Consider the following 288,358-nt stretch of genomic DNA (forward strand, 5'->3'; position numbering starts at 1 on the left):
CTCTCTCTCTCTCTCTCCCACTCTCTCCCCCTCTCTCTCTCTCTCTTTCTCACACACACACACACACACACACACATATTGCACTCACTTTAAGTCCAGAAAGAGGGACTAGAGGTTCCAGACTTGAGCTCAGATGGCCTAAAAGGAACACTTAGGGGAAAAAGTAAAGTGCTTGCACAGCTGCTTCTATTGAATAAATGGTCAAACAGCTGACAGAATATACAAAAGCTAGTGCCAGTATTCTGCTGCCGTTCCCTGGGTCTGTTATGACAGCGGCTGTGAGTTGGAGTTCAGAAGAGCAGATAGGTAGACAACTAATAACACTAATGACAGTACAGGGTTAGCTAAGTCAAATCGGCTGAAATAACATAAATGACCTTTAAATGAATATGAATGGCATGCGGTACTGTGCAAAGTCATTAAAAAATAGCTCAAGGAGAGGCTTCTTTCAGCATCCATAGCAATAAAAAAAAAATTACATAAATGTGTGGAAAGCCCACAACGTGACAGAAGTGATTTGGCTTAATATTTACCGCTTGCACGCAGTGAGGTATCAAAATAAGAGTTAATTTTTGAGTGAAGTCTGTGAAATCATTGATAGTTTTGTTTTTCAGTTGCAAGTTAATATGCATTATGACTGATGGAAATGTAGATTAAACACCACAGTGTGTGTGTGTGTGTGTGTGTGTGTGTGTGTCAAACCAGTACAATAGGCATTAAATGTCATCAGTGAAGAGTTGGAGTGTGTAAATGTCTAGAGATTTTTAACTAAATTAAATTAAATTAAATTACAGGGACTCCCAAAAAGAGAAAAAAGAACACAGTACATATGTCATTAATTTTAAGCAATTAGGTTTTACTTTATTTATTAAGTAAAATCAGACAGTCATGCAAAAGTAAAGAGTATAAATGCTTAAAAAATGCGTCAACAAACAAGCTTTTGCACATTTGTATTTGGTATGAATTTTTCCATTTCTTTGTAGCCACTCTGTGAATTATTGTGTTGATGTTGTTGTCATTGTTGTCCTTCTGGATTCTGTTTTCATGTGAGCCCTGGTGGGGCAATAAAATCTTGAACCTTGGAGTGAAAATGAATGAAGGAAGAAACTGAGAAAAGGCAGCATTATTTATGCCACATCAAGTGATTTTTTTTTTTTTTTTTTTTTTTGTGTGTAAAAACAAACAACAAAAAGTAAGTCAGGTAAAAGTTTTTAGTTTTATCTTGCAGTGTGTCTGGCCATGGCCCTGTTATTGCAGCCTTGAAGACTTCACTCAATATGACGGCCATATTAAGGAAGTAATGGCACTTCCCTTTTCTGTTTCTGAGCAGTGCCATGGGTAACAACGCCAGGTGCTTTTACAGTTTATCTTAGTTAAACATCAGCTTTCCTCAGAACAGTCTATCCCAAGTCAGGCGGGACAGAGAGACAGGTAGAGTGCACACAGCGCCAGCTTGTCCCTGTGGTATATTATGGAAAGATAAAGATTTATTAAGGGAGTGAGGGGGGGATTAAAATAAAAAGTCTGTTACGATAATAAGTTTCCCCAGTTAAGGCAGAATCGACAGGGCAGCTCATAAAAACATGCAAGTCTTAGTACAAAAGTAGATGATTCACAGGTCGATCAGGAAGCAGGAAAGTTTTGAGCGGAGAAAAGCAGGAGCGACCAATCAAAAATGGGCCAGATCTGTCTGGTTGGAACTAGTTATACACTTAAACATGAATGAGTCCTTCTGGCAATCTTCAAATAAAACAGTGACTCACATTTCAATGGTATGTTGATTTATCACCGCTTTAGAGGGTGGGGAAATTTGGACCTGCACTCATGTCGATTGGATTAATCCACATTCCAAAAAGATTTGAACCATGAAACTGCAAAAAAAAAAAAAGCAAACTGTTTTTGCTTTTTCTCCCAGTACATGACTGTGTACATTCTGTGCCCTACAGCGTTGACATGTATACATCTGCTTCACCGTGCTGCATCCAAGACCCATTTTCTTTTCAAATGAACATCTATTATTACATGCAAGGAATTATAAGATGTATTACTTTTATCTGAATCAAAATTTAGTTATCTACATATTCTCTGAATGTTCCTTGATGCTCCTGCAGTTATTTTGAAATGATAAAATGTAATTAGCAGTTCTGCCAGCTGGTACGGCAAATTCCACTCTCACAACTGAGTGTCAAAAATGAGAGAAGACGGTAGAAACGTCATCAGCTTGCTCTCAAAGCAAGCAGTAGCCTGTGGTTTTTCCAAGGAACAAGGATTTTCATCGCAACTGACTTTGACTCAAAAGCAAAGCTGTAGGCTGCAGTGAAAGCCCTCACACGCCACGCTGAAACCCATTTAATGAATACTCCTTTCACCTCCAGCACAAGTGGGGGCTTGTACAGTTTCTGTAGTGTGAATCAAAGTAAACCCTCGACTAAACACTCGACCGCTCCAGCCTTTAGAAGTCAAGCCATGAGGGTAGCACTTAAAGTAGGAGTGAGTCACTGCAATGTAATACTGCCACGTGGTGGTGAATATCCATAACTACAGCTCATACCACCAAACACCTTGCAGGGTGATACCCAAACACTAGATGGTGCCAGAAGTTTGGCTACAGTCTTGTGGTGAGGCACATCATCTATAATGGAGATTAATGGGCAGATGATGCAAGCGGGGTTGAAACTGTTTGGTTGTAACAGCCAGCGGGGACCCCAGTTCATGATGGGTGACAGGCCGCAGATGATCTGTCAGCCAGATCAGTGTAAGTCGGCTCAGTTTTCATCTTCCAATTGTGACCAGCCACATAGACTAAAGGCTTTTTAGCTGATTTTAAGAGTGCCTCGGGCGGCCTCTCTTTTTTGAGATCACAAGAGGAGCCTATTTTTTTTTTTTTTTTTTTTTTTTTATTCAAAAAGCACCAAACCCCACGCATTTAAAGGAATATACTAGTGATTTTGAATGTTTGGCCCATTCACTACAATCTCTCCACATCACAACAAACCATTTTGCAAATCATTCAGGGATACTAAAGACTTCAGAACATGTAATTAAAACCCCTCAGTTTTCAAATATGAATTTTTTGGTTGAACCCCCGCGATGTGATGTTCTGCTTCTGCTGCTAACAAAGTCATCAACATTCATAAAGCACAGAACTGATAACTGTGTAAAGCAAACGTTTCCCAGGGGGTATTTTCCAGCAGAGGGGCTGTTTCTGCCACTGCTTTTAGGAAAAAGGAAAAAGACGACTTTATTATGGTGGTTGAATAGTGATGTGAAGGAAGTGCAAAATCTCTGAAAGTTCATTTTCATATCGTAGTGAAATAAATGGATACCAATGGCTGGATAAAAGGCAGGAAAAATGACACCGGAGTTCTAAAATATGACTGCTTGCTTTGGGAAAAGATTAGCAGAAATATGAATTATATGCATTTTGTAGATATTAAGCTAAACATGCAAAATCTCTGCTGTTCTGCAGTCTGGAGATGTAGGTTTGATCACCCAGTGGACATCAGTCACCTCCACCAGGTGCTGAACGAGAGCTGAGTCCTAAGTTTTCCTGCATGAGAGGTTTAGATAGATAGATAGATAGATAGATAGATAGATAGATAGATAGATAGATACTTTATTCATCACGCAGGAAATTCACAGTTTTTCAGCAGTATCCACAGATTACAGATTAAATAAAATAAAAAAAAATAAATAAATAAAAAATAAAGAATAAAGAATAAGATCTAAGTACAACAGAATAAGATCTGAGTACAACAGAATAAGATCTAAGTACAACCCAGTGTGCAAAAAGCAATGTGCAACAAAAAAGACAGAAAAAACCGTGTGCATGGGTGTATAAAATGTGCATAGAGGTAGGTCAATGTGCAAATTTAGAAGAAAGCAAACTCTGGTTATTTACAGCCTGGACTCCAAACTCCCAGCTTCTGTCATTATGACGATTGTGTTAAAAATTTCATCACTTCAGTTCACAAGTTGGCTTAGCCTCCTCTAACTGTGAGCACTGCTTTCCTTTACATATCCAAAGGGCAAAGCCAAAAGCCAACTAAAACTTGGTGTCAGATATATTGTATATTATTTATCATCTTATTACACTGCATTCAGTGCATATCGCATGGTGTGTAAATACAACGGCAGAGTGGGAAACACATCACCCACATTATGATAGCCTACATAACATTTTTATGAGCAACAAGATCCATAACTTTGGTATTAGAAATTTCAATTACACATTGATGCCGTCAGCTCTGCCTCAGGAGAAACACAATGCATGTTGTAATTAAATGCATACCAGTGACATGGGGTGTTGGCATTCCAACACATAAAAAAAAAAAAAAATCATTTCAAACTGAAGCAGCCTGTTCTCACGCCTCATCCTATAGGATCAGCATGCAGCAGAAAGCCAGCAGCCAGCAGTAATTATCTGAGTTATGTGAGCAAATTATATGAGAAACCTGAAAAAGAAGTATTAAATGGAGTGTTATAACTGAAATGTGGTGATGTGTGTTCAGCTGTTATAACACATGAAACTGCAGTGTGAGTGTATTATGGTCCATTTTGGGCTGAACTGACTGAGACAATGTTTGCCACTGGTGTGTGTGTATTAGATAGCAACACTCCTGGACTCCTGAAGCTCAATAAAAAAATAATAACATATAAACAGTTAAGTGAGTGATGAAAGTTTGAGCACAATCACGATGACGGCAATAAGACCCAAGATGAAAATAACCGGATCACCCTTTGTAACCTGTGGCACTAAATAGTAATGTGGTAAGACTTTACAATAAGAGTACAACAATTAACATTAGTTAATGCCGTAATAAACATTAAGTAACAGGTAATAAACATTAAGTAACAGTTAACTAACCATTAACTAATGTGCCTAATAATCATGTACTAATGCTGTTCATGCTAAGGTATTCATTTATATGTTATTTAAGGGTTATTGTAGATATTATTAACATTAGTAAATGCCATAAGAATCATTAACTAACAGTTAATTAACCACTACAGCATTAACTAACGTTAACTAACGTTAATTGTTGTACTCTTATTGTGAAGTGTTACCAGAAAGGGAACTGTAACACTTGAATTGAATCAACAACTGTATTAAAAAAGAATAAATAGATAAAAAGTAAACGTATACAAAATCAGAAGCATAAAAATCGGTAAATAAATAAATGAATAGATTCAAAAATGTGAAAAATCAGTCAAAATTACCTAACCATGAAGGCGCAAAAGGGAAGACTTAGCATTAAATAGTAAGTATAAAAGTTAAAAAGAAAAATACAAAATATATATACATGCTAAATAAAAATGAAAATAATGTGCAATAATGGGGAAACACTGAAAACTCCCCCATTTACAGGATTTTGAATGATAATTTTAAATAATATGTTATTTACAGGCTGATGCAGGACACAGTCAGGCAGATAGATGCATTGCACTGTATTGGTGCAGAGTATAAGTGTTATCGCATTGTGTTCCTGCACCATGATGCATGGTATGTGGGTCAGGTCGTCATGGTGACGTCTGCCTGTCTGTCTGTATGCAGTTACAAACACATTCTTATGAGAACAATACCTCAGGAACAAAGCATGACAGAAACTTACATGCACTCTTACACCACAGAGTACATTATTTAACCCGATTTGAGACCACTGTTGCATTATTTTGCATTTTGATCAGGAAAACTGATTTTCCTGAATGTATAAGTGGTATATTTTTTGTAACACATATGTAGCTGTAACTGCAATATCACCCCGTAAACACTTCTTATGTCTCTCTCCTTTCAGGCATGAAGGCTCAGCATCATGAAATGTAGCCAGAAATTAATATACAGCAAAATACACAATTGCATTATCTTTGCTTAAAGGAAATACTCTACGCCACTAAACATACAGCATGTGTAGGATGTCGCAGTCTTGGTTTTCACTGTTGTGACAGCTGGCACCATGTCATCATCATCAATATCACCGTCATGCATGTGGCAAAGCAGTAACCCAATGCTGAGAATGAACCCCAGAAAACAGCCATTCATATTTACCTATAGATTTTTTTTTTTTTTAGCTGTAAATCCGTAACAGTACTTTGCTCTTGGTACTTTACTTTGAATGACTCAAAGTCATTCAAAACCTGGAGCCTCTCTGTGGTCCTTCCCACGGTTTCTTTCATTTTAACTCTAACTGCCTGCCATAGGTCAGGGCAGGGCTGGACTGGGAGATTATTTCAGGCCAGGAGGTAGTCATCCACCCAGGCCACCCGGGGGGGGGGGTGTTCGTTGGAGTGGAGCGGGGGGTTAGCAAACATAGAATTATTGTGTTTTGCATTCACTATAAAAATAATGGAATGATTATATCCCATTTGTTGCACAAAAAAAATAATCTCAAAGGCAGTAAAAAAAATATGGCTTGTAAATCAGTGATTTTAAAACCTCAATCCTTATTTAATTTCAAAACTTTTGAATTTCAAGTCCAGGTCCTACATTTCTACACTGTACGTGTAAAATCTAATCCTCAGTGTTAATTCAACTCTAACTGAGAGTGTACATGGCCTAAAGAACCTCCTACTGAGAAGAACCAGTGTGTTTTAGAAAACTCACTTGCTGAAGCATCACTTTTTTTTGACGGTGCGACAGCGAGGGGGGGGGGGCTGAATAACAAGGGCAACTTGAGGCACTTGGCAGCGTCTTCCTCGAGTGCCTTTCTTTTTTTCTCTCTCTCCCTTTCTGCCCCACCTTTCCTCTTTTTTTTCCCCGGATTTGGATTGGGGTCCATGGAAAAATTTATTTATCAACTGCAATGTAATCACTAAACCTTTCCTTCCACCTCCTCCGCTCTCCTCCACAGTCCAACACACTCGCGCGAGTCGCCACACCCCCTCCTATGTTTACAGCGTGCTCGGACTGTTGGGGCGGGTGTTAATCAAAACAAACCAATCACGTCTTGATCTTGTCACAGGCTGCTGGCCTCTGATTGGCCTGGCCGGCGACCTGTCCAAAAAAAAAAAAAAAAAAGACAGGCAGGCCAGCAGGCCAGTGACAGGCCGGCGCTTCGGGAATTCTCCCGGTTCTCCCGATGTACAGTCCGGGCCTGGGTCAGGGGGTGCTGTTTGTTTTCCTGTCAAAAGCAGGCCTGTAAAGCCCTTTGAGACTCTGATTAAGGATGCTTAATACACATGAATTTGAACTTTAAATCTATTAAACATTAATACTAGCTAGGCTGAAATTGCAAAGGCAAGAGGGAGGGAAGGAGGGTCCTTGGTTGGGTAGTGAAAGCATTTGAATTTCTGTGCTGAAGTCTGTGTAGAGTTCACTGAGCTGCTTGACAACAGTGTCAAGTCCACTGTCCACCACAAACCAGTGGCGTCCAAACTATTGTTTTCAGATTAATCTCAATAATGTCTGTCAATATAATTAATTTGGGGATGAGGCGTCTACTCATGAACCTCCTGAGCTCATCTCTCTTAAGCCAGCTCCATGTTGTCTCTACATTAGCAGAAATCAATGGTAGACAAAGTACAAAGCAGCCAGTTTGCACTTCTACATTTTTGGAAAGGTGGAAAGGTGCACATAACCTTTGACGACTGCCCCTGTAAGCTATGCAAAAGCCACTGATGTCAACAGCTTGGCTGTACAAAGGCATTTTGACACAGGAGCATTAATTGGCCTTGTGTTCGCAGCCTTCTTGGTGGATTAGTGACATTCGATGGATGCCACAACATCCCATGAATAAAGGGAGTTCCCTGGTATTTAGGGAGCCACCGCTGCTGGAGACAGAGCATCCCAGGATAAAGACCAGTCCTGGGGCTTGACTGAGGGCATTAATATGATTGAGTGAGGTCTGGATATATGACAGGCAGCAAAGACTGGCTTGTCATCAGGGTCAAAGCTATCAGATCAGACCAGCGGAGGCATTGATTCTTTCTCTTTGACAAAGCTTGCTTGAAGCATTACAAGCTGAGGAGGCAAGTGGAACAACAGCACTTTCATGATTCAGGATGTTATTGACCAGGAGCTGAATGTTCTTTGAGTCTGACATCCATAGAGGCAAAGTGTTATGACTTTTTAATGTATATAAGAGTTGAATACCAACACCAATTGCTGATGAAATTTGTACTTCACCCAAAACAAAAAACAAGACGGCAGGTTTGGATAAAGGTGGTGCTGTTGCTGTCACTAAGGAGTGACAGCAACGCTCCCTCAAGAGTTCACCAAATGCAGGGTCACCTCAACAGAGACGCAGAGCTCATGCCATGAGCCAGGCCACAAACAAATGAGAGGCAGTTAAACCCAGGAGTGACACTTATGTCTGCTATGGCAAGCCGTTTTAACATTATTCAAACTTTATTTGTAGAGCACTTTTCATGCATGAAATGTAGCACAAAGTGCTTTACATGTTAAAAACACCCCCCGCCCCACCTCCCCACCCCAACCTCTAGACCCCCACCCCACGATTCATTACTGGATATTTACTGCAGATATCTGTAATTCAGTTCTTCCATGTCAAAAGGACTTTGCAGATATTCACAAAGACATTCTTCCAGGGACAAATGCTGTCACTTTTGCCATTCATGTGTATGGAGCTTCTCATTACAGATATCAACAATTCAGTTGTGAACTGCAGAAATCCACAACTGAATTATTACTAGCTGTAATTCCAGTTCCAGATATCCACTATTTAACTCAGACCAGTCATAATTCCAGTTCAAGATATCATTAATTCCCCTCAATTCAATATATCTACATTGCCCTTTTTTTAGATATCTTCAATTAAGTTTTAACTAGTCATGATGATGTTACAGATAACTTGAACTGGAATAACAAATCATACTTTACTTGTAGATATTTCAAATTGGAATTACAACTAGTCATAATTCAGTTATATCTGCAATTTAGATATATGCAATTCAGTTGTGGATATCTGATACTGAAAGCCCAATGAACATAAATAGTGAAATTGATATTTGATAGGAAGAATGTAACTGAGGATAACTGCAATTCACAAAAGTGAATTGCAGATATTTCTAATTGCCGTTGTGACTACTATGATTTTACAGAGATCTTGCATGGATTCTGACTGGTCATGATGTAATTAAGCCTAATCAAAATAGCATTGTTGATGTCTGAAATGTTAATTCCAGATAGTCACACTTAACTATTCAGGGCACTAGTTTCGCAGACCAGGCGAGGCGGGGGGGCAGTGCACCTGCGTTTCGCCAACTGGGTGTGGCCAAGTGGATTTTGCAAGTACTCCTTTAAACCAATCAAATGAGCCCCTGTCCTCGCCTTTAAAATGCGCTGTGCGAAGGCGTAATGAACGTTTACACAACTGACATGGAGGAAGAGAGCAGCAGCAACACACACTCAGGACAATGAGGCCAGTCTTGGCTGCTGGAATGTTGCTGGAGCTACCTACCCAAAATTCGGTTCATGAAAGCTTTTCCATTCGCTGTTCTAAACACCGAGTGTCTGGCAAGGAACTGATGCATTTTATGCAATCTGTGAATACCTCCCCCTGCTGCAATGCCACTCCCATCTCAGCGCACCTTGGGCTGCCAAACTATCAAACTGAGCGCACCTTGGGTTGCGCTGCTCGAAACTAGCTCTGCGGGGGGTTCGCCTCACTGCGCCACCCTGCGCTGCACTGGGAAACTAGAGCCCTCAATGTTAAAATGACTTGCCATAGTCCAGAGTGGTTCTCTCTGCTGATATCTCCAATGAGTTAGTGTCAGGAGCTACAGAGCTACAGAGCAGTCCATGGAGTATGCAGCGCCCTGCAGCTGGACCATCCTGGCTCCTTCTTAGGCAATACCTCAAGAGAGAGGCAAGTCAACATAGGTCTGTCTTCAGCAGAGACACAGACGGTTCAGTGTCCATTTGCACCATCTACACCTAAGGCCTATAAGGACCATGATGGAGGTTCTTTGTGTAGCGGCGCAATGTGAGCGCACACAGACTCTAACTACACCTGGCATGCAGTTACTTTGAGATGGGTGGAATAGTTGTTTGTGGGCTGTGATGTGACAGCATGTGGCTCGCCTCTGTCAGCTAACAGATGCACTGGCTGAGAGATGCCACCACTGGAGAAACTGCAAGCATACTCTACGTATGGTATAGCATCGTCAGCTGCTTTCTACAGAGGTATGAGGATGGAGGACAAATGTATGGCTGTGTCATGGTCCTTGCCTGATACTTTTGTTAAGTCCCATCTACGAGGCATGACATCTTGTTCCTTTGCTCATTTAGACCGCAGTGCAGCAACAATGACCATACAGGACAGTTATACCAGTCGCCTTACACTATATGGACTAAAGTATTGGGCCACCTATTCATCACACCTACAGGAGCTTTTATGACCTCCCATTCTAAATCCATAGGCATTAATATGGAGTTGGTCTCCCTTTACAGCTACAACAGCTTCCTCTCTTCTGGGAAGGCTTTCTAAAAGATTTTGCAGTGTGCCTGTGGGAATTTTGTCCGTTCATCCAGAAGAGCTTTTGTGAGGTCAGACACTGATGTTGGACCAGAGGGCCTGGCTCACAATCTTCATTCTAGTTCATCCCAAAGGTGTTGGATGGGGTTGAGGTCGGGGTTCTGTGCAGGACAGTCAAGTTCTTCCACACCAAACTCAGCCAGCCATGCCTTTATGGAGCTGCTTTGTGCACTGGGGCTCAGTCATGCTGGAACAGATAAGGACCTTCCCCAAATTGTTTGCACAAAATTGGAAGCAGAGAATTGTCCAAAATGTTTTGGTGAGCTGAAGCATTAAGATTTCCCTTCACTGGAACTGAGGGACTGAGGCCGACCCCAGAAAAAACAGCCCATAGCGTTATTCCTCCTCCACCAAACTTTACAGTCGGCACAGTGCAGTCCGGCAGGGAACGTTCTCCTGGCATTCACCAAACCCAGACTCATCCTTCAGACCACCAGATAGAGAAGTGTGATTGGTTCACAGAACACGTTTCCAGAGTCCAGTGGCGGTGTGCTTTACACTGCTCCATCTGACGCTTGGTGTTGTGCTTAGTGATGTAAGGCTTGCATGCAGCGGCACGGCCATGGAAAGCCATGCCATGAAGCTGCCGGTGCACAGTATCTATGCTCGTGGTAATGCCAGAAGAGGTTTGGAGCTCTGCAGTTATTGAGTCAGCACATTAGTCACACATTAGTCACCCACAGTTGCATCGCTGTGCCTTGTGTGTAAATATGTGCAGCCTCAGTACAAACAGCATCTCCCTTAATGGGTAGAGTTTTCGTTTCTGCTGTGGGGGAATTACTGCAAGTGTTTGATAAACTCAATTGAGAATTTTTTGTCCCACCCGCAACCCATCCGCTGTTAATCAGAATGTAATTTTTTATGACCCAAACTGTCCACAGTGCCTGCAGATGTAACTGCAATCTGCAAATTACTACTTTCAAGACATATAACCACACATAAACAGAGGGAGGGAGAGAAAGAGGCAGTGTATTGCTCCCACTGGCAAGATAATTTTATTAATATCCAGTGGTGTCTGATGCGTCATTATTTTCAAATCTTGTAGTGTGTAGAAGAACATTTATGAAGATTCTCCTTATATATGTGATGCAACCCGATTCAAAAATCGATTAGGATTTTAAAACTCCTGTAGTCTGATCTAGGCCTTAGCCAAGAGCACAATAGCCTATGAGAGTTTAAAGCTGAATTGATGCTTCGGTGTAAGTCCGTCACAGTGTCTTTGTGTAGTGACACAGTGAGGGGGTCTCTGTGTAAATGTGGTTCACAAACACACACAGGGCAGATGACATGCACAGCGTGTTGTGCATTGCTCCTGTGCTGTGTATCGATCCAACATCACAGAGCAGTTTGAGGAGTACCTTACGGAAACGGTTCACCAAAATAGCCATTAATGCAATCCCTCAAGCAAGAATTACAACAATAGTGAAATTACAATGACACTGCCTGGGAGCAGGTGTCAGTTCCCTGTGTTTCTTCTCTCTTATTTGCGCATGCTCTTTAGGTGAGTGTGGTGTTGCCACCTAGTGTATTTAACATTTAAGCAAACACCTATGCATTACTGTGCATGACATTCACACCGACAGCAAACACACACAGGTGGAGCCATAAACTAGCCTTGACCTACAAAACCCAGGTGGCCTCTTGTGTGCAGTTTGCTCAACATGGGGGAACCAAGGTGTAGAGTGCACCTGGGAAAGGGCCTCCTGATTGGTCAGTAAAGTACCTTGTGTTTGTTCTCAGGGTTGAGGCAGTGCCTCTAGGGGATTAGCCAGTTACAGCCTGTTGGAGGACTGTGCTCCTATGTATCTTACAACAGATACTTTCCAGGAGGCTCCTGGTGGGATTTATGGCTCTTTGAAGGCAGCCAGATCTTGAGGATCTGTTCCTTTCAAAGAGCCACTCAAAAGACTGGCTCATTTTTATATTTATTTATTTTTAACCCATTAAGACCTAAACATTACACATGAGACTAACAGGGTGGTATCAGACTGTACTGGATGCTAAGAAGGTGTATAATATTTCGATCAGAATCATTCAAACTTAGACATCCCATATTCTATTGGTGGGATATCTGAGTTTGAATTATCCTGAAATCATGATCATTTCATTTGGCAATGGTCTGTGTGGACATTTGTAAACATTCCACAGGGTGGCGTGGCGCCACATCCCTCTGCTTTGACAATAAGATCACTATTTTGGATTTACCCTTTGTATTAATGGGTGTGTGTGTAAATAAACCTTGAGTTAATGTTATCCATGCAATACGTAGTGCAAATTTTAGTCTTTCTTTAGAAATTCATGATAATGTGTATCAAATGAGAAAACAAGGAGATTATAAAAATATGTAACACTATCCAATACTTTTATAAAACAAATATTAGAATAGAACAATATCAGTGCAAATTTTGAGAACATTTTGGATTGAAAACTCACATTAATAATACTAATGTTGTACAGATGAGCTGCTTTGACCAAAACAGGAGATCAGCTCCTTGACTTAGCTTAGCTACTTTCTGTAAACAATAAAATAAAGTGTAAAAAAAAAAAAAAAAAAAAAAAAAATGGCAGCCCTGAAATAATACTGCTGTCCCATGCTTTATGACTTCTTCTACAGAGTGAATAAAAGCAAAAAACAAAGAAATTGGGAACTGGCTCGTTCATTTCAAAGAGCCGGTCCACTCATTCACTTCAAAGAGCCGTTCAAAAGAATCGATTCGTTCGCGAATGACCCATAGCTCCTGGCAGGAGCTATTATTTGCATAGGCAAAGGGCGAATTAAAAAGCTGCTGCTTTTAGATACAAAATGATTTTGCATTTTATGTTTTCCTTTTGGTTTCCGAATTCCAGTTTTGACCTATCTTAAGTTTACTTATCTTGGGGATTTTTTTTCTTCCTAAATATACAATAAATGTAGCCTGCTGGACTAAAACACTGTCCTTAACAATGGTTGTTTGCGCTGGTTGTTATCGTGAATTCACTTAAATGCTTAAGAACAAAAGCAAAGTAAATCATGAATATTCCAATAATTTAATTTAATTTATCTTTGTACGTTACAGTAGTCAAGCAGACTTGACTACTGTAACATACTTTTGACTGGCCTCCCAAAGAAAACTACTGACAGACTTCAGCTCATCCAAAACTATGCTGCTCGCTTATTAACCAGAACCAGGAAGCGAGAAAATATTAGTCCGGTCTTAGCTGCCCTACACTGGCTCCCTGTAACATTTAGAGTTGATTTTAAGGTTTTCCTACTTGTATACAAAGCACTTCATGGGCTAGGACCAAGCTACATTGCCAACTCCCTTATCAGCTATGTACCCCAAAGAGCACTGCGATCGTCAGCTGCTGGCTTATTGGTTCCCTACAACAGTCGCAAGAAAATTGGGGATGCCGCCTTTATTACTTACGCCCCTAAGCTTTGGAACACACTACCTTTAGACATCAGGGAAGCCAGCTCACTAGACATCTTTAAAAGACGATTAAAGACCCACCTTTTCACTCTAGCCTTTAACTAGCTCCTATTTTATTCCACACTGTTGTCTTTTATTGTTTTATTTGCATCTTTTGTTTTATTTCAAATTTTATTTCAATTTTTAGCCTTTTTAATTCCACCCTGTGCTGTGTTTTATTCTTTTTAATGTTTTATTTAGCCTAATGTGTTTTCAAATGTTCTTCTTTTAATTGTGAAGCACTTTGATCTGCAATTCTTGTATGAAAGGTGCTATACAAATAAAGTTTTATTATTATTATTGTTGTTGTTGTTGTTGTTGTTGTTGTTGTTGTTGTTGTTGTTTTCAGCCATTCACAACACTACCTTCACCACCTGTCCACCTCTCCTTTTCCTTCTAACCAACAAATTGCCCAAACCCTCCTATAATGTTAAGAAAGCGTTTTCCCGTGGTGGTAATACCAGCATCCATTCAACAGGACGACATTACAGAGCATCAGCAGCCCTGCAGCCCACAGTCAGATTTATGAGCCGTGACCGCTGTTGCATCGCGCATGCGCGGACACACCGGTCCCAGCGGTCGTGTTGTCAGTCAGCTCACCTGGAAAAACTGGTGCTGTGACTGAGAGTGCGGTTCCTTGGAATTAGTTCAGTGCTAGTATTAAGTTCACACCCAGCTCAGACTTGTCTATTTAACGCAGAGGCGCAGTGGCTTGCGGCGTCGCTCGCTCCCAGGTTACACAATTAGGCTGCACAACTTAAAAAATTAATATTGTTTAACAGTTTCATCCGCACTAGTCGGGGAGCACGACATGCGGGGACGATTTAAGCCGAAGAAAACTGAGGGAAACCGCGATGAAACGTCAAGAAACACCGCAGGGCTCTCGCCTCTGCTTGGGCAATCTGCGGCGGCTGCGGCCGGGCCGGACTCACCTGTGCCCGGGCCGGACTCACCTGTGCCCGGGGTGACCATGGTGGGACTGGACGGCAGGAAGAAGAAAGGTAAGACAACCTTGGTAACATTTCACTCTTTGGTTTATGGAGAGAAACGTATCTTTATTCCAAACTCCTTTAAAATTATGTGCATTAATGACACCTTATGGACGCACATGCAAAACATAAGCCATAGCCTTTTTTGTGGGAAAGTAGTCCTAAAGTACAGTAATAGGCTAACTCTCATTTTGTAAATGGTTCTTGCCATTGGTTACTGAAACTACACTCAATTTTTATTTTGTTGTTATTTTTTGTACTGTGCTGAATTTCTTCCTCAGGCGGTAAAGTGAAATTTATGAAGCGCACTGAGTTTTTTTCATGGAAAGCTGGTAATACTTTTGTGTCACTGACACAAAAGTATTACCAATACTACCATTACGTAGTATTGAGAATGTGTGTGTTTTTGGTCCAAGATAGGCTAATTTTGAATATGAGAATTCATATGGGCCAGGCTGAACCCTGCATGAGGAATCACTTCTATGCTTTAAAGACCAGAGGTCAGGTTGGACCTACTTTTGCCAAAGGGGAAAATCGCTAGATCATTCCGTGACGTTCAAAGTAAAAGTAGCCTACTGGCATCTGTACCGTCGCCCATATATTGAAAGTTATGTGGAAACGTGTCAGTCCATGTTTGTACCAAGTTCAAACTGCTTGACGTGTGTCTGCAAACGTGTGTGTGTGTGTGTGTGTGTGTGTGTGAGAGAGAGAGAGAGAGAGAGAGAGAGTGTTATAAAGAATAGAATTGAACTAAATCATTCCTCATCCTTTTTGAAAAAACCTCAAAGAAACATACACACATCCAGATTAATATGCTTGTTGGGAATGGTGAATCTAAAAAAACACTCACACACTGGTTTTGTTTTCCCAGTCATGACTTTTTTTGTTTGTTTGTTTGTTTTTAAAGTTAATTCATAAGCACCAAAATGTTTTGATTGAGACTGGTCTTCAGGTAAAGGTGATCTTGTGATTACACCTGTATATGCAGACATGCAGGTGGTAACTGAGGATGGCTCATAATTAGATATGGCACAATCACATATTGTCATTTGGTGCATAATGTTAAATTTCATAATGTACCATATTCAGGCTGACCCAGAGAAAGGCATAATGTACAGCCTTAAGTGCACCTATTAGCATTTAATAATAAAATGGTATAATTATTTAATAAAGGGTGTAATAATTTCATAGATGAATGAGTGCATGAGGGCACTAGAGCTGCAATGATTGGTTGAATAATCGATTAGGTGCGGACTCTTAAATTAACTGCCAACAATTTCGATAACTGATTGATGCTTTTAAAGAAGAAAATTTCCAAGTTCTCTGATTCCAGCTTCTCAAATATGAATATTTCCTGGTTTCGTTAGTCCTCTGTGACAGCAAACTAAATATCTTCAGGTTGTGGACTGTTGGTGGGGACAAAACAAGACATTTGAGGACGTCACCCTTGGGCTGTGGGGAATCAAGTTCAACATTTTTCTGACATTTTATGGACTAAACAACTAATCAATTAATCAAGAAAATACGCAACAGATTAATCAATGTTGAAAATAATCATTAGTTGCAGCCGTAGAGTACATTTTGTGATTGTGTCCCATACCACATTAGAGATCATATAACATTAGTGGATTTCTGGGTTTTGGAATACAATCATAGGTTCATATCCCATTTAAGACAGTTTGGATGACAGAAGCTGGATGTCACCCAATGATTCCAGACGTAATCAATAATGAATCTCTTTTAGCTCTCACCCGGATTCACCTGGTCAGGTTATGTCATATAAAGGGCAGATGGTCTTAGTGTTTTGTGTATTAAATATATTCACAGAGCTACAACAATCAATGAATCACATCCTCCATTATTTCTCCTGAAGGTCCTAAATACTCCAATTGTGATGGTGAGAGGAGATACCTGGGAGTCCGTGTCAAGATGCCAGTAAAGGACATGCTGAGAAGCATTCGCCTCGCTCAGGGCTGGGACCCTCAAGACATTCAGGTAAGAACTCATCCTAGTATTTACTAACCTTGCTCATGTGTGCTTTCGCAAGAGATAATAGTCAGGATATTAGTCAGTATTGTAAAACACACATCACCATACAGTTGGTTTCCTTGGCCTGAACCATAGTGGAAAAGTTCATTTTGTTGCATTTTTGAGTTGTGATACTCACTGATGTAATACTGCTGTTATATAATGCCTACCAAGGGGCTGGGCTCACTACTGTCATCACCGCATGGTTTTATGGGTCTAAAGTTAATTTGAGATGATGTAAAAGTGTCAAAATTTTATATCTCTTGAACAGAAGGTCGCAGGGAAGAAGACCAGCAAGTTTAGACAGGCCTATAACTCCCTGTCGGACATTGTTTCCAAGTTGCTAGGAGGTTCAGTTCTGGAGATATGGGCCAAAAGTCAATTTGAGATAGGTGAAAAATTTTCCAAGTGTCAAAATGTTAGATCTCCAGAACAAAGGGTCATAGAGCCGTGGGACAAATACCATTGTGTTCAGATACCCTAAAAACCCCCAACAGAGCTAGGTTCGGAGTCACTAGGAGGTTGGGCTCTAGAGATATTAGCCAGTCCAGATGGGCCTTTGTGGTTAACTGCCAAAGCGCGGTGATATGTCGCTTTTTCAAGAAAGAAAAGGTAAGAAAAAATCCTTACCACCACAGCCCTAGAACCAGGTCTTGCAAATGAACGTTTCAGAGATAATGCATTGGACAGAGTAACCTGCTTTTGAAGTTAGAGATATTGGTGGCAGTGGAAGTCAAAACCAGGCTTGACTTTGAGGGTGCTCTAACTAAGTGGAGGATCTGCAGCATTCAATTGCAATTGTATGTGAAACAACTACAAAAATACCTGTAGCTAGCTAGTTTCAGCATGTCTGCAGATTATTTTGCCAGCCTGTGTCCGCTACAGAGGAAGAGGGATTTAGAAAAGCTCAGTAATGTTGGTCCCATCCCATCTTTTTTTGTACAACACATTTTACACAGTAAAGCAGATTTAGTTTAGCAGTATACTTAATGCTGTTTTGAAATACTGATACTCGACTTACGAGTGACAAAATCCTGCAGCATACATTAACATACTGAGTGAGCGCCCCACGGCTGATAAAATACATATTTATTTAGAAAATGTGGGTAAAAATGTGACTGTGCCATCTGGCAGACACTCTGTTTCCATAGTTAACCACTCCCACACCCATCTGGGTAAAACAGGGCAAACTGGGCACCAAGTCAGGCACAGTCACTCATTAACATAAGACTCCATTGCATTGCCTATTGGACAAGGTCACTAGTACAGTATAGCATCTCTTCAGTAACAATGACAAGTATGATCCAGATTTATGTTAATATGACATAGGTTATTATTGACATTATGATTACTGAACAGTACACTTAAATACTAATTAATCGGTAAAAAGTACCATCCTTTTCACTCATTTTGTTATGCAAGACTACATGAGGAAACGCCAACGATCAGATATTCGTATCCGTTTGAACCCACCTAACAAACCAAACCACACTAAAAGTGTACATACACTGGAGTTAAGATCAAAGTATACTTGGTGTGAACACAGCTTTAAATAGTTACTTTTTGTTCGTCGGGCAGTAATACATACTGTTTGTAGCCTCAAGCAGGGCACCTAACCCTAGACATAGCTTCAGGATGCTTGATGACAGGAGCCCACCCTGTCCATACAGTCACTAATGTAATGTATATTTGTGTGTGTGTGTGTGTGTGTGTGTGTGTGTGTGTGTGTGTGTGTGTGTGTGTGTGTGTGACTGGAAGCAGATAAAGAAAAAAACCTTCTTTTACTGATGCAACTGTTGTTTTGTTGATCTTTTCACATGATGCTGATCTGGGAAAACAGGAGAGCAATGGCAAAAGATCCAAAGGTTAGTAAAAACACATCACAGTGAAAGTATCACTTTGGAATCAACCAAGAGTGAATTCCTTTGACACTAATATTGTTTGCACTCCAGACTTACTGTCTAAATTCTGCTCCAGGACATATAGCTCTGTTTACCAACTACAAATAGTGAAGAAGCACAGTATTTGTCAATTGGGAGGAAGCACAGCTAACTTATTCACACACTGACAAAACCCCTTTTAGGGCAAATATACTCTCACACTCGTAGACTGGCTTGAAACTTTACTCAATGAAAATCACTTGTTTTTCTTCCACAGCAGGCAAGAAACGAGTGTATACTTGTGCAGAACGCCGCATCAGCAGGGTAAGTTTTGGAAAACAAGTTTAGTGACTCACGCCATTTCCCTAACAGAAGTTTCATCCAGCACAGTGTAGTAAATAATATGTCAGATCTGAGCACCTCTTAAATCACTGTGCATTCCTAAGATGGCTTTTGCTTCCAGAGAAAACCTCCCACAAAAAGCCTGGAGGAGCTGGCAATAATTGTGGAGGTGCTGGAGGAGGATCTCAAGACTGGCAACACCTGCAGTTCCCTGCCCCGGCTTTTCTCTCCCTCTACCCTCCCGCTGTCTCCCGAGTGCTCCCCTGAGCCTGATAACCGATGGGGTCCTGAGCCACATGTGTACAGCTGCTCCCTTGAGAGTGAGCCAGAGAGGCAGATGTCCAGAACAACAGAGCTAGGTAGTCTCAGCAGCCCTTCTGATGAATACAACAACAGCAGCTACTACCACCACCTGCAGTCCATATCACCCCATCAAGGTGCAGGGTACAACAGCGATGAGTCTGATGAAATGATCCCCAGCCCCCAGTACTACATGAGCTACTCACCAGGCACAGCGGAGTACCCCCACACCTTCTCCCCACCTCATTCAGTGTGCGCCAGCCTCCAGCCCTCCAGCTTTGACCTGTACCAGGACAGAAACACAGGAAGAGACGGTGGAAGAGCGGCGACACAGGAGGAGTGGGTGTGTCCGCAGAACCAGAGCTGGAACCTGAACAGCGCGACTTTCTTCTGGACCCAGCTGCAAAGAGAGGAAAGCCAGCTGAGGGACGTCTCGGACTCGGTGCTGCTGGCCACCGATGCGCACGGCAGGACGTAAGTTCGGTCAAAGCATGTCTGTGTATGTGTGTGGATGGGTGATAATATATTACTGTCCTGGCAGGATGGGAATGTGCAGGAACCTCCTGATACCGTACAATCCAGGATACTTGGGTGTTGATTCAATAACATATTAAGCTCAACAGCCCCTCTTCCCTTCACTCGGGGGTTGGAGAGGGGGGATTGCAGCTTAACAAGGGGGATGCGTATGTTCATTTTGCTAACAAGAGGGACAGCATCCTCCCTCAGATAGCCTACTGGTTACACCCACTATTTCTAACCTCAGGACAGTGCAACATACAAATAGCACCGTCACTCCCATGCCGCAGGGTGTCATATATGATATCATGACCCGTTGCACAGAAATTCAATACTCAGAGGGCAGTGACTGGATAAAGCAAGGGATGAAGTAATGGCTTTTCCAGTAGAAATGTTGGAAGAATGTTTTGTTTTCACTTTTGCTGGAATTTGGAAAGCTCATGCAAGTTTTCATTCGGTTTTTACTTCTTACATTTAGGGTGTTGCTGTGAGCATTTGTGTGGAGCGGAAGCCACATAAATCACCTGGGGCTGGCAGTGCAACAAAACTAGCTGCCGTTAATCCTGTACATTAGTCATTGTCTTAGAGGGTAAACCAGCACTTTCATGACAAAGTTCTGTCATGTTTACCTCCCAGTATTCTGCTGTTGGCTTTTCAAATTACAGGAATGACACTGCAGCGAGGGTTCACCTGCTGATATGACGCTGGAGTCGGTGTAGCTGCTGAGCTCAGTATACTTCAGTCCACAGATGTTTTATTGTTTGCATTATGATAAAAATACTAAAGGGTCAAAGATTTTCCTTTGAGATGGCACACTACTGCTTTGTATTGTTATATATACGCATAGTTAGGAGTAAGTTCCATCATTTTACTAAATACTAATATGGTTTGTTCATGCTTGTCCAGAGTTCTCCATAAAGTGGTGTGTCTGGGGAGGAGGGCGCTGGGTTACGCCATCGCCAAAAGGATGGCAGCACTCAACAGCCTGGACATCAAAGACTCACAGGGAATGGTAAAATACATAAGACATAAGACATTTCTCTATATACTCTGTATAGTTTGAATGTAATTGCAAACAAAAACATTTATATACTTCACCCATAATTCATAAATTTCTGTATCAAGTACTCATTGTGTTCTGTCTTCAGTCCACAACAAATGAAGTTTTAATCATAAGTTTTCATAGTATGCCAATCAAAATGCTAAAAATGCTAAAAAAAAAAAAAAAAAAAAATGTGTCTTTGAAAATTTACTGAGCATACAACTAGAGGCCAGAAACCGCATGATCAGTGTGAGCTTTTTCAAGTAAGTGTTGTATTCCACTGCATTTGCTAAAACTCTTGCCTGATCAAGTCAAGCAAGAGAACGACACATGTATCAGCAATTCCCGTGATCGTATATCACATATTACGGAAACTGCTTACATTACATTCACATTACATTTACACTGAATGTTTTGTGTAGATTTAATTAGGGAAATGGATAATTGACTTTTACCTCGATTCACTTCATGAAAACAGTATGTCCCTGTTGCACATTCGGTGTATGTCTGTGATCTGGTGATATCAGCAGGTAAAACAAAGCAATTTCCAATTAGTTGGTGATATTTGCACAGGTTTTCAATGTTGGTGCATTCATCCTGTGAACATCTATTCAACTTCTAAATATTTGCCAGTTGCTGTTGCCATATCAACAGGTAATACAGAAGTTAGCCTGGTGTTGCTTCAGGACAAGTTGTGGTTTACTTTTAATGGCCTTCTGTCACCAGACTGCCCTGCATTTGGCTGCCAAGCAGAACCAGCACCTAATCGTGGCAGATCTGATTCATCTGGGTGCCAACATCAATGAGAGGGACAGATCAGGAAAGACTTGCCTGCACCTCAGCGCTGAGAATGGCTACATTCGGGTTCTGGAGGTGAGCACTTTGGACGTTCAGCAGTCCCTTGTTTTCCATTTGTTCCTGTTTTGCATGCAACATGTCAGTGATCATATTTTGATTAAATATTAGTGAATTATATGTTCATTTCATTTCATGAATTTAATGCAAACAGTTGATTAGGCTCCTGATATGAGCATCAGACTGGTTTTATCTGCAGTGGAATCAGCAGACAGAGACTGTGAGCAGACAAACAGCTCTGAAACAAACCAACTAATCCAGTTGTGTGACGCATACCAAGTCCTCACAGCCTGTGTTTTAATGGGATCCTGTAATTATACAGACTACCCTAAATGTTTTAAATAGTTCTTATTTTCTTGTATTCATGAAGGAATTTGTTATGAAGTATCCTGTGTGACACATGGCTTGTTTTGGGATTCACTAGCTACATAGCCTACTTGTCAGTATAATTTATTATACTGGTAACCTGCCATTAAACTTAAAAGTCAGACTGTTTCTTCTCACGATTAAACTCAGTTACAAAGAATAGCTGGAATTTGACAAGACTCAAATGGAAAAAAGTATACTCCCTTTACTTGATATGCAACTGACTGCTTTGTTGCTTGAGCACTGTACAGCTGGGAACCTGCTTAACAAAATGTAAGGTACTGATCTACCGTACCTTAGTAGTTCTACATGCTGTAGGAATCTTTGCTTACATATGTCTGGTAACTAACTCATGGTATCTGTTTATGTATGTACTGTATGTTTTGTTTTAGGTTCTGAAACATATGATGAAAGACGGTATCTATCTTGATGTTGAAGCCACTGATAAGTATGGTATGTTTTTTAACCTTTTTTTTTCTGTTCTTTAACTTTTCCGGTATTTTAACCGAAGAATAACAGATCTTCCGAAAGAACCTTTACGTTCACTAATGCCTCATTCTTGAGCCTGGGTTTAGTAAAGGTTTTTTTATTCAGCTTGTCTAGGAACAAGAAAGGACATGAGGTGCATATCTGCAGGCTAGCTTCATTCTTGTTTGTGAGGTTGATTTTTGTCTTTTGAGGACATGAGTCTGCCCTCTTTTTTGTGTTTCTGACTCTGTTTACACTTGGCGCTAAATACAAGTGTGAACAACTGCAAAGCCACAAAGTGATGCAGGCTCTAACGAAATCCAAACACAAGGCATCTAAGACACTTTAGAGACTCATGATAAAGACAGGTGTGAACCGCAATGTGTCTTGACTGTCCAGTTGTGTTCGGATCACCTGAAATGCATGTTTAAACCAAGTGCAAACAGCATCTGTGTGGTTTATTTGTACCTCTGTTGTAATGAGGACAGAAAAAGGAGAGAACAATGTGGAAAGTCTTTCAATGTGGTGATACTTCACTGGTCCTTACCTCTGCAGGGGACTTCTTTAGAGGAATACTTCACCTGTCATGGGTAATTTTTGTATCTAGTACTCCCCGAGTGCTGCCAGCGATGAAAGCTTTACTACCTTTACTACTAGTCTTCACGATAAACTCCTGTTCCAAAAACTCCAGCCATCTCTGATATAGTGGGAAAAACTGATTTTACAAAACACTATTAAAAGTTCTGTTTCTCACACTCTTGGTGCAGTATGATCCAAGTCTCTGGTATCCGGTCATTTGCTCAGGACTTCCCAAACACAGATTTTCTCTCAAATCCTTCTACAAAAACACCACTTTCGCAAAATCCCCTCATGAGTGGTGAAGAAGTGTACACAGACAAGCCTGTCCGTCCAAGTGACTCGTCCAGTCAAACAAGATTTGAATGAAAATCTGTGTTTTTGGGAAATACCCAGCATAGGACTAGATACCGGAGTCTGAGCTTTTTAAACTGAAACTTTGGTAGCGTTTTAATGTTGTATAATTGCAAAATTACAGACCCATTTTTTTCACACTGGATCAAAGATTCAGAGATGGCTGTTGTTTTTGGAACATTATTTTACCACAAGGACTTGCGAGTAAAACTGTCTTCACCAGCACATGGTGAGCACTTGATAGAAATATTTTGCACTGTGGGTGAAGTATTCATTTAAAGTCGGGGAGTGATCACAGTCAGCATCAACTCCTCATAAACTGACTGATACGATATTTGTCTCCAGGAATGAGTGTCTTCCAGTGCACGTCGCTGGCTTTGACCGCCACAGTGCGCGAGCTGGAAAGGAGCACCTGCCCCAGTGAGAGCAGACTGCACACACTCCGCAAAGAGCAACTGATGGAGACCCTGGAGTGTCTGCTGCAGATGAGCAGCTACCTTCAGACCGCGGTCAGTAGCTCCACGGTTGCGTAAGCAAAGATCTAGGCCCCGTTTTTTATGAACATAAGCACTTGATATCTATGATCAAAAAGGCTTAAATTTTTCGATCGGTGGTAGGTCTTTGTCAACAATGCCTTTGGGTGATGTGAATATCACACTTCACCAGTGTTGGGCAGTAATGCATTATATTCTTGCTTTGCGCAAGTAGAGCAAATTACTTCATTTTCACCAACTACGTTAGGGTTACCAATAAAAAAAAAAAACACATTGTTATCACCTCCTCTCAATGTCAGATTGAGATTCAGTTGGAATTATCCAAAGGTATGTCCCCAATTGAGACCGGAATTATTAGTTAATTATCAATACTCTCAGATCATATCATCTGAAAAGACCTAAAACTAAATTAAAAAAAAAAAAAAAAAAAACTTAAATGTTAAACTAAGTGTAAAAATGCTGTGTATTTTTCTGCGATAGGCTCTTTCATTTTCATAATTAGTCCTCAAAGTGACTGAACATAACATACAGGTTTGTGTGTCAGAAGCTAATCTTGTAGGCTGACAGGCTGACTTATGACCTGACATTTTAATTGCTCTCTTTCAGAGTTGTTGTTATGGGGAGAATGCTTTTGATGTGTCATACAAAAAGGAGTCTGACCAGTTGCAAGAATTGGTTTCCAAATCCAACTTAAAAAAAGGTATGTGGATTCAAGGGTTGGTAGTAAAGCAGAGTCATTTTATTCAACCCTGCAGAACAGTGTAATTTTGTCCTAGTTTTACTTTCCATGACATGCAATTTAATACATTTCAGTGTAGTATCGTGTAGCATAGGCTGTATAATAAAGTATAGTAAAACTCATCTATCAATTCATTGTCATTCAGTGTCTGCATTTTTATTCTCTTTTGAGTATTTTAGGCTTGCCTCCCTACTTGTCAGTGTAGTCACTTAAGACACTGAACACTTTTACAAATGACTAGAATACAGTTGCTATTATGTAACATAGTGTACAGCATTATGTAAGCATTTGCTCTTTAGGTACACAGATGTTTAGTTTTTATTTTGAGAGCCTTTTTGCACTTTTGATTCAGACCTAGCAGGGCACATTATCATTATTCCGTTTTTACCTCTCTTTCACAGGGGAGCTTTGCAACGTAGGACTGTGTTTACCTGCCCAGCAAGGCATAGCCTATTGGAGACCTGACAGTAATGTTTCTGAGTTGATTCAGGCTTGAACTTGTCTTGGAGAAAAACTGCATGGCTAGAAAACCCTCACTATAATTAGTGAGGCATCTTCGCTCCAAGCACAAATTGAAGCTTGTTATGTAAAGCATCTGACGTTTTGTGTGCAGTGAAAATGCCTCATTTGCCATCAGGGCTGCACGATTTTAGGAAAAACTGGCATTGTTTGTGTTCAATAATGTTTTTTTACATTAGAGCACAGACCAGAAGCACGACAGTAACTTTTTCACTTTTAACCAGCACCAGGATGAGCTGGCGCTGATAACGGCAATACACACACTCAAAAATCGCATGCTTAACTGAACACCTGCTTCTGGCATCCAGATGACTGCAGCCAAGCATGTTTTCACGCATGCTTTCAGGCGGGTGACACACAGGCTCTGCATGCACAGTGATCAGTTCACTATGTGCTGAGGTGAAGGGGTGCACTCGATCAGTTTATCAAACAACCAAAACAGGCAGCGCTCATTTTCAGGTTGTGGTCGGTGATTAGTGGGGCTTTGATTGTTTTATAAAGTGATAAAGCGCACCACTTCACCAGAGCACATAGTGAACCAGCAACAACCTGTGCATCCAATTATCTATTATCAGACTTTTCTTGTAGATTCTCATTGGAGAATGAGAACCTTGCCAGTTTTCCTTTTGTATCAATCAGCAAAAAAGTGTTTGAGTGAATTTGCTTTACTTGACATTGTGTGTCGATGCTGAAATGGTACATATTGTGCAGCCCTGCGTGCTATCAGGTGTTTTCATGTCCTGTACAATATGTTCAGGTGCCCATCAGCTGGTTTCTATGAAACTTCCATTGTTTGTTACAGTGTGGTAACAAGTTGTCCTCAGTTAGAAAGTCTTTGGATGTCCAGTGGTCCAATTCTATAGGAACAAACCGGATGGAGCCCAGCTGGAAAGTCAACAATGGTGTTATTGGACTTTTTAAATTGAAAAGATAGAAACCAAAAATGTATATAGAGGCTAGTTTTCTATTGATCAAACACCATGGGACATCATTTTAAATGCCGAGACACTAACAGTCCTCTCATTTTCCAGTTGGGGTCTATCCATTTTTTATCCACTGGATATCCATACAAGACCTTTGGGCTAGAGGTAATTACAAGTTGCAAGTCCTTTGTGGTGAGAGGGATGGATACGGTGTATTTCTGTTACCTTCTACTGCTGCCTGACATTACCTTCTTTGGTGACATGGCCACTTTAACACTAAGAGTCATTGTTTTCAGCATGCCATGTGTAGGTATTTTTTATACTGTTTATCATATTATAATTATTCTTTAGCATTTGTTTTCACACTCACAAGGAGTTGCTCTGCATTATTTTAAATATATAGTACTTAATACGCTTGAAATTACAGATTCTGAATGCTGTTTGCTATTTCACAGCATGTGCAAGGTTTAAAAGTGTACATCAACATGCTGCTTGTGACATGCTGTGTGCCTGAGAATTACACGATAAGACTTTCCGTTTTTGTTCAGTGAACCACTTTACTCACTTATTGGGCTCTAGTTTCGCAGACCAGGCGAGGCGGGGGCGTAGCGCAGATGCGCTTCGCCAACTGGGTGTGGCCAGGCGGATTTTCCAAGTTTGGCACGCTGTTCTCGGTGGCGCAAGTACTCCGCCGTCCCTCCTACCGGCGCAAGGGAGGAGAGAAGGCGTGGAGTGGGTTTGACACAGCCGATTCACATGTAACCAATCAAATGAGCCCCTGTCCTTGCCTTTAAAATGCGCTGCGTGAAGGCGTAATGAAAGTTTACACAGCTGACATGGAGGTCTATTGCCGCAGGCGGAGCGGAGCTCAGGAGACCGGCGCGGAGCGGAGACCGGCGAGCAGTGCGGACACGTCACCAAAACCTCACAGGCAGGCTTCCGGAATGTCAGGCACATGAACGATGCAATAAATACCGAAAAAAACACTATTCAATGCTACGATCACAATCAGCACATACATATATCTCCATATCAACTGTCCCATCACAGCTGATGTCAGATCAAAGGAGATTGGCACCGTTTGTGCTGATTGTGAGGTTTTGGTGATGTGCGCCAGCCAGCCAAACTTCCACTGCGCCAGCTCCGCTCCGCCTTGCGCGGAAAGTAGACGTGGTTTCAGATGGCGAGCTTTTGGCGCACCTCGGCGAAGCCTTTTGGCACGAAACTGTCACTGCGCCAAGCCGAATCTGTCGGCACCTCCCCCCGCTGCGCCGCCACTCCCATCTCGGCGAACCTCCGCCTGCGAAACTTGGAGACTGTCCGCCTCTGCCGTTTCGCCGGTCGAAACTAGCTCTGCGCGGGGTTCGCCTCACTGCGCCACCCCGCGCTGCGCCGGGAAACTAGAGCCCATTCTGATTAATGATCGAAAACTCTGAAAACACTTTGATCTTCAACAGCAGAATAGGTTTTTAGATCATTAGGCTGTTGTTTGCCTTGTGATGATCACTTACTTGAAGTTACAGGTTACTTTCCGTTAAATTTAAAACAAGTCTAGGAAAGAATTTTATGTAAAAAAAGAAAAGAAATACACCCATCTTAGTGGTGGGGCTACAGCAGAGAAGAGTCCTATCCCAGCTAACTAAGAGTTCAAAATTCCGCCCATTTTCCCCAGTTAAAATCTGATGTTAGACACGTCCACCGGCAGGAAATCCTCTCCACATGCCGAAGTGACAAAACCAAACTTAAAAGTGAAATCCAAAACGTACTTTGTACAGTTTACTGGAATCATATTACAAGACTTGTGGGAAGGTCACTGACATTTAGAGCTGTCAGTGTGCAAAGTTAGCCAGTGCAGAGGTTTTCAAAGTGAGGTCCGAGGACCCCCAGTGGTCCCATGGGGTCCTTGTTGAACAAAGACGTGCAGTGTGAACAAACATGTTGATGTAAAACCAAGAATAATAATTGAATGGAGTAGAACGGTCTTGTTTGCTGTGGTCACTGAGGAATAAAATGTTCTTTGTGGTTGGTTGCCATAGTAACAACACACATATGGGACAGTAAAGTGTCAAACATTTTTGAGAACCGAAAAGATACTAACCCTAACCCTGCTTGCTGAAAACAGTCAGTAAAAGCTAATCATTACCACCAGCTGCATACAGAAGTAACGTGGTGCTGCAGCCACATTCCTTTTGCCATGGCAACAGTTCACATGAAAATGTCCGTCCTGCTGCAGTGTCTTGATTTGAACAGGAAAGCCTTTTCTACTCCAGTTCAAGTTCTGAGCGATGGGACTCATTGTAGTCAAGAAGGCTGATCTTCCCAAAATATATATATTTATGTATGTAAAGCACTTGTATAATAAAATTTGAAAAGCATGTCATGTATGGTACAGCGCATAAATTGCAATATATATTTTTTCTCTTCTGCCTTGGTAAGTGTAAACATCTTCCTGGGAACCTAAGCAGCACTCGTCAGCCTCACTAATTCTGCTTGTGAAGTTCCTACGATGTGTTTTATGATTGTTATAGGGCTACGATTTTTCTAATCAGTGGGACAAGATGGAAAAATAGGAAATACAGTAAATATAAACTACATGTCAAATTCTGTCAGTAAGTGCCATTGTTTGGTTAAGCACTATGGTCAACCTATATTTTAGTCTGTTTTATGTTGTTAATTTTAACTAAACTTTAGTTTATAGTGGCAAGTAGACAACTACGATTACTGGAAGAGGGGATAATTGTTCACATTATATTCCAAAGGTGTGTTGGTGCTTTATTACTCACAATTTGTAATATTATATTACAATGTTACTTTGTTGGGTTAAAATATATCATGAAACATTTATCATATCATATGTGGGTATGAAACATTTATCATATCTTATGTGGGTTCACTGTAATGATCCCAGCTGGTATAAGAGATCTTTGCATTAATCAGTTTGTTTGAAACTACTGACATTGTGTATCATGTCAATTGTAATTTTAGTTATACAAAACCACAGAGGCAGAGCTGCTGCTGGAGGCAGAATTAATGTTATTGGATTAGTTAAACCTCAGTGGGCTCAGTTTTTTTTTAGAGTGCTAACTGGCAAACTTTGCTGGCCTTGAAACACTCAGCAGATGATTTACTATGCATACAAACTCTTAGTTCTCTTAGCTCTTAGTTTCATTTCCTCCTCCGCATCTCTCTCAGGCAGGGACACACACACACACACTCAACTGGACACTCAGGCTTTTCTCCTGTAGTTAGGAGAAAGCAGGCCTATTTGCCAGAGAAAAACACTGTAAAAAAAAAAAAGTGTCAGTAATCTGTCTACAGGGGGGATAAAATACGATGTTTCACAACAAAAAACAGCGATCACTGTTTTATTCATCAGTGGATTCATTTGCCCAATCTTCACAGGTCTTGAGACCTCAGTGGAACAACAGACAGCAACAGGCTGAAGGAACCTTTTAGTTCCTTGAAAAGTTACCCTGGAAATACATTACCTGTGTAATTCAGGTGGAAAAAAACATCTTACAGTTCACAATTATTCAATTACCACTGCAATCAAAACTGTGGTTCTTTGGCTCCACCCACTGAGACTTAACTGAGCCATTTCACAGCAGTTCATAAAAGGTGATAAATTGTTTATTAATATTTGATAAAGCCATTGTAAAACATGCATTGTTTGCAATGCATAACCATGAGTTGTGTGTGTGCCACTGACTCAAAGTGATATGTATTGATCATTGAGTCATCAAATATTTTGTATCAAGATGAACATCATCTATGTATGTTAGTTAACATCTCACTTAATCAGCAGATCTGTCACAATGTCTGGAATATTTTTTATAACACGTACAAATAATAAACTGTAAGAAACATTCTTAATGTTCTGATTTTATTGACTCATGGCCGCTTTCATGGCCACTTATTTTTGAGTGTCTGTAAACCACTGACTCGTCATTAAAACCCAGGATAATAATAGATGAGAAGTAAACTTACATTATGTAGTCTTAAGTATATTATATATTATGTAAGTTTAAGTAAAAATGAGGCAAAAGTTAAAATATGTAACTTCTGCCTGATTTTCCATAAAAGTTATTGGAAAATGTGTCTTATCAGTGCTGCATCCCAGTCCCTGTGGTCGAGCATGACATGTGCATTACTGCAGAAGAGCTCACAATATCACCCATATATTTTTCATAATTACTTCAAATGTAAATAGTACACAATAATGCAATTTGAAACACCAGCTTCTATGCACCCAAAACCTACACTTTGGCTTGTGAATACTTGAATCCACATCCTTTGGACCAGAAGTGGACTGACGGATGGGATTTAAAGGAATCCCTCCTGCTCCCAAGCATACCATGAGCACGTTTTTAGTCTTAAGGCTCCTTTTTCTGCACAATTTTAAAATACACAAAAATGACAAAGATAACAAATAATATACAGTGCAGGGAGAAGCAGAAAACCCAGTGGGCTTAATTTGAACCCTCCATCAAATAATGCTAAAAATTTCATAATAACATACAGAACACAAAATTTGCCTCGGTTACTATGTTCCTGTCTCGGGTGGGGTTCGGACAAAAATATGTGACCTGACCTCTATTGCGAGCTAACCCAGGCTCGTAGGTTTTCACACTGCAAGATACGTCTCGCTACCCACTACACTCCTAGTATTCACAAGAGGTGGGTTCATCCAAGATTGATGCAGACCAATCAGCTTCACCATTCAGTCTGTTGCCAGGCACCATATAAGTGACATAATTCAGCCTGCAGCACACCGAGGAATTGTGAACGGTTTGGTATGCAAGTTGTGGGTATGGTCTTTGTTTTTCTGAATATTGGATGCTTCTAATGTTTTGTAATACTAAATGAAGTATTTTGTAAAAGTAGCTTGGAAGGAGCAAGTGACCTCAGTTCCCAAGTATTTATAACCATATTGGACCCTGTTAAAGGGCAAAAAAGACCAGGGGGAAGTGCATCTGCTTCAGAATTTAAAGGGAAACATTTGTGCTTTTGTAAATGTAACTTGTACCCTGAGATTTCCCCAGATTGATTCAAAATATCTAGAATGCAGGGGAGTGATAAAGCTGGATAAAGCAAGTAAGGCAGAGGGCTCCTGGGTCCACCGGGTCTTGGCTCCAGCCCTGTGGCTCAGTGTGCGGGCTCAGAAAGTGGGAAACAGAAAGCAACCACACTCAGAGCACAACCCTCTCAAAAAGGGCAGCACACACACACAGAGGTCGATTAAATTGGTACACTTTCCTTTATTTATAGTTATGTGAGCGTTGAATCAATTCTTCCCCAGCTTGTCCTCCGCCGCTTGTCGGTCTCGTCCTGGCCGCCCTCTCACTCAGACGGCCCGCACGCCGTCACCAGAAAGCTTCCCGTCTCCGGTGCGATCCAACCGTGTGTTCGGGTTCGGGTGTGTTGCCTCTTCGGTGCCCTTGCCGTCTGCCTTCGCCCGGCATCCTCCCGTTCTTCCCCACCTGTCCGTGATCACCCCAGTTAACCTGCTCCCACCGTCCTCTGCCCCAGTCGTGTGTCAAGGGGTGTGTCCCTCAATCAGTCTCAGCTGTATCAGTTCACTTGATCCTCCGGAAACAAATCATTAAAACCAGCAAAACCAATACAAAACAATGACCCATGCAAAGCCACAAAACATGCAATCATAAAATCAAGATAAATCTATGAATAAAGCATAAAATGACAAAACCACACAAAATGTAAACACACACATCAGGATCAAGTGATTAAAAACAACTGATAAGGGTCTCAGTGACAAGTCCTCGCAGAGTTGTAGTGCTATTGTTAGGCGATCGATAGCTAGTGCAAACAAGAGTGGTCAAAGTGGGCACCCTTGTCTTAGTTAGCTAAGCTATTACTGAATAACAATTAGCTACAACAATATTATGTAAACACGCTCCACCTCATGATGGACTGTTCATAAAGTTGATTCTTTACGTATATCCTCATTTCCTGAATATATCGTGACAGTGAGATTAGTGACAGCATATGGGAAATGTTATTCAGTCTGCAAGTGCTGGTCATCTTAGTTACCCAGCAATTTTATTCGCTCACTGGAAAATACATCAGACCTAAACTAGAACAATGTGATGTCCCCGGATTATTTTGACATGGTTATGGTTGCTGAGGGGTCTTATACTGTAGGTTATCTGCTCTCCAAAAAGGTAGTAGCTTCAGTCGGAGCGTTGAATTACTTCCTGCTCTCGACGAGGCGGACGCTTTTTCTCTAGCTCCCTCCTGCCCTTATCTACCCTGCTTTGCTCTCTGTCTTGTGCTGTCTCAGTCAGCTCTTTTCGGAGCCTCTCTCTGCATTCCTCTCCGAAAACCCACAACAATGGATCTGATCAGCTGGTCTCTCAACGCAATTGATCAAATTTCTCTACCAGAAAACTGGGCAAAGGAGAGCCCGCATGCCCCGCCGGAACGTTTGCCGCCGGGTACACCAGGTGGGCGGGGCAGGTGGGCGGGGCAGTCGCGCTAAGTGGCTGCGGAGCCCCACGTCTGTACTGGGACATCTCCCCCCTCCCCAATCCCTTCCTTCTCCACATGTGCATTGTCTCGAGTCATGTTGTAATGTTCTTGCATGTGCTTATTTGTGCTGGGGTGTTTTTTTTTTCCAAATGCCATGTTGTACTCCCTTTTGGAGCCCAGTTTGACATTTGACCTTTTTTTTCTCCCTTCCCTTCCCTAATGTACCCCTTTCTCATCTGCCAAAACGGAGACGCCACGTGGCTGCTGCCGAAGTTCTCCTGGTCCTGTAAACCCCTGTATTGTCATGTCTTTTGTGTTTTTCTTGGACGGGATGTAACTTAAAGTAATTTCGTTATACAGTTTTCTGTTATAATGACAAATAAAGGCATTCTGATTCTGATTCTGATTCTGATTCTGAATTCATGCCTGGGCCTTGACAGGGGAGAAGACAGCTCTCTTTCTAGCAACCTCCTCCCTGTTGTCCACATAAATGTGGATCTCTGAGCTCCTGAGAAAGGTCCCCTGGATCCTTCTCCAGGGGACCTTTCTCCTGTGGAAGCTGCATTATTTGTTGCTTCATGTGGATATAGTGATGGATGAGGTGCACTGTCCTGCCTCCTCTGGTTGCCTATTATATGTGCTCCGTCTACGGTTAAAGGACAGTGGAAGGCATCAGCACCAAATATTTCTCCTAAGCCAGCTTCAGTTAAAGAAGTTGGTTGCGTACCTTCAGTTTTCTCTGGTATGCCTACAGATGTTGCCCTTCCTGGATCTGTTCTTGAGGTCATCAGTCTTTAGCTTCAACTGTTCATTGCCCTCATTAGTTTGCCAATTGTAGATTCTAGTGTAGTTATTCTCCCCTGGAAGTCATTCATTGACATTTCAATGGCCTGACTCATCTGGTCATGGCTGTGGTTGGATAAGATTTGTGTCCTTAGGTTTGCCATAATGCGCTCTTCCATGCCTGTGAGTAATTTCTATATGTCAGCCAAAAGATACTGCCGGGTTGTTGCCATGGCAAGATTGGATGTTAAGCCACCATCTTGTCTGCCCTTACTCTTATTTTAATCTTTTTTGCCTGTGGTTGTTGTCGTTTTGCCCACATTGAGCTGGTTACAACAGATACCAAATCAGAAGTCTGTTTTAGGAGCGAGTTTTCTAAGTTATAGACGGTTGAATAACACAGCAAAGGTCAAACAACTTCCAACTTGCTGCCCATTCTGCCATTCACCAATCTCGAACTAGTGCCTAGGTCCTGGAGTCCCCCTATCCTGCATGCATTAGATGCCTTTCTGCTCCAGCACATCTCATTCATATGATTGACTCATTATCAATAAGCTGCAGGGGTTGATAACCTTGCCAAACATGTACAAGCAAGAGCTGAGATCCTCGCTGACTTGGGAATCAGTCTGTGGAACAGACCCATTTGTCTTTGAGGAGGACAGATTCAGTCTTGCAGAACAGAACTACTCAGATATCTCTCCTGTTTAATCATACCGTCAACAATGACTACACAAGATGCATTGTTGTGCAGGACTGTCAATGGTGTGTGCTAGTTGTTAGATGAGAAAAACAGAGGGTTAAGAATTGAAAAAATGTATAAAGGAACACACAGTTCTGGCAAAGACTAATGATTGTGGTAAAATGAAAGAATGTGCGTCTGTGTGCCCTTGAATACCTCTGAACCCCTGCAGATGTATACTGCAACACACACACACACACACACACACACACACATATATATATATATATATATATATATATATATATATATATATATATTTGTATGTGTATGTATATATATATTTGTATGTGTGTGTGTATACACTACTCACAAAAAGTTAGGGATATTTGGCTTTTGGGTGAAATTTACGGAAAATGTAAAAAGTTCACTCTACAGTGATATTATATCATGAAAGTAGGGCATTTAAGTAGAAGCATGCACTGGTGATTTCCTCATCTCAAACAATTTCTTGAAACAAAAGCCTACAACAATGGTGGGTATACCACAACAAAAAATGTCAATGTCTCAATAACTTGTCATGTGCCCTTGAGCATCAATTACAGCTTGACAACGACGTCTCATGCTGTTCACAAGTCGATTTATTGTCTGCTGAGGCATGGCATCCCACTCTTCTTGAAGGGTGGCCCTCAGGACATTGAGGTTCTGGGGTACAGAGCTTCGAGCCTCTACATGGCGACTCAGCTGATCCCATAGGTTTTCTATGGGATTCAGGTCTGGAGAAAGTGCAGGCCACTCCATCTGAGGTAACCCAGTCTCCAGCAACCGTTCCCTAATGATACAACCTCGATGAGCTGGAGCATTGTCGTCCATGAGGATGAAATTAGGCCTGTGTTGTTCATGCAGGGGCACAATGACTGGATTAATGATGTTATTCAGGTAGTATGGGCTTGTCACTGTACCATTAGGGCAGTTCTGTATTGACTAGACACACCTGCCCACACAGTAACACCACCACCACCAAAGTCTGGTGACAACAGTGGCTGATGCATAGTGCTCTCCTTGACGTCTCCAACATCGTTGGCGGCCATCATTTCTGCTCAACATGAATCGGCTTTCATCAGAGAACAGCACTGAGGCCCACTGGTCCCTCGTCCAGCGTAAATGCTCCCTGGCCCATGCAAGACGATGACACCTGTGCCTGGTGGTGTGGTCAGGTACCCTTGCAGGTCGTCTAGCACGCAGACCATGCTGATGTAAACGGTTTCGCATGGTCTGACGTGACACTTAGGTGCCTCTCACCTTCCTTAAACGTACCTGGAGTTGAGTGGCATTCATCATCCGGTTCCGCAGGGCACTGTTCACAATGAAGCGGTCATCAGTGTGGGATGTGGCCAAAGGACATCCACTTCTATGCCTTTCTGTGACTCTTCCAGTCTCTCTGTATCTCTGTTGCAACCTGCTGATGACACTCTGTGACACTCTAAGCTCAGTGGCCACTTCCGTCTGAGGACATCCTGTTTGAAGCCTCGCAATGGCGAGGTGCTGCCGATCAATTGTTAGGTGTCATCTTGGTCTCATGATGTCAAAATGTGAACAGCATTATGAGGAGGACTGTTTAAATACCAATTCTAATTGAACCAGGAAATTTATTGGTCGATTCATGGATCAAACACCTGTTGTGAATTTTGCCGTTAAACTCCTTGTTAGAGAACAGCAACTTGTGCAAAAAGTACTGAAACATTGAACAGTTGGACATGTGCATTCAAAAGTTTACAGAAGGTCACATTAAGTTCACCTGTAAAGGTTATAATGCATTATAGGTTCATCCTGAAATTTCACCTGAAAGCCGAATATCCCTAACTTTTTGTGAGTAGTGTATATATATATATATATATATATATATATATATATATACACATATATATATACGTGTGTGTGTGTGTGTGTGTGTGTGTGTGTGTGTATATACATATATATATGTGTGTGTGTGTGTGTGTGTGTGTGTGTGTGTATACACGCACACGTTTCACATTTAAATATATATTATGTGTGTGTGTGTGTGTGTGTGTGTGTATGATGTATACACACACACACACACACACACACACATAAAGTAATGGGAGTGGGTGTGTCTTGTACTAGCACTGCAGGCTACAGCTGGATCCTTCTCATTTGCAATCAACTGTCATTGCTCATCTATCACCTCCAATTATGAAGTGCTAAATTGCCAACTGCTGCTTCCACTGCAATTTGGATTGATCTATTCAATGTTGTGTATGAGACTTTGTATTTTCTACTTTCTAATCTCTAGTCTTTATGTGAATGTAAGCATCGGCACTAGTAGGGCCTGTGTTGGCAAAACATCTTATTGATAAAAAGTAATACAGTTCATGCTGCACCCCAAATGCATCACCACAATCTGCCTCATGTTTCTAGTCAGTCTGGTCATCTTGTGTGTCTGTGTGTTATTATTCTGATGTGATAGTGTAGAAAACAGGCATGAAATAACATGCTGTGCAGTTAGATTGTGCAAAAATACAAAATGCTTTCCTTAAGTTACTGGCTGTCTGTAATTTTTCTCTAAACTGATTAAATAATTTTGTTGAGTTGATCATTTTTGGCGACACTGAAATGTGCACAATAACACCACATTCACGAATACTTAATGAACAATATTGTGTGTTAATGTTATTCACACGTTTGACTGAGGTAATGTACCTACCAATTTCAAGAGAGAATTGGTGAGATCAGTTTTCTTAAAAACGTGTGCACATTTATTTATCGTTCCACCACTATCAAATCAAGATTCAAGAAATTTATCCCTAACAATGACACTCATGCTCCTGCTCTCCTACAGTTATGTTGGTCTCCACACTTCAGGCGCTACTTGTGGGAGACCTGCTCACTGGCAGCCTGGTGTTTTTGGTGAGGATATGTAATGCGGTTTGGTGATGTTTTACACTGTATTCTACCGACAAACAAAAAGGAAAAGTCCTGGGGGCGCCCCGGTGGCTCACCATGTTCCACACAATACCAAGGCTAAGCTGCAGCTGCCTTATTTACATTATTACCTTAATCAAATAAAAACCTGTGCAAATGAATGTATCCACTAGCCTAGCAACGTATATTAAGGGGAAACAGGCAAACATAACTTACAAAGTCTGTGCCAGTGTACTTTCAGCTAAATCCACGAAAATAGCTCACAATCTCTGCTAAAACATGGTTTGAAAACGCAGAGGTTCAAATGGATTTTTGGGCTACAAATTTTCACTGTACCACTCGCCTGTATCCCCTTCACTGCATCATTACTCCCCTGTGATCTCTTGGTGAGGCACGAAATAACCTGTTACATGTTGTCATTTGCAATTACATGTTGTAACTTTATGGCAGCACATCTGTGGTATCGGTAAAATATTACTTTTGCAAAGTAGGTGGAATACACTCAGTGACCACTTTATTAGGTCCACCTGCACAATCTAACACAATCTAATCCAACTGCTGTGCCATAAAGTTTCCTTTTCTGCTGCCTATAATGCTTAGGTGTTCTTTAGAGGTAAAAGAGGTGTTAAGTCACTTCTATGTTTGGCATTGAGCTCATAGTTAGTGCTGCTGTTGTACTGGACTGAAATTTATTGAGAGCTGTTTCTACTATTCTGTCCCCGATTGTATATGAATTTTATATCTATTCTATTTGTCACTAATCTCATAGAGTGTATATTTCATGTGGTCTGTGTGTGTGTGTCTGTATCTATCTATCGATCCATATCTCTCTATATATATATCTATATATTATTTATTTATTTTTTAGCTCATAGTTAGTGCTGCTGTAGTATTGGACTGCATTTTATTGAAGTGTTTCCAATATTCTGCCCCCCTCATTGTATTCAAATAGGGAGGCCAAAAAATTAGAAACACCTCAATATAATGCAGTCCAGTACAAGAGCTCTGCAATAATAAACAAAGAATTAAATTTATACATTCTCCACAATGTCAAGACAAACTGAACATTATAAACTTTGTTAAAAGGTAGAATTTATGTTAAAGCTGTTGCACTGAGCTGCATTAGACTGTACAGGTGGAGCTGATAAAGTGACTCTGAGTATGTATTTGAAGTTACTTACCTGTTTTACAGATTGGTTGGTCAATTGACTGTCAACAATTTAACGGTTATACATCCTTGTATCTTTGTATAAATGTGTGTCACAGGTCAATTGGTAGTTCAATAATAATATGTTCAGATGTTCTGATATTTTCAAAATGGTAAGTCACACATCAAGGGAGCTTGTTACTCTGCATTAATGCTGTCTGGTCCTAATTTTAGGCCCGCCGTGTCAGGCAGCCATCATCCTTTTGCCATTTGTCCTTTAATAACTCAACCAAAGCAGATCTGGTCGATCATTTATGCGTGCCACACACAAATGCCAAAATGCAGTCAACAAACCAGAAAAAGAAAATCATAACTAAAAAAAGAGAGAGAAGTTCAATGTAATCGGGGAATGGAGACAAATTTTCCCTCAAAGGGCAGCAAGAATACTGTTAACAAAGTAGACATCTACAACTGTAATGCCAAATGTTTCTGATAACAGTGGAAAGTCAAAAAATGACACCTGATTGGATAACACAAGGTATGTTTAATCTCTACTGGAGATAATGTTGTTAACCTTCGCAGCATATCCTATCCTCCACTGGACACAGATCTGTTCCTGGTTCCTGGCAGGTTCTAAAACCTGCCTTACAAAAACATCAAACATGAATTATAAGAGAATCACGTTTGAACATGAAATTCACTGATCACATGAAGAGAAACACCTCCACAAAACATGGCATTCACTTGTGAACAGTTGTTGCTTATTGTCTGGAAAGCTCACTCTGGGTGTGATCTTCACATGAATTTTCACATTTGAGTTTTCCAAATGTTTATTATTATAACGACTCTATTATGACTTTGTGACAATGCTAATTATGTTCTTGTAACAGCATTGCAGCATTTCTCATTACTTTGCTCTTTGTTTGGTTAAATCTACAGTCAGGTGTTAGGGTTAGGATTAATGTTAAGATTAGGATTAGAGTCAAGGTTATTGGTTAGGGTTAGAGATGACTGGATTTTTAAAACATAGCTAAAGTGTACATTTGTTGTATTTTAGGCAAAGGCAACAAGGTCAGCACCTTCAAAATGAACAGAAGAACAAACCATAAAGAGAAATCAAACTACTCAAAGCATGTGTTGGCTAAAGAAACAAGTATAAAGAGAAATACAAGAAGAGGTGGCAAAGAAGTCAGACAAAGGGACAAACCCAGTCACATCACACACAATTTAACCAGTTGTTAAAGCAGAAATCTGCTGCCACATGCGTCTGTGGTTGAAGAACAAAGAAAGAAGTACCACAACACAAGAAAACAAAAAGACAAGCAACTGCTTGCCAGAGCCACCATGGTGAATGTATAATTAAGAAAAACAGGCTTCAGAGGTTAACTCAGTTTAAAACATGTACATGAAATTTTTTCTATGAAAGTTCACACCAGGTATTGTACTTCTTTTTCTGCAGTCAAACACCATTTTGGGTTGTAGCACAAACTTAAGCTGACATGGAAACCTGCCAATGCAACACACATGAGAACCAACAGGTCATACTTACTTCTTCAGCAGTGGGTGAATGTCCACTAAAGATGTAGAGAAGATGTCAGATATCATCGAAGGACTGTGCATGCGGTGTTTGTGGAGAATGCCACATGAATGCTGTTGCTGTGCTTAGGCGCACGACAACAGCAGACCCAGGCAAAGAATGCCTCATTCACATTGACTTGGGTGAGAATTACAGCATGTGAGGTCCAGTCTGTCCTCTTTGAAGGATCCCATCAGCAAGCCACCCCCAACACTGGTGTGCTGCACACATCATCACAGACCCCTCTGACCATCTGTCTAATCTCCCCTTTTCGGAGGCATGACCCATTGGACATCTGGTCCCACCTGGTCCTGGTGCTGGAGAAGAAGCGGGCAAAGGAGAAGTTCTCCCAAGTTCAATGGGGAGAGAGTGAACTGACACATTGGATGTACACACCCAGCATGCCGGCCAGGAAGACCCAACAGGACCTAACCAACAAAGGCAACGATTGCTATCCAATCAGAGTAGGGTGGGGCGGGTATGTACGTCCAGTCAATTTAGTCTTTCCCAAATGCAGTGGCGGCACTACTTCGTCAATGGGCCAGCGACACAGTATAGACAAAAGGGGAATTTCTTCCTGCTATGTGCCAAGGACTTCAAAAAGCAGAAATGGCAAAGGGGCCCCAGACTGGATTGATGAGACCCTGAAGTGATTGGCTGACAGACTCGTTCACTTGGGAGAAGGCATCCGCTCCAAAAGCTGAGCATGCAAGAGCCCTCAGTGCAATTATTATACAATTACAATTATTAATACAACGGAGTGAAATATACTCTACACAGGTATTTACCAGAAACAATTAAAAGTAAGATGAGAAACATCAAAACCGAGGTTATAGACTGTCCAGGCTTCAAGCTCAAAGAAGACGCAAGATGCGGAAGATGTTTTGGCTTCAGATATGTCCCTACCACTGAATCCCCGTGATGGGAGGTGGTGAGGAACCATGATGACCCCTACCTTGTGTGGCGAGAGGGTGGGTGAGAGAATAGATTAATTGGGGGTTATAATTTAAGTGCTGCTCGACAACGGCACCTGGGGGAATTTCACCCCCAGGAACTTAATTTGAAAAGGACACAAGTTCGAATGCACCCAGACAACTGACATGAAGTTCAATATAAAAAAAATATTTTTATTAATATTCAATTATTTTAAAACACAATTTAAACAGTACAGCCAGTGGCATTTAGCTCTTTTAAATGCTGTAACACTTTGACCACAGTGGTGGTGGACTCAAAACAACAAAAAAGGAAACAAAGCAATTACTTAAACACACTTAAAAATTCAAAATGATTGAACAAAACTCTTGAACACAAAAGATCTAAGCAAACATGTTAATAAAAAAACAAAAGACAAAGCAAAACAATTAGTAATAATAAACCCAAAGAAAGAAAACAATATTCATGCCAAACCTAAACACTATAATAAAATAAAATTAATCAGCGTTCACTGGTGATTGACACAGAAGGTGGGCCAATTATAGTCCGTCCAAGCAAACAGTAAAGGTTCTTACACACCGACATACGTAGCGAAATAGTGGAATGAAAGTGCAAAAAAAAACTCAATGGCAAAAAAATTGCCTTTAACTATTCACACCAGTCAGCGTTGTGAATGTGTGTTTTGCAAAATATGCGCGCATGCATACAGTGGTGTGAAAAAGTGTTTGCCCCCTCCCTGATTTCTTATTTTTTTGCATGTTTGTCACACTTAAATGTTTCAGATCGTCAAACAAATTTAAATATAAGACAAAGATAACAAGTAAACACAAAATGCAGTTTTTAAATGAAGGTTTTTATTATTAAGGGGGGAAAAAAAATCAAACCTACATGGCCCTGTGTGAAAAAGTGTTTGCCCCCTAAACCTAATAAGTGGTTGGGCCACCCTTAGCAGCAACAACTGCAATCAAGCGTTTGCGATAACTTGTAATGAGTCTCTTACAGCGCTGTGGAGAAATTTTGGCCCACTCAACTTTGCAGAATTGTTGTAATTCAGCTATATTGGATGGTTTTCGAGCATGAACCGCCTTTTTAAGGTCATGCCACAGCATCTCGATAGGATTCAGGTCAGGACTTTGACTAGGCCACTCCAAAGTCTTCATTTTGTTTTTCTTCAGCCATTCAGAGGTGGACTTGCTGGTGTGTTTTGGATCATTGTCCTGCTGCAGAACCCAAGTTCGCTTCAGCTTGAGGTCACGAACAGATGGCCGGACATTGTCCTTCAGGATTTTTTGGTAGACAGCAGAATTCATGGTTCCATTTACCACAGCAAGTCGTCCAGGTCGTGAAGCAGCAAAGCAGCCCCAGACCATCACACAACCACCACCATGTTTGACTGTTGGTATGATGTTCTTTTCATGAAATGCTGTGTTACTTTTACGCCAGATGTAACTGGACACCCACCTTCCAAAAAGTTCAACTTTTGTCTCGTCAGTCCACAGAATATTTTCCCAAAAGTCTTGGGGATCATCAAGATGTTTTCTGGCAAAACTGAGACGAGCCTTTATGTTCTTTTTGCTCAGCAGTGGTTTTCGTCTTGGAACTCTGCCATGCAGGCCATTTTTACCCAGTCTCTTTCTTATGGTGGAGTCATGAACACTGACCTTAACTGAGGCAAGTGAGGCCTGCAGTTCTTTGGATGTTGTTCTGGGCTCTTTTGTGACCTGTTGGATGAGTCGTCGCTGCACTCTTGGGGTAATTTTGGCCGGCCGGCTACTCCTAGGAAGGTTCACCACTGTTCCATATTTTCGCCATTTGTGAATAATGGCTCTCACTGTGGTTCGCTTGAGTCCCAAAGCTTTAGAAATGGCTTTGTAACCTTTTCCAGACTGATAGATCTCAATAACTTTCTTTCTCATTTGTTCCTGAATTTCTTTGGATGTCGGCATGATGTCTAGCTTTTGAGGATCTTTTGGTCTACTTCACTTTGTCAGAGAGGTCCTATTTAAGTGATTTCTTGATTGAGAACAGGTATGGCAGTAATCAGGCCCGGGTGTGGCTAGAGAAATTGAACTCAGCTGTGATAAACCACAGTGAAGTTATGTTTTAACAGGGGGGGCAAACACTTTTTCACACAGGGCCATGTAGGTTTGGATTTTTTTTTCACCTTAATAATAAAAATCTTCATTTAAAAACTGCTTTTTGTGTTTACTTGTGTTATCTTTGTCTTATATTTAAATTAGTTTGATGATCTGAAGCATTTAAGTGTGACAAACATACAAAAAAATAAGAAATCAGGGAGGGGGCAAACACTTTTTCACACCACTGTATTGCGCGCAAGAGAGCGTTCTGACAGGAAAAAAACATGGAGTCAACTTCATCCTCCAATGAGGACCTTGTCATTATTGAATTGCTGACCCGTCCAAAGAGGAGATTTTGGGTACACCCGCTTTTACAGAGCAGGGACAGGGAAGGGGAATTCCACCTGCTGATACAGGAATTAAAATTGTATCATGACCGTTTCCGAACTTATTTTCAGATGTCCGTGGGACAATTCGAGACTCTCCTGGGTATGCTGGCACCACATCTACAGAGACAGAGAACCAACTATCGGGATCCCACTGACTCAGAGCAGCAACTGGCTGTCTGTTTGAGGTAGGCTGTCAAACTCATAGACTTTCTACTGAGCCATTGCACTCATTATTATTTAGCTCTTGTTTTTTTTTTTTTTTTTACGGACTAGTTATATAGATTATATTTTAATTATTAAAACTTCCCCACAATTCCATCTCTTATCCGGAAGCCAAGCAACTACATTTCATTGCAAAAAACTCACTGCTGTTTTTTTTTTTTGTTTTTTTTTTTTTTTTTTTTTTTTTTGTGCAATGACAATAAAGAAAGTCTAAGTCTATCTGAATACTAATGTGTGTGTGATCCTTGGTGGTCTGGCAGAGTGTTCACAGGTACAATAACGACATGAGAACCTCAGATGAAGAACCATATTTTTTCACATTTTAGATCATATTTCACATTAATGTGTATATATTTACCTTGAATTTGATTATATCAGAAAGAAAATGATCAAATGAGGCCCTCTGACAAAGAACCATATATGCATGCTTTCACATTTTAGAAAATCATCAACATTACACTATTTAGAATAATATGCCTATCACATTAATGTGCATAGATTTAACTTAGGCCTAATCTTTTAATATATGGCCATGAGAAACCGAAATTGATAACAAATGGACTGACAGGCATCTTAAAATTCGCTATGTCTAATGATAAAGTATGCTTTCTGATGGGCATCTGAGGGGAAAAAAACATGCTTCTAGCGAGAATTTAACCCGGGTCTATAAATAATAAGTCTTGTGTGATAACAACTATACCACTACAACTTCAAAATATTCAAGGGGGATAGATATTTATTTCCGAAAGCTTGTACTGGTAATGCACAGTGAATCGCGGGGTCAGTCTACTGGGATTCCAGCGTAAGGCGTCCAGTCTACCTATATATGTCTGTGGTCAAACTCTTGGGCAACTACTGAGGAGAAACGTTGCCTCTCCTGCAGGCACTGACGTAATGTTGTTGTTGTGAATGGAGACTGGTGATTGGCTGCTGCAGTTTGTTCGCCTAGAAAAAATCGAGCTTGTTGCGAAAAATAAATCTCTTGAATTTTGACTTTTCGTATTTCACGTTCTATGTGCAAGTACAGATTGCATGTTAAGAGTTTGAAAAAATACGAACTATTTGCATGAAAATAACGCTGTTGGTGTGTAAGAACCTTAACTGTGAAGATCAGCCATAGAGCGTCACTGTAAATGGTCATTGGTGGTAACAAGGGGAGTAAAACAAAAGACCGTGGTGCATTTACTGCCACGACGGGAGCAAACAATATACCCCAAACAAGGCAGGACAAAACAGTGCAGTACAAGACAGTAGGTACAAAACAGTAGCCTACAAGACAGTACAGTACAAGACAGCAGTAGAGTCCCGGTGCACCGGACCGTTGAACACCAGAGAATGGAGCACCGCAGCGCACAGCCAGGCCAAAGCGTGCCTGCAAAGTGCAAACATAAAATAGCAATTACATTCATGTTTATTAGAATATGTGAATGAAAAGGCGTAACCTGCCTATAGGCCACCTACCACAGAGCACAGGCACAGCTTCCCTGCCAGAGAGGAGAGGTAGAGCAACAGGCCGCAGTTAAACGCTGCTGAGGGACCAAGAAAAAGAAAGTTTAGCAGGTAGTTAGGCAGCGGCTACTAGCGAGCTGAGTTACAGCGGCCGATGAATTAGATGAGCCGGCATACCTGGAGAGAGCGAACCAACAGCATGGACAACTCCGGTCCCATAGATACCCCAATAACACAATAACCTCTATTTGAGGTGGAGAAGAGCTGGTGAGATCAGCAACGCCAACCACCACATGGTTCAGACCACACAGAGCGCCATGCCACATACGGACGCCAACCCAGAGGGAGACGAGGGGGCACACTGAGCAAAAACACACCTGAGCAGCTATAACACTGCCATCTCCGCCCCACAAACAGTGCCGTGCAATGATCCACACCTGGTGTGGATTGAGCAAGATGGAGGGGAAAGGGGAGGAAAAAGACACCATCCTGCCACATTCTGCTGTCCAATTATTTGAACATGCGACGCGTCCCTGTCCTTTCCCAGCGTTTCTTCAAGTGTCGCTCATCTGTGGCTGATGAGACATGAAGAGACATGACTGTGAATCACAAAAACATTATAGTAGATATGGTAAACTGCTTCTGTAATCTTTAACAGTCCAAAGGCAAAACGTTTGGGAGCCCAAACAGTGCACGTCACTGGTGCAGTTTGTGATAGAGCGGCACTGAGACCCTTCAAGATGTGGCCCCCTCCTTGAGAAACATTATCTATTTGAGGATTTTACTGCATTATTCAGTAAATATTGGGCGGTTTGTCATGCAGGGGTCACTACAGAAAACAAGAAGACCGACTTAAACCAGTCGAACGTCTCCTCTGAGTGTCGTCACATGACCGTTCACCATATTGGCCGCCGTGTATGGTTAGCCAGCGTCATTAGAAGGTTTAAACGGGAAGTGCAGTAGACTCCAACGTTAAAACTACTGCTACTACTGAAATGACATAGAGATTACACTGTCATAAATAATACTTTATCTATACAGCACCTTTTGGGTGTGGCTCAATGTGCTTTACAATAAAGTGAAAAAACGAGAATAAAATTTAAAGAAAAAAAACAACGGGCAATTTAAAACAAGTGCAAATACTGCACAATAAAATAAAATAATACAATAAAACGAGGCAATCAATTAAATAAAACAAGGCAGGAAAACAGATGGAGATAAAACACAGGAAGACATAGAAACAGTAAAATATGTAGAAACAAAAGGACAACAAAGGAGGACATGAAAATAATGAAATCTGTAAAAAAAAAAAAAGTTTTTTTAAATAAATAAATAAATAAAAGGATAAAACAAAGGAAGCATGACAGTTCGTTGAAAGCAATGTTGAAGAAGGACATTTTCAAAAGAATTAAAATGTTGTGGGTTTTCATGATGTAAAGCAAGCGAAGGCGAATCTGCTGATTGACCTTCATTCACTGTAAAATGAAACATAGCAGCTGAGCATTCGCCTCCGTGTGCTTTACATCATGAAAAGCGGGACAGTTGAACACATTTTAAGTCTTTTAATAAGGACTTTGAAATGATGATCGCATGATCTCTATGTCATTTCATCCAGTCCTCCTCTTAAAACCAAAAACGCCGCAGGAGGCTAAATGTGGGAGCAAACTGATGACATGCTCACGTAAAGATTCAGCTCCACTCGTTCCACCTGTTTTATTTTCCATATCACAACGTTGCACAACCGATGTGCCGAAATGTTGCTTCTATGTGTCACTGCAAAGACAAAAATACAAAACACGCAATCGAATACCAAAAATGCGGTCTATCCCGAGCTCACCCCGTCCTCATCAACATTAAAGCTGTGTCAGGTGAACAGGTGAGTGCAAGTACCTGTAACTTCAAAGTGCACACCGAGAGCGACACACCCAGCGCCCGAGTGCCAATGCAGCGTACACAGCCACGAGCCCGCCAGCAACCCACATCTGTGGCTCCTGCAGCAGCAGTGAACAAAAATCTGACTTAATTACTATTTATGTTTTTGAAAATTATAGACCATATTTTTGTTTCAGGTTTTGATTAATTGCTTAATCAGGATTACTGTGATTTTGAAGTGAATTAGTATCCGTTCGAAAAAGTATGGCAATACTAAAACACTAATGTACGATAATTCTGACTGATGTAAAATGAGACTAATAATACATTTTAAAGTGCTGCTTACATTATAATTACAGATCATGCTGACAGATTTTGAAGCTTTCTCAGACCAGCCCCTAAGTTTTTATCTTATACTTGTGTAGCTTGCATTTTTTTCCCTTCTGTTCCCTGTGTCACATTGAAACAGATGGCACCAAAATGACAAAGGTGAATTAACCCCAAACAAAGTACTGTGAATTATTTCTTCTCTTCTGGATCTGATCCTGAATATCTGACTCTTAAATCATCACTCTGACGGTTTTTTAATCTGCAGTTAGGCAACTTTCACACTTTATAAAATATTCCTACTGAGCATTACAGGCAGGAGCAGGTAGAGGCTGAATGCTACAAAAGCCTGGGCTTGTGCTGATTATGCATGCCAGAGTAGGATACTGTAGGGTATCTAGAGAAGGATATACACACAGTGGCCACTTTATTAGCTCCACCCGCACAATCCTAATCCAATCCAATCCAATCCGACTGTTGTGCCATGAAGTTTCCTTTTCTGCTGCCTTTAATGCTCAGGTTTTCTTTTTGTCACAGTAATAGAGGTGTTCATTCAGTTCTATGTTTGGCATTGGGCTCATAGTTAGTGCTGCTGTTGGGCTGGACTGAGTTTTATTGAGAGCTGTTTCCACTATTCTAGTACAGTCCAGTACAAGACCTCTGCAAGCTACCTCAGTAATAAAGACAGAATTAAATTTGCACATTCTCTACAATGTCAACAAAAACTGAACATTAGAAACTTTGTTAAAAGGTAGAATTTATGGCAGAGCTGTTGCACTGAACGGCATTAGACTGTACAGGTGGAGCTGATAAAGTGGCCACTGAGTGTATTTGGATAGATGTAGATTTGGACAATGATACGTCTAACCTCCTCAAGGGTTTTTTTGTTTTGTTTTGTTTTGTTTTGTTTTGTTTTTTTTTTTTGTTTTTTTTTGACTCCCCTAGATGTTGTGAATGTTTTTTTCTTCACCAGGGAAAGAATTCTTCATCCACTTTAGATGTCTTCTGTGGTCTTCCAAGCCTTTTGGTGTTGTTGAGCTCACCAGTGAATTCCTGCTTTTTCAGCATATACTAAACCATTGATTTGGCTACTTCACTTTTAGTTGTTGTTTTCTGTCTGATAGATTTTTTTTTTTTTTTTTTTTTTTTTTTTTTTGCTTTTTGAGCCTAACAATGGCCTCTTTCACCTGCATAGCCACCTCTTTGGATCGTATGTTGAGGTTTCTGCTAAACAGCTACCAAATGCAAGTGCAAATAGGAAATAATTCCCAACCTTTTATTCTCTTAATTTGTCATGGAATAACAAGGGAAAAGGCCTCAACTGGCTATGAAACTGCTTTTAAGTCAAGTGTCCAATTACTTTTGAGTCTCTGAAAATGGGGTGACAATGTTTAAAACTGACTGTAATTCCTAAACAGTTAATGCCATATTTTTGTTCAACCTCTTAAATTAAAGCTGAACGTCTGCACTTCAATCACGTCTTGATTACTCCATTTCAGATCCACTGTGGTGGTGTACAAGGGCAAAATTATAAATATTGTGCCACTGTCCAAATACTTATGGACCTAACTGTACACATATGTGCATCAGTTATTTTCCATTGATTTTTTTTCTTTCTTTTTTCTTTCTTTCTTTTTCTTTTCTTTTCTGTCTTTTTTTTTTTTTTTTTTTTTTTTTTTTTACTTTTTTAAGCTTTTTCCTATTCGTATTCTCTATTGTTGACTTTCTTGGCTACAGCCTCAGCAGCAGTCTAGGCATGGATTTGTCATGGCTTGCCTGAGTCAGCTTTCATTACCTGCATGAACCTAGAAAACAGGGTCAGTGGACTGCGGAGGTACATGACCACATGCAGCAGCTGGGATTTTAAGTTTCTCAGATCCAGGGTTTGGAAATGTCAGGGTTTGGTCAGGTTTACTCATTGCTTTCCACGGAAAAGAAGACATCCAATAACTTGCTGTGTCATGCTAATATCAACATCGTGAATCAGACAGGGTAAGGACTGATGACTAGTATTATGGAGAACTTACAGAAGTTCCACGAAGGAAGTGTTTTTCCTCATAACTACGTCTACCACCTCCATCACTGCTACCCACACCTTCCAGGTGAGGTAAGAGATAATCCACTCTTCGGTGGAAATTACATCTTATCAAGCCTCTCTGTCTGTCCAAGAAATCCAAGAAAGAGAAAAACAGCAGATGAAGCAAGACCATAAAAAACAATGGGTTTGCAAAGAAAGTAATCTAAGAAGAGGAAAGTATGTAAGAAATCAAGATGATGAAATGAATTGCGTAAACCGAAACTAAAGGACAACAAACCACAACCAGAGAAAGAAGGGAAAACTTATCGTAGGCTCTTCAGCCAAGGGCAGGCTCACGATCGGGTTTCAGTTGGCTAGATTTTGTGCTGATATGTAATATTTTTTAATTTGACTATTTTCATGAGAAAAAAATAATCCATCCAGTGCTGTGTCTCCCACAGAGCTGTGTTCTTGTCTGGGTGTTAAAGCTTCTGAAACAGCAGAACCATGCTGAAACTCATCCAGAAGAAGATGAAATTATTTTAGATGGCTTGGCAGCTCTTCTAAGCGGGGATTGTTGACACCTTTGTTTCCCCTATTGTCTCTTTCTGTGATGCCAAGCCCCTATAATAAAGGGGCCCCTGTCCCATGTGGACCTGCCCAGACAAATGTCTATTTGGTTCTGGTCCCGGGACAAAGGAAGAAAATTGTACACTCAACTTACGGCCACAAATTAACTAAATTGAGTTAATTAAATGAGTTAATTAATGAGTTAATTTAATTAAATTGAAGGAATGAGTTTTATCGCATGGCCACAAATAAACACAAACCTGGTAATGAGATAATTGAATTGAGGGAATTATTTATATCTCATGACCATTAACTGGTAAATCCATGGCCTCAAAAATGTATTTATTTATTTATGTATTTATTGTTTGTCTCATTGCATTTCTCGGGCTCTGTACTAATGAGTATCTTAAGGAAAATGTTTCAGTTTTTAGTTTTATGTGGAACTCCTTTTTGTGTTATATGTAAAGAAAAGCCCCAGAGCCTGTCGCCCTGTGGGCCAAACCAGGCGACCAAGCATCAGACTGAGGGCCACAAGAATCAATCAGTTTTGACAGGACTAAACTAATGATCAATTGATTTTTACAAGGCCAAACTAATGACAGCTGTGAGAAAAACAGAATGTGTTGTTGGACTCAAGCACGGCCATAACTTCACTGTCAGGTGCTTCACATGAGGATAAACATCAGTGCAAGGAGCTGCAGACTTACATTAATGTAGCTCCTAATTAAATCTGTGTAGTTAGTGGGTGGATTTGTGCCAAAAGTTTAGACTCAAGCTGCTCCTCACATTCCCCTCCACCCACACGCTGCTCTGCGACCATCTTCACCTGATAACTTCACAATTAGTACAGTCATTGTTTACTGCTGACTCATAAAGGACATTTAAGGACGACAATAACAGTATGAAGAGGAGAAGGATCAGGAGGCATCATAAGCAATGTTTTTCTTAAAACTCCTGATTGTGTTCTAATCATAAAAATATGGGACTACTTTTCACACTACTTTTCATATGGAAACGCAAATGTCTGAATGTCATAAATTATTTCAAAGGAATAAACCATATTCCCACTGCGCCCGTTTTCCTCTGACGCCACGCTCAGGGCGGGAAGCTTAAATCCTCTAATCATGTCGTCCTGCTGTGTTGTGTCTTTTAAAATCACAGGGAATCTGACAAAATGTTTTACGACTTGCTGATTAATCAGCGACTGAGAATACAATGGCTAGTAAAAAATCTGGAGGGACATGAGGCCATATTTCAGGGTAAAATGACATGTTTGAACACCCGTTGGCTGCCGTTAGACAATAGCTAGCGTTAGCGTTCAACCTCTTCCTGGCTAACGTCACTGTTTGATAGCTTTACATGGTATTATAGGCAAGATGTAAATTATTACTAATGGAATAATGGAACATGGAATGGAACTTTTTGGTCTACTTGATAAAGCTTGAACGTGACTTCAGAGGAAAATGTGAATACGGTCTATAAGGACAACTTACAATACAAGACAATAGATTTGTTTTATCAGGACGTCTTGAAGACACAAATCAGAGGCAAATGACGTCTGGCCTCTGAGGCCCGGTGCTGAGCCGCTACAAGACAAACTCCTGATCCTTGACTCTAGTCGCTGCAATGGACAAGCCGTGCAGACGAGGTGTTAAAATGATTGTCAGCCATGGGTTAATGGTTAGAGGAGTGGGACCAGTGGAGCTGCTCTTTGGCCATCAGTGCACACTGTGGTTGTACTGGGTTGCTCCCAGTAAAGTGTGGGATAAAACAATCCTTCACAAAGATAGGACCCGTCTCGCACAGTGGCAACATCCACAACATTTATCTGAATTTCAGGTGAGATTTCAGTGTTTTCTCTCTGCATACATTAAAGATTACCTGTCTGTGGATCCAGATATGACTAAAGCCTGCACTGCATAAACACCCTGAAATCTCAGGAGCAGGATTTGCAAGCAGCATAAAAGCTACACTGTTCTTGACTGTTTTTAAATCTGATTTGATTGTATAATAACTTGATGAATTTGGCTCCCACCCTTGCCAGCTGCAGAGGTTTCAACAGAGATGCACTCCCATGCCCACGGGCCATTTGGAGCCCTGAACTCAGTCTTGTTCTCATTTGTTCATCGTTACTCACCCCTCCTTTTAGGACAGCGGAGTCATTTGCTGTCTTGCATCAACATGAAAACTCATTGCATCCCTTCTCTCACGTCCTCCTCCGTTTCTTGGTCTAACATGCTGCAGAAAAACACATTGTTTTACCACCTCCCTCAGCTCGTGTATTTCATGATCATTCAGAGGAAAATGTTGGCGCGGTCATTTTATTGGATTTGCATAATAGCAAAAGGCCTCGATCATGTGATAGGATGCCTTGTATAATCAAATAGCTATCACTTATCTTTTACCACATATCAGAAATTCAAACAGCATCAATAGAGCCTAATTTAAGGGCAAAGTTTGTTTGCTCAATAAACTGAAAAGCAGTAGCAGTGTGTTTCTGTCCATTAGAGAGGACTATCAGGTAGATCTGGTCACATAACCAAACTGGATTGCAAGAATTCTTCATACCCGCAGGTTTATTTTCAAAATATTTACTTTGTCAGATATGAGAGGACACCGGACAGGATGTTCTGCATGATTTCTGTCAGTGTTAACTTTGAGTGCTATCAGGTAAGTGACACACCCGACACTGATGCACACCTGTCTTGGGTGTGCATCACCTGGACACGAAGACGTGCGACATTTCGCACTACGCCCACATTCTGTCACCAAAACGCTTTGATTGCCTGGCATTTGGTGATCTCATGGTAAGAGAACAATGGAGGGAGTTTAGAAGTGTGTGCAGACGTTTTTACACTTGTGAAACCTTTGCATTCGAGGGTGTGTAAGATCAAATTCAAGGATTCCTAATTTGATCCACATGAATAAAAAAAAAAAAAAAAAAAGCAAACAACTAGCACTATGTTCTATACATGAAACACGCTGTCTTCACCGGAGTATAGTGTGTTGCTTTGCAGGGTTACTGTGTGTGTGTGTGTGTGTGTGTGTGTGTGTGTGTGAGACAAAAGCAAGACGGGCCAAGTCTGAGCTTAGAGAGACACCTTGTGGTGAGGGGACGCCACTGAGACTTGCTGGAATATTCCACAACAGCTGGGAAGACAGCTTCATTTTTACATGGTGCAGACCTGGCAATGTGAACTTCACATATATTTGCACATCTGGTACAAAATATATGCTGTAAATTCAAATTATGCTCTCATAATTTTATATCTATTCTATTTGTCACTAATCTCATAGAGAATATATTTCATGTTGTCTGTGTGTGTGTGTGTGTGTGTGTGTGTGTGTGTCTATATCTATCTATCTATCGATCCATATCTCTCTCTATATATGTTTTTTTTTGCTGTTGTTTTGTTTTGTTTTGTTTTTTTAGCTCATAGTTAGTGCTGCTGTAGTACTGCACTGCATTTTATTGAGGTATTTCCAATATTCTGTCCCCCTCGTTGTATTCAAATAGGGAGGACAAAAAATTAGAAACACCTCAATATAATGTAGTCCAGTACAAGAGCTCTGCAAACTAGAACCTCAGAAATAAACATAGAATTAAACTGACACATTCTCCACAATGTCAACAAAAACTTAACATTATAAACTTTGTTAAAAGGTAGAATTTATGGCACAGCTGTTGCACTGAACTGCATTAGACTGTACAGGTGGTTTATGTATGAATATATGTGTGTATATTTAGATGTAGATGTAGATAATTAGGTAGATAGAAATATATATGTGTGTGTGTCTGTATTTATATCTATATGGATAGATAAATATATATTTAGATAGATAGGAAGATGTTTAGGTAGACATATATACATATATAGATTTTAAAACAAACAAACAAAACAAAACAAAAAACAGGTAGATACTATACGTAATTGGTTTCTTTACTTTATCCATCTCCACTCAGTGTGTTTGGCATTATTGCTTTATAGGTTATGTATAAATACCCCCCATTTGCGTCATTCTCTTTGTTATGTTTTTTTTTCTTTGCTGTTCTTTTGTAATGCTTTTTCCTCTCCAATTTCCCCACTGAGATCATTCAAGTTTCATCTCATCTTAAAAATGTTCAATCATTTATCCATCGTGTTTCTCAAGAATTTTATTGAGCACATAGGGGAAAAAAGCAGTGTATTTTCTTGTTCCTGACATTTTGTATTATAAATTCCATATCCGTAGAACAAAAAAAAAGCCCTTCAAATTGTACCTGGATCAAACAAAAAACAAACCAGCAAAAAAAAAAAAAAAAAAAAGAACGAAATGAATGAATAAGTAAATGTAATGGCATCGTCTGTCAAGCAAGTACTTTTTTATTCTCTGATAGCTCGCTGCATGTCTCTCCTCTCTCCCTGCAAGTATTGTGTGATATTGCCTCATGCACTTGAAAGACCTACGACTGCTAGGAGAGATACCAAGAGGTTTCACACACACACACACACACACACACACACACACAGAGCGAGCGAGGGAGAGAGAGAGTGCTAGCTGGGAGATGAGATAGGCAACTTGTGTTGTCTGTTGACTGCTGGAGCTTGATATCACTCCATTCAGCCCCGGGGATCGATCACAGAACACAAGTGAAGTGCAGGCGAGAAAGCCACTCTATTGTGAATGAAATAAAGAATTACCCCAAATATTATAATATGTAACATGCTTAAGATTCATCACTATAAATTTCTGTATCCACATTTTCCCCATTGTGTGGCTACTTGCACAAAGTGTCTTACCATGGCTCCCAAATATCATGGAAAAATACTGTTGTTTTTTTTTTTGTTTTGTTTTGTTTTTTTGCTGGATGTCAGACACCATGCTGGTCAGCTGTTAGTCAAACCTCTGCCTGCCTTGATGTGCTGCCTTCCAGTGGTGAATGCTGGGAAATGGCCGGGACTTTGACTGCAATGCAGCCAAAAAGAGGGGTGGAATCGGCAATGGTGGGGCAGGGCACAAAACAGAGGGGAGGAGCAGGGTGTGTTTTACTCCACATCTCTCCCTACAGACCTGGCTCTTTCTCTCCGTCTCTTAAGCCCTCCCTCTCCTTATTCTCCGTCTGTTGCCTTTGACACACTTCACATAATTTGACAGTGGTTGGAAAGGATCATAATGACGTTATGATGAATAATAGCATGCATTGAAAAACAGTCTGAAGGCGGAAATGAATGATACTACATAATTGGTTTATTTGGCTGCAATTTACCTGATGTATAATTTCCTGACATTGACATCTATTATTTAAAGGACCTGAATTTCAGACACATCAATTCATCAATTGAAAACAAAATTCCCATGAAGTCGTACCGTTACCCAACAACGATTTATTGTTGTGTCAACAGGTGATTGTTTGTTCGCAAATACAGCCGAGAGAGAAGAAAAGGAAAAAGCCAGTGAATGTGCTGTGTTTCTCAGAGCAGAAAACCAAAAACCAAAACCTGAGGATGGATCACACTGGCGAGGAAAACTCAGTGAAAGTCGCCAGCTGATGAGAATAAAAAGTCAACTCAGCAAACTGACGCGGTGGAGATCTTGAAGCCATGCAGTTAACAGAATATTGCCTTCATCAAATAACAATCGCACATGCTTTTCCAAAATCAAACATGCATTGGGTATTTCAGTGGGGTAAAGAAGTGTAAATACTCAACATTTTAGCAATACAAATTTCTAAATGTTTTGCGACATTTGATAATGAATATTTCTAGAGCATGTTACATACTTTTCCAGCAATCCCTTTATTCAGTTGATTGTTTTAAGCAAATGATACGTAAATGAACATAATAAAGTTAAAATAAAAAATAAAATATAATATTATAGCATGGATCCGCCTTGATGCTGCCGATGTGTGTCACAAAAACCACAAGCAAATTCAACCACTACTACTAATTCAAAGAGCATTTTGTAAACGGTCAATCATTGCAAGCGCAAACTCAGTCATCACAAGGCTGTGAGTGCAGTTCGGATCACAGTGGTCACGGACAAGTTCAGCATCTCCTCTAGTAGCCACCTCACTAAGGCTTGTAATATAGTTTAGTCACCCATTTGGAAACTTTTTTTTTTTTGGAAAGGTATGTTTTTGTTCGATTATCCTCTTGGAACAACTACATTTTTAGAAAAAGAACTACCAAAATCATGCAACTACCATTTCATTTTTGTGAAACAAAACCAGTTGGTGCTTTTGACTTCTGTTAGTGCTGGTTGGGAGGTTGGTGAGGTCAGCGTGGGCATTTTAGGCACTGCCATCCTGTTTCAGCCGCTGACTGCGAGCCTTGTAGACCTCGATCAACAAATCTTTGACGTATTGGATTTCTCGTTCCACCGACTCCGCCTTGTCACGAAGCTCCCGGTTTTGCCCCTCCAGGCCATGAAGCTCCTCCTCCAGAGAGTCCAGCTCCGCCCTCTTACGCAGTCTGTACCTGCAATAGGAACAAATGCAGACAGTTTGATTTGGGTTTTTGCTGCCTTGCATCTTCATAAGAGTAGGATCGAACATGACCTCTGTGTTATATCAGGTGGATTACTCATGCACTACAGCCCGACACATTGCTGCCCTGGGGAAACACCAAATACTAGCAGTTTCTCCCTAAATGCAGCTTTTTCATGCTCATAAGTCGCCTATTACAAAATTTTAGCAACTTTTTGTACATGCATGTGTCATCTGAAATAGAAATGAATGAATGAAACCCAGACTACAGAGACAGGATTACACAAATGATTAGGTGGGGCTGGATTTGGCAGGCAGTTTGGGACTTTCCATAGCCCTCCTACACTCTGCTGGACATTACATTCAAAGCACTGGGCTGGCTTTTCTGTCACTATCACCTCACTATGAACACAACCTCACTGCAAATATAGTCATTGTTTGTGCTCTAACCCTGCCATGACAAATCAGGGTTTCCAACACATCCAGAGACAAACTAAACATGCAGTGTGTGATTATTACTATTAAAAATATCAAGAAAAAAAAAAACGGAAGGTAAATAGGGAAATGCTGAAGCAGAGTTTATATTGAGGAATAAGGAAATGGTCATGCAATTTTATGATACAATGCACATTTTTTTTCCAAAATGGTAATACTTTGCTTAAATAAATCAATTGGTTGGATTAACAATGATCCTCAATTTGGTGATCTTAGAAACATTTCTTTGTGGTTGTTGCCGCAGACATAAACAGACTCATATGAAGATGAATGCAAATCTTGGTGGTAATACATGAGAGAAGTCCTAAGACACATTTTGTAGATTTGTGAGGTGAAGATGTTTCTATGAAAGGAAAGTGAAAGGAAGGCAGGCAGATCTAGAAATAGAAGGAAAGCGAGCCACTTGGTTACCTGTGAGCAGCTGTCTTGTTCTGGTCTCTCTTCTTCTGCTTCCGCTCCCCACTGTTGGCCTCCAGAGAAGCAGCACCCACCACCAGAGCTGGTTTGAGGGAGCAGGGTTCATCCTTTAGCCTCTGGTTGGGGCGATGGATGGAGGCACCCACCAGCGGACCCTCGCCCTCCCCTCTGGACAGACATTCATAGCTTTGGTCTGCAAGGCATTCTGGATAGAGGTAGTGGCCATGTTGGGGCTCTACAGCTTGTGCTTGTGAGGGCTGATCTAGGTCACCTATAAAGCTATGGTAAGGCTCTGTGCTGGCCATGGACTGGTGGAAGTAGCCATCACTGGCCACCACTGTCTCTTGGGGAACACTTCCAGAGAGTCCTCCGTCTTTGCTGCAGTGCAGGACCTCGAGCCCCGTACAGTCGTAACTTCCATTGACCTTCACGTTGTGCATCAACTGTCCTTCTCGCTTGTGGTGGCTGTCGTACGAGCCACTGAGACAAAAACCTCGAGCAATCTCTTCGCTGCAAAACATTCCTTCTGTGAAACAATAGCTCTCCTCTTCCTTCAACGATAAAGCACATTCTCGGACCTTCTTTACACTACCAAGGCTATTCTTGCCAACTGTCTTCAACGTGGAATAGTGATTCACAGACAACTCTGTGCTTCCTGAGTAACTTCCCCTGGAGCCCCACGTATCAAGTCCAACTTCCTCCCCGACTTTCACAGCATCGCTAATTATTCTTCGCCCGTTGTTGTGGTGGTAACGGTGATGGTAGTTGTATGGGGCAGGTCGCGCTATTTTGGTTCTGCCGATGGGACCACCACAGAAGCTAGCCAGGTCCAGCTCCCCTGTTGCCAAGGTAACAACCACAGGGCTGGTTTCTGATTGGCTGGTCCCATACGAAGCATAGGGTAACTGGTAATAAGACTGGGTGCCCATGGCTTGGGCACCCTTGTCACATTTTGAGGATTTTTCCAACTTGGTTGTTGTGGATGTGGACTCGGAGCGGAAGTAGTCCTCCAGCTGAGCCAGCTCCTCCTGCAGTAAAGAGGTCATGACCTCCAGATCCGAGGGCACCTTGACATCCTGTTCTAACGGCGAGGGTGGAAGGGATGAGCTGGGAGAGGATTCAGTCGTCGACACAAATGAAGACAAATCAACTTTTTCCGTCATCCAATCCGTGTGACCATCACCTATGAAAATTTGTTTTAAAAATGAATTAATCAATAAAGCAATCCATTTCTTTCATTCAGATGTTTACACAGTATGACTGAAATATAAACGAACGATTCAGGAAAAAAATTCTTTAATCACGCAAGCTTGAGACGATAATTGTAAAAAAAAAAAAGAAAAAAAGGCTAGAAAGTTATAAAAATAATCAAATATGAAGCAATCAAATATTAAGTCCAAAATATCCAAATGCACAACTAACCGATCATCTGAAAATGATTGAACAGCATCATCTGCATTCGATAAATATCCACTTAGCTGTACTCACTGTACGACATTAGCCCCGTGCTGCACTGCGGCTCCGACCTCGGGATGTGGAAAAATAAAAAACCGTCTTGCTTTAACTCACCAATTAAGTGCTGCCTCTCCGCTGGCTCCGCCCCCGTCTCGGGCCGTGATTGGCTACGGCTAGCCTGTTGGAGAGGGGGAACGCCGTGGCTGCCCGTGGAAATGGGAGGAATTTTCCTGCGAAGGATCGATGCCGCCATTGTATCGTCTACTTCGGTCGAATTGTTCAAAAGCACAAACTGTGCACTGGTTTGAGGAAAGAGTTGTCGAAAGACCTGGAGACCTGTTGAGAAATGGGGGAAAAATTATAAAAAATAAATACATGAGACAATTTTAAAATTTGCCTTTAACCTTCCATTTAGGCTTCCAAAACATTTAATAATACCTTAAATTAAATTAAAAAATAATACATATAAATAAGAATAATAAAGCCATTTATTTTTCCCAAAGGTTTCCTGAGGTCAATACTTAACTGTACACCTGTGTGTTCACCTGTTACTTTCACACTTTAAAACCACTATGATTTTCTGTTACAACTAAATATAATTACCTCTAAAGCCCCCAAAATGGTAACTAAAGCCACCTTGTGACACAGTGAACTTTGGAAAAAAAAAAAAGTTAAAAAAAAAAAAAAAACTGTAATTGCAAACATTTAAAAAAAGCCTACTTCATACACAAAATGAGTAAAGTTTTTTTTTTTTTTTTTGTCAAAATGTAAGTTGCAACAAAAAACATGTATTACACACACAGTTAAAAATATATATATGTGTGTGTTGCTTAACTTAAACTGTTTTTTCCACGTAGAAAAAAAACCTCTTATGTCGTCAATTAAAAAAAAATAAAATGGCATAAATACATAATGGGTGCACTATTCTTCCAATGTTGTTAGGTGTCTAAACTGGTTTGTGAACTAACGTTAAAGGAAGAAAACAATTCCCTGAACTTTGCGCCGTTCCCCCCAAAGGTAAAGCAATTTCACTTACCCCATAGTTTCTGAATAGTCTTGTAAAGTGTGTTGCTGAAGCAAAGCACACGAAACCTGGCGATGACGACGACGACAGTCACAATTTAAAAAGCCATGTTTTTTCCCTTTTGGAAGCCAAGGACTCTACATGAAGTGCTATTTAGACGAATAGACTTGCAGACAGAAAGTTTTTAAATCCGCTACTTCTTCTGCAACTCCTAATGCCCGGACCGGATCACAGCAGACAAATTAATCCGCAGTTTACAGAGTTCACCCGGCCGTTACGTCATGAACCAAGGGACTTTCCCATTATCCTGAGAGCAGCGAGTGTGTTTTCAGCAGCACTTCACACCACTTCATCCTGCCCTGCTTCCTTCACTTCACTCATACATGGTATCCCACTAATGCATTTTCATCTTTTCAGGAGAAATTTATATATTTAATTTATCTAACAAACACGTTTCCCCTGTTTACTCATAATACACCTTGTTACTCCTGTGCTTTGTTGTTGAAACTATAATAATACATTGTAACACATACTGATACCGATATAGCGTTTGTAAAAATTAAAAACTACTAGTTCAAAAAAAAAAAAAAAAAAAAACTGCTAAAGAGAGCTGCCATTTCCTCAGTTATGAACTCAAGAGTTGGTGTGATTTATAAAGACAGGTTTAGGATATAATTTCACCCCCCAAAACGTCAAAGCCAGCTGAGACGGTGTGTATGTGTGTGATTGACGGATGGGGACACAACAGGCGCTGTAGGAGGCACCGGGCCTACTTTTCGCCGCGCCGCAGCGGAAGGATACAGTGTTGCAGTTGGAAGGTGTAACTTTAGTTGCAGCCCTGTTGCATCAGATCCGCAGGGGATTCGCTGAGCGCTGTAACAATGTGGCCACACCATTGGCTTATCGGGGGAAGTTTTCTCTTTCTATTGGCCTGCTATCAATCTCCCGGTAATTGATAATCATCATACTGTAAGTCCAAACTTGGACTTTGGTACTGTAAGTGGTTGTGTCTTGCTGGCAAAATGATGGGTAAACTCTAACCAAACTATGGCCATTAGTTGGGCAAGAAACCACCAAAATAGAAAAAAAAAAAAAGAAAAAGAAAAAAAAAAAACATCAATTAGCCTATACTATGGGACATAAAAATATATTTACTGGCTGCAAAAGACATTAACTTCAGAAAATCATATTAGTATTAGTTGGACACTTTTTATATTGTCTACTTTACTATGAATTTATTTCTTAATTATATGTCAGCCCGCAAAGAGGGGGTCAGCTGTATTTTGCATATTAAAAAGTGAGGAAAATTAATTTATGAGGGTTTATCTTCTGTTATATCCCAGGCTGTAATGAAAGAGAGGTCAGCCTGATCCTCTTCAGACATGTGAAGCAAAAATCCTTTATTAAGAGCGATGTAGTGGAGGCTGGAGCCACCAAAACTCACTTTACCCACATTTTACAGCTTCAGAATAGAGTTTGTGGCTGATATTGATCCTTATAATAAAAAGCTGAGCAGCTGTAATTATGATGATATAATTGATCTGTTCGTATAAAATAACAAGGACTTTAAATGGGGGTAAAATAGATTCATGTCTTTGTGATAATTGATTTTACTTGACATTGGTGGCCAATTAGATTTTTTTTTTTTAATATTAATTTGTTTTTGCTCATGATCACTGGCGACACATAAATGACTGTCTGCTGCAGTCCTGTGCAGATGTGTAGCTGTAGATGTATTAGGACCTGATAGTGTAGAAAGAAAACAGCAACCAGTGGAATAATTATGGAAAGGTTAAAAAAATAATAATAATGATAATAAAAAATACAATTTAAAATTAGAAAGAGAAAGAGGGAATTGAGGTCTTAAGCCCTGGGGCAGATTTTTTTTTATTCATATTTTAATTGCTCTGATTTGATTGTGTGTGTATCTGTGTGTGTGTGTGTGTGTGTGTGTGTGTGTGGTGTAGATAATTCTGTGTAGTCAAATTTTGTGACAACTTTGTTTTAGAATATAAGTGGCACACACACACACACACACACAAAACACAATACTTACCCATACACCTCCACCTGTAAAATCCTTCATGATTTTTTATTATAAGAATTTTTTTTCATCAGTCAACCGACTCCGAACTATAACTTCAAACACTACAAGGCGGAAGAGATGCTGTAAAACCTGGTAAACAACAACACCAGTGATAATTACACAAGCCAAACAAAATGCACAAAATAACTAGTGTCTCTCTCTCTCCCTCTCTCTCCCTCTCTCTCTCTCTCTCTCTCTCTCTCTCTCTCTCTCACACACACACACACACACACACACACACACACTGTGGTAGGTCATTTTCCAAACATAATCTGTTACTTCAAGTGACTTTGAGATGGAGCTCCCTCTTCACATCTACAGAATATTAAGTAAAACAGACAACCCTAATTTAGTCAAGGTTAGAGTAACGTTAACAGCCTTCTCTACGGCCACAACTAACAACACTATTTCAGATTAGATGAAAATGTGTGGTGCATAAATTTGCAACTGAATCACACCCCACCCCTTGCCCCCCGCCAGTGAAATGAGATGTGTCTGAACAATCAAAAAAAGAGCAGGTGACTGAGTTTTACTACAACTGATTACAGTCACCAGATATCTGTCCAGCCCAGCCCTCCTCTGTGTGTGTGTGTGTGTGTGTGTGTGTGTGTGTGTGTGTGTGTGTGTGTGTGTGTGTGTCACTTGTGCTGTTCTTGCAGCGGGCCGGTGTGGCAGGAGGACGTGTGGAGGTCGGACAGGACGGCTGACAGCCAGCCTGTCCCGCTGCCCTCATTAGTAAAACCACTACGGCGCTTCTCCCTGGCTGGAGCTGCTCTGCCTATCCTCTGCCTGCTTGAGAAACCAAAAGCTGATTGAAGCAGCCAGGTCTTCCTGTTGCTATAGTAATAGGCAACACTGGCTTCACCCCTCTCAAAAACATGTTTTTGGCACCTCTGTAGCCGTGGGTTTTATTGCCTCCCCCGCGTCTCTCTACCTCCTCCCATTGTTTACGGTGTTCATATTACTATTTTGCAGACTGTGCAGTTTTTTCTCTTTTTTTTCCTTCTTTTTTTTTTATTATGCATGATGCGCCTCTTTTGTCGCTTTTGAATTTGTAATCATCCCGGGTCGTGAAGATCAGGAAAAGTTGGTGGTGATAGGCGCAAAAGCATTTGTACAGCATCTTAGCTTTGTTTTGATAACTTCTAACAAATTAGATGATTGAGTGAGTTCAGTGATTAAATCCATCAATATCAGCTGTCTTTTTTTTTCTTTCTTTCTTTTGTCAGTGCAGTGTTTTTGGACAGGCCCAGAATCATTATTCCACAAACAAATAGAAAATATTTACTCAGCACTAAAACACCAGCCGCAATTTACAGTAATAATGCAATTAAGGTCCAAATTCAGCTGGTGTGTTTTTGCAGCTCAGTGCACTGATTGCCGCTGTGAAGAAATCAAATATTATAGATTTTCTACATCTGAACCCATGAAAGAAAACATATTTTCACAGCAGGCTGATTAAAAAAATCTCATGGTGCAACAATAACACATTCTGTTTGACATTTTTCTCCCTTACTGTATGTACATGGGATTTTACATATTTACCATGCGCCTGTTCAATGGAGGCCATAGGATTTCAGTTGCGTGTGCAATATTGGATCCTCAATAAATTCCATGAACTTGCATGGGTTTTCTCTACTGCGGCAAAACGATTGCCTGCTTTTTGTGCAGTATTGCCCTCCATCTGTCCGTTGTTACTGTACAACCATACAGGAGCTCTCTCCAGCAGTGCATCGTGGGATGGGAAGAGCCTCCTTCAAAGACATGGGCGGCCATGCACTTCTCTACTATGGCACATTGGTATCAGTTACACCATAATTTCATCACCAGCAGCTCCCTGTGAATCCTGCTTACATTAACTTTTTACAGGGATTGGCAACACAGAAACAGAGATGCATGGCACTGCCAGCACTTGAACCTGCTCAGATTTTGTCTCATGTTTTTTCAGGCTTGGCTTCAATACGTTGTTATCTTGTTGATAATGTGTTGTATTTGTATAAACAAATTGTATGAATTGTGAATGTCCCCCACTTAGAGTGGGATTAAATTGAAAGAAAAGGCAGACGGGTGGATAAAGCAAGAGGACGGGCAGACTTCAAAGTGGCAAAGTGTGCAGCGTTGTGTTTGAATGATGGCTGGCGTATTGTTTTGATAAGTGTTCCCTGAGGAAGACGTGTGAAGAGCATGTCACTTTCCCCTCTCATCTCTCCGATGGGGAGCCGGGGACCGGGAGGGAATGTCACACCAGCCGTAATTACAGCGCTGAACCAACAACGCCACGGATGCAGAGCGGCTGCTTCACATGCAGCGCAGAGCGTCCCAAAGATACACATGCTAGAAATGCAAATGAGCCAATTTGGTTTAAACATGAACATAAATTAACACGTTAGACCCTGAGATGGTGATAATAACGCTGGTGTTCCGGGACCCGGGAAGCACAGACAACATCAAATGTAGACAATTGAATCTTATCCCCATGATACACAGCTTTGTTTTTATTGCTGTTAATTGTTATGTTTTTAATTGTGCTGTATTTGGTTACTATGACACAAAGCACCAGCTCAGATATGTAAATTTACAGTTTTTTTCTTGCAGTCTGACACTTAAATTAATGATGTTAGTGCTTCTGCTTAAAAATACAGATTTCAAAGGCAACATCAATAAACATAATTGACCTCTAACCATGAACAACTATTGTACAATATTACGATACAATCAAAAGGTCCCATTATTTAAAAAAAATGCTTCATTTTGACTAAAGAGAGATCTGTGTGGATTCAAAAATTGAGAGGATTTTTGCATAAATCGCCTCCAAAACAAAAGCCACTTGAAAATAACATGAGACAATACACACGGTACAGCAAATGATTTTATTGCCTTTAAATTATTTATCAAAATTAGATTTTCCTCCAGAGATTAAACATCATCCCATGATTATTCTCGTGTGTTCTCAATTGTTTTAGAGCTTGACACTCGATTTGCCATCAGGAGCCATTCGGAGGTTTAACACCTTTTGAGACAGCACAAGCTTTTTCCACATCTGATCTGTACACATGTACTAAATGTGGTGAAACTCGCTGTGACCAAATCCTCAGGACTGTTGAAATGTGATTCCTCTCTTTCTTCTCTTTTTATTTTCCTAATAAAACCTTCATCTACCCTGTACAGACCGCCAGGGTGAGACCAATTTAATCATTTAAAATGCAAAAAAGTTGATTGGAATCCATGCAAGTGTGTATGAATATTTTTTTTTATCATCATCATCATCATTGTCATTGTCCTGGCTGTAGTGGAGAATTCTTTTGGTCTAAATATTATTTCAAATATTATTTTAAGACTTTTCCACCTCAGTAAAACTAAAATACTGGGGTCAACATTGAATTTGGATTTTTTTTGTTTGTTTGTTTTTGCCATTAAAATGTTTAAATTTAAAGCAAAGAATATTATCTGTTAGACACTTCAATCAAAAATGATTACTTCTGGTCAAAAATAAAAAATAAAACACACACACTCGTCAGGGTGCAGTTAATTTTGGCAGACACACCAGTTAGAAGCGAGTCACGTAATTTATTGATCGAGAATGACCATCTGTCAAAGTCAAGAAACTGAGGGCGCAAAGAGGAGTGACATGACGCACAACACACCTCCTCCATGGTAATAGTGCTGATCTGCTTCGATGTACAGAGCCAGATTATTATTTTACAACTGAGATTTTGCCTGTCACTCTCCGTTTCCGTTTCCTAGCAGGATCCCAAATTGAACAGAACAGAACAGAGTGAGTTTACGTCGACGAAAAACCCACATTACTAGATTACTGTTGTCTTTCTCAGGGTGTTCCACCACGGTCTCTCATAACAATATTGTGGTTGGGGGAGAGTGTACCAGCCATCCAGCGATTTCAAGTCATCGTGGTCTCATTACAGCAGGCTGTTGGTAATCCTTTGCCTTTGATCTGGGAGCTAAAGGGAGCTGTGTTTTACAGTAGAGCAAACAACGTTCTGCCTGCTCCCTCAGCACCTCCACCAGGAGCCCTGCGCGAGCTGAGGAGCCTCAGCCTGAGAGTGGGACTGTATGAGAATGTGTGTGTGTGTGTGTGTGTGTGTGTGTGTGTGTGTGTGTGTGTGTGTGTGTGTGTGTGTGTGCGTGTGTGTGTGTGTGTGTGGAGACAGTCACAGACAAAAACAGAAATAGAGAGGCTTGTTGGGGAGGGGGTGTTATTCAATTAAAGGTTCAACAGAGGGAGATTCACTTGATAGGATGGAGGATTCTTGATAGTGATGCTGTGTTATTAAAAGGGAAATCCACACTGTATAATAATAATAAACTTTATTTATATAGCACCTTTCATGCAAAAATTGCAGCCGAAAGTGCTTCACAGCAATAAAATTAACATATAATGAGCATAAACAGAGTACAGAATAAACGCAAATAGAAGCAATTGTAAGGTGTTTGGTTTTGTTTTTCTGGTATTCCCATATCTCATCATGTTGAGCTGTTTACAGTGTAATTACAATTCACCTTTTTCACCGCAGTCACTGACATGAAATAGCAAGGTTAACACGGGTGTTACTAATGACATTAATTAAGGTTCAGATCTATTTAAAGGACCCCATTTGGCCCATTTACTGCAGTTTACACACATTTGACTCTGCGACAAAACCATTTTGCAAATCATGAGGGGATGCTGAAGATTTCCCAGCATGTAATCAAAACCGCTTGATTTTTTTAAATTTGGATTTTTGGTTGAAACAGCCATCTTATAATGTTTTGATTCTGTGGCTGACAAAGTCGTCTCCATTCATAAACCTCAGAACGGATAACGGGCTATGGAAAAAACAAGCAAGCACACGTTTCCTCAGGGACTGTTTTTCCCTGGTGGAGAGACCGCACCACTCCGCACAGTTTCACATCATCAAAACACAACAGTGCTGCCGCTTTTAGGACAACTAATGTGGACGACTTTATCACAAAAGTTTGAAGGCTCTGGATATCTGGATAAAAGGGAGGAAAAATGATATCGCAGATCTAAAATACGCTGAACACGCAAAATCACCGGTAGCGTCCTTCAAGCGTTTCAGAGCCTCTCCAGTGAGGCCGCATGAAGAGCAGCAGGGCCCTGGCTCTGCTCGATCTGAATGCAACATAGCCTCGGTTCATCTTATTGGTAACACCTGTTTTTACCTGCTATTTCATGTCAATAGAGCTCGACCCCAGAAAGGGGGAAGGCTGCTGTTTTACACCGACATTCAACAGACATACTACCATGAAGGACCTGGTCTGTGCAGGCGTGGCCTTACAGGACTGAAGGTCGAAGGTTCCCCTCGGCACAGCCTCACGAGATCAAACCGCTGTAACTTGTTGTAACTGTTACTCCTCAAGAAAGTACCTTCAAGAAATCGTTGTAACCAAAATGGCGCAGCTTTTAATCTTCAGTGAAAATCACTACTAGTTATGCTTGTTAACTTTTGCTAATGAAAACATGAAACGAGGCGACAATTTCATCATTTAATTTGCATTTATTCTAAAGGAAAATGAGTTACGTTCTATAAGCAACAACTTAAATTTAGTCAATTAATTTTTTTTTTCAGGTGCTGCCTCTTAAGTTTTCCAAAAGAAAAACTGTGCAAAGTGGATTTTGAGATAAAGAGCACAGGATCCACATCTGGACCCTCTGGATTCGGACAGTCTCGTTGAGCAACCATGACATACATGGTCTAAAAATGTGATGTTCAAAAGAAGCGTCCCCTGAGACCTCGCTGTTGTGCGTTGAGGAAGCAGTGGAATTATGACCCAGCGTTTGCTAACCAGTCGGCTTGTTTGTGAACTTCTTTTCCACAGTTTCTGCGCAGCATGTACGCTACCGTCTTGTTTGTCTTCCAACATAAGCCACTTGTTTTTTTCTCTTTACTGTTAATTTTATTTCAAGAACAATAACCCAGGTACTCAGTTTTGTCCGTGCACTGTTTCTGCGTTGTTTCTTGGTTTCGGGATCAGCAACTGGAAATGCAAAGACAACAGTGAAAATGGGCGCACCTTGTGAAGTTTATATGATTCTCTTTCATTGACAACAAAAAGTTCATGCTCATTTTCTGGAAAGGCTTTCTGGGAAATGTAGGAAATCAATAACTGGAGTAGAAGCAGAAGACAGAGGCTGAGGGAAAGTGGATGGCCTACGATGAAAAGGAAAATTAGAACTCATCGTCACATCACGATGATTCATAACAGGGTATCAGTATCTCAGGGTGATTTTTTTCTTTATGAGTTCACACAGGCGGCAGGCAGGCAGGCGGGGTGTACTGGAGCTAACTGGCACCGTTTGGGTCTTGGGGTGCCCACGGGACTCCTGAGAGCAGCCAAGACAGTGCTCACTAACCCCCTGAGAAACTACAGAGCCAAGAGAGCCGAGGAAAACCAAAGGCAGGCGGCTCTCGACTGTTATCCCCCACCTGGAGCTCCGCGTATCCCCGAGTAGCCCTGATAGACCTCTACACACACACACACACACACACGCACACTGCACAGACACACACACACACACATCGACCCATGGATTTTTGTTATACCAATATGGGAATCATCCGCTCATATGGACTCACTGACAACACTTCTCGGGGATTGTGCTCATCGCTGGCTCATGTACCGACGCTGTGGGCTTCTGTTTGTCCCTGATCTTCAACATTTTGGTAGAACTGTGGATTCCAATAAAGGCTTGTTAAACAACAGATTTCATTCTCCTACTCAAGAGGGCCCTGCATGGCCCAGAGGCGTAAGCTGCTCCTTTGAACATCTAAATCCCCATGCAGCGTCTGACTTCCCTTTGTTATTCGCTGGTGGTTGTTCCTTCACTCGCACTGTTTTTTTTTTTTTTTTTTTGTTTCTCTTCAGTGTGTGCCACCACTTGGGAAAGGCTCCACTGGACTGCGTAGTGGGAGCTTTTTACAGTAAAACATCATTTCATTGAGATCATCAAGCTCCAGTTAATTGATTTTTTATATGTCTTTGTAGGACCAAAGGCTGCTCATATTGTTTTAATGAAGAATTAAGCAGCCAGAGATGGAAAGGCAAATTTAATGAGCCCCTCCCTGGAATGGAGATGAGAGACATGAAACACATGAAACAGTCCTCGCCTCGCAATCCTAATGTCTGCTGCCCTCTCCTGCCTATTGCTGTAAATACACAGCTGTCCAATTCACATGGCTTACATCTAGGCAGTGCACTAACTGTGATGTGAAGGTGGAACAGAGAAAAACAACCAGCATTTATCTAACCCCCTGTCAAACTATTGTTGCTACAAATGTATTTATGAACAATAATTACTTGTCTGTCATTATTATTTTTGGTGAAATGAAATCTAAATAAAGCCTATCACCTTTAAAGCTTCAACCAATAAAAAAAAAAAAAATGGTTTCTGTTGTTTGCCCTAGTTTGGCAGTATGATTAGATTATCAGTGTGACCAGGCTTCCTCTCAAATGGCTTTTTGAAGGAAAAATTCAAGGATTCAGAGTTTGACCCCGTCAGGCTGGAAATGCCTCTGAAACAGTATGAAATAATTAACCTCTTCTTCTAATATTAATGATAATGCCATCAATAATAATACAATTGTTGGTCATATGTTGGTTTACAAATTGATATATCAGTACAAGACTGATCGCTGCTGATTGACTCTATAGGGGTTGCACTGATGTGTGATCATCATGAAAAATTCCCTAATTGAATTCTCATAAAATAATTGCAGCAATATCTGATTGCCATTTTCAAAACAGGTACTAGTAACAGTGGCTTTCAGAGTGCACTGAAATCATTACGAAAGCCACACACAATTTCCACTCCACAGAAAATATAAACTGGAAATTACTGAGCGACTTGAATTCTGAGGAAGGGAACATTGCTCATACTCTCAAAATGTCAGCAACTAATTTGCCTCAGCCCGCAACCATCTTTCCTCCGAGTGGCATTGTTGCCAAACCGAGAGCACCCCTGAGCCAAAACCATAGGGTGTGCAGGATTGTGGATAAATCCGGTGCCAGAATAGAAAAGTACAGTATGCAAGCCTAATGTATTCACAGAGGAAAAGACTTTGTTGTAATTTTTGTGCCATTCAGTCTGCTTCCTGATGGATTTGTTTGAGCAGCACAGATCAAAGGCCAGTGCAGACATAAAAGACCTGGAGCAGACGCCCTGGAAACTGTCACCCTATCGTCTCCCGCATCGGCTCTATGGCACTTCTTTAGATTAACTGGAGGATTTCAGGCTTGTGTGTGTATGTGTGTGTGTGTGAGTGTGTGTGTGAGAGTGATGAACCGAGAGACTGTCTGTGTGTCGGAGAGAAAAAAGGAGAATGTGTCTTTGTAATGGGTGGAATGCCTAATGCACACAAAAGCTATCTCTGCTAAGTCCAATTCAAGTGAAGAAATGGGATAAATGTGGAAAAATGCAATTAGCGCAAAGGAAATTCAGAACAGGAGGTAGTTAGCAGCCCCTGTCAGACTTGAGGTGAAAGCCACGGGCCTGCTGTCATGTGCTGGTCCGGTCACACTGGCTCTCACAGCTGAACTGGTTTAGTGGGACCACCACCTCCCTCCGGTCTGGAAACCAGTTCCTCCACACAGTTTCAGCCTTTGCCCTGCACAGAGCGCTGATCTGTATTCTGTTTCCAGTCCATTCAGTTCTCCCTGAGGAATGAAAGAGGGAGCGCCGGATCTCAGACAGAAGCTTTTTGATATCCTGTGGGAAATTCTCCTCATGTTTACCCATCTAGTGTTGGAGAGGAAGTGCCTCCTCTCTGCTCCTTGATGCTCGGCTGCCTGCTGAGCCCTTCCCTGCATGAGGACGCGACAAACCAGCCTCTGCCTGCTGCCTCAGCTCACATTTTGTACACATCAGATTGTGTTTATTTATTTATTAACATTTTTGGGGGTGGGGAGTTCAATTATAGAAATTTGATCAATCCACCATCGCTGGTCTGACCTTCATATAAATTATTTTAATAATGCTACTCTTATGAGGGTAAATTTCCAATTTTCTGAGAAAATTCACGTTCTTTCAAAAACATGGGAGAAAAAGGTGGCAAGCAAATTAGCAAAAAACAGCCCAAAAATCTCAGTATTAAATTAAGAAGAAGTTACAAGAAAATTCCTTGAAAATTAGGGGAGAAAATATTTTTATTAAGAATATTGAAACTATTTTTGTTTTTTAAATTTTATTTCAAGAAAAAATACCACAAAAATACCCCCCCCCAAAAAAAATGAAAAAATAAAATAAAAACATAGCAACAACAATAATAATTACCACAAGATTACAAAACATCAACAAACAAACAAATAAATAAATAAACACATACATTCATACATAAAAACGAATAATTGAATAAATGGACAAATAAATGAATAATAATGACTGAATAAACAAACAAACATAAAAATAAATAATTAAACAAACAAACAAATAAATAAATTGCCCAAAATGGATAAACGAGTGCATGCATAAAAATTACTAATAAATAAATAAAAACAAAGCTAAGGAGAGCTGCTTTGGGCTCAGACTGGGAGCAGGAGGCTCCTGACGCCTCAGGCCTCCTGAACGCCGCAGGAAGCAGGAGGAGGCTGATCTGGACGCCTGGGTGATGTTGCTGGTGACTGGTTATGGAGCAGTGATGTCAAACTGTGAAAATGTTCCCAGAAACACTCCTCACACTCCTGTTTGATCAGCCCCTCAGAGTCCTACATGATAAACAACTGAGACCTGGGACTGACGCATGGGACTGACTTGGTCTCTGTTATCCTTCATTCTCGGTGTGGCCGGTTGTTGCCCATAAAAAAAAATGAACAGATTTGGGTCACGGTGCCCATCCCAAAACAACAACTCCCGTCTTCTCACCCACCTACTACATGTTTGGCCCCTCGGAGTGTTTGTGGTGTATGTTTTTTGAAAATTCTCCAGAAAACGGGAGGGCTGGGTTGCTGGCAGCAGGGAGTGCTGTGTGATTCAACTTTTGGGAAGTGAAACCTCTTGAGGGAATAGGGAGGAGGCTGCTAAGGTCCAACGGCTGTGGGGGGGAGTGACTCCGGGGGTGGGGGTGGCGGTGCTTTGCGTATAAACAGCGGCGTTTGAGCAACTTTCTGCCCTGCACAAGCCTCTCTTTGAGCGACACGGGGGGGTGAGAGTGTGAGCGGTGCGTCCTCCAACTGCATTCTGGTCCGGTCGCGTTGTCCCGCTGCTTGCACAGCACCGACAGGGTTTTGCAGACATGGCACCTGTCCTGCAAATGTTTGCTTTCTTAGTCGCATCAGCGCTCCTGCAAACTGCGACATCGGTCAATTTCAATGAGACGTAAGTACAGCAACTTTTCTGTGTGGCAGTGCGTGTGTTTCTAAGCTCAGCTGCAGCCGATTGGCGAGCAAAAGGACTTTTTTTTCTCTTAAAGTCTGCTGCGTGTGTGTGTGTGTGTGTGTGTGTGTGTGTGTGTGTGTATGTGTGTGTCAGTATGCGCCACATGCATGATCCACACTAACTGCAAGCCAAGCTGGCTGGCTGCCAGGGCGCAGGGGCAGCAGCACGTGACAAAGTTACAAACAAATTGCAGTGGAGTGTGATTTCATCAAGTCGTGCATTTTAGTGCTAAGTTTGTTATCACTGAGTAAACAAAAATCTGATTGATGGGGAGGAGAAGTCCACTGGTTGGTCCCAGGATACTGTTATGCAATCAGCCCTCCCCACCAGAGTGTATGTGTGTGTGTGTGTGTGTGTGTGTGTGTGTGTGTGTGTGTGTGTGTGTGTGTGTGTGAGAGAGAGAGAGAGAGAGAGAGAGAGAGAGAGAGAGAGAGAGAGAGAGAGAGAGAGAGAGAGAGAGAGAGAGAGAGAGAGAGAGAGAGAGAGAGACTATAGCATACTCTTCTCATTTGCCACCAACATCTCTATAACCAACTTATTATTTTGTCCACCTAATAAATTATTAACCACAGGTCACCATCAGTTTATGTCATTTTTACTGCTTGCATATAGACGTATTGATTTTTAGCTATTGTTGGGAAATAATGGGAAAAAAAATGCGTTATTATATTTGGACTCATGATGATGTCTGCATATTTTTGTGTATGTGTGTGCGTGTGTTTCTTTTTTTTTTCCACCACTCCTGTCAGATGTTACTTTTATTCGGATCATTATTTACACCAAACCCACGTAGTTTCATATATCAGAGTTGACCGGACAAATGACATCATCCCGGGCCAAAACAGCACCGGTGTTCTCGTCAACACACCCAAAAACTCGGTTGAATGTGTCCTTTATTTGTCAGTGGCAGCAGCAGGCCCGTGTGTGCAAGGTGCACGAGGACAGCAAGCAGCCCGGCTCAGTCCAGCTGATACTGTCTAGTTTAGACGCTCTGCCATGCAATATACACAGAAACAATACTGAAAGCACTTTCCTGCATTAGAATTGTAGCTTTTTCATGAGTGAAAATGTTAACTGGGTTATTTCATGGAGGAGAAGGAGGTCTTGAGGGAGGCTCTTGATTCTTGTTGAGCACTATGGACACAACTGGAAAGGATAGTGTCAATATTTTTCAAGTCAGACTCACTCAAAATGTTGATTCTTATTAGACAAAGCACAACTGCACCTCTCAAAATAAGACATTTAGCTTGCAATGTTGAGTTTTGACTGAAGAAGACAAAGTTGCTTATTTTTTTCTTTACAGTTAATGTTTTTACAATAGTCTTTGAACTATATACTCAGTTTTGTCCATGTATTCGGGCTGGGATGATATGCTTATCTCTCGATACTAACACAATACGTGGGTGCCGATTTGATATGGATTGCAAATCGATATTATGATTTACTGAGATTTTTGTTTTTTGAGCTATCCTCTAGTTTGTGGATGTAAAGTTTCATGAGGCTCTGATTATCCTAAAGGTCATAACCGCTCATTTCATACAGTGATGTCAAGTTCTCAGCTCCAAGAGACCCCAGGCCTCAGTCTGTACAAATGCAACATTTTACAGCAGGCCAAAAGAATAACACATTTGGACTGCATGGTTTGTGGCCCAAACTGAATGGGATCAGCATAATGTGGGCATGTCTGGAAAGGGGAGACCAGTGGCTGCCAGAGGACCCATTTTCATTCAGACATCTGGAGGTCAGAGGTCAAGGGACCCCTTTGAGAATGGACATGCCAGTTTTTCCCTTCGCCAAAATTTAGCCAAACTTTGGAGCGATACTGAGTCTGCTTGCTGACAACCTTGCATGAAATGCTTAGTACCAACAAAATAGTAGTTCCAAAGATAGTAGTGCATAATAATTGTTCAAAGCTTGTTCTGAATAAACATAAAAATCAAACAGACACACCATGACTGTCAGTGAGTTTCTTGTTTTCAGAAAAAAAATGTAATAGTTTCTGAGGCTGAAATCATTTACCCTAGCAGTCAGGTGCTCCTTCAATTATAAAGGACGGGAATCAACACGTTAATGCAGACTTTTACCCAGTATTGTGAAGAACTTTGTCCAGCAAACAGGCTGTAGTGCAAGTTCCCTTTTATTATCCCAGGAAAGTGAATTTATTAGTATGACAACTGTAATCATGTCACTCTCAGTGCTATTACCTTTCAATACTAAACAACAGTAAGTATGATTCAGTGAAAACAAATAGTGCCACACTTAATTTTTCATGCATCTCCTCCCTACCTGCAGCATTTTTGCGGTGATGGTGAGCTCCCAGGTGACAGGAGGCAGCCAGGAGAGCCTGTGTGCTCAGATCCACAGCCCGACAGAGCCGGTCTCCCTGATCATCACTCTGATGATGGAGGATAAGAGCAACACCACGCTGCTGGAAGAGGCCGTCAAGCAGGACTTCTACCGCTGTATAAACTTCCAGGTGTGGCTCAGTCATGTGTATAATACACATCTGGCAACTTGTCAATCTGGGCGATTTTCAGGGTTTTGGGGATGTATTTCAGACAAGTAACCTGTTACATTTGTAACTGAAAACTTCCATTTTCTTGCAGTTTTCCTGCATTTTGTTTCTGATCACAACAAATATAATGACAGCCAGGCAGAATGAAACTAATTTGCGGCGGCTCAGTGCATCCACAGTGTTTCCAGGCATGCGGTAAAGTGATCATCTGCAATGAATGTTCTTGCTTTATGTAAATTTGGCAACTTTAGTGACAAGCGGCTGGTTCTGTTTCTACTACCTTATTATTAAAACACATCACTTCCTTTGCACAAGAGTTTTCAAAAAAAAGAGGCAACCTCTTATAGATGTTTACTAATGTAAAATCTTTCATGGACGGGCTAGAGGTTCAATCAATTTTGTGTGGTATCAGTTTGTGATAGAGAGGAGCAAAATGGACATTTGTTTGATGATAAAGTTGCAGATTATTACTTTAAGACCATTTCTTTTTGATTTTTGCTCATGTGTGGACATTCTGCCCACCCCTCAGTCCTCCATTAAAGCCCCTGGCAAAAATCCTGATGTCATTTTGCACTTAACCATCCAGGCGCCATGACCATGGCTGTCAGCATCAACGGTTAATGACTCTTTAAATTAGGTACTCTGGTTTGTGTCACACTGCTGCTTGTTGTTATGCAACTGACCAGCCTTGTTCCATATTGATTCCAAATGAACCGTTGACCCCAATCAGCTCTGTGACAATAGCACTTAGTTTCAATTCATTCCACAGTGATTTGCCCCTGTGTAGCCCTGATCTGGCAATTCTCTATCTGCAACTAAACAAAGGCTTCTTTCTGCCAGAGGCTAGCTATGTACCTGCATTCCACTGTATAACACCCCCAACCCCCGACTTTCAGTCTCCCTCTGTTCCTCTCTCTCTCGCATACACACATACAAGCATACACACACACACACACACACAAGCACTAAACGCCCCTCACAAATTTGGAAGTGGTTCCAGTCTCTGTTATGTAATAGCACTTGCATTAGCAAGTGAAAACATATGCTACAAGTATGTTTGCTTTTGACAATTGCTGTCATTAACCTTCTGTCGTGAAAGTGGTCTGCTGTTGCTCAATATCAGCAGAGTGCATTTTCCTCCCCAAGTCACAGGCCTCTAGGAGAGGAGCTACATGCATTTGCATCCACTGTTCATGCACAGATGTCTCTACTGGGGATTTTCCACCATAATGTTTGTCAGATGCTGCACAGCAAACGCACTTCCTGGAGGATTCTGTATGTAGCATTTGCATAAGTGCTAGTCAGGACAAAGTGAACCATTGTGCTTGGCTCTGTTCAGTTTGGCTCGGTGCAGTGCGATAGAGATGGGAAATGCTTCGGGGCAAATTGTAGCTCTGAAGGCAAGGTGAAACAAAATGAAACAAAGAGCACATCCGGCTGATTGTCAGTACTTAAGGAAAAATCACTTTGCATACTCCCGGGACACTTCTTTTCCTTCGTTTTGGCTCAGCACAATGAACCCCCCGCCATGTCCTCCCTAACAGATGCGTGTCGGGTGATATTGCAGGTTCCCATGGTGAGCTCCAGCACTGTGGCCACCATTGTTGTCGTCGTCCAGGGGGAGAATGACTCGATGACCAAGAAGACCAAAATCCTCATCATTCCCCCTGCTTTCATCAACATCATCCAGACTGATAAACCAATCTACAAACCCGGGCAGACCGGTAAGCATCTAGTGGAAAAGCACCCGCTTGAGCGATGTGTGGCTTATTCTGACTCTCTGTAAAAAGTCAAATCCCTAAAATTATCTCAAAATTCAGTCCACTTGCTGATTTACTTGAAGCATTGTAGCTCTGTGCCTCTCAGTGGAATTCCTAATGCTGCTGTCACACTTTTCCCATCATTTACAACATCCAGGCGGCGATGATTACCAGTTCAGCAGTATTTGCATAGCCAGGCTCTACTTATTTGCGTATCTGCAAAATCTTCATCACCTTGAGTCACTTTGCTGGTTGTCAGCTTCAGGACATTTTATGCTCTCCACACACAGAAAGGGGAGGATTCCTCAAGCGTTCTTCACCTAAGGTAGAGGCTTAACATAAATCCATAATGACTCAAAGAATCCTGTTTTTGGTTTTAAAAAAAGGAAAGAAAAAAACAATGTCAAATGATAGTAGAAAATCCAGTGGAGCATTTTTAATTCTATTTATTCTTAAAGGTGCGATGTGTAGGATTTTAAGAATATGCAATATTACTGGCATAAACAACTGAGACCATGGTCAGATGATTAGCAGCCTCTGTCTCACATGAGTGGTATTGTTAGTGCTATTGTTCCTCAAAATTAAAGGCATATTTCCCATTAACACCCATTCTTCATGTTGCCTCTCTCTGGGTCCCAGATACAGATGTTGAAAGTGATAACAGTTTCCATTGACCTTTTACTCCTTCCAGACAGAAATTCTCAGAGTTTTAGCTGTGTTTGCTTTGGAAGAACAGCGCCCCCTTTCTGTTTTGTGCAGTAAAATAATGGACTAGGTTTCACTGCAATGGAAAATGCGGTGTAAAAGCCAGTAGGCCTCAAAAGTCACACATTTGACAACAAATCCTTGCTAAAATGTGGAATATTGGATCCGTTGTGTTTTTACAGTAAGGAAAATCCACAGGGGTTTCATGAAATTATCCCTGTCATAGTCTGTGTGTTAAGCCGGAGTTCACCAGCAGGGGCCACACCATCAATGAGAGGCGCCGAAATTATTTATTGATAAGATGATGATTGTTTGAGGCTTGAACTTGATTGTAGTTCTTCAGATAATGGACTGTGTGTAGGGAATCCGCCGTAGCACCCGGGCACGATGAACCCCCCCCTTATCACCCCCCTCAGGACTTTATGGAGGAAGGTGGAAAGTGGAGTGGAGCAAGAAGAAAGAGAAATGGGCCAGGAGAGAATACGAGAGCGAAACAGTAGCTGAGGGTTGGGTTATTTGCAGGAGTACCAGAAGAGGTTCGGTCCTGCTCCTGAAACTCCGCTAGTAGCTTCAATTAAAACTTGAGCATTTTTATTTGCATATTTCGCCCTTCAATGGGACTGTATCCACTGAATTCTGTTGCCACTTTCCAATTGAAATATGCATTTTGCTAACAAATATCTACTGGCGCACATTAGCTCGCTGTTTTGTGACAGGATTTGTTGGATAAATTGACAACAAGCACAATTTTAGCTCGCTACTGAAACGCAAAAAATAGCTGGTTAGGTTGCTACCATGTCCCGTTCTCTGGCCTGTTGAGTTTCTGTGTTCAGGGATGACGAGAAAAACATTAAGAGGACGAGAATCGCCACAGGAGCAACTTGGAAGCTGTCTTATTTACACAGTGGATCAGGTGTATTCGAATATTCGTCTTGGAATTTAAAAACAACAACAACAACAACAAAAAACAAAAACAAAAATGAGATCCATTTCAGGAGAAATTAGATGGTGACACTGCAACCACTGAACACAAATAAAATTCTACTACAACACTCATTTGTTTTTGTTTTTTTGTTTTTTTTGTTTTGTTGGTTTTTATTAATTCTGGGACATTTATTTCAAAAACACATAATACACCTTGTAAATAAAACAGCTTCCAAGTTGCTCCAAGGTTTATTTTTTTCACTTTGACAGAGCTAGGCTAACGACTCCCATAGATTTCAAATCTTTATGCTAAGCTAACACAAAATGCTACCCATAGGAACCGAACCACTGGACGTACAGAGGAGAAAATGGTATCAAACGTCTCATCTTAGTCTTGATAAATCAGAAAAAGGGTATTTTGCCCAAAATGTTGTATCTTTCCTTCAAACTTGTGTCCCAAAATGAATACATTAATGTTTTACTGGTGTTAAATGCGACATGTAGTGCTCTTCAAAATATATCATAAGAACACCATAAAGGTCCATGCTGAGCCGTTTGAAACATGGTGGTACAGAATCTCTATAAAACGTTCTGCCATGGTGCACGACTAAAGAAGTGATTTGTGGCACCTCTTTGTGCTCTGTAATATGCATAATAATTTTGAATAAAGGCCTACATATGTTGAGTTATATGCATATTGCCCTGTCCTGGTTGTACTGTGTGCACGAGAGCCATCAAGACAAAACACTGTGCATTCATTTATACACGGAGGATAAATTAATTCCAACTTGGACTTGTTTTTCTTTATTTCAGTCCAGTTCCGGATCGTCTCTCTGGATACCCGTTTTGTCCCTGTGGATCGCGTGGTAAGTTCAGTCGTTCCAAAGTTTGTGATCTGGTGTGATTTCTACCATTTAGTCACTAAATCCAGGGAAGAGGTCTATTTTGGTTCAGGAGAGTGGGAGGCAGGGAGGTCTGTTTGTTGGTTTTTAAGACAGCGTGGGTGTGAAACGCTGTGTGGAGGTGGCTTGATAAACATGCTGTCAGAGTTCATTTGGCACACAGAGCGTTTGACCCAAGCATCTGAATCAATACTGGCTCAAGGCCTTTCCGTTTGTGTGGGGAAATATTTTGGCTGGGACTGGATCTGGGTGCAGTAAGCATTTCAAATTCATTCAAATACATCAGGCTAGCTTGCCAGTAAATGTCAGACACTGGAAAGCCCGAGCACTCAACCAAAAAAAGATCTCAAATTCCCCCACAGGGATTGTTAAAGGTGCAATCTGCAAAATATGTGGGATTATTTTTGGTCTATGTGTTTTTTTTTCTAAGTGCTCATTGCTGTGCTGCTCCTTTGTTGGATTTTCTGTTTGAGCGTCTGTAGGTGGCGCTCTTTTCTTCTGCTCATGCTCACTACCCAGTTCTGCCACTATTTATTCCAGATGAACCTATCACTTCCTGTGTGCCAAAGGACCTTTTCCCAGGAGATTTTACACCAGCTGTAAAAGTTAACAGGCTATAGCTTTAATTGCTTCTGTGTTGTATTAGTCATAACCGAGATGAACAAAATTTACATTTATTAACATCAGAATGTCACCGATCAATACTTTCAAAAATTTCATCTAACGGTAAGTTTTTTGTTAACATTTACTGATCAGCCAACATTTACCTATTTTTGTTTTGCTTCTTTCATTTCAGTACAAAGTGGTGGAGCTGCAGGTAAGAGACACTAAAAGTCTTAGCACAACATATCACTCATCATGCCAATTTTACATTTATTTCATTATTATTTATTTTCTTGTTATTATTTTCAGAAAAGAGCAGAGTCAGTATAGTTTTAGTTTTTGCTGACATGCTGTAATTCAGTACGTTTTAAATCACCTCTATTACCGGTAAAAACATTTTTCGGCTCTCCATAAACCATCACAAACAGGACAGTCTAACACTGGCCGGCTTTATTTTGTGAGGTTTTTTTTCCCAGTTAAAGAATGTAGTTTGCCCTCTGTCCTCTTGGCTCATTGAAATCCAATGGGAAAGATCACATCTAACAATGTCATACATCTAACTTGCAGCTTAGGGACTTATACTCTGAGTATAATTTAAATATGCTGCTTTTTACTTTTACCGAAGTGGATTTTAGCCCCTGTAATTTTACCTCCTAATTAAGCAAAAAGTAAAATTGTACTTGGGAGGGCTGGAGTGCTGTCTCCACCACAATTTCTGAATTAGAAAATCGATTTGTTGAAGAGGAAGTCCACCCTGAAACACCTGGACAGTGCTCAAACAGTTGTGGATGGTGTGCCCTGTTTTTCTGGGTCCATTTTGTTGTTTGGTGGCTTTTGTTTTCTTATCGTGAACCGGATAAACATAGACCACGTGACGTCACACCAAGATATTTCCGGCGCCACTATAGTGGAGCGTAAGAGGAGAAATTTTCGTGCCAGTCCCTTGGAATCAAAGAGAGAAGGCGTGTTTCTAGACTCACCATTTTGCACCAACATTCAACTATCATACAGAGAGAGTTCATCATAGAGGAGACAGAGATACCGCTCAAAGACCCGTCTTTTTACAGCTGTCTCTGCTGTTTGAACTGTGTTTCTATTATTTTCCTGTCTGTGTTCAATACTGTGGTTTTATACTACTTTTATACTTCATCTGCCTTTGATATAAAGTGTCTACGAGTCTTTTATGCCAGCTAAATGTACAAGGGCTACATGCAACAAGGTCATTTCTCCAACAAAAACCAAATTGTTTTTGGTGATGTAGGAAATCACAAGGAGATGAAGCAGGTCGAAGGAAAATTGGTGCACCAAAAAAACATAAATTAGAGCACTGATCATAAAATAACTCCTGGAATTAATGTAAAGTGACAGACTGGTGATATGGAGAGTGAAAGAAGGTCTTATGGTGGACTTTTCCTTTTTTAACATGACCTACATCATGAAAAGCTAACAGGCCTGAGCCCAGCTACAAATGAATGTCTCTGTGGCTCTCACTTTGTTTGCAGGACCCTAACACAAACCGCATTGCCCAGTGGCTGGACCAGCCAGTTGTTAGCGGCATCCTTGATCTCTCCCACCCCATGAGTCCCGAGGCAGCGCAAGGAAGCTACATGATCACAGCCTGGCTCCAGAGCGGAGAGCAAATATCTCACAGCTTTGACATCAAAGAATACGGTCTGCTGCTGTTTTAGGCTGAACACCGTTTGGATCTGCTTTGAATTTGATCTGTTTTCAGATGAAGCAGTGCTGTCCAGCAATATTAATTTTGTGTTTTTGTTTGTTCTGTTTTGGTTTTTCAGTCTTGCCTAAGTTTGAGGTGAAGGTTCACCTGCCCAGTATCATCACCATTTTGGACCAAGAAGCACCACTTAAGATCTGTGGAAAGTGAGTGTTTTCAAGCATCAAATGATGGCCAGAGGTCAAACTAGATAATGACACTGAAAATTATGTTTGACCAGTGTCTCCACTATTCCTTATGGACTATTTGGACTACAAGTTTTCAAAATCGTCTGCCTGCAGGCTAGTGTGAATCAAATCCCTGACTGGGGAAGAAGTGGCTAGACAGGACAATACTAATTACGAATGTGGGACTGAGCCTTTAGATCTGGCTGACTGATCAATGATCAGTAGAAGCTGTGGAATACAGATCAATTAAGCATAATACAAAAAAAACAGCAGAAGCAAATAGAACAGACTACTTACATACTGCTGGATGGTCTTGCATGTCTTTGTGTGTGCTGCTCTCGTCCCCTGGTGATGCACTGCGATTAGCACTGCAGTAAGCATTTAGCACGTCCAACTCTGTGTGGAAAGCACAAACTGATGATAGACGGAAACGCAAGGCAAGGTAGGAATGCCTGCCTGTCTACACTTATTTTTATTAGTGTCAGCTGAGCTCAGTTCCACTACAAAACAATCTGGATTGCTGTTGCTGTGCACTCCACATCACCACCGGTGTTTTCTATTTCCCACCCCAGTCCGTCCGTCTCACTGGACTCTGGATACAAACACGACTATCGAGGCCGGGCTTCCAGACACGGATGCGATTCGTGGTCTGTTCAGACTTTTCATTGCTGTTTGAAAGGATTTTCTGTCCTAGGAATAGTAAAAGTCTGAGGGGGAAATTACTTTTTTTCAAACACTGTTTTCGTTTTTTGTCATGAACATGGTCACATTCAAAGAAACTGAATTTTGTCACCAGATATTCTCTGTTGGTGCCTTCAACAACCAGTATTGGTCAAACCCAAATTGATCAAAACTATTGTTAAAACACTCATTTATGTATTCTCCTGTGTTTTTCTGTAGATACACATATGGGAAACCAGTTCTTGGATCAGTCAAGGCAGTGGTTTGTAGAAAGAACGTACGCTTCTACTGGTACTCAAGTGCCACAGATCATGACATCTGCAAGAAGTATGAGCTGATAGTGAGTATGTTACAGTGAGATAATCTGTGTTTCTGTGAGCTCAGGGCTCTTTTACTGATGATTAGTAAATCATTGTTTTAGTCTGCTGGAAATTTAGCCTTGCTGTTCTCTTCCAGACGGACAAAACTGGTTGTGCAACACAAACCCTGAATGTGACGGAGTTTTCACCGACCAAGAGGTCGTACGAGGACAGCTTTGAGGTGGAGGCTGAAATGGAGGAGTATGGAACTGGTACGGCATCAGTCTGAGCTGCTAGAATCAAGTCTTGGAAGTTAAATACAAGTGAACAAGTACAAGTATTTCTCGCTGATCTCTGGCTTTTACCTCTACCCTCAATCTAGGTGTCATCCTCAAAGGCAGTGGCCAAGTCAGCTTCACCAGTCAAATTAGAACCGTCACCTTTAAGGACGTATCTGCAGCGTACAAGCCAGGGATTGCATTTGAAGGGAAGGTAACTACTGTCTTCAATAATCAGTTGAGATTGCAGCCTGTTGTCAGCACCTCAGATAGACTTTTACCATGAGTACAGCTGACCCGTCTGTGTCCGTCCATCAAATTTCTCAGCTGCTGTAGACATCACTGGTAGGGGTTTGACCAAACTTGAAGAGGTGAGGTATTTTAGCATTGCATTTAGGCATTTAAAAATTAGATTGATCTGATGAGGGTGCTATAACTGAAGGTCAATGTCCAACTTCAAAAGGTTACACAATCAGTGCTGTACCACCAGGATGAGTTTGACAAAACCTGGAGGGAAGGCTGCATCATTCATGTAATCTCTATAAACAGATTTTATTTATTAACAGATATTACATACATATATATGTTGAAAGCGTTCTGGTTTCCATTTCCATTTCATTGTAGTCTGAGTGGTTTCCTGCAGGTAAACAGTCTGTGTGGAAAGTGAAAGAGGCAGATGGGCTGAAATGTTGTCTGGACCTAAAACACCTACAACTAATATCCATGTTTTTGTAGTGACTTGTATAAACCCCCACTGTCAGTCGATAGCCGGTTGGTTCCCAGTTGTCACTCACATGGCATTGCACATTGACTGCTGGCTTCTCATTTGCTTGGTCCAGCTTTAGCTTCTCTTTTCTTTCTTGTTTTCAGGTCAAAATGACGGGTCCAGACTCAAAACCTGCTGCCAACGAGCCTGTGTATGTGACTGTCTCCAGCTCTGAGGTGTTGGAGAACCTGACCCTCACCACAGACAACAAAGGCATGGCTTTCTTTTCCCTGGACACCTCGCTATGGAAGGACGGTGTGTCTCTGAAGGTAGTGTAACTGTCTCACCTCCTGGTACTTGAACATGAATTTTCTGTTTCCTTCAGGCATGCCACGAGTGGATTAATTGGCAAATATGATGTGGGAGGACAGGAAAACTTTGTCACGTCCATTCGGGGTACAATCAAACATTTTCAAGGCTGAAACTGATATTTTTGGATGTTTGGAGGTTTTCAGTGTTACCCTCTGCATTTTATTATAGGAAAAGCTTTGAAACAACATTCGGACCATGGGAAACTAAAAAAATGCAACTATAAATGCTGCAATTAAAATGCCCCCCACCAATCGTGCATTTGATTTTCAGTGTGCAGACGTTTCCTTTTTTCACCACTTTGCAGGCTAGAAATACTAATAGACCTGATGATGATACGATGATTTTCATTTTGATTTTGAAGATTCACTCACTCAATAAAAATAGGGGAAAAAAATGAAAAACAAAGCACACAACAAGGAAGGAATAAGAGTATTTGCATCATAATTAAATGTACTGAAAATGTTGCACACTAATCCCTCAAAACCATATTTTTACATTCCCGTGGCATTTTGTGACCACATTAACCTGGCAGTTTTGGTGTCCCCTTGACCTTGCCTTTAGCGCCACCAGCAGGCCATTTTTTTTTTTTGTTTATTTATTTTTTTGTACACTATTGTCTCAAACTCCATTTTTTTGCATTGCTATGAAACTTTGTTGTAACATTCATGCTGTGCAGATGATACTAGTCAACTGTAGTGACTTCATGACCCTCCCTCTTGTCCCTCTGTGCACTTGGACTAGAAAATGCATGAATCGCTTCTTCATTCTCCTGCTGTTGTCTCAATAGGCACATTCTAGAAAGAAAGAGGAGGAGGAATACGTGCCGAAGCTGCGGAGAGCAGAATACAGGCTGGCCCACCACTTCGTCACACCGTTTTACTCCAAGAGCAAGAGTTTTCTGAAGCTTCTGCAGAGCCTCCGCAAGTTCTCCTGCGACAAGGACGCTACTGTGCGTGCTCAGTACATCATCCAGGGGGATGAGCTGAAGAAGGGACAGGAAGTGCTTGACTTCTTCTACCTGGTGAGACTGATGCTGTGGGTGACTCTAAAAGCCCAGTTCCTGCTTCATCAGCAGTGCATCACAGGGTCCTTATGAACTTACATCATAAGTCTAAGTCATGATCTGTGTTGTGTAAACTCTTTTGTGCTGCCATTATTAAGAAACCCCAAATGGTAAAACTCACCGAAGACTCCACATTTCTTCGTCCTATTATGTAAATTATGTATAATTCCATTCATGTATGTTTATAAACCTTTTTGCCTGCATTATTTTACTTGACAGGTGATGTCCCGAGGTGGAATTGTGCAACATGGCCGTGTCCCAGTGGCTGTTCAAGCAGGAATTGGTAAAGTCTTTACTCATGTGATTTAAACCAAGGATGCTATCATAATAAGCATGCATAGCAGATTGTAACCTCTTTCAGTTGTTTTTTCAACAATATACAGTACAGGCCAAAAGTTTGGACACACCTTCTCATTCAATGTGTTTTCTTTATTTTCATGACTATTTACATTGTAGATTCTCACTGAAGGAATCAAAACTATGAATGAACGCATGTGGAGTTATGTACTTAACAAAAAAAGGTGAAATAACTGAGAACATGTTTTATATTCTAGTTTCTTCAAAATAGCCACCCTTTGCTCTGATTACTGCTTTGCACACTCTTGGCATTCTCTCGATGAGCTTCAAGAGGTAGTCACCTGAAATGGTTTTCACTTCACAGGTGTGCCTTATCAGGGTTAATTAGTGGAATTTCTTGCTTTATCAATGGGGTTGGGACCATCAGTTGTGTTGTGCAGAAGTCAGGTTACTACACAGCCGACAGCCCTATTGGACAACTGTTAAAATTCATATTATGGCAAGAACCAATCAGCTAACTAAAGAAAAACGAGTGGCCATCATTACTTTATGAAATGAAGGTCAGTCAGTCTGGAAAATTGCAAAAACTTTAAATGTGTCCCCAAGTGGAGTCGCAAAAACCATCAAGCGCTACAACAAAACTGGCACACATGAGGACCGACCCAGGAAAGGAAGACCAAGAGTCACCTCTGCTTCTGAGGACAAGTTCATCCAAGTCACCAGCCTCACAAATCGCAAGTTAACAGCAGCTCAGATCAGAGACCAGATAAATGCCTCACAGAGTTCTAGCAGCAGACCCATCTCTAGAACAACTGTTAAGAGGAGACTGCGTGAATCAGGCCTTCATGGTCAAATAGCTGCTAGGAAACCACTGCTAAGGAGAGGCAACAAGCAGAAGAGATTTGTTTGGGCCAAGAAACACAAGGAATGGACATTAGACCAGTGTAAATCTGTGCTTTGGTCTGATGAGTCCAAATTTGAGATCTTTGGTTCCAACCCCCGTGTCTTTGTGAGACGCAGAAAAGGTGAACGGATGGATTCCACATGCCTGGTTCCCACTGTGAAGCATGGAGGAGGAGGTGTGATGGTGTGGGGGTGTTTTGCTGGTGACACTGTTGGGGATTTATTCAAAATTGAAGGCACATTGAACCAGCATGGCTACCACAGCATCCTGCAGCGACATGCCATCCCATCCAGTTTGCGTTTAGCTGGACCATCATTTATTTTTCAACAGGACAATGACCCCAAACACACCTCCATGCTGTGTACGGGCTATTTGACCAAGCAGGAGAGTGATGGAGTGCTGCGGCAGATGACCTGGCCTCCACAGTCACCGGACCTGAACCCAATCGAGATGGTTTGGGGTGAGCTGGACCGCAGAGTGAAGGCAAAGGGGCCAACAAGTGCTAAACACCTGTGGGAACTCCTTCAAGACTGTTGGAAAACCATTTCAGGTGACTACCTCTTGAAGCTCATCGAGAGAATGCTAAGAGTGTGCGAAGCAGTAATCAGAGCAAAGGGTGGCTATTTTGAAGAAACTACAATATAAAACATGTTTTCAGTTATTTCACCTTTCACTCATTTTGTTAAGTACATAACTCCACATGTGTCCATTCATAGTTTTGATTCCTTCAGTTAGAATCTACAATGTAAATAGTCATGAAAATAAAGAAAACACATTGAATGAGAAGGTGTGTCCAAACTTTTGGCCTGTACTGTATATACAGCCTCTGTAACTTCCTTTTGTATATTTTGACAGATCCCTACATATCTTCTCTGTATGTCACTCTTCTGTGTCTCTGGTCATTTTCTTGCTGTCTCAGTCAACAGAGGGGAGCTGTCTGTGTCCCTGCAGCGGATGACAGACCTGGCGCCTGTTGCTCAGGTGGTGGTGTACACTGTGATGCCTAGTGGCGAGGGAGTAGCCGATAGTCAGGACTTCCCCGTTCAGCTCTGCTTCAATAACAAGGTCTTGATGTCGTTTTGTCTCATTCTTTTGCAAGCTTTTAAAGGCTGATGAAATCTTGAATGGCACATAAACGTTGTTGCACTTACCTGTTGGGTTGAAAGTCTAAGCTTACATTTATGACCGCATTTATTTATGTTATTTATGTTGTATTATTTTATTTATGACTGCCAAATGAGGCACAATCACTTCACTGCAGAAAGGTGAAAACGATTGAAACTATTTTGCAAATGATGCAAGGGTAGTGAAGCTTTCACAGAATATAATTGAAATCCCTTCATTTTCAAATTTTAATGTTTGGTTGAAACACCCACCTTGTGTTTTGCTCCTGTGGCTAACAAAGTTGTCAACATTTCTGAACCAAAGGACTGATAATTTGCTGTGTAAAGCAAATGTCTATTTACTGGCAGAGGGACCGTTTCACGCCACCCAATTTCAAGTCATGAAAACACAACAGTGCTGCTGCTTTTAGGAAAACAAATGGAGTTTTCCAACAGCTCTTTTGGCCATGCTGAGTCAAACTGTGACACACTGATTTGCATTTCCATCACCAGTTTAAGAGCGCCAAATTGTGCCCAGCTGCAGCGGAGGGCTGTGATGAGGTCACAGGGCTTCATCACCTGTCATCGGTCAGAGCGAAGTTCAGCAGCTCTGAAACAGCGCTTCTTACAACCAGGAAATACCAAGCGAGACTTGTGCAACTTGTGTCGTAGTTGATAGTCTATCCATGTGAATTTTTTTTTCAGCAAATCTTGGCTATGCTAATACTGTAATAATGATAATAATAATAATAATAATAATAATAATGATAATAATAATAATGATAATAATAATAATAATGGGGCGCTGGTAGAGAAGGGAAGAAAAGCTGAAGCTGAAGTGCGAAATTAAACCAAGTAGAAAACACCACAATGTGAAGGACTTTGGTGTGAGAGTCTGAAGTCTCTGAAAGTTCATTTTCATATTGTAGTGAAATGAATGGAAACCAATGGCTGGGGAAAAGTGAGGAAAAAAGGTATCGGAGCTAAATACAGCTGCTTGCTTCAGGAAAAGATTAGATATACATTTTGTAGATATTAGGCTGAACCTTTAATGGTTTGGATGCATGCAAAATGCATCTAATCAACAGTGAAGTTGATGGGACTGATGAGGTGTCTGTGTCTCCGCAGGTCTCTCTGAAGTTCTCGTCTGAACAGGAACTTCCAGGAGAGAAGACCAAGCTGAGCGTTCAGGCTCAGCCCGGCTCCCTTTGCTCGGTCAGAGCAATCGACCAGAGCGTCCTTTTGCTGCAGCCGGAGCAGGAACTTACTGTCGGCTATGTAAGACTCTGATGTCCAGGCCTCTCTCACCAAAATGAACATCTGCGCTTTTACCTGAACCTGAATCTTGAATCAGATGTCTTTTGGATTTTATCTGCTGAAACCAAATGCTTTTTGCTGATTGGTTAAAATGTGAACATTTAAATTTGACCATTTCCACACCAACAAAAAGAGAGAGACATGTATTCAGTGTTTTCTTCAGAATTTTGTTGTTGTGAGGTTGAGAAGCCTTTGAAACAACATTTAGACCATCATAGCACTAAAGTCTCCTGTGTCCACTCAGTGCAGATTTCCACACCTTTTTATGTTGCTGTAGTCAGACAGAAACCACCATCATATCTGCAGCTCAGAACACTCATTAGTCAAAATGTGATATTTAATAAAATAGTGTAGCTTGGTTATGTGATATCAGCAAAGCAATGGGTTGGCTTTACCTTAACTATGACTATTACTTTGCAGGCAGCCGTGCAGTAATGCAGTAATGTGTGTCTCATTGCAAGAATCCTTAGCGTGTCTAGTGCAAAAGGCACACAGGTGAAATATTTGGGCGAAAATGAGAATTACAACTGATGATAAAAGGAAGAAAAAAAATTACAGAGGGAAAAACTAAGACTTCTGATTAAATTTGTCCAACCCTTTTGCCCCAAACAAAGCATTAGGATGCACCTACATTCTTTTTGCTCTTGTTAGAAAGTGTTTTTTATCTTTTATCATTTTTTAATGAACATTTCTTATGGCTGAATTTAGGATTAATATAATTGACATGACATGTTAATTCTGCCTTGATGTCACATACTGTATGTAATGCAAAAGACATGTAGGTTTGAAAAAGGCAAGTGTTTTTCCATATCAATACTGACTTTTAATGTTCTCTGTAGATATTAGCTGTTTAAAGAGGATGCAGTGATTTGAAGTTTTTGTTTTTTGGTCTTCTGTAAAATGAAGAAAACTTCACTTTTGCTGCCTCTGCTCTAAACTGTTGGTGTGTGTGACACTGCAGGTGTACAACCAGCTGCCCGTGCAGAAGCTGTCAGGATACTCGTACCAGGTGGAGGACTTTGAGCCATACCCCTGCATCCTGCCGATGCCGGAACCGGAGCTTGAGGTCGAAGTTGACCCGGCCACTCGAAGGAAGCGCACGGTCTACTTTGGACCGAACGTCGAGAAAAATGACGTCTACAGCATCTTTAAAGTAAGACCCTGCTCAGCCTGGTTAGAATAAAATGGTAATTTATGAACTGGTTTTCTGAGGACAGATGGCTCATGGGAGTGCTACATAAATGCATTCTTTTCTCAATCATAGCAAATGGATAGAAATTTCTCAATCATGGACTGTAGGAGTATATAATGACAGGAGGCATAATTTCTACATCCATTAGACCTGGCTAAAACCAGTAAATACCATCAAAATCAAGAAGGCACCACATAGGACGTGTAATGGATTGAAGTGAATGAACAGTTTGGCAGGCTGTTTTTTTAAAAAATATTTATGTTTAAAGCTTAGTTTTTGAACATTAAATTTGATTTTAATTTTGTCTAACTGAAAGGCATCGACATCAAAATATCAATAATGAATTTGTTAATTTGCTTATATGGACTGTAAGAATGTTTTACATTTATCTGCAAAAAAAGACAAATTCATCCCTGAAAAATTTCACATGCTTTCTGAATCCAAAATCAAAAACTTTGTTGCAAAAGCCACTGCCTATACATTAGCCTGCTAGTATGACTGATATTATCACAGAAATGAGTACAACTGGAGAGATCTGTATTTGCAAGAAAAGCTTTCAAATATTGACGTTTCATTAAGACTCACTGTACAGTTGTCCCTCGCTATAACGCGGTTCACCTTTCGCGGCCTCGCAGTTTTGCGGATTTTTTTTAGTGCAATTTTGCATGTTTTTTTGGGTTTTTTTTTTACAGCGCATTGTGTTCTGCGTCCTGGTTGGCTAAGGGACTGTAGACCATTGTCAATCAATCTCCTCCGTGCCGTGTCTCCTGTACAGTACAGTACAGTACAGAACGTGTTCAGCTTGCCAAATTTACATAAATCTTCGATCGCTAGCAGTGTGACTCTGAAGTGCTGTATGTTTGCAAAGATTTGAACTTGGACAGTGTTTAAACAAGAGAGAAAAGTGAGAAAATGTTAATGCCTGTCTGAGAAAAATGTATAAAGTGTGTAGTGATGGATTTTACAGCCTTAAAACATCTATAATAATTGTAAAAAATAAAGCTGACTACTTCGCGGATTTCGCCTGTTGCGGGTTATTTTTAGAACGTAAGTCCTGCGATTAACGAGGGACCACTGTATTTCTCTTCACACAGTGTGTGCTGGGACAAACATAACCTCTACATGTGGGTCTTAGCATGAAAATGTTTGGGAGCCCCTGATTTTAGAGGATATATTTACATTCATATCATTTTTAGTCGCTTGGCTGTTTACCCCAGCATCAAAAGAAACTAGTAGTCCAGTTATATGATCATGAAAAATCATGATGAAAAAGGTTGGATTAAAAGAATAGTTCACCCAAAAGTGAAACATTTTGTCTTTTATGTACTTGCCTTTAATGTCCTGAAACACTGGAGTTTAATAACACATACTGAGGTAATTGCTGCACTTTCACTTGTGTTTGAATGGAGATTGTTACTTTTGAGCTGCAAAAAGGCCAAAAAGGGCCATAAATAATTATAGACACTTTATTAATCTACATGCTCTGAAGCCAGCTCAATGTCGTGTGACTCCAAAATTCACCTCATTATTGGTCAAAAATGTTCACACACTCTGGTCAGCCGATAGCGATTTGGTGGGAGACTCTTGCCACCTCCATGTGCTCTGTGTAAGATTGTATTTCCAGGTTTTACAGTTGTAAATACAGCTCTTTCTGTATTCATGTGCCTTTGGAATTCAAAATACACAGTTTGCAAATCACAAGCTTCATCATGATACAATATAATATTGATTTTTTGTAATATCAGCAAATTTCATATCATTGTACAAAGTTGGCCACGATATGATTTGGATTCACTTCAGGGGCGATTGATACCAGACAATACCATTCTCTCATTGTTCAGTTCTTGTACATTAGTTTACTACTGAAAAATAATTACAAAAAAATTGCAAATAAACTATGAAATGGCAGCTGTGATCCACACTGATCTTTTGGAGTTGTGATTCAGTTTTTGTGGTAAAATGCTGGTCGAGGCCTTTGAGGACAAGGCGGCGTCTGGCCTGCTAACTTTAACTGTGTCTCTTCTCCTGAATCGATGAGTTACGAATGTAACTACGGTTCTATGAGTCCCGAATGACCACCAGAGGCGGTGCTTTAAGCACTGAATAGTCCCTTCGCGCATGCGCAGTTCGAGTATGTATACCAAAAAAGTCACCTGTGACACCTGGATGACCCGGAAAGGGTAGGGAGGTTCAGGGAGGACCCTGAACTGACGGCCTCGATAGGCAAACCGCAGGAATTTTCTGTGGTGAGGAGCGATGGGGATGTGAAAGTAAGCATCTTTCAGGTCCACAGATGTAAACCATTCTCCTTGGGCGACAGTTTGTAACACATGTGCTGTGGTCAGCATATGAAATTTTATTACCTTCAAATATTTGTTGAGCCCTCTTAAGTCCAGAATTGGACGGAATCCGCCAGTCTTCTTTGTAACGAGGAAGTATGTTGAGTGGAATCCTCCGGGCTGTTGCAGAGGGTCTACGGCCTCGATCGCGCCCTTGGCCAGGAGGGCGGATAACTCCTGGTCCAGCGCTTGAGCTTTTGCCGGGTCACTGATGGTGGTCATTGTCACCCGGCTGGAGGCAGGGGGCCAGCATCGGAATTGAAGCTTGTACCCGTGGGTTAAGGTGGCAATCACCCAGGGGTCCGAAGCGTGAGCAGCCCAGTAACCGAGCTGCTGATGGGAAAAGTATCCGACAGCCGGCCCCGATGCCTCATTTACTGCCCCCCTGACCTCTAGGGGCCGTGGGGGGGTGTTGACCAGGGTCCTGAGCTCCACGTCGTGCAGAGGGCCAACGGGCCGTGGTGTGAGAGTCCCTGGCTGGCCTCTGAGTGGGACGACGAGGACTACGGCGCAGACTCGAGTCAGTCGGTGGTGGTAAACGAACCCGGGAAGAGGTCGAGGGTCGGGACATGGAGACCCTGGACCTGCTGGGTCTGTTGGGGGGAGGCATGCTTCTAAGCCAGGGTTGAAAACTCTTCCCTGGTCTGCCGAGGCTTCAGTGTGCGCTCCAGCATCTCCTCAGCGGCTGAGCCAAACATCTCCCGGGCTCCACTAGAACATCTCGGAGGGCCCTCCTGCATGCCTCCGTCAAGGGTGCCTGCGCAAGCCATACTTGCCTGCGAGCTTGCACCAAGAATGACATCATCCTCCCCAGTTCCCTCAACATTAAGGCAAACGCCTGTAATGACGCATCACTGAAATTGGCTGTGGAGTCATCAGCACTGCTGTCCTGTAGTGATGCAGACAGGGCCAGCAAAAGATGGGAAAGCGAATTACCAATGCGACCAGCCCGTGCTCTGGCATTATATGCCCTTGATATCAGGTCATCTGTGACCCGGCACTGAGGTCGAGGACATCTGGCAGCCGCCCGCATTGCCTCATCAGGAGACACAATGAGGGATGCAATAGTCGGTTCAATAGAAGGCATCCGGTTGAGGCCAACCGCTGCCGCATCATGCATAGCTGCCAGTGCCCGGCCATCAGAAGTGAGACGAGAACAGGCTCCAGTGTTTCGCCAACATGCATGCAGTTCCTGGAGATAATCCCTCGAAGGAGGGACAGTGAAGGAAGTGGAAGCGCCGCCCCGCCTAAAGAAGGCAGTCCCTGGAGTTGATTGGGCTGGCTGTGGGATCTGTACCTGTAGGCGATCCACGGCCATGTGTAGTATGTCTGACATGGAGGTGTCCGACTCCCCAAGCATACTCTGCGGGCTTTGAACTGAAGAACGGGAACCCAGTTCTGAAGCATGGGAGTGTTCATCCTCTTGCATACCAAAGTCAGTGGCTGAGGCCGCAAGAGAGAGTACATCCTCCTCCGGAAGTAGCGAGGGCATAGGTGGGGTCTGTAATGACATCTCTGTGTCTACTGAGGGAGCATCAGACTGACGAGTCTGGAAAAGGGACCTCATCTCCGCAAGTTCAGCAGAAAGCTTCTGTACCTGCTCAGCAAGCTTGCTATCCGACTTCCTTTTCTTTTCAGTTGGAGCAGCTGCAGCCGATACCGCTCTCCGGCACTTCGAACAAGTAGTTTGGGCTGGGGGCAACTTACCAGATGGTGGTAGGTCATCTCCACCCGTTGAATGGTCTACCTGAGCCAACCTAGCAGCCCTTGATGCAAATGACATACAGCTGCAGTTCATACAGGCATTGTCAGAGAGTCCTTCTCGAAGGTGATCTGGGCCGAGGCACACCGGACAGAAGTCGTGGCCGTCATCTTCCGGCAAAGCAGTCCCACAATCAACACAATAATGTGTATTCTCCATCATTGGAGCTCTGGTCCAACCACCTAAGCTGAGGGAAGGATGCGAACGCACAACCTGCACAGCAGAGGGGTTCTAGGAGGTGCGGGTTTGTAGCGGGAGCGAGGGTGAAAACACCGCACTTACCGCTATAATGCAACCAGCAGGAAGCTGGCTCGTAGCAGGAGAGGGGAGCGTAAGCGCTGCCTTCACTGCCGCAAGCGTCTAGGTTGGTGGTGAGCCTGTAGCAGGAGCGGGGGCGTGAACACAACCTTCACTGCTACAAGGCGTCCAGCGGGAAGCTAATCTGCAACAGCGGAGGTGAGCGCAGACGCTACCTTCACTGCTGCAAGACGTTCACCGTTGTAGCCACAAACTAATCACAGCTTAACAGTGCGCAACAAACAATTATGAACAAGCGGGAGCGGGCTGCGCAAACGCTGCCTTCACCAACAAAAACTGTTCAATGCTAAACAAAAGACACCCAAAGCAAAAGACTTAGGCAAATTCCCTCTTTGGTTATAATAAAACTATATTATGGAACGACATGAATGGGAGTGGAAAGCGCAAACGCTGCCGTCACCAACAAATGATGTAACAATCAAAACAATGACCGAAGCACAATTAACTTGGCAATAAACTTATATTTTTGCAAGCATGCAATACTGGGGGCAAAGCGCACACGCCAGCCTCACCACAGTGTAGCGATATAAATATAAATCAAACAAACATACCTCGAATCCGGTTGTGAGTGAAGAAACACAACAAACCGTCAAACAATCCCAAATAGGAATGTGGTTCCGTTGCAGCCCTTGGAGGGCGAATGCTCCGCAGCTCCGACCTATAAAGATCACAGGGCTACCAGCAACGGTAAATTATAGCTTCAGAAAAAGACGCTTAGCCTGAGCTACTACTGCCTGCGACTCGCACGCGAGAAGAAAACAGGGAATGATGTGCCAGTTGACCACGGAACTTATACCCTTTCCGGGTCATCCAGGTGTCACAGGTGACTTTTTTGGTATACATACTTGAACTGCGCATACGCGAAGGGACTATTCAGTCCTTAAAGCACCGCCTCTGGCGGTTAGAAGGGACGAAATAGAACCAAAGTTTTTCCACACAGCTGACTTATTTCCTCCTCCTCGTCTTTATCTTTAATGCTCATGGTGTTGTATATCATCTGGTCTTGCATCATTTGCCCAGACACGGGCTCCTGCCAAGTCATTTCCCAAAATGATGTCAACTCCTCTGACTGGCAGTTCTGGACGAACACAGACCTCCACGTCTCCCTGTACCAGATCACAGGACATAAAGATTTTATGCACAGGCACAAACAGAGTCCGCAGACCCATCCCTCTGACTGGAACACAGCCCCCAGTATCTGAACCTGGAGAAAAGGGAAGAACCCCCTCTCTCACAAAGGAATGTAAAGCTCCTGAGTCTCTTAGAATTTTTACTGGCACTTCCTTATCACTCCCAATCATCTTTACAAACCCATCAGACATGAATGGAGCGTATCCCGAGTCAATATCAGACATTTCCATTGGCTTCACATGCATTTTAAATGAAGCCACCAGTTCTGTTGCATCCCCACCAACAGGATTATAAATAGGTGCAGCCAAACCAGCTGACTTCACATGTGACCTTTTTTGTTTGTCTTTTAACAAAGGACACTCTTTTTTCCAATGCCCCTTCTCACGACAGTAATGACACATTTCAGAGTCAGTTTTTCCACTAGACTGCCTTTCCACTTTTACTGTTACTGATTCAGCCTTTGGGGATTTATCTGTATTAAACCGCTCACCAAAGATACGCTTGTGTGTCAACACATATTCGTCAGCCAGCACTGCAGCCTCACTTGGACATGTGACCTTTCGTTCATTAATGTATGTTGCAATGTAATCAGGGACAGACTGTTTAAGCTGTTCTAGAACTACTAAATCACATAACTCCTCAAAGGTTTTTACCCCAGATGAGGAACACCAGCGGTTAAAGTTTGTAATCAAATCTCATGTAAATTCCACATGCATTTGTTGCCCCCTTTTACGCCAACCCCTAAACCGTTGTCAATATGCCTCAGGAACTAACTCATAGGCCTTTAAGACAGCAGCCTTTACCTTTTCGTAGGTCTTACAATCCTCCGCCGATAATGCAGAGTAAGCCTCTTGTGCTCTACCTGTTTTTACAGGTAGAGCACACTGCAACATTAGAGTTTGTTCCTCGTCAGGCCAGTCTTTGGAAGCAGCAACACGTTCAAACAGACAAAAAAAATGTCTCCACATCTTTTTCATTAAAGTTAGGCATTAACCTTAAGTTACTTCCCATATCAAAATGGGAACCAAGGGTTTCCTTCTTTGAACCAGCATCAGACATTTTCCCTTCTTTTATTAATTGCAGTTTTGTTAGTTTCAAGCCCAGTTTCAATTGTTCATTTTTCAACTTCATTTTTTCCAAGTCTTTCTCATGTTCCAACCTTAATATTAGTAGTTCTTTTTGCTGTTCAAATGTTAAACCCATGTTAGAAGTTACACCACTCTTAGCCTCCCCAACCACCAAAACCCCTGACTCTACCAAGTGAGCCTTTAAGCTCTCCTTCAGGGTTTCTTTTGTGCATCTGCTGTCAACCTCCAGTTCATAATGCTGAGCTATCTTCACCAAATTCTCCTTGGTGCAAAGCTCCAACAACTCTAAAGATGGCGATTTAACAAAATCCTCAACAATGGTAGCCATCCTGACCAAACAAATCTAGAAACCTAGATACTAAAGTCTGAGGCAAACATCAACTAGTGGCCCAAATTAAACTTACCTAGTTCTCCTCTGCCCTCTTCGTCCAGATACTTGGCGGGGGGGTTTTATTCACCAAAACGTCAGGGGTTGGAGAGCAACTGTTATACAGCGACCTTCCAAACACCCTGAACTGTGATCCCGAGCCGATGTTGGGGAAAAGGTAAAAAGGAAGCTCTACCCACCATTTTCTCTGGCTCCTATCCTAATCGTGCAACAGTCCCTCTATTAGAGACAATTGCCCCCAAGGAGAACCCAAATCCTAACTATGGCCACACCCAAAACTACTGTTTACCTCAAACCAGATGAACCCAAAACAGATTAGATTGAAGTCTTCATTTAACTCAACTAATCATAACCAAACTGCTCTCCAACTTAACAAACCCAAAAGCCATGTATGATACTCCACTTCAAAGGTGTTTTGACGAGCCCACACTTGTCATGACCTTACACTTAGGACTTGACAAAGTGGAGACCACACATGGCTTCAAAACAAGCATTAAGTTTATTTAATAAAGTGAATAAAATAATTATGCAGAACTTAAGTTTGCAAAGGATAAAAGTCAGTAATCAGTAGTGTGTGTAATGAGTGGATGTATGAAGAAAGCAACCTCCTGAACCAAAACCAACTGAACCAAACCTGAAGGAGGAGAGAAAGAATAAGGGTGCTTTCAGACCTGTGGCCCGTTTGCTTTGTTCCGATTCAGGGGCTAAATCGATACAGTTGTTTCGTTTTTCGTTTGGGGCGTTTGTGTTCACAGGGCAACCGTTTGTAGCGGTTCAAAGCTGTAAACAAATGCCATGCGCGAACCAGCTGTTCTCTCATTGGTCAGAAATTACCCCGAAAAAAGAAGTTTCCTCTTCCGATCTTACCCACCTGGTCAGGTCTGCCGGATCTGACAGGTGAGTGGCGCGGATGATTTTTTTTTTTTTTTCTTTTTTTTTGCGCTTGTGCCACCCCCCACATGACATGAAAAAAAATGCCCGCTTCGCCCATGCCTAAAACCGCTACTGAATGTACCTGTGTTCTGTAACGGAGGGAAACATCCCGTTTTACCGGGAATCAAGACTGCGCAGGGAAAATATACTGCATCTACTGAGAAAAAGACGGGCCGCGACAAGGAATTGCCGACGAAGATGGGCTCTGACGCTGGCTGAACCACAGTTATGAGTGAGTTGTGTCGGTTGCTGTGTCGATTCTGTTCTCACTGCAAACGAACCGCTCCAGGGTTCGAATGGAATCGAGCCGAGACCACCTCTTCTAGGCGATCTCGGCCCGCTTGTTTTGTCCCGCATCCGAGCGCGATTGCTGTGTTCACATATGTCCAAACGAACCGATCTTTAGGGGGAAACGCTCCCTGTTTCGGAACAACGGCTCCAAACGGGACAGGTCTGAAAGCACCCTAACTGTTAGGCCCCAATTTATAGGGGAGGCCAACCCCCATCCCAGGTGCTAACCATTCCCCCTAATCAATTCAGCACCCAAGGAAAACCTGAGCTCTCAGCACCCTAGGAGAGCTTGAGCTCTGACAGACAGGTCTTTGGTCCATACAGGACCAAGGAGCTGTCACACTAGCTATAGGCTACTACCTACTACTAAGTGGCATGATGTGAAGGGTGATGATGGTCACATTTTTCACTGTTCCTATTGCATCACTGAACATTCAATTGATGGATCAATCTAGATCAATGGATTGTTACACCCCTAGTTTCCATTCACTCCACTTTTTTACCGAAAATAATCTGTGTTTTATATTGACATACAAATGTCAGCAGTGTTTGAACTCAAAAATAAAGAAAAGCACACTGGTCATGCAGTAGCAGATTTGGCTGAGATGCTGGTGCCAAAAAAAAAAAAAAAAATCAAACTGAATGGGGAAAAAGAACATCCGCACACACAAATCTGTGCAAGAAACCTTTTTTTTTTCATTTGCAAGTTTTTGGTCAGAGACCTTCTTTAAGGCATCAACAGTTAGTAAGTGAATGCAGAGCATCACTTTATTATGGAGTTGTAAGACTGTCATTATTACGATGTTTATTTGTTCTCCACTGAGGACAGTGTTATAGCTGGTGTATAGTTTCAGCGTCTTGAGTGTTCATCATTAGTGATCAAACGAGCCTGTTGAATTCTCTCTTTTATCACTTACAGGAAATTGGAATCAAGATTGTGACCAACTCTGATGTAAAAAAGCCTTATGACTGCAATTCCAGGATGATAGCTCTTGCATATGACGACGTAATGTATGGTACGTGACTGAAGCTTTCATTGTTCAAGGCCTCATGAAAAGAGACTACTCTTATTCTTCATACCTGTGTGCAGACATTGTTCAAGGGCGTAGGATCCTAGAAGGCACTGGCATGATTCTACCAACTGCAGCTAAGAAGACCAAACAGACCGTTAGGAAATACTTTCCTGAGACCTGGATCTGGGAGCTGGTCTCTGTAGGGTAAGTTCAGGTGTGTCACTTTTGTAACTTTTGTGTATAGATTTCGTAGACTCCCCGGTTCCCATGGCCTTCAACATGGCGGAGACTTCAGCGGACAACGCTATGGAGAAAGTTAAGGAAGAGGAGCCGAAGGAGACCGTCAGGACCTTCTTCCCTGAGACCTGGATCTGGGACCTGGTCCCTGTTGGGTAATACACAATTTGCAAGGGATTCTAGTCAGCAAAGTGTAATGTTAAAGTTTTGAACAGGCGATGCAGATGCGTGAAACGTGGTTGCCTCATGAGCTCATTCACGTTGCTGGAGGAAGCAGAGTATCTCACTCACTCTGTATCCTGCTGTGGTCAGGGAGGAACCTCCATCATATCAGCAATCGATAACACTGATAAACCAATTTGTGATATGCCTTATATCAGCATACTAATGTGTTGGCTTAACCTCAGCTATGACTGTTGCTAGTTTGCAGGCGGCCATGTAATAATGCAGTAATGTGCAAGAATCTTTAAAGCTTTTGGTCCAAAAGGGGCATAAGGGATATTTTTGGTGGAAAACAAAGATTACAATAATACCACAGAAAATTAAAGAGGAAAAATCAGAAGCAAAAAGTTACTTAGTTAAAATTAGTCGTATTTATTCAGTGTAATTCAATGTTACACACTTAAACTAGAATATTTGGCTTTTATTTATTCACGGCTGACTTACAGCCCTCACAGCAGTGCAAACAAATCTGCTGCTTCCTTCAGGCTTCAGCTGAAGAATTAAGGCTTTCCATTTTTCCAAATTCTTTGTCAGTATTCCAAATTATAATGGATATTGCACATAACAAACACATTAGTTTCACAGTGTACTGTAACTAAGATTACAAGAAAAAAGCATAGATTAAACTCATGCAGCTGCAGATTTCACATGAATTTTAAAGTTGTAGTGGTATTATGTCTGCAGTAACAAGCTGCTACAGTGAGAGAGAGAGAGGGACAGCAGAGGTGTCTCATAACATTATAATGCAAATCCTTTGGGACAAACAGCCTGATGAGTAATCAATACTTGCTTTATATAAAGAACAATGTACCAAGCCTGCTTTATAAATCAGCACCACAAATAAATAAATAAAAAAGAAAAAGATAATAAACTGAATAATAATAATGATAAGATGATAAATAAAAATGAAAATGACATTAAAACAAATTGTCCCTTTAAAAGGCACTGAGCAAAACTGACCTGTAGGCAGCAGGGAATTAAGAATTAAAAACTTATCAAGCTCCATGTTAAACAAATTTAATGGACACCACCCGTGGACACTCATAATCGAGTATGTTCCCAGGACTTGTCACAGTTTTTATTTATATATGTCTTGCTGTGGTGAGGTTCACCTCCCTCCCCAACTTAATGTGAGGTAAACAAAATAAGTTAACCCCAATTTGTTTTTAGTACCTTTGCCAATCTCACCAGGCCACAGTCTTCCTTCTCCTTTAGCACTCAACACCTCAGTTGCAATGATTTGACATTTTTCAGTGGAAAAAAACCCCAACAGAAAATATGATTGCATGACATTGCAGATGATGACATTGCACCAGCCTGGTGAGATCATTAAGTCTAACATATTTTTCACCCATTTTTTGGCAAGAAATCTCCAGTAGCTAGTAGCTAAATCATCCAACTGACCTCGTTTCCTCAGAACTGTTGACAAAAATATCCCCTGTCCTCGGGCTACCTTTCCGTAATCTTGAAAGTATTTCTCTTACTATTCGCATCATCATTATTATTATTATTATTATTATTATTATTATAAGGACGGCCTTCCCTGAAATGAACAATCACTGTCTATAATTATTGTTGTGTGTAATTATTAAATAATTAAGACACAACATAGCAGGATAACAAAAAGTATATGTATGAGAGCATAAAGATGTAATAAAACTCATATAGCAATAAAAGTGACATAACAAACAGAGAGAGGAATAACAAAATAGAAAAAGTAAATAAATATGAAGACCACTTTTTTGGGGAAAGGTGTGCTCTATTTTCCTCTGAATATCCATTTGCATTTATGTTAAAGATCTAGCTTTTATCACCATGAGCTTGAAAAATAAAAAAACATTGCTCAGAAAGTGGTTTTGCCGACTGAATGAGTGATGAGATGCACGTCTCTGTTCGTTCTACAGTCTGTTGTGCAAACCACAGGCGGACGGTGCTCGATCCTTGCGACATCATCGCCTATGCAGACAATGCATGGCTTTATTTAACTGTAAAGCCTTGTGATTTCGTAACATCAGAGAAGATGGATGACAAAAAATGTTTCTCAACGCAGGCACTTCTGAAATTCTCATTTCAGGCCATAAGCAACAAAAAATTGCACTTACCATGCCTGTGGTACAATCTCACACACTTTCTCTCACTTCAGATGAATTACTCAAAAGTCATGGTGTTATTTTTTGATCTAGACCTTTCCTTTGGCAGTCACATCAAGGAAACCGTGCTGATTACAAAGACCAGATTTTTAATTTACAAAGCATCACATGGTCATACAAGAACACATGTACCTCAGTTTGGAAGGCAGTAGGTAAAAAAGGACCAAACAGTATTTTAAGTATTCAGTTCTAGCACTTTCACTTCTTAAAGGAAAAGTTCTCTATTTTGTATCCGAGGCCCTGGTTACAGATCATCTGGCATCATCCTCAGGCATAGAGAACATCAGTGCACCGGTTGCTTCAGTATTGATCCTGATATTGATATGCAGCAGGTTCGTGCTCGGCTACAGCAGCGGTCAGTCGGGACAATTGTTATTGTCTGTAAAAAAACTAAGATAATGTTGCTTTTCTGAAATGAGAAGCTTAATATTTACTGACGATCTCAGGATGTTCTCTTGAAAAAGGTTCACAAACCGACCATTTTGTCCATAGCTTGATCTTAGACAGTATTATTCTTCTGGGGCAGCGTTTACAGTTCGAAAGGTAGTGCCTAGTTTATGAAATATAATAGTCCTGTTCCAAATGGAGCAAGTCCTATTTCAGCAGAACGTTCTGAGAGTATACATTGAACTTCCCATTTCTTAAAAAGCAATATTGTCTTAGTTTTTCAAAGCCATTTACAATTGGCCCGACTGACGGCTGTTTTAGGAGAGCATGAATGTGCAGCACATCGATATAAGGATCAATACTGAAGCAACTGGTCTGATGATGCTTTCTACGTCTGAGGATGGTGCCAGACAATCTGTAAATAGGGCCTCCGTTCCAAAATAGTGAACTTGTCCTTCAAATAGATAGAGTGCCACACTGACACGAGTCTCAGGTTAAAATAGTTGCTCTTACAAAGTGGTGATTTTGGAGGCGATTGCTGTTGGTAACGTTACAGGACGGGAAAGAGACAACTATTGCTCTTGATGATGTTCATTCCTGAGAAAACTGTCAGCGAGTGTACGAGGCAAAATCACTCCTGACTACCAAGCTTATCATTAGGGTGAGGAGTGGACTCTCATGGATTGGATGAAGTCTCAAATTATAAACTTAAAGAGATACGTTTGTCAGTGAGCAAAGAAACATTAATTAAACTGCCAAATTTCAGCATGCAGTTTGATGCAACATTCTCTCAACTGCAAGAGAGGATGGCAACTATCAGGGATCAGCTGCCAGTTTGAAGAACTAGCCTTTAAGTAAGCGCTTGCAGGATTATTTATCCTCAGCTACTGCTGTACTTGGCAGTAGAAGTAGTTGGCTATTAAAAAAAAAAAAAAAAAAAGCAAAAGATCAAAACCCATTAAGTCGTTTTACTCCTTAGTTTTCCAAATCCCAAATCATGATTAACCTCAGAGCTGAAGAACGTATATACATAAAATGATTGCTGTGGAGTTTTTTGTAACTTTGAGAGACCATTATTAATTTATTTGCTCAAAGACCGTTAAAGGCCAGAGCTTAAATATCCCAAGACAAGTTTTGCATTATTGAATGCTGAATTGTGTGGTGCTCTGCTCTATTGAGAGTCTATTCTCAGCTCTATTAAGCCCTCGCTAAGTGAACTGCAGCATGTGATCTTCAGGCTGCACCGCATATTTACTTTTATGTCCAGGCTGAAGAGAAAGCACCAACCTTTCAAATCTAAACAAGACTTGTATTCAAAACCACACCCGTCTTATCAGCCTGGTCCATTCATTCAACTACAATATGAAGATGAACTTTCAGAAACGTCAGACTGTCTTAAGACCAGTACTCCATCACTGTAATGAAGTCATCCACATTAGTTTTCCTAAAAGCAGCAACATTGTTGTGTTTTGATGACTTGAAATTGTGTCTGCCAGGAAAAAAAGGTCCCTGAGAAAATAGGGGTGTAAAACCAAACGTAAAAAAAATGAACTGTTAAATATATAACACACCCTACAAGGTGCAGTGTTACAAGCACAGTCACTGCATGAGAGCCATCTAACCACACACTGAGCTGATGAATTAACATCAAATATAACAGGCTATTTAAAACAAACATAAAAATGCTTTCTGTATAAGTAAGCTTTTGCCTTTGAAAGAATATTTATTGACTTGTTATCCCAAATCTCTGAATGGAAAAAAAAAAAACAGTTTTGCAAGTAAGACAAAATTTGATTGTTTCAACCAAAAATTCAAATTTGAAAATCAAGGGATTTTGATTATATTGTGAAATCTTTAGCACCCCTGCATGCTTTGCAGGATGGTTTGTTGCCTTGTAAAATGTGGGGAAATTGTAGTAAATGGGGGCCAAACATTCAAAATCACTCATATAATCCTTTAAGAAAAGTGTTCGTCAGGTGTTTTATTTGTTCCATACTGGCTTGTATTTGTTCCACAGAGACAGCGGCTCAGTGAACGTGGAGAAGACGGTCCCTGACAGCATCACCAAGTGGGCAGCCGGAGCGTTCTGCACCTCGTCTGCAGGCTTTGGTGTGGCGCCCAACACGGCGCTGACTGCCTTCCAGCCCTTCTTCGTCAGCCTGACGCTGCCCTACTCTGTGATCCGAGGGGAGGTGTTCACGCTCAAAGCCACAGTGTTCAACTACCTCACCAAGTGCATCATGGTAGGTGGTGGTGTTCCATTAAGGGCTGATGCATTTAAAAAAAAAAAAAAAACAGCAGGATTTTATGGATTATCACTAAATATTTCCCGTGGGGAAATTAGGCTGTGGCAGCAGCAAGTGGTAAATATAGAATTTTAAACAAGAATATGGCGAATTGGGGTTTCATTAGCATATGTAAAACCCATTTTCAACAACTGAAAATATTCTGCAGCCTGTAAGAATGAAATGTGTGGCGAAAAGGAAGGATTATGGTATGTGCAAAACAATATTGACACAACCTGCTGAGATAAAGAACAAACCACGTGGAACTTATGAAATGCATTTTCAGATATAACATCTGGTTTCTTAAGTATACAAGTCAAGGTTTACACAATAAATCAGTAAAAATTAACTTTATGTCAGATTAGGTCTTGCACTTAGGTTACACCACACTCGTTTTATATCTCTGATGTTTTTTCATGCACGTGTGTGTGTGTGTGTGTGTGTGTGTGTGTGTGTGTGTGTGTGTGTGTCTGCAGGTGAAAGTGACCCTGGCTGATTCGGAGCAGTACACCTTCAGAGAGTGTGACGACTGCCAGTACACTGTGTGTCTGTGCGGGGAGGAGAGCAGGACCTTCATGTGGATCGTCACTCCCACCGCCCTCGGTGAGCTGCAAGTGATCCTGAAACAGGCTTACTGATCACATGTTTGTTGTCTAATCAGTCAATACCGCTCTGGATGTTTACGGGAACCTTTCCAGAATCGATTCTAATGAGACAAAGTGTGTGTGTGTGTGTGTGTGTGTGTGTGTGTGTGTGTGTGTGAATATGATAATGATGATGATTAGAAGCAAGTTGTGTTTTACACTCCCATGATGGTCTAATGCTGCTGTAAAGGTTTTGTTACCTGACTGGAAGAAAATCTGGGGAATCAATCCATAGTTTATTTCATATTCTATTTTTTAAGATATGTTTTTGCCCATGAAAATGGTCAAATTGAAAGATTCAGTCAAATTTTTTTTTAATTACAGATATTCAGTCAAAATATTCTAATTTAATCCATATTCTTTTATTTATATAATTTTTCTCCTGAGAATGATCTAATGTAAAGATACTCTAATATTCTAATTTAACATTCAGTTTAATATTCAGTTTTTAAATTTGGTCATAAATAGTTTTCAACGTTAAAATTATCCAATCTAAAGATATTCAGTCAAGTTATTGGTATCAGGACACACTGATCAAACCCTAATGGTGTCATTCACCGATCACACCCCCTTAATATCAGTTTGTATAATTTTACCATACCAGTGACTGCCAGCGGTTGTTAGCTGTTATTTCCACCACTGAGACCATCATGTTGAAATATCCTATATGGATTTTAAAAGACGATATCAGAGCCAGGTGAGGTGGGACAAACAGCACAGTGGATCCAGATTAAGGTCACTGACAGCCTTTGCATCGGGCGTCGCTGGCGGACGACAGAGGAGGGGCGGCTATCCGACGCCGTGTGGCCTGAAAGTCGGCGCTGTGTATCGGCCTCCATCAGCAGGGATACAGACGGAGGCTCTGATGAATGTCAAGCCGCGCTCGTCTGCCTCCCCTTAGAGGAATGCTGATAATCACTTGTACTAACAAGTCAGGCAGTATCTCTGACGAAACACTCAGAAACATCTCCCTCTGGGGCTGATCTGTAATTGTCCTCTATGAGAGGGATTGTGGGTTGTCAAGGTGGGGGTGGGGGGTGGGGGGAGAGGAGAGGGAAGGTATGGAGAGGTACGATAATAAGGCAGCTGATTGGGATTAACGAGGGAGGGAGCAGAGAGGAATGGAAAAAGCAACAGGATATTGTTTTGCCCGTGTACACAAACTGACAGTGACGCGAGTGATAATCAATATATGTCGACGTTCATACTGTGTGTGTGTGTGTGTGTGTGTGTGTGTGTGTGTGTCTGCGTACAGGTGAGGTGAGTCTCAAGGTCAGCGCCGAGGCCCTTAAGACGGAGCAGCTGTGTGGCAACGAGGTGGCCGCCGTCCCCGAAAAGGGACAAATCGACACGGTGGTGCGGACGCTGCTCGTGGAGGTGAGTGACACTCCAACACCACGAAGACAATGATGATTTGTCTCTTAAAAAAAAAAAAAAAAAAAAAAAAAAGCAATACTGCTCTGATGTTTAAATTATTGGTATGACACAGACAATTTGTGTCCACTTACTTGCAGTGACATGCTGCCTGGAGAACGCCACTTTTCAAGGGTCTTTAGGCGATTCTCCCTCACATTTCCCTCTTTTTATTTTGTATCTGTTATAGTTTCTTGTATGTGCAAATAACCAAACCAAACCAGATTGTGCTGCCATACAATACAGTCACATTATTGATCAGGTGCAGGATCCAGAGGACACTTTGCATCTGAACTTTGGTTCAACAGTTTTTTTTGTTTTTTTTTTTAATTTCTACTTGTAAATGTGAGCTTCACTTGCATTTTCATCTGATTTTTGTGCCTGTTTTTGCACAAATTCAGTTTGTGCTGTTTAGTATCAGAACAATTAGAACATAAAGTGTACAACAATTAAAAATCATCACACTGAGGAGCTTTACTTCCTTTGCTCCTGTTATCATCATACTGTGTAGCTCCCATTGGTAATTTTGTTTAACAGTAAATAAATAAAATATAAATCTGATTGTATATATATTTGATTCTAGCTTCATATATGTGAAGCACCAGTCCTCTAAATGATGGCCTTTACAGCCCAGTTTAACTGAAAAACCTCTGACAGAGATCCCTAAATATGTGCCTTCACTTTGCAGTCTTTTAGGATTATGTAATATGTGCAGAAGGGCCATGTAAGTATCTTTAATTGATAGAATCAGTTTACATTTCAGATTGTTTGCAGCTGAATTGACAGGCCTTCCAGTGCCAGTCTCACTGTTTCTTCAACAGGAAGAATATCATTCACTGATGCCTGCATTATGCGTGTAAATCATGATTTTTGTCTGTCTGTCTGCATTCCAAAGGCTGAAGGGACACCAGAGACGGTCAGCCACAACGCCCTCCTCTGCCCTGCAGGTCAGTGTGTAACCCTGAGTGTGCTTTCTGCTCGTCTCTCAGCTCTCTCTCCTCCTGACGAGACGCAGACGCCTGATAAACATGTCCGTCGTCCTCGGCCGGGGTGGAGGTTAAAGTTGAGGGATGATTGATCCATGTTGGTGCTGCGGTGTGTTTGTTTTTGTCAGAGCGGAGATAACCTCGTCTGTCTGAACCGCCTCAGGGCTCGAGGACAGCCTCTAAGGGACACACGGACATGTTGGACGCTAATAGTTGTTTTTATTCACCGGGCAGTCGTCCTATTATGGACAAAAGTTTCTAGATTCATTTTCTCCCCTTAAAATGGCTCAGTAGGATCGAGTTTCCCATTGAAATCAAGACAAACGGCCCTAATTTTTTCCTCACAGTTCTGTGCAAAGAAAATAACCCCATGAGAAATGTGTGTCCCATGAGAAAGTCAAAAATCATTCATTATGTCACATTTCAAAGGATAACGTCCTCACTTTTGTGTCTGTGCAAGAGTGGAAATGGTACCAAAATGTCCTGCTTAAGTAGAAAAACAGTTCCTTTTCTAACATTTTAGTTACTTGAATAGAAGTACAAGGTGTCCCGTTGAAAATGTAACACATGAAACGGTTTCTAAAGAAAAAGAGGCTCAGAGAACTTCCTGATTTTCATTTTAAAAAAATGAAAAAAAAAAGATTTTGGTGCTAGAAACAAATGTAGCTGGCGAACGAACTATAAGACAACCAAGAAAATACAAATCAGTGGATGAATTATGGATATATGTTGGCCTTTGGATGTTTGCACAGGTTTAATGCAGACGCTTCGTATGATGATATTTATTGAACATGCTAAATTATAAAAGTACTGGCTGCGGTTTAGCACGTATCAAAGCAGTTGAGTTGAGTAGTTGAGTTTGGACTTAAAGTAAAATTCTTCAGTCAAAACGTACTTAACATCATAAAGTATTTACCACAATCTTCCCACTTGTAAAAATCATTCATGTCAACATCAAACTACAACTAGGAATTTTGTATTTTTCCATCCAACATCCATGTCAAGGTATCTGGAAAATGCCGATAAACATAAATAAATCCAAATATAATGCTACTTTTATCATGCAGGGTTTATCTAACCAGCAAACCATCTCTGCCTTTCATAAAACGGAGCATATTCTATTTAACAAACACTTTAATCGTGTGACCTTTTGACATAAACGTGAAGAACTGGATCGTTAGCTCGCTCGATATTCCAGCCGATGTGCATCAAAGTAAAATTGCTGACTTAAAAGGTACAAAAGCACGACTTGCAGATGTAATTTGATAATTTGTTAATTTTGTCTTGTTTTCCGTGTTTCCGTCAGACGGGCCGGTGGAGAAGGACGTCTCCCTTCTGCTGCCTGAGATGTTCGTCGCCGGGTCGGCCAAGGCCTCGGTGTCCGTGCTCGGTGGGTGACGTGATGGGGGACACACTCCGTCTTCCCCTGTCATGTTTTCACACAGATACACACAAACAGGCTGTGACCGGTCCACCCACTCGGTTAAAACATTTCTGTGTCTGCATGCTTGTTGCAGGAACGCATCATTAATCAAAGCACTCCAGCGCTTCAGTTGAAATCTGACCTGTTATTTATTTTCTGTTTGTTTTCTGTTTTTTGTCCACAAAGCAGACAGATGATAACATATTGAATATCATTGTGCAGACTGAATCAATGAAAAATTTTTGGTCTCCAATATCCTCATTCTGCACATTTTCTAGGTTGTTGGAAATACAAAAACAAAACAAAACAAAAAAACTAATAACGATATAAAATTGTACTCTGTGTTTTTGGGGATGCATTCTTGCTGTAGACATTTTTTTTATTAGAATATTTTTCTTTATTGATTTCATTTTGGTGCCTTATTTTTAAATATGTTTTTTTTATTATATTTATCAGTAATATTTTTTGAAACATCATGTATTTATTTTTCTTAAATTCAACTACATTTATTCATTCTTATTTTTAAAATTATTTGTATTTTATTTATTAAATTTTTTTTTTTTTTTTTTTTACTTAAAATTGATTTTACTGTCAGTGAGAAAACAAACTGAACAGCAGCTCTGCTTTTGTGATGAGTGCTGATGTAGTGAATTGTTAAGGTCAATTACATTTATCACACTGATGAAGGCTGTGGAGCCGAAGACATTTTGTGAAGCAGCTCAAACTCCACGAGTGCGGCTGTTGTATTTGAATAAAGTCTGAACCCTCTCCTGGTGGTCTTGTCCAGGGGACCTGATGGGCCGGGCCATGCAGAACCTGGACCGGCTGCTGGCCATGCCGTACGGCTGCGGGGAGCAGAACATGGTGCTGTTCGCTCCCAACATCTTCATCCTCAACTACCTGAAGAGCACCGGGCAGCTCACCAAGGAGATCCAAGACAGGGCCACGCGCTTCCTGGAGAGTGGTGAGCCAGAACAAAAACACGTGCAAAATAATAAAAAGGAGGGTAAAATAAGGGTACAAATTCAGCAGAACGAGGGACGGCTGTATCAGCGCTGAGACCTGAAAATAAGATTTTCTCAGGCCCTGTGCTTTGGATGAAAGTGTTAGCTGATTGCTAGATGAGTTGAATTGAGAGGATTTTTTTTTTTGTTTAAGTTTGGTTTGGTATCTGTGTGTGTGTGTGTGTGTGTGTGTGTGTGTGTGTGTGTGTGTGTGTGTGTGTGTGTGTGTGTGTGTGTGTGTGTGTGTGTTTCAGGCTACCAGAGGGAGCTCACCTACAAGCACGATGACGGCTCCTACAGCGCTTTTGGGAAAAGTGACGAGTCTGGCAACACTTGGTCAGTACGATGTGACGGCCACATGATGACACTGTTAACCTGGAGCAGCTGACAGGGACACTTCTGTCAGGATAATGTAATACAAAATGTCCAGTATTGTAGTTATCATATTAGGGATATAACTTTTTTTAATATTTCAAAATCTGAAGATATTATTACATTATCCAAAAATGAATTACAGTAACTTGTAGAGAAAATATCAGTGCTTTTAAAGGGATCATAATATTATCCAACATATTTATATAGTATAATGCTTATAAGGCTGCGTATTAAACCTAAATAATAAAATGTAGATATGCACATAATGAATAGCTCTATTTTCATAACAATATGAGAATATGGCAGTAATCATTTTACCAGAGACAACCCTGACTTCTTAATAAATCATAGCAGGGCCTCCTCTTCCTCCTGTTTTATATAACCTGTGAGTTATATAGGAGTTCTGCATGCAGTTACAGTTCATTAAATTTCACACAGTTCATTTGACGGAGAGTGAAAACTCTCTTCAAACACGGTGGTGGGTAGATGTGTTCTCTCTCTCTCTCTCTCTCTCTCTCTCTCTCTCTCTCCTTTTTTTTGGTTCTCTCTCTTTCTCTTTTTGGCATCAGCCAGAATCCCAATATATTTTAAGAGGAACCTTGCCAGAAAATATTAATATTTCCTTTTTAATGGGCTTAAAGCACAATGCCTCTAGAGACTTAGTCGTTTTCCAAACCCTTTGCTGTTTTTGAAAGGGGTGGGCAGTGTGTGTTTGTGTGTTTGTGTGTGTGAGAGTGTTGGTGGGGTGATGGGGGTGGGGAGGGGTAGGGAGCAGAAACTAGGGCAGGGGCGGTTGTTCTCATCTATGTTTTCATTTGTACGTACGAAGTATAAATTGAAATTCCATCGGGAGATTGGATTAAAATGCCCATTAAAATACCAACAAAAAAAAAAAAATCCCTCAAATCCTGAATGCACACTGATGTCAGGATTTTGGAACAGGACCGACGTCTCTCACTAAAGTATGCTCTGATGCACTGATTTTTTTTTTTTTTTTTTTTTTTAATTTAGTAGCAAATTTAGTCAGTAGTGTGCTATTACTTTTACAAAATTTAGTAAGATTTGAAAAGATTGGTGTGGTGGCAGGCAAGCTTCTGTAGACCCTGTCTTAAATGAATTACCATTCTTTTAAGTAAGCAGTTATGGTAATTGTTTATTAAATGAATGACATAGCTGATGGTGTGCAGGTGTGTGTCTGTGTGTTCTGCATGTGAACATTTCACGTTCCAACTGAAAATCATTGCTCGACTTTATCCGCCCCAGTTGTCTGGATTCTCCTTGATTTGCGGCTCTGAAGCATAAGATCATGTTGTGTTGAGGACGCGGACTCAGGCCAAGCGCTCCGTGTTGGTGTGAGGCAGGAGGCTGTTATGTAATTGTCCTGAAGCAGAGTTCACACAGGGGTTACCACCACACTTACTCATGGCTAGACTTGTTCTCTAAAGAGTGTGTTTCACTGGGTGGTTCTGTGTTTCTGTGTGTTTGTGGCTGTTAAGGCTGACCTCCTTTGTGATGAAATCCTTTGGCGGTGCGAAGCCATACATCTTTGTGGACCCCAAGCACATTGCAGATGCCAGGAAGTGGCTGGCCAGCCACCAACGGCAGGACGGCTGCATCAACTCTGTGGGGAAACTCTTCCACAACGGCATGAAGGTAAATGAGGTCCATTTGAGCCACGATGGGAGCAAAATGGGGATGATAAATGCGACCAACCTGCCAGACTCAGCAAGTTAGCTGTGCATGTTCCTCTTTATCTTTTGCACAGTGTGGAGAAATAAAGGCAAGGGGACACACAGGGTGTGCTGTACACACACTGTAAAGCACAGACTTAGCACAGCGTGAGAAGTCATTTGCATTATAGAAGTATTTAAGGGAGGTGGAAGGAGGGGAGATCGCCTAGGGCCTGCAGGGAAGCAGCGAAGGACACACACACACACACACACACACACACACACATGCACACGCGCACACGCACAGAGCAGAGGAAAAATCCTAAACAAGTTATTGCTAGTCAGTCCTAAAAAACCCAGCACTTCCTGAAGCCCCCCAACACCAACAAGCCCTGACAACTGTGTGTCTGAGGAACAGTACACTTGTGTCCACAGGGCTTTTACTTGTTGGGAAAGAGCTCAGAAAAGCCTCTGCAGATAATAGCAGTGGCTCTGACACTAAAGCGTAATGACAACCTTACTGCACTTAATTTAGTAGTTGGGAGGGCTTTATTTGCAAATTGGTCACTCAGTCCTCATGTGTATTTTCTTGAAGCAAGGAGAGAAGAGACGAGAACAGCCAGGGTAACGTTTCATCCTAGTTCTCTGTGCACTTTAGTAAATTAGAGTCAAGACCCAGAATTGTAGTGGGGGTAAAAGTATTTGCAGGTGTGGTTAACCAATAAAAGCAATGCCTGAATCACAAACACAGTCACTTAAAAAATTGATTTTCACAGTGCATATGAATATAGATTAAGGACGACAGGATCTCAAATGTATGACAAGTGATAGCAGATTTTACATAAGGGGAAAGAAATTGTTGAAATATCCTACCCATGTAGAAGTGCTGATGCCATGCTGGTATAAAAAGTAAAAATTAGCCCATTCAGAGTAAAAGAGCCACTGTACAGCAGGCACTGATTAGGGGTGGGACAATAAATCGATAATGCAATATTTTACAAAACTACTTGTTGTGATACATTATCGATGCATCTGTCCCAAGTATTGATATTTGACTTTTCAACTTCATTTGTGCAGATGCGCATTTGAGCTCCTATGAGGCGTGTTTGTTCCCTGCCTTTAGATATTTTAACTGTCACTGTTCTGTCATGTTGGTGTTCTAGTCTCTGTGTGTATTAAAATACGGAAAAACGCAGCTGATTCCTGCTTATCTGGAAATTATTTTGCCTTTTCCAGGGTACTTTTTTCCTCTCCAGTTACAGATATCATGATGTATCATAGCTGATTATCTCACAGTATATCACAATATGATGCAGTATATCATCTGCATCATGATTCCATCATTATCCTGGGAAAAATACGGTGATGATATTGTATGGCCGGTTACCCAGCAATGCAAATAGGGTGAGAGGACTTCAGAAAGTACAAAGAAAACTACTCCATGGTCCAGGAAATGGGATGTTGCCCCCACCTGTGACTTTGCATACATGCATTTAGTGTCCCATTTGGTAAATAAAATAGAAAACAGTTCAATATGAATGGTAGTTGGTGTTTGGAGGCTGATCCGCCTGTAATCCTGTGTTTTGTTTTGTTTTTGTTTTTTTCACCAGGGAGGAGTGAGTGACGACGTGTCCCTGACGGCCTACATCACCGCCGCCATGCTGGAGCTGGACGCCAACGTCACCGTGAGTCTCGCCTCCTTCTCCCTGTCAGCCGTCCGCTTTCCCCTCACCAGTTCCACCTTCATCTGCACTGGAACTGGAATGACATAGCGCTGACACGAAAGGGTTTACGTGTTGAACGCCACGGCGCGCCCACATCCCCGATCATTTTTCCCGATGAATTTTAAAATCAGCCCTACATGAACTGCAGCAGATATCGCTTGCTTGTTTTGAGTCGAGCTGATTGTATGTGTGCATATATAACTGATGTTGTGGCTTCTCTAACCTTGGCCTGTCGACATTCGCTGCCCTGTTTGCCGCCTGTGTTGACACGCTCCCATATGTCCCGCTCACAATTACCACAAAAATGCGACATGAGCTGAATGCGGTATTAGGTTCTTGAATGCATCACTTCCCTGCAGACCATATTGAATCTGTTATTTCATCGCAGCTTGCCTGGGGATTGATTTTTAGATTACTTTGGGCACTTTGCTTCTTTTCTAAGCAATGAGTGAAGCAGGTCAGTCTCTCCTCTCTGCATATGATGCTGTTCTTGTGATTTATGCCCGTTGTGCACCAGGAGCCTGTGGTGGAGAAGTGCCTGGGCTGTCTGAAGGCGGCGGTGGCAGGCCAGCTGGACAACCTGTACACCACAGCCCTGCTCTCCTACACCTTCACTCTGGCCGGGGACGAGGAGACCAGAAGCAAGCTCCTCACCTACCTGCACCAGAAGGCCAACACCGAGGGTAGGCCAGCGGGTTATGACGCTAAGGCACTATAAGTTCCTGAATCTCCGATAGGTTATAACCTCGCTTCTCATTCTCTCACCAGGCGGCACCCGTCACTGGGAGAGAGCGGGGGCATCCGCCAAGAGACTGGACTCTCTGGAGGTGGAGATGACCTCCTACGTCCTGCTGGCTCTGCTCTCTGGTCCCGCCATGCCAGAATTCAGTTTGGACTATTCCTCCGCCATCGTCCGCTGGCTGGCACAGCAGCAGAACGCGTACGGTGGCTTCTCCTCCACACAGGTGAGACCAGAGCTGCTGCTGTCTTTATCTTGCTTTAGGGCAGTGATAACATAAGCTCCCATTTAAAAAATTTGGAATCACGGAGAAATTTTTATGGTTTTGAAAGACATTGACGCTTTTATCCAGCAGGGTAGCAGAAAATTGATTGACAGTGTTGCAAATTACTATCACTTTTTGAAATAATGTTGAGAAATTTGGTAGCAGAGAATCCACTGCGCAGTTGTGCCGTGTGTTGATTTTGGACAGTTTTTGATTTCAAATATGGCCAAAAAGAAACAGAAACGCATCCGTCCGTTGGTGATGTTTGAGAGATGAAGATTGTTCCAAGAAACTGAAGATGTCATTCAAGAGTGTTCACTCCTCTTGAAAAAAGAGAGCCAGCTGGTTCTAACTGGAACAGAAAGACAGGAACAAGAATTGGCTCTGCACAAAGCTGCTTGTTTGTGGCCGTGCCAGTGCAGCAGCTGAGAGAAATAGATTTTTTTTTTTTGCCTCAGTGAGCAGCTCCAGCATCAGAGTAATGTCTGCTGAATGTCTACTGAAGAATTGATATGATATGCTTTGATTTTTTTTTTCACGATTCCTAAAAAAAATACTTAACGTGCTCATCTAACAGAATACTATAAATTCCAAATATTTTCTCAATGTTTTTGTAGGATAAAAGATGTTTAAGTTTTTTTTTTTTTTTTTTTTTTTCCGAAGGATTGTCTTACTACATTATTGCAAGTATTCATAGTATCGAATGGGTATCGTTCCAAAAAAGAAAAATATTATTCTTGAATTGAAATGTGAATCATGACTTGAATCTGAGTTGGATTCTAATCATGAACCATGTTGCTCCTCAGGACACCGTGGTGGCCCTTCAGGCGCTGGCTAAATATGGTGCTGCCACCTACAGTCCGGAGGGTGCCAGCACGGTAACAGTGACGTCGCTGGGAGGCCAGAAGAAGGAGTTCACCGTGGACCAGGACAACCGGCTGCTGTACCAGGAGGAGAAGCTGACCGAGGTGCCCGGGGAGTACAAGATCAGAGCGGAAGGCCGGAGCTGCGTGCTTGCGCAGGTACGCCGACCACCGTGCACTGTTTGTCCCCGAGGGGAGGTGTGGCCGCTGCAACGGCAAACAGTAACCAGATACAGCAAGAGAAATTAAAAATAAGGTGTCAAATGGGAAGGGGGGAGGGTGTGAAGAATGAGTTTTTTTTTCCCAAAAAGGAGGCAGAAGATTTTGTGGCAATGATTAAATGAATGAAAAACATAACAAATATGAAGTGCACACACGAACAGACAGGTAAAAAATATACAAATATTAACTAGCAATATTACAAGGAAGCAAAGAATACTGATTAAGCAGTCTTTATTGAAAAAAATAAAAACAAAAGGTAGATATTTGTGGTACTGTAATCTCACTGAGAGCTGAGTGAATTCTTGCATTTCATCAAACTTTCATTTGGTTGAGTGGAGCAGCTCCTGCGGTTTGAACTCGGAAATCATAAAGTTCCAAGTCAGTATTCCTGACTTATGACCCAGATGTGTTCTAGTGCTGAAAAAACCCACAGATGCCCCCTTCTCACTAAAACATAAAACCTTTTGCCTATTGATGTTAAGACAATCTAGTAACTTTAACATGCTACAAAGTTATTAAAGCATTGAATGTATTTTATAATAGAAAAAAAAATTGAATACATTTTTGACATCAGTATTTTGGTAGATTATTTTGATACATCTCATAAGGATGTATTTGTATTTTGTAACATCTTCGGTTATGAAGTATCTCTGAGGCAGCTCGGAGCTCCTCAGCTCTTTGGTAACGGTGTAAATAAGGGCAGAGTTTGGTGATGAAGAACTGACTCTCCTCAGATCTCCATGCGCTACAACATCCCGCCTCCCCCCGACTTCTCTGCCTTCCACATCGCTGCCAGCACCATGGCCAAATGCAACATCAGCAGACCCCAGCTCATCGTCTTCGTGGAAGTCAGGTACTGTGAGCAGAGCCGCTGTCTTTCTCTTCACAATCAGCGCTTGAATGTCTTCTGCCTCCAGCTTTGTGTGCATTGGTTTGATGGTCTGTCCTCTTCAGGTACCAGGGAAGACGGGAGGAAACCAACATGGTCATCATCAACATCAAACTCCTGTCGGGTTACATTCTGGATAAAAGCTCCCTCGCACTTGTGAGTTCAGCCGCAGCAGCAGGAACCATCGAGTTTGACAGATTTGATAAGTTTTCCTTTGTGCACTGTATGTATATTGCACTGTACGCTGATGATACTCTGTTATATTTGAGTATTACCCCAGTGTGTTCTCTGTCCTGTCCTAGTTGAAGAAAGACCGTTCAGTCAAACGTGTGGACATGGAGGAAGGATACATCAACATTTACTTAGATGGGGTAGGAAACACTGACTATGTGTGTGCTCATGTGTGTTTGTGGTGAAATAATCAAGCTGGTAAAAAAGCCGATCTCATTAATAGGCACTTGAGAATTTCATGTTCCGATTATTGTGCCATAATTGCTGCACGATATTGTCCCAGTAATCAATTTATCCTGAAAACTCTTAAGATTGCACTAAAACATAAAGGAATCAGTTTACCTTACATTTCATTAAGAAACATATATTTATGTATTTAAATAAATCAGGAAATCATTGTAGGACTGTACATTCGCGAGCTAGACAGCTTTTTCAAGTCACTTGTGAGCATTTTCTTAATTTTACAGATAGTGGGAATTTGCCACGATCAACTTTTCGTGAGCGTTTTTTTTATTGTGATTGGCGATAAAATCCTGCACAGTCCCGTCCTGCTCATTATTCTCCCTCGCTTTGTGTTTGCAGCTGAAGAAGGACGAGACCAAGTCGTACAGTGTGACATTAGAGGAGGACATACCAGTCAGAAACCTGAAACCAGCTGTGGTCAAGGTGTACGACTACTACCAGACAAGTAAGATACAGTATCTCTCTTCTGTTCTGTTCTATCAACTTCTGCCCCCAGTTAAGACCTGTTCCTACAACTGTCATCATTTAAACTAATTTTTAAACAAAATGTCTGATGAAACTGAATCCTCCCCAGGTAGGTTTGTACTGATATGGATATCACTTTTTTTTTATGGCTAATGCCTTTTTTCTCTTCTTTGGAGTAAAACTCCTGATATTAAATTGGATCATTTTCATGTCAAAAACAGAAATATTCAGTGTTTTCTCTCAAAATTTTATTTTTGTGGAAGAAAAAAATCCTCTGTACCATTCCACCTTCACCTTCACCTTCCAGGATAATTATTGGATAATATAAAAAACACATTTGTATATGTGTGGGGAATCTCATGTAACACAAATTGAGGTTAAAAGTTTTTTATTTATTTATTTTATGTTCAGACCCCCCTAACTTGACTACTTTAGCCACACACCCCCACATGGAAAGATTTTTCCCTCAGGACACTGTGATGAAAAGCTACTTTGATTAGTATTAACTTAATTTTTTTTTTAGATGTCATCCTTGAACATTCAACTATAGATAGTTATTATTAAAACATAATGTTAAAATAATAATTTATTCACTTTCACTGTATAACATATTTTAGTGAATTACAGTGAAGGTAAACACTTTCTCATGTTGTTCTACCAAAAAAAATCAATCAAATTGCATCATATTAGTTGGACACTGTCTGGCTATCTATGTCTTCATTTATTTATTGGCCAACATCGGCCTTATTGCTCCATGGACTCACCTTTAACTGAAATAGCTGCTTGTTTTCTGTTTTCCCTGTTTCTCTCATTAATAGTAATGGACGGTTCACTACTTATATAATCTTTTTAATGTGTGTGTTTTGTTTTTGCAGGTGATGAGGCAGTCACTGACTACTCCTCCTCTTGTGCAGAGAGTAAGTGCATAACGTTTCTTCAGCTTTTCTTTTCTTCAACAGTCACTGGATGTTTGGAAATAGCCTCTGCCTGATTTCTTTCTTTCTTTCTTTCTTTTTTTTTTTACTACGTTTTTTCACTGAGCAACAGCACCTGGCTGCTGGTCGACACCTGTATTACCACAGAGCTGCTAACATTTTGCCACATCAAAGTAAAACCAGTTCAAAAATTAGTCAGTGAAACTTGACATATCAACAATTCTCTATAAAAATAGCATGACTGGTGCAGTTTTTCTGATGTAAATCCTTATGGAAACTGTTTTTGCTGTGATGGATGCGCTTTAAAAATGCTGCAAAGAAAAAAATACTTCATTCAAAACATAATTAGGTAAAATAACTGGCTTAAAAAATTGATCAAGTGCACAAAAAGCTGTTTTGACCGGGAGTGATGACTGTAACACAACAAATGATCCTTTTTGTGCGCCCGGCAACCCGAAGCTTTGAAAGCAACACGAATGGAAAAGCATACATGCAATTTAAAGGGAATAATAAATCAATCGGTGTGTTTTCCTTCACAGGTGACAGCGTCAACAAGCTGTAAAATATTTCTAGGGAACCCCGCCAACCCTGACGGCTTCAGAAGTCGGTGCCTTCCTTCGTTTCCACACTGTTTCCAAGAGAAACTCCTAGATGTATATTTTTTCTTACAATGCTAGATTAGAGTTTTTTTGTTTGTATTAAACTCCTTTTAACATTATACATAGGCTGTATTGGCATTGTAAGTGAACTCCATTGTTTTTGTATCTGTAGAAAAAAAAAAATTTTTTTCTCTAATTACTGTTGCATGGTAGACGTGACTTTGCACCCCCAGACGGGAGGGTTAGTGAACATATGAGTAACATTTCAGTGTTAGAAATCCATGCCAGCGGGAACCAGTGACTGTTTGACCCATCAGACCGAAGAAAATCAGATTATTCAAGAACCAGACAGACAGTATTTTAAGTTCTTTTAAGTTTTTTAATAGATTTGACAAAATCCATATTATCCATACTTTGAAAGTGACGCATGAAACATACAGGGTACCGCTAACACAGTATGGTCCGAGTATTGACTGTGTGTGTGTGTGTGTGTGTGTGCTTGTGCCTGTGTGTGAAAGCAGGATCTTTAAAGAATAAAAAGTACAGTTTTGTGGAGTGCTAGGTGACTCAACTGTGTGTGTGTGTGTGTGTGTGTGTGAGATCAGGTGTGTGTGTATTTGTGTGTTCTGCTGTACCAGTTTTAAAAAAAAAAAAAAAAGGTAGATCGATTACACCACTACCATACAATTCGAAATGTAACTGACTCTGACAATAAAATTTCTAAATGACAAAAAAATAAGTAAAAATTGTACTTTTTTTTTCTCCATACAATACTGTTTCATTTCAATAGTGAGAATTTTTCATTCAGGCATCCTTTTTTTTTTTTTTTAACAGTATATTTAGTTTCCTTTCTTTTCAACATGGATAACTACAGTACTGTTTATACCACCTACTATCGACAGACACGGTTAAAAGCCTTGCCAGTTTCGAACAGTTTGGTTTTGCACACGACGGCGCGGAAAGTTGAAGGCAAGGGGGGAAATAAGAATATATTAAGGTCTTCTTTTCACTAGTCTTTTTTTTTTCTTCAACTTCTCCTTAGAAGTCACTATTTCAGGCATCACAACCATAAATTAGCATTATTTTACCGACACATGAAACTATAAACGACAGTTCCACATGCTCCAAAATCTGTCCCCTACGGCACACTATCACAGCCTGATGCACAATGTGGTGACCAACACGTGACGACGGCGACGACACCAGGCTAACCCGGTCACCCCCACGCTCCATTAAAGCTAAAGACCAGAGAGCTGTTCACTCAGTCCTCATGCGCTCAGGCCCCGGCTCACACTGGGGATTCAAACCAGCAAACTCCTTTATACCCTGCAGCAATGATATGATCGGTGTCACTGTGTTAACTTTACGTCCCATGTAAGGTACACAAGACTGGTGTTGTCACTGACGATGCCAATATCATCAGGGATGTGGTGGAAATTACCTGACCACCAATGAAGTGAGAAGCGTACATTTATGCTTATCCTCCTCCTGCACTTGATCTATTTAAAGGACCGTACCAGTTATTCTGAATGTTTGACCCGTTTACTACAATTTTCCAACATTTTACATCACTACAAACCATTTTGCCAGTCATACACGGGGTATAGAAGATTTCACAACATAGAATCAAAATTCATTGATTTTTAAATTTGAATTTTTGGTTGAAACAGCTGCCTTGTAGTGTTCTACTTCTGTGGCCAACAAAGTCACCAACATTCATAAACCACAGAAATGATAACTGGCTGTGTAAGGTTATGTTTCCCCGGGGACTATTTTCCCTAGCGGAGGGCACGTTTCACTCCACCCAATTTCAAGTCATCAAAACACAACAGTGCTGCTGCTTTTAGGAAAACTGATATGGACGACTTTGTTATGGTGATTGAATACTGCTGTGAAGAGAGTTTGAAGTTCATTTTCATGTTGTGGTGGCATGAATGGAAACCAATGGCTGGAGAAAAGGCAAGAAAAATTATATTGGAGTTCTAAAGTTAGCAGATTAATGCTAAACCTGCAAAAATCACTGGTATGGTCCTTTAATTTTTTGTGTGCTCTGAATTAAAGGTTTATGTCAGTCTACAATAAGGGGAAATAAAAAAACAAAAAAAAAGTTCGTGAAGTCACTTTTGGTGGCCCTCCCACCCACTACACAATTAAACGCTGAATGAACAAAATATTTGACAGAGACAATTGACAGAGTTGCAGCTCCTTGAACACAACCAACATCTCATTTGCCTCGAGGTTTAAATATCCCAACTCGTCCGCTTCTCTTCATCTACATCTCCTTTGTGATTGGTCTGCATTTAATAAGGGAAATCGATGGTAAATAAAGGCTTTAAGTTGAATTCACTTCTTCAGTACTCTGTGAAAACAGTGTCCTTAATGTTTTGGACATTCAGTGTTGTTCAGTGTTTGACAAACTCTTATCAGTTGTGTTGGAGATCCCCAGTGTGCACAAGGCCTTCGGTGTTTCTCCGTTCAGTGTAGAAAACCCTGTGCAAATCTGTCGGCACGTGGAGTTGCAGCTCGACAACAGAAAACAAAACACACGAGTGTAGCCCGCCTGCGAGACTGCGCTGGGCGCTCAGACAACAAGTCGATAATGACACTTAATCAAGGCACAGTTCTGAATTGCATTAGTCTGTATCGTGAAATCATGGGCGATTCTTTTGAGGTGCGGCTTCTCTCCCTCTCTAGCGCCCTCTAGCGGTCGTTGGTGTAGGCTGGCAGTGATGATGGCTGCTTCTGTGTTGCGCGGTGTGGTGACATTATCAAGTCAGCGGTACTTGGCAAACAGACTAGTTTTTTTTTTTTTCGTGCATACGTGTGCGTACATATGCATTGTGCACCTTGAATTGGCAACATAATGGTACAACAGACACAGTGAGATACTCTTGTTCTCTGTATTCACAGATTATCTGGCGACTGGGGTTAGAGTGGTACAAGAGTTTCAACTTTTCAGTCACGTTGTCCAGTTCTGATAAGATGGCGGCTCCTCCCCAGCCGGAGCGACTTCAAAACAGTTTGAAAAACCCACATTAATTTTATTTATTCAGTAAATTGTTCAGTAATGGCATCGGAAATGAATTCATTTAAAGGCGGTAATGTATTGCATCAGTAAATACACTATACGCACAATGCAGTGGGTCACCCTGCCTTAAGGAGCTGCTAAACCTAAAAGACTTTCATTAGTCTGGGTTTCAGTGTCCCGTGGTGATCTAAATGCATCTAAATGTTGTTTTGAAAGGCTTTTCCACCTCAAGAACACAATCCAGGGGAAACACCGAATACACTGAAAATGGACAAATTTAAATGCATCAAATGCTGCACAGAATTATGGTCTCATCTCCTGGGATCAGCCTCCAAAACCCAGCATCGCTCACACCCCAGTGAGAACTCGGGTCAAAGTGTAACAAAATACCTCCAACTACTTTGGTAAGTGAATATTTGGAGTATGATGGACAGGATGTCGCTCTGGGTACCATAACGTGCTGGATGTGCTGCCCTGCATTCTGACGAGGACTCGGCAGCGCTGCGGTGACGGGACCGTTTTGCACTTTGAAGTTACAGTACTCCACTAAGTTTCATGGTAACAGGCAAAATGAATAAAGTCCAGACTGCCTCAGATAAATAAAAGGATTTTCATCTGCCGTGATTGATTTCTGTTACCTCACACAGATGTACACAATATTTCAAACAAGATCCTTTAAAATAGATATTCGAAAATGATTACACCTTTTGATTGAAGACTATTTGAAGTCGCTTCTGACAGAACAAAGCACAGTCTCTGTGGAACGCTCCATGTGATGACCATGTGTCTTTGAAAGAAACAAAAACATTGGCATGTTGTCATTTGGCAATTTTTGCTATAATGAGTAAAAAAAAAAAAGAAAAGAAAAGAAATAAAGAAAAGGAAACAACTAATACAAAAAAGGTTTAACAATCTGTAACTACAAGAAGATCTCCATTTGGCAATATAGAAAGGCTTTTAAGTCTTTGACAGGTATACATTTTGGTTTATATACAGAAGTGTGTGTGTGAGTGAGTGTGTGTGTGTGTGTGTGAGTGTGTGTGTCCTCCAAGGGCTCCCTTTTTCAATCCAAACAGAATCAAGTACAAAATGCGGCGGTGAAAACATCTACATTGGAAAATGAAGGTATGGGATTAAAAACATATGATGAAAAGTAAACACCCCGCCCCGTGGTCCTGGGAAAAGCGAGGGAACGTCGTCACTGTCGTCGTCAGGAAGGAAAGGGCCTGTAGAGTCTGTGATGGTGAGAGTCCCTGCCGAAACAATCTGGTTGTCACTTTGTTAGTCTGCCGCCGCCGCCACAGCAGCAGCAGCAGCAGCAGCAGCAGCAGCGGCGTCTTCCAAGTGTGCGCGCGTGTGTGTTTTAGTTCATGAATTGTGTGTATCCCTCTGCTCCTGTGACGATGACGTCCATCCAGATCCTCATGGCCTCGGCTGACGGGGCGACCATGTAGTAGAGCCGGTCGTGGGTCTTCACACAGAACGTCAGCGACGGGTTGGGACTCTGAAAGACGACACAAGAGTCAGAGTCGACATGAAGGTTCCTGTGCGCTGTGCTGTCAGCCGGCCCAGTCCTCGCTGTGGGACTGAAGCCTCGCTGCTGGCCACTGATCAGTTCAAATGATCGCATATTTACTGCTCAATACTACACGACTCGTTAACTGAACTGAAGCAAAACTGAATTTTGGACCGTGTTGGGTTGTATAGTGACCTGGGTGTGATACGAGTCCACATGGTGATTAAACATCCTCATTAGCTGCTTTGAGCTGCTCTGAGCTGCTAATCCACAACACTGGATTTGTATCTGTCCATTCACTTCCACAGTGCAGCACAACAGGTCACAAAATAACACTTTAAGCACATAAATGAACACAAACAAAGAGGATTATGCCAGAATAAAAAACAAATCCTGGTACCCATTTTTGTGTAATGACAATAAGTTGTGAGAGTACTGTGAGGTTGTTTTGTCACGGTGCAAGGTTATTACTGTGTGAGTAAGATTACTGCAGACGCTACCTGCCGGATCTACTTTCAAATTCAACTGGGTAAACGACAAGAAAAGAGACATTTCATTATGGAAAGAATGGGTACCAGGACTTGTTTATACTGGCACAATCTGCTTTGTTGGCATTTGTTTATGTGGTACAAGTGTTATTTTGGGACTGGTTTTGAAGTGAATGGGAAATATAAATCCAGTATTGTGGATTAGCAGCCTGTAGGAGCACAGAGCAACTAATGAGGACATTTCACCACCATGTGGACCACCATCACTCTCAGGGAACTATACAACCCAACTCTAGCAACATAGTTTTGATTTTACCTGAAAATAATCTAATGTGAGTTTTAGTGCCCTGTCATGGTCTAAATATAATTTCAGAGGCTTTTCCACCCGGGCAAGACTAAAGTTCTGAAGGAAACAATACTTGAATGTTTTAGGGGTTTTTATTGTTGTTGTTGTTGTTTTGCATAAACTTATTTACTTTGTGCCCATGTTGAAAACTGGGATTCCCATGAGAAAAAGGTGACTAGTCAGATAATCTGTTTCTCTATTTCTCTAACAACTAATGAAACATGGGAATTACTGTATTCTGTAAAATTTAATAAAAAAAACACACAAATAATTAAGGTTTTTTTTCAGTGGAGCGCCCAACCAGAGGACAGTGCTGTATATTTTTAAATCACATGATTTATTACTGTAAATTGTACCGTAAATTGTACAGTGCTGTATAATTTATTTACTCCTACTGAGCCACGGGTGTTGACTGTCTATGGTTCATCGGTTACATCAAAATTCCAAGTGTTGTTGCCCATGCCAAACACTCAGAGTACAGTGCATTGCAACAGGCCAATAAACACACACACACGCACACGCACACGCGCGCACACACACACACACACACACGCGCACACACACACACACACACACACACACACACACACACACACAGACAGAAGATTAGGATGCAGCACTTCTGCTTTATGCTGGAGAAAACAAATGACAGACAGACACAAGCGTCAAGTCAAGCAGCAAGCAGCCCTGATCTTAATGTACAAGCTACACGATGGCTTAACAACATGAACAGACAGAAACACCACTAACACAACAGACAACAGAGCTTCTGTTCATACGCTCTTTATATACCTCAACTATAAATACACTAATCTAACCTCCTTATATTTAGCTGCATCCCTTTTGCACAACGCGTCTTACATTCATATTTCTATTCGAGGCTCATGGGAACATTAGAAATAGCTTCTATACAACTGAAAACTATGAGCAACCGGAATTACAACGTCAAAGGTCAAGGCCTCGGTGCCCTCATGTAATTCAAGTGGCGATGAAATGATTGTGTAAGAGCGAGTGCTGGTGACAGAGATAGAGGAAGAGCCAATTAGAGAGTTGAAGGAGTATTTATATTAATTTTTCAAGGGCTAGAAATCCCTCTTTAGCCCGTCTCCTCCCCTTTATCTGTCTATTCCCTTTCAATGCAGCTTCAAAAGGTGGAATTAATAAGGAATCACAAGCTTTACCTGGATTTTATTCGTTGGTCTATTTCATGCAAAGAGCAAGTGTTCCTAAATTTAAAACAAAAAAAATGTAGTCTCAGGGATATTCCTCTGTGATACTATAAGAGTAAAACCCGGGAGCCACTAACACCCGTTCTTGTTCTTTAGCCATTCACTGGGCAGACAGGGACAGACAGAGGGATCAAGCAGGATTAGCAATTCAATTTACAGTCAAACACACACCACAGCAGAATCAAACCAATGCAGTTTCTGGGGGAAAGGTTTCAAAACAAGAATTCACAAAATACTGTATCCTGTATCCGTCTGTTGTGTATTAACCATGCATGATAAGTAGCTGCAACTCATCACCTCCTTATATCAGCAAACTAGCACAAAGGTTTGGACACACGGGGTTCAGTGAGGTTACAGAGAAAGGTGGATACATACACTGGTCAAATTCAAGTTGAAAAATCCCTTCTGTGATTGCAGCCGGCCAAAGCAAAAGAGCGCAAAAAAGGGAGAAAAGAAGCAAAACAAAGACAATGCCCAAAACATGTTTGAAACTAAAGAGTGAAGGAAGAGTGGAAATAAACAGTGAAATTGTGAAATAAATGAGAGATTTTTTTTTTTTTTGCGTTCAAGCCCAGTATACCTTTGTGGCACTGCGGAGGTGATCATAATAGACTTCTTCTATCGCCTGGAAGTAGATTACACCCTTCAGCTTGGTCTCGTGTTTGTCTGTGGGAAAGAAGATAAGGTGGGATTGGTCAAAGACTGAGACACAGAGTGGAAACCTATTGACAATGACAGATTTTTCTTGGCTACAAACGCCAAGCTTCATCACCAACATGTCACGTAGAATAACGATAGAGAGAACGGATGGTACCGTCATTAAAAGGGGAGAAAAAAACTTTGATCATCACCAATTTATCATTTCTGATGATGGATAGAAAAAGACAACCACAGCATTTTTCTCTGTTTTTACCAATGGTGCTCTCATTGTATTTTCAGACTTGACTGCATTCTTACGCTTCTCTGGTACATCATTGCAGTTTGTTTCATCAGCCACTGCAGAACTGCAGTAGGGAACCGGTGGGGAACTCAACGCCCCTCTCTACCTCCAGGCACAAACACTCCACAAGCCAACTTAAGAGTAGTAGGTAGAAATGGAGAGCTTCATTTCGAGGAATAATAGTTTCGGTTTAGCACGCAGCCATTATCTGCTAATGACCTCTTTTAGCATTCAAATAGCCGTGCATTTGCATCTAATTTGAATGTGTCGAAATAACCAAAAACCCTCAGCACGGTTGGAGTTGATTAACCTGAATTAGCAGTTTGAGTGACTTGGGCTCGTCACCTCTCCTTACTCCTCATTCAAGGTCAAGAGACGAGGGCAAGGCTTGCATCTCAATCAGCCCCCTCTGAGAGAGCAGCGCCATTCGCATATAAACTACTGCCGAAGCAATCTCGGTACACCGCCTCACGCTGGCATACTTAAACCAAGGTACGCTTTAAGTAGGTTTAAGTGGAACCTTTTGAAGTCTTCAAAGGCCTCATGGAGGAGAGGAGTCCCAGCGCGCACAGCACAAGATTACATTACAGGCCCATGTATGCTACATACTACGACGTCTTTAGAAGTCTAGAGGACATGTGTGTTGTCTTTGCCTCATCCGTCATCTACACTACAAATTTCTGCCACCTGACACTCTTGGGTTTACTTCAGTAGGTTTATCATTTTACCTTTGTTGCTCTCCAGTGCCAGCTGATAAAAGACAACAGCGATCCAGCCTACAGCCAGTTTATGAAAGCTTTTACACCACACCACATCTGGTAGCTCTTTCCTGGGAAAAATCTGCCTAGTTAAACTTTTGCTACACAGGGAGTGAGGTGTTTCACATTTCCGGTTGATTTGGGAAAAAATAAAAGAGGAATTGGGTAGTTAGCATGAGCAGCCATTATCACCATGGCTGACCAGACCAAAAAAAAAAAAAAAAAGCAGCATTTACAAAAAGTCAGACATCATTAACAGAGAATCCATGGAAAAGATGTCACAGTGCTGGACACACTGATTGATTGACAGGTGATTGACAGGCAAGTGCAGTGCTGAAACACCACAGCAATGAACACCTTGCACCAAAATAAGGACACAAAATAATCAAGTCAACGGTGGCCATGACATCCCCCCCGACTGTTGCAAATCACCCTGGGAATCAACATTTTCTTTTTCTTTCTTTTTTTTTTTATGTGTAATGTTTAGTGTTTGAGATATTGCTGTTTGAAGCTTTGGGGACTATTTGGTCTGTTGGTGGTGCTGTCCAGTCAATTTCTTTTTGTTGACACAAATTATCAATTTAAAAATGCATTGTTCTCCAAACGTTCATTAAATTTGACCCAGCAGTGTTCGAGATACTGCGTGTGTAGCTTAAAGCCTGTTGGACTGCTGGTGGCAATGTGGACTCCAATGTCAAAATCCACCCTTAGCCAAAGCTTCATCCAAAACAAGCAGCAGAGGTTCAGAAACCACGTATGGCTGACAGACAGGCGGAGGTGGGGAGGTACAGATTACCACTTGAAAGTACTCACCAACGTAGTAGGAAAAGGTCCTTTTGAGACGGTCAAAGACGAACCAGCGTTTCTTCCAGGACTTGATCTTGCCTCCCATCTTGACTAGGTAGCCCTTGCACATCTTCTCTGTTAGAATGACCTGGTAGCAGGTCTCCACGCTGTGACCTGAGGATTCAACATGGGAGCGCAGGTCGAACTCCTCCTTCCGGATAGGCAGGTAACGAGTCATAGGACGGGCCTGTGAGTCGAAGGAGAAAAAGTAAGAACCACAGGCTGGTGTTCAACTAATACTTAGGAAACTGTGGTATTTGATGAACGTTAACAGTTAGGGAAGAACAATATCAGAATCATGTTTTGATCAGATTACTGACAATCCATGAATTTTCTTTCATCATTGTTATCAATGGATAATTTTAGTGTGCTGTAGTCTAAAGGTTGGTAGGTAGGTTTTTCTACCTTGACAAGAATATAATTCTAAGCAAAAAATGCAACACTTAATTTTTGGGGCTCTTTTGGTACAAAAATGGCCAAATGCAAACATACTGAATATCAGAATAACATATCAGCTGCTGGCAGCTTCAGTTCCAAAACATAGTCATCGGCCTTCAAAGAGCCGTGGTGGCCAGTCCTTACTGTGTTTTTAACATGCAGGCAGACTGTTTTCACACACTTTAAACCATGCATTTTCAATTCTATCTCATTTCACATGTACGGACCTGAGAGAAGTTCTTGGACCTCATCTTGACCTCCTTCTCCACTAACTGCTGCCGGTGGGACGTTTCATCCTGCAGTCTCCTCTCCGCCTCCTCCCTCCTCCTCCTCTCCTCCTCCAGCATTTGACGACGAGCAAGGCTCTCTCGTTCCTGGAAGAAACCATTTTCATGAAACTTAATCTGTGAAAGAGTTTCGCTGAATGCACATACTCATACTCAGCAATGCCCTGCTTCACATTCATACATTTATGTAAATTTACCACCAGGGAGCTGCCCAGTTCAACCAAAACTCGTTTTGCTGTCCACGAAGCAGCTCGACTAGGGCAGCTGAGGGTTAAGTGCCTTGTGTGGGGGCCCCTGGACAGCTAATTTCTGTCAAAAACAGTTCAGTGTAGCACCAGAAACAGATTCTCTAAGCTTGTACCAAAGCAACCCTCTTGGTGTCATAAACAAGTAAGTAGTAAAATTAGTAAGATTCAGTATGGCACCACACTCAAATCATTTGACACAGACCCATTTAAGGAAGCATGAAACACCTCCATCAGTCGATATTAAGAGTGTCTTAAGACCCAAAATGTTATATTTAGCTTATTGCCTTCTTTTTTGTTTTAATTTTAACAAAACATAAGCTCCATTGCATTATTATAGTTCTATGTAGGACGTCTGCCCTGAACAATGAACAGCTCACGCGTGCAGTACCAAGTTTGGTTTCTTAGCACAATGCTAAAGAGGAAAGATTTTTTTTTTACTGGACCAAGAGGATTCTGAGGACGGCACAAGCTTCAAGAAATATTTTTTCTATACTACAGAGATCTTTTTTGTAAAGAGTGTAGTTGCTGGGGGAGGAGAAGATGTTTGACAGACTGAGGATTCAAAATGGTGACCCTCTACTTTGAACAAATTGAACTGACATGAGGAAATATCACTCCTAGAGAGGTGCTGCAACCATACAGTAAAAAAAAAAAAAAAAAAAAAAAAAATCAAAAGAACAGCCGAAAGAGAGCTCACTCCATAGAACGAAAGCTAAAAACAAAAGGGGAAAAGCTTCTCAACTGGCCAGTGCATTTCAGAGCAAGCCTCTATTCAGGGAACAAAGGAATGAAGAGGTTTGCTCCGATACATGTAGGCCAATAGATATGATTAAAGGGATTGAGCGGCCGTCCTGAACCTTTTTTCTCCCGTTCCCATTGACTCTAGATATAGCTCCATGTTTTTTAGAGGAGACATTGACAGCAATGCCACAAAGACCACCATCAATCACCAAGCATCGGTTCAGAATAATCTATTTCTCACAACAAGATCTTTTGAAGACGCTTCTTACCCGCGATTCAATGAGTCTTGCTTTCTCCAGCTGGGCCTCTCTCAGCATCTTCTCCATCTCCTCAATCTTCAGGGCGTCCATTCCACTGGCACTGGATGTCAAATAAAAAGACAAAGCATACAAGATGAGATTTGCAAGATTCATCTGCTTTCAGAGTAGATTTTTCACATCCTGAGACCAATTTGAAGAATGGTGTTTTACTTTACCTGAACAACAACTTTTTTTTTTTATTAATGAAAACATCAAACGAAACCTTGACTAATATAGATTCCTGGACATCAATAGCAGTCACGATATTTTTTGGATTGACGCCTCTGACAGACAAAATTTTGTGCCAATTCCAAGAATTTAAAATTATTCATTCTTTTCTGCAGAATTTTATTCTTGTCAGAGTAGAAAAGCCTCTGAAACAGTATTTAGGACATTATAGGGCACTAAAACGCTAAACAGATAACAATTATACTTAAAAAAAACATACCTATCCCTACTTGAATAGGATGTCAGTGTGGTCCCTCTCCAATATGAGGCATTTTGATTGATTCCATATCTACTGCATTATTGATCACAGCTTCACTGGTTGTCGATGGGAAGCCCTGAATCTAAATTTATTGTAATGTGACGTTTTTGGTCATATGAATGAGCTCTGTCATTATTAATCTATTGTGCATATCAGTCTACTCTTTATTTCCAGCTTTAAAGAGCTGGTGAAGCCACAGCAGTGAAGAAACTGACTCTAAATACAGTGCCATCCTGTCATCTGAGTGCCAGCATCTGTGTGGTGATGAGTCTGAAATATCAACACATCTGCTGTCTATCTGTATCTGTCTGCCAACACAACACCCTCAGATCCTTCCTGAGATGGACGCTGCAGTGCACTCTACTCTATAATAACTCCAGAAACTATTTTATGATAGGCATAACTCAAAATATTTCTTCCACTTGAAAATGAATCTCACAACAGTTGATCAGCTATTAAAGTTATAAACCAAATAGGACACTGGTGAATTGATCCACTCTGAGTACTATATTTTCTGATACACCAAGATTATCCTCCCTCCCTCCTGTGTTAGCTGTCATTCTCCGCTGTGCACTGTTCATTACGGAAAAAAATAATCTTAAACACTATTATCGGGATTTGGAATGTGGCACTTGAGGGCCATGAGGCGAGAAACCCGCAGTGGGTTGTGTTAAAAACATGCAGTGGTGAATACTCAGATAATACAACACACAGCTTGCCACATTACAGAGGGTCTCCAAATTAGCCAACATGTGGATAAAGAATTTAACTGATGGAGAGCAGACTGGGGGATGATTAGCATGCTGTCTGCAAATATGATTTCATATACCTCTGTTTTTGAATGCTTTTCTACAGGGGGAAATATATCCACTATTCACTGGAAAGATGAATCATAGGCATTCAATATCAAGGACCAGATGAGGGGAAAAAAAATCCTCTACACAGGAATGTCATGGTTTAGAAATTGCATGGCGATACGTTGGAGTGGAAAATATGTGTTTTGATGAAATAATTATACAGTACTAAGATTTGACCCATATGAGGGTTTGAAAGCCAAAACACACAACTCTGAGCTGCTGATATTTTGTCCAAAAAATTACACATATTCAATCTTTCTGCCAGAATTATAGTTTTTAAAAAAAATAATAATAATAATAATAACTTCTAGAGACAGAATTTAAATCATCATGAGACACTTTTCGCTGAATCCCAGGTTAATAGCCATACTTGTGTGGAATCTGATGAAAATGCTGCATTAGAATCAATTCAGGTTAATGACTTCCTATAGACAACCAGTGTCATACTGGTTGTCAATTATACAATAAATATTTAATGAAACAAACTGCATGATATGAGAGATGGAAAGCACTTACTGGACCAAATGTGATATGTAACTAAAGACTCATATAGGCAAAATAGTTCATCAATCTAACCCTTTATGTAGGAATGCCTCTGTGTGTGTGTGTGTGTGTGTCCCCTCCAGTCATACTTGGACATGTTATCTGGCGAGCATGCTGAGTTGTTGCCGGTGGAGACGCTGGTGTCCATGCTGTCGGAGCTCTCCAGACTCAGGGTGTCGTAGGGCTGCTCGCCCGCTGATGGGGGCTGGTGGTGCAGGATGGAGTGGTGCACGAGCGGCGGGGGCCCTATGGAGCTCTGGCTCAGCCCAGGAGAGTAGGCCATGGCCGGGGAGTAGGAAGAGGAAGAGGGGGAGGAGGTGATGAGGTGGGACTGGGAGCCGTGGAGCGCCTCCCACTGGCACTGAGCCTCCACCGCTGCTCTCTGTTTGAGCTCAGCCAGGCGACGCCGCTGCTCCTCGATCACCTGCTGACCTGGAGGAAGAAGGGGTGGGGTTCGGATCAGTGGATAACGTCGACATTTGGTCTAAGGCGGAATATCTGACCATAACCGAGTGTTAACACTGTGAGCAACTCCATCAATAAGTCACCAGAAGATAAGATCAACAAGCTTGGTGGCTGAGAACGGCTGGACTTCTCACAGACATCAGCTATCAAACGCCAATCAGTGTTCCCACTTCCCTTCTGATTGCACTTCCTCTCTCTTTACTTTTACTTTTAACTGAAAGGTTACAGAAATTAATTTCTCAAAAGGCTCAGCTGTATTTTTTCGTTTTTCATATTGTTTTGTTTGTTCTCACTGATTGTTAAGCACTTAAAAAATTCTGTTTTAAATAAGAGCTATAAATATAAAATTTATTATTATTATATATATATATTTGTTTTTTGATCTACCAACCTAAAGCTTCCCAATTAGCACTTACTAGCTGGCTTGTTAACCCCAAATGATGAATGTCATGATGGACAATACTAAAGCAGCAAAGAATATATGATTTTTTATTTTATTTTTATTTTTTTTTTCAAATCAAAACTTGCAATCTGACTAGCTTGACCTGTCGACACAGCTGCTCACAGTGTGAACACAAAGTAAGAACAAGCCAGGGTTTTTCCACTGAATTCAAACCAGCATGCTAGCCATAAGTCATCAAAGCATCCACCTGCTGGAGAATCATCAAAATAATACCAATCAGCGTAAAACTGGTACCTGCACAAGCCCATAAACCATGACACCAGAAACCATGCATCACACATACGAGTATGTGCTCAAGAAGTATCACAAGCCTCGAGCACCATCACAACAACCCAAAAAAATGGCCCATCACCAAAGAGTTTCAACAGCTGGAGCAAGAGTTAAGTTGCTATGTAACTTCTCTCATTCTCTCCCTCTTGTCAAAACCATGCTACTATTCACCCGACAACGGGCAGATACCTCTGGAACGACGTGCCAAAGTCAATAACTCCAAAGCAGGAGCGCACTGAACACGCAACATGCAATATTGATTCTCCACCGACAGCAGCATTCATAGAAGATTGATGGAAGAGGGTTTCAAACAAAGAAAAGATGAGGAGAAATAAGGGGAGAGGAGTTAATGACACACCAGAGATGGAAGAGATGAAGAAGAAGGGACTGAGAACAGTCGGGTGAAGTCAAAAGTCCGAAATTAACACCTGCCAAGTGCCAAATGCTGGTAAAAATTTGTCTTTGGTGAATAAATCAGAGAGGATCTCCTTCCACTCGAGCGGGTAATTTTTTGAGACAGTAACATTTCACTTTCTTGGTTGTGTAAAGTCTGTATTTAAGCCAAGATGTCTGAAATTCTGTTATCTGCTGCTTGGGTCTTTAACAGCTTTAACCTAAGCTGAAACCATATTCCAATGATGAATTTCCTATATTGCAGAAATTAATGGACAAATCTTAAATTACTACCATACATTTCCTTTTATCTTTTAACGTTTCATATGATACCATACCCTATGTTTCACATGCTATTATTGGCAGGAAAGGTTTGTTTTTAGCTTACCAGCCATTAGCAGGTGAGCTAAAAAGTTAATTTCAGACAACGGTGAGATGTGTGTAGAGACAGTAGAGGGAGGTGAAAAAAGGGGGAATCCCAAAGAAAAAATTAAAAATGGAAATGATGAGTCCCACTCCTGGATGCAGTGCTCCGTCTACCTGCTGGGCTTTCCTCTATGGTGGGGTGGCTGGAGGACTGGGACTCTGTGGTACAGCAGAGGGCCAAGAGAGGGAGCGACAAATCCACACAGACAGGGTGACAGACAGAGAGACAGACAGACAGGCATGAGGACAGGCTGAACTACTGACGCTAACAGACGTGACCGGCTCACAGTCCCAACTCTGCAGCCGTGGGTGGCAGCCTGCTGGGCTACACCAGCGGCAAAGTGACCGGGCTCCTCTAATCCGTTTTGTCAAACAGCAGATAAGCACTTAGAGCCATTGCTCTCACTGAAACAAGCTGTCACACACATACAGCTCCATGACACTGGGCAGGGTAACACTTCACAGTAACCATCTCTAATGAATGCTGAACTCATCTATTTTAATTTATAGTAATCAGCATTTAATAGCCATGTAAAAACTAATTGGTGATTAGTTCATTTCCCACATTGTTTAATAGCAAATGGCAGAAGAAACTGAAAATCCCTGGAAAGACTGGAACAAGAACTGGTATTCAGGGATTTTCTTATTATACAGCTTTTATCTTGTAGCCTTTAACCTTGTAAATGGTCATCACATGCAACTTAATGATTTTCATTTATATTTAAAACCCATTTGTTAACCATTTAAACAGTTGCCACTTTAATTTTAAATTTCTCCATTTGGGATCAACAATGTAAATCTATCTATCTATTTATCTATCTAATTGAAACTCAGAAAATGAATCCATGTTTTACCATACAAGACGTTTGTTGACCATTTCTGAATACATAATTATTCACAAATGTTATCGAATAACACATTATTTATTCACTGATTGGTTTACTACAATTAATGATTAAATAATGTGCACTATACATCTGTTAATGTGTTTCAGCACATTTAAGTGATTCTCAATTATTTGTTACTCAACATTAAATAACAATGATGATTGCTTCACCATTCATTATTGATGGTTATGTGACAGTGTTACCCAGGGCAGGCTGGTGTTCAGCTGCGGTAGCAGGGGACTTTGTTACCTTTCTGCTGCAGGGCCAGCTGTCTCTTGGTCTCGATGTCCTGCAGGGTGGCAGCCAGGTTCCTGGGCAGGCTGCCGGTGCTGTTGGCCGCCAGCTGGGGGCTCTGCAGGGACAGAGTGGAGACGACAACTATATTTATCTATATTTTCACGGCTTCTACAACTAAAATCACTTCCAAAGGAGCGGTCAGCCTACCTTAGAAGGTGTGTTGCGTCCCAGTGTTGCTGCTCCGTGCTGGATGGGGGATCCAGAGCCTGTTTTGGGCCGATGTACCGACAGCCCCGCGTCACTGTCCAGCTTGGAGCGGAACACCTGATAGAGGGAGCACACAAAAGGGATGAATCTATCAAGATCAGGAATACAGGACTGATAAAATGTGTTAAAACAAACCCAAGCGATGGCTGAGGTGGTGTGAACAATGTTAAGAGCACAACTGAAATCCACCAAATATGAGCTGCAAGCACTCACGACGGGATACTGGTTATAAGCATGATTAGCGTTATGCCATGACGATTTACGGATGACTGATCAAGAGTTAAAATATAAGTATTCCACATCAGTTCAGCCAGACTGTAGAGAGACTGGCATTAACAGTTCATGTTCCATGTTGGAACAAGACCGAATCCAGGCGATTTTAAAGCATCCACAGAGAATAGTTGAGCTGTAGTTAAACACACACACACACACACACACACACACACACACACACACACACACACACACACACACACACACACACACACACACACACGCACACACACACACAGGACAGCAATCTCGTCCCCTTTCATTTGACGATTCTTTGATCAAGCTAACTTAAGTAAGCGCTGCCTTCATGTCCTAAGGGAATTACAGTCAAAGACTTAATGGGTTAAAAGCAACAACTTGGGAATCTTCACGTTTGAATGTGTTTCAAGCTGTGAGGATACCGGGATTGAAGTTTTCTGTAGAATGTGGATGCTGTGAGTAATTATTCTCAGCTTTCTTAAAAACTTAAACAGGCACATCATGGTTTGATTTAATGTATTACAGCAAACCAAACATGGCAGGGTTGAATTGTTGAGACTCCAAAAACTGGAGGGAAGGCAGAACGCACTGGAAATGGAAAAATTAGGGGGGTACGCAAAGGGTGTGATTAGAGTTGGGTAATATATTGATATTTTATTGGTATTGTATATGAGACTATAAATTGTCTAAGATTTCAGATATAATAATGCTGTGATATGGTAAAGTGATGTCTTTTTCTGGTTTTAAAGACTGCATTACAGTTAAGGGATGCAATTTTCTTAAGTTATCAGACTGTTGCAACTGTTTTTGCCTCTATTTCTAACAATTCTTTACCAAAAATCTCATTATGTATCTGATGAAAACAATCAACAGTCATCCCTACAAAATCATCACAAAATCAATATCAAGTTATGCAGTCGAACCATGCTATCGATTGTGTCCATACTGCCCAGCCCCGGATGTGATCACAAAATCATTCACGTTCGTTCAAGTTTTATGTAAAATGAATGATCCTCTGCGTCACTGTATAGCAGAATTCAGTAAGTCAGGAAAATCAGCATCCATTGCCAAACCTGAGTTCCCAAGTTGTTTTATCATCTGAACGCTGAGGTAAGCTGTATTTTCAACTGTTGTATCTTTTCTCTTTCCCATAGGATTTGAATGCAGCACAAATAAACTACTAACACATGCACACACAGACACAACTCCCATTCCTCATCTGGGTGCAAGTTGGTGAGGCTGTCAGCAGAGGCATTATGGCAGACAGACACAGTAAAAAAAAAAGTGACAGACTGAGAAGGAAAACAAGGAGAAGCCCTTCTACCTGCAGCGTAGGCCTGCGGCCTGAGAGCGACTTAGCTGGCAGAGGAGGAGGACAGAGCTGGCTGGCCTGCCCAGCCGCCATCACCTCCTGGTACCACTGCTCTAAATCTAGCCTGGGCAAGTGAGGCCTACTGCCCTCAGATGGGTACTGCAGGCCACAGAGAGCAGCAGCAGGTGGACAGAAGTGGTTGGATAAGAAGGAGAAAAGGAGGAGGAAAGAGAAGACAAGGAAAGTTAGCATTCTCAAGAAAGTGAAAAAGAGCAGAAATATATTCCATGTTTTGCACACCATCATAATGCTGGAATTTATTTCTTATACTTTCTATCCTCTCATACTAATGATATCTTGATGCTCATAATCAAACATTTTGAACAAACTGTACATCTGTGAGTATATTTCTCAAGGGCATTTACGTCTGTAGGAGTCCAACAAGACATAAAAGGAGAGCAGAGCAGGATCAAAGGTAGAGGTGGGGTTGTAAAGGATGGAAAACACAGGAGCAAGGAGGGCTAGTTTTACTGGCGTAACAGTTGGGATGCATTTATCCTGCCGGCTGCAAGCTGCCTGCCGTGAATCAGTGATACAAACTAGGCAACAACCACAACAGAAACTCACAGTCTCTGCAGTGAATGCTCAACAGTTCAATGGCCAAATGTATGGAGGAAAAATACTGTATGTTTGCTTATAAGTTGATTTACAACAGACATTTTTCACAGCAACCTTCTGAAATGAAAAAACAGGTAGACGCAGGTAATATTAATTACATTTTTTGTTCCATTTAGGTCTAACAGAGCCAGGGTCCTGTTATTGTTCATGCTGGTTCACTGGAAAGGCTTTGTGGCACTTAAATGGAACAGAACCTTAATTAATGTCATTAGCAGCACCTGTGTTTACCTGCTACTTCATATCAACAAGGCTGCTGGGAAAAAGGTTTATTCCAGGTCAAAGAAAAGTGACATATTATTCACTGATTAGCACGGTGAGTCTGTATCTTTAACAGGCAATGACAGTTCCTGCTGCCTTGTATTGATCCGCCATAGAATTCCTTATTACCAAAGTACCAAGATGGCTGTCGTCCACACTGTATGTTAACATACTGTATCTATACAAATGCTCCGCTTCTCAACTCATCTGCCATGTTTGTCATGTTCAATTACAGCGGTACACTTTCCCGGCTCCATACCTGTCAGCACTCCTGCCTATGCTGGGAGTCTCCATTTTATTAACCCTTTCTCCCTCCCTCCTCCTGTTCTGGCACTTTGCCCGTTCATCTCCTGTTTTCTGACACACACATCCAATCCAATAACTGTTTTCTGTGAAACACATGTCGCCAGATAAGACCAAGAGAGACAGTCTAATCCGATTCACATTAGACTTAATTTTTTTCGCACTACCTGGCAACCCACGTGAAACGTCATCTTCAAAAATGATCAGGACAAACTGGCTCCCGCACTAAAAAATGGATGTGACACATTTGAGATGGAGGATATTTTTATTTCAGATTGTTTTGTTCATTTTTATGCAAATGTTGGTATTAGGTGGCTACCACTTTGACTCTGTAAATATGACCTAACTGAACTTATTCAGTCACACACACTCTATTAATTTGTGATGTCAAGTAGGAAATTATGCCAGAGAAAATCTCCCTCATTTTCACAGTGTAATGTTGACAGGTATGCCGTTCTCTAAGCGGGAGAGTACCAGATACCCTCGAAACAAGCACACTAATAGATTAGAGAGCAGCAGCAGAAGAGGAAAGTATAACACACACCTCCACAGAGAGAGAGAGGGAGGAGCCATGCGGAGGGGAAAGGCAGGAGAAGGCAGGGTCTACCGCTCCAGGATGCAGGGGCTGGCGAAGCGGGGAGGTGGGGGAGGACTCCACCTTGGGCATCCCGTACATCTGATTTAACTGGCCAACAGTCACATAGTCCTTCCCACAGACAACCCACACACAGGAGGAGGAGAGGAGAGGAGAGGAGAGGAGAGGAGAGGAAAGGAGAGAGGAGAGGAGAGCAGAGATACAGGCAGGAATGAAGACAGACATGTCAGCAAGTGGACGACAGGTGCTAGAGGGGAGACATGTCAGGTACATTTAGTGAACTTCAGCATCAGTCATGAAGGTATGAGGGAAGGAAGTGCTGACTGGATTACAATGTACAGCCTAACGCAAGTCACACAGTCAACATTTATGTTAAACCAGCATATGGGACCAAGGCTGACTTTAAAGGGACAGCTCACCTATTTTGAAAAAAATGATATTAGAATTTTTCACATACATGTAGCTGAGGAGAATAATGGTACTGTCTTATTATTATGGTTATTGAGTGCTGGATAGTGGCTGGATGCCCCAAATGCTAATTATTATTTTTTAGAATGTAAGCCGGGGGGGAAGCTCACCTCAATTGCAGGAGGCTAACAGTTAGCATTTGGAGATGTGATTTTCTGATTAAATAGTTATTGATTGGGTAGTCATCTGATCAATACAACTATTATTGATCAATGTCAAGCCTTCCAACTGAATTGATTCCAATATAACATTTTGATGGGATGCCACAGAAGTGATTACATTTCATATTAGACATATTATTAATATAGACATATTATTCACTATTATTCCGGGTTTCACTGGTGAATTTCAGAGTCCCATGATGGTCCTGTCGCTGTTTCAGAGGCTTTTTTTCCTTGACAAAAAATAAAATTGTAAGGAAAAACTTGACTAAATTGTCAAATTTAAGGTTACTGAATCTTTGCACAATATAGCATCTATTGGTAGCTGCGAATGAAAAAAAACCCCCACAAAAAACTGATGTGAAAACCTAATCAACTCAGGTACAGGGTCACACACACCAATCCAACATACGATCATTAGCATCTACTGTAAATTAACTCTGCCTTACAGCTACAGAGGGATGAGTACAAGCTGCTTACATCAAGCTGTCATGTAGCAGAAAGCAAAGCCAATTGTACAGTATGTTACAAGATAAACAGCCAACCAGTAGAGGGAGCAACATGATATGAAAAATGGAGGGATGAAGAGAGAGACAGAGGACAGGAGAGGCAGAGAAAACAGTTCAGAGAACAAGAGAGGAAAAGAGATCAGAGGAGAGGCAGACAGGAAGTGATGGTACCTCGCAGGGGCCAGCTAATGCAGCGTCTATGGCAAACGAGCGGCCGTGCGAGGCGGGCTTGCTGCTGTCACGGTAGCCACTGCTGCCGTACATCTTAAAGACGTCCGACAGCTTCAGGTAGTCCTGAGCGCCAGCGAACAGCACGACCAGACAGGGACGAGAAGCCGTGAGGAAAACGCTGTACTGTACTACTCACATACAGTACATGAACACATACACACACAAATATAACAGCCTGCCCAGAGCAAGATGCGCTGGATTTTTGATTAGCGCATTTTGGATATTACGTATTGAGGAGGGTGCACCTTTGCAAGTGAAAGGTCAGGCTGATATTTTATCTAGCTGCTAAAATGCTGTTATATCAGCTACATAGTGCACGGTGCATTTGATGAGGGATAAACGAGGACACGCAGCAACAAAAAAGTGCATCTTCATCATAAGTAGGTGTTACACAATCAAGGAGGTCACAGACAGATATCTTGTTAATTTGGATCAACCAGTGATGTAGTGGTAAATACAAAAGGTGGGTAAACTGCAACCTTTAGTTTGCCATCATTATATGGCAAAAAACCTCCAGAACAGGCTTATTTTATGCTCCTCATATACATCACTTTGACAGTTTACATCAATGTGACATTCAGATTCATATCAGGTGTAAACAAGTGGGTAAAGTGAGTTTTAGGCAAGTTTACCCTCCACTACATCCCTGGGTTCCAGCAAACAGAGCATGGGGAGGAATGAGCTGGGCCAGCACAGGGCGGGCTACAGGCAGAGGTCAGAGCCACGGAGCCAACAGGACGTTGAAAGCGCAGTTTGCAACTTTAAGGGCTTTTAAGGGTTAACACAGGACAGCAGGTAGGGTGAGGAGAGAAGCTGCGGGCATCATGCAGTGACCGTTAGTCTGCGTACCTCCGTAGGGCTGCCAGGGTACAATGGACAGGGAGGGGAGGGATGTAAGTAGGAAGAAGAGGCTCGACAGAGGGAATGCTGGGAGGAGTGGAAATCCTCTAACAACAGGTCAGTCTCGCGGATATGGAGCGCGTCCTGTTTCAACAGTTCAGGGATAATTTCTTTTACTTCCTGCAGCAGGCAAACTAGTAGACTGCTAAATCTAACTGCTGAGCTCCCCTCAAAAAAAGTGTAAATGTAGGTGAGTGAGTCCAAGAACAGGTTTTGTACCAATTGGCCCCTGTTACAGCCTGAGGCAGGTTTCATGTCTGAGCTCAACAATTCATACAGTGAAGTAGAGAGTCATGTAGAGTAAAATGGTGAATACTAGGGATGGAAGGATATGGTTTGTTTGATGCTGATACCAATATCAAAGATGAATTTTTGTAACAATTGTAATATAAATGCAGGGGAGGAAACATGCTCAGAGTTCAGACAGGCCTGTTTTAAGACAATGAGGTGTTTTGTAAACCAAACATGTTAGTTTTGTTCTGTTGCAATTTGACAGCTGCTCTTTTGGGGAAAAAAGCTCACAAAAATACCAAATTTCAAAATCAGACAAATATTGGCAGTGAAAATACATTTCATACCGACACCAATACTGCATTTTAAAGCTGATATCGGCTGATAACAACAGTTTGCCAATATATCAGTAGCTACAATATGACCTCCATCGTAGTAGTCATTAAAAGGAAAACATTAACAACAAAAACTGATTATTTCTAGATAAGCATTCATTATATCCTTAAAAAAATCCTACCATCATAATTTACATCGCTTTGAAACTACTTAATAAAAAGAAGTGAGTGAGTTAAGGTGAGCCAATAGATGTTTGTTAAATGGATAGACATGCCTGAGTTACACCAAGTGGGCATATAAACAATTCACTGCAAGTAAAAGAGGTTAATATGATCAAGAGTTAAAAAAAAAAAAAACACTATCAAAGCTCCTTTTGCTTACAGGTGTTCAGCATTTTGTGTGTTTGCTTCCCGTGTATAGAGAAAGATGTTCTCTCACCTCTCTCATGGCACTGGAGGACTTGGGGAAGCTCTTTCCTCCTGTCAGGCTGTGGTATCTCTTCTCCAAAGCTGACAGTCTCTCTTTCTCCTAGAATGTAAAGACAGATTTTACTAAGTACATGGTACAAGTACATGCTAGAGTCTATTATGTGCAGGCTTAATGAAGTGAGGTGTACTAAACATTAGGACTTTCTTTCTTTCAGGGGGGCAAAATGGGTTCAGTTGCAAATTTAAAGGGATCAGTGCATCTTCTGTAAATAAAGTTTTGTAGTGGTAATTGGTAAAATCCAATTTTTGCTGGAACCCTGTTCAATAAAGCCAGTGTGCACAATAAAAAGTGTACCTTTTGAAGCATTTGCAGAGTGAGGGTTCTGTCCTTGGCCAGCCGCTCACACTCCTGGGAGGCCTGCAGGCCCAGCTGGTTGGCCTGGCTCTCCAGAGCAGACACCTTCTCCTGGGGAACAGAGGGCAAAAAGAGTTGCATTTGGTAGCAGCACACTTTGTTCTGCTAAGACTACAAGAAATCTGGTCAAAATCATAATACAGAATGAAAAATTAGCATGGTGCACCAATTATGCCATGCCTTCATTCTTGGTTGTTCACAGAATCCCACAAGTGTTTCAAAGACTAATCAGGACACATCAAGTTCTTCATGGAACCAGAAATGGATCTTCCAACAACTTTAATCAACCAAGAATCTTTTATTATTCTTGGATGAGCCAAATGGTTCATAGAAGTACCTCTTTCATTTATTTTGCATTTCTTTTTCTAAATGAGGAACCATCTACTAAATAAAGTGCTTCAGAATAAAAACACTTGATGTACTGAACTTCCAAATCCTGTGTCAGTGGAACCCTGATGAGGATGTTCTAATACAGCAGGAATCCCAGTGCTCCTCACCTTCCTCTTGGCGACACTGCTGTGGTACTCTGCCCTCTCCTGGAGGAGCTGCTGGCTGATGGTTTCTCTTTCCTCCTCCAGGCTGCTCTCCCTCTCCAGCTGTTGAAACTCCAGGTCCTCAAACTGTTTGGTACCAGCTTCCAACGCTTCTCCGTCCTGATGAATCCCCACACACAACGTCCAAGGTTACAACACAGACACCACAACACTTACCATATCATACATAGAAAGGTCACTTTGATACAAACACCATTTTCAGACTGACATAAAGGGTAGCAGCAAAGCCAGACACCTTGGGTTCTAAAAGTAAAATTATGTAAAACATTTTCATGGCATGGCTGAGGCTGTTCCTTGGAAGGATCAACAAGATTCCCCAACAACTTCAGCAGAAGACTAAAAGCACATTGAGGTCAACCAGGCAGCCAGCCATGGAAGAACATGCTTCTACTGCAGCATGGCTATTGGTATAGCAAATTAGATAAGTACATACAACTTCAAGCCACAAAGGCCACTAATCTTGGTGAAAACCTGTTGTGCACTTGAGCACATTTTGTGGTCAAGGGTGTGATTTTGATATTTTTCTTCAATCCATTTCTTTTTCAAACCCCCGACTCAAAACAAACCTAAAGTTGTAGTTAATATTGCTTAAAAATGAATACATACACACTCGGCCGCATCCTTCAACTACTGCTACAGACAGCATGTGAAAATTCCATTTGGAGTATGAATATGTATCAATATCTATATTTAAAGAAAAGATATATATATATATATATATATATATAAAAAGAAATGGCATGGCCACTGGCATGAATCTAAAACATGAGTTATTCAAACTTTCAAGCGTCTGGAGAACCTTGCTTACGCCATTGTAATGTTTTTCAGATTATGTGTTTTTGATATATGAATTCGATTATATATTCCACAGATATATCTTGGGGACTCCTCCGTCCTTGCTGCCACAATATGACTGCTGACAAGGCTAAGTTTTGAGGCACTTCTGTCATCAGCAGGGCGGTGAGTGTTTGGGTCAGAGGGTTCTCAAGCGCCTTTGTAACACTTGTGAAGGACTGGACGACCGGCAGCATCAATCCACTGACATGCAGTCTGAATCTAATGTGATTCATCTTTGCAAGTGGCTGATGAGGAGCAGGAAGCTCAATATGTCAGACATGTCTAAGTGTTAATGAATTCATACACTTCAGACACAAGTTGCGGTATGCAAGACGCTCTTTTGTTGTACATTTAGTGTCTGGCATCTAGCACACTGATCATCACTTTTTGAGGCGGTAACATAAGAAAATCTTGCTTTTGTACAGTGTTTGGTCTTTGCCTGTCCTCATTTTTTTACCTGCATGGACCTGGCCCTACACAATGGCTTTACTGAATGAGTGCCAGTGCTTCATTCTGTGTAGAAAATAGCATACCAAACACGTAGGGTAATATACTTCTACCAAAAAATGTCTAGTAATTGTTTTGGCTTACCTGCATTTTTTGAAAATTTTAAATGAAATGTATGTGAAGGGTCCTATTAACTACGGATTTACATGCAACACTTCATATTTTCCTTTTTTGACAGATGATCAAAAAGTGTCATGCAACGTACATATAAATAAAGGATTGCATGGGAAATAAATAGGATTGTGCAAAATGGACAACAACTGAAAAATATATGCATCTGTGTGTGACAAAATGCAATGAAATTCCAGATCACTGGTAAAACTAAAGAAAGGCTCTTATTCTAAACCAAGTGAATACATTCATTTACAAAAGAGATGTCACAGGATGAAAGGGAAGGAAGAGAGAGAATGGAGCTAGTTAGGGTCTATGTTAATTGATTAGTGAGCAGTTACAAATTTGCAAGGCGTAACAAATCACTGAGGAGATGCACAGCAGAATCATGCAGGCAATGCAGCACATTCGTATCACATGAACCATATTTTACCAAAATGCAGCACTACCAGCTGAAGTGGCCTTGGAGCCATTTCAGTGCTCCCATTCCGTCCTGAGGGCTTCAGTAGCATGTAGGTGTGGTGTGGAGGGAGGGAGGGAGGGAAAAATTCCAGCAGCTTGTTGCATTTGCGAGTCTTTGAGAGGCACTGAGAGGGATTCTGCCAAATGCATGCCCTATGCATGTCTGCATGTGTGTGTCTGTGCACCATATGTGGCAGACCTCAGCTAAAGGGTTAAAGGCGCCAGTAACACTATGTACAGTGGTATGTGCCAGGCAAATGCTGCAACATACAGTACATACGCTCCATACCAACATATACTAACACACACACAAAGGATTTGCCTTAATATGACAAATGGATGCCAAATTTTGTCAGTGCCAGATAATATAGACCTGAAATTTCACATGGGTTCTCAATGCCAAGTGTTGCTGCTGCCGGCCAGGCTAATGCATTTCGCCTTCTTTTTAAAAGGTCATGATGCAGTTAGGCTTGTTCTTGCTTTACAAACACCATCATTGTGCTGAGATAACAACCCTGCACTGCTGGAATTTCCCAAAGAACTAGTGGTGGAGGGTTTTCAGGCTGGAGGGACCTGGAGATTGATGCTACTGCTGGGCTCTAAAGGTTGTGGGTTGGGGTGGGGGCGAGTGATCTCAGACTGGGTGGTGGTGGGGTGACAGATTGGATCAGGGTTTGTAGCGGCACAGGGGCAGGCTACTGTAGATTGGAGTTGGGGGGGTGGGGTCGGGGTGGCCTTGGTGCTTCTGGTTGACTGACGACCCACCCTTTTGAGCTGTTCCTGCAACTGTTCCCGTAGGGACTCGGGACAGTTATGAAGCTGGTTCTTCAGCTCAGCGTAGCCCTCCTGGAGGCTCTGCAGGGCCCGGCGCTCGGCCTCAACATTAGCCCTCTCCTAGAAAGACAACACACACCCACACACAGGATGGATGGATGGATGGATGGACGAAGAGAGAGAGAGAGAGAGAGAGAGATAGAAAGAGAGAGAAAGAAAGAGAGAGAGGAGACAAAAACACTCTGCTCAAATTCCACGCCATGCAAATAATAAGCCATCTGGTGTTAGCAAGAAATAGGCCATGACAGTTTTTTTGGGGGGGGGGGTTTCGGAGGGCACAGGGAGAGGGGTGTTCAAATGTTGGGGTGTTATAATTTGCATTTGTAAGAGCTAAAATGCAAGCCTCACACTGGTCAGAACAGCAAAATACAGATCTGAGAAGTTTTCTTAATAAAGTTCAACAACATACATCACTACATTTATTGATACCAAACAACAGATGCGGTGATTCAGGATTTTTTTTTGAAGGTTTTTTTTTTTTTTTATGAGATTAAGTAACCCAGTTTAGTTGTGATAAAATTTTGGGTGTAAGCATCCACACATGCCTCTTTGGATTTGCTAAAAAGAACATTTATTTGCTTTTATGCTACTAAAGATATTGGCAATAAATATCCTATGAGAACTTTTACATCTTCAAATAAATAAACCACAATTCACTGTGAGAAAATTAGGCCCACAATTTACTTGACATCGATAAGCTCCCAAATGCACTTCTCATAATCCTGGCCAAAGTAAATCTGACAGAAGCTATGTGCAGCAGTTCCTTCCAGCTAAAGCGCAGAAGCACCGTGTCTCCTGGGTGCTACTCTAGTTTCAAGCTCAGTAACCAATCAATAACCACAAACCTAGCTGTTATTGCCTGTGTTGCAGCAAACTGTCAGCAGGGAGGCTTAGAGTTTGGCCCATCATAACAACTACAATGTGAAACGCCTCAGAGGCAGTCAGCCCCTCTGGGACGAGCAGCACTGACAGAACTCTCACTATAAAATGAATGGCAGGTTCTGCCTTGTTTCTTCTGAGAGGCAAGTGGATGCATCTCATTATGTTTAGAGCACTCTTAAAAGAGATACAAGTGATTTATTTTCCTACCATGTTAGAAAAAGGCTATTAGTATCGATGGTGGAACCACAAGATCAAAGTCAATTTAGAGAATTTACCCTTTGATTTTCTTTTAGAAGCAGGAGTTCCAAAATATTTACATGCCAATGAAATGAATACTCATTAGGCCACAGACTCCCACTGGATCAAATTTTGTTTGACGGATCCTCACAAGGAAAGACTTGAGTCACTGGAAAATATTTGGCACAGAATTACACAACTAGCCTCTGCTTTAGGCAGGAGGGTAACACTGGAACATCTGATCAGAGCAGGCATTCCTGTAACATTCTCTCAGTGACTTCAGCAACTCAATGAGTGACTTAATGATCTTAAAATGAAGCAGCAGTCAACAATGCAGTTCCATATTTTACTAGAGACACCCTTCTCCCAAGGACCCATGGCATCTCCACAGACCCTGCATTGAGAACCTTTTACTTAGGAGTAAGTCTTGATTGTGGAGCTGTAAAATCAGGTTATCTTTGGGTTTCAGAATGTTTTAATAATTTTTAGTGAAACCTGGAACTGCTTTCAAAACAAATTGGGCCAAACACAGCCTATTTCTGACTGAACATAAAGCTAAAGTTTTGAAAATATAAATGACAGCATCTATTCCATACTGTACTGCTAACCCTGTTCAGTGTTGATCCAAGAGTGGACATGCAGTGCAACAAAATCTGCCATGGCATGATGAAAATTAAGACATGTAATAAATAAATTAAAGACATTAACATAAATTAAATTTATATAAGTTATTAGAGATATTTTCAGGCTTTTTAAGAACATATGGATACCCTGTTAACTGGCTAACCTGGTACTAAAAAAAATTCCCCCCTCTTTCTCTCTGCTAGTAGTAAAATGTAGATGGTGCGAGTCAGAAGGAAAAGAACTTCCCTAAAACTACTGCAGAGAACATGCTAGTAGCCCCCACCCACCAATCAAGTACTTTTTCAGGGTGTCTTGCAGAACCAAATCCAAAGAGCACAGAGCCCCGATAGTCATTCCACAGCACATTTCAGATTAACTGTGCCTCTGGCCCACACAATCTGTCATGCATGACGGGGGAGAAACAGGAGTAGAAAGGCCTGGAGATGGACGTGAGTGCAGAAGAAGCAGAGGAGGGATTAGGGGTTAATGGATGTTGGTTAATTAGTAGAGGCAAGAGATGAGAATTGACCTGAGACCAAACCGGCAAGGAAAAGTCAGACAAGAGAGGAGAGCACCCAAAGGCAAATGCAGTAATTTGTTTGGGCCTTCACCTTGTACCTTGAAAGAAAAGAGGGATCTATCTGTGCTAAATTCACATTCACTACACACATCACTGTCAAGTATTAGGGATGCTTGATATGGGTAAGAATGCCAGCTTATGTAGTGAAATGATCGTTTATCATCCAGCAGGGAATGTCAGAGACCAAAGAAGACTACAGTGAAAGAACAGGCAGTGTGTGTGTGTGGGTGTGTTCCCTCCTAGTCTCCTATTCTCCGTCCCCCACTCCCATCACTCTCTCTACCTTGTCTTTCTCCCTCTGGATGGCGCTCTCCAGCTCGTCCAGCTTGTGCTGCAGCTGAGCGATGATGTCCGACTCGGTCTCAATCTGGTCAAGCTCTGCCTGCCTCTCGCCCTGCAGCAAGGCACGCTCCATCTCTGCCTGGAGGGACAGGAGCAGCCAAGGTTGCACAGCTATCAGCCTGAGCTCAAGCACTTAATACCATGAAATGTCTGTTTTCTGGCTGTACTGCTGCTGAGGAAAGTTCATCTTTTCCCCTGTCAAACTTTGCACAATGGGGTTTCTCAGAGGCAAAAATTCTCATAGGTCAAATTAAACCTCAGTGGGTGAAGCCAAAACCTTTTCTAAAGTAAACCAGACTAGTGGAAAAGGCAAGGAGAGGAGGTAGCTAATATTATGAAGTTATCCTTGCTAATATCAGTCCAGCCATAATAGCTTATAGCTGTCTAAGTGAGCTAGTAATTTGTCCTCTGACCTTTCAAGTTCATGAATATCATGAATGAGTGAAAAAAGTCACTGCTGTATATTTTGACTAGAGTTCCTTCTGTCATTTAAGTTTGCCTTTTAGCTAATCTCTGCTCTGAAAAAAAGAGTTTCTTTTCTTCTACCCACTGAGGTTTAACTCCACCAATGAGATTATTTCAAACTCCAGAAACAATGTTTCTATAATACATGGTGTGATGTATACTAAGAATTTATATCACAAACATTTTTGTTAGCCTGAGATGTGGGTAAAATGTGATCTTTGAGTAAAAAGGCAGGTTTACATGGAGCTTGGAGTTCCTACATCCTGAACCTCCACCAGCTGAGGTTAAGATATTTTCGTGAACATCTTCAGGTCCAACTAGTTCTGCTTGACTTTACCTCTTGTTTGGACTCCTGCAGCTGCTGCTCCAACTCTGTCAGCCGGGTCTTGAGTTCATCAACACGAGCCAGAACCCGAACCCGCTCATCCTCCAGGTAACCGAGCTCCAGGCGACCAGCACTGCTCGAACTGGAGGAGTCCTCATGCTGTGGGGAGAGAGAACACATCAGGTGAAATCAGATCTGGAGAGCAGGAATGGAGAAAGAGGGAAGGGAGAGATCAGATAGGAGTGATCAGAAGGGATCAGATTTGAAGATACTAAATATTGGCACAGAATACCGGCTATCAGCTATCAGTTTTCAAAAACAGTGGTAATGAAAAACCCATATGGGTCAATGCAGAAACAAAGACAGAGCAAAGAAAAAGACATAAGAAGGAAACAATGCACAACAAAAAGAGCAAGAGGCCAATAAAGTAAGTTCATGCAGGGGTCATTATATATATGCAGAATTCCCAGGACTTACAGTATTAGGTAACCTGTAACCCACTTGCAAAAGCCCCAAAGTAAAATCAGATGAATAACAAGTAAGTAAAGTCAGAAGAATGCCTCTGATTGTAGCTATATGCAGAAAATGTTTTGGCCTGCAGAGTTTTCCTAGAAAAGCAGGAAACATTTTAAATGTCTCGAGTCACGATGCATCTTCATGTCTTGGCAAAAGTCTGCAAACCAAAACAACATTAACATAGAGATACAGCATTAACTGCATTCTACGCCCACAAATGCCCATTTTAAACTGGTCATGCAGAGCCATAAACATATAAATAAAAGTACAACATTGCATAACATGCATGGCGTTCATATCACATGCAGCCATGTGAAACAACATTTTAAATAATTAACAGCAATCATCTGCATACTGACTAACAATGAACTATTCCTTTGTGAAATAGTGATAATTAGATTACTCTGTCACACTCAGGGGTTTTCGAGTTTTCAAGTCACAGATCTTCAAATTAGGGCTGGACAATATGTCAGTGTCATATTGACACTGATATTCATATGAGACTAGATATCATCTAGATTTTGGATGGTGGTGGTGGATACAACTATGGTAATATGACACAAACCTCTATAAAAGCTGCATCACAGTAAAGGGATGCAATTTTCTTAACTTATTAGACCACTGTAGGTGTTCTATTATTTATCTCTACCTGGTTAGTTATTATATCTACATTACTAAAGACTGTTTATGAAAAATATCTTGTGAAAACACCAATTTTCTACAATAGCAGTACTGAGGTATTCATTCATTTGACCATCCTTTACTTTGCTGGGGACACTCTAGAACACCCTCAAGAACCCCTGGCAGTCCTCAGACCCCACTTTGAGAACCACAAGTCTGAGCTAACGCAAGCCATGCCCTTGACTTTTGCACATGCAGGGATGCACAGTGGCATGCAGAGCGTCTCCGGTGGGAAGGACGCTTTCTTTCTGACCTGTCTGTCTCCATTGTGCAGTGCTGATGCTGTGCTTGGAGCAGGAGATGTCCTCACCTCCTGATGAGTGCTCTCTGTACTACTACACTCTTCCTTCAGGTTCTCCTCGTCGCTCTCCCTCTGCCTCTGGGCCAGGCGCAGCGTGGATGAGGTCGGCGTCCCTCCGAGGACATTCTCCATGGACGGTCTCCGCCCGGCGCCTTCAGCCAGCACTCCAGGGAACCCCGTCCTCCCAGAGCCCAGTGAGTCCAAGCCGGGACAGTCGCCTTTGTTGTACTCGGCACAGAGGTTCAGGATGGTCTCTAGTCGCTGTCTCTCCTGTGGATGAATACATACATGAAGACATACATTAGATTAGGATTTCCCCAGTAAGGGCATCTGATAACCAGTACTTTTGTATTAGAGCCACCAATAGCCAATGTCACATTACAATTCATTCAGCTGAAGGCCTCTCCAACAGTGTAGTACAGATTAATTATAGAATAAACACGGTACTCAACATATCACATGAGTGACATTGACTAGATGATATCTGATGTTTAATAAAAAGTCAGTAACAGCCCAATATAACAGCCAAACCCTAGAGCTCGATGACAACTGGAATTATTTGCAAATCTTCGATTTTTTGCCTCATCACTCTTCATTTTATCCTCTAATGAATACCAGTTTAACCATAGGGAGCAGGCCCAATACTGTCTAATACATAATCCACATTTCCCTGCCATGCTCACTGAGGGCTGCTGGAGTCAGATGAATTCTGTAATCTATAGTGGATAAATAACAGAGAGAGCTGGAAGGCTACACAGCTGTCCATATTAAAAGCAGAAAATACGACTGACTTGCCATATCACATTTTTTAATAAAAATCCAACATTGGCTCAGTATCTTAGCAAGCTGATACATCAGTCTAACCCGACATCAGATCAGATCCAGCCGTGGCAGAGAGTATGTCCTGCTATCTCATTTCCTGTTTGTGTGCTGGCCAGCGACAGTGATGCCAATCTGGAGAGGAGCGGGTACGACATGATGGGACAAAGCCAAAGGCTGATTGGCTGAAATGAGCACTTCAGAGTCAGACGATCGCTCACAGTTTATCAGCACCTCTGGCATCTCCCTCATATCCTGCATGACTCAGCTGACCCCCACCAAACCAACCAAACTCTGATAGACATGACCGTTATGTACTGAGATGTATATTGGTTTGGCCTATGTTGACCCCTCTAAAGAGATTTTTGCATTGAAGTTACCTGTGTATTAACTCAATGCCCTGGAATTTGATCATTTCCATGAGACTACAAGTATTGCATTCTTCCCCCAGAATGTTATTCATGTCATGGCTGAAAAGTTCCTGATAGAGCATTTCGATCAGAGAAAACTAAAGGTCTCCACTGAAAGACATACTAAAGACACTGTTTTAGCATTGGAATAGTTGGGTGACCAGTTCCACCTTTTCAACGGTAGGGAAAACTGGTTTACATTATTTTACATGAAGTAGTAAAGCAAAGAAAACATTACTCAACAACTGAATTAATGATGAATTTGTGCATAGTATTGCTTGCTTTACAGCAGGGGTGTCAAACTCGTGCCATGGAGGGCCAAGAGGCTGCAGGTTTTCATTCCAACCAACAACTCCACCAGGTGATTTCACTGATTAGTCCCGCCTCTCTGTTCGGAGGTAGGGTGATCAGTGAAATCACCTGGTGGAGTTTTTGGTTGGAATGAAAACCTGCAGCCTCTTGGCCCTCCATGGCACGAGTTTGACACCCCTGCTTTACAGTCTGTTTTTCATGTAGCTGTGGTTAGCGAGGAACCTCCATCACTTCAGCAGTGGACAACTGCTGTTGATTAATAAAAGGTCAGTGGCAGCAAACCAATCTGTTGTTCCTACCCTAAGACTAAATAAAAACTCTCTGTATTTGCACCCCAATCTAGTTTGAGTATGAACAGACATTAAGCCTGTGATGATCCCTCTCACCCCTGAAACAACACAGCAGCTCACACTCTTCCTCTCCCCAGGGTGCTGCCTGGGAGCCCAAAAGTGTGATTGGTTGTCCAGCTGTCGCTATGAGAGTTTAGCCCACCTATGGGCCCTCCGGCACACTGGGCCAAAGGGTAACCTTTGAACTCTGAGTGTCAGCTGCTGTGTGCTGCCAAGCCCTCAGCTGCAGACACGGCGTCTCTGACGTTTGCATGACCACATGGATGGAAGCCAGACAGCACAATCTTAAAGGAATATACTGAGTTCCTGGAAGGTTGTCCAGCTAAGCACAGACACCTAAACCACCCACTGGCCCATGGTATATCACTGTGTTGAGTGTTAGTTCACACTAACACTTCAGCATACATTACTGTATGTCAAGACCTAACAAGCATCATCCTAAAAGTGTGTAAATGAGCTCTCAAACTAAATGTAAGCAGGCTTAAATAATATGGGTGACACTTCAGCTAGTAGAGATTGTTAAAAATTGACCTGAAATGTGACACAAAAATAATATACTATTTTGAGCTAGCAGGAACTACTTTCCACTACATGAGTAAGCGTTTACTTACCAAAAATAATGTCAAAATAAACCTGGCTAAATCAGATGCATTATTAACTCATATTAGTGTACAGGTCTCAAAATAAATACCACTAAGAAATTCTTATTACTAAAAATGTCAGTCTTCTTACTTTAACATTAAGCTAATGATCTGCTATCACTCAGTGAATACAGTGTGTTAGCTAACAGTTTGGCTAAACTGACTGATAGCATAAACTCCCAAGAACGTCAGGTAACACTGAGAAGTACCATGAACAAGACAATCACCAAGAAAATGCTGAATGAAATGTAGTTGTGCTGTTTCCATCTGATGGGTCGACAATAATGAATCCACAGCATTGACCTCCGAGAGGTTTAAAGAAAGTGCACAATATGTATTTGAATGTTGTCATTCCCTCTCTCTCCTGTATTTCTGTCACTCCCTTACAACTGCCCGTTTTCTATTAAAATGGAGATACCTTATAATATAATTAATATCAAAATCGGGACATGCCAACAATAATTATGTTCAGGGCTGGTTTAGGGTTGCACAATATCTGTCAGTCTAAGTTTCAGAGGTTTCCTTCCTGCAAATAATACAAATATGGAGGAAACACTTTATGGCCTGAAATTTAACCAACCAAAGATACTAATGCTGGTACAAAATATGAACTAATTGCATTCTCAATCAAAAAATAAAAATATTGGCTTTAAAATAATCATATCTTTCAAGCTCTAGGACGGATAGAACATTTGCACACCTAACTTTTGCAAAAATGCATCTATTCCTTGTTTGCAGCTTTGATTTTACGCTCAAAGCATTAGAGTCAGTCCCTAAGTGTTTCCTATGGTTGCATAGCAACACTCAGCAAGCCGAGTTGTTTTCACCCACAAATAAAGCGTCTAGTGGATCCACTCCCTCTGTCTGCAGTGAGCTTTCCCACTGCTTTCTGAGGGAGTGTCTGCATGATAAGGAGCTTTCTACAGCCCGTCTTTTAGCTTCAACCTGTAATCAGGGACCAGATAGCTTTCAACTGAGTGGGCGGAAGTAAAAGACCCTTGGGCTATAGAAAAGCGTCAGACTCTGAAACATTTGCTGGTACAACTCACACGTCATAAGTCCTCCCACTCAAAAATGTGCCTGAACATACAGAACCAGATTAGACCGCGCAGTGCTCCAATACCATTCTTGTTCCTGACAAGAAAGTTGATTGAGAGCCGACACTATCATCATCTCATTTGAGTGTCAGACAGTCTTTACCAAAAGTGTCTGATGGCCAAGTAGCAGGAACACAGACAGATTTCATGCCATTAAATCTGAGTGTTTCACTTCAACATAAATCACCTCGATGCAGCATCAAATTTGAAGCCAAGCATCTGCAAATTGCACTCAAATTATGCTCCTGTTCAACGACTGCCTGCTTGACAGATTTGTGAGAATCCTGTATTTTTTTCTGTGCTTTCTCATGTGAGCCTGTTAAATACCAGAACTGCTTTCATGCTCAGACGCCGCCGCTGCTGCAGACACTTTAAAAAGGTCAGATCCTTGGAGTTTATACGTCTCCAGGTCTCTCTGCGGATATCATTAGTGAGTCCCTCCAGGCTCCCTGCGCTGGCTGAGAAGGAACAAGGTGGTACAACAGGTCACTGTGTTAATCCCAACCGTTTTACCACATGCCAAGCCCTGGTGTCCCAGCTGGAAACACTGCAGTGCTCTTGTTTAGGTATTTTTGGGCTTGTTTACGCTAAGACTGAGCAAAGGAATTCGTTCTGCTCTGGTGAATGATTGAGAATCTTGTCCAAAATACAGTCAACGGCTTCTCTTTGACGCTGGTTTTTGAGGCACCATGAACAGACCCTGTCATATCTTCAAGGCATCCAGACATGCAGCCGACACTGTTGTGCACATTATTTTGATCCTGTCTGATTTCGGGTTGTTTACACTCCAAAAACCCATTATCACATTTAACTTAAAATATGCAGTCTAAGAAAAAAAGGGAACAAGAATGAAATATCTCGCTTGTACTCACTCTCATGATGGATGCTGTGAGAAGAAGCTCAGACAAGGCAGTGAGGCACACACTGAAGCCGAGCCAGCTTGGCCTTAAGGCAGATGAACAAACACTGCTCTTTTACGGCCAGTACCACCCCCGTCCTCACCACCACTCTACCCCTGTCCTCTGGGAGGTAAGAGTTTGATACTGAAAGAGTTGCATGGCCCTTGGTAAACATTCAACTTCTGCTGTTTACGGAAATTTGCCGTTTTAGTCCACAGGGAAAATATGCTCCCTATTCTTTTGATTCATATCTGACGTGTTTTAAAGACAGTGTATATCACAGATGTGTCAGATATGAATCTGTGTCAGGGCTCATCGCTAAAACGAACAATAAAAGACTTCAGATATACATCACTGGTGTTTATCTGATCACACAGCATTAACGTACAATTGTTGTACGTTGTCTGCTAGTTAAAACCCACAAAACTTTTAATTCTGCATGGAGCTGAATTTACAATCGACTGAAAACCTAACTAAAAAATCTAAATTCTTATTTTGACACTACCTTGGAAAAAAAAAAGTAAAAGACAACTTGAAATTTATTGTTAAGGTATGCTGTCCATTGTGTTTAGTAAAGCAGATATGATGCATTCAGGTAACTGCTAACTTCTGTATTTATTTTAGGGCGGACATGGCAGCACAAAGAAGGAAATGGTCAGGAAATGGTCAGATCCTATTCAACTATCTGTGTCTATAGAGCTGCGATCTGAGGCACCCACATCAAACAAGCAGAAACACACACTCTGCCACTGATGCTTGAGGCTTCCAGATAGTGTGTTATGTCATTTGTACTCCTTTATGGTGGTTACTACTTTCTCTGACTGTTGCTGTTTCTATTGTGTTTTGGTTGGATTTGGTGTGCTGGTGTTCAGTGTGAATGGACTTTTTTCCATTGTTGTGTGACACCTGAGTTTGTGTAGATGCATTTCCCGTGCCACTTCATTGTTCATTCCAGTGTTTATTGTTCTAATGAAAGCTGATTTGTACCGGCCCACAGCTCAAACAGCTTGTCTGGGCTTGTCTGTGTCAGCTAGGCACAGGGGGCAAAGCCAAGTCACAAGTCTGAAACCACTGAGGATGTCACACACACACACACACACACACACACACACACACACACACACACACACACACACACACACACACACACACACACACACACAGCTTAGTTCAGCCATGTTAACCGAGCACCTTCTGAGAAACGGTGCACAGTCAGAGCTCTGTAATAACCTGCGTTTAATAATCTGCTCTTAACACTGACGTTTTCTATGAGCCATGACTAATGTCAATTTTCTGTTCAAATTAAACGGCAGCACTGAGTCATCACTTGGCTATATATACACATTAGAACCAATTACTGATGAAATAATGATCAGTAAACAAAGACTCCCTGCAAAATTACCCTCTTAGAACATTGTCGACACAGTCTTTATTCAGTAGCCTGATGTGCCCCCTAACTTCTACTGGGATCTCTGCCGCCAATGCCAGGGAAAAAATCCTGGTGGAAACACTAAATACTAAATACTAATATCATCTACTGGCATTCAAAAAAAGTGAAACCCCAGGTTGGTGTTGCCGCAGCATTAGGCTGGTGTGCAGCCAGTGTAAATCCCATGCACGTGAGTTTATATGGGACGCTTTAACGGAGGGTGAAAGTCCTCGACTCAGCACCTTCCATTGTGGAGGAATGCCACCACAACGCAGGAGGCTTATTTCCAGCCCCCAGCTCCCAGCACTCCACCCAAGCACTGGGTGCCATTTCCAGCATTTTTACTCAAAAATGAATCACATAATCATTTGAAAAATGCTGCACACTTGTGGCTGACATTAAGTCACAAATTATGTAACATAACTGAAACTGCCAACTGCTGTCTTTGATTTGTAAAATACAAAACCTTTTTGAGGATGCAGTGATGTTCGGTTTTCTTCCCTACATGTGCAGTAATTAAGAAGAATTCACCTCATTTGGTGACATTTCTTTAAAGTGGTTCATTGTATAATCTCTGTCATTTTCCCTCATTTAGTCCGTATGCTTTCCTTACTGTGCGCCACACTTTCCTTGTTTTCATACTCTCAGCAGTCAGCATCTTTGCTCATGTCTCCCCCTCCCCTGGGAGTCAGTGTCTACCATTTTCTCTCATGCCCTTTAATTTATCTCCCTCCCCTTCCTCCAACAGCCCTAGGCGACTCCTCATCTCTGTACCTTTGATCAGGGCAGTTACTTCTGAATGTACGGTGGTATTCTTCTTCTCCACGTTTGCATACGTCACAGGCGTAAACAGGAACCTCACGCGCATAGTATTTCAAGAGCCAACTCGGAAAGTTCAACAAAGCCTCATTCTTTGCATATATCTTCAGGCGGCTGGGAAGATTCACACTGGTGTCTCCACAACAGTCTGCAAAACAAACCCCATTCATGATCAGACTCCTATCCTTGGAGGGTTTATCGTGTCCCGGTCCCAGGGGAGGCACAAACAGATGATCCTAACAAGGGGTATTTTTTTTTTTATTATTTTATTTTGTGCTGCTGCTTTTTCCACCCCCTCCTGTGGTACACACTTGTAACAGAAACAAGCATCAAAGCCAGGCAGCGAACGGCACTTGCAAGCCCTCCAGAGCATCCAGCTTCTCTTGATAATAAACCGACGGTCCTCTGAGCTCATGTCGCCCGCACTGATGTCAAGTGGAAACTATCGGGCTGTGGCCCCTGGTGGAGACAGTTAGTGTTTAAACTGGTGAAGCCTCTTCCTGAACTGGGATCCAGGCCCTGGAGGCATATCTCCATATGAGGAGCGGCTCTTAGTTACCACGTCAAACACTTCCAGCTCAGAGATGAGAACATCAAAGACGAGATGTGATGATTAAAAGCAATATGGGAGTGGTATTTTTACATTCTCTAAACACTGTTGGGGATAATAGGCAGGCTTACGGCGTTGATTATTGTTATAAGACGGGGATAGGAGCTGTAAAGAAAAGACATCACAAGTCTGGTGGATCTGCACCCAGTTGCATCAGCTCTGTTAAGTTAAACATTGTGCTGAAAAAAGCAGAGCTTACCTAAAATATTAATGACCTCTACGCAGACAAAAAATCTATGAGAAGATGTATCAATATTCTTCGCAAAAATATGAACTGTGAGTCAATAGCAGCATATAAAAGCCAGCTACTGTAGTGAGCTGCTGTAAATCCGTGTGAGCTTATTTGGCCAGGGGAGATTCAGTGAGCATACCAGCCAGTGTAAACAGTGCCAAGCAAATAGTTCCTAAGCTGTCAAACTGGGGGATGTGCACAGCCGCCGGGAGATCAACAGACACGTTTCCTTCCAAACACCTCTACGTGAATTATCAGGCATCTTATCAGAAACACTGAAGGGAAAAGGAAACCGTTTTTGCGCTTGGTGGAAGCTTTTTAAATTTTGATGATCAAAAAAGAGCAAAAAACTGATATGTCCAGTGTTCATTTTCTTAATTAAAACTACGACTAAATATGTTTGCCTTGACCGGACCGCACCGATGTCATTAAACACTAACTGTGACTATATAAACATGCAATACTTTTGATGGCAAAGGAAGAGGCTAAAATAAATATTTCACCAAAATTTTACCAGCTCTCTTTATTTTTAGTGACATGGATGGCATGTGCAGCAGTTGTGTTTCGTGTGCTGCGCGCTCCATATCGGGACTACAACAGCACAGTGAGGAGGCAATGACCACAACAGGGTTAGGGATACAGAGTGTCTCAGTGCATAGGGAATGTGTGGACGAGAGAGAGAGAGAGAGAGAGAGAGAGAGAGAGAGAGAGAGAGAGAGAGAGAGAGAGAGAGAGAGAGAGAGAGAGAGAGAGAGAGAAAGAGAGACAGAGACAGAGACAGAGACAGAGACAGAGACAGAGACAGAGACAGAGAGTGTGTGTGTGGCAGTAAGGCTGGTGACCGGAGCAGAGAGATGTAATGCAGCTGTGAACGTAGCAGTGTTATGTATGTACAGTTTAGGCTGTTTGTCAGAAAATAAACGCCACTGCTTCTCAAGACCCAAGCCAGGTTCCCGTGTCTTGTTTGCCACCTGCTGACTGAAGTGAAGGAGGTTAACCCCGAAATGACTGACGACTTTGGCCCTGGAGCACAAAATCTCCTCTCTGCCTCCCAACTACAGTCTGGATGGTGAGGCAGGAAAGGTTAACATACTGGGATCAGAACTCAAAATCACATCGGCACAGTTTCCACATGTGGATGTTTTCCTTAAATTGACACCATGAGACCAGACATTCTGCAAAGCCGCATTCTTAATCAGTCAGCCTTTGTTTTTCATCAGATAATGACAAGATCAAATCTTATCTGAAGTAAGTTTGACTAAAATTATAAAAAAAGATTGTTTTTCACTAGACTAGACTGACTGAAATGTTGTTTTCATTGACAAAACTACGCTAAAGTACTTGGGGTTTTCTTTGACTAAGATAAAACTAAAATGCCCAGACTTTTAGTCAACTAAACCTTGACTTCAGAAAAACAAAAACAAAACAAAAAAAAAAAACAGTTGACTAAATATGATGAAAACAGACAAGAACATATGACACAGGACTAAGACTAAATAAAAAAAATATCAGACAAAAAGTAACACTAGATTTGTGAAATACAGGTTTAGGCTTGGCATTAAGATCAGCCTGATGAATGTCTGAATTGAGCTCCGAAAACAAAGCTTAAACTGGAAAAACAGCTGTCAACAACAATCTCTCATGTCATACTTGTCATGTTCATGCTCATGTCATAAAAGCACTAAATCCATTTCTCCTTTTTCACATTTGAATTTAAAAAAAAAAGCAAAACTGAAATATGGCCAACATCAACTGAGAAACTCTTGATTCTAGTGATTGTGTTTCTGTTTTGGCACTCAGGAAGGCAATTTATTTTCCTCATCCCAGCTCAAGTAAACACACCTGATCCACTTTTTATTTGTCCCCAACATTTCAAAAGTTTGTTAAAAATTTGCTTGACAGCTAGATGGAAATTAAGCTCTTGCTCTCCCTCTGTTTTTTTCCCCTTCCTTTCTATTAACCTCACACTCTCTCTCTCTCTCTTTCACACACACATCTTCCTCCCTCTCTCACCTCCCTGCACCTTCATTATCTATCATCATTATGACCATGTGCCATTGTGCCACCCTCCTGCTCTCGGCTTCTGCAGGCCTCGTGTCAGTGAGCAGAAAAACCCTGGCAGGACATCTGGCCGCACTGAGAATGTCAATCTAACAACTTGTTGAACTCTGGAGGGAAAACTGAATGCTTGTACATTTTTGGCAGGGAAACTGTCAAATTTAAAGATACTGAGCATCAGCACAAAATCTCGCCCCTTCTTTGTGCCGAGAGTTGTGCCAGGATTGTGTCATTTTTTCAGCGCATCTAAATTGCAAGTGTGTACCTGCCTCTCTCGTTTACCAGGACTGGAGAGCAGGCATTTTCTTGCGCTATAGGCTATGTCAGTCCCCCTGGCATTATGTGATTACATGTCACATATTTCTCAAGCTCTAGTCATAAAATCCCCTGAGTGGGAAAGCAGTTTTTGAAGAACCTGAAAGCTGCTATTGTGAACGACTGAGCCAGCAGAAAGCTTGTCACCCAAGCAGCACATGTAGGCATATTCACGCTGAAAACTCTCATATAGAGATGGACGGGCGACCATCAACAGGCCTTTCTGAATACCAACACAGTCAGATGTGGTTTGACATCAAGGAATTTGCTTCTTAACAAGCGCACATGTAGTCTAACTCACCGGACTAATGCAACAACCGCCAAAACCCCAACGCGCAACCCGGCACCAACCTCAGCACCTTTTTATGCAGCTCCATACCTCAGCACAGTCCCTGTAAATATAGTCAGAGTGCAACAACTGCTGGAGCTCGTTAATATTAGCGCTGGCATCAGTTACCTTCATGAGTGCTGCCACGTTGTTGAGGAAGCCTGGGGTTTCTTGTGCCAGAGCAAGGAGATAAAGCACGGCCTGTTCCCTGCTCTGGCCTCGTCTCAGCGCTGGGACCGTCCTGCTGCCGTTCAGCGCATGATACCGGTCCATGACACACAGCTACTCTGTGGACTGGACGTCTGTACCAGTTTATGTAAAATGTTGTTGTCTCCACTGCTGCTCTCTGTCTTAAGTCCACGGAGTTTGGATTCTACACTGACTCCTACTGTAGAGAGATTTCACAACTGCTTGTGCTACTTTGGGATGGATGGAGAGCCTTCCTCACCCCCCGCCCCCCCTCCTAGGTCTCATGTGTGTGTGTGTGTGTTTTTTTTTTTTTTTTGAGGGGGGTATGGAGGGGGGATCTGGAAAAGGGGTGGAGGGATCATAACACGTGTGGGGACTTCCTTAAGTGGGATGTGGCCTGCTTGGTTCCTAGAAAAGTAATTGAGTGCTTCATATACCAAGTGTAAACCCTTATAAGCACTGCCTGCTCTTCGCTTGAAATAGGCTGTTGCGGTGAATTCAGCTGAAACGTGTGACAACTTACTGTCTTTCTTTACCCATTCAACTCTTTAAAATTATCAAAGCCAGGTGTCGATAATGGGGATGAAACAAGCTATGAGCCATTTTTAAACCTTAGATACTAAATCCGCTGCATATTTGATTGTTCACACACTGGCGTGTTTCAATTATTTATCTTTTGCAATTTTTATAATGCAAGAAAAAAGGGTAGCGCTTCACTTGAAGTGCACTGTGATGCATTACAAGCACATTAGAAACAGAAATATTCAAAATGTAACCAACTATCCCCAGACAACTGTATTCAAATTAAATGTGAAGTTATTAATCATAAAGCTGCGCCATAAAATTTTCAAACCCTGTTTTTGACTACTGTTTGTTATTTCATGAATGATGATCAAACACGCATAATTGTCTTGTTATGCTTAATGAGCGCTGTGTTACTAAAAGCAAAAACTATAGCTGTGCACTGGACAAAATGCTTGTAGGAGATGGATTGAGCAAAAAAGAAAGTGCAACTCACTTTATATTTGTAAGATATTCCTGTTATTTTAGCCACTTAGGATATAGTTAAGATCCTTGTTGATGGAGGAGGATGAAATTCAGCTCCAGCACTGAGCAGTGACACTACCCCCTCTAGTGGAGAGACTGCGAAAGAACATGATGCACTGTCACAGGTATAAAAACAAGTCTACAGATGAAGAACTATTAGCCAAAAGAAGATAGTTAAAGTCACAATGCAGCCAAAGCCTCTTGGAACAGAGAAAGGAGGTCATGCATACTCTGTCAGCCCTTTGATGATCCATTAAACAGCAACAGCAACTTCTTCATTTGACCAAGGCCTGGGAGAATAAAACCAACACTGCTTTAAGTAACACAATGTGTCCTAATCCAGCTCTCATTGATAGAAGGTCAGCAGTGACAGGCAAATCCACACATGCCATATTCATTTGTGCCATTTAAAGACTGGGTTAGTGCAGCTTTCCTCTAGACAGGCAGTGGAACAGAGGTTCAACCACTGTCCCAGATAATGAGCGGTACAAAAGTGAGTCTACTTAAGGGGAATTATTCACCCCACTCCTTGTCCCTCTTCCTGTATCCCGGTCCTGTTTGGTTTTCAACCAAAACAGTCAGGATCATAGTAATCTGCCGTGCACCAGTAAGCCCACGGTGATTTAAACCACCAACACAAACACGCAAATGAACAGGTTGGATAGTGTAGTCTAAACAGGCATAGCTGTGTCATATTATACATCCACAATAAATGACAGAAGATTGTCTAGAATATTGCAAAAATAACCCTTTAGCATAAATAAAATGACAGCCGTTGCTGGCCACTGGATCTATGTAGAATTAGCAGTGGCTGTGTTCACACACTGCAGCTGAAAGCAACAGTTCTGATATTTTCCCACAGGAAGAAATTGACACAGAAAAGTTTGTTTTCTAATCATGTCTCCAATTCCAGTAAAGACAAAATCTGATCCAGAGGCATGCGAGCTACATGTGACTTGTATTTGAACACTCAATTTGGAAGCTCAGCGCTGCCATGAAAATAAGTATATCTTACATCATTCATCTGCCATAATAGTAGAGCTAGGCAATCTATAGATATTATATCAACATTGTGATATAAGACTAGATATCATCTGGGATTGTAGACAATCATGATTTGACAAAAGTCTTGTCTTGTCCTGGTTTTAAAGGCTGCATTACAGTAAAGACTTGTAATTTTCTGAACTTATTAGACCGTCTTGCTGTTCCATTATTTGCCTCAAACTGCTTGGTCAACATATTCACATTACTAAATGACAAAAAATGTCATGGTGTAAATAGTTGGTGAAAGCACCAATAGTCTTCTCTACATTATTGTCAAAATACTGATGCCGAGGTATGTGGTCAAAAACATTGTGATGTTTGTTTTTGTCCATAGCACCAATCCCTAGATAAAAGTATAGATTTTCATAGACAGACAAGTAGACAGACTCGCACAATGGAAGGAAAGTCAAGGCGGGCATGACTGGTATTTGTGGAGACAGCTGAATTCAATCAAAACTCAAAGATCATAACTGAAAAGTGCTGGAGACAAACTGCGCCCATGTGGGTTACATCCCAGAAAGATATGAAAAGTGATTCAAAAAAGTCCCATCTGAGAAGCGATTATGAAGTGATTATGAAGGCCTGTGGTGTGAACGCAGCCAAAGACCCAACAGTGCAATGTGGGCTGGAGGTGCTGGATATATTTGTCTCCCTAGGTGGGCAGGCTTGCTGTCCGACAGTAGGGATATATTTGGTGTGTTCTGCAAGATGCCGGTATATGCATATGGTGTTCTGTACAGTATGAGGGTATATTTGGTGTGCTAATCCACGTGGACACCAGCAAAGATGCCATCCATGCAGGGAAGACCTTTCACCATGTTACGCTCAGGCAACTTTCCTGACATCCTGATGGGTTGGAAAAACACAGAGAGAATGGCAGGTAAAAGGACAGAAAGAGAGACAGAGGTGACAGGGCAGACTGGGTCAGGTGTGCCTTAAAATGATCACAGACTGAAGGTCGAAGTTCAGCCTCAGTTTGATTTACCGCTGTCTCACTGCCTGGGGCAAAGTATTCCCACAAAGACACTGACGAGGCCCCGTCCCTGACATTTAAACGATGATTTCACAAAAAGCAATCTAGTCTGGAGAAGCACAGAAATGATTCGTCGATCGGCAGAAAATTCGTTATTTATGCTATTGATAATCTATTAATCATTTTAATCATTTATCAAGTAAAACTCCCCAACATTTGCTGATTCCAGCTTCATTAAGATCACTAAGATGCTAAAATTAACTTATTTTTCTTTGATTATATTGATATAAAATGAATACTTTTGGCTGCTAGTCAATTTAAAAACTTAACTTTGGGATTCCTAACTTCCCATAAGTATTTGTCATTATTTTTGACAATTCACAGAGTAAAGAATTAATTGAAAATATATATATTTTTTGAATTACAAACAACGAAAATAATTGATGACTGCAGCCTTAATCCAGACAGAGTTGTGTTTCATGCAGACTCAAAACAATAGTTTATGATAAGAGTGAAAAATTAATTTGGAGAAAGCCTGAGCCAGAAAGCATTCCAAAGCCCCTAAACACCCCCCAGTTAAAACAATTACGTCATGGGAAAGATGAGGTCATCTTTGGTACGAGGAGGAACTGTGTTTTCACACTTCATCTGTCTGTCTGCCACAGACCGAGCACGTTGGGCCTCGGCTCGTACGCCAAGTGTGTTTGCCAAAACAGCATGTCAGTGAGATGGCCATGTGGAGAGCCCGGAGCCAGGCTGGCCAGCTTGGATCAGACAATCACAGGAAAACACGCTCGCTCCCCGTGGACTGTCCATTAGAGAAAGCTTACCTCTGAGCTGTGAGGGAAAACACAATACAGGCTAATTAAATGTTGCTTGACTAATTCAAGCCACTGTTTTTTTATTTCTTTTATTCCACTGACTGATGTCACCCAAAACCCATATTTTATGCCATCATCATGTCATGTTCTTGCTCTGGGAGTATTCAGTGTTTACCCGGTTATATCAGTGAGGCAATAGTTTCATTGTCCATTAATCTATTCAGTATTTTTTTGATTAATTAATTAATCATTGTATGTATAAAATGTTAAAACTAATAATGCCTATAAGTTCCCAGAGCCCAAAGCGATATCGTCAATTTACTTTCATAGTCTGACCAGCAGCACACAAAAAAAGTTATTCAGTAATGACATGTACAAAAGTGAGACTACTGTAGCCTACCTCCTTTCTACATTTCGACTATTTTGGTTGTTATACATGTGAATAAAGACGAGTCGGATGTGAAAAAGTTGTTCTTTTGTATTTTGTAATCAGACTAAGAGAAGCAAATTATTCTTTGCATTTGTGAAGCTATAACCAGAAAATGTTTGGTATTTTTAATTGATAAATGCCTAAAATGCTAAACCAATTACCAAAATTGAAACACATTCATTTTCTGTCGATCAACTACTTGATTAATCAGCTCTACCTGTCAGGGTAAGTTAAGGCAGGTAAGGGACTCCCTGTAGACAACCAGTATGGTGTTGATCGATAAATATGTAATCAAACATATCAGAGTTTAACATATGTGTAAACTGATACATCTGTAAGTCACACTGTCACTTTTAGGCAGTATTGTGTCACATTAATATAAAATGTCCCGTTCAATGTGACTGGCGTCGTCACTCCCAGCGTGGCATCTTTAGTGGATAACCAAGATAAATAAACCAACATCAGTGTGCGTTTACAAGGACACCACTGAAAGGCTCAGTGCGCCTTAGGACTAACTGCTGTGACCATAATACCCAGCATGCATTAGCCCTCAGTCCTGTAACCATCCCTTGGAGTACCACATGCAAGAATAACCAAAGCACAAAATGCACCTTCCCTAAGTAAAGTGGTTAAGCACTGACCCAGAGTGGAGCACTACTGAGGTAAATATAGCCTTACTAACCAAACTCTGCACTAGTCGTCCCAACTCAACCACCTCTCTTGGTCATGTGACTGTCTTTAGGGTTGCGGCTGATTGCAACCACACCGTGCTGAACACCAGACGTGAAAAATCATCTCCAGAGAAAGATGAGTAAGAATACAGTCGTGGTCTACCGCAAAGGCCCCTCCAACAGGAGTTCAACGAAAAACAGTTCTTAAAAACTTGCAAACACAAGTCATATGAGGCAAAAGAAGATTCCAAAGAACTCCAAAAACAGCTTTAAAAGCCTTAATTCTCCCGGCTGTTCATAATAAAAGAGCAAAAAGCACGAACTGACACGAACTGGCTCAATAACCTTCATGTGGCTTTGCAAATATCTTGGTGTCTCTTGGATTCTGCTTTTTCTTCAGCGAGAACTCTTCTAAAAACACGTTGAAGTTTTCAACATGAGAAGCTAAGAAGCAACCCAGCCTCTTCTTAATCATACTGTTTAAATATAATCTCCAGTTTGAATGCAGTATGGCTCACACTACGCACCTGCATTAACATCTTACAATTATCATCATAATTATGGATTTCAGAGGGGAGTTTTAGAGTCCCATGATGGTCTAAATGCTGCATCTAACCCTTTTCCACCCTGACCAAAGTAAAGCCTGAGGGAAACACTGTTTTTACAATTTGTTTTGGTCCAATTTAAAGATACTGAAAATTAGCAAAAAGTATGTTCTATCTTGCACCTACAATCCCAAAGATTCAGTGTCTCCCCTTCAGAACCAATACTGGTCAAACACTCCCACACTCCCCCAGACTTCAGGTCATATTTGTCCTTCTACAGAGCTCAGTCTAGTGTTTCCTAACCATGAGTCAACAGTGTCCTCCATCACCACAACCACATACACACAACTCTTATTCTGATTCTTATTCTGATTCTCTGATACTCATTTTGAAACTGCAACCAGATACTAGGCCTGGAGTTGGACTTTGAACCACAATTTCTACAATACAAAGAGAAAAGACTGAAGTTACACCGACAACAGCAGCAGCAGATCTTGAAGAGCCCACTCAGGCTCTTAGAGATCTGCTGATCAATTTGCTTTTTACACAGAGGACACGTCTATTTATCATTAAGGTTTTACCGGTATGGACTTCTGAAGGGGAACGCTGAGGCGGTTGGATTAGCACTGCCGATAGCCAATGTTTTGTGCTGATATTCAATATTAAATCTGATCATGTCGATTTAAAAAAAAATAAATAAATAAATGGCTGAAAATGTGTTGTTTTCCAGGGTAGAAAATATTCTGAAACAGCATTTAAACTGCCATGGGACACTGAACATTTCCACTGACATCCACAATAATAAAATTTGTGCTTACTTGTGTGGAATCTGCCACATTAACATGATTTCAAGTTTATGAGCTTCCTATTAGATAGCTACTGTGATGTTTCTCTATGCTAAATTATAAAATAAAACCAAACAACAACATATGGGAAGTGGACAGCACTAACTGGCCAGTATCCAGTTTTTAACAAAGAAACCCAATATTGTTGCATCAAGTCTCCTCTTCTGAGACTTGCTGTTCATATAACTTTCTTCCCAGTTCATTTTATCAATGGGTATTGAGCTGTGTGTGGAATGATTTAAATGTGAAAGCTCTGGGGCAAGAAAAATTTGTCACGACACTGAGTCAACTATGAGTAATTACAGGCTGTGCAGCTCCACACCCTGTCTCTTTGAAGAGCTTTGAGTTTCTTTGTTGTAAAAATACAATAGCCTCAGAGAGGGATGAGAAATCTGTTGCTTATGTCTCTTAGCCCTCACTTGCCATGCTATGCCGTATTTCTTTGACATCAGTGTCTTCTTGACCTTGACCGTTTTCTGTGACTTATTTGCACATATCTTGTGTCAATATTTTTCTCTGTGCACCCATAGTGGTGCTGTTCCAAAGGTCATTTAAGGGTGAGCGGCAACAACCTTGAAAACAGATATTTTTGTAGAAAAGCAGCTGATAGTCAGTATTTTGGCTGGCAGCTGATATTCAATATCCTTAATTTTATAGCATTTTTTTTTTTTTAGATTTTCAGGCCAAACAATTCCTAGTGTGCAGAGGATTAAACAAAGCCTCATTGTAAAGATCCCAGCCCTGAAGACATACTTTTTTACAGGCATGCCGCTACCTGCAGTATAAGAGCATGACGAGGGATAGAAAGGGTGTGTTGTCCCAGTCCGTCCAACTGAGCAGCCTTCACTCCATCTCACACCCTAAAAAACACCCAGTTTGTAATTACAAGCAGGGCAGACAAATGCCTTCTCACGCGGGCGCAAACACATATAAAGGCTTTTAAAGGGACTCTGTCTCGGTGGTTTCATTCAGCTAGCAGACAGGTCCAAGATGTCTGCCGCCGTCCCTCCCTCCCCCCCTTCTGCTCAGTTTAGGAAACAACAAACAATGTGGTTGCCATGGGCTCATCTGGGCGCCCTGAGACCGCATGTCGGCAGCAGTTTAGACAGACGACAGCCTGCTTACAGACAGATCAGCTGGATAGTTTACAGTCCTGGTTACTCCTCCTTTTCCAAACAAATATACTCACATAGTAAGATGGTTACACTCCCTCAGTCTAGATTAGGATCTGAACAATATAGCTTTATGGAGGCCAATCCAGATTGCTTTTGCATTCAAACCTTTAAATATGATCATTTTTGTCCCCAGAATTTAAAGCCACAAAATTAAATGCTGTTAGGTGGTTATCAGCTTATTAAGGCTTGGTGACGCAGGATTTATTGCAGATTTTACAGTCTGAGTAAAATCCTCCCACACCGCTCTGGAATGATTTTCCTGGTCAGCCACGATAAATAACAGTAGTAATAATAAAATCTTATCTGTGTGCATACTTTTGCATCAAAATGCCGCCTTGGAATCAATTCAATTCAATCAATGTTAAGCGCTTCTTGTTATCAACCAGTGTAGAACTGAACACTTTCTAGAATGAACTGGTCTAGCTGTGACTGGGGAAGAAGCTCTATCATTCTGGAGGAAGACAAAATAAAAGGCCAATATGTGACAGTATCAACGTGATTTATTGGAAAGCCCATATACTGCATCTGTCTAATCCTGATACCAGCTGACATCTGCCTGTGTGAAGCAACACTGAGGTAGAGAAGATTAACATCCTAGTACCAAGTACGGTAACGTATGCTTTGTGACAAACTACAACTCAAAATATAAAACTGACATAGACTCATAAGTAAAAGCCTTCAGTGCCTTCCCAGTCAATATAAGAAATTAGTGAAAATGTAGTAACCAATTGAAGTATTAACTTATCTGTGTTTTTTCAGTGTAAGTGTATAGTGTTGCTTTGCTTCAACAATACATGGCTGGTGAGATGTGTTCCTAACTCACCAGTCTCTCCATCTCCTGCTCACGAAGCCTCTCCTCTCTCTGGCGTCGGTGGTACTCCAGCAGCTCGTCCTCATTGTCGCTGATCTCAGTGATGCTGTTCTTCCTCTCCCTCATCCCTGGATGGGGTCTAGTCAGCTCCCGAGCACCAGCAGACATCTTCCTGTGGCTCCTGGGGCTGGCCACTGGGGACGAGCCAGGCAGGGAGCCCAAGCTGTATGCAGGGGACAGGGCATTCCCAAAGCTAGCCTTCCTTCCCGCTCCTCCACCGCCACTCTCCATCATCAGAGAGGTGGGTGAGGGGCTGCGTGCTCGGATGCCCCTGCTGCCCATTGGCTCCTCTGGCGGGGATCCAGTCTTGCGTCGCATCCTTGGACTCTCTGGAACCAGCTTTCCCAGACTTGAGGGGCTGTCTGGGGTCCTCAAGGTGGGGATTGTCCCTGGGAGCGCTCCTGGCAGCACCGGGACCCCTCTCCGAGCCATAGAGGGGCTGAGAGGCGGCAGCTCCCTCATACTGCTACCACCTCCACTGCCTCCGTTCAACTCCATGTTTCGCCTGGTTATCCGGGGGCTCTCAGGTGGCTGCAGCGGGCGTGGGTGCTGCTGAAGTGGGGAGCCTTGGATGATGTGGACAATAGGGTCCAGGGGAGGCTGGAAGGGCCTGGAGGGCTGGGACAGCTGCCTGGATGGGCTGGAGGTGAGGGAGCGGTCAGCCAAGCTGGTCTGCTCTCTGAAGGGGCTGGCAGGCCGATCCTGGAGCACCGTGGCCGTCTTGGTCCTGGGGCTGGAGGGGGATGGGGAAGGGCTGGTAGGGAACTTAGGAGTGAGTCTGGGGCTACTTGGCACTACGTTTCTGCTACTGAGAGATTCAGTAGAGGACAGTGGATGGGTCTGTCGGGGGCTCTCGGGCCCATCTTGGCCCAGTCCTCTGCGGCCCGGCTTGGGGCTTGCAGGGGCCTCCTTCCTCTGCAGCCTGGGGCTTTCCTGAACCTTCAGGCTTGCCCCACCGCTGCTGTAGTTAGGCAGTATGGTCCGTGGCTGGGGTATGGGTGGAGGCTGGGTGGTGAAATTGTAGCTGGAGGAGCGTACAGGCACTGGTGGCAGAGAACTCTGGTCCTGCGGTCCTCCGCTGGGAGAGGGGCTGGTGAAGCTCCCACTGCTGGCCGCTGAGGGGGACGAGAGGGGCGAAAAGGGAGGGGATGTGTTCTCATAGCTAGAGCCCACTGACATGGCCCCTGGGCTGGTAGGAGGGGACAGCAGGTACCTCCCACCTCCGTTGACCATGGGCGAGAGGGGGGAGTGGGGGATGGGTTGGCCCCCTGGAGGCTTTTTGGCCTCCGAGGAAGACGGCTGGGGATCATCCATGACTAAGGAGTCCATGATGTCCTGGAGGTCCTTCTCAATAGAGCTGACAATTGCACTGTGCTCGGACTGGACTCTCTCTCCAGGAGCTGGGGGAGACTGGGCTGGACTGGGCTGGTGATTCCCATTGACCAGGCTCTCTGTATCTAGAGGGAGAGACAGAGAATGACTGTAAGGCTTTCAAGCGTAAACCTGTCCAACACTTTTAGCACATAAATGAAAGCAAACAACCCGGTAGAAGCAAGTATAAATAAACATAAAGCCCCAGTACCCATTTTCAAGGAAATTAAACAGTTCTTTTCTTGTTATTTGCTTAGCTGAATTGGAAAGTAGATGCAGCAGGTAGCTCCTGCAGGAAACATCCACATGGTAACCTTAAGCCAGGAAGAAACAGCCAGATAATACTTTTACAAACAATTGTAATTACACAAAAAGATGGGTACCGTAACTTGTTATTTTTTTACATTGGCATAATCTGCTTTGTTCATGACTGTTTCCATCAAACCTAAATGTTTAATGCAACAGAGCTAGAACCAGGATGAAAGAAGCAAAGGATGACAGGAGCAAAAGGAGGTGAAATACAGAAGAATGAGTACAACTGAGGAGGGAGGCACAGAGGAGAGGAGGCTAGCCGTAAGACTAGCCTTACTCACAACTCCTCCATATACACCAGTTCCATACTTTTCCATAAGCAGGTTTTTAGACATTGGAAATTTACAACATCATTTGATATTTTTGGCCAAGTAACTCACAATGTGATACAAAGAAATTCATTTCCAAAACTTTTTCCCTGCAGGACTCCTACCATGGCCCTGATGACTTTTCCATAACTTTCCATAACTAAGCCAAAGCGTTTCCATGAATAAAAAATATTCTGCTTTCCTGGTTTGCAATTTCTTTTTTCAGCACAAAAATTAACAAAAAGGGTGAACAGTCTGATTTACACTCCAGTTGGGCTGCAAATACCACCATCTAATACAGTGAATGTGTGAAACAAGTTGGAAAATACATTCTTTCATGTTCCTGTAAAGTGATTCTTTTTTTAAATTCACTGATATTCCCTGACTTCAGAGAACTTATCAAATCCCCTGACTTTCTCATGTCTGGAATAAACATTTCAGTGTTTTATAATAGTCCAGAAAGTCCATGACCAGCAATCCTGTCCCAGCTAACTGAGACATGGAAAAGTTAACAATCCCTTACTAGACCATATTTTCTGACCCAGTATGGAAACCCTCCGGGGCAGGTAAGGATGGGAGTAGAGGAGGGACTGAGTAGTGAGGAAGAAAGGACACAGATAAGGAGATGAGGAGATAGACAGGCCTGTACAGTGGATGGGGATCAGGGGAAAATGTGCCGGTATAACCCAATTACTGTGTGGCTCGAAAGCAGTGCAGGACACAGACCGGGTAATCTAATCTTAACTGTCTCTCTCTAATGTCAACATGGTAGATTATAAAACAGCAACGCTTGGCCACGTGGGAGCTTCACCAGCATGGCCTTGAGGCAGGGATCAGAGAACAGATGAGGTTTTATTAGTGCTAAATGAAATCTGTTAAAACAGGGTTACATGAAACATGAAGATAATTGCAACATGGAATCAGTGGCACTAACACAGAGGTAATAATAGAAATAGAAATGTCATGTCAGATAATGATGTAATAACACAACAAAGTATAAATAAATCTAGCACTAGAGAAATGAAATGCAGCGTAACAGCTGAGACTAAACTTCACCTAGAATAGAAGATAACAGAGTAGAAAAATGCAGTAATTCCTGTTATCTCTTCATGAAAATGATCTCAGAGAGCAATGTCCCAATTGCAAAACTGCTCTAAAATATAGAAGCTCTACAAATAATGCATAAGCTGTGCTTGCTCAACAAGGAGATGGGAGTAGCTGTGTGCCTTCTCCTCCATAGACCCCACTGTAAAGCGTGCCTCTGCCCTGATGACAGCATGCCCACAATTAACAATTAATACATTTTCATAGAAATTATACGGCAGTAAGGTCAATGGGCTGTTGAAATAATCAATTATACTACTCTTTCAGTATAGGCCGCGTAATGATGCAAAATGTCACCGGCATTTCGCTTCTTAGAAACAACCAATAGGCTATATTCATCTCTGCACAGTCAAAGACGAAGGGGGGGTGACGACCGTCAAAAAAATAAATGCAATCGTTGGCGGAGGGAAAGCCTGTGCAATGATGTCATGGGATAGAGGCTCTCGCCTTGGACCCTTTGAGAGAGAGCACACCACGCAAAAGTCTGTTAAAAAATCTGGCATTTTAAGGTTTCCTTGTGATATGTGGAATGACACGCCTGAAAGAGCATGACTTAAGACCTTATTTGAATTGTTACTAGATAATCTTCATTTCGGCATGCTTCCAATCCAGCAATTAGCGCCTCTGTCAATAAAATGTCAAGCTTACAATTGGTTCGCCTCTAACTCCCACTAGCTTCTTCCATCAAAATACACAGTGGAGGGCGCGAGCGAGCAGGGTAAACTAATTTTTAAAAATGAGGTTTTCTTGTAATTAAGTGTTCCTTGGTGGTTCATATGTTGGCCGAAATTACCAGAACACTTAAGTTTATCGTAAATGGTCTCAAGTGATGTCTTAGGATATGTGTAATTTCGCCAACGAGCAATCCAACTTTAAACTGCCAGATTTTTTAATGGCGCTTGGCGGTTGAGCGGTACGTATCGGGGCTTCTGTCGCCCAGAGCTGTGGCAAGAAGCAGTAGGTTACTCACATGAAGGAATAAAACTGCGACCCGGTCAGTTTCAGTGTGGTTCACCTGCTATGACACACACTGAAGCCCACATCCTCCAGACTTCAGTAACAGACCGGGTTTCACGGAGCCCTGCCGTGCCCAGCTCCTCACACACCGAGGGAGATTTGAAGGATCACCACCGAAGTGATATTTCAGCTGGGGTTGGTGTGCCAGGCGCCGCTACCGCCTCCAGCCCACCAGCGTCAAGTCAGTCCGAATCAAACACTGAATTTCCGGTTGTCACCTTCAAAGTAAAACCCTGTGGATTGCTGTGCTACTAATCCGAAGAGTGTTATATACATGTTTTTACACTGGGTTACCAGAAAAATACAAATAAATATCATTCATATAGTAAACAACCCAGAATGGCGTCGTTTACAAACTCTAAAAGCAGATGTTTTGCCTTATTTTGAAGGCAGTTCGCCTGATTTCCGCTGGCACTGTTACAAGTTTGGCCGGCTTGACGCAGCTCTTCCTTTCCAGGGTGATGTGAACTACTGCGAGATTTACCGTGCTGTTTTAAAGAGCCATGACAGTGGATTTAAAGGCCTGACACCAACGTTGAATCTATGAAGCAGGTCGTGTCCCAATTAGATATAAACAACGGATGAAAATAGAAGCACAACATTCATTTTACACTGAAGTCCCATTATTGTGTTGAATTTCAGCCGAACCAGTAAAATGAATGATATAAAAGGTTTAAGCAATATATCGGTGTGTCCAAACATTGTAAGGATGCTGGTATACTCAAGTACACCAGTATAAAGTCAGGTATACTCCACCTTAAATGGCAATGACAGAAAGCGGTGTAACATGTTATAATTATAATCTGCAAAATAACACGCAAAATAGCTGCAGCCTTGTATATTGTGACTGTGAAAAAAGAAGTACAGTACTCCAGCAAAAAACAAGAGTTTCTGATCAAAGTTGACTTCCAGTGAAACAGTGTTTTTCAGGGCAAACCAGAATTTGTACAGAAAAAAAATGCAACTTTCATAACTTTCACAATTTAAACCACAGTTGTGCTTTACTTTGCTGATTATTGTTACTAACACAATATAATAAACCATATACAGCTTAAAACACACACAGAGCCTGTGTTTAGCTGTCACACACTGTACGTCCTACTTGGTATCAAAAGCACACACAGACTGAATCCGAGTGCAGAAAAATGTCTTCAATTCAATTAATTAAAATGTAGGAGAATCTGAGGCTGCTATTAGAATTTAAGTGAAACTAAATGTGTGTGTGGGATTGAATTGAACTATTAAAGCTAGTGCCTACAGAATTTATTGAGATAATATGGTGAAATGGTGAAGAGGATGGGTTGTCCTCAGGCATGGAAAAGTGGGTTTTAACTTGTATGGAACTGAAAAGGGTTGGGAAAGTAGCACGGACTCTATTCTGCAAAAAAATGGACTCCATGGAAAAAATGTTTTTTGTGTGTGTTGTGTAACATCGTTAAACCTACAACCATGATCATCCGCATCACAAACAGCCAGCTCAGCCTTCGCTCCTGCCTTTTGCAGGCTGTTAGGTCACCCGGGCCAAATATAACAGCCAAACCACTGGAAGATAAAGGCCTTTTATTTAAATGCCTAAAATACAGGAGGGTGGGCGCAGGAAGGGACAGGAGGGGAAACACAGGGCGGGGACATGGGTGGGAGGGAGATGTCAGATAGTAGAATAAGACTAGAGGGTTATAAATAGTCACTGTAAAAGATACTGTCCAGTCGTTAACCACTTAAAAAAAAAAAAAAAAAAAAAAAAGCAGCTCACAGCCAACAAAGCCGTCTGCTGACCTGGCAGAGAAGCACAGGAAACCTCCAGTCTGAAGAGGCATGTTAGTTGAACGAACACTGACTGAAGATGCCGGTCAGTGGACTGTCAGTGGCCTGGCAAAGCACTCCACAACATTAAACAGTGTACAGGTGGAAGTTACAACACTAGAGCTGGGCATCTGTGTTTAATTATGGGGAACGGGGAAGGTGTGGAGCCATCTGACATTCAAGGTAGCCCAGGTATTTACAGCGAGCAATAAGTTAGATTGAGCATGATATATCAGCAGGGGTTCATCTTAATACTAAATCAGGCCGTGCCCACACTAAGCTGGGTAAATCTGAGCTGCTTTGCCTTTCCATCAACACTACACTGCGCTTGCTTTTTCACACTGTTTCAGACGGTTTTCCAAAGGCCGGCTGTCCACACTGAAATGCTCACAAATGCATAAAGTCAACTATTGCACAAATGCACGCCCACTTGACTTACGTGCTACGACACAGAAGTATTCACTAATTCACATGATGACTGTTTTCAGAAGGCTCCGTTTTCCCCAGCAACACAAAAACACCAGACCTGCGTTTTCAGATTTAGACACTTAGGAGATAGTTTTTGAAAAGCTCAGTTTACGTGGGTGGTAAGCACCGGCTTAGTATGGATGAAAGGCTAAAGCAGAGGGTAAAAAAAATAATATTTTCAAATTTACTCAGCTTGGTGTGTACATAGCCTTAGTTGGGCCCGGTGCAGAGATTCCTGGCTCTCACTTTCTTATCTGTGTTCTGTTTCGGAAGTGCAAAGTCACCAATAGAGGGTGATGAATTAAAGAATAACTCAATGCTAAATCGCATAAAAGGCAGAAAACGTCTGCTCCACTGCCCTTTAAGGGTTGAGATTCTCAGGCACGTTGCAGCTCTGGCCACACCCAGTTGGTGATGCGGCTGCAGGGACTTTAGGCAGCCGTCAATGGCAAAGTACCTGCGGCTGCATCACTGATTGGGAGTGGCCAGAAGTGCAACATGCCTCAAGGTCCACCCCTAGAGGCCAGCACAGAAGACGTTTTCTGCAAGTGCTGACTCACTCATAAATGGCCCTTAAATTTTGGCATGCAAGACGGGTTATCTTCTTGAATACTCAAAAATTTGTGGGGGGGATTTTCCCAGACAAAACCTTCCCTGGACTGAAGACATTTTGTTATGGAGTTGTTTCTGAAATGTAAGGGATGGAGCTTTGTGTGTGTCTCAGGCAGTGATGCCATGGTAAGTAAAGACTTCTAGCTGGTGATCATCATGAGGCAGATAGCTAATATTGACAAAAATCAAATTTACTTTGGGAAAAGTATTTTTTATAGTTAGTAAAAATTGAAATATTAATTTGTGCCCCCCACAAATCCTAATAAGTACTATGAATTTTTGTCAGTGTTTCATTGCACCCTAAAAAAGTGGGTAAATCCATTTCATAGAGGTGAGTGAGTTAAATTTAGGTTGCATTTGAACTCCATGACATTGCTGGTCCACAAATTCATACACAATGAGCAAGTGCAATTTTACGGTCTATCCAAGTAGATTTGACATAGCGATATCATGCACAAATTATTATGGGAGTGGTACAAGCAGACCTCCTATGCACCCAACCCAGGAATGCATAATTGAGGAAAATGGCACGTTTCTAAACAACGGAAGGCATTCATTACCGGATCAGGAAGTCCACAACACCCAGTATGCATGTGTGCTATACTTATCCCCCGGTGGCAGGCAGCATCAACAGTAAAAAGAGGGAAATAACAAGACGCTATGACAGATACTTGGTAGCAGAGCTGGCCAAGAGGAGCTACACTTACAGTGGTGTGCCTGCCAGGAAGAGCATCCAGAATGCGCACACACACACACACACACACACACACACACACACACACACACACACACACACAAACACAAGCAGCTGAAAACTTTGCCTGGAGACCTGGAGGAATGAGATGCTCATAAAACATGCATGGCGTCAACCCCAGCACCAGGTCCCAGCTGGGCACCATGCAGGCTGCAGGGTTCAACAGACACGAGTTTTTCAAGCCCGATATTGATACCAATTTTTTCACACTTGAGCTACCAATAGGCAATATTTAGAAAATGATTCTTGTCACAGAGGAGAACCAACATGAGACATCAAAACTCTCTCAGCAAACCCAGAATAATGAGACTCCTTAAAGGACCAGTGATTTTGAATGTCTGGCCCATTAACTGCAATTTACCCACATTTTATATTGCAAAAAACAATTTGCAAATCATGCGGGGGTACTAAAGATTTAACAACTTCTACTGTGGCTAACAAAGTTGTCCAATTCATAAACCACAGAACTTAAAATTGGCTGTGCGAAGCAAATGTTTCCCTGGGGACTATTTTCCGACGGAGGGAGCGTTGCACTCTGCCCAATTTCAAGTCATGAAAACACGACAGTGCTGCTGCTTTTAGGAAAACTAATGTGGAGGACTTTATTGTGGCGATGGAATACAGGTGTGAGAAAAGTTTGAAGTCTGAAAGTTCATTTTCATATCGTAGTGGAATGAATGGAAACCAATGGCTGGATGAAAGGCAGGAAAAATGATAGAGTTCTAAAATACAATTGCTTTTTTGGGAAAAGATGAGCAGAAACATGAAGTACAGACATCTTGTAGATACTATGCTAAGTGATAGGGGAAACTCACTTACTGCCTTTAAATGGAGAATTTGTTTTCAAAAAACATCATTGACCAGTTACATGTATGTATAGATATAAAAATAGATATATATCTTTTATGTAGCTTGGATTACACGGCTGGCCGATATCCTAAAAAACAATAAAAGTCATAATATAAAAGACAGATATAGCAACATGATGTGATATGCTAATCCTAACAGGTGCCTTGTGTTACTACACCACGGCTCTGCACTGCTAGGCTTGAAAAAAAGAGAACCAGCTGGGGGGCTGACTGTTGTATGAACAAGCACCTGTAAAACACGCCGCCCTGCTGCTGCACAACAGTGTAGGCTATTCATCCATACATGCCAGAGTGAAACTGGGACTTCAGGAAGGACATGCTGTTTTTAGGGCTTACTATTCACGTGACAAAGGGTCAGTGTGCTTTTATTTTCATCGGGTCTGTGTTTGTGGAAGAATGAAATCCTCAGTAAACGTCAGAAGGTTAGAAAATACAGTAAAAAAGATGACTGAACCCGTGGTATATGCTTGGACTGATGTGTGTTGTACAGTACCTGTGCATAGTCTGTAGTCCCCGGTGGGGCCCTTCCCTCCCTGGGGCATCATGCTCTTCATCCTGAAGGCTTCCTCAGGGTGGTTGAAGCGGAAGAAGGCCGACTGGCCAAAGCACAGCATACAGCCTGGAAAACACCACAAACAGCAGAGACCGTCAACGGAACGTGACAGTGAGGGACGAACAACAACACAGGTTAGCTTAAATCACCCACACAGCTTATACGTGGTTAGTATGTCATGTTTATCTGCATTGCTTCCCTTCAGCAGAACCTTCATCAGAGCTTACAAAAGAAAGAACCAAAGTAAGAGCTTTAGAAACCCAAATTTTAGGACTTTATCACTCAGTAGCCAGCTTTTCACTGTGGCATGTCAGTGCGCGCCAAGGCCTAGTTGCGTTTTGATTGTCACTTCTGATCTTTGATTGCACCTGTGCTATCAAAGATGTGTTTCCAGGTGCTAATGGCCCACCAAATACCCATACCCAAAAGCTGAACATACAGTATGATGACTGATGTATGGCCACAAACATTATCACAAAAATGGAAAAATTAGAACTAGTAGCGGCTCTAAAGCTAAGTGGTACATAATGCAGTCGTTTAAATAGTTCCAAAAGCAAACCTGGCTACATAAACTACTGCGTTAGTGAAATTTCAGGTTTAGAATATATGTATCTGCAGGCAATATAAGAAAACCCTCTAACATACTGGTACATAAACACTGTGTCTTTTTACTTTGAACAGTCTAATGCCAGCAACCTACATCACCCAGTAGGAGTGTAGGTTAGTGTTAGTGTTAGCAGGACTGGAACCAGTGATCTACTGGGGACCCATGGATGATTATGGGGTCCACGTTCACGTCACTTGATGGAGTAAAGTAACCTCCAGGCCGAACTGCAAAAAAATGTTGTGTGTTGCCGGAGTGGCATCCAGCTTGAAGAGACACCTGTTCACCATGCAAGTGAAAAAGTTAACTCTGAGCAGGAGATTGCTGCACATGGAGGCTAAGCTGACTCAGACACCGTCAACACAAAAACACAGGATCAAGTATGAGGGCACAGGGTCCCTCATCACCACCTGATCTATGACATTTTAAGCCGGTGAAATACTGCAGCCCATATGGAAGACATAAAGAACATTAAAATTTAAACAAGAGCAAAACAAGAGCATTGTGGTTGTGTTAAAAATGATGGAATTACTTATGAAAATGAATTGCAACATTGTCAGTTCAACTGTTATGCATGCTTAAAAGGCAATAGAAGGTGTGCATATAGTATTCACATGCCAATGACATGTAGTGCCCGTACTGTGGGGTCTTAAATTATGGGGTGGTTAAATAATGTTGCAGCTCTTGTAACTACTGTATATAGAAAGTATAAAAGTGATTAATGTCATGTGATTACCACCATGATAAAGCTGGCATGTATTGGTAATTGGCATTCAATTTAATATGATCTGCCTGTGTAGCAGCCTGTGTGACTGGTTTAATTTCTTCAAAGCTAAATTTTATGCGGTGTTTGTGTTATTTTGTCCACTTCTGAACTGGCTATTGAGAGAAAAACAAAGGGGGGGGGGGGCTCGTGTTGTGTTTAGTGTGATGAATTCATTAGCATGAAGCAGCCAGCTGATATTTCAATAGACAGCATTAGTCATCAGCTGACTGACAGTGTTTATGCTCATACTGAGATGGAGCAGCAGGATATGGGCTGTATTTCTCACTGACGTGACACTGCTTGGCCTGATGAGAAAACGCAGTCTCTATGGTAATACTATCAGTTCCATCCACTTACCAGCCAGGTTGGAAATGTCAAAACACACATCACGAGCACAACTAATTCAGCCCCCTCCATGTGCCACAAGCTCACTAACAGATAAGCAATCATATGTATATTGCTATCTGAATATAACACTACTGTCCTGCAGTGATTAAAGGGGGTGGGGGTGGGGGTCTTCTGGCCCGTGCAAAGATAAATTCCCTGCCTGTTGTCAGGAGGGAACATGGGACCTGAGGTAAAGACAGATTTAAATGGAAACTTCTCAATCAGACAGGAGGCTGCAGTGAGGCACAACAAAGCCAGATGCCCTTTTATTCTGAGCAGACACACACCAACAGCTTGGGAAGAAACTAGCCACTCACATAACAAGCTCTGATGGGGCTTATCTGAGAGGAAAAGGAGAGAAAACGAGGAATTTGTTCTTTGGTTTGACAATTTGTTTAAAGTGGTATTATAGGCAGTGCTGAAGTGGTCACAAGAAAGAAAATTATACATCTCAAGGCCACAATTTGCCACACTGAGGGCATGAGACACACGGCCACAGCCGAACACAATAGACCACTTGCACTTGCTTTGATCAAAACACAGCCTGCCTTTGTTTCTGTTCTTTTCATTTTTAGTGTTTTGTGCAAACAAACTCTTTTTGAGGCGTGCTAAATTGATCTCTTTTCAAGAAGTCTCAAACTGATTCAAACCATTCATCTAGATATATATAGATCTATATCTAGATATAGATAAAGATATAGATACATATTTGTATATACGCGCACACACACACACACACACACACACACACACACACACACACACACACAGGTATATTGCTAAAACGTAAACGAGATATAATGGCTAGAGATGCAGATATAATGGCTAGAGATGCATTAACAAATTTTACTTCAGCTGTCACTTGGTGCACACAGTAGCATGTCATGCATACAGTTAATATTTCATTACCATAAAATACATTTGTTCCCTACAGGGCCTCCACTGCTGGAAGAATCGCTGAGTGGCACAGTGGTGGAGATGTATACCAGCAAAATTAAGTTTATAGCACTGTGATAACTGTATTAAATCTTAAGCCACTAGGATGTACTGTAGAAGATTGCTGACTTGCACTAACATTTGTTTTTCACAATCAATATCTGCATGAGCAGTGGCACAGAGGCTTGTTTCATAAGTCTCCACGGCTGTTCCCCTCAGTGGTTACCACTCTATCTTCAACGTCTGCATAACTTTGGCCGGCATTTTCCACAGTCTAATTTGCTGAATGTTTATGTCAGCCCTGAGATGATACTCCGAAGCCTCTGCAGCAGGAAAAAGGAGTGCACCAACAATATTAAAGTGAAAAACAAAAGCTGCTGAATAGGACGTTAGGACTGAACAGTCATCACGATGTTAATACTGCGGTCCGGACAGCCACGTCAGCTAAGCCGCTGTGTCTTCATGCTCTCAACCTCAGCAGTCATCTGACTCCCTCGCCTATCTTCTCCTCTCTTTTCCCTCTTTTCCTCCTGCTCCTCCATTACAGCCAGTCAAACTCTCCTTCCTCCCCTTCCCCTCCCCCTCCCCACTCCTCTCTCTCCCCTCCTCCTCTTCCCTCCATCTCCCTGACTAACAACAGACACTCCCAGTTCTGACTTGCATTAACATGATCTTTCTGGTGGAGATCAATTCATTCACTCAACAGGAAATTGCTGTTTAAAATGGACATGGCTCACACTGGGATCTATCTGACACAGTCTTGACAAAGTTACCGCTCACTGTGAATGATATATGGGTTTGGGCGTGACAGCTCTGCGGCACACTTTGTCATGATAAGTCAGCAATTCTGTCACACAATATGTGTGTATGAGCAAGATGTTGGGGTCTGACTCCAACGTCAATAAATGGAGCATAAAAAGGATGACGATAAAAGCTACGACTGCACAAAATGAATGTAATATGTCATATCATCATTATTATTATCATTCTAGTGCTCTTGAGCCTGACAGTGCTGGCTTAATGCATGAAATGTTCCTCCTCTCAAAGGTCGGACTGACACAGCCAATACACTGGAACAGTATTAGGCTTTTATTAGCGACCAAATATGTCTACTCAGTGTGGTCTGCCTCTGCTATGGGATATGACGCAGCTTGATTGATTACATACTTACTGTAAAATCGATCAGTGCTACACTGCTCATCTATGGGAAGCCCTTAACCCAAACTGATTTAAAGGTAACATTTTGATAGAAACTGAATATGTTTTACTACTATTAATATGATTTGTGATAATATGATTCTTTGTGATAATGGAAAGTTTTTGTGCCACATAGATTAAAATAAGCTTGTCCACTCCCTCAAGAACAAAAATCTGGGGGATGGCCAACTTTAACGATATTATCAGAACAAACAAACAAACAAACAAACAAATAAATAAATAAATAAAAATCACTCCTACTCTCAATGTAATTAACTTGAAAAAGAGTATTATGGCATATACATTTATGCAAATTTCATTTTATCAAGATAATTGATGCACAAATATCAAAATATTAAAGTTAAATCACCTTTTTTGCACCTCTTTTGTGCACATGCATTCACGATTGCATGAGATGTGGGTGCGTATGTACACGTGTGGGTGTCAGTGTGTGTGCATATTTGCATTCATAGGTGTCACAACACAGACGGCACTGTAACAAGCCTGTTAATGTGAGCCAGCGTGGCGGTGTGAGAGCAGACAGGAGGCCAGGACACTGTGCGTGGTGAAGAGGCGGCTGGATGCTGATGTGAAAAGACGTTCCTGCCCTCCGCTGTTCGCTCAGCACAAACTGCTGCTGGCAGCTGCCATTCACTTACTGCCTCCCTGCTCCGCTGCCCACAGGGACTCTGACCCACAGACCTCAGCAGCCTTAGGGGAATGTGTGCATGTGTGTGAGTATGTGTGTGTGTGCAATCACTGACAGAGGAGAAGGCATCGGGGATCAGCACATGAGAATGAGTCAGCAAAATAAACAAAGAGCTTTTACTCAACCTCCAGTACTCATGCACACACATACAAACACACACCCTCCTTCACCCCAAGTGGTAAGTGCACTTGACTTGACCACCAAGGACTAATTATAAGGGTAATAGCTGGTCTCTGTAACTATCGGGCAATTGGTTGTTCTTAAGGGCCTACAACGTGGCCTTAGTTGCATCTCATGTGCATGCCTATCTATCCTGTTTCTATCTTAAAATATATCTGTAAATCACCGATCAATTGCACTTATTGAGGTTTTATCGAAATCACAGTATGGTGCAATATCCAAATTTTAGATGAAGGTACAATGTGCAACAAAATACCCTTATAAATGAAGTATTATGGTGTCACAGAGATAGCCTGGCCTAGAAATTGTACTCTCCAGATGTAAGGAAACATGTTTGGTGCAGGCTCCAGAAAATGTGACATCATTATTTGAATAGTTCTTCTTTTCAATCAAAGTGAAAGTTATGATGGAAAAAATAGCATTCCTGCCAAAAATCATGAATCATATCGCAATAGACCCTTTTCACAGCAGCCAGTTTGACATGAAATTTGGTAAACACAGGTTTTACTAATGACATTACTTAAGGTTCCATTCCATTTCAGTGTAGCAGAGTCTTTACAGTGAGCCAGTTTGCACAATAAAAAGACCTTGGCTCTGTTAGACCTAAATGGAACAGAACCTTAATTAACATCAATACTGAAACTTTTATATGCTTTTTCTATACTTATGGTGCTAATCATGGAAAACATGTCAGAACAACAGGAAAAGCTAACCTGTAGTGGTGTTCATTCGATATCGCTTGAAGTGGAAAAAAGCTGGGCTTGATTGGTGACAGTGACAGAGAAACACAGAGCATAGCCAAAGTCATTACCATCGATGCATGGACTACAGCCAAACAGATGATATTTTCCTCATCAATCCATCTGCTTTAAAGGTTTTAGTGAAACGCTGTCTGTGAGTGTCCATTACTGGCAGCCTCTTGATGCCAATTAGCAGTCATCAATTCAGTCATTACAACACCAGGCAGCTACTTATCAAGATGGATTCTCCTGCAGCGGGTGCCACGCATGAGCAAGCGTCAACAGACAATAGATCTTAACATCCTAAATGTAGATTTATGGTCCTAAGAGATGCTGAGTATTTATCAAGGTCCCTGGAAACAGTTTAGGATATGGCAATGCTCTAACTGGTCCAATGCATCATATTTGATGGGGAGGTGGGGGGGATTACAGGACTGAGGACCATAAATCATAGACACAGCTGCCTGCCTTTTCATTATAGAGCACCCACACATTGTTGACACAGTGAAACCATAGTGCTTTATTTTGTAATTACAAAAATGAAAGGTAATTTAATGTGAGAGCTGTGCATTAAGTCAATAAACAGTGTAAGGCAATTGTGTGAAAAAAAAATCCACTCGAAGTATGGGCTTATAACAAACTTGGGATTTAAAAAAAAACATGAAACAGTCTGCTTATATCCACAGCTTTTTTCAGCTCTTAAGAAGATGTACGATCACATAATAAAACACTGGGTAAAGTGGTCACTAGTAAGCTGCTTTACGTGGCATCAGAAAGAGCGGACAGGAACTAGGCGATAGTACATGCACTTCAGGATGCAACTTAATGGAAAGAGCGTCTGTCTGTGCTCATGGACTACTGTCCCCACCCCAAACACGGGGTTTTTCCCACCTTATCTGCACCACGGAGCAGATGGCTGGAGACAAGCTGTTCTCACATTAAACAGACCACTGGGTGGGATGCTGCATCAGACCAGAGAAGCCTAACCCGAACCACAGTGAAAAATTAACCACACCATCTGATCGAGTGCCAGGTACAAACTGTGAGAGGTTTGAGTCATGGATCTAAGGAATGAGTCTATTTTTTCCGGATGCCCTGATGCTGCTCAACATATGTTTCAGCTGATCTTAATGATCACTATATGACAAAAGTTGTTGTCACCTCCTGAGATGAAGTGTGAACTATCTATGATGCCCCGTTCCACTTCTATGTCAGGTGACCCTGCTCCTGCAGACACCATCTACTAGCTTACCATGTGTGCCTGAGGATGTATCATACAACAGCAAAGACACCAAGATTTCTGACACCCTAACAAGCACACCTCTCCCTAGGTGGTCTCGTTGAAATTTGGAGCAAACCTGTGATGCCCCATCTTCAGAGGGCACATTGTTTCCAGTTGCTAACAGATCAGTCATCATAGGTCCTAATCATTTGAGATGCCAGGAAAGGTGAGATGGAGGTGAACCCTGGGGTGATGGAGGTTGGGTTCTTTGGTGATCAACTTTCCCTAAAGCAGGGAGGGTGGTCCGTCCTAAATGGATCCCCTGGCATTTGGAAAGTGAGTTTCAAAACAGGCAACTAGCCATACCCTCCCGGTTTTTAGCAAGGGGCAATGCAAACAAGCGATTTCTGCAAAAACAAAAAAAAAAAAAGAAGAAGAAGAAGTGTATTTGAAGTGTATATTTTCCCATAATGTGACAGAGGTCTGAACAGGAAAAACAGCAATTGGGAAATGTAAAATGGCAAGCTGTCCTGTCCATTTCGCCTTCTATAGCCTTTGAACAAGCTACTGCACAGATGTAAAACCTTTGGAAAGCCACTGGCAGCTCAGTTCAGACTGAATTATATTGGATGGGCCTTCCGCAGATTAAGATCTGCATGTTTGAGCTTTTCCTATTCAGACTTGGACTATTTCATGTTCAGCCTCAGTGTGTTGGGTGTGTCTGCTTGCACACAGGTTTATTCAAAACCTGGCCTCTTTCCTCTTCACATCAGTATAGCAGAAGATCAGGACACAGATTTTTCCTTTTCATACCTTTCTGCTGACACATTGCGTAGCTTTGAACACTGTGCACCTTAGGACAATTGCTCATAAATGTTAAAATGGAAAGAAAAACAGTTCAGCCGACACTGTAAATCACTGGATGCTACTGAGGCCTATGCCAGGCACTGAGAGACAAGAGGACAGATATTCCAACAATATCCTCAGACATCCTTTGAAAGGAACCTGTCACCCAGTTGGAGTAACATGGGAGAGAAGCCGACCATGTGATGTGGTTTCTCATAACTAACTCATCTCCATCCACACCAAAACAACAAATGTGCAGGATGTCTATTAAAATCAACACATTTAAACTATTTCTTAGCATCCTCCATTCTTTTTGGTACTGTATTTTCCTGTGATGATCCTTTAAAAACGAAGGAACATCAACAGCAGGCTACATCTTGAGTAATTGTAGAAAGTCATCAAAATGCATTAAATACCACCCAGAATATTCAGACCATTCAACAGCACCACTTAACCTAATTTCCTTCCTTCAAGTTTTTGTGACTCAACAAGTCGCGTCATATTTTTGTCGTTGGCATTAGTGCAAAGATTTCTTTTTTGTACACCAGGAAACCAATGGCCGTACAAGACATATTGCAGAGTTTTCGTTGTGTAAAGAAAGATGCGTGCAAATGGACAGAATTCATGTATCGTGATGTGAAGACAGATAATGCTTTTACATATTTATCGTTTCAAGGTTGTCTATTGCCAGAAGCCTATCCCCACACAACAATGCAGGGATGGAATGGGTGGATTGGGGTTGAATGTAAAAAGCAGAATGAATCAAACCATATGTTTGTACAAATGTGATCCATTTCTTATCCACAGTCAAACCAAAGTGTAGCGTAATGCATCCATTTTCAGCTCAAGTTAGCACACTTCATTCGATTCTTCATTCAACCACTCGTCACCAATTAACCAACAGTGATTTGGATCAGCTCTGATATTGTTGGGTTTCATGTGTAACGGTGAAATACCACATCTGGCACAGGCATGCCGGCTATAGACTGCGGTCATAGCACACCGGCAGCTTCTGTTCTCTTTCCTCCCTCCTTTATGAAGAACCCCCTGACCCTGGATTAGAGGTTCAGGATTCTTCCAAGAGCCAGTGGTTCAGAAACATTTCAGGATCAGTTTTCTCTAAGGCTGAGCTCAGCAAAACGACCCAGCTGTGGTAGAGATGAAGAAAGAGAGACGTTTCATCGACCGCTGTCCTTTCTGACAGGAAAATATGACACATTGCCATTTTCGTAATTACAATGCATAAAGCCACCGAGGACAGGACAGGCATCGGTGGCTAGTGGGGCTCGCTTCATAGAAGGCAGAATAAATTAAGGTGTGCATATTGTATGTGTGTGTGTGTGTGCTTTGAAATCCCCACAGTTAATCAGTTAGATTGATTCCCTGACCGATGTGATAGAGGAGTTTCTCTTTCAACACTTCAATAACGCTTCGTCTAACCACTACCCTCATCACAGTGAGTGCACTCTGGGAATTAGTCCAAGAAACGCATCTCTCAGCTCCTGGCTGGTGTCTTACAGTGACACATTTTTAACTAAGAAACAACCAGATTTGAAACATGAATCCATTTTAAAAGTAAAATGCAAATCATTTAGGAGTGGTTTTATATATCTATCTATATATATAGATATATATATACTTTGTCATTGTCATTACCTGTATCTTAATATAGTTTCCCATAGGACACTCAGGAGTAAAGACAAATCAAGGTCATCATTGCCTTTCTGCAAGGACACTGCAACCCCATTATCTAATAAAAATGTAAGTAACATCTTAGTGGATTAGATAGGCCATGCATTCCCTGGAAACGCTGGTAGAGATTTCACACTCAAGGTGAAAATCCATGTACAGCATTTGCCAGTCAGCAAAATAACACACAAGAGCATCTGTCTGCATAAAATATAGCTAAATTGTATTGTTAAAGAAGCCCTATTATATAAATAATTTCCTCTATTGACATACATGTGATAAAAGATTTTCAGCTTTGATAATGTTTAAAATTTGATTTGACTGACTGCTAGCCTAAGGTTTGAAGCAAATATATCCTTTTTCACAGGCAATTTAAGACCAACTGCAGTTGATGCATAACAAGTGCACTTGGTCCTAATTGGCTTCCTCAATAAAGAATTACTGAAATCTGTCCAATCATGCTACTTTGCAGATTTTGAACTGGAAAGCAGGTTTACTGGACCCAATCCCAGTTCAGTAAACATAGCCTTCAAATTCATATATTGAAAAGCATTTAAAGGAAACATCTTTCATTTGCAAAAAATCATGAAGAAAATTATTCTTATCCTGAGCCTTCTCATATTTGAAAACACAATCATGAAAACTGAATATGGAACTTAAAAAATATGAAAGCAGATTATAACTATTGGGGGAAAATTTGACTTAATACCACAGCTGACAAAGACAATCATCACTAACCCCTGGTGAGTATTCCTATGGGACCGCTCAGGCTGATCAGTGTTAATGCCACATCATGCCTCAAGGGTATTGTGGCATTTAATGGAAAAAATGGTTAGCAGCCCAGGTCTGTTCAACCTATCTGAACTGCATTTATGGACCAAATACTCCATCATTTCTCTAATAACATCTCTGTACTTTTTTCCTTTTGGTCTGGTATGACCACATTAAATCTTTCCAGTGCGTCGGCTTAGCCTCAAGTACATTTCCCAGAAGATTAGATCAGAGGAACCGTGGTAAGAGGGCGAGTGTTTCAGATTCTACTGGAATGAGTTCATGTGGAGTTAGTGGAGTTTATTTTAAGTGTTACTCCTATCCTGATATGACAGATAAACAGTGTTATATAAATACATATTAGTAACATTGGGCTGGCACAGTGGAGCAGCACACGGATCATGCAATCATGACGCTGTGGCTTGGAATGCTGCTCATGGTTGCTGTCACATGTTATTCCCTCGCTACTGTCCTCCCTGTTAAAATAAGTCAAAATCACAGGGACTGAGTGAGTAAAATCAGCGTCAGCCTTTGGTTCACAGCAAATCAGAGTATTTCCAGGTGGTTCACCTTGCCAGAGAAACAGCTGTACATATTTACTGATGTCACAGCGTCGGCATAAGCGTCTGTTTGCATCTGCTGTGTTAACATAAGCCTGGAGTACGGCTAACGGAAACATGCACCGCTTTTGATTTTAATTGAATTTTTTTAGTTTTCGGAGGACTTGAGCTTTACCTAATAGGTTCTTTGTGCCGTAGCTTTGTCATGAATCAATAGCTTTCTTTACAACAACACAGTAATTAAGATTAACTTAGCTGACATCTAATTACCTAATGTTATCATGAGATAGGCTATCAAAGTGCTTCCAATCATTTAAAAAAAACTTCAGCAGCATGCAGATGATTTCAATTAATTCTGTCCATTAACTTTAATTATAAAATGCCAGTTCTATTCAATTTCTATGGTAAAAACACACAGAGCATCTTGTGCCAGCACATTAGCAAGATTCATGTTGTCCTGACACGTGTGCAAACAAAAAAGAAAGTATGGGAAGGAAAATGAATGAATAATATAAATTTCACATGCATGCCACGAAATATCCTCATTAGTTGCTCTGTGCTCCCCTGGGCTGTTAATCCACAACACTGTATTTGTGTCTCTCCATTCACTTCCACAGCAAAACAGCTCCCAAAATAACACCGTTACCACATAAATGAATGCACACAAAGCAGATTATGCCAATATGAAAACAGGTCTTTGTTTTTTGTTTTTTTTTTGGACCATATTATCAGGTGGCTTCCTCCTGGTGCACGGCCACTGTGCTGAAGTTCCCTGCAGACGCTACCTGCTGCATTTACTTTCCAATTAAAAATTTTAAAATAGGAAAATAACAAGACAAAAAGGTTCCAGGACCTCTTATTTTTTATATTGCCATAATCTGCTTTGGAAGTGACAGGTACCGTTCTGAAAATGTTTAATACCTAGAAAACCCGTAGGGTGAAGTCACTACATCATGTTTTTGGACGTGGCCGGTCTATGATGATAATAATACCAAAAGAAACTGAAGAGACAAGAGAACTGGTGCCTCCTTACTGCAGTTTAGTTTGTGTATCACTCTAAAGTTTAGATTTGTCTCTTCCTGTGGTCGTAAATGCGACCACACCCGACACAGACATTCACTTGGATAAATGGGACGAAATCTGCAGCATCTCAATTGTTGAGAATGGAGGACTCTTCTCTGTTGCACTTTGTCATTTAGACTGATAAGAGAACAGGATGTTTACATAAAAAATTGTCTAGTGCAGCTTTAAATTCTCAAACAAAGGGTTGCAGGAGTGTAGCTTTATATAGTCCATAATATAAAAAGAAGCTGAAAAAAGAAGCCTGTGCCACTAAAGCACCGGCACTGGACGTCACTAAAGCGGCGGAGGAGCTGCAGACAAAGGGATGCCCAGAAGAATGGCTGACAGTTGCCATGGAAGGCCGATGGTTTACAGCCAAGGAAAGGCCGAGGAGTCAAACCCACCAGTTAATCAATGACTGCTTTTGCCGAGCCAGGGGCCAAGTGCAGACGCACATACCAGTGAAAGATGCAAGACTAGTTTTTAAAGGAGCATGAGGGAAGGGGGTGGGAGGAGGCATTCATATCATGTGAGAATAACCGTCACGACGACTCAAAGAAACAACTTGTCAAGATGCTGCTTCTCCAGCTATTTTACACTCAAGGAACATATACTTAATACATCTGAGTACATGTAACCAAATATTATAATGTCCACCACAAATAAACCATCCAGCTCATAGCGGTGTGCTGCCAAGGCATTTAAATAGTTGTGATCAAAAAATGGTATATGTGCTGAAAATCTTTGTTTGGTTTGGTTTATGTGATACTGGAGGAACTCGAGTCCACTGCCAAACCCCGAGTTCCCAAGTAGCATTTACTACCTGAAAGCTGAGATGAACTTTATTTTTTACATTTAGTTCACATTTACCAACTTGGACAATGCACAGTCTGTTGAAAACACAGCGCCTGTATCCACGCATTAAAAAATATGTTGCTATGTTACTGAAAAGTGCACATATAAGCAGGATGATGCATGTGGTGTATATCTGAATGTGGTACGCACACAAAAAGTCTATTTTGAGACTCTGATACTTTTTTCTCAGCTTATTTACATATAACTTAGTAGTCCAAAGCATATTACAAGAGTCAAGTCTTAATAAAGGGCCAGATGTCCAGACTCACGGTGGTTTCACATCCTTTATCAGACACACTTTCCCATAATCAGATCATCTAGTTCACAGTGGCCACATCCCACAGCCCACACACAACATCCAGCAGCCTGTCAGCTGCTGTCTCCAGTGGACAGTCATCACAATAAAGTGTCAGTGGCTGGTTACTGCTTGTCCTAACAGATGTTCTCTATTCTCCTCCGCCTCTTCCTCCCTCCTCCTCCTCCTTTTGTCAGAGCAGCTTCAGCCAGTCCCCCGCTGTTAAACATGGTCCCAGAGGCAGATGGCTGCAGCCCTAAGGATCAATCATTATCAAACTAAACTATGTGATCTACATGTGGCCTCAGTGTACATTTCTCCCCCCGACACATGTGACATAGATCTTCTGTTTTCTATTCAGTGTGAACAGCAAAAAGCTGCGCAGAGTCACATTTTTTTCCAATTTTGATATGGACCACATGGGGTACAGCCGAACTTCTCATTTCAAAGTGATTTGACCTCATCACTGTAAAAGAACACTTGGCATGAAAATTGCTGCTATTCTTCTCCCGTGGCTCAATTTTTTTTTAAGTCTGTGTTACTTTTCCCACGCCCTTTCCCTTTCTTGACATCGTGGATGTGCTGTGGTCAGAACTAGTGTTCATTTTATTGACTAGAACTATAACTAATTCATTAACAACACTTTTTCCAGGATAAAAACAAGACTACACAAAAATTAACTAAAATTAGCGCGGAATTTAAGGTGAAAAAATGTGAAGTATTCAGTAGAAATCGATTAAAACTTTCGTTTTCATTGCTAAAACCCACTGAAGTGTTTATCGACAAAACCTTGACTCCAACTAACAAAATTCAAAGACTAAGATGAGACTAAAACTAAAATGCATTAAGTCAAAAGTAGGGCTAGATGGCTCATAGAGGCTAGATGTCTTCTGGGATTTTGGATATCGAATCTGGTAATATGACATAAGTGTTCATCATATAAAAAGCTGCATCACGGTAAAGGGATGCAATTTTATGAATTTAACAGATTAGTCTAGCTTGGCTGTTATTTGCCTCTACCTGCTTGGTCATCATATCCGCATTAGTAATGATTCTGTATCAAAAATCTTGTGTGTAGAGCACTAACAGACATCCCTACAACACTGTCACAACATCAATATCAAGGAATTTGGTCAATAATGTTGTGATATTTGATTTCAGTCCCTGTAGCCCAACCCAGTACAGACTACAGCTAGATCTAAACTGTCTGTCAAACAAACAGTGGAGTGAACATTACCTTGACCCCTTTGTATTCAGAGGATGCACAGTGTCAACACAAACATGCACAAACTCAAACAAACACATACACACACACACACACACACACACACACACACACACACACCCCAGCTGCTACCGGGCTCCTTCCTTTGGCTCGGTGCTGTGATGCCTCTCTTCCGTCACACATGCCTGACCTGTGCTCTGGACCCGCTGGGATCCCACATCACCTCCACAGCAGTCTAATGACTGTTTGCAGAGGGGCTTTTTTCTCTCACTCCCCACATCCTTTCCATACAATGGGGTCAATGCAATGTGTCACAGATGACAGATGTTACAATGTAAGTGTGAGGAGCTCAGATGGTGGTGGTATACCAAAAAAGACCACACTTGTGGAATAATAAGCCTGTTTGCACTGCTTCAAATTTCTGGGCAACTTTCACTTTACAACCTACAATGCAAGGATCGGCCAATATCGGTCCCGGACAATTACTGGGGCTGATAATCATCAATACCAGAATTTTGATTTCCATGACGGCCGACATGAAAACCATTCGGATGCTGCCTCTCAGTCTGAAAGACAGTAAGTAATGGCCAAGTAATATTTGCCCTAAGTACAGCAGAATCACAATTTTTCATTCCCATTTTACTGGATTTAAATGCTCGTGAAATATATAATTTTAATAATTTAAAATACATTTTTATTTTTTAAACCTTTTTTAATTCACAGCAAGGTTCCTGTTGGCATGTTTAATACTGTAAATTGTTACTGCCATTTACAAATTTACAACAAATGTATATCAGCTTTAAGTTCTATTGTGGGCATCACAGATTACTAATAATCATTATCGTCCCCAGAAAATAAATAATGGTCGATCCCGCCCACACTGTGTATACAAAATATTAGAAACATCTTCCTAATATTGAACTGAAGCTCCCATAACACACTCAAACCACAGCTCAATTGTCTCCAAGCTTTTTCTCACTCATTTGCTTCTCTTCACATTTACTCCTTTGAAATTAGCATCGATTTAATAAGGAAAATTAATCAAACACAGTACATTTCCCTATAATTTTGTACATGGTGTATATGGTTGCTGCTAACAGCTCTCAGCTTAATCCATGAATTTCCATCCTACTCAGCACTAATATGTCATGGTGAACTGTTCCATCGCTCTGCAGAATACTGCATACCACACTGAGTGAGTTCACTTAGAGACAGGCCACTTTTTCTATATATGTCAAGTGATATGCACCATTCATTGTCTATTATTGAATGTCCTGCACTGACCCCTTTGTACTAAATGTGACATCCTGCCGTCCCAATGTCACCATTTGAGCTATTGTCTCAAATACAAATTCCTGTCCATTTATTGCACCTGACAAAAAAAGTTACTCTAATTCTGATATCTTACAGCATTAAATTGACTCTTGTATCTGCCAGTGCATGTATCTTTACACGTAGCTGGCCTTTGTAAGAGGAAAAGTACAGGTAACTCGAGCTTTGCACTCAATGCCCTATGATTATGTCACTCGACTTCAGAGAAATACCATATTGTGTAGGCTATTATGCATCAGGATCCAGGTATGAGAGATCAGATTTCCTGCCCTAAACCTCTACCTTTAACCCATTACTGAAACTAAAACACAGAATATTTAAAACACCATGAATGAATTCCAGGTATCAGTGCAAATGAATGGGTTTTCAGTATGTCTAAATAAATAAATAAATAAATAACAGAGGCTTTTAGACCCAAGTGCTTCTGAATAAGCAGAAAGCATGACAGCTAAAGTATTCTATTCCAGTTACCAACCATGCCTAGGGTCACATTGGCCACCAGGAATAGCAGTGTAACAGTAGACAGACGCACTGTAGCTATGCCAGCCTGGGGGGTATCTGCAGATCTGGCAGACTTGTATATGTTTGTAGTCTATAAATTGACCTCACATGGAGGCACGAGGAAGTTGGGACTTGGGCACTCGGTTCATTTGGGACTGTGCGGCTGGAGAAAGCAACGTGAGAGCAGGTGTTTAAATGGAAGACACACATCGCAAGGTTCCATTCAAAAATCAGGCAGTTTATTTTGCGTCGCTTTTGGCCAAATTTGAGTATACAGAATAAGACTTGAGACCTTCCAAAACTCGGTAGGGTTTTCTGGTAAATTCGGCATGCTAGATATCTTCAAAACAGGATTCAGTTCAATAAAATCTCAACTTTTGTAGTAGGTTGATGCTGTTTGCCACCGCCCACCCCGGTGTAGTCGGGGATACAGGCAAAGCGATAGCCTGCTAAAAGTTGTATTTCACTTGAAAGAAGAGCTGTTATGTGCTTTAAAGGTATGCCGAATGGAAATATGTACCACAGTGATTCCTGGGTGTAGTCTTTAGTTATGTTTACCGAATATTTACGTCAACCAACAAGCAAGGTAATTTGAATTTACAAATTTTTAAATGGAGTCTGGCGCAACTCTCTCCAAATGAAGGAAAACGGGGCTCGAGGGTTCACAGACTGGAAAAAAAGTTAAGGAAAAGAAGTTAAAGAAAGTTAAAGAAACAGAAAACAGCAAAGAACCCAATACGTAGGAGCAGTGTCTTCTGGAAATATGGGATGTCCGCAGTAAAAAAGTGCAAGAAACAGTCTTCTGGATTCAACTAGCCAAACTGTGCTCCACTCTCTGCTGTAACTTTACTAACAATAGACAAGTCCCGCAAGTGCTGGAAGCAACTATCACCAGCACCACCGACTAAAAACCAGTAAAACCATTTAAACAGCTAAACAGGGTGGTAAACAAAAGAGAGCGACTTACTTTAACTCCAATGAATGAGACTCCTCTCTCCTCCCGTTGTTACCATCGCTGTATGCTCCTTTAAACGAAGCCACGTGTTATTTTTTTTTTTCCTATACAGCGAATTATTGTGGAACAACAGGCGCGTTTATACGGTTTTGTCCCCCACGCGCTTTTGTTATGATAATACTAAAAGCCCATAGGCTCTAATATATTCTGCACATATCTGAGTGTTCACAAAGGCAGCTGTCTGCTCTGCGTCCCAACTCGTTACCAGCAGCCCCGGCTCATCCGCTGGTGCCTTGGTATATCCCGGTTCATTCAAATCGGTGCGGGAGTTTACAGTCAGCGGCTATAGTCTCTGTCCATTGTCCTCTCCTCCCCCTATTCACTCACTGTGGCAACTATGTCCCTGCCGGCGCTGTTATAGGAAATAACAACCCGGCTCAAACTCATCGCGCTCCCCGCAGAGACAGAGGGAGCGTCAGGGCTGGTTGGTGAGCTGTCAAGACACCAGGGAGAGAGAGGGAGAAAGAGAGAGAGAAACCGGAGAGGAGGAGGAGGAAAAGAAGGTGGGGATCCTGAGTCAGAGCTATGCGATGAGAGACAGACGCAGGGTGGGGGATAAAGACACTTAATGGAGAAAAGAGATACCAGCAGATTACCTACTGCTATCAGAGGGGGAGGAACCTTCAAATTCTATAGGAGGAAATGAAGGCACACCTATATTTCACCCTACATGCCCATACACATGGATATGAACTGATTTGAATTGAGGTGATACTGAATGATTGTGTATCACCAGTGATTCCTTCTTTATTATCAGTGGCCATTTCATACTGTTTAATTATACACTCATTGTCCACTTTATCAGCTGCACCTGTACAATCTAATACAGTCCAGTGCTACAGCTCTGCCATAAATTCTACCTTTTAACAAAGTTTATAATCTTCAGTTTTTGTTGACATTGTGGAGAACGTAGTTTGCAGAGGTCTTGTACTGGACTAGATTATATTGAGAAGTGTTTCTATTCTTTTGTCTTATTCATTCTATTATTTTATTAAAGAGCAAAGGTAAAGCCTTAAAATTCATCAGAAATGTATTTGGAGGCCATGTGAAAATGAAAACTACTCATTGGGTGAGGGCCCAAAGCATTACTCCCTCTAATATGAGTTTGCAAGCTTTTTCAGATCCTCTTATACAATCTCTCGTGCAAACTACATTGAGATAATAGTGAAAGTTAAACTAAACAAAACCCCTGAGGTCCCTGTGCGACTACACTTAAGGATCTGTGCAACATGTTTTGTTGACCTACATTTAACGATTTATCATTTTGAAGTAAATGTCTAAAATTAATATCCCTTTCTTTTTTCCCTTGAGTAATGTTGATAGTGTGGTTTAAGCACTGTTCATGTTTTCCCTCTTATAAATCAAGAAGACCAACCTTTATCCCTTTAAAACATCAGCTCATCCAGCTTTGAGCAAACTGGCTTAGTCTTTACATGCCCTTTCATCGTCAGGATTTCCGTCTATTGGCTCTTCTGATTTATATTGTAAATCCAAGAGGATTATCACTAAACGCTTGTTGAGCACATTTTCATTATTTAATAATGCAAACTTGTTGCAGCTTGGTTTTTATGCAAACTGATAAGCCAACAGCCATCACAAGACGGGAGGTAGTCATTTCCCAAATAACAAACTCAGTCAGGACAAACAGTAGTAGACTATCTGTGACACACACCAGAGTCATTAAAAACCATCCTGAGTCATAGTCTGCCTAACAACCAATCATTTTGCGCAATGCTTAAGCAAAATAATGGGCCGGATTTGTAGCAGATACTCAACTAAAGCAATTTATTACCCTTATAATTTAATGGAGTGATAAATAAAAAGTTGTGCAACATATTAACTCTTGTCAGTGATTGCCATGTGGCCAACAGCAGCAAATAATAGAGACTTTTTCAGACTGGAACATGGTTGTTTGTCTTGAAAGGAGCCAGTATTCATGCAACCTGCACCAATCCTCGACTTCCAGCTGTGAAATTAGACCATAAAGCTTTGCATCAGCCTGTAAACTCTGATTCCCAAATAAAAAAAGGAATGAAAATTGAGTTGCAGAAGATTTACGCTCTGCTTTTCCAAGCTATAAACTACCTAAACTGAGTACTGGCAAACTTCCTCATACCTATCTAAGTTCTTCCCGCTGTCAATTACTGCTCTTCGAGTATCCTGACCATGAACTCTGATTTACCTCCCAGTCATTCTTCAGCCTTAAACCCTCCCTGGGGCTAAAGTAGGATCTGTCTGGGGCAGAGGGGCAGTATAAATAGCCCCGTGTCCCCACTCAGGTTACCCAGGTTGGAATACCAGAAGACAGAGGGACACACTGACAGACAACACACAGTGCACTGCCCACTGAGTGTGCATAGACAGTTTTGAAAGAAAGGATATTGGTCCATGCAGTTTTGTATTGCATAATCAGTCCAGTTACTGATTTATGACAGTAAACACACCCCTAAGAATGAGACATAGCTATACAGGCTATACAGTTCACATCCTGTGTGCACCGTGACTAAGGATGAGTAGCGTCACTGTGGACCCGCTCTCACACACTACCGCTGTGCCTCTGAGGATTTTCAAATGATGAAATCCCAGCACTTCCACAACCTAAATATTTTCTTCCTTCCTGATTAGCTTGAGCTGCTAGACAAGATATTTATCTAAAAGTCCACCCATCTTATCAGCCTAAATTAGAGAGGGACCGCAACAGAGAGGAGCCGTCCTGTCCTCATTAAATGAGGCAGTTATCGCAACAACCCATTTTAACATTTAATAGATAGGTTTGATTATATGGAAATTTACAGATATCATGTCATTTTGACTAGTCATAATTACATCGTGACTAGTCATAATGTCCAATCCTGATATCTATAACATCATTCTGACTGGTCAAAACAGCAGTTAGAGAGATTTTAATAAGTCAAAAAGAAAATTTCAGGTATCCACAATGACATTCCTCCAAGGACAAATGATGTCACTTTTGCCATTAATTTGTATTGGATTTTCAATGTCAGGTATCTACAATTCAGTTACAGATATCCGTAATGTGGATTGCAGATACATCTGCAATATATACCTACAGTTGAATTATGACTAGTGGTGATTCCCAGTAACATCTTTCAGACTAGTTAAAACTTAGTTTAAGATATCTCAAAAGACAGAGTGGATATCTTGAACAGAGGAGGATTAAAGATATCTTGAACTGGAATCACGACTAGTCTGAGTTAATTTGTAGATATCTACAACTGAACTGTTGATATATGAAATGACAAACTCCATTTCCAGTCATTTGTCCAAGGAAGAATGTCCTTGTGAATATCTGTAATGTCCTTTTTGGCAAGGAAAAACTGAATTATAGATGCAATATATATTCAGTCCAGTATTGAATGTTAAAACGGTCATAGGTGGTGCAGAATCTCTTTCTTCCAACAACTGAAAAATATACACTGCCAGATTCCTGCAAAGCTGCCCATTTGTAAAATTCCTTGATTTTCCCTGTTTTCTCCAGACTGTTGATCAAATTCCCTGACTTGCCGTGTCTCAAAATTCCATGATATTCCAGGAATTCCAGGACAATCCTTCACCAACTATCTGATGGCTGCCTACATTGTGGTTTCCTCTTGCCTAGTGCTCCTTCGCCCTCAGGTTCTCTGGTTTTTCCAGAGGCTTTGTTTTCAGTGTAGGCATCCTTTAGCGCTAAAATGCTGATCCCAGGGGATAATTTCACTAAAATTCTCCACAGCCTGGAATCTAATATCCAGCCAAGCTGTGTGAGATGGAAAATCAATTCGGCTTTGCCTCCGTGTTCTCATATATTTGTGTAAAGCTCGCTCTGTTATCTCATTAACACAGGAACCACACAGGCTGATGGTCAGTCGATGGGTATTAAAAAAGCACAGCGCGTGCATTTAATCGAACAGACCTGCTGGCTCTTATGCTGCCCCTCCACTGAGCAGGCAGAGACCTGATGGATCGATCTCTGGCTTACAGTAATGGATCATGTACCTTGGTGGGCAGGTGATTTTGCAGCTGATGTGAATAGAAAGATTGTCAGTTTCTGTTATGTGTGTTGCACGCCGGAGAAACAAAAACAGAAATGGGATTGTTTGGTCCATATAAGGCGCTACAGATATTAATATGATCATTATTGGCTTCCTTTAATGTCAGTGACTCAAGCTGCTGGCTTTCACTGGAAATATTTCACATACCGATTATACAGAATGAAAGCACTTTCGATTGTTGCATTCTTTGTTTCTTTCTCTTTTTTCCATGTTTTGGACATGGCACTTACACACCACAAAATACACAAGAGAAAAAGTGATCTCTCATCTCAAGAGTCTCTTTGAGGCATTTCAGTATTTTTAATGCCCTTGTAATGCACACAATTATTTAAAAAATATGTAATATGCAAATAAAAAATAGTTAATAATTCCACTGGTGCTCATAAGGAACCTAATTAGTACATTTTTAGATAATCACAGCATGATATCATAAACAAGTAAAGCACACTGCTGAATATTTTGTGAGACAAATGCAAATTTATGATGTTTTAATGATATTGCAATGGCGCTTGATTTTCAGATGCGTGTGTGTGACTTTTAAAATTTCTCTATGCTTCTATATTTGTTACCAAAAAACTAATGCCAACTGCAATTCAGTGCAAAAAGAGAAGTCATCCATGTTTAGTAAAGAGGATGGTGTGTGTATTTAGAGCAGCTGTTTGAGGTGAGCCCTACCTTGCGACAGACGGACGGGCTTGGTGACCTGGAGCCCGTCGACAGCGCAGAGGTTCCCACAGGGGTGCAGGGTGATAACCCCCTGCCTGTTCTCTATGTAGCAGTGCTGGGCCGCCACCCCAGGGCCCTGGATGTTGATGTCCATGGGACCGTGACCCAGGGTCGTCCGGCCTGAAGGCCAGAGGGACACACAAACACAAACGGTTAGACCTGTACGACATATCCCAACATATCGAGCCAACATTGACTTTTTATTAGATCTGAGGTGTGGTCCATTCAGTATGGTGATCAGGGCTACGCTGGATGTCTGTGGGATGTCCTAAGAATTTATTCTGGGTTTAATTTGATTCAAGCAAGTATGCATGAATGTGATTATTAGTAGTGGTTGTGTAGTAACAGCAGCTGGGTTTCAGTGGAGAGTTTTAACTACTGAATACTGGCATAAAATACTGACATCCAAAAATAAACAGCATGATGAAGTGTTGATTTCAAAGCCGGTTCGGAGTGATAAGGAAGACAGCCGAACAGAAACATACGCACGTGTGCGCGCACACACACACACACGCACACACTGGACCAGTCATTCTTGATCTGCGTTGAGCTTTGAGACGAGGGTGGAATGTGGAATGTCACAGACAAGTGTAACAGACAGTCCGTGGCAAACACACAGCACACAGCGCACACACACACACACACACACACACACACACACACACAACACACACACATAGACACACATTTTCTCTCTCCCCCGGCTAGCCTGGACATAACCCCTGATAGAGGAATCTCCCTACATTCCAGCTTGTGGAGGCTCAGACACAGACAGGAAGGCTGGCAGACCTGCAGGTACTGTCCAGCAGGCTCACAGACAGATAGACAGACAGACTGACACACACGCATACAGAGGTCAAACTGGGTAACCCAACAAGACATGAAGGAGAGATACATGAGAAAACCTGACAAGGGGACAGATCAGGTTGATATAAAGGTGATAACAGGGTCGGGTCACCAGTGGTGTGTGTGTGCGTCTGTGTGTAGCATCTTCTACATCTGTCTGCATGTACTTACATACCTACATACAGCTACATGTGTATGTGTGTGTTTGTGTGATGGATATAGAGGCCTATAACTTAATAAAATGCCAACAATGTAACAAAAAGCAAGGAATGTAATGAAATCTTGAGCCTATAAGATAATAGCATTTTTCTCCATGGTGCCATAACATAACAGCATCTAATAATGTAAGAACATTGTGAAATCTCTTTAACACCTAATAGCAGCAGGTAGTACATGTTAGGGCCTCTACATTATTTTCTAAATGTAATCTTGTATATTGGTGCTGTAATCTCACCCTCAGGCAGAGGAAGCAAGGTGATGGCTGTGCTCAGACGTCCACTGCCCAGGCTGACCAGATGGGGGCGCTCCGCCTGGAACTTCAGCCCCTTTCCTGTCTCAATCAGGTCCAGCGGTGTGCTCTGCAAAAACGGTCAAAATTCATGAATAAAATCTCCATAAGCACTTAAGTTACTGCTGTAGAATTATTCACTCCCTACAGGAATATGCATTGTTTTATTCTTTTTTTATTGCAACTATCAGTGCAAAAAAGCCTTGTAATACGTAAAAGAAGCAAAACATTTTTGCTGCAACAAACTAATGGGCGATGAAGGTTTACAGTGGAGGAGAATTATTCAGTGTGGGTGAAAGATGTGTTTTTCATTTAACCTGCACTAACATCGTTTAAATGAATCCTGAGATGACAAATCCCATCTCCTAATGTGCACTTCTTAAATGAAATACGGTTTTATGTTCATGGCACATATTCAGACAGACTGGCTTTATGTGGTATTTGCTATACTGATGTCAAGTTGAATATTTTTAAGTGTGAAAACTTAAAAAAAAAAAAAAAAAGTTCTCATACTAGGCAATATGTTTATTATATCAAGAAGGGATTACACCTCATAATCCCTTCTTGAATATATAAGAAGGGATATACTCTTTCTTAATGGGATTAGTTGCTTCTTTAATCTCTATCAAGGACAAAGTAGTACTAAAAAAAGATTTTTTATGAGTTATTGCAATTTTACAGCAAACAATACCCGAAACTCTACAAACTGCCTTTGCAATTTTTGAGAAAAGCTGGAAAATGTTTTTTTTTTTTTTTTTTATTGCAATAATAACAAGATAACAAAGAAAAAAGAATGCTGTCAAATCTGGAGTAAAAAAAAATGGAGTCAAAAATATAAATTCCAGCTGAGTGTCATATTAGACACGGATGCAATCTATGAAATACATGCAACACATGCAATCTGACAGAGCATCTGAACCTCCAAACATAAAGTGAGGTCACAAGGACACCATCCACTGGCAGCACATGCATGACTGTGATTGGACTATAAATGGCATGCCTTGAATTGGATTTAATTAGCAATCATCTGCAATCTATTAGCTGAACTAATTGAGTCTGCGTGACACGAAAAAGACAAATAGGCAATAGAAGAATGAGGATGTACAATCCTCATGCAGCGATCAACAATCTGTAACCCTGTGATGGCTCTGGAATGAACTGACTGAGGAACGGACACAGCTAGGCACCTTATTTCCACCGTTAATTTAATCAATGGAGACAAGAATGAGACACAGAGGAGAGCGCGCACGTTCTCCACCCTTCCTTCCGACACAAACAGTGTTTGTGCAGCTCCATTAATGCAGTGGGCCCATACAGTGGCTCATCCTGCAGCGTGGGGATGAGAGGGGGAGCCTCAATGAATGTCTTCACTATTGGATGCCATTTCCATAGCTTGGCGGCCCTGGCTGTTTACATATTGCCTTGAGGGAGGTGTGTGTGTGTGTGTGTGTGTGTGTGTGCGTGTGCGTGTGTGTGTGTGTGTGTGTGTGCGTGTGTGTGTTTAATCCCACCCACCCCCTCCTCTAGCTCAGCCTCCTGGCTCAGCGGGAGGCGGTGGTGGGGGGAGTGGGGAGCGTCGTCATAGCAACAGCAGCCTGCAATTAAGAAACATGAAGCTCCTGGCGGGCGTTCAACGAGCCAACTTGTGATGAGCGCTTCTTAACACAATGGTGGTCGAACATAAAGGAGATTCCACTCTTCAGCCGTCCCTTCTCGCTAATAGGTTTCCACCCCAGTGCTGAGCTCTGAAGCCTTAAGGTGCGACAAGCTCCTTCTAGCTGCATCTGTATTTTCACCTCAACTCCTGATCACAAAATATCTGATCTATTTTGTCACACAAATTAAAGCTGGTTCATTTGTTTGATTGCAAATGATATTAAAGCAAAAGTGAACAGCATATTGGGTTGGGCATTATTTTGTGGGTACATGGTGGCGAAACATCCTCATTCATTGCTCTGTGCTCTCCTGGGCTGCTAATCCACAATACTGTATTTTTGTCTCTCCATTCAGTTCTGTTGCACGTCAAAACCACTATTTTCTTGTTTATTCCTATTTGAATTGGACGTAGATCCAGCACAAATAATTGTAATCACATAAGAAAAATGGGTACTGTGACTTATTGCTTTTTATTTCATAATCCACTTTGTTCGTGTTCATTTGTCTGCTCAAAGTGTTATTTTGGGAGCTATTTTGCCACATTATGGAAGTGAATGGAGAGAGAGAAATACAGATTTCCTCCATGTGGAGTCACATAACGCCCAGGTAACTATACAACCCAACACACTACCAAAGTTCAAATCTTGCTTTAAATTGAGGCACTTTGCTGTAGCTTTGGTTTAAGTGAATTGTCACCTTTGGCTACAAGTTTATTAGAAAAATCAGTCAGAGAGTTGTGTGCCGCAAAATGATCTCCAAGAATTAAAATCAGCACCGATTAGCACTAACACAAACAGTGGCACAGAGATGATTTTTTAACACTCCTATTGTCTGATCCCACTTTTGAGCCTGATACATCAGATTTACTATTTGCACATCCTGACGTTGCACGAGATCATTGAGTCAGTAGTCTCTCCACTGGTTAGCCAGCCGTGTCTGTCCTAATAGGATTATCTGATTGTAGTAGTGCCATCGGTGGAGTGGGGTCGAGCCTAAGAGGATTGGCAAGACGGAGGCCGGCTGGAAGGCACTGGGGAGTCACTGGGACGGACTGGGTGGAGGACGGGGGGAGACGGGGGGCTCCAGTGAGAGCAGCGCTGCAGGATTCAGAGCTTCATGTACTGTAGTCTACTGCTCCCATGTGGTGCTGACAGCAACAACCTGCACCCCTCTTCCTCTTTCTCCCTCCATCCCCCCTTTCTTTGATGAGATGAACGGCAAGCGATACATATCTAAACTGAAATGTGCTGCAAATATGGTATCTTCATCTGTAAATTGAATACATAAAATTAGGTGAATCTGGTTTAACAACACATCTGCATACCTAGAGATGTATGGCCTTCTACAGATTATGCAAATATGATCCACATTTTGCACACTATGTACAGTAGACACATGTATTTGGTTCCTTCATATGCTCATGTTCGTCTGATATGAAGCAGTATATATTGCGTATACCTTTTTTCACTCATTGCATGCTGCATGTTTTGAATTTTTAATAGACTTTCACACTGTGCATATTTTTCATGCATATATTTCCACTTTAAGCGCTCTCGTGTTGAATCTGTCAGTTGCATTAGGTTTAAATGCCTCTAATTTGCCAGATTCTTGTATTTATATTCCAGTTTTCCTTGCTGTATGTCATTACTACCATAGCTGCAACATCCCAGCTCCCCCGCAGGGATAATTAAAGTTTCATCGCATCTTGTTTCAGCTCATTTCTCTCCCTCTCTCTTACAAACACTCAAAAGATAAACTAGCACACACATGCACACCCCTCCCCTCAGCCCCTTCATCGTGCCTGATGGGATTGTCAGACACAGCAGGTGGGAAATGAGACATCCAATCTCCAGGTCTGTGTAATTACTGAGTCCGTGCGTGGATGCCTGCTTTACAGCACTCTGGCATATGCTGTCATAACCCATCACAGCTGCATCGCCTGGCCTGAACTGCTGCTGCTCCCTTCAGTGGCAGGTCGGCCCTAATTTCTGTTGGGTCTCTGAGCTCCAGCAGTTAAAAGAGCAGAATAGACACACACTTTTATGAGCTAATTACAAGCGTTACACCAGAGTACGGCTAGCCAAGAATTATTATGATCCCGACTCTGGCAATGGCCACAAACTGCAGCGAGTTTGTCTATCAATAAAGTTATAGTGCAAGTGTTGCTGGAGGTTATTAGTAGTGATAGTAGTAGCAACAGTAGGAGTACCAGTAATAATAGTAGGCTAGTGGCAGTAGTAGTAGTAGTTGAAGTAGCAGCAATAGCAATACTACTAGTAGCAATAGTGAATAATTGAATGAATGAATGAATGAATGGGATTACATGACACACACTTACAACAACATTACGTGTGGACTAACAGGTCACTTAGCTTAATAAAACAACCTAAAATATGATCATAACTTTTTAAACATCGTATATTTTCAGCAGCATGCTTTATACAAATATGTTCCTTCTGAAAGACTCTTACAATTATTTCAAAGTCTTTCACTGAAAAATGATCAAGGTCCTCCCTGTTCTTCTTATTAAACAAACACTTCCTCAGATCGTTACCACAAAATGCATCTCATTTTCAATGTGATTTAACCCCCATAAATGGCAAAACCTATCCATTTCATCAATACTAAAATAAAGTTCAGTTTCCGCATGTAAATGCCGTATTCCAGACCTGATCAGAATCAGAATCAGAATCAGAAATGCTTTATTGATTCCTGAGGGAAAATTGGATCAAATCTGATCTGGGCACAATAGCAGTATAGTAGCAGTACTGGTACTAATAGCAGTAGTAGTATCATTAGCAAAAAAAAAAAAAAAAAAAAAAAAAAAAAAAAAAAAACCGTACTAACGGTAATAGTAGGAGCAATAATATTAGTGTTAGTTTTAATAGCAACAGTAGTAACAACATTAGTAGCAGGCTAGTAGAAGAAGAAATAGTAGTAATAGTAATGGTAGTAGTAATAGAATTAGTTGTAGAAGTAGTAGGTACAATAGAAGCAGTAGAAGTAGTAGTAGTAGAAGAAGAAGAAATGGTAGTAATAGCAACAGTAGTACCAATAGCAGTGGTAGTACTAGCAGTAGAAGACGAGGCAATAGTAATAGTAGAAGCAATAGTATTAGCGTTAGTAGTAGCAATAGCAGTAGTAGTTGTAGCAGTAGAAGAAGAAATACTATTAATAGTGATAGTAGTAGCAATAGTATTAGTGGTAGTGGTAGTAGCGACAGTAGTAACAATAGAAATAGTAGTAGTAGGAGTAGTAGGAGTAGTGTTAGGAGTAGTAGAAACAGTAGTAACAATAGTAATAGCAGTTGTAGCAGTAGTAGTGTTACCAGGTGTAGAACTAGAGATCAGTATGGGTTTCAGTGGCAGATACTGGTGCAGCCATCGGTCTTGAACACACCTTGTCAGTCTAACAGTTTAGAGCCAGCAGCCACACGGCCACAGGGCCGTGACAGTGACCGGCAGTGGACACAGTTATGAGCAGAGAGGGGAGCTCTGTGTGGAGGGATCCGCTCTGGAAACACACAGCAGACCTGACACGTCGATGACACACAACTATGTTTTCCTACCAAGGTTGCCAAGTTTAGAACAAAGGAGTCCTGGTGTGGGTCCTCTGGCTCTCCCTCTATCTCATTCCTTTGCTCTTATTCCTCTGTTTTCTTCCTGTCTCTCCAGCTCCCACTCTCTTTGTCTCTGTCTCACCCCTCCCTCCTCCCCGATCCCCTACACGCCCCACACACACACACTCACCTGCAACACCTGGTGGGTCTGCCGTCCGCACTCAGGCATGTTTCTGTTCAGGCTGTCCATATCCACGGAGTTGTCAGTCACTCCTTGTGGCACATGAAGATCCTGAGGGAGGAAAATTAACACACGTCACACATCAAAACAACGGCTTACAAGGAGATGTGATCAGGAATCACTGATGACTTCATTTCTGCAAGAGGGTGAGGTGATGCTGGTTGTCCAGTTCCTCCTCATTTAAGAATGAGTAAGTGAAAGGTTAGTGAAGGAAAGATGAACTGTATTTACTGGGATTCCACCTCCCCGGTGTGCCCAGACACAGATGAGTCAAGGTGTGATTCACACTGTTAGCGCACACACACAAATATAACAGATGGTAGACAGGCTTTAGAAATACTCCTGGGATAGTCCCACTCAGACTACAAGGGGCAATCACACACACACACACACACACACACACACACACACACACACACACACACACATTTAAAACCCCCTTGGTAGTTGACACATCCACTGGAAATTGGCCACCTTGTTTGGCTGCCCTCCTGTCTCTCTATCTCTACAAAAACACACGCACGCACACACGCACACACACACACACACACACACATAGTACCCAAATCCCACAAATTCCTCTCCTCTTATGCAGTGATTTTGAGGTCTTTCCATCAAGTCAGCACTGAGCAAATCCCTATAAATAATATTCCATGTCTATATTAGTACACATGTTACATGACAAGATATGAGGGTGGGTCGATGTGAGAAAACACTTATGCAGCCATTATCTGAGATGTGAGAGGCTTGTGGTCACGAGGCAACAGAAAACCACCAGGAAAGGTTCGAGAACACATAATTACAGCAATCACGGTGAAATCTTAGCGTATTTCGGAGTCATTTGCATGCCTAAAACGTTCTGGAAAAATATGGTTCTGATGCAGTCTGCCCTGAGGATAACAAAACACTCTTGCAATATCATCATCTTTGCTCTTGTGACAAACCCTCTGAATTGATATTCAGCACAAACCAGCCTTAGGCAACCCTCAAACAGTAAATCACGAAACAGTAAAAAAAAAAAAAAAAAAAACAATATATCCATCTGCAAAACACTCTTTTATGCAATAAAAAAGCCTCTTCTGAGCCAGGAGAGGGAGAAGTTCAGGAGGCTGTTTTTGCTTTCTTAAGTTTCATGCTGCAATCTTTCTCGTGAATTATGAGAGAAACTTTATTCCAACTTTTGGATGCTAATCTGCCCTTTGTCCTCTCTCTCTCTCTCTCTCTCAGTGATATTTTACCTGTCTCCAGTTGTCCAGCAAATGCACAGCCTCCATTGCAAAGCGCTGTCCTCGGCTCACAGGGTCAGTCCTGCTGGCCTGAGGCTGACTGAACAGGGGCAGCTCCGAGACTGTCGTGTAAATTCAAAATGTGATTTCTTCAATGAAACGTCTTTCTATGGGCCTCGGGTTGTCTCTTAGTCTCGCTCTCCCTCCTTTGTCTGCAGCCACTGGTGCAGTATCCTCAACAAACTCTCATTTAGAAGGTGGACCTGTTGCTGCTTGCTCCACTAAACTAAGACCTACATTCCTGACTGGCAGCACCAAAGTCCCACATAACAGAGAGAGAGAGAGAGAGATGTGGTGAATGGGTGTGTGTGTGAGTGTGTGTGTGTGTGTGTGTGTGTGTGTGTGTGTGTGTAAGGGATGAGCAAATGAGAGAAGAAGAAAAGGGGAAAGAGGAAGGGAGGAAGAGAGTTTGATGAGTGAAAACATTTGACAAGCAAAGGTCAGAAATAAAGTGAACAAGTTGAAGCAGGAAGGCAGAGCTCTGTAATTGGGAGCAATACAAATACAACAGGTACACCATCAGTCAGCAACTGGGAGGCTGTAGCTGTTTGGCTCCGTTATGTGGGTCAGAAACACTAAGAAAACACCACACCAACACATAACACTCCCACTCATGAAACATTACACACTTAGCACTTAGATTACACTGTCAGCTTCTTGTTTTGTTTTATCTGGTCTGTGCATTACTTGTTGTTATACTAATTATTACGCCAGTGTTAACACAATTTAGATGGTTAGATCTAGCTTGCCAGCATGTCAGATGTTCACTGATTATCATATTTGTAGGTAATTTTGTCTTCTGTAAAATGTACGTCTGTGGCAAAAAGTGGCCTAATGTACCATAATTTCACCATTTCACAGAAGTAATGCCCAAAGTAATTTTATGTCCTGGCTGCTCATGTGGAGTCAGTTTTTGACTTGATCCTGTGTTTAGACACCCCAAAACATCTCTCTTCAGTATCCAGCCAATCATTTGTCGTTATTGCTGCAAATGAAATGTCTTCTCCGCCCCTTAAATGACACATTTATGCTTATGGTGTCTCTTCCTTTGGTAATTTTCTTAAAAATATGCTCATTTTCAGGCTCCGGTATGATACTTTAATAATTCCCATCTGGTAACGCTGTAGCTAGGTCTAAAGCAATGCTTCTCAAACAGTGGTGCATGTACCCCCTTTTGCTGTGTTGGAGTACTGCAGCGGGTATGTGAGATTTTTTTTTAAATGTTAATTAAAAAGGAGGACGAAGTGAAAAGGAAGCAAAAACAGAGCCGACAAAATCTCCTCAGTATCAGTATCAGAGTATTTGACTGAAAAAAATATTTCAAAGGGGGTACATGACTGAACAAAACTTTTTTTTTTTTTTTTTTACTTTTTAACTCTTAGGTTTGCGAGTTAGGTAGCTAATGGAAAGATGAACTATTACTATTATTATTGCATTTTTTTTGCATTTATTCTAAATTAAAATGAATAGCATTATAAACAATATATGGTTTTCAAAAATGACAACTGCGCTAAATTATGGGATTCGGAGGACGGAAAAGGATCCACTTGTGTCTCTCAGATTCCACTAAAGGAAAGCTGCATAACTTGGGACAGCCTCATTGAGTGAGTGTGACATATATAGAGTGGAAATGCAGCCTTCGAAGAACTTAGGCCACAGCTGATGTTGATATTAGCCACAGCCCAAACTACATGAAAAAAAAAATGAAATATGACAAATCAGCAATAACTGTGGCACCTGGCTGGGCTAATAAAGTGGCTTAAACGGTGAGGTGTCACTTTGTCAACCATGCTGCCGGTTTCCACACTTTGACAACCTCTGAAAATCACAAATGTCATGGCTGTGAATGAAAAAATTAAGTCAATGCCTTTTACATTTTGTAAATATATGAATTAGAGTCCCCTGTTTGCCATGCAGGTTTGTCAGTTAGACAAATAACATTATTTTGGCCTCCAGAGCAGCCCTGCCTCTAAGAAATGCTTGAGGATCTTAAACAGCAATTCCCATATTACTGACAGCATGGGTGTCGGTCTGTTCCCACCACATCAAAGAGCGTTCCTCCCAGACTGTGGGGGGACATCAGCAGCCGGCTTTTCTCCCCCTCAGCCCCAATAGACTCTCATTGCGCACACAAACACAGAACTCTCTATCTTTCTCTCTTTCTTCCTCTCTCCGTCCCTCCCTCGGCCGAGGCAGAAAGGCTGGCATTGTTTTCTGGTGAGCGGGCATGGATCTCTCCTCACACATGAGAGAATCTTTTTTTTTTCTATGGGGTTATGAGAGGGAGGGAGGGAGGATCGCCATTTAGCTGGAATGCAAAAATGTAGAACCAGGGAGGGAAAGAGGACGGCCTGCCAAGTGGATGGAGGATGGAAGCATTGAAATGATAGATAAAAAGATAAAAGGATGAGACAGAGACAAAGACAGAGAGAGAGAGAGAGAGAGAGGCAAGATGCAGTGCGGATGCAACAGGTAGCTGGCAAAGTGACAAATTTATTTTCACAAAACATCACACTGCTACATAATCCACTAACCTGGGCGATGTATGCCAAAAGAGATTATCAGGTAAAAGTGAATGTGTTCTAGTCTGTTTTGTTGGCTTGATTATCATCTACTGTAACCTTGAACAACCTCTTCATCACTTCAAGATGTGAAAAAAGATTTTTGTAGCTGTCTGTATCCATGGTAACACAATCCAAAGTCATTCTTTCTTCACACATGTTTTTCGGTAACCCAGCAATATCTATATTCTGTTATATTTCCATATGACTTGAACCCGTTTGATATGTTTGCAGTGAGTGTAGCGCAGATGCGCTTCGCCAACTGGGTGTGGCCAGGCGGATTTTCCAAGTTTGGCACGCCGTTCTCGGTGGCGCATGTACTCCGCCGTCCCTCCTACCGGCGCAAGGGAGGAGAGAAGGCGTGGAGTGGGTTTGACACAGCCGATTCACATGTAACCAATCAAATGAGCCCCTGTCCTTGCCTTTAAAATGCGCTGCGTGAAGGCGTAATGAAAGTTTACACAGCTGACATGGAGGTCTATTGCCGCAGGCGGAGCGGAGCTCAGGAGACAGGCACGGAGCGGAGACCGGCGAGCAGTGCGGACACGTCACCAAAACCTCACAGGCAGGCTTCCGGAATGTCAGGCACATGAACGATGCAATAAATACCGAAAAAACACTATTCAATGCTACGATCACAATCAGCACATACATATATCTCCATATCAACTGTCCCGTCACAGCTGATGTCAGATCAAAGGAGATTGGCACCGTTTGTGCTGATTGTGAGGTTTTGGTGATGTGCGCCAGGCAGCCAAACTTCCACTACTTTCTGCCTTGCGCGGAAAGTAGACGTGGTTTCAGATGGCGAGCTTTTGGCGCACCTCGGCGAAGCCTTTTGGCACGAAACTGTCACTGCGCCAAGCCGAATCTGTCGGCACCTCCCCCCGCTGCGCCGCCACTCCCATCTCGGCGAACCTCCGCCTGCGAAACTTGGACACTGTCCACCTCTGCCGTTTCGCCGGTTGAAACTAGCCCTGCGTTCCAAATCGCATACTTATACTTTTTACTTTTAGTATGTACTGCAGCTGCCCTTACAAAGTATGTAGTTTAGTATGTATTGGGACATACTAATTCTTTTTTTCCCTACTAAATAGTATGGTAGTATGGGTATTGGAACGCAGGGTAGCTCTGCGCGGGGTTCGCCTCACTGCGCCACCCCGCGCTGCGCCGGGAAACTAGAGCCCGAGGTCTTAAAGGTTCCTGTCAGGCTGAAAAGATGCGTTGAATTTCCTCTGCATCCATGACTTTAACCAATCAGAGAAGACTGTGGCCCTTTTGTACAGACTCCAATTTGGTTGGCTCTTTTTCTATTCAGTTATATTTCCACATTACGTAAATCCATTGATGTGTTTCCTATGAATGAAGGTCTTAAAGAAACCTCTCCCACTGAGAAGGTGAATTGAGTTTCCTCTGAATTTAACTGGTCAGAGTTACAAATGTCTTGTCATAAGAAAATTGTAGCTCTATTAAATGTAACCTAGGCCGCACCAGCAGCCTGAAATCTGAGGAAAATATTAAATCAAGGCAGAAGAGACTGAGAGGGCCAGGAGATGAGAGAGGAAGAGAAGTGGCCCCGGGGCAAAGGAAGGCCCTACTGTCCAGCCTCTCATCCACCGTCAGTCACTCCTCACTCAGGGACAAACACATGCAGTTTAAACAGGCTGGGGACCATCAGAGAGGATGCGGAGATAATCAGGAATGTCCCCCTACCACAGTGCAGACAGAGAGAAGCAAAGGTCATTTCATATTTGGAGAAGGATGTGGTTCAGCCGGGGGACGCCACTGTCCGCCGCTTCACGACGTGTCCCAGCCGTGCTGCACATTACATCTTCCATGTTTGGTTCATCAGAATGCTCAATAATTTCTATGATTGGTCACCTCACATCGATCATTCAAGTATCTATCATATCCAGGATTGTTGATGAGGGAGCATTCTATTCTTACATAAAAAAAAAAAAAAAAATTGGACATAATTTTTTTCCCCAACTCACACATATTGGACACGAAACAGAGCACGTTTTGCAAATCCTGTACATGTGTGCTAAGTTTGAATATTTGTTTTCTTCATATTCTCATTTTTTCCTCATCTATTAAAAACTGTATGTATCTAGCATACATCTTGATATTTTTGTGTATTTTTCATTGACTTTCAAACATGTATGATGTGCACATTTTGAACACCGTAAACATATGCCTCAGGTGTTCCATATTTTTCATTCATGTGTTTTAACTTTATATTACTTTACTGGGCATGCTGATAACTGTTAATAAAGTAACACTGACTTGACTTGAGTCCATGTTCTAATGATGTAATTTTTGGGTGCACCCCTCATTTTCCCCATGCTTATTTACTTTTTTGCTGCGTCGTATCACTATTTGCTGCCTTTTACACAACAGTTTTTACAGTGCCAAGTGGAGATTCTTCAGTCGGGTCATAGCAACAGCTACGTGGTCAGGTTTGGTGGGAGGTCAAGGGTTGAATGGCACCCAAGACCAATAGCCATTAAAACCCTGAAAGGTCAGACTGTCACTATTTGAAGTTTGGGAACCGATTCAGGCCCTGCAGATACAAAGATCTGTGCCCTGTCTGATCCAGCCGATGTTCCCTCCAGCTTTGCAGGTTTGATCATGTACAAATGAATTGGCCCAAGACGAGATGCGCTCTGTAGCCACGGGCTAAACGCCTTGCTGAAGAGACACTTTTATGAGCACGGCACAAAAATGCTGATGTGTTGGAAACAGTGATAAGAAAGAAAATGAATAGCGGGGAAGGAGGAAACATAAAGGCTTCGCAGTTGTAAACCACCAAGCAAACACAGCTGGCGCCATCTGGAAAACACAGACCCGGTGTGGGCGTAGGTCAGAGCAGTAAGGCCATGAGTAAAAGTGAATACTCTGATAAAAGAGATTTGTTTTTAAATTGAGGTTACTGCGACACAATAAATTGTTTTGTCTTTTGCCCCTTTAGCTGTAGCTCCCAGCTCCAGTGTTGCAACCTTGGCAACTTTGTCATTGGATTTTCAACCCTTCTTGGTGACTTAATTCCTCAAAAGCGAGAAGTGACCTTTTCTGATCTTTGGGAGAATATCTGTGTTCACAACATGATGCTATAGTGTATAACATAGTTTAATCTACAGTTCACCTATATGGGTCAATCTCACTTGGCCACAGTCCTGGTCATTCACACTGCCAGAGCTGCAAAAGTACAAATGAATAGCACATATACAGTATACCATTCATTACAGTCAATCATACATTTGTTGATCATGTAATGTCACTCATATGTAGATCAGCCTGGTATGCAAATTAGATGATGATGTCATCTAGTGACTTCCAGCAACTTTTGGGACAACCTATAGCGACTTTCCTTTCAGGAGTTGGCAACGTTGCCCTGCTCATTGCCCGAGTTAACATCCTTGAAGCGTTCAGCCCCCGCCTGCGTTCTCGTTTGAGTACATTATAGATTTGGAGCCGTATCTTCCACACTGCATGCTAATTATGAAGATTCTTGATGTGCCTTCAAGAGGGCAACCTAAGCTTTACAGAGATGTCTCATGTTTAGGTGTCAGACCTTGTCAACTTGAAATAGAAGGTGCAAAAGCTAGTTAACTAACAAGCTGACACTGTCTAAACTTAAAACAGATCTGATGTATCAATGAATAAATGATCAGCCAGTTCTTGGTCAAAAACAGCACAGGAATCTGCGACGTCCACGCCATAGGTTAACTACCATGAATAGGCTACCAACTTCCAAACTCCAGCCCCCAAAACGGCCACTAGAGGTGAATCTTGTCACCTAAACATCCTCTAGGTCTCACAAGCATTTAGCGTGTAGCACCAGGATAGGAAACCATGTAAACTCCACCAGGTGATTTCACTGATTAGCTCCTCCTCTCTGCTTGAAGGTGAGGTAACCAGTTAATGACCTGGTGGAGTTTTTGGTTTAAATGAAAACCTGCAGACTCTTGGCTCACTGTGGCACATGGCTGCCTACCCCTGATGTAGCATCTACACTCAAGTAATGACTGAGTAACAGAAGCCCCTTTCACACATGCAGTCTTTCCCTGAGGGACAGACACCTCCTGCATGGGGTCATGTGCGTGAATGGGAGCAGGGATCGATATTCAGGGAAGCCTGTACCGCTAATGTCCCACCTCAAGACCTCGTAACATCACAGGGAAAATGCTGTTAAGGCCGTGTTGTTAATGAAAGCAGCAGCCTACATTCGATGTGAAGCCATGTAAAGGGTTACATCCATATGACTAAAGACAATTTCATGCGGAGCGAGCAAACCAATCACAAGACCCTGTTGATGACTTATTTGAATCTTTGTTTATGGTTGTCTCGCCTCATGAAAAACTTGAGTTCTTCTGTCTTGTTTGTTTTTCAAGAATGGCGGGACACATCTCCTCGCCTGCCCCGTCGCTGAAACTAATAAGCGTTGTCTTCCAACACAGTTTTTACATGTGCATCCAGCCTTGACCCGTCCACCTCTTCCTCTGTTGAATTTTATGGCGTTTGGTGTCCATAAGTGTTGCATTACTGCCATCTGCTGGACCGTCCCTCGCCTCATCTGTTTCAGCATTGTCATCGCATGTGTGAAAAGGCGCAAGACGGAAATGTCCCTGAATGTAGCTCCATGTGTGAATAGTGACAGTCACTAAAAGGTTGTCCCAGTAATTTACCGGGAAACATGGGAACGAGGCTAGAGAGACAGACAAAGAAAGAGCAGTAACACAGAGAGAAACATAAAGGATACTGGATCAAGGGAGAAGGCAGAAGAAAGTGGTGAGAATGGTGGAGAAGGGAGATGGCAGGATGATGAAAAGGGGGACAGAGGGGCAGTGGAAGAGCTGACGCTTTATCTGCCTGTTAGTTATCTTGTCCAGCCAGCTGCCACCACAGAGCTCTGCCTCTCCTTCCTGTGTCCTGTTAATGAAGCCGACTGGATAATCCCTCCTCCTCGGAAGAGACAGCCCTCTTTCCATCCTTCTGCCCGTCTCGGGGTCTGTCTATCTCGGCTCATTTGCTTATTTTCTCTTTCTCTCTCTCTCTCTCTCTCTCTCTCTCTCTCTCTCTCTCTCTCTCTCTCTCTCTCTCTATATATATATATATATATATATAAATCTTCCACTCCCTCACTTTCCAAAGCCTTATCATTTTGTGCCCTCTGTCTGTCTCAGGCTCCATTCTCCTCTCCTTTGGCGTTTCTTCTAACACACACATACGGTTATCAAATCAGTGTACATATACGTGCCAGCACATTCACAAGAGCACAAAATTACACTTTACATGAAGCTCTCACGCGCACATTGAATTGTGGCAGTAAGAGAGTCTTTAATAGGCCCTGCGATATGAGGTTTGATATCAGAGGGGGTCTGGGAGGAAAGCAGGGAAGATGAAATGAGTCAGTGAGGTCACTGGCTCGTCCGCTTGAGCTAATGTGCTCTGTAGACGGCAGCGCACAGTAAATCTCATGCGGCTGTCATGGCAGATCTAGGCCTTCTCACCGGAGGAATATACTCATGGTTTCACTTTTTGTCTTCCATGATAAAATTCATCCGAGGGGAGAAGGGGGGAAGGCGGGGTGGGACTATGGATCTTTTCTTTCCATTTCCATTTGCTCATTTGTTCATCCTCCCTTCACACGAGTTATTCTGGACTGACACACTATAAAACTGGGGTGAGAATATTGTAACAAGAATATTGTAGCACGTTCAAAACTCCACCAAGTGGGGGCACTACAACTGTGGGTCAAAACAATGTGACATATTTGTTACTGTTTGGCCATGAGGTGAATGTATCACCGAGTGTTGTGGTTTTGCTGCTACCTTGTTTCTGTTTGGTGCACACATATTTTTAAAAACTTAATTGTGTTTTTTTCAATGGATTTTAATACATTTTTGAAAGAATAAGTTTGATTACATACATAGTTAGACACCCCATCATTGCTAAAATAGTTTTGAGTTGTTAACTGAGTTGGTAGGAATAGGAAAACTGCCAAAAACTGGATCCACAAAGTTCACATGCAACAGCACTGACATGGCATCAGGGACAAATGTCAGGTTTCTCTCGCAGCATCGCGTTGCGTTCCTGCTCAGGAAACCTGACGGTTGGAGATAAATGCTTGCCATTTCAGGGAGTCTGCTGTACACCACAATGTCACTTTGTTTTTCTCTGCTGGATGTGGCCAAAGCCAAATGACACCTTCTGTTTTTAGAAACAAACCACAGAAATGCAGTAAAACTTGTGCCGTGGGAAGAAGGGTGGATCTACAATAGATGTTTTTCTTTTCAGACAAAATGGCATATCATATGTTTTGATATAAGTTTGTAATAGCCTCAACAGACAAATTGTCTAAAGTGTTGCTATTGACGCTTTTATAGGCCAGCACCCAAGCAAAGCATTTTCAAATCAGTGGCTACTCTAATTCAATTAAATTAAATAGTAAAATTTCCCTAAATAAGTGGTGCTTCAGCTATATTTACATGGCTCAGCTGAGTGTGGTAAACTAATGAGGCGAGATGAAGTAGCTGGTTGGGGTGCATTTCATAACAATGTGATAGTTAAAACATCTGAAAACAGCAACATGAATTACACAAGTTTGTTTTTATGGAATGCACAGTAAAGCCAGGCACATATTTAACTCAGAGCTCAGAGTGAATTTATGGGAGTGAGGAGGAGGAAAGGGCAGACCAGCATATAGACCCAACCTAAATGAAATCCACACTCTGACAACACCCATCACCCACCCGTGGTCTGGTTTAAGGCCGGAACATACTTGCTGCGTGGCCAAACATTCGCGTACGTAGTTTGCTGCGCCTGTGTACATACTTGCTGCAGCGCGGTCGCTCGTCGACGCAGCCAAAACGCGTGATGCTGGTGGTCTCCGCTAGGGGCAGACAACAGCACTCGGACACAGATGTGAACAGCGAAGAAGTCGGTGACGTATTTCCGGATATAGCAAATACAGAAAGTGAAAGAAACATGGATTCCTCTCTTGATGAAGAAGAAGTGATCATTTTGTTACTGCTGAGGTTGAGGCAGAAGAGGCGGCAGCGTCGTCGTCTTCAGCGGAGATGGTATGTGCGGCCAAATCTGACTTCACGTTCAGGGTTTCTTTCGCACGAGCGCCTCTAGCGGTTATGTCCATATTGCATCTCGCGCACGCGTCACGTTACCTTGCGTCAAAGTGAGCGTCCCACGCGTCAAACGACCGCAAGATACGCGTGGCAGCTATGACGCGGACGCGGACGCGTTGTCTGCAGCAAGTATGTTCCGGCCTTTAGTCTCCCAAAACCCTCACATTTGGTCCCACAGAGAGCTCAGCAGAATACCTGAAGCAGTTTCCAACTCAAAGCATGCAATTCAGAGCTTCTTCCATGATTGTTTGCAAATGTCGGGCACTATGAATACAGAAAATGTGACGCTATCCTAGTTTTTTCCCAAAATCATAACAATTACATTTCATCGGATTAAAGTATCCAAATAAAAACTCAGAGTTTTGATGCAATGCTTGCACTGGGGCCAAAACAGGGACAGACACGGAAGTGAAACCAGAGCAATCCCTGAGAAACATGCAATTAAGTCACAATGCCATATCAAAGCCAATGTCAACTGTATAAATTTATACATACAAACAATACAGAAATCTCCCACAAACACATAAACTGCACATGAAAACTTCAAATGTTGGTGCTTCCAGCGTTTGAAGTTGCCATGTGCAGTGTAATTTGGAAATGTCTGAAGTTTAATACCCAGAAATCCTGTGAGGTGATGTCAGTAAACAACGCACAGCACACACTGCTCTGTGTGATGTTTTATACTGACGGCGCCAAAGAGACAAGAGAGGAAAAAGCCATGTTGGAGAGTCCAGCTCTCTGTACACGGCTGTTAAAGTTTGCATTTCACACCTTTAAGTTTTGATTCACCACTTTTCCTGTGGAAAAGTGACCAAAACCGACACCAGATTTTCATTCGGGTGCATCTGGTCAATTTTTAGAGTTGCATTTGTGGGGGACTTTCTGTGATTCAGACTGGTGTGACAGGTGCATTCTGACAAGGTGCAATTTCAGCTGACTGCCAGGCAAAGATGGCGGGAGTGCATTGCTTCCATCTCTATAATGAGAGAGGTGTGGGAGGAGGGTTTTCCAGCTTCAAAGTCTGTCCTCCCAGCTCCTCTCCACCTCAGCACCAGTAATGATAAATGATGGCTTTATTACAGGAGCCAGGCAGCAGAGCCAGAGGGAGGGTAGATGGTTGATTCATTTGACTGCTCCAGAGAGGACATGCTTCAAACTGGGACCAGTCAAACCCCCATAGGCTTCCTGTCATGGAGTGTTTAGGCCTAAAGGTTGTACTCCACACAGGAAATGTAAAGGAATTTGAGTTTTTTTCAGGGATATGAGGGAGTTTTACAGTGGGCATTTGGTTAATTGCAGAAGATAGAGACTGGTCATGCCTTTAGAAAAGCAACATTATACAAATCAGGAGGGAGGAGAATTTTTAAGGTCATGAAACCACACTGACTTAGCTATGGGAAGTCATGGAGAAGTTACGAGGACATGGCAACAGTCTTCAACAGTACAGCTTCTATTTTCTTCATTGGCGCGTGCTCTTTCTTAACTGTACTGTATTGTACTGACGTAACTACATGACATACAGTACACTACACAGGCATCGGTACTCTTTAATCCAGTGAGGAATCCAGCGGTGGTTTAAGTCCAGAACATAACCCCAAACCTTCACATATGCAGCTTCACAGGCCTGTCCTGAGCAGCTCTGGTGAATGGCATCAAGCCAAGAAGCTTTTAGCTGTGGCAGCTTCAAGAAATAATCTTCTGTTTCCCTTTTGCATACTTCAGTCAGTGCATCTTTTTACATTGATAAATTGTCATGGTGTAAATGAATCTAACAAAATGTCAGCACAAGAAGAGTGCAGATCTCCACCAAGCAAATCTCCCCTTTTCTGGACTACAGGCTACCCTGTGTGCAGAACAAACTAAATTACTGTGTAATCTAAATTTAATACAGTACAGTATAGGAAATATTTAGCTGTTTAACTGTTTCTTGTTCCCTCTGTTTGATTCAGTTTATGACACATATTAGGAAGTCATATGGATACCACTTAACAAAAAGAGCACAATTTAAAATAGCGAAATTAAAGATTACCACTAAAGGTCTCTCTATGACTCTCTCACTCTCTCTCTCTCACACACACACACACACACACACGCAAACACACGTAAGACACATGAGGATCAGGCAAATAGTCCACAAACACATGAAACCGCAACGGCTGCTCTATACATAATGTTTTACAGTCATGAAGCATCAGGCTCTGTAACCTATTTTAAGCCCCACTCTGACACAGCTTACGGTGTTTTTCTCAGTGCGTCTGCTCTGTGTTGTGTTGATTTTTTTCAGCATTTTTTTTTTTTTGTGTGTGTGTTTTTTTTGTAGCCCAAAAAAATGCAACACGTCCAATTTTTTTTTTTTTTTTTTACCTGCAATCGGTGCAATCAATGCAACTACAGCCACATTAGTATAAAAAAATGTCGAGCAAACTAGACAGTGAATGAAGTGACAGAAAGCTGTATAGCTACCCCAGAGGAACGAGAGCAAGAGAGAGAGAGAGAGAGAGAGAGAGAGAGAGAGAGAGAGAGAGAGAGTAGTGGTGGTCGAGAAACACACAAGACATACAGACACCCATGACCAAACACTTGATCCCCTTCAGGCTGCTGCCTGGTGGAGATAAAGATTTTTTAAAAAATTAAATTAGGTATTATTATGGTGATTGAGAATTTCTGCAAAAAAAAAAAAGAGAAAAAGACAAACGCTGGGTAATTAAATTCTGCAAGTAAAGTGTGGGCAAATTGAGTTTTTTAGGGTTTGCCTTTCACCACATTCCTTAATATGACAACATGAGGAGCACGATGATTGGATGAGAATTCAATGAGAGCAGTTTTCCTGACTGGGAGAGATACTCACTTGTTGGGTAATGTAGGGAAAGTCACTCGGGAATATGAGAATGTTTTGCACCAAACTTTTGTCATGGACTAATAAACAAGCCTGACTTTTTGTACACAGGCTCATGCTTTCAAAGACACAAATATACAGTGTCTCTAGAGAGGGAACAACAGGAAGGAGCCTGTGACAGACAGAGGAAGAAGATGACATACAAAGAGCCATCATCCAGTCGTGAAGCGGCCAGCAGCAGCAGTCTGAGTGTCACTATATGTAGACTTCCTGTACGGCGAGCAGAGCCAGGGACCATTTCCTGTTAGTCGCAGAGGCGAACATCAGGGTAACCTCACTATAGAACAGCACAGACCTAAACTATGGACAATACTGATACTGAAATTATTAGACCTGCTCAGACCTCTAGCTTTGTTGTCATTTGGATTTAGGTTGGAGCCACTGTCGTACATAAAAAAAATAAATAAATAAATAAAAATGACCTCCAGTTATTGTTTTCATCATAAAGATTTATATCAGCCTAAATGGTTGGATAAACGGAGTATATGTTTACATGGATGGATACATAGGGCTGTCCAGTGAACTTGAACAAGGATAAATCTGACTTCCAACATGGAAAAGTACAGAATGGCACTAAATTGAAATTAAACTGAAGATCTGAAAGCTTGCTGTATTACCCAAATATGATGGCACAACAAAATGGTTGGAATGACTGGATTTTTATTTGAAAACACATTCAACTTCAATGGAAGGCACCCTTACCATGTCCTTGGTTAGGACCCCAACTGGCCCTGGTGTTAGTGGTGAGTGCTGGTACTCTTTAAGTCTGGCTCTCAGGATGAGGCTGGTTTCACTCATTTCAAACTCTTGGATAAAGGTTTTGAAACATCTTGCTTCGGTTGGAAGTCAAGCAACGAGTTGTTACATCACGGCATTCACACATTGATTCGGTTAAATTTCACAAGTCAAAATATCAAGAAAAGTCTTAATTTAGCAAGTGAAAGTTGAAAGTTGGTGTAGGAAATGGTAGCACGGGTGCATAATCCATGATTCACAGTGTGTTCAACCCACAGTGCTTCCTCTAGCTGGGTCAGATCATGCTCTCATTCCACATGAGATTTGGTTTGAAAATGCACCGAGAGCCAGCCTCTCAACAGCGTCTTGGTCCAATTAGTGCATTATATGCCCACATGAACCCCGCTAAGCAGGAAAATGCTTCAGGGTTCCAAATAACAGCTCTTAACTAAACTAAGTGTGAAACCACCTTCAAAACCTCCACTCAGCTGTATCTGCAGCTCTTCATTAAGGAAAGGTCATTCACCTTTACTGGAGCCATTTTCTACTGAATGATCACTTGCATGCCGTGGTTAGCAGAGGCAGTCTTTTCATAGACAACAGAGAGCTGCATAACCCACATTAAAATGCAATATTGTGTAAACTGAATGGGACACCAGCATATATTCTGCATAGCCTGAAAAGCCTGGCATCCCCGTATCTTACTGGTGTGAGAATAAACACATTCAGTTTCCTGGCATTGAAATGCTTTGTATTGGAGAGATGCCATTATCAACAGGGAGCTAAACACACCACCTGCTCTCTCTGAAATTACACTTCTAAGCCCTCAAGAAAGAACACTTGTTGTCATTACCAAAACCACTGTTATCCAGCACAGCAAAATGGTAAGTTTGACTAAGACGCTTAGCTGGATCGGCAGCCAAGAGTGACTCAGTCTTTCTCTGGTTACAATGAAAGGCCACCTTCTCATTCAGGAAGACGGCAACATGCAATGTTTATGAAGAAACTGCAAATGAGGACACTTGAAGCAGATGTTATTTCAATGTGACAAAGTAAAATAATAATAATAATAAAAAAAAAGTGACAGTAAAAATAATGACTCAAAAATAAAAATACATCGATACATAACTGAAATAAAATGATGCTGACTTTTTGGGAGTTTAGTACATTACATTACAGTTACATGATCCAATGTGCGACAAGATGCAAAAATCATTTCTGTGATCAGACACTCACAATTAGCATACAATATGTTAAGTAATAAGCAACTGGCATTATCAAAAGTATGAAGGTAAACTGTTTAGTAATGCCAGGTTGGCAGTAGTCTCTTTCTTTCTCTCTGTTCAGTAGTTGTGATATACGTATTTTGAATGTAATCAAAAGTATTTGTGGAAGTAAATCACGTCATTTCCTCCTGGCGCAAGGTTTCTACAGATGTTTCCTGGAGGTGCAACCTGCCGGATCTACTTTCCAATTCAAATAGGAAAATACCAAGAAAAGAACTGTTTCATTTCCTCAAAAAATGGGTACCGGGTCTTCTTGTTTTTTATGTTGGCATAATCTGCTTTGTTTGTGTTCATTTATGCCCTGAAAGTGTATTTTGGGAGCTGTCTCTGTGTCTGTGCTACAGTATTGTGGATCAGCAGCATAATGAGGATGTTTCACCACCATGTGGACTCGTATAACTCAGGTAACTATACAACCCGACACTCTAACACAGTTCAATTATGCTTTAAGCTGACTTCAATTATTTCAATGAGCTTGACAGTGAGTCAGCTAACTTGTCATGCAGTAAGCACGTTGCTACAGCTTTTTTATGTTTTCCAGTGGTATACTGTTCATGGCAGATTCTGAGACATTACAAAGTGTGCAAATGAACTCATATGGCAATGAGATCATGAGCAGCCTAAAACCTGCCGGCCTGCTGGATATTATGACAAACATGAGCAGTACAGAGAAGCACAAAGTGTTCCCAAGCAGACAAACTACTGGAAAAATAAATGGAGTGGGACGACCTCGAATGCAAAAACGGTCCTAGTGTAGCTAAAATGAAACACTTAAACAGCCTAAACTGAAGTCAAAATACAGACCTAAAAAAGTCCAGAAAACAGGTTCTTCAACACGGTAATGAGAACAAATGTAGTTTGTTGCTTCCGCCCCTAGAGGAAGACACTGCATGGGGAAACCAGTGGGAGAGCAGAACTGGGAATGTGGTATTCCAACGGTATTCCATTGCTCAGTCGTTCCGTTGACTTTTGGCTCAGTGTTTCCTAAAGACGTGGAGCTGGACAGGCATTCCAGCCTGGCCAGGACAAAGAGGCTCTTTCAACAGCAGTAATCCTCTGGAGGAGGAGTGGGAACGGTGCTGGCCTGCTGCTGCATACTGGACAACAGGACCCACGTTGTGGTTCAGCACTGCAGGACCACAACACACTTGAGTGGACAGGAGGATGTGTGAGCTCCAAGTTTAGACCGATATATCAATTTGCCAATATATGGGTTTGGATACTGGATATTGGTAGACTCACCATATGTTATGTCATGGATATGATACAGTTTGCTTGTTATGTACTTATTCTACAACGGATCAATAATAAACAAGCTGTCTACTGGAAGCAGTTATAACATGATTTGATTTTAATGTGACATTTTCATCCAGATCCATGTGAGCATGCATGAATACTGAATGTTGTTTGTATGTGATATACTTCAATATCCTCAGAAAGTGTTCAAATTTAAATTGCTAAACTGCAAGAAACTTGATTTTGTTTTGTTTTTAATTTTGTGGTTAATTTCGTGTGTTTTTAATTTTTTCCATCTTGGTGCTCAAGTCCTCACTGCTGTGGCGCTCCTGAGAACACCTGTCAATCAAACAATTTGGGCAGGACTGTGATGCCTTTTTCCTTGGATTTTCTCTTGATCGATTTGCGTTTCTGTACATGGCACTCTTCTCTCTCTGGTCAGCCATGGTGGCTATCACTGCTCATGCTAATAACCCAGTTCTTCTGTTTTTATTTTAAATACAACCAGAAACGTAAAATGCCAAGGTCCTGAGTGTTAAAACACAGCAAATGTGAAAGCTTTCATGAACTGAGTACAGGCTGAATCCCTGCTATAGGGATTATATTGTATTATATTGTGCTTATTGATGGAGAGGAACAAAATGGGCATTTACTCATACAAAAATGTGTACGGGTAAGGGTTAAGATAGCAAATATTAGCAGTCATAATCTGAAAAACATCAGCATGCATCTTCAAAATCCTATTGAGTGTCAGTCAAAGTGGCTTGCTGTGGCTCGACTGCCATGTTACTGACTGTTTGACACACTTCTCCCTGCTGACTGTCTGACCTTTCCTCCTCTCTGCCGACTTCCTTCAGAGGCAGACAGAATCAGCAGAGCCCAGAGAGTTCACTGTTGAAGTGATTGATGCGATGATCCACTTCAGCACTTTTCCAAAACATGACATGTCAGTCTAACCCACATAGTCCTCGTCCATGCAGCATGCTGGGAAAATACAGTCAAGCTGACTGATTCGAGAGGGCACCTGTCTGAAGCCGGGCAGAACAAGTTCAATAATGAGCCAACTCTTTCCCCTTTGTCACCAAAACAAACAGCATGCATGTTCCTCTCCTGCTGAGAACCCGAAAGAGGCACTTTCGCTGTCACTGTATGCTGTATAGTCACACACACAAACACACACACACACACACATGCTCTCACACTATGGTGTCACTCACCCTCCCCTGCTTCTTCACCTCAGTTTTGATCCCTCACAAGTGTCAGCTCGCTCAAAAAGAGCATCCCTCCCAACTTGGTTTTAAAATCCATTTAGAGCCCATTCAGCGCGCTGTGATGTGGAAATGAGTGTTGTTGGTGCTAAACTGTGAGAGAAGAGAGTTACAGGGAGGAGGTGGAAGTGGGGAGGAAGGAGGGGAGGGAAGGGACGGGACGGGACGGGAAAGGAGGGGGAGAGGAGGGGAGGCCAAGGCAGCGTGGGATATCCCTTTGAGTCATGGAAACTGATCCAAAGGCCAGACAAGCCTACAAACAGCCAAGCAGCTCTCCTTTCTCTCTGTGTTTTATTGTAGCTCAGACTCATCAGACTGTAAGTGCATTCATCAGCCACTGGAAACTCTCACTGTACTTCCCCATCGCTTCACCGTCACCAAAAACTTGCACAATGCTGCTTTTTTTGTCCAACAGCTCACTGAATCACCATCTCCATTTGTAACGTGAACATGTTTAATAAGCTGAATCATTTTTTTCAGTGCAGACACACTTTGACTCGTGCATGGCTTTCTGTAATGTTAATACAATGCACATATTCACTTATGATGTATTTAAGTGTAAATTAACATGTCAATATGTTCTTTTTTAAAAAAAAAAAAATCTCAATGACTTTTTACATTTTACTGTCATATTACGCATATTTTCATTGATTTCTTAGTCTCACCATGTCTGAGACTGGATTAATGATAGTATTTCACACATTTCTTAGATAATCTATTCAATGAAATGCTTGAGTTATGTTTAATACCCCCATTTTCTATATTCCTATTTAAATTCTGTTGTTTCTTGGCTCATGCTATTAATATTTTGCAGTTTCACCGGAGGAATTGTTCTAGTTTCATTGTTATCTCATGATACATCAGTCCTGTCTTACAATGGTAGTGTGTAATTTTCCTTGCATATTTTCCATCCTAACAGCTAAACAGTGTGTGTGTGTGCGTGTGTGTGTGTGTGCGTGTGTGTGTTCTTACAGGCCAGGTGTAGATGAGAAGGATTTCCACACATAGCAGCCAAACACAATGAGATCATCCTTTACCACTCTGCTGCCTCTGCCAAACCCTTTGTTACCATGACAACACCTCAGGGAAAACACTGTGTGTGTGTGTGTGTGTGTGTGTGTGTGTGTGTGTGACTGTATTTACTACTACAACCCAGACAGCAGTATACTATTTACAGTGGTGTAGATACTGTATGGCGCTGCATTATAAATCAGCTGTGAATCAAACAAAGCCTTTATGTCTGAGTAGAGATGAATGTGCGGGCGACGGAGCGTGAGATAGACAGACAGGAAAAGGCTGAAAAGAAGGAGGTGAAGTGAAGGGAGCAGTCTGAAAATGATTACGTCTTTGTTAGGGGATGAAGCGCTGGCCCGAAGGCAAGCCAGAGATAAAAGACCAAGACAATTAAAGGAGGAAATGATGAGAGAGGAGAAAAAGAAAGACAGAAAGAAAGAGAGAGAGAGAGAAGTCTGCAGAGGTCATATCCTCGTCTTAAAACACGCCGCTGTCTGATTGGTTGGTATGTGCATATGCATTCGTGCATGTGTGTGTGTGTGTGTGTGTGTGTGTGTGTGTGTGTGTGTTGCAGCTGCTGGAGAGACAGCGGCCAGCGGTTCGTCCAGCTGTTTGTCAGAATAACAAAGTCTGCGCTGAAGCAGCTTGAGTCTGACCGTGCGCTGACCCGACCAGCACCGTCCTCACGAAGCATTCATCAGAGAAACTTCACCCAACCAGACAACCAGACAGAGTGTCGTCCCTTCCTGTATGACTGGGGCAGGCAGCCTTTGCACGGTTCGTGACAGGATGCATCATCCCTCCTCCTTATCATCAAAATAAGACTGGCGGTGCTGAAGCTACAGGCTCACAAAGTTTCAAAGCGCTGACAAAGTCTTCAATACATTAATGAAAAATGAACAACAAGATTTCCTGACCACATGAGCCTCAGCTGTGATTGCTAATGACGTATCAAAAACATACAAAAAATATACATAAGTGTATATACACACCCCTGTATGAATAGGAATCATATACTACCACTAGTCTACATCTACATGCATTTGCTTGGTACAGCAAATGCAGCAAAGTCAAGCTCATGATTGTGCTGCCATGATTATGCCTCTGAGAAATGTCTTTTACAGGTGAATCTATATTATTTATTCTGATATTGCTTTTTTTTTTCACGTAATTGATGTGAACATTTCCAGTAGGTTTTACCTGCAGGTCAAAAAAAGGAAAACCCTTAAAGAGATTTACCTGTGGCAAGACTTTTCGTCGATTCGTTGGGTTCTACCAAGTCAAACAGACAGCGATCTTGAAGACAAATTGCTGTGTATAAATGATTTTGCATATTAAGGGCCGGAGCACTGGTTTTTGCTTGTTTTTGCTGTAACTTTGACCTCATGTCATTCGGTGTGCAGTCACACACGACTGTCTACACCTGTGTCTCAGGCATGCAGGGTCAGGAAGTCTTGTTAAAGCACACTGATGAACACATCAGAGCCGTCATTTTGTTTTCTGCTCCAGTGAAATGTATTGAACACGGGTGTCATCCTTTGCATGTACATTTTATGCGCCGTGTTGTGCAGAACAACATAAAAAAACGATGTGCCTTTTAAAATGTGTAATACTGACATTTAATTGTGGTACTTCCATTGTCACAATCTATGAGGGTGGATGGTATTAAATAACTTCACTTTTCAAATACAATAAAGGTTCATGGGAATTAAATGCAACGTTATCTTAACATAAAACTAGTACTCATTATTTAAATGTATTTAATTTGAAAATAATGTATCAAGTATGGCATGGGAATTTAAAATATAATTCATCATTTAATGCCTGAATTAAATACTGTATATATTGAATATTGAATATATTGATATATTGAATTTTATACATATAGGTGTATATTTTAATAGATTAATCATTATTCATTTTCAATTAATTTTTAAAACATCCAGTCTTCATATCAATCACTGTAATGCCTTTAAATACAAGAAAACAGGGCCAAATGTGTCATAATTGCACTAGTTATGTGCCATTTCAGTTAAAAATGCTGACCTTTAATTGCCCCATCAGGCCAGTCAGTGTCACTTTTATGGATAACTGGTCGTGTGTAGGGAGTTGTATGTGAATCATCCCCAAATTCAAGTTAGAAATTATAACCTTTCATCATCATGTCATGTCAGTCACTTTTTAAGGAGTAACTAAACCCCAAGGACAAATTTTTGGAAGGACAGACCTCTAATAGTGAAAACTAGGGTTCCTGATCTCCATAGGGAACAACAGGCAATGACATCACCTGCCACTGAAGCCCAGGCACCCTACTTTTCACCAGTAGAGGTCAGGCTTCACTGAGATGTGGGTTTGGAGTTTAGTTACTCTTTAAATGCAGTGAGAAATTAGTCAAGAGGTGTCCGCTTTATCACCTGAGATTTCACCTTTGGTAGCCCCCCCAGTCATCATGTGGAGGTCAGGAGGTCAAAATACCTCACAGCACTGACAAAGCGATCACCATTCAAATGCCACTGTTCTAATGCAAATTGCCTTCATCTAATGATCCGCCGACACGTATTTCAAATTTATAGCCAACAATTGCCAGTGTTCCCTAATTTCCTTCATAAATTCAGTCATTTCCCATGGCTCTTACACTAAGCAGCCATGATACACTGCAATTATAAGCCTATTACAGTCTGCTGGTGGCGTATATCAAACGAGGCTGGCTCTCCCCAGTTAAAAAATGGGACTGCCTGATCGCATTCAAGGTCACCAGTATCGGTAACAGCAGAAGTGGAGCACCCGCAGCACCCAGGGGATGCGTTAAGACTGAACACCAGTGGAGCCAATAAAAGAGTGGCACTGGGTAGAGAGGGGAGGGGGTGCGGGGGGGTAGTTAGAGTGCCTCTGTGCTGGCCTGATTAACAGAATGAGCTCACATAACAAAGGATTTATTATCACTAGCTGGAGAGTTGCTGCAGTCTGGGAACTCTGCATGTCCATTTTCTCTGCCAGGCCCCCAAAAATGTGGCCGAGCTCTGCTTTGGTCAGGGGGTTCGAACAACAACAAACCCTGTATGGCTCTCTCTCTCTCTCTCTCTGGCCCTATAAAGCATGCAGTGTTTCAGGAGGGTGGAGAGAGGCAGAGACTAACGTGGCAGTGAAATACCACCGCCTCTCACAGGCCCATGCAAACCCTCTCTGTGCCTTTTCCTCTCCTTCACTAAGTAACTCTCCTCCAGGTGCTGGGACTCTCTATCAGTGTTTACACTGCAGCTCAGATTGGGCAAAGGGTAAAGGACTGTCTTAGATGGGAACAAAGTAATCTGATTACAGGAAACTGGTTACAGGGACTGAAAATACACCTGATTACCACGGGATACTTTTAGAAAAACACAAGCTTATATTTTGACTCACTCATGCTTTGGAAGTAAAAATGTGCTATGACTGGGAGATTACGGCTGCAAACTGGGACAAACATCGTTCCACATGTCATAGAATAATGGTAGATGACAGTTGTCGTGAGGCTACTTAGAGTCTAATGGATAAATCAGAATACATTTTGTTATTTTAATGCATGTTCTACTGAGTTTGGAGTCAAAGCAGATCCAAAAGTAAGTAAAAGTACCTGGATAACAATATTTGAGTGACTGAGTAAGCAGATGAGAGGTACTGTTAAAAGTGACCTGTCCTGTCTTGTCTTGTTGTTGATATGAGCAGACTGTGACTAGTCGAAGCTGTTGTGTCTGCTCATTTGATAAGGCAGAGCAGAACCAGCCTCCAGTGGGTCAAACAGCCAAAACATCCCACATAGAAAAGACAGAAACAGTGAGTGATTATTCTCCAAATGCCAGCCATTCATAATGATTTATTATGAAACAGTGTGACCCATTGGTCCTAGTGCACCCGTGGATTATCATAATGACAAACTACCGACCGCTCACTCCTCAAAGAGTTGGGAAACCTCTCATCCGCAAAATCTGTCACCACCTGAGTGATATCACACCATCTCTCCGTCCACTGCCGCTGTGGGGGGCCCATAACTCTCCAAATGTTATGGCAAACAACACAATAAAATCTGGTTGTGCAATACAGCAATACATTTTCGAATAATTTAACATCACTAATTACGTTAACCCTTTGAAGCCTGAGCGAATTCACTTGAATTCTTCCGAAAGCATGGGGGGAAAAGTGATGAGCAAACTACCACAATGACACAAAAATTTGATAATAACTGAATGAATGAATGAATGAATGAATAAACAGAAGAACATATTTAAAAGACCATAAAACTACCCAATAAATCTGTACACTGCAAAAACTCAAAATCTTACCAAGATTATTTGTCTTATTTCAAGTCAAAAATGTCTTATTCCTAGTCAAAATATCTCATTACACTTAAAATAAGACAAGATCACCTCAGAAGTAACTTGTTTTTAGACAATTTTCACTTGTTTCAAGTGAAAATGTGCTTGAAACAAGTGAAAATTTGCTTGTTTCATTGGCAAAATTTGTTTCTTGTTTCTAGCAAATTTTCACTTATTTCAAGTGAATTTTCACTTTTTCCACTGGCAAATTTTGCCAATGAAACAAGCAAATTTTCACTTGTTTCAAGTGAACTTTCACTTGAAACAAGTGAAAATTGTCGTACTTCTGAGGTGATCATGTCTTATTTTAAGTGTAATGAGATATTTTGACTAGAAATAAGACATTTTTGACTTGAAATAAGACAAATAATCTTGGTAAGATTTTGCGTTTTTGCAGTGTAAAAGAAAATTTAAAAAATAAATAAATGAAATGAATAAAAATGGTAATAATGGCCAGAAATTAACAAAAAAAAAAAAACCTTTAAAAGTATAAGACAACTATTTACATGTTTTATAAGAATATATATATATAAATGACCATAAAATTACCCACCCAATAAATAAATAAAATAAATAAATCTAAATAAATAAATGCAATTACCACAAAATTACCAAAAATGTATCAAAGATTATGACTTTCAAAGAGTTAACGGGTCTTTTATTACCTCATAAACAGTGCAACAGCTTTTCAGCTGATGATGATGATGATGATGATGATGTAATAATACAACTAACTACAGGCATAACATCACTGTATTACAGGACATTACTTGCCAGTGCTGTTATCACATCATAGCAAAAAATCAGGTTCCCCCCTTATGAAATAATAAAGGTCGCTTTACATTACGACAAGATGCTTATTGTGATTATTATTATGAAGCTATTTATCACATAAACAAGCTTTACTGAATTTTGATCCACAGAGGGACATTATGATATCCAGCAGTTTTCATACTATCATTGCAAGTGCATGCTAATTATTATGAGCAGAGCATGGAATAGAAAACACAACATGGAAAAATAACCAGGATGTTGGACAGTCTATGGAGTTTAAGGATTATTCTGTTAATTATATGGAAAGAAAAGTTTACCAAACGCTTGCAATAGGTCTACAATCTGTTTTTAAAAGACAAAAGATGTGGACACAATGGCCCAGCGACAGAGCAGCACACCTGCCTTTGTCTAACACCTGCACTGTCTCATCCACACACCAACTGTCCCCGACCAGCACAGCAAACACCTTCTGACACACAACATCAGCAGCTTGGACTTTACCTGGCGGAGAGCAGGGAGGGGAGGGAGGGCTGGTCCAGTAACACCACCACAGGACTGAGCAAACACACCACTGCTGGGCATGTAGCACACGCACACACACACACACACACAGTTACTCACACACACTCGCACAAGCAGAGGAAAAACTCTGGATGGGATCCAAAGAGGAAGCGTTTCTCTCTCTCTCTCTCCTTTCTTTGTGTCCTCTCTCCTCCGTAGTCAGGGGCTCTGTGTCTCTCTCCTCAACACACACACACTCACACACACTGTCATAGCACACAGTGGGGTAACGCCATGTGGCCGACACTCTGCTGACACACACTGTCTGGCTGGTGCTTGGTCCCCTCCCTCACACTCTCTCTTGACTCACATGCAAGCTCGTTCACTCTCTCCCTCTCTTTATTCACACACACACACACTGTGTTTACACATGTAGCCCCTCTCCTCTCTCTCTCTCTCTCTCTCTCTCTCTCTCTCTCTCAGCCTTCCTGTCCTGTCAGCCTCGCCCCACCAGGACACAAGGCAGTCATTCTTCTGGCTGAAGAAATCCCGTCTTGTTCATGAAACCCAGCAGAAATGTTAACCTCCTGCGTAAATAAGGCTGCAGAAAATGACTGGAATAAACCGAGGGGGCGGCGGCCACTCACGCCCCCAGCACCAGGGCAACGGGCAACACCCTCATCTAAGCACCGGGGCAACGGGCAACACCCTCATCTGAGCACCGGGGCAACAGGCAACACCCTCATTCATCTGAGCACCGGGGCAACAGGCAACACCTTCCCCCATCACTGGGGCAACAGGCAACACCTTCAAATGAGCACTGGGGCAACAGGCAACGCCTTCCCCCATCGCCAGGGCAACAGGCAACACCTTCCCCCATAGCCAGGGCAACAGGCAACACCTTGCCCTGAGCCATCGTCTGCCACACATTGACCTCTGAACAGTCTGTTCTATTTGGTTCTGTTCTGCTCTACTCTACTCTGTTCTGTTTTATTCTGTTCTCTATTCTGTTCTGTTTTGTTCTATCCTGTTCTATTCTATGCTACTCTATTCTAATCTGTTTTGTTCTATTCTATTCTCTTCAGTTCTGTTCTGTTCTGTTCTACTCTATCCTCTTGTTCTGTTCTATTCTGTTTTGATCTGTTATTCTGTTGTTCTGTTCTTTTCTATGCGACTCTATTCCTTTGTCTGTCTGTTTTATTGGCTTCTAATTTGTTTTTTTTCTCCTGCTCTATTCTGTTCTGCTCTGTATTTTATTTTGTTTTGTCCTGCTTTATTCTATTCTATTCTATTCTTTTCATTTCTATTCTACTGTTCTGACCTGTTCAGTCGTCCGACCCACAACGAGTCATCCATCCCATTCGACTACACAGGTCTCCTGAGCGAGCTAGCTAACAAGCTAGCTCACGAGCCACTAAAAGCACTTGGTTAAGGTTAGGAAAGGTTTGCTGCGATGGTTAAGGTTAGGAAGAGGTTATGAAACATTAGCTAATGTGCGCTCCAGGTTCCAGGTTCACCTAACCTTTATGCACTTCAAACAAAAAACGAGACGACGAACGTCTCTCAGATTCAACAGCAACTGTGGCCTGTTTTTTCTGTTTTTGTTTTTGTTTTTTTCCCCTCCTTTTCGTTTTCCACCTCACAAGTGGGAGTCCGGTAACCGTTTTTCTCTCTGCCCTTTGGCAATTTATCAGGCACATAACATTTCTCTAACCAAAAGCACACAGAAAAACAAAGCTACACTCATGTATGCTGGCTAACGTTAGCCACCTACAAACAAACACCGCTCTTTCTTACCTGGGTTTGAACTCAGTCAGGTGAGTGGAAATCATGTTGACGACCCGTTCACCTTCTGGGGACTTACAGTGTGATTATTTACACGACCACTAGAGGGCGCTTAAATCTAAAACCCAACTACAGGTTGTAATGAGCTGCTGTACAGACGACCTGTGGGGTCGGGACAGTCCCGCTCTGTTCTGTTCTGTTCTATTTTGTTCTGTTCTATTCTGTTCTATTGTTCTGTTCTGTTCTGTTCTCCTTCCTAAAATAAACACGCTGCAGCGACCTTTACATCGCTATATGTGTCCAAGGCAGAGGCCGGGTCCTTGAACCAGCCTTTGACAGCCGATTGTGACCAGGAGACAGAAAAGCAGTTTTCAGATGCTGTTATAATTGGTTCAAGCTGCCGTGGTATTGACAGCTTGGCTCAAAGCTACAAGGAGCCGACATAAATAGAATACAAATGTCCAGACAGGGAGACAAACAAGACCGGAGTCACACAAACATGAACACACACACACACACACACACACACACACACACACACACACACACACACACACACACACACACACACACACACACACAGTGCGCTGTGGACAGGACGCTCTGTTTTCTGAGCTATGTTTGGAGTTTGATCCGGGTGCAGAGCAGAAAACACTGGACCAGTGTGTCGGAGTTTTCTGTAATAATCAGACAGTGAGTCACAGGTAGGCAGCTTTCAAACAGTGAAACAGCAGTCGGACGCTGTTTTTTATTTGTTTCTTGTTGTAAATCATGTGAGCGAGCTGTGGATGGCAGGCAAGCTGCACACTGTCATCAGCCTTGCATGATATGCGGTTCCTCTGAGCCCAAACCCTCTATTTTTATTGAATTTTCCCTTCCACAATATCACCAAGCCCAGATCCAGCTGGAGCCACCGCATGCATCCAGATGAATGCTCCATTTTGAATTATATGATGCACATACCAGGGATTCCTTTAAAACTGCACTAGGGGAGATTTTTCTGTAACTATTCACCTGTGTTATCAGCTGGAGTCATGAGGTGCGGCTGCAATAGACACAAATCTCCCGTCCACGCTGCCTAAGGCGCTGTAGATTTGTCCAAGTGAAATTCTGGAGTTGGGAAAACTTCTCTGTTCACATGAAGTGCCAAAAGAAAATTAAACGGGCAGTGAGGAGGATTTGAATGTCCCATAACACAAAGCAGCCGATATATATCTGCAGGCTGTGCTGAGATTTCTGACTGTAAGCAAGTCATGGAAATCATGCGTAACTTAATGCCCCTTTAAGAGCAAACGGTCTCCCAAAGCCCTGGCTTTCAAAACAGGGTCGTGCAGGGTCTCCCTGGGGGGCCTCAGAAAAATTAGTAATAATTATAATAATAATATTTTCAGTGTAATTTAAATGCTGCATTCAGACTCAGCCAATAAGCATTTAGGTGTCATGTCAGAAAATTGATGATGATCCACGATCACTCATCTGACCTTTACATACACTACCAGTCAAAAGTTTGGACAGGCCTTCTCATTTAATGTTTTTTTCTTTATTTTCATGACTATTTACATTGTACATTCTCACTGAAGGCATCAAAACTATGAATGAACACATATGGAATTATGTAGTAAACAAGTGTGAAATAACTCAAAACATGTTTTGTATTTTAGATTCTTCAAAATAGCCACCCTTTGCTCTGATTACTGCTTTGCACACTCTTGGCATTCTCTCGATGAGCTTCATGAAGTAGTCACCTGAAATGCTTTTCCAACAGTCTTGAAGGAGTTCCCAGAGATGCTGAGCACTTGTTGGCCCCTTTGCCTTCACTCTGCGGTCCAGCTCACCCCAAACCATCTCAACTGGGTTTAGGTCAGGTGACTGTGGAGGCCAGGTCATCTGGCGCAGCACTCCATCACTCTCCTTCTTGGTCAAATAGCCCTTACACAGCCTGGAGGTGTGTTTGGGCTCATTGTCCTGTTGAAAAATAAATGATCGTCCAACTAAACGCAAACCGGATGGGATGGCATGTCGCTGCAGGATGCTGTGGTAGCCATGCTGGTTCAGTGTGCCTTCAATTTTGAATAAATCCCCAACAGTGTCACCAGCAAAACACCCCCACACCATCACACCTCCTCCTCCATGCTTCACAGTGGGAACCAGGCATGTGGAATCCATCCGTTCACCTTTTCTGCGTCTCACAAAGACACGGTGGTTGGAACCAAAGATCTCAAATTTGGACTCATCAGACCAAAGCACAGATTTCCACTGGTCTAATGTCCATTCCTTGTGTTTCTTGGCCCAAACAAATCTCTTCTGCTTGTTGCCTCTCCTTAGCAGTGGTTTCCTAGCAGCTATTTGACCATGAAGGCCTGATTGGCGCAGTCTCCTCTTAACAGTTGTTCTAGAGATGGGTCTGCTGCTAGAACTCTGTGTGGCATTTATCTGGTCTCTGATCTGAGCTGCTGTTAACTTGCGATTTCTGAGGCTGGTGACTCGGATGAACTTGTCCTCAGAAGCAGAGGTGACTCTTGGTCTTCCTTTCCTGGGTCGGTCCTCATGTGAGCCAGTTTCAGTTGTAGCGCTTGATGGTTTTTGCGACTGCACTTGGGGACACATTCAAAGTTTTCTGGACTGACTGACCTTCATTTCTTAAAGTAATGATGGACTGTCGTTTCTCTTTACTTAGCTGATTGGTTCTTGCCATAATATGAATTTTAACAGTTGTCCAATAGGGCTGTCGGCTGTGTACCAACCTGACTTCTGCACAACACAACTGATGGTCCCAACCCCACTGATAAAGCAAGAAATTCCACTAATTAACCCTGATAAGGCACACCTGTGAAGTGAAAACCATTTCAGGTGACTACATCATGGAGCTCATTGAGAGAAGGCCAAGGGTTTGCAGCACTGTCAACAAAGCAAAGGGTGGCTACTTTGAGGAATCTAAATAAAGAAAAAACATTAAATGAGAAGGTGTGTCCAAAATTTTGACTGGTAGTGTATATCTTTTTAATAATTATATAGGCCTAGTTTTCTTTAAGCTTTTTTTGGTTGTTGTTTTTTTTTTCCCTTTTTTGCTCAGTTTTTTTTTTTTTATTGTCTTTTGCTATTCCTTTTTCTTTTGTTATTTATTTATTTATTTATTTAGTACTAATGTTCCAGTAAGTTTTTTTCTAATTTGCAATGTTTTTGAAAGAAATCAAATGAATTTCTGAGTCACTTTGGAGAGTCCAGGACTTGACAAAGTTTGAAAAGCCCTGTTCCGAGCCGCAGTGAGCGGGCCAGGACTCAGCAGCATCAGAGCTCCTTCCTCTTGCCTCTCAGATGAAGAGGCACGATGAGAGAGGTGAGCTGTGTGTGGCTCGCTGAAGTCACCGTGCAGGATTTCATGTTTCAGACAGTTCCCTCTCGCTGCCATGCGGGGTCACCAACATGCAGAGTCGCCTGGCGCAGCTTTAACGTGAGAGAGCAGAGGGAATGAAATGGAAGAGCTGAAACTGTCCTTAACACACTCTCTTGTTGAGTTTAGAGAGTGTCCAGAGACGAGAGAAGGCGTTGCCCAGCCGTAATCTGGATGTCAGTGTCATGAAAAGGCGGCCAGGCGCGTGCACGCTGCAGGGATGAGCCTCCAGGTAGCCCCACATCACTAGGGGTCAAAGTTAAATTTCTCTTTTATGCTTACACACACACACATGCATACACACATGCTTAGCATAAATAGATGGCTGAGACAGTAAAAGCTCCCTCTCCCCTTTCATCTTTAATGAAAAGCATATTGCGCTTTGCTTCCCCCTCCCCTGCACCACACCAGCACCCACGCATCCATTCAAATCCTGACGCCTTTATAGAAACATACAGTGGAGCGCTGGAGGGCTAAGTTGAGGGAAGCGCTCATTATGAACATCAAAGGCCTAGATGGGCGCTGACTTGATCCTTTGAGATGATTTGAGTATCTCACTCAGCGAACAAAAAGCTCGGACGTCTCTGCTCCCGTCTGATACTGTCGACCGGGATGGAAATTCAATTATCAAGTGATTTGGGAGGGGGAGGAATGTAAAGATTTTTTTTTTTTTTTTTTTTTTTAAAGAAATGGGTCATCATTTTTTGCCAGAATGTGTTTGCACTTGATGGGTGGTGGATCAGACTCCCACATGTTGCCCCTAAAGCCGCAGGCGACACTGTAGGATGTGAGCGCTCTGTTGTGGGCCTACAATGTGCCACCAGAGAAATGTTTCACTGAACAATGACACTATCGCCGGGAGATTGAGCGTCTCTACAATAGCTGCCATGTCAATCTTTATGTCATGCTTCATCTCTCACTGTTGAAATGTTTTTCCCGTTTTTTAATGGTGGCCAGCGCTGGTTTTAATATAGACAAATGTCTGGGGGTGCTGTTCTGAAGGATTACTGAGACTGTAGCTGCAGGCGTCCCTTCTTTATTATGATGTCTGAGACAGACAGCAGGGGAGCAGGCAGGGAAGAGCGGGACTCCGCTGCCACCTGCTGGTGCTCATCTGAACCGCGTCGACTCTGGCAGGAGGGTCAGTGTTGTTGGTTTATCTGGGGGTGATATGAGCCTTTTATTAATAATCAGTTATCCTTTCAGTGTGCTCCTCCTCTCATATGTCTGACTGATCACACGTTTATTGTAGAATCAACTTCTTGATTAAATAAAGGTATCCCTCTTTTTCTTCTTCTTTCTTCCTCTGCATCATCATCTTTTTCTTCCACTTGCTAGTTGTTGTTTTTGTTGTTCTTCATCTCCTGCTTCTTCTTCCTCTGCTTGTTGTTGGTCTTCTCCCTCTCCTCCTTTTCCTTCTTCTTCCCCTACTTACTCTGCTGCTTGCTGTTGTTGTTCCACTTCTTCTTACCCTTCTTCTTCTTCCTTTTCTTCTTCCTCTGCTTCTTCCTCTACTGCTGCTTCTTCTTTTGCTTCCCCTTGCTTGTTTTTTTTTTTTGTTGTTGTTGTTCTTCTCCTTCTTCCTCTACGTATTCCTCTGCTTGTTGTTGTTCCTCCTCTTCTTCATTTTCTTCTTCCTCCATTCTTCTCCCTTTTGTTCCCCACCTTTTTCTTCTTCCTTTGCTTGTTGTTGTTCTTTTTCTTCTCCTCCTGCTTCTCACTGTGCTCCTGCTTTCTCTTCTTCTTCTTCTTCTTCCTCTGCTTGTTCTTCTTCTTTCTTTTTCTCCCCCTCTGCTTCTCCTTCTTCTTCCTCTTATCCTTCTTCTCCCTCTGCTTGTTGTTGTTATTCTTCTTCTTCTTCTTTTAGCTTCAAGATGGTCAGATTAGAATTCTGCATGAAACGGACATTTTTGAGCAAATCTGTCATCAGCATCAGCCTTCAGAAGCCCACACTGGTCCAGCTCCAGTTAGCCACAGACTCAAACCGGCTGTCTTTTGGGTTTCCAGACACCAACTGGTGGTTAAGAATGTAAATGTGGGTCCACGCCACAGTTTTGACAACTTTTTTGACCAAGCTGAGAACAATGGGTTTACTTTGCCTCATTTTTAACTTAACATGAACACGATGATGATTATAATGATTTTGGAAAGACGTCTTTCACCCTCCAGCCATCGTCGGATAACGCCGATAACAACAGCAACATAACAAGCAGACAGGCAGACACACAGGGACATGAGCAGCGCACACCCAGCATGATCTACATGAAGCAGGGCTGCTGTCAGAGAAATATTGTGGGCTGAAGAACGTGGGGAAGACAAACATGGCTCTCTGAATGTGGCACGGCGGTGTGAGGAAGAGCCCCAAACAAAAGGCAGCAGAGCAGTGTTTGACCGTGCAAGCTGACCTGCTGCTGTTTGAACGTTCACGGAAAGGAAATTCCTCACACGGCCACAGAATTCATCCAATATCCTCCGTCCTGCATCTCCTGCAGGACATCCAAACCTGCGTCTGGGAAACTCCACACTCTTGACAGATGGATGTCTTTATACACCAGTTTTGCCCTACAACGGTTTTAAATGAATTTTTGAGGAACTGAATTGTATTCTTGATGCTTTTAAATGTTATATTACAAGTCAGAGGGTTATCTGAAACATTTTAGAAAGTCCTGGCTTTCTGACATTCTTTCTTTCTTTTAGGTTACCTGCCATTGTCTCACTCTCTCTCTTTGACAAAAACACACACACACACACACACACACACACACACACAGTCTCACTGCCTGGGAAAAAGTGTCACTTCAGAGTGAATGCACAGGGCAGCTGGTAATAACAGGTGAGAAGGGAAATGATATAAAATAACAAATCCCTTCCGGGAAAGAATCAACCGAGTCACTGTCTGTCTTAAATGCATGGGCCTCCTGTGTAGTCTGCCAAGACACACACACACTCACACACACACACACACACACACACATATTAGCAGATGAGCCTGTGTTCACTATCATCCACCGGTGCCCTGCTTTACTGTACGATGAAAACAGCACAATATTCTCATAACTCAATATTTTTCTGTTTTTGACAGACATGACATTTGTAGTCACGCTTCATTTATGACGGGGCGGGTGATGTCTGGCCTCACACTCTCTCATGTCTCCTTTAGAGCAGCACAGGGACAATTAAAGTCACCTCAGCCCCCTTGTTACTGAAAGCCGGCGCGAGGCTTCATTCAGAGGCCAAGGTTTTCTCTTCGCAGGGTCTACAAAGTGTTCCTCAGAAGATAAGAAGAGATGGAACTTAAATGAGGAAAACTGGGCCATTGCAACAGCAAATACAGTGAGCAACAGTGAGTGAATACACCACAAAAAGAAAAAAGACACTGAAAACAGCAAATAGGGGATTTTACGGCTAACATGATGTAACTGAGAGTTCCAGAATTTAAGAGGAAAACGTATCCAAAGAAAAAAAAAATACAAAATAAAAATACTCAAACTAGGGATGGGAGTTGAAAGCAAGGTTGGACAAATAAAATAATAATGAAATGAATAATACATAAGGAAATAACAAATAAATAAATATAAGCAAAGGTCATCTGCAAACTACAATCAGCAGAGCTTACACTGCAGAGTCTGATCACCTGTCAATCAAACACTGTGTCCAGACATGTGACTTTTTCTCCTGTGGAGTTTCTGCCGGATGACGTTTGTGTTTCTTTTCTTTCTCGGTTCAGACATGGCGGCTAACTCTGCTCATGCTCACTGCTTAGTTCTTCTTCTGTTTATTGTCCCAAGCAAACTGCAAATGTAATACGCATCACTTCCTGCGAGCTGGAGGACTTTTCCCAAGAAAGAGCCACCAGACACTGAGTGTTACAGCCACAAAAAAAAAAAAACAAAAAAAAAAAACAAGGCCAGTACAAGCTTTCATGCACAGGATACAGGTTGAGTCACTGTTGTGTCATATCAGTGAGTGATAGAGAAGAGTAAAACAGATATTTATATATTTAAAATGTCATGGAATATTACTACAGTTTGTGTAAGTCAAGACAAAAGAGGAACTTTGGAGGAAAGGGGAATTTATATGCATCATTCTGTTGAATTACATGAGTTTGACATCATCAGTGTCTACCGCTCTTCAGAGAACTTAGAGCGAGTTCAGACTGACTGAAGTCATAAAAATCTCCAAGCAGAACTCCTACAGAAACCACATGGCGTCAACAGCCAACCGTCCAAACACAACCAACACAACAGTTCTCAGCCTAAATCAGAAATCTTCTCACTGTCACTATGAGCTTTATAATCCAGGCTGTTCTCACCTTGAATCGAACCTTCTTCAGCATCATCCTTTCATCCAGGTGCACAGGCAGATCCTCACAGGTTTGGGACGAGTCCACGCTCTAGTCAGGAAAACAGGTTTCACCAAAGTGCACAGCAACAGGGCGCCGACTGATCTTCTGATCCCCAAAGCAGCCAAAACATCCACGTGCAGTCACCATGCGCCGTCACACTCCCACTACTCCAGTCTGAGGTGTTTGCTCGCCTTCTGAGTACAAGCCAGCAGTGATAACAGTGTCTGGTTGAGTGTATTGTGGCTGCCCTGCTCTCCCCTCTCCCTCTCGCTCCTGTGAGACCCTTTTACACAAAGCCAGACTCAAAGCTTATCAGCCTGCTCATTCATTCGTGAAGCAGACACACCCTCTTTTTATGACTGGAGGGCTGCTATTAACACCCCTCCTCCAACTCCCTCAAGTCCAAATAAGGGAGCTGGTAAACTCTTTTGACCTCACCCCCTTTGACCCTAAAGCCACCCCCCACACCTAACACTCCCCACCTCCTCATCTCCTGGCCTTTACCCATCTGTTGGGCCACAAAGGATTTGACTACCCTGGAGTCAGCAGTGATTTGAACATCTGACCTGCGACTCTCTTGTATGAGCCTTGAAAAAAAAAAAAAAAAATCCCCTTGCCTTTATACCCAAACAGACTGGCAATGCAATACAATGCAACACCCTGCGCTGCAGAGCACAAGAAACTCAGTCTGTCTGGCCAAGCCAGACACACTGAGCATTATTTATACTTGAAACATTATTGTTAAAAACTGGAAAGTGAAACAGATCGTATCAATTTGATCAAGATACAATTGAACAATCCCTGAGGTTAGATCAATATTTGTGACCGCAGCTTTTCTCCCATTCTCTGCAGATCCAAGTCTTTTTTCTCTTTGAGGTTATGGAGGCACAAAACGCAGAGCAAAAGAGGGATTATTCTCACGCAAAGGATGTTTACTGTTAATTTGCAGGTAGCGTGGACAGAGTCAGAGTCAGAAAATGTGCTTCTAAGCTGCAAAATCACAAGGAGTACCGTCAAAGAGTCCACAAAGCTGATGATAGGAATAATGTGTGATTTCGGTCCAGGCTCGATTATTCATCTTAGGTCAAAATTGAATATAGAAAGTATAGGAAGCCCCGTTATAAGCCTTAGAAGCAGGGAGAAAGATTTTTGGCTCAGGAGTCACATTCAAATTAAAGCCTCAATAGACAAGATTTCCATGTAAAAACAAATATTATAAAATAGTTCATCAGTGTTTTATTTTAACTTTCATGTAAAAATATTATATGAAATACCTGCAATGGAGAGAAGACAGGGAGTGACAAATTAAAAGTTTGGTGTGAGGCAAAGTGTTGAACAACCTGACTTTACTGATGTTCAAGTGCATGATTTCTGGGTGATGAGGTGCTTCAAACTTTGAAAAATTTTCAAGCAGTTCTCACTGCCAGTCGACGCTTCAAAGTGCAACAATACCCAGTGTATCTTCTGACTGTAGTAATTACCATGTACAATGTGCTTATAATGACATTATGATGCTCTACAATGGATTATGAACATGACTTAAAGCCTCACTCCTCCTCTGTGCATCTCAAGATCATTTTCTCAGCTGCGGCGGTGAGCAAACAGTGTATTTGGAGAACTATTTCTTTTGTCGTCATTGAGCTTGTTATTCATCATCTTTCCTGTTGCCTCAGCTTCGTTGTTCTTGCTCTGCTGTTTGTCTATTAGCGTGCAAGTTCATTCAGAGAAAAAAAAAAAAAAAGTCAGATTCCTTGTGTGTGTTCACGTGCTTGGCCATTAAATGACTGTAGGCGATACTTCACAGATGGATGTTCCTAAAACATGGATGCTTCACACACATCTTCAACCCGGCAGCAACAGAAGATCCACACGCACAGTCACCACAGTTTCAGTGGGCAAATTTCAAGGGATTCAGTGTCCGACCGCATGTGAAATGTGGTCACAATTTCCCCACCCGTTCCTGAGTTATGGGGTTGAATAACGGCCAGAAACGTGTTTTTGCAGACCATCATGAGGTCACAGTGAAGCTGAACTTTGACCTTTTCCATAAAATGTTACAAAAGACGCTTAAAAGAACATTTAACTGCTGTTTTATAATTATCTTCCCCAGGTTTTTTGTTTTTTTCTCACTTTGTAACCATATTTTTTTTTATATAACTCACAGAAATATATATTATCATTATGACGTGTTACTAACCACTATCACCTTCACATACATACACACCCACATTCACATCACACAATTATTTTCCGTATCACATTTTGGAATTATTGTTGTTAATATTGTTTATGTATATATACATTTTTTTTTTTATCATATTCTGCATATTAATTGCTTGTCTTCAATAAACCTCTAAAACAGTTTAGGTGGAGGCTTCAAATAAATCCACTTGTGTTTCTCGCCTCCCTCTGCACTGTACATCTTATTTTTTATGTATGTTTAACTTTAACTGTTTAACTTTTTGAACTCTTGAGTTAACCTACAAACTCACAAAACATGTTTGCAAGGTTAAAGTGACCCTGACCTTTGTCCCTCAAAATCTAATCAGTGCATCCTTGAGTCCAACCAGACTTTTGTGACAAATTTGAAGAAATTCCCTCAAGGCTTTCCTGAGATATCATGCTCACTAGAATGGGACGTATGTTCGGAAGGATGGATGGATGGAGAACCTGAAAACATAATGCCTCTGGCCACGGCTGTCGCCAACACACACAGGCATAAAAAAACATGCATGGTCCCAAGTCACACATGTGGAGCTCCAGCCAGCGGCTCGTTACTCCATGTTTAGTCTGGCTTCCCTGACCCTTAAAGTTATCGCTTGTGACGGAGTGACACTCTGCGACCCGACAGGATGAGTCACTCTGACGGCTGAAACGTAGCTGGTGAGACACAACAAAGTCAAGCAGGGCAGAGCATTTTCACTTTGTCAGTTCAGGGATGTTCTGTGCAGTCACTCTCGTGTCGACTGATTGACAAACTGTCCAAAACGCCTGCGGCCAGGTAGAGCTTATGACCACTGAACTGCAATATGATGACATTCTTGCATAGCTGATGATCGTCTCCAACACGGTAAATACCTGTGAGCAATGCTGACAGTCCAAGAAGACAAAAACACAAGCCACTCTTACATTTTTAATAATACATTTTATTCCATTAAAGATTCTGTTGTTTTCTTCTAATTGTACACTGGAATGTTAAGATTCCCCTTCCGTAATTTAGTTAAAAATGCTCAATCTAGTCATTTTCAACCCCACATCCATACAACCATTGTTAAATTGAAATCTGGGGAGTACAAACGAGAAAAAAAAAAAGATCAAAACAAAAACATATGAAAAACAAACTTCAATGTCCTTTTGAGTAACGCTGATGCACTGAGACAGTGAGTAAAGGATGACTGAGTGGACAGGGCTGTGGATGGCAGGGTTCACTACTCGGCTCGGTGCTGGCAACCCATCTCTCTCCTCACCTCCCGGCTTGCAGGACGTGAGGGAAGCGGGTAGATTATCGGATTGGAAGCCTGATCCCTGCAGCGTGCGTGTGGATTCCCACCAACTTGCCAACACGCATCTACTCCCTTCTAAGATCTAAAACGCCTTTTGGGAGATTAGATAAGGGGCTTGGATGTTGTTTCTGGGCCATGTTCAAAGTGATTTCTCCTCTCTGATGTGGAAAGAAGGCTGATCAGGGGACTTATGTGGACCACATTAGAACGACATGGCATCTCATGTCAACAGAGCTGTTTAACAATCAAGGAGTGGTTGCAATGGTGTTACGAACAGACCAAGCAAATTTAACAGATGCAACGGTTAAACTGTTACATACTGGTAGGTAACTGAGCTCAGAATCCCTTTCACAGCCCTACTCTTAGCTGTCCAATTTAAATACCGAAGATTAGTGGTAGAGAAGAAGAAGTTAGCCAGGAAGCAAAACAGTAAAATGTACCAAAGTAAAAAAAAAAAAAAAAGACACATTGCAAAAGTATTGCTGATGAAAACTGCAGGCAGTACAGACAATATATTAAACACAGAGCCACGTTCTGCTTTTCAGCTGTGGACAAATATGTTACCACTCTACAAAAAGCCCAGTTTGAGAAACCAAAAGTGTTTTCAAATTAAAAGAGAATCACAAACAGCTGAAAGTGAGATATCGATACAGAAGAAAAAAAAAAATCATAACAATTTCACAATTACGTGACAGGCATATAATGATTGCAACATGTACAATTCTGCAGTTATTATAGATAAGAAAATCTGAATAGAAAAAAAAAAAAAAGAGACTCATTCAATAACCGCTTTTATCGAGGAACCATTACGATGTAATGCTGAAAGTGTAGACGTTAGGTTGTGGAGGATGCATGATTCTGAGGATGCTAAACTATCAGCGTTCAATCTAGTGAGAGATTTACAAACCTCAGGTCCTCTCCTCTCTTTCTATGCCCTCCCAGGCTTTGACTATACACTGATAGACCTCTGGACTGTCAATAAGACCAACAGCGCCCCCTCCTGCACCCCTACAGTCATCCTCTACTTAGTCTAAGTCCTGCTTATGGTTCTGCTTGGCGGATACAACAGCATCAAGGTATTTTTTTTTTTTTTTTTTTTTTTTTTTTACTTCCTGTGTGTTTGTTTTCCTGTTCAATTAACTCTATATATAGATGATCTTCTCTCATACAAACATATAAATACATCGGTACTCTGCTCCGCCGTGGGGAGAGGCATTCCCGGAGGGCTGACGTAGTAGTCCAGTCGATGTACACAGTCTCTGAAACAGTATACAGGGCGGGCAGGCAAGGATTCTTCAATCTTTCTCCGTAGCGTAGATTTGCACTTTTTGTTGTTGTTGTTTTTTTTGATATTGTTGTCATCTTCTTCTGTATTTTTTCTTTCCTTTTTTTTAAACTTTACAGGATTTCATATTTGTCGACAACGAAGGAGGTTTCTGAAGAAAATCTGACAGGGTTGTCGCCATCTACATGAGTCACTTTGGTAACCTGGGAGACACAAAGAAAGGAGAGAGGCTTTTTACTGGCAGGTACAAAAGTTTATCATCAGCGACATTGTGGAGGACAGAACAAATTCATCTTAAATGTCAGAACATTGGGCGGCGCTGACTTATTTTCATCTGTTCATCTCACAAAATGTAAAAAGGGCCCAATGACTGGTCCCAACACCTTCATCAGGTTACCTTGACAACACTGAGTTATTCAGAAGCGAGGGGCGCACACTGACTGAATGCTGTGAATCACTCGTCAAACCTGTGGTACTTAAAGTAAGGCCAGACAAAACAAAATTCTGGGTTCCGGTTCCCGACCAAGTGTCCCATTTAACCCCCCAGTCAGGTTATTTTATTGGCCTCTGTGTAAAAATAAAAAAAATAAAATAAAGGCACTATGCGACCGAGTGTGACCTTGTTGGCATTGGTCAAAAGTTAAACAGGGCTTTTATTTTGATCTATGTTGCACTCGCCTTATTTGTGATGTTCTCACGTAACTTCAGAAAATAACTTCATGGAATCATGTGCCACCGACAGCACTGGCTGGAAAGAATGGACTTCGGCACCGTGTGTGTGGTTTGTCCTTGCAAACCACCAGTGAAAATCATCCGACTACAAGAGAAAACCTTTGCAGATGTAGTGAAAGAGGTGAAACAGTGCCATTGTAGGTTTGCAGGTGCAGCCCCCACCGTGGAGCTTGGCTCTATGGCAGTGGGTGTGATGGGTGTATTCGACTTCAGGTACCTAGCGCTGCGATGCGAGCCAGAGACACCTCCCTCTGCTAGTAATAACGCTGCTCCGTCCGTTAAAAAGGTGGTAACTTATGCAAATATTTAATTTATTTAAAAAGCAACCCATGCATCGCCTCCAAAAATAAAAAAAAAAAGAATAAAATAAAATAAAATCCCTACCTACCCATCCTTCCCATGAATAAATAAAATAAAATAAATCCCCCCTACCCATCCTTAAAATGCGAAATAAAATAAAATAAATTCCCTACCTATTCATGCCCTTAAATGACAAGGAACCGGAACCCAAAGTATTTTTTTGTTTGGCCTAAGACGAGACTGAAGACCAACCTGGATGTCGCAGTAGTTGCGCTTGGACACAAAGGACACGCTGACAGGGAAGAAGTCGTTGGGCTGTCCGGCAATGCTGAACTCCAGGCTGCCGGTCTTGTTGTTGGCATCGATGACAGGTAGGCACCACTCTAGGACGTTCCGCCTGCTGTCGTGTTTGTACTCCCCGTCCAGATCGCCGATCACTGGGCCTCCGACACCAGACCTGCACAAGAGCAAGATGTGCTAAATTTTGGATGATGAAGGATGGGTTTGGTTTTTTTCTTTCTTTCTTTTTTTTTATTTTTAAAGTCTATTCATTGTATCCCAGTCCTGGACAATGTTGAGAACTGGAGGTTACATTTTCGCCTTGATCCATCCTGCACACGGCACAGGAGGCAGAAGCTCAATTAAAGAGTACGGGGCCAAAACTTGTCTATCATCTTTCAGTGCAAAAACCCACAATACTTTGCAGGAAAAGACAATATGATGCTACAGAAGGTTCACTTTACAAAATCCAGTGGTAGTTTGTAGTAGAAGTTGCAAATTCCCTCTTTGTTAGGATCATTTGTGTGGCCAAGAACCTCCAGGTAAGCCCCGGTTTAGCCTGCCGGTGTCTTGAGGGCGTTGCGATAGCTCTGTGCAAATTATCCTAAGTGGGATTTTAAAACAAGTGACTATAAACTACGGCTTGATCTTGTAAAGTCAACCTTCTGTAGTGCCCTAATATCTTTACCTACAAAGTATGGTGGGTTTTTACACTGACAGATGTTTAAAAGTTTTGGCCCTGTACTCTTGAATTGAGCAGTAGTTGTGGAGCTTGCACTGCGCCTCCAGTGCGACATGCTGGATGGATCAAGGCAAAAATGTAACGTCCATTACTCAATAATGCCTGTGACTGGAAAGAGAATAGAATTAAAGGAGTAAACCTATCCTTTAAAAGGAAGTATGATAACATCAGGTTTCAGTGGAACATTTTAGTGACTAAATTCTACTGTAGACCCTGAATGAAACCAACACATTTGGAGCTTTGATATTAATGAGACAGATGTACTCACGGTACGGGGATGCTGATGACCACGTCGTTGAGCTCAAGGCTCTCTTCCTGCAGCTCATATTCGATATTAACATCACAGCCGTTACCGCTCTCTGAAGGCCAGCAGTTTACTGCAGAACAAACCAGACAGTGAGGAACTGGGGAGCAGGGGGCACCGTGAACACAGAAAGCTGCTGTACTGACATACTGCAGTATTACTGAAGTGATAGGGACCTGAGGCAGTGTCTGTTTTTGGAGTGGCCACGATGATTGAAAGCAACTCATTAAGCAACAATGTCAGTGAGTTGTTCCCCATCAGATTGCTATAATTATAGGACTTAATTTAAATTGAATAATAGCTTGTCAACTTGATTTTGGAAGAGTTGTTTTCCCCTTTTGTACAAATAAGCACTTTAGATTCATCATTGGGCGCTCATGTTATTTCATTGACAATATAGTGTCATTATCTACTGTAGAACTACTTTTATTTCAATAGAGAATTCACTCACCAACACTACACTTTGCTGCAAGTAAAGCAATCCTGCATTTTCAGCTTTTTTCTATTTTATATTTGTCTCTACAGCCCAGCACTGTCAGATGGTGAGAACGGAGATAACAGATGCACATAACATCAGTTTGTCTTCATCTTGTGAAATAAACAGAGCAGCAGCAGCAGCATTAACAAGCTGCCTGTACCACATGTATCCTCACATGAGCTGCACACACTGAGACTTACTGGTTAGAGGTATGAGGGACTCATCTGTGGTCTGCAGCCTCCACTTCAGCACACCAACATCGTTGTTGAGAGGGAAGGACTTCTCTGGGTTCTTCAGACCAATCACTGACTCGGATGTGAACAGCTTCTTGTCCACATTGGGATGTGTCTGAGAGGAGGGAAACACACAGCACCATCAGTTATTGAGTCGTAACACACACTCAAAAGAAAAAGCACTTCTGGTGATGCGTGTGAACAGTGATGTATCCCACATTCAAGCGGGGAAACATTACACTGGCGATCAAAAAGGCTGTGATCTAAAAAACAAAATGAAACTTTACTGTTTATTAAAAACAACACGGCCAATGCTGTAGCCAAAATGTAATTTTTCAGAAGCCAAACAAACAGTTTAGACATTCAAATCATGTTGAGACAATAAAAGGTTTGGGTTGGTTGGTACCATCCTATAGTACATGACAAAGACTATCTGTAATGGTGTATGACAAAATTGGGAATATGTTCATATCAGGTACTATAATAACCACTGTGTGCATGTGCTCACAAAAATGTGCTAATCTTACATGTTTCTGACACAACCCTGTCGTATTCTAAAACAAAATTAACTCCAGCTGGTATCTGTATCTGGTGTACGGTGCTCGTACTTGCAGCTGCAGTCCTTTGCTGTCGTTGTTGCTGATCATGAGGCGGATGCGTCCGTTCTTGTCGTCCGTGACTCGGAGCGTCACCATGCCTAGCACCTCCATGTTCTGCAGGCCACCGTCGCGACCACAAGTCAGAGTGATCTTCTCCTCCACACGCAAATGTACACTGGGGAGGAAGCGCATCCAAACAGGCTTTAACAAATCCACCAGGAGGATGACACTAAGTGGCCAATATCCAGTTTTTAATAAAAGTATTCAAGTCTATATCCATGGCAACAGCATTGTAAGTGTAAAAGTATAAAATCAAGAGTATAGTTGGGCACGTAAAAGTTGGGTAGCCACTAATGATTTTTTTTTATTAATCTAATTACTAATTTATCACTTACTTTAATTATTTATTACTTGTTTAATATACCATTTTTTTAAATAATTATTTTTATTGCTTTCATCGAGAGATAATACAATTACCAGCATACTATATACATTTGTACTCAGAACACAGTAAAATTCCTACCAGTAACAGTATTCCTCTACTTTACAGGATCTTAGATCAGACTCACACTCACCCTCATACTCATGCCTTTACACATACACCCACACATTTACCCACATGAAATAAGTACCTTCCTATACTCTCCACACTTCCACTCATCCACATACGATTCAATTCCACACCTACACGTATACCATTCACCCTTCCCCAGACACACATAAACAGTTACACACATACAAACAATAACACACATACTTCCACACACACTTGATTCCCATTCTTTAGCCGTCAAATCCAGTCTTACCCGATATGTTTACAAGGCTTCATAGATGTCCTGCCATACCTTACTAAATTGTTGCCTTGTTTAATATACCAATTTACCACAAATAAATGTCAACTCTTATCAATATTTTATCCAGTCATCTTCAAAACAAAAAACAAATGTATGATATCAATGATGATAATAATAATAATAGGAGAACCTATTTGTCAGATGCCTGATCATAAAAATACTGGACCTGAAATTCAAAAGGATTGCTGTGACATAGACTGATTTAATCACTGTATGTCACAGCATCTCTTGCCTTTTTTTTAAACTTTACTACTTGTCTTAAAAATTAAAATGTTCATGATATGGATTTAGTTAAGACAATCACTGGCAAAGGTATTTTTGCGCCAGTGTGGGCCAAAGAGAATAAATGAAATGATTTACAGACTGTAACGTTAGCTTAGCCATTTTCTCACTCATACATGGCCGTTGCAGTCAACAGAAAAAATAAAAATGGCCCAAAAATAATGTTAGATGATGCATACTGTAGCAGTGCTTTACCATAACAGCGGCAGTGCAGAAACTACTTTTAACATGAATGTGATGAAGAAACATTTAGAAAAATCGATTTTAAGTGGCGACTACGAACAGAAACACATTCTGCGTGTTGATAATCCTAATATATCATGCTTGGCTGGGTACAAAAAGTTAACAGGATGGTGGTGTGTTGCTGTCATCTTGACAAAACACTGGCTGCTTTTGCTTCGAGTGCTGGTGCATAGCAGTTGTACTGCTATGATAAGCCATTTCCAATTTGTGAAGCTTACAGAGCACCATCCTGCTGGGTCGCTGTCTAAAATACTCCCACACTTTAGATGATAGTGGGCGAAGTGTTTTAGCTGCAGCTTGTTCTCCGGGTGAATCCATGTTTTGACCGGGCACAGCCATCATTGTGACGCACGTTACACCAATCGACATACTCCCATAAGGTCGATGAGTCACAACAGCCCTGTACAAAAGTATTCTCCTTATGTTTTATAGACCTTGTTTCACAGCAGCCAGTTTGACATGAAATAGCAGGCAAACACAGGTGTTACTAATAACATTAATTAAGGTTCCCTTCCATCTAAGTGTAATGCATGAACAATAATACCAGGACCCTGAACCTTAATTAATGTCATTAGTAAGACCTGTGTTTACCTGTTAATCATATCAAAAAGGTCTATTGTAGCTTAGCACATGTTTGCTTTTAACCACAAATAATGTTGGATACATTTTAGTCAGATTTTGTTCTTTAAGTTGTGGTTATTGGTTTTGAAGAATTGTTTCCTTGTTTCACGATGGTTGCTTACATTTACTTTTTGTTATGGAGTTATTGTGATAGGTCATGTTACATCAACTTTGTCAATTGTGTCAAACCAATTGAGAGGAAGATTTTTTCTGCTGTTGCATCAACTCAAAATACCTTATGCAGTTACCCAGTCTCACTAAACGTTTGTACTCAGTAACAGGGTTATTTCTCTGTCGCATTATTTCCAGTGTAAAGAACAATACATCATCATTCAGAATATAATCTCTCTGTACCTCTCTACGTTGACTGGTGGTGGCAGAGCTTTGGATGCATCTGAACCTCTCTTTCCTGAGGCTGGCATGATGGTTTCACCTTCGGACTTGAGCTTATCAACAAAGTTGTCCACTTCCTTCCCTCTGGCGCCCAGTTTAAGAGCCTTACTGGGTCCGCTTGGTCTGGCAAAGGGAATAAAAACAAGTTAGTCAATGCTCCAAAAAACAAAACATCTAGTCCCACAAAGCCAATACGCCCATTCCAAAATAAGATAGAACAGCACTAAAACAAAGTGTTTGTTCATTTAAAAAACAAGCAATGTTCAATTAAAAATGCCCTTTACTCGTGTGTTTCTGAAGATGTGTACCTGACTGGAGCGGGAGCAATCTTAGGCTTCTCAGGCTCAACGATGGTGTCTGTGATGATGGATCCTGAGGAGACGCTGGTCATGCCGGCACTGCCAAAGCCTCCAAATGCCGGCACCTTCTTCCCCGAGCGCTCGGCGTCCCTCCTAGCCTGCTGCAACTCCTTGGCCTTCCTCCTCATCTCCGCCTTGGCCTCCCTCTCCTGGGTCTGTGAAATAATATCAAAATAAAATTGACAACAGTTATAAAAACCAGTCATGATAACACACTGAAAATTTGATCGTTTTCCATTGAGGTCTTAAGTGATTGGAGCTATTACAGCCACGGTACAAGAGAAACTAGTCCCTGCTGAGCATTGTTTTCTTCTATAGGGAACTGAACAGGCATATTATAAAAAGGTAATAAGGTAAATAGTTCTGAGACATGCATTCATGTCTAGATATACACATATACCTTACATATACCATATGAATATTACATCTTATATATATGCCGTCAATGCACATTTTTTTTATACCAAATAATCAATGTTTTCTTTTTATCAAATAGATGAATATTTGTATGCTTTCAAACTGTACATCTTCCTTTGTTTCTTTGTTTGTCTACTATGGAAAAAATCAGTTGCATTTTATTGGAAGTGATCATTTATATCATGATTTTCAAGATTTTGCTGAGGTCTACAGGTTGAGGTTTTAATGTTTGGAGAATATGATTTGTGGGCCTGGGTATATGTGTAGCTCCACAACACTTTACTGATAAGGGTAAACTGTCACGTTTAAAGATTATCACCAAATTGCAGCTGCTGCAATTTATTGCACTTATTCATGCTACCATTTCGATACATTTGATTAATTGTGCAGCCCTAGTGTCTATTCTATATTTTAATAAAATGTTGGAATATTCTGTTCACCTAAATTGACTACATTCATGTTTACATATACACAGGAGGTGATGTAGTAATCCCCTTTGCCATACTTTTTCTGTTCAGTGTCGTATCGTTTTTTTCTGCAATGACCCGGTGTCACCACAGGGATCATTAAACTTATCCAGTCTATAACAGGCCAATACAAAACCGTGCAGTCTCACCTCTCTGACAGCGCGGAAAACCTTTTCCTCGTGGGAGTCCATCTCTGTGAAGGTGCGGATCTGGGCCAGGTTGACATTCTCTCTGTAGCCCAGCGCCACAATCTCATCAAAGGCAAAGATCAGGTCGAAACAGTGCTCCGATATTTCACTCTCCTCCAGCACACGACAGTACTCTGGGATCTGGATGAGTGGAGAGGACGGATCAATTAATACCCAGCAAACTGAAAAGATCTCACACAAACATCATTCAACATTATGCACCAACTATGGAAGGTATGGGACAGTTACTATAGACAGAAAATGATATCGATGGTGCAGCCTAAGATAAAGGCTTAATTGTTGCTAAGAACACTGATTAAAATGTTTGACACGAGATACAAATTCAACTGAGCATTATGGACCTGTTTTGTGAAGCTGTCTTTCTTTGCTGAACATGCATGTTGGATTATATTTGTAGCATGAATGCACCTTCAGATATTAATTCTGACAAGTCTCTGGCTTACAATCTCAAACATACTTAATGTTTCTACCGACCAGTTTCCACAGCATATCATACTCGTTTAGATGTCTGAATAAATTTTTCTCTTGGCCCACGCAGCTATCCATTTCCATTCATTTTATTACAGCACTAAAATCAACTTGCAGTGACAGGTAATCCATCAGAGTGAAGATCCTGTCTCAATTAATTTTTGTCAAAGTGACTTTATTTCTGCACACACTGATCTGAAAAGTCTGCAGGTCTTCTAGCGTGTTTGTGTGCGGGTGGGTTAGCTCCAACCTCATTGCACGTCCAAAAAAAAAAAAAAAAAAAAAAAAAAAAGTGGAATGTACCACTTCTTTCTTAAAAAAAAAAAAAGGGAGGGGGGGGGTCTGTAGACCAAATAGGCCAATTCATATTTCCAACTTGAAAGTCCCAGATGTCAGCGTCCCATTAGCATGTGAATACAGGAACTGCAGACTTTTCAAATAAATAAACATTTGGTCAAAAATTAATTGGGGCGCAATATTCACTGTGTTGGATTACCTATCTCAAGCAAGTTCCCAATTTCTGCAGGTGTTTTTCTCCTCACCACTAAACAGGGACAAACTTAATCAAATTTTCTTAATAAGCCACCACTAAAAATAAATAAAAACATATTGATATTTTTAACAGCTGAAATGCACACACAACATGATTCTAGGCTATGCAAGACTATGCACAATCTATGGTGTTTGAGCTGCTGCTGTCAGCTCTTTTCAGCGACATCACCAACTTGGATCAAACAAAGACCAGTGCCCATCCACCACCATGTCTGAAGTTAAGATGATCACAGCAATGTATCTTCCTCCAAGCTGTGCATTTCAGGCTTGACATGTAAATACTGTCAAACAGGTTTAATCTAAAATCCATATGATCATGGAAATTTCTTACAGTGAGGTGCCAGAGGTTGCTTTAGTGCTTGTTAGAGTAATGTAAGGGACTGCTGCAGTGACTGCATGTGACAGGTATATGACCATAAATTCAGATACAATACAAAGACCTGCACAGAAACAAGAAGCCATTACCACACGAGAGAAGAGTCTGAGTGTCTCCAGGTCCTCCAGGATGTTACTGTTCTTAGTAGTGATGAGGACCATGTAGAGCTTCTCCAGCGGCTGATACACATAGCGAACACTTTCCGTCTCCACAAAGGTGTGCTGCTTGCCCGTGTTCATCAGTTTGGGGAAGGCAGCCAGGAGACCCTCGATACGTGTCCGGGTCATTTCCACAAACTGTCGCGATACGATGGCCTTGCCTGCCTTGGTGCACACCGCCGCTGCCAACAGCACCTGCAAGTGTGGGGAGGACGTGAGTTTTGGAGTGCATACAGAACCACACTATTAAAAAAGGAAAATACCACACCAACACACTTTTGCATTGCATTCCAATGGTTATTTTGTGATGAAGGGTTGCAATTTACCATTTTGTTTTATCAACTTTCCCACAACCTGCCATGTCTACTTCTGCTTAAGTGATTTCTGACATTTCCCAGAATGCCTTTTGACATCCCCAATACATTCACCTGGGCTTGTTGCATCTATTATGCACAGGCGGAGAGCAATATGGTAGCATCATTAAAGACAAGAGAGCAAGGTGATCAAACAGCTGCATCGCATGTGTTGTGGCTGCACTATATTCTGTTTTAGTCAGACGTTCAGTGGAAAAACTGGTCTCTCTCGCTCTTTTGTACAGGATTTCTCTGTCTGCTGACTGAGCATCTGTGCGCAATGGTCAGTCTAGAAAGAAGAGCTTTCACTTTGATTCTTTGAGACTCACATCAAAACCTGACATTTCCTATGGATGTCTTGGATAGCTGAAACATTCTGCGTCTGATTATATTCTGCTTTAAACTCTGATGACTAACTTCATGACACCAGGTCAAGCCATCAGACCAGTTATCTGCAAAAATATTTCAAAAAAATACACTGGACTCAGAAATTTAGGATACATTGCCGTAAGTGTTTAAGAGTGGACACGTTAACCTTTGTACAGTATTGTTGGATTGTACCGCTGTTTCACCAAACCATCAATAAGTTACAGGGTAAACCAACTTTAAGTAGTATTAATGATGTTGACGGTTCTCCCTTTCCATCCAATATCCGATTTCCAGCATGCTATAAGGTCCGTTCTCTGGTGAACAGAGTGCATCTGCAAAATTTCCTCTAAAAAACTGTCAATTTAATGAACCTTGATTATCGACAAACATACACACGCTGTAAAACGTGACTTTAAATGTTTGGCAAATCCAGAATACCTTCTGGTACGTTCGGCATACACATAACCCAGCAAACAACACTTAGCTCAGTAATATTTCAGCTTTAAATATCGGCTCACAGTTCCAGCTGACGCCCACTGCACGTTGCAGCTTGGTGGAAGAGGATGGGGAAAACAGACCATCTAAAACGCAAAAGCTGACATTTACTCAAGTCAATGCCGCTTAACATGTGTGCCGAATTTTACAGTGACACGCAGCAATCCAGAAATATTTCATTTCAAGTTTACAAGGTGTCTGTGTTTGGCAGTATGCAGAGCACCGTAAAACTGACATCATTTTGAACGGGTTTGGGGAAAGCTCTCGACAAACACGAGAGCGGAACTTGACGTGGCTAGGTTAACTTAAACACGTTTACAGGGCTGGGAGTTATACTATCATACATTAAAGTGACAGGATTCGACACATTAATTTAATTAATTCTTTCAGGTGAACTGCCAGGAAAACATGAACATTTGCAAATTAAGAAATTAAAAAGACACTGTGTGCGATGGATTTGAACTTGATAGCGTAAACGTTAGACACGAAGCAATTTGGCTAACGTTAGCCGAGCAAACGCTATGTATCAAGACGCACTGCCTATTAAAATAAGTAGCAGTGATGCATTTACGAAGTTGATTAATATTTTTTGCAAAGGGCAAATAGTTTTGTCTGGCTGGGGACAATTTGACAGCAACTACCCTTAGCAATAATCGGCTAGGGATAACGGCTATCCCTTGCTAGCAATGCTGCCGATAGTTAACGTCAGCAGTGTCTGTAATGTTACACCTGGCTACCGTCCATATTTTATTTAAAATGTCCATCAAACGGAATCGCGATTCATTTTATTGATTTCAGCTAATGCATATCGTGTTGTCAGCCCGATATGCAGCCACGTTTGCATTTTCTTTCATTTCGCTGTTAGAAGAGCTAACGTTAGCTAGCTGTTACCTTAGCTGCCAGGTTAGCCAGTGTTATGATAATGGCTAGGCCCGATAAAAAGAAGGAAATATTTTGATTAAATGCAGTCACTCACCATTTTCGGGTCTCTCTATGGGTAACGCTCTTGAGTCTGTCGTAGCTCTTGCCTCGGTGATTTCCAGTCACACTGAAATAGCAAAGTGCGAGTAAAACAGTTGACAACAAGTTGTTTGATTGTTAGCTAGCTAGCTTAAATATGGCAGCAGGACAGAGCCACGTCTCCACCGGAAGAGCAGCCGTGGATCAGCCCACCGTGGAAACCAATGACGTGGGCCCCAAAATGCCGGCCCGGTTGCATAATGGCAATCTAACCTGTGAATACTCTCTTTACCTTTCATGCAGTGCCGTCCTCTCTCCTCAGAGACTGAAGCAGCTAGGTGACTCTCTCATGACCATCTGTGTCAGTGTTGCACCGGTGAGGCTGTGATGAAAGATGTGCTGGGAAATGAAGAGGTGTGTAAACTATAACCCGCCTCACCATAAGACAAGCAATGACCATCAGAAACAAAATATTTAATATGTTCATGAAAAAACACCCATTTAGATTAAAAAAAAAACAACAACTCTAAAATACCATATCCTCTTGTAACATAAATTAGTTTACATTTGCTTCAGCATTATGTCTGTCATTCTAAGACAATTCCATATAGTTATGATGTTCCACAAGCACTTTCAATATAATTATATAATTGTGATAGTAAATAATAATAATAATAATAATTAATAATGTGAATCAATACAAAGAATAGAAGATAAAAGAAAAACCTCTGCATACCCTTTAAGAGTAATAAACAATAAAATATAAATATATCTGCAAAATATCTGTAGAATAGAATAAATGTGTTGAATTCAGGTGAATTCAGGTGTTTCATTCAGTCCCATTGCCACAGGTGTATAAAGTCAAGCACTGAGCGATGAAGTCTGCCTTTACAAATATTTGTGAAAGAATGGGTGTAGTAATGTAATAAGATGCCACCACTGCAACAAGTCAGTTTCTGTAATTTCTTCCCTCCTAGATATTCCACCATCAGCTGTAAATGGTATTATTGCAAAGTGGAAGCGTTTAGGAACTACTGCCACCAAGTGGCAGCACCATGTAATGTTACAGAGAGGGGTCGCCGAGCACTGATGTGCATAGTGCGTACAAGTGGCCAACGCATACCTGTCAAGTATCCCGTTTTGGCCGGGATTTTCCCGTATTTTACCCTCATTTCCCGGCCCCCTCCCGTATTAGTATTTTCCCGTAAATTTCCCGTATTTAACCTGCATTTATTAAAAATAATAATAATACCCCGTCTGGTGTGATCGCTCCGTTCCGTGCTTGAATACAGTACACTTCCTCTGCTCTGGCACGGTTGGAGGGGGTGTGCTTCAGCGCGGTACGGGCGCATACACGAGCACATGCACGGTCACGCACGCAGTGCGCGGACGTAAATCATGCAACTTTCCTCCTGCCTCTGCAAAACTGTTTAATGTGCGCAGTGTGATTACCGGCGAATGGCCGTGTTGCGCAATCAATAATCAACCATGTTGTCTGTGTTACTGTCCGTTGTGCTGCTGCAACCGCGGATAAACAAAAGTCGGTTTATATATATTTATATATATTTATATATATATTTAATAAACACCCCATGTCTGATTAAAAGGAACAAAAATGTTTTTTAGTTAAATGGAAGACATGATGAATGTATTTGAACTATAACGCTATAGGCTGGTTTTTCTGGGCTCGGCCTTGGCCCCTCAGTTCCAGTGAAGGGAAATCTTAATGCTTCAGTTCACCAAGACATTTTGGACAATTCTCTGCTTCCAACTTTGTGGGAACAGTTTGGGGAAGGTCCTTTTCTGTTCCAGCATGACTGAGCCCCAGTGCACAAAGCAGCTTCATAAAGGCATGGCTGGCTGAGTTTGGTGTAGAAGAACTTGACTGGCCTGCACAGAACCCCGACCTCAACCCCATCCAACACCTTTGGGATGAACTAGAACACAGATTGTGAGCCAGGCCCTCTGGTCCAACATCAGTGTCTGACCTCACCGATGCTCCTCTGGATGAACAGGCAAAAACTCCAACAGGCCCACTGCAAAATCTTATAGAAAGCCTTTCCAGAAGAGAGGAAGCTGTTGTAGCTGCAAAGGGGGACCAACTCCATATTAATGCCTATGGATTTAGAATGGGAGGTCAGAAAACCTCCTGTAGGTATGATGTGTTGGTGGCCCAATACTTTCTGTCCATATATTGTACACCATATATATACAGGGGTATTGCACTGTTGAATTGTTGTCAGGTAGTACAGGTATTAAAGGAATTAGTGGGGTTGGGGGGTGTTGTATATAAATAGTACGTATTTAAATATGACATTACCTATGTTGTCATTTGTACTCTGAAAAATTAATAAAAAATATATTGTTAAAAAAATACTGCACAACAACAATTACAAGAACAATTAAATAGTGTGCAGTTATGGTTAACTCTGACTATCTGAGCCTCCACAGGAGGCGTTAAAAAGTCTTACGGCCACAGGAAGAAATGACTTCCTGTGGTGTCTTGTGTTGCATCTCAGTGGATTCAGTCTTCCACTGAATACACTCCGGAGCTTGACTGGTGTATCATGGAGTGGGTGGGAGACATTATCCAAGATGCCATGTAGTTTGGACCACATCCTCCACCGCCTGAGAGTCCAGCTCCTCCCGCACAACCTCCCCAGCCTCATGGACCAGGTTGTGGAGTGTGTTGGCGTCTGCTGCCCTCACCACTCTCTCTGAGGGACTTCCCTGATTGTCGTCATGACTGACTGTTTTCTTATCATTGTGTCTGTTGTAGTTCCTGTATGGTACTGAGCAGCACATGGAGCCACTTCTTCCTTCACTCCAATTTTGCATCTAGACCAATGATTATTATTTGGTCATTTTGATAAACTATTAGCTATAGATTACCAAACTGTCTGTTCAGTGGCAGCACTCTAATGCTCTATCTCTATGATTATTTTAAATGTATGGCTTCTAACTGATTTTTGGCATTTTTTCTTGATTTTTGCTTTCCATACAACAGTGAAAAATACACAATCAAATTCAGACTCATTTAGGCTGATGTAAGTGCCCTGCCTTGCCACAATAAAAGCCCGTACTCCACCACAGGCTTGCACACAAAGTGCAGTAACTTTTATCAGTCACCAGATGTCCTCCTTGACACTGTGTATGAAGAACTTACTGTCTTCTCTATTAGTCCAGTCACTGGTGTGTAAAGAAATCAATACCTAACAATATAATGTCTTTAACACAGAACATATGCCTTGATGCAGCCTCTTTAAATAAATATCCCCCTACTATTAAGGGGATGCCTATATTAAATAGAAAGTGCATTAATGTCTTTATTAGAAATCATCTTGAACACATAAATACTCCCATATGTTAGTATTGATAGGTATATTTAAATAGAAAACAATGGAAAATTGTGTTTCTGTCACCTAAAATAAAATAAAGGAGTTTCTGGTTAAGATTGTACACTGGCACTATCCCATAAAAAATCCCAAATATAGATAATATTTGTAATTTCCTCCCAAATATAATGAACAGATGCACTTTTTGTGGATATTATCTTATTAATTTTATTATTATTTTGGATAAATATTATATCCATAAAATGATTTGGCTTAAAAAGAAAAACACCCTTTTACATTTTATAGATTCTGATTTTAAAACATATTTGACTACTACTATTAAATTACTTAGACATTTCAAATTTACTCCAATTATTTAGCAGACCCAGAAGGTTTTTAGTTTGTTTGTTTGTTTCTTTTCTTTCCTCTTCCCTACAATTTATTTGCTGTCTATTGTAATTTATTGTAATTTATTTTTTTGCACCGGAGAGTGTACCACAACCAGCCAATAGGCCGGCGAAAAACAGCGTTTTTACTTCAGGCCTTTCGAGGGCCCCCTCCCCCATTGTGGCCCTGGGTAATCAGTCCTGCTACACTTCAGAGAAAACCAGTGCTGTCTCCCATCACTGTCCTCTAAAGTGTGTTCATGTATATACGTGCTATATATATACTCATGTATATAATATACACACTCATGTTCACTTTATCAGCTCCACCTGTACAGTCTAATGCAGTTCAATGTAACAGCTCTGCCATAAATTCTACCTTTTAACAAAGTTTATAATGTTCATTTTTTGTTGACATTGTGGAGAATGTATAAATTTAATTCTGTGTTTATTATTGAGGTTGTAGTTTGCAGAGGTCTTGTACTGGACTACCTCATATTGAGAGTTAATTCTAATTTTTTGTACTCCCTATTCATATACAATGAGGGGGACAGAATATTGGAAACACCTCTCAATAAAATGCAGTCCAGTACAACAGGAGCACTAACTATGAGCCCAATGCCAAACATAGAAGTGAATGAACATCTCTATTACTGTGACAAAAAGAAAACCTGAGCATTATAGGCATCATAAAAGTAAACTTTATGTACAACAGTTGGAGTGGATTGTATTAGATGGGGCAGGTGGACCTAATAAAGTGGACGCTGAGTGTATATGTTCAGATATCATTTGAGTAACCTATGTAAATGTATGGGAGATGTAGTAGTTGCTATAATGATACTGGGGGGGTAAAATGGCAATTGCAATGTATTTGGGGGAAAAAATATACACTAAGGCAGCATTCATGAGCCCAAATAATTAAATTCTGTCATTTATTAGATTTGGTGATGAGTTATATCAGATGCAATGACTTTTATATGTATTTATTTGCTCATGTTAACACCAAATTCCTTGAATACTGCTATGAAAGCATTGACCTATCCGCAGGAGGGAAGCAGGAACAAGGAAATGACCTCTAGCCGGTCCAATGACATCAGAGGTTACGCAGTCATTCGCTGTCATTCATTGGGAAGCTCTATATGGGAAGAGCGCCACGACTATCTCTACGGAATTAACGTTTTTTAATGGGTCCCGTGTGACACCAGACTTGCTGCTGAGACGTGAAGCTCCGGCTGACTCCACTGGATCACCGAGATGTCAGAAGAAGCAAGCTCTTCGGTAAGAAATAACCAGACCGACCCGGTGATTCTGCACCATGCTTCCCCCACGGCCAGTCCTTGCTGTGGCTGACATTCGCCATTTCCGTATGCGCTGCCCCCTTACAACGCGCTGATTGGCTGATCTTTGCGTCCGTCTCACTGTCCTGGTTTTCTATTGGACATTGGGCTTCACGATGGAGGGCTGTCAAACGTTAGCTTGCAAATGAATAATTTAAACCGGTAGTGTGAAGAGAGTGAAGGTTACAGTGCCGCTAACTCGCCCACAGGCTTTTACGCCAGCTTTTTCTATAGAAACATGTCTATTTTGCGTGTCCTTGTTGACCAGCTAAAGTACGTAACTCACAACCTTACCCATTGGAATATCTCAACACTTTCTAATTCGCCATAACATGGGTACAAATAGCTCACAAGCTGTATATAACTTCGATAAAATCCAACTTTACCAGTTAGTTAACAGTGCCAGCCTCTACCCATGCCTGCGTAGCCTGTTTTGTGATTTGATAATGTTAAAAGATCACGGAAATAACAGTCAAATCATTTTTAAAGTGTAAATTTAATCAAAAAATGTACTGTTTGGTGTGTTTCATGAATGCCGAAACGAAAAACGGTTACTATTGATTTAGTAAACACCTTGAATAAGTTTTTATGATGCGTTGTCTTGCGTCGAAAAGCAAAGCAACATTAAAATTACAATTTTTTAAATGGAATTTTGCACGACGTTTCCACACCCATAGAGTCGGTGATAAAACGGTTAACAGCTGACTAATGTTGGTGATGATGTGTGTGTTTTTAACATTACTGTATTCCAGTAACCGTGTTACAGCTGACTTAAATACTACAATCATGCAAAGTGCAAATTGTGTCTCACCCTTCCCTTATTATAATGTAATGTTTCAATTCTGGGTTTTTTCAGCCTTTTCAATAAGAATAACAATCCAATAAGAGTACAGTATTGGTTGTCTAAAAGGTAAAATGGGTTAAGTGAAGGAAATTAATAGCTACAGTGACCTTGGTGGAGCTTAAGATGCTTTATCTTTCCAGCAATATCAAAGATATTTTTCATAAAGTGTTCATAAGTGTCCCAAAGTGGTATTTTTAACTGGGACTTGGGCTGGCACATACGCAGCATCCTCGGGTTAGGGTTTGGTATTTTTCTTTGCAAAACATTTTCACTTTTGGGGGAATTTTTACTCTACATGCGACTAATGAATTGACATGTGCTCAACTGAAAAAGTGCAGCACATTTTCACATTACCCCATCATCATCATCATCATCATCATCATCATCATCAACAACAAACGATTAATTAAAAGATGTCCATCAGTGTCACATCAACCAGCTTTAGACCTTCATCAGAAAAACTCAGAGTTAGAAATGATCATGTGAGTGCACGAATAAGTGATAAGGCTGTTATTCAAGACATAATCTGGTACATTGCAAAATAAGATAAAAAATAACAGTCTACATCGAAGTGCAGCTGTTATTGGCAGCTGATCATTCAGGGACTGTAGTAGGGGTATATCCACCAAAAAAGAAACTCTTTTAGGGGAGTCCAAACACACATCTCTGATTTATTGGGTTTCTAGGCGCACATGGCTCCTTGTTACAGAAACCTTTCAGCCACACCTCACATCCCAGACCCTCCTTAGCCGCCCCTCCCTGCTTTTTATAACGGACTCAGTGAATCGGCACACTTATCTTTTGGAACCAGAGATATCTTGGGGTGGAGATCCTGAAAGTGTGTGTGTGTGTGTGTGTGTGTGTGTGTGTGTGTGTGTAGGGGACGGGGGGGTATCCGGTTAAAAAGACTACTGTTCATTATCTGTAGGCTTATATGACCTCAGCACAGCTCCTTACCAGGACATAGCAGGCAGTCCCAGCCACACAGCGGACACAATAGCCTCCACAGTACAGACGTGCAGCACGCTCATACAGAAGTATGGAAGAAGGACCTTACAAGTACATCAGGGTGAGATGAGCAGGAAAAAAATTATAAGTGCGCCAGTAAACTAGGGGTGAAGATAGCTGTAAATGTGTTGGAGCATATAAAGGGGTTTGGCAAGTGGATGTAGGTAAGGTTTGGACGGAAATCACTTTATTGTAGAAATCTCTTTTGACCGGCCTCTCTTTTGTCCAAGCAGGATGGGAATGGCAAAGTCAGTCGGGTTATCCGGATTGGAACCCGCAAGAGCCAGGTACAGTACTTCATTTGTGTTTTTTTTTTCCCCCTATATGTTTAAAAAATTATGGATTTCCATCGTTCCTACTTGATATTTTCTCTTTCTTGTCTGTTGTTTGCTTTAATTTGAGGGTTAGCTAACATTTAAATGTGAAATGCCTCTGAGTGTCAGTTAAATGTTAATTATCTGACACGCCGCTCTTCCATGTCGGGTTAGATACAGCAGGCCATGACCTCTGGAGCTCCTCCAGCAGAGATAGCCCAGTCTCGTCTTAACAATGCCCTCTGCAGATAACCACTGCTGCTGCATTGTGCCTGTGCCATGCTGATTGGGCGGGTTATCCAGCCTGAGGCGACTGTGTGGAGGGATGTTTGAGAAAGAAGTATCAACTCCTGGCTAGTTTTTATGACATTAAATACTATCACCTTTTATTATTTCATCTCAGTTGGCTCGAATCCAGACTGACAGTGTTGCTGACAAGCTGAAAGAACTGTACCCAGACGTCCACTTGGAAATCGGTGAGAATCATACCAGCTTTGAGTGTCTGCAAAGAGTTTTTTATATTAGAGGCTTTGCAGATGTGTCATTAATCTCCCAGCCAAGGCTGTCGTGGAGATCCACTGGGAACTTATTTGTGTTCCAGTATTGTCTCAGTATACAACAGCCTGGCTCAAAAAAGATAACTGGAAAAAAATATTGCAGTGATATTTATTATGCTTTGTTCACTTTATTTCAGTTGGCATGTCAACAACGGGAGACAAAATCCTTGACACAGCTTTATCAAAGGTAAGATGATTTTTTTTTAAAGTTTTTGTATCTGTAGTTGGCACAAAATTCAAACAGCAGTTATATTATCGGGTTATTATCCAAATAACCCGAGCCAAAAGTCTTCATTTTAACTCTATGTTAAGAATTTGCGACAGTTGGCATTTGAAATCTGCTTTCCAGGGTCTTTTGTGGCTGACAGTTATGTAAAAACTGCCGACACACCACGTTGTTGAAAACCTCGGAGAATCCATTTCACACTGCATGCACAAATCATAGTAATGTGTACGCTGTGTCATCATAATAGATCCTGCAAATCCCTATTTCTTGAGAATATTAACACTTTGCTGTACTCTATCTTTTAATATTTGGGGTTTCAAGCACAAATGGCAAAGCCTAATATATTATGTAAAAAGTGTCAGTCTGAATCAGCTGTGTCTGTCATTTGCAGTGTCTCTCTCAGGACTGTAGTTGGGTGTCATGGCCTCAGCCCTGTGCTGCACATTCACCACACAGTGTAAAAGGGTGTGCTTGTCGTGTCAAAGTACCCAGTATAATGGCGGGTATCCTAACAATCTTGTTAGGGTGCCAGTCATTATACTAGAGTGCTTGTTGTCAAATGCCAGTGTGGGAAATCACTGTTTGATTGTCTCACTGCAGATCGGAGAGAAGAGTTTGTTCACCAAAGAACTGGAGAATGCTCTGGAGAGGAACGAGTAAGTCAAACGGTGACACATCACATTTTAGTTTTGGAAAACTACACTCGTAAAGTGATGTTAAACATTCTTTGAGTGGATTTAGGCCGTCATTTTTAATAATAACTGCCATTGAGGTGGACTCAATGGCAGGAGGCTCACAGTTAGCATTTGAAGCATCCAGTCAGTTTCCAGCACTCAGTAACAATGAGGAGAAGATAGCACCTCTACTGTCCTACATAACAGCTGAGAGGGGGGAGCGATATAATATCACATTTTTCAAAGTGGGTGAACTGTCCCTTTAAGGGGTTCCTATTGACAGCAGCAGTAGTATTGATCACTTTTGAAGTAAATGCTTTTTTTGTACATACTTAACAAGCTGCACCGTGGCCACAATATTGGAGGTGAACTGACTGGCCCGTATCTGATTTATAAAGATAGGTTGATATTGGAGCTGGTAACCTTTGTAATTATCAGTCACATGCCAGTTTTCTCTTTCCATACCATGCACACAAACAGTTAAAAATTAGACACTGTGCTCCATATTTTGCGTAACAGTAACTACACACAAAATTCATAGGAATGGGAAAGCTTTGATTTTGCCCACAGCCTTTCATGTAGCAGGTGTCTCTGCGCTGTTGCTGCTGTGAAAGTCTCACGGCTCACCAGTGAATGGCTATATTGTACCATGAGACCCAAATGGACAATCTATCCATAAATCTATTCCACTGTGTCCCGCAGGGTCGATCTGGTCGTTCACTCGCTGAAAGACCTGCCCACCACTCTGCCGCCGGGATTCACCATTGGGGCAGTGCTGAAGTAAGTCCACACACACACAAAACACACAGCAGTGTCTGTGTTGGTATGAGTCAACAGTGTGTCAAGTTTAACATGAGCTCAACAGCATGTCCTGCTGTTTTAAAGGGGAAAGATGCAGCTTTTTTACTGTCCCACAGCACAATTATATTGGATTATAGGGGATTATAGGGTTATTGATCAGTACCCGTGGTTTAACGATTACTTTATGAACTGCTGGGAATTCTGGATTTCAGAATGCAATTACTGGTCCATACTTCGTGGTATGGAACAAAAACTCCACTGTCTTTTGTTTCATGACAAATCCAGTACTTAGTGCACATCCTCTTGCAGCGTTTTTATTATGATTTATCAACACTCATTGTGCTATATTAAGTCTTAACTAGATTTTTCTGTTGTATCACTGTTAGCTCACTTGTCTCTGTAATGCTTTCAAATCAAGAACACTACAGGTACTTGTCATGCACCTTTGTTCGACCTCTGTTCATTGATGGAGGCCAGCAGAAGTCATTGATTATTTCATGCCCATTACTAATGTCATTTGCACAAAGATAGTGTCCGGTGTGTGTAATCCTATATGGCAGCTTATTGGTTTTCAACCTGCTATAACTTTTTGTTTAATATCGTTTGATTCCTGCTTTTTTTTTTCAGGCGAGAAAATCCCTTTGATGCAGTAGTCCTACACCCGAAAAACGCTGGAAAAACCCTCGACACACTACCGGAAAACAGGTACAGTGTGAGAGAAAATGCCATGTTTTTCCCCGAGGGTGTTGTTAATTGTTTTATCACTCATATCAAAGCGTGGCTGAATGGACCTGGTGTGTTATGTGGTTTGCAGTGTGATCGGCACCAGTTCACTGCGACGGGCCGCTCAGCTGAAGAAGAGATTCCCCCATCTGGACTTCAAAGACATTGTATCCTCTCAGCTGATGGCAGCGCATGAAACTTGAAAATGGTGAAGGAAACGTGAAGGAAAACTGTACATACCTAAAAGGCTTTTAAAAAAATATTAAAAATATATTAATATTATTATATTAAATATTTAAAAAATTCTTTATTTAAAGACATGATGTACTCCAGAATTCCCTCAACCATTAAGGCGAGACTTTCAATAAGTGCAACAAAGATGTTCCTCAAACATCAGTAGTCATGTAGCAAGTTAAGTGGACAGTAACGCTTGTTCCATAGTTTGGTATTTGCTCCTGAGGGGTTTCTCCTTAGCTTGAGCTCTGAAGCGTGGAAACCTGAACACGCGGCTGAAGAAGCTGGATGAGAAGGATGACTTTGCTGCTATCATCCTGGCTGCTGCCGGCCTCAAACGAATGGGCTGGGAGAGTCGCATCAGCCAGGTACTTTTCATCTTAAGTCCTCTCTAGGACTCCATGATGACATTTCTCACTTTGTAACTCCAAAATGCCTGTCTAACATGAACCTTTGCTTGCTCTGGCAGATCCTGAGTCCTGACGACTGTATGTATGCTGTGGGACAGGTATGTGTGTTACGTCTTGTATAAAAAGTTCATCAGATAACCAGTAGCTGTTTCTTAGGGTGTGGAGGGAAGGAAAAGGTAGACAAATTATAACTGTAATATAACTGAATAACCTTTTTTTTTTGCATTTTTTTTTTCAAAACTACTACACATTAACAAGCAGTGTAACCAATCTGTAACATAAAGAATGACAAACACTCATTCATGTCACGTGGGATAAACCACTGGGCCTGTGTGGCTATGAAAGTGACAACTAGGAGTGTTCACACATTCAGACTTATTTGAAGCCATCAAGATGAAATACGGCAAACCAACAAAATGCAGTGATAACCACAAACCAGAAATCCAGCCTGCAGTTGTGCCATCTCATTGCATTTTAAGATTTGTGATCATAAAATGACACAAGGAATGCAAATCATTCACTTGATTGGTTTTATTCCCCGCGCTTGACTGCATGTAGTGGTTGGTGTCAGCTGAGAAAGTCACAGTCACTGAGAGCTATTCAAGAGGGAAGCTCATATTCACCGTCCTTAAAGACGTGAAAGCAAACCAGAGGTGTTTGAAAACAGGTGGTGACACAGAAAGGAGCAGGTAATGATAACACAGCTTATCTGTGCGTGTGTGTGTGTGTGTGTTGTTAGGGGGCTCTGGCAGTGGAGGTTCGGGCCAGAGACACAGACATCCTGGAGATGGTGTCCGTCCTCCATGACTCTGACACCGTGCTGCGCTGCATAGCTGAGAGAGCCTTCCTCAGACACCTGGTACACACAAACACACACACACACACACACACACACACACACACACACACACACTTCCATACATTCCCACGTTGAATGTGTTGATCTCATTTCAACTTTTATCCAATTTACTGATTTTTAGGAGGGCGGGTGCAGCGTTCCAGTGGCCGTATACACTGAAGTCAAAGACTCACAGGTATGAATGAATCACCATTAAGTGATAACGTTTTTCAGTCATGATTGTGAAAGTAATGGAGTTCAAGACTTTATTCCAAGTCATGAGGGTATGTTTGCACCGACAAGAAGTCAATCATTAATTAGACTCCGAAATGAAATTTAGTTCTCATATCTTGCTACCTTTACCTTGTGCACAACGTTTGAGTTTCCACCATTCTGAATTTCTTTAAATACTGAAAAAAGAGACTAAACTTGATTAGTGTTTTGGGTTTACTTGGTCTTACCTGGTCACAACTTAGTAAGTACAGTTCAAAAGGCCATCATCCACTTTGTGCTGGTTCCCCTTCAGTTATTAAAGAACCACAGGAAGACACGTTCTTCACGGGTTAGACTGATGTATCAGTTTACTGAAGTATTGGGTTGAATTAAATATGAGAAACAGGCCATTCAGGATTGTCCAACTCTGTTATGCAGATAGTGGTTCCTGTTTCTATCCTGCTAAAAATACACAGTTTGGTGGAAATGCTGACTGGATGTCATTTTTGCAATTTCTTGATATGAAAGTAGTCAAATTATTGAAACAAAATATTGGCTTCAGTGCAAAAATATTGAGCTTAGAAATGCAGATTGGTTGAACCTTTGATTCCTCACCAGTGTGCTCATAGGGGAACTACATCTGTACTTGTGCCTTTTTGCATTTTTGTAAAATGTTAATGAAACAAATTAAGCAGAAAAAAGGTGGATGTTTATGTATCCTTCATTATGAATGTGTGACATGGTGTGTTTCCCCAGCTCTACCTGACGGGGGCGGTGTACAGCCTGGATGGCTCAGACAGCCTGAAGGAGACCATGCAGACAGGCATCACTGATCTTAACAAGGTAACAGTGGGCATGTCACACAGCACCTGCACATCATCCATTCATTCAAACACAACTTTGTGTTGACGGTATGTGATGATATCGTGTGACAGATCCAAGAGGAGGTGGACGAGCGAGTCCAGAGAGTCGGGGTCACCGCCAGCAAGATCTCCGGCCCAGCCCAGGACGGCGCTGAGAGGCTGGGCATCGACCTGGCCAACCTGCTGCTGAGCAAAGGAGCCAAGGAGATCTTGACGGTGGCCAGGCAGCTGAACGACGCCAGATAATGCCACCTGGACAAAGAGCGGGGCTCTGGAGATGAGCAGTACCTAGAGTGCGATCAGTTCCAGTCTTGAGTCAGATAATACTTGAATCCCTTTTTATAAGTTTCACTTTTGTTCGCCTGCTTGTATGAAAGTGCCAGTTGGACAGTGCGTTGGCTTTTTTTATGTTCCCTTGCACCACGTGTGCTTGATGGTTGGCAGATGAAGTACAGATGAGGATCTCAAACGCTGCTTTGACAAAGTCGTGTTTTTTGGGTGCTGTGATTAGCTTGTTCAGTTTCTGCAATCTGTTGCACTCTTGGTCTCGGCTCTAGCCTGTCCTCGTATACCTCATGGAAACATCTCTTAACCTTGAGGGCTGCAGAAAACGGCACACCAGGATTATCAGAGAGAAACACAAAATGGCCTTCAAACACTGTCGTCAGCACTCACAGTCAGTGACTGACAATCTCACGCTTACACCGCTCATTGTAATGTAGGGGAATACCACTGAATTTTAGCATTCAGTTCAGTTTTGTTTTGTTTTTTCATTTATAAGGACAGTTCGGTACATGTAAATGAACATACACTGAGCAGGAGCAAGACAAAAAGAGTTGACCCTGACTCAGCTTCTTAGAGACTGAATTGGAAAAGCTGATTGAGGCAGTACCAAAGATGAGTTTTTGGCCATGCAGGTGCATTTTCTGGTTCAGAGCAGGTTATACTACAATGAAAACCAGCTCATTTGGGTGTAAATGTTCAGAAAAGCATTTTATATGTATGCAAACTCGGCCCTCCATTCATTGTCAGCTTCAGGCTCAATGGCTGAGAGGCGTTGGAGGACGACTAGGGCCTTTGTTTTGTGTCTCGCTTTGCAAAAACGTCTTTGCAAATACTTTATCAGAATGACTGGTGTTGTCCATGGAAATAACGGATGCAAATTCTCAAATTGAGCCGTATTCTCTGTTACTGTGCCAGCTTGCTAAAAAGATAACCCTTTCTTCCCCACATGAACTTTCTTCAGCTCAGTGTTTTCAGCCGATGAGGTTTACTGCTTTTAAGAATGCACTACAGTAGCTACCTCTTTTACCGAGAAATGATATGTATTATCCAGTATGGTAAGTGTGAGGGAGCCTTTTATTTGATTCTGACTTCGTTAAAGTGAGGCTGTTTTGTGCAGCTTAGTGCAGCACATACAGCACATTATCAGAGAATATCTGTTGTAACACTAGGGCTGCTAAGACATGGACATCCCTGCATCTCTGTTTTCAAGTATTTGTGCAGATTTTATTGTGCACTAGACCTCAGTATAGCAGAACTTAGTCCTATTTATGCTTAGCTGACATTGTTTTTTTGTTTGTTTGTTTGTTTGTTTTTTTCTTTCAAACTTGATGCAGTACCGTTAAAAAATGGCTTGTAATAGCTGGTCAATCAAACAATAAGTCCAGTACTTTTTGTTGGATTTTGAGTTGAGGTTCTGCAGGTGGCGCTCTTTTCTTTGTCTATTCAGCCAGGTTGGCTCTCGCTGCTCATGTTAACTACCCAGTAATTCCTCTGTTTCTCTTCAAAGAATACAGAAAGGTAATATGCATCAACTGTTGTTATTTGTTATCACTGTTTTATCACTCAGTGACAGAGAAGAGCAATAGCAACATGTATTTATATGAAAATGTTGCAGATGATTACTTAACCTTGTTAGTGTTTTTATAGCTGTACAGCAACACACTCTAAATTCACTCTAAAGCGTCGTGTAAATGGCATTTTATGGTCTCATTCAAGCCGATGTCTTTTGTACTTCAGCCGCAACAATCCACAATTTTAGCAGGTTGCATTTTTTCCAAGTAAAGGATAATTTAATCAATCTTTTGCAGCTTAAATGACGTGTTGTATTTCCAAAAGCAACACAATTCCCATCTCCCTGAGCACTGCATGCCTTAATAACTTTGGTTAAATTAAACGATGTGGAAGACTCATCGTACAGTACCTCGTTCGCTGTGGATTGTCATCGTTTTTGTGCCTTTCTGTAACGTCTGTCGAATCGCCTCATCATTAAATACAACATGTCATTCATATCGAGTTAAACACATATTTGCCTTCAAGATTACACATGGCCATGTCTGTTTTTATTGGTAAATCACAGTAGGCCTTCATTATGAGCTGTCTTGATACCATTCATTGCATCAATATACCCATTTGTACAGTTAGCGTGATACCATTATTATATTTTTTTATCTTATAGTTCTGTATTGTATATTTTACTTAACTCGTAACTGTTTATAAACTGATCTGCTCCCAAGATGATGTGAGTGAACATTAGCCATACCTGTTTTCTTTTTCAGCTTTAATTTCTGTGTAGGAGTAATGTAGAACAGACCTGTAATTGAAACCCCAGTGTTAATAGTCATTGTTGCCATTGTTCAGCTAATGATAAAATATTGATATGACATGGTAAAGTGGTGTTGTCATTGTTGTGAAAAATGTGTCAGATAAATAATTGTCTTCAAAAAACAAATGTCAATAAAGCTTTGTGTGATACCTGAGATTTTGCAGTTGTCTTCTATATTGTAAGTGATAACAGTGTGATCTTGGATGCATCACAGTTTTGTCAGTTAAACTGATATATTGCGACACTATTGGATATTTGTTAAATATTGGATCAGCCATAGAGGTTCCTAAATATAGCTACATAAAAATACATTTTGTTTTATTTTTTTTTTGCGTATGTTATACCTTCATGAAACGATTAAATAATGGTGTTTGTAAACTCTTATGTATCCCAGAGTGTCCCGTAGCAAAGAGTTAAATGCTGAGAAAATGTCTAAAATCCCTGAGGAAACACTTAATGGTTTTGATTAAAGTATACAAAAAAACTGTTCAAAAACCTGTTGAGTTACTACTTTACCAAGACTCATGATTTTATTACTACTCTGACCAAATAATTTGCAAATTATTATAATTTGAAATTATGAAACTATTGGTGCTGCAGCTGCTGGAGCTGAAGCCCTAATAATTCCTCTGAAGCTTGGTGACAGGAAATCGTGGTTTTAACGGAGGACAGCTTCAGCATGTTTGCTTCCTTGGTCCACAGGCAGCTTCCCATGTTCGGTCTGTTCAGATGTTCCTCTGCCACAGACCTGGAAGTCCAGGTGGAGCTCATAGTGGAGCCAGAACAAAACTGTCTCTGGTGTTTCTTTCACCTGAATTTTCTGCACTGTCCTCTGCACTGTCTTCAGTGCTACGTGGCTGAGCTGTGCAATGGAAATGGTTGAGATGTTTGGCATCCAGACGCTCTATAGCAGCCTGTGGGAAACAGAGACCTTGTGTTGTAGGCTTTCCTTCCAGCTGGATGTAGGCTTTGTTCTCTTCAGGCAAAAGTCTTTGGTCCACTACTTGGTCTAGGTTCTAGACCAAAGACTTTAAATTGAACTTTGTATAGACTCTCGGGTGTCTACAGAGTTCATTTGAAAGGATCTGGTTGGTGTTTGGAATGGCAGGTAACTCAGCCTGGAGATGACAAATGTCCCTCTGAGGTTGACCTTCAGATCTTTATGGGCAAAACACTGTTAGCTCCCAACAACCAATAATTTTGCTTTAGTCTAGTTTGTAGTAATTTGTGGATGAAGATGATCTGAGTAATGGAAGGGTTACCCAAACATACAGGAGAATAACATTATTGGTTGTGTGCAGGTTTTATTTCTTTATTCTTCCCATTATAGCTTTGTTTCATGTAGTCCGTCTTTAGCAAAAAGTTTCCAAACACATGAATGTTTGCTGGGCTCCAGGTCCTGCTAGGCTGCTCATCTGTGGAGCTGCTCCACGGTGGTCGCATCTCTGTAGGTAGGCAGGTATTGTGGAGAAAGCAGCAGGAGCTTTCCACTTAACACAAGACTGAATGGGTATTTGACCCGAGTCCTCCCTGCCTCGACCAGCATCACCTCCTCCAGACTCATCTCACTCTTGTCCTGGTCGTCTGAGGTTTGGATGAACAATCTTCAATGAAGGAAGAAAAGGCAGCCTATGCATTTTGGCTGGTGGCCCTCATCAGAGCAAATGAAGACCTGATGTATGACATCATGAAGTGTTGCCTTTTCTCCCTTCGCTGAATAATGTCTGGCATCAGTTATAGACAGAGCAACCAGCTAAGAACTTTTGAGAAGTGCGGTTGTCCTCCTATAGAGCGACGTACGTGGCTGGACTAAGAAAAAGAGTCGTGCAACACCTCTGGCCTGCCGCAGGCCACAAACCACTCTCTCTGGCCGTGGTCAAAGACAAAGCTCAAAGCAAAGTCTGAGACACGGAGGGGCCAGGAAAATAGGAGAGGCTCCCCGCTGGTGAGTGAGATCATACTGACGATAACTATCCTGGGACTCAGCCAGAATCCAGGCTTTGTCTCTGCACTCGTTTGATGAGGTGCATCCCGCAGCCCGGGTCACTGAACTTCCTGTAGAGGCTGTGCGGCTCCCAGATGGAGAGGGAGGAGGGGCGATGGCATAGCATGGCCAACTCATCCAACAGGAAGAGGTTCTTCCTGTTTGATGACTGACAAATACAGTGCCTGACGCAGCAGTATTATCATCCCAGTGTTTAGCACGGTGACAGTATTTCCTCTTCACCACACATTCAGTTGGATCTTTTCTCTAATGATATTGCTTACTTCTCTCTGTAGTGAAAATTGTGATTTTACAATATTGTGCAGCGGGCCTGGAGGACATGTCCCATACTCCATATTCCCACTGTCCCCTGCACTGTAGGCCAGTCACTGAATAGTGACCCCACAACTCATCCCAAGTGTTTTTTCTTTTCTTTTGTTTTGTTTTCTTTTTCCTTTTTTGAAGGCTTAGGAAAAGCATCAGATGCTGCGGAACCCATTTAACCCTTTGTAGCCTGAGCAAATTCACTAGAAACACATGGTTAAGGCCAACAGATTTGCCCAAAATGACCTCAAAATGTAGCAAGAAATTAGTAAAACATGAAATACCCAAACAATTACTATAATAACAGAATAATAAAAAACTATTTATAATTATTATGGGGTTATAGTCAGGTTCCTGGGTTTCAATAGGGTTAACATTACACATTAACAGTGACACAAACCTGCTGATTTATTTTTATGTAAATATCATCATCAACATTGATTGCAATAATTTCAATCAGTGTTGTTGCAGTTCCTATAAGTTATTAGCCAAGAAGTCTTAGATTACTTCATACACTTTTAATATTGCATATACAGATATAAGCCTAAAACACAGTTATGTACATGTGCACATAAAAACATGAGACCCTTCTCTTGATCATGCTTTGATTTGAGTCGATCCATGTCTGCCAGCATGGTTCCTCAAGCCCAGAAACTTCTGCTGAGATGAATCTGCTGGTCCCATCAACCACCAGAGCCTCTGTGTTACGTTTCCTCATGATGACTGGCTGTTTCTGTCATGTGAGCCTGGCAGCTGCACTCCACAAGGTGGTACTGTCCCCTTTCACAGAAACTCATTTTGAGGGGAAATACACAATACTCAACATGCAAATGCCCACTTACTGTCTTGAGGCCTTGATGATTATTATTTTTTTTTTAACCATGCACTATGGAAGGTCTAAATTTTAGATTCATGTCATGTGTTTAAGTGATGTAAAGCATAAACATCCTCAAATTCCTTGATCAGCAACATTAAAATCAAGCAACAGTAATGAGTGGAACTAAGTCACAGGAACTAGATGTAGAAAAAAATTCCTCTAGCTGTACAATCATAATGAATTCTGTGTAATCAGGTGTTTATTCTTGGATGTCATGGAAATACAGTACTTCCACTCAGAATAGACTTATCACCATTTTTTTCTGTCATAATAATTGATATATCATTTTTAATTGCTTGTTGCATTCTTATGATGCTCACTGACTGGTGCTCACAGTTTCCCTTCTCATTTATTTTCCACTCTGTCACTCCTAACAAACCGCTGGATTTGCATATTCAAATCTACAGTAAATTTTCACAGATTACTAGATTAGATTAGATTCTAAATTCAAATGACTGAATACTCACACAAAATAAAACAAAAACAAGGATTTGGACTTTTATTTGAATTGCAATCCTTTACAGAATTTGCAGCATAGTTGCAAACCAAACAGTGAGAGACAGACCAACCTTTGCAAAAACTCCTGTGTTTTCTGTTATTGCTATGCAGACAAATGATGCCTTGATTTCATGTTGCGTCAGAGTGACACCATATAGAAAAACAGCAACGGGAAAATGTCCACAAGAACCTCTCTGGCCTCACACATCACCTGCTTTTGCTTCTCCCTCCCGAGCATGGAGGCTACCCACAATATGAAAATATTAAAGCTGTTTGAAAAGAACAGCGCATTTATATGACTTGATGCTACATTTCATAACCAAAAGATAAAAATCAAAACTAAAATAACTCGCACGTGAAAGCACCCCCAACTACTGTACATGCTCTTTAATTTACAAATCATACATTTTTTTTCTTTTATGCAAAAACAAGATGTAATTCTTTAAATTATTTGCTGTACACAATTGGTTGAGACAATAAATTAAGAACAAAGAAACATCTTAACATCACATGGCTTTCTCCTCTTACTTTCTGTAGCCGCACACTCTCCATTCACATGGCTTTCTTCTTCTGGAGTTTCACTCTTAAAATGAATGAATAATTCATAATTATGAATAACTCATCTGCCGGACCAGGGAAACACGTTTGTTAACACCTTGTGTTGTGTCAGCATGTGTTGCGAGTTGCTGAAATTTACATACTCTTTTTAAAACAATGTATTTTGCCCATCACCTTGCCTGTGGTAGCAACGTTTGGTTTCCCCCCAACTGGTGTAGCGCTGCCTCTCGGTGTCAGCCGTTGCATAGCAACAGCAACACTTCAGAAAACAGACAGTGAACTGCATTTTACAATATTGATCATGGCTTGCAGACCAAGAAAACAGGACAAAATGAATTATCTTGCTGTGATCTTGATGTTTTTATAAAAGTTACTACACCAACCTAACCATTAAAGCTGCTTTTATACAACACTAACTTTAATGGTCCCATATTATTTAATTTTGTATTCAAATATACAACAACCCATAATAAGGATTACATTGTTTTGCCAGTAAATGTAGTTTAGTTAAATGCTGATTTAGTCTGATTGAATTTGAAGATCAAGTCCTCACAATTCTGGAACCTGATTGGTTGACAACAGTACATCCTGCCAATGAGCATACCTGACACCAGAAATTTCATTTGGGCAAATGGAGATGCCCTACTGTGGTATTATTATTATTATTATTATTATTATTTTCGTCTGAACAATGTCACCTTGTGCAGCTTTAAGAAACCGGACTCAAATGCCACCCAGAAGGGAATAATATTCAAGCCCTGTGAGTGAGTGTGTCCATCGTATGGCTTCAATCCCATTTAGACAGATTTGTAAGAAAGTGACACCACAGACGGGAAACAGTTTTAACTACTTCAAGCGGTGAAATATCTCTGAGAGGGATCAATCAGTGAGGCTGTGCTGAGAGTAGCCTTGGCATTGTACATAGCTGCTTTGAGAACAACGGTGTGTATTAAGCACAGGTCGACAAACTGTGATTATCAGGACCTCCTGATAGGATGTGACTTACAACGCATCAGAACAAACGAAACATTTCCATGGAGTTTGCAACTTGACATGTGAACATCAGTAGCTACTATTTGGCAGTCGGTACATCAGGAGACATCACTTCAATTTTGAAGAGGCACTCACAATAGCACAGTAAACCCAATCAATGAAACATGGTTCAATGCTGCATATATGTGCTAGATGCAGTTAACACCTGAGATACAGTGCATAATTCATTGCATGCTATTAACAGGGATGATCCGCTTGGTTTTAAAATGTAAGTTTACATCTGCGGGAGAATGGTATCAATAAATAAAAATCAACTGGAAGACTTTTTTTTTTTTTTGTCCAAAATATGATTATTTACAGCTACTCCAAATCCTTCATAACACAGACAACAAATCAACACACGTAAAAGGCGATGCCTGACTGCTGGACCAGAATCAAGAAGCTACTAGATGATTGTCAATAGTGCATTTTGTGCTATTGATGCTGCGACGGTTTTCTTTTCATATCCATGGTGATAAAACACATTGCTGTACTGTATGATGCCAAAACAGGGAAAAGGGTGTGTGTGACCATATTATGCGACTAGCATCGGGAAACTCCCCAACGAAGAGCCGGCGCTGATGCGGTTTTCCCTCATCCACTGGGAACGAAGGCGAGCAGGACAAAGGATGCCATTGCTTTTCAAAGATAAGCGACCCCCTCTGTGTTTTATTCAGGTCAGGAGCCTTGTGACTCGTGTTGAGGATGGAGTCAGCAACACGTGTGTGGGGTTTTTGAAGCATTGGGTTAGGGTCAGCACTGCTCTTACACAGCGCTGCAGTCTCATGAAACTTTGTGAAATGTGCACAAACTCTGAAACGCAGATTTTTAGGCAAGAATAACGTGACGGTAATGTTCCTCCACTATGAAAGGATTATGTTGCAAAGCTTGACTTGGACATCATTTTAACCTCTTGGCCATTTGAAAAGGTCGGCTGATTTTTGAAGGACCATACCAGTGACTGTGCATTTTTAGGGTAAGATCTACAAAATGTATATCTAGTCCTCTTTCATGGCAGCCGTTTTGACATGAAAAAGCAGGGTAAACACAGCTGTTACTAATCGAATTAAGGATCCGTTACATTTATTATGGCAGTCTCTCCAATGAGCATGACCAATGCCAGGGCCCTGGCTCTGTTAGACCTGAATGGAACAGAAACTTAACTAATTTCTTTGGTAACGCCTGTGTTTACATGCGAGTTCATGTCAAAATGATGAAATTTCCATTCATTCCACTACGATATGAAAATTAACTTTCAGAGACATCAAACTTTTTTCACACCAGTTTTCCATCACCATAATAAAGCCCCCCCCCCACATCAGTTTTCCTAAAAGCAGCAGCACAGTTGTGTTTTGACGATTTGAAATTTGGGCGGAGTGAAACGGTGTCACCACCAGAAAATAGTCCCCGGGGAAACATTTGCTTTACACAACCAGTTATCACTTCTGTGGTTTATGAATGGTGAAACTTTGTTAGTCGCAGAAACAGAACATTATCAGAGTGAGGGCATCCGTGCATGATTTGCATAATAGTTTAATGCGATGTAAAATGTGGGGAAACTGTAGTTAATAGGCCAAACATTTAAGATCACTGGTATGATCCTTTATGTTTTGAGAAGAGACATAACTTTGGTTGAGGTTAGGGAACTAAAGGAACTAAAGATAGGTTACAGCTTAAGAGAAAGTAAACTTGTTGTCACGAGTTGGGTACACACCTCCACACTTTACTTTTCCCCCTGCTGTTTCAATGTCAAACCGCTGCCAGAACTGTTTCAAGTCGTGTCTCTCCACCTAATCCTTTCCTGGTGGGAGAGACGTATTTCTAGCACTTTTCATGCACAGAGCACATTATTTACAATTTAAAACGCCACACTTTTTCCACAAAATTTCCTGAGACCTGGCTGAGCAAACCATATCGCTGGAACAGTCAAACTACAGCCAAGATCAAGGTATAAACTAGATTCCAGTCAAAGCACACCTAACAGCTAGCCACACTGCCCCAACCAATGCCCCACCTCCTTTGTTCTTGGTGCACTATACAATACTGTCAACAGCACACGTAATGAAAGACAGATCCAGAGAGATGCCCAGTCGTTCTCAAGGCTGGGATAAGGCTCTTCAACTCCAGGCAGAAGCTGCTTTAATGCCAGAATGTGTACATGAAGGCGACACACCCTTCAAAGCTCCAGTATGTGGGGGACACGAGGCCGAAACTGTCCCTGCAGTCTGCGGGAGTGCGGTGCGATCTGGTGGCGGGAGTCCGGGGGGGAGGGGGGCAGACGTCATTCCTGCAGCAGCGTCTCCCTCCAGTCAAAGGTGTGGTTCGGCCCGTGTGTGAGGGGGAGGATGGGAGGGTCCGCTAACTGCCACACCCCCGTGTCACCCTGCTCCTCACAGGAACAGAAACCCAGGTAGGGGATCTACACACAAAGACAGAGTTGTTTTTAGAAGGCAACAGGGGAAATGATACGCTCCTCATGGGGGACGTGATGCATACTGAATGAGAGACTGCTGAAGTTAGGGTCTGACCAATGCAGCTTTTTCAAAGGCTGATACTGACATTTACCATGGAAACTGATGACAGCTGATATTCACCATAATCAATGTCTTTTTTTTTTTTTTTTTTTTTTTTTTTGGACAACGAATGTTGTTTTTGGTACAATGTGAAATTGCAGGGGGTCCACCAAAGTGCTTCGACATTTTTTGCAAGTTGTTTCTAAATGGTCCTCACGTCAAGAAACCTTCTGTAATTTTATATAGTCTACTTTTAAATATATAATACAAACATACAAATTGCCATCATTTTAGAGGTAAAAGACAGTGACTGGCCAATGTCTGATTTTTAAAATAAATATAAAATATACTCGGACAATACACTCAGTTTCCACTTTATTAGGTCGATACGTTGTTTAAGTAAAACATTCTTTCGAGCAAAATGTGAGTGTGCGGGCTTTTTTCATCTTTTTTGATATGTTCCACTGAGACCGCACATCAATTATGTGATGTGCGTATATATCTACAAACTTTAAAAATTAAATTAACAAAGTATAACTCCAGAGTGAAGTAGCAGTAAACTAAACAGTTTTGTGCATTCTTTTACTGCTCCAAAATTAAATGAACAAAGTATGACGAGAGGCAGCAAACTACACTGTTTTACACATACCAAAGTGTGAAGCCTCAAAAACCCCTTGGTTGTTAGAGAGCATAGATGCACACACAAACCTCTCTGACCTGTGCTGCAAAGCCTGCAAACCCATTCGCCGGCCGCTAAGAAGCAGCAGAACAAAGAGCCATTATTTAAAGGGGAAGTTTAAACTGTCAGGAATCTATAAACACCGCAGAGGACAAACATCATGTCACTGCATGAACTTAAGTCTCAAGTTGTGAGCATGCACAACCAAATATGCCCTCAGTCACCTCACTCAAGCGAAGAGTGTGTGTGTGTGTGTGTGTGTGTGTGTGTGTGTCTGTGTTGCAAATGGGACGCAACACCAATTTCACATTTTTAGCAACACTTGACACCGTCAAATTCACACAATTCAGCAAAAACCCATTTCATGTGAGATGAGACCTTTTAAAGTTTGCATTGTTCATTTAATCTTTAGCTGCCCAATAAAATGACACACTAAAGTGAAAATGTCCGAAACATTGCTGATGGCTGAATCAAGTGAGAACCTTTTAGACTCAACTGGCAAACAAACAAACAAACAAAAAAATTAGAATAAGAATATTTTTTGATGTTTGACTTTAGATGGTTCTCATCATCAGCCTGAAACACTGACAGATTATGCATTCATGTTTTCTGTCGGCACAATCTAAATGGTTGTCACTTTTCGCAGGATGCACCTTTAATGTAAAAGGTTATATTTGTGAGTGGAAGCTCGCCTTAACATTTTTCATCTTGTGTGGGTTTTTGGGCGGAGGCAGCTCTGTTCTTGTGCATCCACCCAGTGCAATGGGCACAGATTCAGTTTGTGTTATTTAAACTTCAGTCACAAAGCTTTACGAAGTCAACATCCAGCAACCAGGGAGGAAGTGAAAGCAGAATAATTAGGGAACCAGAGGAAAATAATGATGGATGGATGGATGGATGGAGAGGTAGAAAGGAAGGGTGGGAGGATCAGATCAGAGGGAGCAGATAAAAAGAGATGCATCCAGCAGACCTTTCGGACGACTTGGATGAAGTCCTTGGAGCTCTGTGGGCTGCGGCCCTGCAGCTGGCGCGTGCAGGCCTCCAGGGAAGACGCGTGGGCCACAATCAGCACGTTGTTTCCTGTGGAGCGAGTGGAAACCAGAGCGGGACACACCGTCAGGACGGAGGCAAAGGCACATAAAAAGTGAAGGCACGCCTCCAGCAGCCGCTCCAGGAGCTCTCGGGCTCTGTCTTACCAGTGTTTTTGCAGTCTGACAGGATGTCTTTGGTCACTTGGTAGCTCCGGCTGATGTAGTTCTCGTAGGACTCGGACACTGTGAGCTTGCTGACTGGGATCAGAGGTCTACGCACAGAGAAACAGCCGTCAGACACCCGACAGGAGGTGTGGGGCTTTCTTACATTATTCACAACCTCTTTCAGTATTCTGTTGAAAAACTTTCTTGAAACCCTGAAGCCCTTGGGCGGGCTGAGGGAAACCGCACACTCCATCTCCCTTACTTTGGTTTATTTTAAAAAGTCACCACACTTTCTCCAGAAAATAGTTTGGACAGAGCCTTCTTCAGGGTTTCAAGACTCAAGATAAACACATGTATTTACAGGACTGAAGCATCCCATCCCATCACTTCAGTACATTATATTACATTATATTCACCTAAGTGACAGGAATCAGCTGCAGGGAAAGTTTATTTTCTTCAAATAAATGATATACAGAAACCTACAGTATGTATGTAGAATATGTAGAAAAATATATAGAAAAATACATTTAAAAAAAATGTATGGAAAAAAATATAGAGAAATATACACAGGAGAAACACAAACACAACACAACACATTTTAAAGCTTCACCTTGTTCCAAAGATTTTATTTCACCCTCTGAGCAAAATCAACTTTATTTCTTGTTATTTTTAATGTTATTTTTGACAGTGTCTCTGGTGAGTTTTCTTGTATTTTTTCTTTCTTTTCATTTCTTTTTTTGTGCTAAATTTCTGACCATTGTCTGGTGATTTTCTTGTAATTTCTTGAGTTGTGTTTTTCTTTTTCTAATTTTCTGTTCCTTTTTGGGGTATTTTTCTTGTATTTTCTTGTATTTTTATTTTCTTGTTATTTTTTGTAATTTTGTGGCAATATCCGGATCATTTTCATCCATTTTTCTTCTCAAAGTTATGTTAATCTTATGGTAATTTTCTTGTAATTTAATTTTAAATATGTAACATATTTGAAAGACATCAATGAATTTGCTCAGGTTGAAAGGGTTAATGCAGATACCTAGTTTTGGAATGAAACTCTTAACTTAATGCAATCCTATGGACAGATTATACAGAATGTGTTCGCTGCACAAGGGGCAGTGATCTGCTCGTATCACCTGTACGTTGTGTCCACACTGAAGTGGGCTGCAGCCAGCTCTGTGGGAGGTATCCATGCAGGCAGCGAGTTCCCAGAAACCCACTTGGTCCATTCAAAAAGCCCCGGCTCCACACGCACCTTCAGCTTGCCATCTTGCTGCATACCTGGGGGATTTGGGATGGAAGATGAAGGCTCTCTAAGATCAACAAACACCCTGTGGAAAATCTATTTGTACAACAATTTAACTGAATTCACTACAAATATACCAAATATGTGTAAAAACGCCTTCTCTAATGACAAGTTTCATTCTCAACACTATTTATGGGGTTCAGTGATATCAAAATGTTTTGCGTGGACTCTCGTTACCTTTGAGGATGTTCTGTGCAGTCTGGACACACCTCAGTGAGGGAGAGCAGTACACAAAGTCTATCACTGTGTTGCTCTCCAGCAGGGCCTCGCCTGAGAAAAGCACATATTGATACACACACAGTTTGAGAAAGAGCATGAACAAAACCACCGGGCCAATCCTCAGCCCTGCGGCGTGCTGTATGGTTTGGGTCGGCGCGGATGACATACCCACGACTTGCGCCTGTGTGGATCCCAACACGGTGATGGGAGCGTCCATGTTGTAGTCTCTCTGTCCCGCGGCCCACAGCGGCAAACTGGGAGGCATGTTCAGATTGGAGCGCACATATCTTCCTGCAAAAGCACACACACATTCCCAGATGTGAGAGCTTCTCTCACGGGATAACTACACTTTCAACACTGTCCACGTCTGATCTCATAGAGGGTCCTCTCTGATCCAGGGTCATGAATATATTTTTTATCAACATTTTCATTTCAGATGTCTGATCAGAGAAATTATTCTAGCGTGATGTGGCAGGATTTGACTTGGCAGAGTAATGAGTCCCGCCTCGCTCTGCTTTAAGGAGCTGCTAACCCACATAAAAACAATTTTTCAAGTCTGGATTTCAATGGAGAGGTTTAGTCTCCCATGGTGGCCTAAATGCTATTTTAGAGGCACTGAATCCCTACCATTTGTTATTATTTGAGGGCATGAGTACTGTCCAATTTAAAGAAGAATATAAGCAAAATATTAGCTATCTGGCCTTCAGTCCCTCACATCAGTTGAGCCCTACGCCGCAGTACACAAATCCTGTTTACAGTACTGTGTGTAGTACTTTTCTCGTCCTCCGTTTGACCGGCTTGTGTAACCTCTGTGAAGGACTCGTGATTGGCTGTGCTCACCTTTACTGTCTGAGCAGAGGGAGAGCCAATGTTTGCCAAAAACCACATCCATCCTCTCACCGTGCCGACACACAAACAGAGTTCGCTTGGGTTGCCGAGACTGCCCGCTGCTGATCCGCAGGACCTGGTGGAAATTCAAGGGGACAGGACATCATCAGCACTGCAGACTTCTCAGTTCACCTTGCAGCCAAAACCCTCCTCACCTGTGAGGTCGCATTACCACCAAACCCACAGGTAAATCACTGCATTTCCCACGAGCATCAGCTGAAAACTCATGTGCATGAAGAATAATTCGTTGATTCGTTGAAAACTTCGCATCAACTGCATGTGTATGCCAAGGTCAGAGTTCAGGTTTGTTGAATTCTGACTGTTTGACCTTTGAATTCTTGTTTTCTGTAGCTTCTGTTGAACATGCTACTACTTTTTTAGCCTGACTACCTACTGTAATGCTAACTACTTTCATAGCATCTTTAAAGTCACTTCCTGAAACACATTTTATAGATTTGTTTTTATATAACTGATTTTGAATTTGTCCAGTTAGAATCCTGTGTTCCCCATTTTTTATCTCTGATTTTTTAGAACACGTCTGAATGTGTTTCCTCTTTTTATGTCCTTGTACACATTACCATTTTGTTTTAATGATTTCCCTCAAATTACTTTATACAATCTGCTGTTATATAAATGCTACGTATATTAAGTCTATTGTAATTCTTTTTGTTGGAGCCCTCATTAAAATAGAATTACTGCCAATCTGCCAAACTACCAAATGATCTCACTAAAATATTCCACCACAGTTTTATTTTTTAAAGATACCTAATATGCATGTTGAAAATAAAACTTTAATGGAAGCATCAGTCATGAGCACACAGTACCTGCATTGGGTGGCATATGAGGCTGAGGGTGGGTGTGTCTCCAGGACTCGTGTTATCGGGGCGTCGGCTGTCCAGCAGTCCATCAAACATCCCTCTGTCCCTGCTGCTCTTGTTGGAGGGCCCGCAGCTGAAGAACGAATGGGATCTGTGATGGACGAGGAGACAAGAAATCACTTAAGCAGGACAAACTGGATTAGGTCTTTTTTATTAGAAACCCAGAGAGGGGTGTCCATTCTTTTATCTCTTCTAGACTGAACCTTTGCAGCTTGCTTTTCATTTCTGCACTGATCAAAAATGCAGCAGCTGACTGCAGAATCATAGTGTAAAACTCTGCATCATCTTGCACCTCAGGCTACTGCTGAAGTTTTGTGCATTTACAACAACCTTAGGGCCCCATGGGATTTTTGGTCAGGGACTTTGGTGCTGGGTAGAGCCAATACATAAAATGCTATGGTGCTTTTTTGGTTTTCCGTTAGGCAAATGTTTGGGATAGTATCTGGTACCAGATGCTATTATTGGAACCACCTTCATCGCGGTTCCAAGCCACATGAATGATGACAAGCAAACCTGCAGACCATTGATTTCTCAGAACAGTGAAACCCTGCCGGTCGCTGATTGACCTGGAAAAACCAAAGCGAGACTCATGAAACCAGTTGATAATCTATCCATATAAAATAATATTTTATTCAACAAATCTCTTAGTTACACTAATTATGTTCATGTGAAGCAGCCAATTCAAGCTGGTATTGTTGATTTTTTAAAAAAATAAAACACTCATGTGGGGTTCTTGTAAAGAAGGGAGAAAAAACTAGTCAACACACCAACAAGCAACCGGTGAGGCATTGTTGCGAGGAGGAACTATCTGCAATGGAAAACGAAATCCAGAAAAATAAGTGAAACCAAAAGTGAGTCACCATGGAGGCGAGTAGAGCAGATACTATGTGATGGAAAAGCACCATTGGTTGTTTCACACTCTAAACAACAACTAAACAGTGACTGTGACCTTTTGCTTATCTAAACCCTCAGGTTTGGCACGACCTTCCCAAAGTCCCCAAACATCCCAAAACTCTACACTTCATTTTGTTATTGGCAGACTAGAAATACCACACCATCAATGCTGGTTGCTTTATGACACAAAACAGGGTGAGGGTGCTGTGTTTTTAGCACAAACACAGCAACATCCTCTGTGGTAAGAAGGAGCAGGGTTTTAGGGGAAATGTCTAAATTCTGAGAAACAGTGACTCTAACACTGCTACTGGTGTGAGACCAGTCATCGCACCATGACTAATTTTTTCATAATTCTGACAGCAATATATTAATGTGGTCATTTAATTTTTTCCTTTTGTATAGAGGTTTTCACATTGGAGCTATGGATGTTTGGCTACAATTTGCAGATTTTTATCTGTAATAAATGCCACCTTTGGATCCATTGTGTGGATGCTCTGCTCACCCATGGAAGACCCAGGTGTCGGATTCGTCGGCCCGGGTGACATAGTTCTCAGGCAGCAGGCCAGACAGCCCGGTGGCCAGGGAGGTCCCATACACCCAACCTTCACTGGCACTACTCTGGTCGACTGGAGACATGAAGACAAAGTCGCCAGGAACGAGCTCCAACTCATCCTCATTCTGTGGCATGTAAGGGTACATCACCCGCAGGGTCTGGAGACAAGAAGGTCAGGAAGAGAGAGGATTTTGTGATACGGTAATATTGTAATAATCAATAGTAAGGTACAGTGTATTCTTGTTTAGTAAAAATTAAGAATGGGAGTTATGACATCACGACTGGGACCATGGTTTTAAGGAATACTCCAGTGTTTTGGCCAAAATACCCTTTTTCCTATATCCAGTGGTTCGGTTCCTATGGGTAGCATTTTGTGTTAGCTTAGCATAAAGACTTAAAATCTATAGGAGTCGTTAGCCTAGCTCTGTTAAAGTGAAAAAGTAAACCTTACTGCAACTCCAAAGCTTATTTACACAGTGTGTATGTGTTTGATTGTATGCATTTGAAATAGATTTCAAGCCTTTATGCTAAGCTGACACAAAATGCTGCCCATAGGAACCGAAATATTGGAAAAGAAAATGGTATCAAACATCTTGTCTCAGTTTGGGTAAGTTGGAAAAAGGGGATTTTAGATATTTTGAGTATTCCTTCAAGGTCAAAAAAGGAAAATTGCACTGCAGGTTGAATTGATATGTCAGCAATGCTGGACTTGGTTGTAGCAG

General features: G+C 41.6%; 7 protein-coding genes across 11 annotated transcripts in view; 3 read left to right on the plus strand and 4 right to left on the minus strand.

Moving 5' to 3' along the window:
• Positions 1-14,893: 14,893 nt before the first annotated feature.
• Positions 14,894-25,886, plus strand: LOC115370530 (NF-kappa-B inhibitor zeta). The gene is made up of 11 exons (XM_030067561.1): positions 14,894-14,943; positions 16,805-16,926; positions 18,800-18,824; positions 19,117-19,163; positions 19,303-19,955; positions 20,904-21,009; positions 21,766-21,912; positions 22,653-22,713; positions 24,004-24,167; positions 24,759-24,852; positions 25,293-25,886. The coding sequence occupies exons 1-11, from the start codon at positions 14,913-14,915 to the stop codon at positions 25,385-25,387; spliced, it is 1,545 nt and encodes a 514-aa protein (XP_029923421.1). The 5' UTR covers positions 14,894-14,912; the 3' UTR covers positions 25,388-25,886.
• Positions 25,887-55,018: 29,132 nt separating this feature from the next.
• Positions 55,019-59,879, minus strand: atf5b (activating transcription factor 5b). Its single transcript, XM_030067562.1, has 4 exons — positions 59,677-59,879; positions 58,755-58,976; positions 57,180-58,368; positions 55,019-56,265 (listed from the first exon to the last, which is right to left on the minus strand). The coding sequence occupies exons 2-4, from the start codon at positions 58,891-58,893 to the stop codon at positions 56,079-56,081; spliced, it is 1,515 nt and encodes a 504-aa protein (XP_029923422.1). The 5' UTR covers positions 58,894-58,976; positions 59,677-59,879; the 3' UTR covers positions 55,019-56,078.
• An 11,980-nt stretch (positions 59,880-71,859) lies between these two features.
• On the plus strand, positions 71,860-119,555 carry LOC115370529 (alpha-2-macroglobulin-like protein 1). 2 transcript variants are annotated; one of them, XM_030067560.1, is made up of 36 exons: positions 71,860-72,080; positions 74,433-74,616; positions 76,223-76,379; positions 78,858-78,910; positions 79,743-79,763; positions 81,052-81,220; positions 81,346-81,430; positions 82,352-82,472; positions 82,589-82,703; positions 82,814-82,923; positions 83,580-83,744; positions 84,575-84,808; positions 85,070-85,133; positions 86,971-87,116; positions 88,283-88,432; positions 89,433-89,624; positions 98,833-98,929; positions 99,004-99,130; positions 103,940-104,165; positions 104,684-104,810; positions 106,107-106,228; positions 107,160-107,211; positions 108,557-108,640; positions 109,461-109,637; positions 109,932-110,013; positions 111,549-111,705; positions 113,333-113,407; positions 113,964-114,129; positions 114,215-114,411; positions 115,257-115,472; positions 116,270-116,388; positions 116,490-116,580; positions 116,727-116,795; positions 117,238-117,343; positions 118,239-118,280; positions 118,838-119,555. In XM_030067560.1, exons 1-36 carry the CDS (start codon positions 71,998-72,000, stop codon positions 118,858-118,860), a joined length of 4,404 nt encoding a protein of 1,467 aa, XP_029923420.1. In that variant the 5' UTR covers positions 71,860-71,997; the 3' UTR covers positions 118,861-119,555. The 2 variants fall into 2 exon arrangements, with proteins under 2 accessions (XP_029923420.1, XP_029923419.1); XM_030067559.1 differs by lacking the exon at positions 99,004-99,130 and adding an exon at positions 99,171-99,318 and having other exon boundaries at positions 71,861-72,080.
• phldb1b (pleckstrin homology-like domain, family B, member 1b) lies at positions 119,256-207,317 on the minus strand. Of its 4 annotated transcripts, none has more exons than XM_030067555.1 (23): positions 207,222-207,317; positions 201,763-201,886; positions 200,412-200,582; positions 178,733-178,858; positions 169,574-171,078; positions 150,701-150,961; positions 149,206-149,352; positions 148,345-148,482; positions 145,670-145,798; positions 142,931-143,086; positions 142,374-142,484; positions 142,029-142,118; positions 140,064-140,186; positions 138,704-138,865; positions 135,297-135,413; positions 135,102-135,204; positions 134,080-134,124; positions 132,038-132,380; positions 130,032-130,122; positions 128,714-128,860; positions 128,016-128,235; positions 126,085-126,170; positions 119,256-123,429 (listed from the first exon to the last, which is right to left on the minus strand). In XM_030067555.1, exons 1-23 carry the CDS (start codon positions 207,279-207,281, stop codon positions 123,289-123,291), a joined length of 4,596 nt encoding a protein of 1,531 aa, XP_029923415.1. In that variant the 5' UTR covers positions 207,282-207,317; the 3' UTR covers positions 119,256-123,288. The 4 variants fall into 4 exon arrangements, with proteins under 4 accessions (XP_029923415.1, XP_029923414.1, XP_029923416.1 ...); XM_030067554.1 differs by having other exon boundaries at positions 150,644-150,961; XM_030067556.1 differs by lacking the exon at positions 145,670-145,798.
• Positions 207,318-246,391: 39,074 nt separating this feature from the next.
• arcn1b (archain 1b) lies at positions 246,392-258,094 on the minus strand. Its single transcript, XM_030066924.1, has 10 exons — positions 257,892-258,094; positions 255,630-255,893; positions 254,085-254,264; positions 253,001-253,206; positions 252,654-252,815; positions 250,309-250,474; positions 249,668-249,815; positions 248,954-249,062; positions 247,917-248,121; positions 246,392-246,835 (listed from the first exon to the last, which is right to left on the minus strand). Exons 1-10 carry the CDS (start codon positions 257,892-257,894, stop codon positions 246,746-246,748), a joined length of 1,533 nt encoding a protein of 510 aa, XP_029922784.1. The 5' UTR covers positions 257,895-258,094; the 3' UTR covers positions 246,392-246,745.
• A 4,584-nt stretch (positions 258,095-262,678) lies between these two features.
• On the plus strand, positions 262,679-273,400 carry LOC115370574 (porphobilinogen deaminase). Its single transcript, XM_030067662.1, has 14 exons — positions 262,679-262,874; positions 265,019-265,072; positions 265,503-265,575; positions 265,794-265,843; positions 266,483-266,538; positions 267,259-267,336; positions 267,985-268,062; positions 268,172-268,247; positions 268,569-268,682; positions 268,784-268,822; positions 269,464-269,583; positions 269,705-269,758; positions 270,532-270,618; positions 270,711-273,400. Exons 1-14 carry the CDS (start codon positions 262,851-262,853, stop codon positions 270,882-270,884), a joined length of 1,077 nt encoding a protein of 358 aa, XP_029923522.1. The 5' UTR covers positions 262,679-262,850; the 3' UTR covers positions 270,885-273,400.
• Positions 273,401-276,904: 3,504 nt separating this feature from the next.
• The window catches only part of ubash3bb (ubiquitin associated and SH3 domain containing Bb), a 52,036-nt gene continuing 40,582 nt past the window's right edge, over positions 276,905-288,358 (minus strand). The window contains exons 6-14 of the mRNA XM_030067698.1: positions 287,586-287,794; positions 286,136-286,280; positions 285,264-285,387; positions 284,592-284,714; positions 284,382-284,474; positions 284,035-284,179; positions 282,908-283,014; positions 282,682-282,791; positions 276,905-280,938 (exon numbers count right to left, since the gene is read on the minus strand). Coding sequence (XP_029923558.1) covers positions 280,801-280,938; positions 282,682-282,791; positions 282,908-283,014; positions 284,035-284,179; positions 284,382-284,474; positions 284,592-284,714; positions 285,264-285,387; positions 286,136-286,280; positions 287,586-287,794 — 1,194 coding nt within the window. The 3' untranslated portion in view covers positions 276,905-280,800. The remainder of the gene's footprint in view (positions 280,939-282,681; positions 282,792-282,907; positions 283,015-284,034; positions 284,180-284,381; positions 284,475-284,591; positions 284,715-285,263; positions 285,388-286,135; positions 286,281-287,585; positions 287,795-288,358) is intronic.

The sequence above is a fragment of the Myripristis murdjan genome, chromosome 13 (assembly GCF_902150065.1).
Source record: "Myripristis murdjan chromosome 13, fMyrMur1.1, whole genome shotgun sequence".
NCBI classification, from domain to species: Eukaryota; Metazoa; Chordata; class Actinopteri; order Holocentriformes; family Holocentridae; genus Myripristis; species Myripristis murdjan.

Coding starts and splice junctions, on each gene's coding strand:
- atf5b (XM_030067562.1), bottom strand. CDS start 58,893: ATGGCGGCATCGATCCTTCGCAGGAAAATTCCTCCCATTTCCACGGGC. Junction 58,369..58,754: donor GGAGAGGCAGCACTTAATTG/GTGAGTTAAAGC, acceptor AAATTTTCATAG/GTGATGGTCACACGGATTGG. Junction 56,266..57,179: donor AACAAGACAGCTGCTCACAG/GTAACCAAGTGG, acceptor TTCCTATTGCAG/GTACAGACTGCGTAAGAGGG.
- LOC115370574 (XM_030067662.1), top strand. CDS start 262,851: ATGTCAGAAGAAGCAAGCTCTTCG. Junction 262,875..265,018: donor CAGAAGAAGCAAGCTCTTCG/GTAAGAAATAAC, acceptor TTGTCCAAGCAG/GATGGGAATGGCAAAGTCAG. Junction 268,823..269,463: donor GTATGTATGCTGTGGGACAG/GTATGTGTGTTA, acceptor GTGTGTTGTTAG/GGGGCTCTGGCAGTGGAGGT.
- LOC115370529 (XM_030067559.1), top strand. CDS start 71,998: ATGGCACCTGTCCTGCAAATGTTTGCTTTCTTAGTCGCATCAGCGCTC. Junction 72,081..74,432: donor TCGGTCAATTTCAATGAGAC/GTAAGTACAGCA, acceptor CCCTACCTGCAG/CATTTTTGCGGTGATGGTGA. Junction 108,641..109,460: donor GGCCTCGGTGTCCGTGCTCG/GTGGGTGACGTG, acceptor GGTCTTGTCCAG/GGGACCTGATGGGCCGGGCC.
- arcn1b (XM_030066924.1), bottom strand. Junction 252,816..253,000: donor ATTGCTCCCGCTCCAGTCAG/GTACACATCTTC, acceptor TCCCTTTGCCAG/ACCAAGCGGACCCAGTAAGG. Junction 249,063..249,667: donor GTCCCTCATACCTCTAACCA/GTAAGTCTCAGT, acceptor TTTGTTCTGCAG/TAAACTGCTGGCCTTCAGAG.
- LOC115370530 (XM_030067561.1), top strand. CDS start 14,913: ATGGTGGGACTGGACGGCAGGAAGAAGAAAG. Junction 14,944..16,804: donor GGACGGCAGGAAGAAGAAAG/GTAAGACAACCT, acceptor TTTCTCCTGAAG/GTCCTAAATACTCCAATTGT. Junction 21,010..21,765: donor TCAAAGACTCACAGGGAATG/GTAAAATACATA, acceptor TTCTGTCACCAG/ACTGCCCTGCATTTGGCTGC.
- phldb1b (XM_030067554.1), bottom strand. CDS start 207,281: ATGGACAGCCTGAACAGAAACATGCCTGAGTGCGGACGGCAGACCCAC. Junction 132,381..134,079: donor CATAGAGGAAAGCCCAGCAG/GTAGACGGAGCA, acceptor TTCTTCCTCCAG/GTCAGCAGGTGATCGAGGAG. Junction 130,123..132,037: donor TCGCCAGATAACATGTCCAA/GTATGACTGGAG, acceptor TTTGACATCCAG/TGCCAGTGGAATGGACGCCC.